General features: G+C 41.8%; 2 long non-coding RNA genes across 2 annotated transcripts; both read left to right on the forward strand.

The window, feature by feature from the left end:
* Positions 1 to 2,689: 2,689 nt before the first annotated feature.
* Positions 2,690 to 243,409, forward strand: LOC116657583. The gene is made up of 3 exons (XR_004312744.1): positions 2,690 to 2,780; positions 42,151 to 42,233; positions 243,208 to 243,409. It is a non-coding gene; the product is annotated as an uncharacterized LOC116657583 (long non-coding RNA).
* Positions 165,681 to 174,485, forward strand: LOC116657582. Its single transcript, XR_004312743.1, has 3 exons — positions 165,681 to 165,813; positions 166,257 to 166,261; positions 174,474 to 174,485. It is a non-coding gene; the product is annotated as an uncharacterized LOC116657582 (long non-coding RNA).
* Positions 243,410 to 258,108: the final 14,699 nt, after the last annotated feature.

Below are 258,108 nucleotides of genomic sequence, written 5' to 3' on the forward strand. Positions count from 1 at the left end.
CAGACTACCACCTACAAACTGAGGATGGATTTTACATTTTTAAAATGTTTGAAAATATCAAAAGAAAAATAATATTTCACAACCTGGAAGGTTGTATGAAAGTCAGATTTTCAATGCCCACAAACAAAGTTTTATAGAAAAACAACCACACTTATTCCTTTACATGTTGTGTCTACAATATTGTGCAGGCAATACGGCAGAGTCGAGCACCTGAGACAGAACATCTTGGCTCGCAATATTTACTATCTGAGCTCTTTACAGGAAGAGTTTGCTGACTCAGTTGTAGACCGTTATATTGGCTTGGGTTCCCCCAGAGGCAGGTCTTGAGACAAGAATTCAAATACGAGTTTTATTTTTATATTGGGAGGTGACCCAAGGAAACACCACTGGAGAGTGTAATACAAGGAAAGGTAAGTTAGCTGGTAAGGGGTGTATTATCCAGATGGGTCATCAGAGCCTGATCCCACCGGGCAGCTCTGGGAGTCAGTGTAGAATACAGCCTTTGAGATCTTCTTTCCAAGGAGCAGAACCAGTCGTTGGTTGAGGACTGCTCTGGGGAAGGAGGGAAGCATCGATTTCTTGGCATTTATGAGAACAAGCCTGCCGTCTTAAATGTGGTAAAGGCTCACTAAGTAAGTTAGTTATTAATAAAAAATAGTAAGACAGTCAGCTTTGGAAACTGGTGAAGTGTGTTGGTTGAGCTGGACTCCGTGTAACCTTGGGCAAACACTTAACTTCGCTGAACTTCATTAAGACTGTAGTCAGGACTAAATGAGATAATGTTTGGCACTAAGTATGTATGCCATAAATTTTAATTACAATGAATTCTTATTGGATTGAAATGTATTCATATATTGAGTCAGATTCATAAAACTTTTATGAAAATTGTGTCTGTTCCCTTTAAAATCCCTGAGCATGTAATAAGTTTCTGTAACTAAAATATTTGAGACATCTGAGAGCCAGAGAAGTCAAATATTAATGAGTTAACAAAGGAGAGCATGGCTGATGGTGTCATTCTGGGGGAGTGTTGCTGAAGTGCATGGACGCCTGTGTCTGAGCATAGAAGTGTCCTAATACTTAATTAGTTCCCAAGGACTCTGCTGCAGATCTCATTTTTATGGGAGTTAGAAGGCTTGGGAAGTCCAGGATACATTACTCAAAATCCTTTCGGTGTCCTTGAGAATTTTCAAACCAGCTTATTTCAACAAACCAATGTCTTGGTGTCCATGAGACAGTCATTGGGTTAGGGATGGAGACACAGAGCTCACCAAGGCAAAGTCTCCATCTTCAAGGCATTCCTAGTCTGCCTGAGATGTTCTTACCATGACTACATTAGCCCAACTAATGCTATTGAAAATAGAAAAGGAAGGTTAATGCTGAGCATGAGAGTCAGCATAGATGTCCCCAAGTTGGTGACAGGTGCAGGCCTGGAAGAATGAGACAGATTTCATAATCCAGAAAGGGAAGAGTGAATGAAAGGTGTTTCTGGAAGAGGGAGGATAGGCAGTGAAGCAAAAACTTGAAAAGATGCTTCATGATAGTGTGTATTCCATTAGGAGTGGGGCTGGAGCCAGAAGGATGGGGTTGGCATCATCTTGCAATGGTACCTCCTATTTGCACTTGAACTTTATTGTATTGGCAGTGGGAAGCCATCTGATGTTTCAGAGCAGGGCATTAACACAATAAATTATTCCATTAAAAATTCTTCTGACCGAAGCCTAAAGGATCTAAGTGCAGAAGAGAGGGAAGGAGGAATCAGACTCTTCCAATCCAAGGTCCAGAGAAGAGGTTGGAGTTAGATAAGTAATGAAAGAAACAAAAGATGGGCATGAGGTGGACTGAGTCTATGAATAATGAACTTTCCTCAGGGCTCAGAGGGGAGAAACAGGCAGAGAGTGGATGAAACGGTCTTACCTGTTGTGTTTTCAGACAGGGCTGCTGCCGGGCTCGAGACATCCATTGTGCTCCCCCTCTTGCGACCCGCAGCTCTCTTTCAGCACTGGTTCTTCTTTGTAGAAGGTCTGGCGACTCAATCTTTTGGCTTGGTCTTTTGTGTGAGTTGTTACTTGTGAGAATTATTCACACTTGCACATGGACCCAAGAGAGGTGATGGAAGGAAGAAACAAATACAGGAAAACAGCACCAAGGCTAGGAAAAGATACAGTCCTTTGATGGGTGGGGAATCTGGGAAAGAAAAGTAGGAAGAAATAGAGAGGAAGTGTTGTTTTTGAATTGAGGTAAAATTCCTATAACATAAAATGAACATTAACCATTTAAAAATTTGCAGTTCAGTGGCATTCAGTACATTCGCGATGCTGTGCGACCACTGCCTCTATCTAGTTCTAAGACATTTTCATCAGCCCAAAAGGAAACCCTGGGCCCACTACGCAGTCACCCTCTTTCTCTTCCTCCCAGACCCTAGCAACCACTGGTCTGTTTTCTGTCTCTGTGGATTTGCCTCTTCTGGATGTTTCCCATAAATGGAATCATTCAGTGTGTGCCCATTTGTGCCTGGCTTTTTTCACTGAGCATGAAGAACCTCAAAACCATTATGCCGGGTTATACCTTTGACAAGGAGTCAATTATATGTACGTTCCAGTCTCAGGGGGTTTGCTGTTCGCTTTGCCTGTAATGCTTTTTCCTCACACACACACAATGCTGACTCCCTCACTTCGTTTCACATCTCCACCCAAGAATCACCTCCTCAGGGGACTCTTCACTAGAGGGTTTGGGGATGAGTTGAGAGGACAAAGAAAACACCAAGAAGATAGGCTTGGCTGGTAAGTAAAAGGGAACTCCCTAAGGTCATTGTCCGCGTAAATGGACTGATGTTTTATGACTCTAGCTTGTCTCAGCTGGTTTTATCTGATGGCTACTCTTGCTTGGAAGGAAACTCTGAGATTGGCTTTTGGGAGATGGCTTAGTTTGTGTCTTTAAATGTAGGTTTCATTGTTATTTACGTACGGCAGGGCCAACAGATCAGGAGATGATTGCTACTGAAGAGATAGTTTGTTATGCTCACAGGTTCCAAGAAAGGGAACATGCTATGATGAGCCACACAGGGATGCACCAGGGTTGGTCAGGAGACCGAGGGAGTGAGGGGAAAACGGGGACTAGAGCCTTCACTGGGGTTTTGGCAAGAAGGAAAGGGTCAGACAGTGTAAGCAGGCTTAGGATTGGCTAGTTTGAATCGTTTCAGCAGGCTCTGGCATCTAAGGGCTGTTCCTAGTCTTGGGTAACTGGTCCTGGGGTGACTGGGGCCAGGGACGGTAGCCCAGAATGTGAGCGCCTGAATCGGTTGGTCTGCACATGAAAGGTGCGCTCACAGCTGTTTCTCTCTGGGGATTGTGTAACACTGGGAGGGGCAGTCCCTTCAGGGCAGCAAGTCCCCGTGGGTCAAGGCATCAAAATACAGGAAGTAAAAAGACAGGGCTGATACAGGCTGCTGTCTGTTGTGACTTGGTACCTTGACTGTTTTTCTTGACCACTGCTTCCTCCAAGCAGGGTCAGACCCACCCAAAGTTTGGAGGGAGAACAGAAATCAACTAGGCAGCCCCTACCCATGGATGCTTGTATGGAGGTGCTCTCTGTGTGTGAGGCTTTTCAGGGCTCCTGGAGCCCTGGGAGCTGTTTATTTAATGTTTCTTCATTTAGGAGAGATAGCTCTTTCTCAGATTGCCTCGTGGTGGCAACTGCCTCTCCGTCATCTGATGAGCCCTGCTCCTTGGAGACATTCAAAACCATATTCCCCCCCTGTGGTACTGTATGTTTTTCCTTTGGCTCTGTAGTATTTTATGCTCAAATTCTGCAACTGTGATGTGGCATTTCTCTCCGGATGATTCCTAGCAGATGGCTTATCTCCGCAGCTGGCGACGGCCAGGGATGGTGTGGGTGTTAAGGGGGAAGCAGGGAAGGCTGACCTCTGTGTGTCTGTACCTCTGTTCGACTGCCCCTCTGGAACGGTTTCCTGTCCTTCAGCTCATCTCTTACATGTGCCAGCACTGACTTGTTGCTTTGACACCTATTCAGAGAATTCTGTTATCGGTCTGCCTGTGACAGTGACATTGGGGCTCTCTGGGGAGGTCATATTCAAACGATGATAATGGTAACATGTATTGAGTCCTGCTGTGTATCAGACATTGTGCTGAGCATGTTCCATTCATTAACTAATTTATTCTGTCCCCAAACCATTTCAGGTTAAGTAAATTATTCCTGTTTTATAGATGAGAAAACTAAAACCCAAGAGGCTTGCTAAAGGCCACAAAGATAGGCCAGAATTTGGACTCATGCCTGTCTGATTCCAGGACTGAATTTACCACTCTGACTAGGTAATGGTATGTGTGACAGTCCTGAGGTTCTTCTGTGTGGAGGATTCATTCGTGTCTTTCCTTACCTAATAAAGTCCTGAGGACTCCAGGATTTCTGAGTCACCAATGAAGAAGTCCAGAATTGTGGTTGGGCTCTGGACAAAATCATAAGGAAAGGAAGTTTGTCTGCACTGTTTTCATCTTCCTCTAATATTAACATTTTAATGAAATTTGAAACTCAGTGAAAGAGGCAAAGCTCTGAATGTGGGCTTATGAGCATTTTCCATGAATTCATTCCAGAAATTTTCACTGAGGGCTTACCCTGTCCCAGGCAGTGCACAGGGCTCTAAGCACACAGCAGTGCGGAGGATGTGGCAGCTTTCCTGGACGAGCTCCCTGGTTAGGGGTGAGACAGGGGTACACACTACCGTGTGCTCTGTGGAGAATGCGTTAATGGCAGAACAACCAGGGAGCTACGGAAACAAGGCTGGGAGCTGGTTACTAACATTGATAGGAGGAAAAAGGGTAGTTCTGGAAAAGGGGCATTTGAGGTAAATCTTTAAGAATGAAATGATGAGTGGACGAAATAAAATTAGGCATTCCAGGCGGAGGGAAGGACGTGTGTGTGTTTCCAGTTTTTCTCACCTCCCTCCTCTATCCTTACGTTAAACAGAGTTGAGTCTTCTCATTCCAGTTACTTCCAGGCTCTTCCGGTTGGAAAATGAAGGGACGGATAAAGAGAGAGGCAGGATTGTAGGTAGCGGGAAAGAATTCTTATGTGAAGTGTAAAGTTGACAGGAGGATAGGAAATCAGAGAGGCAACATAAAGAGGAGAGAGAAAATGGAGAGAGGCAAGAAGAAGAGAGAAGTTTTGTCATATGGACGTTGGGGAGAGTTTTCTGGGAGGTTGGCAAGAGAGAGGATCTGGAGATGCTTCGAGGTGAGAGCAGTCTGAGAAAAGGAAATGGTGTTTAGAGAAATCTAGCTGAGATTTATACTTGGCTCCCTTTTCATGTTCTCTGAGACACGCAAGGAAAGAATGCATCTCCTTTTCATTCGCTTTGGCTGCCAGATTGTGTTTCATTTTGTTTGACTCCATGTAGGGCCTGAGCCACATGGGTCCCCAGAATTAATTTGGGTTACAGGTACAAGGGCTCCAAGATACTCTGTAACATGCTTCACAGGCTGAAAAGGGTTTTGGTTGTTATTGGTGCATTTCATTATCCTGTGAATGAGAATGGTCCCCTTAAATGACAAGATTAATCATTCATTCATTCAACAAATATTTATTGAACACCTGCCATGTATCTGGTGCATTTTAATCCAGGTGGCTTATCATTGCACAAGCTAAAAGGGCACCAGCAGAAGGAGAGGAGGGACGGTCAGTCTCTTTTATAAGGAGTGACTGTCACATGGCCTGGGTTCCCTCAGGGAACAGTCAACCTTAAGTTTTGCCTAAAGCTCATTGGAAATTCTTTATGCTTCCAGCCCATGTTACCTCTGTTTAGATTGAGAAATTATATATGTTGAACAACTACTTTGTGCTACTGATTTCCATATAAAAATACAAAAAAAATTTTAGTTCTTGTCCTTAAGGAATTTATAAATTAGTGGGGAGACACCGAAGAATATGCAACTTCAATCTAATGTGGTAGACACAAGGACGAAAGGAGGAAAGGCCCTTAGGCTTGTCTGGCTGTTCATGGGAGTCTTCCTGGAGGTAGAGACGCTTGAGCTGTGTCCTGAGAGATGTACAGAAATTAGTCAGGTAACAAAGGTGGGGAGTATCCCTGGCAACAGAGACAGAAGGGGCAGTCATGGAAATATGAAATAGCACATCTCTAGGAGCTCCAAAGAGTTCATTGTTCACATTCACTCATTCAGCATTTGAGTGTCTGTGATATGACATCGGAACGTAGCATCCATAATATGACTCTGGAATAGAGTGTCTGCAATATGACACTATAATGTAGATTGGATATACTTGGTCTTTCAAGTGTATAAATGAAGAGTATTTGTAAAATATGACAAGTAATATAATAATAATACAAGTTTTTACAAAGTAAATATTTACAATTTCTAATTTGTGCAGAAGTAACACTATAATTTATTTATCAAAAATGACAAAATGTGTCAACATTCCTCATCTTGCCAAACGCTCCTGCTGTCCCCTGGGGAATAGTGGAACGAGTCAGAAAGTTACAGGTCTGAATTTCACGCTTACAAACGGGGGCCTCAGGAAAGGGAGGCTTCCTCTCTGAGCCCCCATCTCCTCTATAAAATGGAGACAGTAATGCTGCTCACCTCATTGGTTTGTAGGGTGTATTAAATGCAAAGTGGATAAACCGTCTGTACAGACTGGTCTGTCATAGGAGCTCAGAAATTCGTACCCATGTATCCAACATGGAACAACATGGACTTCAGAATCACACCTGGGTTCCAGCTCTAGACCAACCCCCTTCTAGTTGCTGTGTAACTTGGGGCAGATGACTTAGCTCCTGAGAATCTCCGTTTCCTCATTGTGACTTTAGGCGTAACGCATAAAGCACCTGGCACATAATTGACTCTGAATGATGGCAGCTACTAAAGGGGCTTTGTGTGTGACTTTGACTTTCCTTTTAATTTTTATTTACATTTTTCTTGGATGCTTATAGGGTGTATCAGGATAGACAAAGCCGAGGCAACAAGTAGGCCTCAAAATGGGTGGTTCCAATGCAAGACAGTTTCTTCTCATACACCAGTCCAAGCTGGTTGCTTCTGCCTGTTGGATGTCACTTCGACCTTGTGACTCAGGGACCCGGGAGTCTTCAGTCTAATGCTTTTGCCTTATCCCCTTCATCAGCAACATCCAGCTGCATCCGTTGTGAGAACCAACCGCACAGCCATGTCTAAACCCCAGGAGAGGACAGGAAGAAGATATGAATCTTAGTGAACAGTTAGCAATGTCCACCACATTGAGTGTTTTTAAAATCGGATTCCTGCCCTCCCGTGTCCCTGTTTCCATGAAATACAATATTTTCCTATTCATCACAGCAAATGTTTGCTCCTGTAGGGAGGAGAGCGACTAGGATTTGTGGCCCCTGTTCTTTATTCCCTGCAAGGAGGCTGCAGAGAGAATGGCAAAGTTTAGAATTCTGGGTCATTGCATTTGGTTCAAGAGAGCTGTCTCGTAAAGGTCCCCTCCATTCAAGGCAACACAATGTCAGTGACCAACCTAAGAAGTTCTGAGTCTATTCACTTCACTACTGTGTTTGTGTGTGTGTGTGTGTAACAGGGGTTGCAGACTCAATACTGGCAAGGTCCAGACAGGTAATATCAATACGTGAAGTGGCCAGAGTGCATATGGTGATGAGATGGAAAGTTCCAGAATGCGGCAGTGGATAGTCATTTCTCAGTCCCAGCAGAGTTTTGCATTGTGGAAATGTGAGCCTGATGTCAGATTGATTTTCTCGAGATGTTGGAAATACAGATTTTTAAAAAATAATAAAATCTCTTTAGTTTTAAATGTTGGCAACTAATCCAAATAAAAATAATACTGTAGGTCAAACAAGACACATTTGTGAGCTCTGTGCATCTGCAGCTTGATGGAGGTGAGCACAGTTCACTTCTTCATCTGTCAGGGGTGGGATACAGCACTGGAACCACTGTGGGCACCTGAGCTATAAGGAATTCATCCCTGCCTGGGTCCTAGCCCTCGAGGGAGGGACATGATTTGGGATTTCTCCTCTTTTGCGTATTTTGTCTTGTTATTTAGGAAAGTAACATATAGGGCTGATAGATTGAAGAGATTTATGGAGCAAGGGGGAGAATCAACTCCCCATTCCCACCCCCATTTTAAGCCAGGAAGAAAGGCAGAGACTGTCTTTTCTCTTTTCCTTCCTGATCTGGTGATGGGAGTTGTCAGCTCTCTTTGGTTTTAATAGGACCTTGCAGCATGGATTTGCCTGTGATGTAATGGTCAAGTCTAATTCCACTTCGCTCTGGAGCTGTGCATCTGGTGACTGTAGGACATAATTTTTATGAGCTACATACTTTAGAGGGAGGCGTAAAGAGAGATAGTGGAGAGGGAGAGGTATGTGCTTGAACTAAAGGGCCTCTTTGCCTTCCTCACCTCATTTACTGGCCATTCAATGAGCTCCTACACTGTGCTGGGCTTGGTGGCAGGGATATGATGATGGATGTGACCAGCGGGGGCTCTGCTCTCAGAGAGCTCCTGTGCTGCTTGTAGGCGGAGGTATCATTTCAGACACCCATGAGTGTTTTTGAGACCACAAAGCAGATAGAATGCATAGGGTGACTGTGAGCAGGGGTGACTTTTGAGTGGTCTGGAAGGCCCTTCTGTAGGGTTGATGTAAGAGCTGAGACCTCAGTGGCAAGAAGGAGCCCTCCATTTGAACAGGGTTGGGAAGGGTGTTCCAGGCAGAGGGAACAGTAAGTGGGAAGAAGTGCCTGAGGCAGGAACAAAGTTGGTGTGTGCTGGGACCCGAAGAAATGGCAGCATGGCTGGAGCATAGTAATGAGGAGAGTGGTGGGCATGAAGGTCAAAGAGATAGGCAGGTGTTAAGATCGTGTAGAAAGGAGGGTCATGGTTTGGGATCCAAATGCTATCCTTTCTTTTTTTTTAATTGAAGTATAGTCGATTTACAATGTTGTGTTAATTTCTGGTGTACAGCACAGTGAGTTATACGTATCCACATTTGTTTTCATATTCTTTTTCATTATAGGCAATTACAAGATACTGAATATAGTTCCCTGTGCTCTACAGTAGGTTCTTGTTATTTATCAATTTTATATATGGTAGTTTGTATCTGTTAATCCCAAACTCCTAATTTACCCCTCCCCTGCTTTCCCCTTTGGTAACCATACATTTGTGTCCTATGTCTGTGAATCTGTTTCTGTTTTGTAAATAAGTTCATTTGTGTCATTTTTTAAAGATTCCACATATATGTGATATCATATGATATTTTTATTTCTTTTTCTGGCTTACTTCATTTAGTATGCCAACCTCCAGGTTCATCCATGTTGCTGCAAATGGCATTATTTTATTATTTTTTTATGGCTGAGTAATATTCCACTTGTGTATATGTATATGTGTGTATGTATATGTATACCACACAACTTCTTTATCCATTCATCTGTCAATGGACATTTATGTTTTTTCCATGTCTTGGCTATTGCAAATAGTGCTGCTATGAACATTGGGGTGCATATATCTTTTCAAATTAGAATTTCTTCCGGATATATGCCCAGGAGTGGGATTGCTGGATCATATGGTAAGTCTATTTTAGTTTTTCAGGAAGCCTCCATACTGTCCTCAATAGTGGCTGCACCAATTTACAGTCCCATCAGCAGTGTAGGAGGGTTCCCTTTTCTCCACACCCTCTCCAGCTTTTGTTGTTTGTGGACTTTTTTAATGATGGCCGTTCTGACTGGTGTGAGGTGATAACTTGTAGTTTTGATTTATATCTGAATGCTATTCTAAGTGTGATGAATCTCCGCTAAAGAGTATAATCAGGGGAGTGGCATTCTCTGACTTAGGTTTTAAAATGATCATGCTGGCAACTGTTTTTGGATAAGGAATTTGCTGTGGCCTGAATTGTGATCTGAATTGTGTTGTTCCCCACCCGCCCTTCATATGTTGAAGCTAACCCCTTAGTGGGATGGTATTGGAGATGGGAGGTAATTAGGTTTAGATACATCAGGAAAATTGACCAATTTCAGCAGCTAGTAAGTGAAGTTACTAAAGCCAGGACTTAGCCCAGGTGAATCAGTCCAAATTCAATTCCTTTTCCCTAATGCAGAGTGCACTCACGAGAGCCTCCTAATCAGAGCCCAGACTATGGAATCAAATGCCCTAGTCTGAATTCTGGTTTGCTACTCAATAGCTTACATTTAATGTCCCTGTGCCTCAGTTTTCTAATCTGTGAAATGGGAGTGATAATAATATCTATCTTGTAGGGTGTAATCAGGGTCAAATGAGTTGCTTTATTGAAGCGCTTGGAACAGTGCCTCACAGTAGAGTATACAAACATTTGTTGAACAGCAGAAAGGAAAGGAATGTCCAACTCTAGAATCCTGCTGTGCAGATGGGCCCTTAGGTTTTGGAGGGAAATCACAGGATGTTGTTGTGTTGGACACCTGATAGATCTACCTTTGTGACTCTCTTGGTTTGCCCATCGGTAATGCCTGATTGCTCATGAATCAATTTTGAGCCCTGAATGCAGCTTCTTCCTTTCTACTACTTAGATGGGTCCCAAGAATTGGCCAGAAGGTCCTAGAATAAAGAGGCAGAATTCACTGATTTCCACCTGTGACGACAAATGGAGACAATTCTAGTCACAACTGGTGTGGTGTGCAACTGGCATCAAATGGGTAGGGACCAGGGACACTGCTAAGCATCTGACAATGCAGGGACCAGCCCCCAAACACAGAATTATCCAACCCCAAATGGCCAGAGTGCAGACATTGGGAACCTCTACCAAATTTGACCTTGGTTTGACCTTGAACATGGCAGTTTTTGAGATACTTTTAGTCTCTTCTGAGATACAGCGTCATTAAAAGTCAGCAAGCTTGAAAGGCCTCGCAAATCCTCTCTGCTCCCAGGTGAGGTTATTTGAGCTGAGCACCTCTCAATGTTTCTTCTTTTAGTAGAAAATTCTGCAGAGGGAGTTGGTAGGAGTCAAAAATCTATCAGTTCTCACTGTAACAGGCATTTAGGAAAATAACTTTCTCCTGCAGAAGAAATTACATGAATTATATTAAAACGGTGCTACGGTAATAAAATTACATGCTCAGGACTCTTCTAAAAAACTCCCTTTGTCTGACAGGGTAATTTGAGTGTGGGAAAGACAGTCTCCCCAGCCACCACCCTTTCACATAATGAGGGAACAGAGGAAATTGGCTTGGCCATCATCTTGCTACATGTACCACACTCTGTGAAATTCCAATTCTTTCTTTTTTACATCTGCAGATTGAATCACAAGGCGAACTTTCTCATGTAGATCCACGAGAACAATGATTTGGGTTTTATTTTTAAATGCATACTTATAAGAGGAAACGTCAAATCATCAAACGGGTGGCGGTGCCCAAGAGAGGGGCAGGCACCCTAGGAATTGGGCAGAAATGGACTCTGATGTCGTGCAAATCACCCTCACGTTTGGTGCCGGCGCCCTACTGGTTTGGAAGGAAATGTATAGAAATGCACATGTGATGAGAAAAATCTCTTTCACTTCCAGTGAGCTAACAATTTTTAGCTCACAAGGAAAAAAAAAAAGGAGTCCTTGCTTTGAAGTACAAGAAAACCAAAATGATGAGGGGAAGGCGACATCTGTTCTTAAGATTCCCAGTGAAAACTTCAGCCATTTAGAGGCAAATTGAAGCATGTGATATATTGGCTGAGGCCACGAGGGATGAGGCTGTGCATGATGGAGTTGAAAAAGGGTATACTGTGGAGACAGAAGCCCTGGTTAGCATCCTTGCTCGTGTGATGGTGGGGTTTGAGCTTTTAGAATAGTGGTTCTCAACCAGCGGTGATTGTGTCCTCCCAGAGGACATTTGGTAACATCTGGAGACATTTTTGGTTGTCACATTTGGTGGGAGGGTTCTGCTGGCATCTCATGAGTAAAGACTTGGGATGCTGTGAAGTGTCCTATGACACACAGGACAGCCCCCCACAGCAAAGACTTATCTGGTCCAAAATATTAGTAAAGCCGAGGTTGGGAAACCCAGTGTTAGAGCTCCAATTCCTCTATCTGTAAAATGGGAGTAGCTGCTGCACCTCTTCTGCCTGGTTATTCTGCTTGTTAAAGATAGCCATCTGTGGGAGAATGCTTTCTACAAGTGGTGGCTGTGTTCATTGATTATAGAGATGTCTGGGGCATCCCGAAATTTAATTTCCCTACCTGATCTACCATAGCCACAGACCTCTTCCTACAATGCAGATCTGACCCTGCCACTTCTTAAATCCTATTTGTGATGTTCCATCGACTCCTGTAACATACCTGAACGTACCTTTGCCACCTCGTGTTTCGTGTTTGCCTGCCCTTCTCTCTTGCGATCCCTGTCAGGAATGCAATATAATATATCGCTCTCAACCTCCATGTCTTTGCACTTGCCGTTTCCTTTTCTCAAGCTTCTCATCACACTCCCTTCCATTTCACCTAGTCATCTCCTGCTTGTTCTTGACGGCCTTAGCTTCCAAGTCACCTCCTCCAAGAAGTCTTCCCTTATTGCCCCACTATAGAGAAGGCACCTATCCTGTGTGCTCTCAGAGTGCCTCTTGCTTATCCCTTGTCATACTGTGTCATAATTGCCTTTTAAAATATTTTGTCTCCTCCCCCAAGGCTGTGAGTATCTGGCTCACTGTTGTATTCTCAATGCTGAGTAAAGTACTTGACCAGCTAATACAGTTCAGTCAATGTTTGTTGAATGAATGAATAAATGAATTAATGAGATCTTTGAACATTGCTGTTTTCAGCAGAAAACAGCTCACTTTGATTTGTCTCGCTTCTTTTCCCTCGGGTCACTGTTATGGCCATGCTAATGGGTGATGGTCCAAAGGGAAAGTGTTGCTGAGAAGAGCACAGCAGAAGGTCAAGATACTCTTTCACCTTGACCAATGGCCTTGGTCCATCCAGAAGGCTGTGGCTGTGTATGAAAATAACTACCTTTGCCTTTAGAGTGAATTAACTGCTATTTTCTAGAAAATGTATTTGTCAGGAAGAGATGAGAACTTAGTGAGTTGCCAGGAGCTCTGGGACTTTGTGTGTGTGTGTGTGTGTGTATTCCAGACTATTTTGTTTTTTGTGTGTCCATATGAATTTCACATTCTCTGCCACATAATTCAACTTCTTGAGGACAGAAACAACCCTGGGCATCTTAACGTATATTTCACCAAAGTGCCTGATAAAGAAATCTTTCAGGTAAAAATCTTCCCATAACGATGTGCAGTGTCCCCATTTTACAAATGAGTAAACTGGATTCTCAAAGAAGGTAACCGTGTCCATGCAGAGAGTTAGCAACAAAATAAGGACTCAAAAAACGGCATAGCTTCACTGGAGACAAATTATAGAAGCTGCAATGTCTTTAAATTTAGAAAACAAAGTTAGCTCCTGCCAGAGTTGCGAGGCAGTTTTGACGTCTTCTGAAAGCCACTTCTCCCATCCAATTTTATTCTTCAAGTAGGAAGCAAAAGCTCGCAGGGACACTCCACTGTGTCTCCTCTTCCATTTATCAGTATTTTTGCCTCTCATTATACCCATGGCCCAGTTTTCTCGGGTTCTTTAGATGTCAGTGAGTGTATTACACTAGGTATTGTCCTTGAAACTTTTTGAAGTTCTTCAGGCATTATGAACAAGGTCTGAAGCTCCAGCTGAGCGCCACTGACTACTTTGGCTTTGCTCTATTTCCTCAAGAAATCTAAAGGATGGCGTTGTCTTCCGAAACAGAAACCGGTAAAGAAAGGCCGCCCTCATACTGAGAATTTCCCCCCTTTCTCGGAGGCAGCAGAGACTAAATTGCTAAAATTGAATTTTATTGTGTGTGATTCTACTGTCTTCTGACCAACAGAAAGGAAGCTGATAGCTCTGGGAGAATGGAGCATGATTTGGGGGGAGGCAAGACCACTGGTGCGGAAACTGGGGGCAGGGGGAGAGGTCATCTTTCTACGTTCTGATTCCAGGCTGTGCTGGGTGGGGAAGCAGACACCAGCCTGCCCGAGTTTCCTGTGTCCTGGGCGCATGGCACAGAGAGCTGGATTCTGTCTTTGGATCCGGATCTCTGGTGACTGTGGGGCTTTCGAAAGGGGATCTGGTCTACGTTTTTCTTCTGCTCTAGGCTTTATCCGACCTGATATAAAAATGATTGGCAGTTTTCAGCAGACTAGCAGTCTCCTGTAAAGCTGTTCTGGCATCTTGCAGGGTTGGTGGAGAAGATGGAGAGACTTCAGCTCCAAGGTTTGGAAGGAAGTGTTGAGCTAAGAGCTTGCTCCTGAGTGGGTGGAGTGGGCTCCTGAAATCTAATTTAAGGGACTCTGAGAAGACCCACTCAAACCCCAAAATATCGCCCCTTCAGACTTTGGAAATGTCAGCTAGAGCATCCATCACTGCATGTCCATCAAGTCTGTCCACAACTCGCTGTGAGGGGGCAGCATGTTAAGTCTATAACACTTCCGTGTGGGTGGTTTTCTCTGGCCAGCTCTTCCTCCTGACTGTGTACTGGGGGTGGTGCCGTAAGGAATGAAGCCCAAAGAGACAGAAGAGTGGCCGCCACTGCTTGTGGTCCCTGGGAGCTCTTTCAGCTGGCTCTGCTTCTCTTTGATACAATGTTTGTGTTTCAACAAGTTGGGGCATAATGTGAGGCTGTATTTCTTTCTTTTTTTTTTTTTTTTAATAGACTTTATTCTTTTAGAGCAGTTTCAGGTTCACAAGAGAACTGAGCAGAAAATACAGAGTTCACACATAGCTCTCCCCACCCACACATATATACTCTTCTACCTTCAACATCCCTCATCAGTGTGGCATATTTGGTGCAATTGATGAACCAACATGGGCACATTATTATCAACCACAGTCCATAGATTACATTAGGGTTTACTCTTGATGTTGTACATTCTGTGGGTTTTGACAAATGCATAATGACATGAAGCCACCACAATAGTATGATACAAAATAATTTCATTGCCCTAAAAATCGCTTGTGTTCCATCTATTCATTCCTCCCTCCTTCCCTCTCCCCAGGCCCCTGGAAACCATGATCATTTTTATTGTTTCTGTAGCTGTGCCTTTTCCAGAATGTCATTTGGTTGGAATCCTTTTAATCCTCAGCTTTTTAAAAGTGGGGGCTCTGGAGATGGCCAGCATGGATTCACATCCTAGCTCTACCATTTCTGAGGTCTGTGGTCTTGGGTAATTGACACCCTCCACATCTCAGCTTCCTTATCTGTAAACGGGAGCACTTACACCATAGTCTTACTGGAATGATTAAGTTAGAATATCATTTGCTTCCTATTGTTGCAGCAAAGTGTGTTACAGCTCAGTGTTACAGTTCAGTGTTGTAGCTCAGTTGTGACAGCAACCTGGATCTGGGCAAGAGACCAAGCAGCACTCGGAGGGTTGGAGAACTCAGGTTTATTATGCTGGTGGGCCCAGAGGAGTTAACATTCCAAGCTCTGGACCCCATCTGTAGGTTTACATAGGCTTTTACAGGCTACCAGTCTAGACTTTGCAACATTTTGTAACATCATATGCAAATAAGGTATAACAAAGGTGATTAATTAGGAAGAAGCTTTGTAGAAATGGACCAATCAGGAGTGAGGGAAATGGACCAATCAGGAGTGAGCTCCATGCAAATGAAGCACTACAAATGGACCAATCAGGAGTTAGCTCAGGGAACCAATAGAATATTAGGGTTAAGTTCCGCTTTCCTAGAAGTAAGCCGTTTCAGAGTTTAAAAAGTGAGATAATGCCACTGACCAGGGAACTGATGGTGCCGGCAGGAGAGTAGTGGCCCTGCCTGGGGATCCTGCTGTCTTTTTCATGGGGCTTCCCACCTCACTGTCCTGGTGCTCACACCCATCTGTAGCAAAGTACTTCTTAACCCCTAATGGTGGGGGCATGTCAAAGGGACAGAGGGGCCACCAGAGCTCCAAAGCTGGAACACTTTGAGCAATGAAAAATTAGTATTGGATTATAACCTTAAGTATCAAATAAATAGCCATGAGTCCATACTGACATAAAGAAATGTTTGAACGAGTACACAAATGGGGAAAACAGACCACTCTCCTCAACAGACGAATTCCAAAATATTTCCCTAGATATTCCATCCTCAAGGAGGAGGATGCCGACCCCTTAGGTGTGGGCTGCACACAGCAACTTCCTTCCAAAGAGAACAGTATAAAGGGGGGAGAATAAAAGAGTAACTTACAGTGGAGACATTTGACAAATGTCAAATGATCTCAGCCAGGCAATCAAGGTTAAAATCAACAGTGATGAATCATGTTGATATGATGTGCCCCTATATGATGTGAAGAAAGTGGCAATGTATCTCTGTGGTCTGCCTCCCCAAACCCCATAACTCCAGACTAATCATGAGAAAAACATCAGGCAAGTCCCAATAGAGGGAATTTTACAAAATACGTGAGGAACATTCCTCAAAACTGTCAAGGTTATCAAAAAACAGAGAAAGTCTGAAAAACTGTCAAAGCCTAGAGGACCTAAAGAGACATCAGCTAAATGTGATGTGGTCCTGGATGGAATACTGGAGCAGAAAAAGGACACTAGGTAAAAATTAAGAAAATAGGAATAAACCATGGACTTCAGTTAATAGTGACGTATTCATATTGGTTCATTAATTGTTATAAATTATCAGACTAATCTAAGGTGTTAATAATAAGGGATACTGGGCTCAGGGTGCATGGGAATTCTTTGTCTTGTCTTCTCAAATTTTCTGTAAATCTAAAAATATTCTGTATAATAAAGTCTTTTTAAAAGTTATTATTATTATTATTATCACCATTATCATAGTCATCATTATTATAATTATTTGTTTTCTGGAGTTCCCCCTCCTGTGAAAATTTCAAGATTCCCTGTTAAGTCTGAACCAGTCCCAGTTGCTCCTGCTTTTGTTAGCCAAGAGCTCCAGTTCTTTTTGGTTATGGTTGGCATGGTTCCCCCACGTACAACTAGGGTGATATAGCTGCCTGCCTGCTTTTTGAGGGGAATACACATTAACTCTGAAAATGTTAACCTCGCAGCATGACAAAACCCTTGTCCACTAAAGAAAAGTGTTTAGGTAAACCAGCTTTCATTCCAGGCAAAATCAATCATTTCTTTCTCTGTCAGCACTGTCTTGTACATACCTTGGCTGAATCACTTATCACATTGGATTTTCATTATTCATCTCTACCCATCTGTGAACTCCCCAGTGGAAGAGAGTTTTCTCATTTATCTTTGTACTTCCAGGACTTAATCTTATGTCCAGCATAGATGACTCAAAAACTGATGGTTGAGTGGAGGACTGGGCGACAGTGTTTAAACTTGCCATGCTGAAACTCAGTTTGATTTCCTGTACCAAAAGACACGAGATGATGGGCGAGATTGTATTTTCCAAAGATGGCCATGGCAATATCTCCCATTCCGCTTTCTCTTTTTTCACTGTGACCTTCACCCTTCATTCATAGCATGGTGAGGTTTGTGTCCTTTCTCTTAGAAAAGAGATGACCCTTATGAACTGTCTTGACCAATAGAGTATGTTAGAAGTGGTACCATGTGAGTTTCTCAGGCTGCATCATAAAAATTCCGTGGACTTCTCTGTCTTTCTCTCTTGGGTTGCTCACTCTTGGAACCCAGCCACCATGCTGTGAGCATGCCCAAGTACGGATATGGAGAGATACCTCTGAGAGGAATTGAGCTCCTCATATCCTCAGCTGAGCTTCCAGCTGAGAGCCGGCATCAACTTGCCATCCATCTTGGAACTGGATTCTCCATCCCCCAGCCAAGCTACTCCAGCTGATGGCATGTGGAACAGAGATCAGCTATTCCATCATGCCCTGTCCAATCTGCAGATTCATGAGCCAAGTCAATGACTATTGTTGTTTTAAGCCACCGTGTTTTGGAGTGTGTTATGCAGGAACAGATAACCAGAGCATATGGGCAAGTAAAATTCTCAGATGATTGAAAATAAGACTTGTGAGTTATTTTACCTTCCTTCCTATTTCATGCAAAAAGCCTTCTGATGCTGGAATTTTTTTTTTTCAGCCATGAGTGGGAATTGAGTAAGAGGGATAGAGCCACATTTGGAAGTAAGTAACCACAAGGATCTGAAAGTGATAATTTAATTAATGCATTTATAAATCAATTAACTATTTCAGCAATTCCCTGGCTAAGTGGTTGGATGTGTTGGTGAGTGAGCTAGATGTGTTCCTCGGTCTTAATGAAGCTTAATGTTCTAGTAAGAAAACTGAACAGTCACGCAGTTATCTTTAAATTAATAATTAATTTAATCTCAGTGGTGGCAAGAACAGAAGGCTATTTATCCTAGAGAACATCATTCACTCCATGAGGAGGCGTGGGCTTCCTCCTAGTACAGTGGCTGGGAGGCTGCTCAGTTGACAACGATGCCCTTGTGCGGGATGTGTTTCTGCTCCCCAGTACACAGAGGGGCTCCCAGCATCAAGATCTGCAATAGGTGACTTTGTTGCCTGACCAGAGTTGATTAGTCAGGGGAGGTCACCTGACTCAGGCTGAGCCAATCACATTCTTGAAGCTGTAAGGCTTGTTAATGGTAGTGCAAGGGACAAAGGCTGGATGATTCCAGATGAAGTCGGTCCTGAACCTGCCCTGGTCCCTGCATTCACTGACCATGATTCTCCTCTTCTCCCCAACTCCTCCTCCTCCTTCCCCTTCTTAATCTAATCAGATGCCACAAGATCTTTCTAGTTAATTACCTTTAATGCTCAAGCTTCCCAGAGTTGGTTTCTGTTACTTACAGTAAAACCAAACCTTCACTATTACAAACTACCAAAGGGATTTACCCTTTCCTTTTAAGTCTCACAAGGGATAGAATTAAGACCAAGGAGCAGAAGCCACAGTGGGAGAAATTTCAGTTGAATACATGAAATAATTTTCTAAGGGCTGGAGATATACACAGACTCAGCTAGTGAGCTTCATTTCCTTGGAGGTTTTCCAACGAAGGCTGCTCAACCACTTAGCTGTGATGTTATCAGAGAATTTAAGCATTAACTCCAGGCCTGGGCTGGATAATGATGATGATGATGGTGATGGTGATGATGATGGGTGAAGATGGTAGTAATGGAGGTGGCAGCTAACCATTCTGCGCTCTTACTAATTTTCAGGCACCATGATAGATGTTTAACAGGCATTGCCTCATTTAATCCTCACAATAATTCCACAGCAAGATAGTGTTATTATAACCCTACAGCAAATGAGGAGGCTGGGTTTCCAGAATTCAGGTAACTCACGTGAGGTTGTTTATCTGATGAGCCAGATTTTAAGCTCAGACTATGGGAACCCAGGAACTAGGCTCTAGTTTTGGGTGAACCTTATTCCATCCAGTCCTCAAAGCTCATAGCATTTCACTTCCCTTTCCTTATTCCACACCCTAGAAGTGGCCTCAAAGTAAAAAGGTGAAACAAAAATCTTGGGTAGTTGGACCCTGAATAATAGGGAATACTTTATATGAAAAAAATTTCATGCATACTGAACACACTGGTCAGAAAATGTTGGGAAAAAAATGGTCCTCAGAGCACAGTGAGTCCTGTACAGGTGTAGCAGCTTACTAAATATATCTCCCTGTATCACTGCATGTGTTTTTTTTTCTCCTTTCTTTTTTTATTTCTTTTGCTACAGCTTCCAATTTGAACATTTACCTGAATCATTTCTACTCCCTCTCTCTGGACGAAATGAGCTTTATTAAAATAACAATTACTGTTTTGCTTATTTTTTGAAATGCAGAGCATCCCTCCCAGTCCTGAGTGATTTGTTCTGCTGTGGGTATTGCCACTGACAGAGGGTGTATCGTGTGGGGGAGACAATTTGAATTGCCAATAGCCTGTTTGATAACTGTTTCCCAGAAGCAGACGTGATTAAATTTAGCAGAATATATACATATATAAATATATATATATTTAAAAAGTGCCTAAAAATAATCCCCAACCTCTACCTTATTATTTATCATTATTTTAAATCAGAGGGAAAATTGAGGGCTCCTATCAATTCCTTAATTGAATAAAAGAGACAGACTTGGAAGGATGCTATTGAATGCTGAACAGACTCCCAGTGCCTAAGTAGAGCATTTACTCGCCGAGGAGGCGCTGAGCCTTGCTTCTCTCCCCACCTGTTTCTGGTGTGTTTCTGCCTCCCTAGCCAGTTAATGCTGAGGCCAACCCAATGCACACTCCTTTAATAGAATACTTAAGTGCATTCCTGTTGCGGGGTGAACAGCAGATCCTCTAAGGATCTTCCGAGCTTTTGTTAAGCCTATTATGATGTTTCCAAGGAGATGGAAGTCCTGCAGGAGGCGAAGGGTGGTTGCTGTGTGTTGTCGGGAGCTTGTTTACCCAGCCGGGTTTGGAAACTAGTTACTTTCTAATTCATTTCCAGTTCCCCTACCAGGTGAGGCTTGTGTTTAGGAGCCAATTGTGTGCCTTCCACATACTACGAGTCTAAAACTCCCTCAAATGAGCGAGTTCAGATATATAAAGAGAAGCACGTTTAATTCTCCAGACCTAGGAGTCCTCCTGGCTTGACATAAGAGACACTGGTTTGTGAAAGCTGGGGTGAAGTTTGAGTCCCAGACACGGGAAGGTGAATACATTTGGGGGGCCCTGGATGATGCTGATAAAAATAGCTCAAGTTTACCCAATGCTTAACCACATGCCAGGCACTCTGTTGCAGTGCAGGGGAAGCACAGGTTAATACTGTGCTTCCGTTGCTAACAGGGAAAACAAAACTTGGAGCCTCTCCATCCCAGAGCCATCAAGAATGTGTTCTAACCACAGAGAATAAAACTGTGAATACTACCACCTAGCTTACACTTCTGCAACCACCGGCAGCTGTTTTTAGGAATATGGGAACCCCTGAAGTTGTAGGCAAAGAATGACAAATTCCATTACCCTGGGGATATGTTTTTGTTGTTGTTGTTTTTGCACTTCTGAAAACCAGAGCCTAATTTCTCCCCGAGAAACAGTCCCAGAGCTGTATGAGCACAGACAGGTCTGGGAGCTGCTGGCTTCCAGCAGGTGAGATAAGAAATACTTTAAATCACAGGTTGATTTACTTCAAAAAAAAACAAGCAAACAAACTCATAGAAAAAGATCATATTTGTGGTTACCAAAAACAGGGGGCTGATGAAGGCAGTGAAAAGATACTGCAAACCTCCAGTTAGAAGATAAATTCTAGGGATGTAATGTATAACGTGACAAATATAGTGAACAATGCTGTATGTGCTGTATGAAAGCTGTTGACAGTAAGTCCTAAGAGTTCTTATCACAGACACATAATTTTTTTCTATTTCTTTAATTTTGTTAATATTTATAATAATTTTTATAACTCCAATATGAGATAACAGATGCTCATTAAACTTACTGTGATAATCATTTCATGAAGTCAAATCATTATACACTTTAAACTTATACAGTGCTGTATGTCAATTATTTTTCAATAAAACTGGAAGAAAAAAAAGGGAAAAAAAAGAAAGCTGTTAAATTATTCTAAAGGCTCATTCCAGGGAGGGTCTAAACCCTGGGGCCTGATGTGGTGTGGTTAGTTATCTAGAAATAGTCTGCAGCGGCATTTAATCATTTAGCAAGCATTACCAAGCACCTACTATGTGCTGGGCAATGTTCTGGATAATGGGAGTGGGTGATGCTGCAAATGGCATTATCTTATTCTTTTTTATGGCTGAATAGTATTTCACTGTATAAATATACCACAACTTCTTTATCCAGTCATCTGTTGATGGACATTTAGGTTGCTTCCATGTCTTGGCTATTGTAAATAGTGCTGCTGTGAACATTGGGGTGCAGGTATATGTGTGGCAGTCAAGTTTGGCTCCTTTAGGGGTAGTGGGGAGAAGAATGGAGGAGGTTATGTTATTTTCAGTCCACCGCCGACAAAGTGTTTAGGCATCATTTGTGCTCATCAAACTTTTGGAATGTACCAGCATACTGTGCTGTCTGCACCAGGACCGCTGCCAGGAAAGTAGGGCGCATAAGAACTGTCTACTTACGAGGGTGTTTTTGCTCTACTAGATTCTTATTGAATATGTTAGCACAGTATGTTAGCACATCATAAATATGAACTGTGGAAAAACCTTTGCACAAAGACCCGTACACAGGCATACTGATATAATGTTGTAATGGGAAAACATTAAATACAACCTGTTTGTCCATCTGTAGAAAACTGGTGAAAACATTATGGTTCATCCAAATAATGGAATAATAATGCCTATAATAGTAATGCAGCTATTAAAAGGATGAAACGGATCCATGCATACAGAAATGAAGTAATTTTTAGGATATATTATGAAGAACTGCATATAATGTGCATTATTAGTATAAAAATGAGTCCATATATCTATATTTACACATACATCTATATTTGTATCTATATCTATACCTACACCCATACCTACCTAAAACCATGTTTATGTCTACTTTGTTTACTTTTGTATACATATAATATTTCTGGCAAGCTTTCTAGGAATACAATACCTTTTCTTGCCTTACGGAGAAGACTGAGGGGTAAGGTGGGTGGGGAGTCAGAAACAAGAGGAGAATCACTCTTCATTTGAAACTCTGTCTTTAGTTGGTTTAAAAATAAATAACTATTCGCACGTATTACTTAACTTTTGTAAACATCAGAAACAAATGGATTAAAAAAAACGTTTTTTCCTGATGGAAAAAAAGAAAAGCCAGCCACACACAAAACACACAGCACCTGGGGTGGAAAGTTAATTAATTTACTAGGTAGAATCTAGTTTTTACTAAACTGCAGCTTAACGATTTTCACCTTTTCTAAGCTGCTAGCTACAAAGAGAGACCCCCAAATGATTCAACCCAAGATCAGTTATCCTGGACTGAAACAAAATGGCAGGGACTGGGTCTAAGGGGAGGGGCAGTGCGAGGTTTCTGATTCCTTTGCTATGTTAATTTGTCAGTGAGGCATTTTCTCTTGACATAGACAAAAAAGCTTGCTGAGAAAGCTTGAAATAACCTGGAGGGTGTGAAAGGAGGAGAAAGGAACCAGCATTTATTAAGCATGTTTTAGGTTTCAGGACCTTTGGAGAGGTATTTCATTATTTCTTACAACACCTCTGTTTTGCTTATGAGGGAACTAGGGCTCAAACTGGTAAAGGAATTTGCCCAAAATCACCCATTCAGTGAGCAGGAAAGCTAGAACTTTAGCTAGGGTCTGGAGGGCTCATTCGTCTCACGATCTTTTCACTACATCATGATTTGCAGGTTGAAGGTTGTCTAAAGGAGAAGGGTTAAGGCCAGCTTCCAGGCGGAGCAATAAGCCACAAGATAAATAGACTCATCATCCTGGAGCATCAATTTTTTCCTGATGAAAAGTAATAAAAAATTTAGGCTTAGGTTAAAGCAAATACAGATGTAATGTTAAATCACATGCAAAAATCATATGAATTTTAAAGATGACATTGAAGATATTAGAGAAATTCCTTATTTTTTTCAAAATCCTTTTCTCCGCCGTCTCTGAGCATTGTTTCTTTGTGATCCACAAACGACAGGGCACTGCATGGGACTACCTTCTGTAAACCAGTGGAGTATGTTTGACAACATGTTCATTCTCCCAAATAGTACTGTGGATTGTTAGTCCACCTTGAGAGCAGAATATAGGAGCCAGCGGTGTTGGCATAGGAACACATGGTTGGGTGACTTAGAAGTCATTGGGGCAGAAGGGGATGGGGGGAGCTTTCAGTGTGCAAATATGCATTGTGAATTCCTGGGTAGAGATTCTGTAAAGGCATATATTTTATCCAACCTGGAGTACGGGCTCTATTTAGAGTCAGATAGGACCTGGAAGCAGTGTGGTGAAGGTAAGACAGATGCAGACTATGTGCTGGAATCATACTGTTGTTCCTTAGCCCTGTGCCATGGCAGGCATTGCTAATCAATCACAACACATTTTCTCCACTGAACATGGACTTAATCTCACACTTTTTCCCAGCATAATCCCTCAATCTCTATTATTGGGTAAGTGGAACTAGCATTGCAATGAAACCTATATGCCATGCAAGAATTAAATGTGGTGGCTAGAATCCATATTTGGGAGCCAGACTGTCTAGGTTTAAATCCTGGGTTTGATGCTTAGTAGCTGTGTGGCCAGAGCCAAGGCACTGAGCCTCTAGGAACCTCAATTTCCTCCTTTATAAAGTAAGAGTAAAAATAGAGTTGTTATGTAGGTTAATATATATGCAAGGAGTTGCCTCATAGAGTTGTTATGTGGGTTAATTTACATGAGAAGCCCTTAGAACCATTCCTAGCATATACTAAGCACTCTCTACATGTTTATACTATTGATATAATTTAGTAAGGCAGCTCCATGTTACAGATAAAGTGACTGAGGTTCAGGGAGTTTGAGTAACTTGCTCAAGTCATTCAGGTAGGGAAGTGGTATAGCTTGGGAATTTAATTCAGGTCTGTGGGCATCACTGGGACACAGTCTACTCTGTGTAATAATCTGTATCATGCATTCCTTCCCATTGTGGTCAATTTTCCTTTCGTTTCCATTGGTCTGAGTGTTTTGGGTTGACATGTAGAAGGTGGAGACAAGGGGTACCACCAGAAAAGCCAGAATGTAGAATTGGATGTTGGGGCATGTTGTGGGTGGGGAGGTTGAGAGAAGGCTGGGGACTTGGGGGTCTGGCTCAGGCTTTGGTGAAAGAATGGGGATTACTTATGAGGGTGTGGTGACAGGAAGCAGATGAGACAGAGTGCTATACTGGAACCTCAGCTAAGCAGCTGAGGCCAGAAGAACCTCCCAGCTGAGCCCAGTTCAAAGTGCTGACCCATAGAGCGGTGAATGAAATAAATGATTGCTGTTTTGAACCACTAAGTTTTGGAGCAGTTTGTTACACAGCAGTAGATAACCACTACATTGACCATGTACGGGGTTCCAATGCTTAATCGGTCAAAACAGCCAGGAGATTCCAGGGCTTAGTTTTTTAAAATTTGAATTTTTGCATCTCTGACATCTAGTCAAGATTTTTCTGTATAGGAAGCACTTTTATTTTATTCCTCTTTCATCTGTTGCCATTAATTCTTCAAATACGGGAGTCTTTAGACTCCAAAACCCCCCCTCCCGGACCCAAGCCTCTTCCAGCATGTCAGGGAAGGAAGCAGAGTGGATGGTTTCAAGTGTTGTTGTTGTTGTTGTTATTTTTAAATTGAAATATAGTTGATGAAGTTACAATTTTGTGTTAGTTTCTGGTATACAGCATAGTGATTCAGTTACACAGTTATATATATTCTTTTTCGTATTTTTTTCACTTTAGGTTATTACAAGATATTGAATATAGGTCTCTTTGCCAAACAGTAGGACCTTTTTTTTTTTTTTTTAATCTATAATTAGCTGCTTACAAGAAGGTGACAGAGTTGGGCCAAGGAGCTGGAGTTCTGGAACTTGGCCCCATCCCAACACCCAACTTTAATCAGAGCAGCTCCACTTTCATTTGTTTATATTTGCATTCCTTTAAAAAACACATTTTTGCATACTCACTCTGTTCCAGTCAAATACTTTTTAGAAACTCGGTTTGCCAGACCATTAACTGCTGAACCTGTTTGTTCACTGACAGAAAGCTGCATCTGCTTTAAAAAAAAGTTTGAAATCCTCTGCTGTGTACGGTATTTTCTCAGAGTCCTTTTCCGAAGGTGGAAGCATTTTCCTGGAAAGGTAATCTTGGCTGTCGTTAAGTCAGAGCTGTCTGCGCATCTGCCACGAGGCTGGCCTGGCTGGAGGAGGGAGGGGCAAGGGCTGGTTTCTTGAGGCCTGTGGGCCGAGAGCAGGACAAAGCTTTTGAGGGGTGTGATTGGCTCACAGTCACTGCAGGGCCCCCTCCTCAAGTTCACCCCATGCAGTGGTGGGGGAGTCCTGAGCCCCAGCTCCTGGCTGACCCCCAGCTGCTTCCTGGCTCTGCTCCTCCTCTTTCTCCCTCTGCACACCCAGAGAGGTCCTGCTGCCAGTGGCTGCAGCCAGAACCAAGCTGCTTCCCTGATAGCGGGGATTGGGGGTGGCTGGTTTGACTGCTTCATTTTCATTCTGCTCCTTCACATTCTTCTGTCTTCTCTCCAAGGCCTGGTGCTCTGCAACCTGGCCAGAGGGGAAACAGCTCCTCTCCTGCCCCATTTCCTCTCTCTTCCCTCATCCCTTTAGTGATGGTCTGTTTTCTCTCCTGTTACTTCTCAGAGATCTTCACACACAGAGGCAGAGGATAAGGATTCAGGAGATGGGGTTCAGGAGACCAGCTCTCTGTTCCTTCAACTGTGAAGAGAGGGACTTGGTCCCTGGGCTCCCCAAATTGGCCATCTGGAGCCACCTACACTGTTTGCCACAAATGCCACAGCTGGATGGAGCCTGCCAAGGTCTAGACTGAGACCTGCTCCCTCTTTGTTAAAATAAAAGATTACAAAAATACTGAATCCCTATGCTGTGCACCTGAAACTAACACAATATTGTAAATCAACTATACTTAAATTAAAAAAAGGAGATTAGCAAGCATTAGGGTATTAAAGACAGAGCAACCCCAACTGAGACTTTCGGGCAGAGAACTAAAAAAGAGAGGAGTTTCCCATTTTGTGATTCCGTGTTTTAATGCCTTGTTTGTGTGCCAGGGGTTAGCACTGTAGGGACCAAGGGGAACCTGGGATAGAGACCCTATAAAACCTAAGTTCTAAACTTCTATACTTATGTCTCTGCTTCATACTTCTTCTGAATCATTTAAATCCCCCTTATTTTGCTGGGTGCTGTGTCTGTCCCAGGCCAATGCCCCCACAAGTGCTAAATCAACTTGGAAGTTTGTTGTTGAAGGATTTGAAGTTTCCACAGGAAATTTCTCATTTCCCTCCTGTCCACCTTTGCTCTTCTGACTTCTCTCTGATCCTAAGTGCATGTGCATTAAAAACATAAGCATATCTATGTTACACGAAAAGGATTTCTTAAGATTAATTGCTCTTTGTCCAGGCATTGACTATGCAGATATTCAACAGCTTCAAACAAATACTTGTTGGGTCCTTTCTTTGAGCAGTGAGGGGAAAAAAGGTTCCTGCCCTCACAGAGCCAATGGGGAGACAGAGAGCAAAGACATGGATCCGTAGTGGAGATGGCTGGCAGAATAATGCACCCCCCCACACACAAGATGTCCACATCCTAATCACCAGAATCTGTGATTGCGTTCCATTACATGGCAAGTGGGAATTAAGGTAGCAGGTGGAATGAAGGTGGCTAATTAGCTGGTTTCACACAGGGAGATTACCTTGGATTATCCAAGTGGGCAGTGTAATCCGGGGACTTTAATGTGTGGAAGAGGGAGGCAGAGATTTAGACCCAGAGGGATAGCAAGCATAAAAAGAAAATGTTGACCGGCCATGACTGGCTGTGAAGATGGAAGAGGATCATGAGTCAAGGAATGTAGGAAGCATATAAAAGCTGGAAAAGGCAAGAAAATGGATTCTCCTCTGAAGCCCCAGAAAGGAACATGACCCGCTGACACCTTGATTTTAGCTCCCTGTTGCCAGTTACCCACCAGCCATGTGAATGAAGCCATCCCCAGGCAGCCTCAACCAACCATCAGCTGATCACAGATGCATATGAAACCTCTGCTAAGCCGGCTGAGGTCAGAAGAACCTCCCAGCCGAGCCCAGTTCGAATGCCTGCCCCACAGAACGGCCAATGAAATAAATGCCTGTGGCATTTAAACCACTAAGTTTTGGACTTCTGTCCTCCAGAACGGTAAGATCATACATTCGTGCTGTTTACGCCACTTAAACTGTGTGTGATTTGTTCCATGGGAAACTAACATGGATCACACTTCCTCCTCCATTTTAATTCTTTTTCTGCATGTAAGAGCAAGTGTCCTGGGGTCTTTAGAAATCCTCTCCATTCTTAGGCAGAGGCTGGTGGCTGCATCACTAAAGGAGACAGGAAACAAAACCATGCCGTGGCTTCTAAAACACTCCCCCCACCCAAAACTCTAGAGAACAATAAGTGGATACACTGTTAAAGTGGTACTTTGGATCTCATTTGCTTTCTCAGTGCCTCAGGCTCCCCCACTTAAGAGCCTTGCCATGTGGCAGTGTTTTTCTGGGTTCCTGTGATACACACAGCTGTTTGACAAAAGCCACCTCACTGAGGATGCTGGAGGCTAGGGTGTGCTCAGAGATCTGATTTAAAGGTTTTGAACTACAGCACCATAGTTTTGCCCAGTGCCTGCAGCCTATGGAGGGGTGTGTAACCTGCTGAGTGGGACTGGCAATGGTGTGGTACCAGCTGGAAAGCAAGAGGCTGAAATTCTTTTAAAAATGCCTTAGATGTCCCTCCTGCTTTTTGTTTATTCATAGAGTAATATTTTAATACAATTATATTGTGAGCTATAACATATACACTCAGAAAAGTGAAAATAATCACACATGTACAGCTTAATGAAATATCTCAAAGCAAACACATGTGAAACCCATTATCCTGGCTAATGAAATAGAGTCTTTCTGGTACCCAGAAGCCCTCTTGCGCCCCTTCCCCATAACTACTCCCTCCCTCCTTCCCAACAGTAACCACTATTCTGCCCTCTTATGTCTCCTTTTTCTTTTATATGTTTCAAAAATTACATTGTAAAAATTCAAACAATATCAAAGAGAAGGAAGAATGATTGATCATGTGTAAGCATTTCTTATTAGCTATTATTCTCTCTATTAAAATTATTATGAAATTGCTCAAACATAATAGTGGGCATAATAATATAAGGAACAGCTGGTGCCCATCACACTGCTTAAGAAATAAAACATAATCAATATGATTAAAGCCTCACTTGTTCCTTTTTCTGATCATCCCTCCCTCAAGCTCGGTATTTATTAACTCCATGCATTTTGTTGTATTTTTGCTAACTCTGCTTGTGTACCTAACTCATATATCATTTTGTTTTGTATATTTTTGCACCATATCATAGCACGCATGTTCTTTTTTTCTCAACACTATATCCGAGATTCATCCAGGTTGATACATGGAGCTCTCCCTCATCCATTTTAAAATGTTTTCAGCCTCTTTGGATTTTTTAAAAGAATGAGAAGACCTCTCCCATCTCTGCTGTTTCCCCAGTCACTGTCATCAGAGGTAAAGGTACGTAGGGTTTGCTATCTGTAATTCCCCAGCTTTCTCTTTGTGTGTGTGTCTCCATATGCACATTTATACATGCAGAGTTCTGAAGAGTTAATTGTAAAAGTTGGATCCTCAGAGCAGATATGATGAGCCCAAGCTTTGGATCTGAATACCAGCTTCATCATTTAGCAGCTCTGTGACCTTGGGCAAGTTATTTCATCTCTCCACATTTTATTTTACTTATCTATAAAGTGTGATAATAAAATTAGTTATGTCAAAGTGTTGTGTACAGATTCCATAAGATGATATAAGGAAAGTGCTTATCTTAGTTTCTGGCCTATAGCAAGTGCTTCAGTAAATGTTCGCTATCATTGTTATATGTTGTTCTGTAATGCGCTTTTTCCCATTTAATAATTTATCATGCCATCTTTCCATGTCTGAAAATATATGACTATGTTATAATGGGAAAACACACACACACACATGAATGTACACTTGTACAAACACACACACACATAATACCTATTTACAAGCCAGAAGACTGGTTTGGAAACTCACCATCATGATTGATTTCAACCTATTTTATTGGTCATTTTGTGCACTCTTGCTTTTCCATCCTACAACCAGAGGGCTTGGCAGGTTGCAATATTTGTCATAATCTTCAGGAGTTCTTAGCCAGAGATGGCAGCCCCATTCCTTGCAGGTCTGTGGATAGAATATAAAGGATTAGTCAACTTGGAAAGGAAAAATATCTTTTTCACTGATCTCTCATTAATTTTTAGCATTTCTTCAATTATGATTGTAGGCAACAAACCACAGTGGAATGAACACTTCCTGTAACTTGGTCACCATTGAAAATCATAGCTATTTTCATATCTCATAACTGTTACAGAATCTTCAAATGTCCTTTAGTCTCACTGCTTCTTTGAAATCACAGTAGTAGTTAGACCCCTGGCTAGATCTTCATGTGCTAATAAAGGACAATGTGTATTGCGTATACCTTGCTATATCCACAAGTTTGTTTTAATAGTTCTATAACTACATTTCAGTGTAGTTGGTTTACTTGTAATCCAGTGTATTCTATTTTATTCACTTAAAATTATTATACCAGGAAAAGAGTCCACAGTCTTCACCAAATTGCCAAAGTGATCCATTCCACTAAAGAAATTCAGAACCCCCTGGGGTTTTCTGACCAAGGTTTGTGGGCATCGCAGATATCCACCATACTTCCTGGCTGCTTGGTATCTGAAGTCCTCATATTTGGGAGAATCTTCCAAATGATGAGGCACAGCCTGCCACCTGGCATCGAGGCTGAACATGGTAGGTGCCTGCTCTCCTCGTTTCCCATGCAGCTGGGGCACAGACCCATCCAATGACTCATCACTTGACTCTGCCAGTCAAATGTACCTATCTTGTGCTTTGAATCAGAGACTGGTGAAGAAGGAGGACCACACAGAGTTTATTCTGACAAGGAGAAGCAGCCACCTCCTCATTCTAGAGGCACCTGTAGTTAGCAGTTCTAGCGGGAACATTGGTGTCCAGCATTGGTATTGTTGGTAGTATTCAAGTTGTGATGTCTTCAGAATTGTTGGTAGTATTCAAGTTGTGATGTCTTCACTGCCTGTTGGAGAGTCTGTATTGTACCCAACATCCTTCAAATAAACTTTCTTCTTTCTTAAAATAACCAGGGGGTTTCTGTTGGCTGTAATATGAATCTTGGGTATAGGGAGGTACTGGAAGGCAAAAACCCTGTAGTTTTGGGAATCCATCTTGGAGATTTAGGACCCTTGAGTTTCTCTCTCCTTTCCAAAAGTACCGCTTTGTACATATGTATTTCCATGACAAGTAAATAATGGAGAATAATAATGGCAAGATGCCTAGTGTGGTAGCCATTCTCCAAAATGGTGTGCAATGGTCCTTGTCACCTGGTACTCATACCTGGGGGTAATTCCCTCCTACGCTGTACCAAGGTTGGCTTATGTGACCAACAGAAATAGCAGAAATGATGGATGTCATTTCTGATATTAGGCTATAAATGGAATTCTTAATAACCTTTGGCCATCCACTGGCACCCATTTTCATTTGATACAGGGCCCCACAAATTATGGGCCAGGTCCTGGACAGAACTAAGAGGATTTGTCAGCAGATTGGATGTGGGGTTGGAGAGAACGAGAGGTGTCAGAGATAATGCCAACGTTTTGGCTTCAGCAACTGAAGCTGGAGTTGCTGTTGAGTGAGATGGGGAAACCGCAGGATGGTCAGGACTAGGGGAAGTGGGACTTGCAGAGAGACAGACTTTTCTAGGACATGAAGTCACTTGGGAACATTTTGGGGTCCTACCAAAATGTTCCCTCAGATTTCCAGCAGGGCCATGTCCCCACCCGAGTCTGATTCTAGCCTGACTATCATAACAACCGCAGCAGTGACAGCTGTGTCCTCCTTGGAGACAATGACCTGACCTCAGGGGGACGGTGCGCGCCACTGACTTATTTTTAGAATTTCTCATTTCTCCTCAACCGCAACTGGAATGAAAAGTTCTGAGGCTGGATGAGAGTGGCTGAATAAAAAAGCCTTTAATTAAGAGCTAAAGACTTTAATCTGCCTATAACTGGGTTTTACGCCTAAATCCTACAGTTTTTCAAAGAAAAAGAAATTGAGAGAACGCAAAATGCCACCCAGTACAAAGCCATGAAAATGTTGAGCTCAAACACTTGTGGTCTCTTGGGCAATTAAACTCTCCACTCTTCAGATCGAGGCGAGAAAACGTGTTTCTTCTCCCCATCTGAACTGCACATTTTCCTCCAAGCTCGCCAGTCGTGCTGACTCAGCACGGAACAGATTCCTTCTCTCTCCCCCCAACACCCTCGCCGGCTGCTGGCTCGTCCACCTCTCTCTTCCTCTGCCCCCTTCCTCCTGGGCATCCCAGATGAGACCTTGAATTAAGATGAGGCTTCATTTTACTTCTTTTTTTGGCCAGTGGAAAAATGAAGGGGAGAAAAAAGTGCACACATTTCTTTTTTAAGGATGCAAATTTCCCATAATTTGTCAGAAGGAGGAATGTCGCGTTGGGAGATGCCAACGGGCGACGTGATTGAAAGGGAGAAAAAGTCCTTGTGTTTCTCAGATGTAAATAATTTAAGGCTTGAAGTGCTCACCTTTGGACCCACTGAAGCTGCTGGGAGCTTGTGCAGTGGGGGGGAAACAAAGTCGCTGAGACAGGAGGGAGACAAGTAAGCTTACTGGCCTGGACTTGATGCAGCCAGGGGAACGGCTGCTGTTCCCTAGCAGAGGAAACCAGCCAATGCCGGGGAAGATTCCTCGAGGAACTGGGACCAGCCATGCACTCCCGGTGGGCTGTGAATGGGGACCACCCCCTCCATCGCATGGGTTGAAAATTCTCCTTGCTACAAAAAGGATGGCAGATGCAGAAGACTCCTACCACGGCGAAAGAAAAGGGAAAATATATAGTAATAAGCAATATTAATAGAGTTCTTACTACATCCTGGGTAACCTTCTACATTGGTAGTTGGCAAACATTTTCTGTAAAGGGCCAGGCAGTAGATATTTCAGGCTTTGTGCCCATCTGGTCTCTGTGGGAACTGCAACTACTCAACTCTGTTCCTGTAGTGTAAAAATAACCTTAGACAGTATGTAAATGAATGGGTGTGGCTGAGTGCCAATAAAACTTTATTTCTGGACACTGCAATTAGAATTTCAGTTTTCACGTGTCATGAAATAGTCTTCTTCTTCTCCTCATTTTTTCCCCCCAACTCTTTAAAAATATCGAAAACATTTTTGGCTTGCTGGGTGTGCAAAAACAGGTGGCAGGCTGTATTTGTCCAGTTGGATGATAGTTTCCTGACCCCTATTCTAGATACTTTGTATATGTTCTTTCTTTTCATCCTCCCAACCCTGTAATAGTCACTGTGACAGATGAGTAAGCACAGAGAAAAAATGTAAGTGCCAATAGTTGCTATTATGGGTTGAATTGTGCCCCCTCCACCCAGTCGGTGTATTGAAGTCCTAACACCCAGTACCTCGGTGTGACTGTATGTGGAAATGGGGTTGTTGCAGATGTAATTAGTTAAGATGAGGTGGTTACAGTGGGTCCTAACTCAATATGACTGGTGTCCTTATAGAAAGAGGTAATTTGGACATGGAGATGCATGTAGGAAGAATTCCACGTGAAAACAAAGGCAGAGATCAGGGTGATGTTTCAAAAAAGCCAAGAAATGTGAAAGATGCCAAGGTATCACTAGAAACTAGGCAGAACACTTGGAACAGATTTCTCCCCTACAGCCCCTGGAGGGAACCAACTTGTCCATCATAGGGTGATTTTAAAACTTCAGAGAACTTTGAGATGATAATTCCTGTTGGTTGACCAACGTTGTTTTGTGTACTTTGTTGAGACAGTCCTTTGATTTCAGATGTGGGGCACTTAACCACTGGGCCATTCATTATGGCCATAACTTTATAATAAAAGTTAAATATGGTGTGGCTTTAGAGCCGGACAGATGCAGGTCCAGTTCCTGACTGCAACTTCTATATGCTGTGTGACCTTGGGCAAGTCACTCAATCTCTCTGAGCCTTACTTCCCTCACCTATAAAATGGGAGTTACAAGATACCCATTTTATAAGGATACGTGGGGGTGAAGATGATACGCAAATAAAAGATGATCTATAATACAAGCAGTAAAGAAGCGCATGGCACATAGGAGAGGCCAGTCATTTTTGTTATTTGCTTACCTGTGCTCAGACTGTTTTATTACGTTTCCAATCTCAAGAGATGGCATTTTGTCCTCACAATGGCCATTTTGTAGCCACTCTTCAGACAGCTCTCCCTAACCCTGTCATTCCTGTCCTCAACACAGTTTACAGCAGCCTGGACACTCCTTTTGGCCTTATATATACAAGGACACTAGTCACATTGGTTTAGGACCCACGCTAATAACCTCATCGTGACTGATTATATTAGATTTTTAGTTCCTGATACTGTTGAAGGAGGTCATGGAGAGGACGTGGCCCCCGGTTGACTCTCTAGCGGGACCTGGGCAATGGGAGGCTCCTCCCCCCTCCCCTGTCCTTGAAATATACATTCCGCCCACAATTCTCACGTTAGGAGCCAGTTCAACCATGTGGCTTTGAGAGAGTAAGGTGTTGTTGAGACCATCTGGTCCACATTAAGGCCTCCATAAACGTTGAAATGCTGGTGGCTGGATGCGGAGATCTGCTTGCGCCCAAGACAAGGCTCGTAAGTAAGTTCCCTTGCGTATTAAACCTGCCACCTACCAGTCTGGTGTGGCCACCTCTTTCTTCTTTCTCTCTGTGCCCTCCGTGTGTGCGGCAAGTTTTGAATTTTACACAGGAAGCTCTCGAAGTTTCTAACCCCTGGGCCATGTTTAGTAGAAGAGTCTCTGCTGCTCGCAGGTGAGGCACGGTGTAAACTGCTTGCTAATTTGACCTGCTCTTTCCACTGCTTAGGGTTTGTCATCCAGAGAGGAGGTAAGGGGACTCAAATGGAGAATTTAGAGAACTTCCTTCTGCCTCTGTCTAGGGGAGACCTGAGAGAGTGACAGGAGAGTCTGTGGAACTGGGAAAGGGGATGCCACAGGCACAGGGAGAACTTTGGGTGTTCTGTGAAAGAGTTTTTCAGAGAGCAGTTTCTTCCACTCCCTTAGTCTGTGGTTTATGGTCAAATCAAGGTCCTTGTAGATTGTGATTCCCACTGAGGGAGAGAGAGACACATAAAGAGAAAAACAGCAACAAACGTGGCAGAGGCAAATAGACCCTGGTTCGAATCCCACCCTTGCCACTTAGCAGCTGTGTGACCTTACCTTGAGGAACTTGCTTAACCTCTTTGAGCCTTCGTGTTTTAATTTTTAAAATGCAGTCAGTAATAGTTACCTCACAGAATTACTGTCTGGGTTAAACAAGAATATGAGAGTAATAATAGAGATCGTTCAGGCTCATAAAGAGCCCAACAGGACACCTGGCTCAAAGTAGGTGCTCGGTAAATGGGGGTGAGGAGTGAGGTTGCTGCTCTGCCAGGTCCACTTGGACCCCCACTTTTGCATGACTTTGACTTTGGTTTGCTCTCACTTTCTGCAGGTCACACTTGCAACTCTCTTCTGGGTTAGGGAACCTGAAAAGGGAAGTACCAGGCTATGTAAGTTCCTAGAAGGCAGCCCCTTTATAATCAAATCCTCACTTACCGCCACCCCCCACCCTGGCCCTTGGCAACTACTGATCTATTTATATGTGTGTATGTGTATATATGTATTTTTTAATTGAATTATTGTCAGTTTACAATGTGATCTAACTTTCATCCCTATAGATTTGCCTTTTCCAGTGTATCCTTAAAATGGATGTAGCCTTTTGAGTCTGGCTTCTTTAACTTGGGTTTTTTTTTCAGTTTTTGGCAATCATGAGTAAAGCCACTATAAAAAATTACATAGGTTTTCTGTGAACCTAAGCTTTTATTTCTCTTAGATAAGTACCCAGCAGAGGGACTGTTGGGTTTTGTAGGCGTATACTTAACTTCATAAGAAATTTGCAAAGTTGTTTTCTGAAGTAGCCATACAATTTGGCATTTCTGCCAAAAACAAATGAGAATGCATAACATTAGTTTTTTTTAATAAAAAAAGTCATTCTAATAGATTTATCGTGGTGTTTCATGTATCTTTTATTTGAATCTCCATAATGAAAAATGATGTTGAGCATCTTTTCATAAGCTTATTTGTCACCTACATAATTTCTTTGGGGAGGGGACCGTTCAAATCTTCGACCATTTAAAAAATCGGGTTTTTAAAAAATTTTCTTTTTTTATTCAGCGCTACTGAAGTATAATTGACAAGTATAATTGACAAATAAAATTGTAAGATATTTAAATATCTTATGATAATTAAAAGATACTTGATATTTTGTAAGATATTTAAAAATATCTTACAAAAATAATATATATATGTATATATACAGTGATGGATGTGTTGAGATATATATATATATATATATATATATCTATATATGAACATTTACATTCTATTCTCCTAGCAAATTTCACTTATACAGTAAAATGTTATCAACTTTGGTCAGTATGTTATATATTAGATGCTCAGACTTTATTTAGCTTGTAGCTGGAAGTCTGTACCCTTTTGACAACCTCTCTCTATTTCTCCAGCTCCCACTCTCAGCTTCTGGAAACTACTCTCCTACCTTCTGTTTCTCAGAGTTTGACTTTTTTTTTTTTAAGATTCCACTTATAAGTGATGCCATGTAGTATTTGCCTTTTGCTTTCTGGCTTATGTCACTTAGCATAACACCCTCAATGTCCAACCATGTTGTCACATGTGGCAAGATTTCCTTCTTTCTCGTGGCTGAATACTATTCAGTTTGTTTTCTTATTATTGACCTTTGAGAGTTCTTTACATATTTTGGATAGAAGTCCTTGCTCAGATACTTGTTTTGCCAATATTTTCTCCCAGTCTGTGGCTTGTCTTCATTTTCTTAACAGTACCTTTCAAAGAGCAGACATTAAAAACTTTTTTTCCTTTATAAATGGTGATTTTCTTTTTGAAAGGACTGTTTCTGTCCAGGAAGTCTTTGTCTACCTTAAGTTTACAATTTTTTTTTTCCTATTAAAAACTTCCTATTAAAAGTTTTATAATTCTAGGTTTTACATTTCACTTTGTGATTAGTTTTGAGCTGATTTTTTTTTTTTTTATGGCATGAGGCGTGGGCTAAGGTTCAAGTTGTTTATTATTATTACTCTGTACACGGTGGTCCAATTGCTTTAGTACCATTTATCGTGAAGGATGTTCTTTTTCCATTGAACTGCCTTTGTATCTTCATCAAAAATCAATTGACTATATGTGTGGGTCTCTTTCTGAACTCTGTTTTCTGCTTCATTGATCAGTGTGTCTACCCTTTTGCCAGTACTACACTGTTCATGGTAACTGTAATTTTATACTAAGTCATGGAATCAGGTAGTGTGAGTCCTCAACTTCGTTCTTCTTTTTCAGAATTATTTGGGCTACTCTAATGCATTTGCTTTTCCATACAAATTTTGGAATAAGCTTGTCAATGTCTATAACAATCCTACTGAGATTTTGATTAGGATTGAATATCAGTTTACAGATAAATTTGGGGAATGTTAAAATCTTAATAATCTTGAGCCTTCCTATCTATATACATGATATATCTCTCCATTTATTTAGATCTTCTGTGATTTCTCTCATCGGCATTTGATAATGTTTAGCATAATTATCTTGTACATATTTTGCTAAATTTATATTATTTCATGTTTGTTAGGGGTATGGTAAATAGTATTAGTTTTGAATTTTAATTCCAATTATTCATTGCTATTATATAGAAAAAAATTGATTTTTGTATATTGACATTATATCCTATGACCTTACTTAACTCATTTATTAGTTCTAGTAGCTTTTTTGCAGGTATTTTGGTGTTTTCATCACAGATAATTGTTTCACTGTCAATACAGTCTTCTTTCTTTCTTTCTGATCTGTATGTCCTTTTATTCTTTTTCTTGCTGTGTTGTTTTGGCCAGGGCTTCTAGTACAGTGTTAACTAGGGTTGATGAAAATGGATACCCTTGCTTTGCTCCCAATCCTTGGGGGAAAGTATTCAGACTTCCACCATCGAGCATGCTATTATTTGTAGTTTTTTGGTAAATGTTCTTTATCAGGTCGAAGGAGTTACCTGTAATTTTCATCTTGCTGAGGGATCTTATCATGCATGGACACTGAGGTTTTTGACTGCTTTGTCTGAGTCTATTTATAGGATCATATGGTTTTCCCTCTTTAGTCTGTTGGTATGCTGAAATACATTGATTGATTTTTGAAGGCTGAACTAACTTTGCATTCCCAGGATAATATTCCCAAGACACTTCATTCAGTATTGACATTTTATCATTCTTTTATCATTGCTAGATCTCATTTGCTAATGTCTTTGAGGATATTTGCATCTGTGTCCTTTAGGGACATTGGTCCATAGCTACACTATATACAATGCAGTAGTTCCTGGACACATGGGCTATGTAAATTTAAATAAAAGTAGATTAAATTATTATATGAAATTAAAAATTTATTTCTTCAGTTACACTAGTTATATTTTAAGTGCTCAGTAGTCCCATGTGGCTAGTGGCTACCATATTGGATAGTGTAGGTATTTCTACCGTAGCAGAAAGTTTTATTAGACAGCATAGTTTTCTAGTTTTCTTTTTTGTAGTTTCTTAGTCTGGTTTGGTATTAGTATAATGCTTGTCTAAAGAATGAGTTGAAAAGTCTTTCCTTCTTTGTGGAAGAGCCTACGTGGACCTGAGTGTAGAAGAAATATGGCCAATCTTGGGGAATGTTCTGTGTGTACTTAAAAAAAAAGTACATTCTGTTGTGGGGTAGAGTGTTTTATAAATGTCAGTTAGGTCAGGTGGTTCTGCTTGTCCTGTCAGGTAGCACTGAGGGAGGAGGGCCTTTGTCTCCACCTGCATTTGTGCATTTATCTTTCTCTCCTTTCAGCCTTATCAGTTTTTTCCTTCATGTATTTTGAAACTCTTGTGTGTTGTAAAGAAGCATTTAGGATCATTGTGGTTTTTTTGTAAACTGATTCCTTTATTGTTGTGTAGCTGTTTCAGGCCCCCGCCCCTGGGGTAGAGGATAGCTTTCTTTGCCCTTTCTCCTGCAGCAGTGGGTCTCCACCTGTGCCCTGGATGTGCTGGCCTGCTTCCATCATCTGGAGATTTGAGTTCTGCTGGGGAGAAGAATCTGGGTGAAGGCCTTTGCATTTAGCACAGCAGCACTATGGGACTACACCACCAAGAAGAGACCTTTCCAGTATCCCACCCTGCTTCTGATCTTTCTCCCAAGCACCCACTGATGGTCTGTGGAGAAGAGCTTGAAATGGGTACAAGCTCCCCTTGTGTCTCTGACTCTCTGGGCTTCTGTAACCTCCTGTTAGCCCGCATAGGCCTCTAGCAAATTGTGAAAATTTTTAGCTGAAAAAAGGATACAAGTGAACTTATTTACGAAACAGAAACAGACTTGAAGACATAGAAAACAAACTTATGGTTATGGCGGAGGGAAGGGGGTAGCAAGGGATAAAATGGGAGTTTGGGATTTGCAGGTACACACTGCTATATATACAACAGATAAACAACAAGGTTCTACTGTATAGCACAGGGAACTATAGTCAGTACCTTGTAATAGCCTATAGTGAAAGAGAATAGGAAAAGGAATATATATATATATATATATATATATATATATAGTCAGTTATATATATAACTGAATCACTATGCTGTACACCAGAAATTAACACAATACTATAAATCGACTATACATCAATTAAAAAAAAACTAAATAAATTGAAAAAGAATTTAGCTGAATTCCTCTGACTCACATCTGTGGTGCTTGGTATCTCTTCATCCCGTCTCTGCCACAGTTGATATTTGGAGGAGCTTTTCTGGGGAGTTCAAGCTACTTGGTTTCCCTGTGGCCTCAGCTTTTAGATGCACTTATGAAAAGTTATGATTTTGAAGTTTATCTGCTTTCTTATTGTTAGAGTGGGAGTGAAGCTCCTCCCAGCTTTCCTCATCCTAGGTGGATGTGAAACTCTTCATGATTGATAATTTAATTTTTTTTCTAAGTGTTCTTGCAAATTCCCAATATAGGAATATTGGTCACCTTAGCATTATATGAAAAGTAAAGTTACTTTAATTAAAAAAGGAAAAAATTTTAGTTTGGTGAATGCTAGGAAGGACTGATTGGTTCTCTTAAATGATGCATAATTTAAAAACAGTATTTTGTGAGCCAGCTTTTATCCCAGAGCAAATTTTTAGAGGTAACTTAATAAGCCACAGGCTCATTCAAAAAGTGCTGATACAGCTTTCCTTGGCATGATATACTTTGTTTAACTGTAGTTTTGCCATAATTCCATAGCTCTAGTAAAAGCTATTGTCCTACTGGAAGGCATCTGTGTATCCTTTGCTTGGCAGATCTTGAGGTGTAAGTTTTACATAGCATACATACACCCTTTCAATAATTAAAACCTCACGTTCAGCGCGCTGTACTTCTTAATGGCATAAAGATCACAGGGAAAGAGGATTAACACTCAGGAAAGGCTCAGAAAGAGTGAAAACAGAGGAGTTGCACAGAGAAGTATATTTCTTAATAAGGATTTAAAAAAATCTTCTACTTTATTCAGAATTGTTAACTAGCATCAGGAGACATGGAGCAAAGGCAGTGTTTCAAGGAAAGGGTTTTTATTTCTTGAGACTTCATGCCTACCCAGGTCTCAGTGATGACACCAATGCCACTGATTAATTTAATTTTTCTTATAGACTGCTGGCTCTGGGAATGTCCAGTGGTATATTGGAAGGAGCTTTCAAGATGTCTGCAGGGGCATCAGTCCCATCATGGACTATGTGAATGGTGTCCCTGAGATGGTGCTTGATTTAGACAAGCCTAGATTTTAATGCTGGTTTTTCTTCTGAGTGACCTTAGGCAAGTCACTTAACCTCTCTGACTCTCGATTTACTCACCAGTGAAATGGGGCTAATAATGCTCTGTCTTAGTGTCATTTGGTGGTTGAAGTGAGGACATCTGTAAAACATCTGATGCAAGGCCTGACACTTAGTAAATGCTTGGTCATTGTGCGTTCACTTCTCCTTTTCCCCTTCTTCGTAGCTGTGCAGTGAAAGGGACGTGAAGTTGTCAGTTGACAAACGCTGTCCTCTAGGATCTTTACAAAAATACACGATTTTACGGTTGCGATTTTATGAACCTGGATTTTTTGATGAATGGGTTGAATTTTGCACTTGTGCCCTCAGGTGATTTGGTTGTACAGGGTGAAGTTTTGTAAATTTAAAATAATTGTTTCCATTTGAAACTTGGAAGTCAGAACAGTTCTCCCCTCAGCTCATTGATGGGGTTGAATCTGTTCCTTGGTGAGGGTTGTGTAACTGGGGTCGGGGATTATAAACATTTGGGTGTTCTGCATAATAGCTGATTAAATTAGCTAGGGTTGTCGGGGTCAGACTGACCTAGGTTTGAATCATGGCATTGCCAATTCCAAGTGGTAGGATCCAGAGCAAATTCCTTTCCCTCTCTAAGTCTCAGTTTTCTTGGTGACAAAATGGGAGAAAGATGAAATACCCACTTCATGGGATTGTGATTTTAATGAGAACATGCATCACATGCACTCAGAAATGTTACATAAACAATTTAGTGAGTATTTACCATTTACTGGCCCTGGGCTAAGCACTTTATATGGATTGTATAGTTTAGTGTCCCTTACTACTCTGTAAGGTAGATGATGTTAGTATTCCCATTTTATGGGGGAGGAGACTGAGAAAGGGAGAAGTAAGTAACAACACAGCCAAGATGTGGTGATGGGATAGGAACCCAGGGCCACGCTCTTAACCCCATTACTGTACTCCCTTCCATTTTCCTTAGTTTCTCCTTTTCCCAAACCACTGTGGAATTTAGAAATAAGTTTTGATACTTGGTGACATGTTGGTAGATCGCGTGCCTAATAGTGTCTGTTGATAATGTGTTTTGGAGCTTTTTAGCTACTCTCAGAGTGGTGAAAGCAGCAGAAGACATTTTGGGGGACAATCTCTCGATATGATCACTCTTAATGCCCTGGTATATCAGGCATTTGAAGCCTTAGGTATGTAAGTTCTACTCAGGGATGGGGCAAGGAGTCTGAGGGCTGAGCAGACCGTGGGCAGACAATAGTGTCCTGCTTCCCATAGGCCAAAGGGGAGATGGGTTTTTTTCCAGGGGAGCAGAATGACCAATGAGGCCTTCCCTCTTGCAAAACACGCCTGAAGTTTATTCTTTAGATCTAGCTTGATAAATGGAGGAATGTTCCTTAGATGGGAAGATAGTGCTGTGTGTTGAATCAGAAGCTTCCTGGCTACCTTTACCTATAGGCTACTGAGAAGAAATGACATTTTCTTATCCTAATTTTTCTATTTTCCATCAGGTCCTAATTAACACACAGCTGGGACAGTGAAGTCCAGTGGACAGTTGTTCCTTCAGCCGTCAGAGGACTGTCTCCTAGAGAAGGTACTGTGGGAGGGGGTTTCTCTGCATGCGAATGATTCCAAGAGTGGTAGTTTCCAAATGTGCTTTTGATGGCCTCCAGATTTTCTCCAAAACTATGTTAGTGAACCGGGAGGGGTACTTAGATTGAACCTGCTGGGCATTGAATGCAATGATAGCACCTGATCAACAATTAGAAAGGTAATGTTTTCCCAGACAGAATCACTTATAGTCCTTCTTGAGTCTCATGGAGCCGTGTTATCCATGTTCCACAGCGAGATTAATGATGCGGAGGTCACATCAGAAGTTCTTTACATGAAATTCTCTTTTTTGTTAAAAAAAAAAAAAAAAAAAGACCTTATGACCGAGGCCTTAACCATCTTAAATAATTGATCCACCATACAAAGGAATGTCATAGAACCCTCCCAGAGAAATGGGCCTCCTAGGAGAAAGCACCAAATCCTTACTGCTTGTCCTCAGGCTACATCCCTGACTCAGACTGTTGGTGATGTATGAGCAGAAATAATAAAATATTGTGGTGGTTCTCTCAAATTCATAGCCATAAACACAATGATCACTATTTATTTCATATATTTTAGTTCAGCTGTCTATGTACATCCTCTGGAATATTTGCAACTCTGAAAAAAATGGATGTTATTTACTGCAGTTTATAAATTAGGAGCAGGAGGCTCAAAAGGGTTAAGTTGCTTGATATCTGGCGGTGAATATGTTGTAGAACCAGGATTCGGACTCAGTCTGAATGACTTCAAAGCTTCTGCCCATCCTGTTACTCTGTAGCCACTAGAGGGTATCGTGAAGGAAAATACTCAGTTTCTTTCCTTTAATACCTCACATATAGTTAAAGATCTAAGACATAACCATCACAATAAACGGCTAAATTTGCTGTGTGTCAGGAATTCTGCTCAACTCTTCATATAGATTTTCTCATTTAATTATCTCAACAACCCCATGAAGCACATAGTACTGCTAGCCCAAATTGGCAAGTGATATTAAGCAGCTTCCTTTATATCGTGGCTTGGATCTAAGCTTCAAACCCAGGCAGCCCGACTCCAGAGTCTATTCTTTTAACTACCATTGCTTCCCAGGACTGTTGATCTGGGGCACAGGTTGTTCAGAAGACATTTTAGTTGAAATCAGGCTCTGTGAGCGGTCAGACCAGGTGAATAGAATCAATGGTAGCTGCAGTTAGGGAGTTAAGGGTCAAGACAATGATAGGTAGCGTGTTGACCATGGCAGCAGAACTTTCAGAACCACGGACAGCCACCCAGAGAGGAGTTTATGGTTTGTCTTAAGTCGGATAAAGCTGTTGTCCTCAAACAAGGTTAATGTCACCTGTCCACTATCTTTATTATTAATTGACCTTCACTCTCATCTTGCTTGGCTTTGCTTCTCAGAGTTCATGGAATCATTAATACTTTCAAGAACTCTTGGTGTCTGTAGTTGATGTGAGCACTTGTTTTGAGGTTCTGTAGATCTATAGAGCATCCAACAGAGTGGTCAAGGATGAGTAGTGGTTGGAGAGAGTAGCAGAGGAGGAAAGGAAAATTCTCAGCCCTCTTAATCAATTGTTTTGTCCTCTAATAACTCATTTTCCGCTGACTCAGGGTAACATTAAAACTAGGGCCAGGGCCCTGACAATAAATGTGAACAGTTTTAAACAGTTCAGTTGAAGAATAACAGGCAGTGTCACAAGGAAGCTCATGATTAATTGCCCAATGGAAGGTACAGTCAAATGCCACTGGAGGGTGAAATCATTGTAAACTGCAGTGGTCTCAGGAGACAACTGAAGGATGTGTTTGGCTAAGTGGAGATAAGGAGAGGGGTATTTCAGAAAAAAGTAAATAGCACTGTAAAAAATACAGAGGTGGGGAACTATGGAATGTCTTAATGGGGAATAAACAGGCAGAAGTTTATTTTTCTGGAGACTCATATTTGTGTGTGATCAAATTTGATTCTTATTTTTATGTATATACACAAAATGTCATCAGCATGAAGAAACATCAGACATGCTTTCAAGCCACGGGGGTGCTGGTGTGGATACAGAAGGGCTCCCACACCTCTTTAGCCAGACAGCTCTATTAGCTCTGGATTTCTGCTACAATTATACAACCTCATTGGGGACAAGCTATGTTGTAGCTATTTCCCCAAGCAACTAGGGGTCCCAGAGAAGCTGAAGTGTCCTTTGCAGGGGACAAATGACAGTAGTCCCCCTGAGATGTAATAGGCAGAAAAAAATACAATCCTATTATGAGATTGTCATTGTAAAGGTTTCTTCTTTTTCCCAGCTCAGACAGAGGAGGGAGACAAGGTACCATGTTAACAACAGGACTGAGATTTTACCCAGAGCATGGAAAGATCAGCGGATCCCTTCCATTTCTGAGACACAATCCTTTAGGGTTGAATCAAATTAAATGCTTTAGGGAAAAAAATGTTTTGATGTACCAGAGAAGGAATATAGCTTAGCAACTAAAGTTCCACTTCTGATGGACCTGGGAAGGCTTGGTGATGAAATTTAATTTCCACATTCTTTGAAGAGATCACAGACTCCACTGTGTGGTGAAAAGCGTTCTCAAGTAGAATTCTGGAGTTCTGACCATTTTTAAGAGATCCATTGGCTGGAAAGGGACATTGTCCTTAATTTTAATGAGGAAAAAGGAAGACTGTGTTTTACTTTGACTTAATGTGCTGTGCGGTCAGAGATAGAGGATTATGTCCATTCAACCCAAATCACTGGGAAATGTGTGTAAGTGTATCTGTGCATGTGAAGATGAAAGCTTTGGTACCTAGCATGATGAATATGAAGATACTCATCCTTCACCAAACAGTTACCCAGATTATTTCATGCCTGATGGCTTCTACTCAGTAAAGTCCCAGCATGCTATATAGGAAAGGATAGGAGCTCTGAAACTGGAGAGATTTGGGGTCAAGTCCCAGATCAACCACTTTCTAACAGTGTGACCTTGGGCAAGTTACTTAACTTTTCTGAGCCTCATTTTTCTCATCTGTGCACTGGGGATACTTATCCTTTGTGCAAAACACTTGGGATAGTGCCTGACATACATTAATGCTCAAGAAATATCCATCACACTTTCCCACAATACGATCAAAAAGCACTTACTTTATCGCTTCCTTTGTGAGATGGTAGACACATCTTTTTGTCTTCTGGTATCTTTCTCCTCCTCTTCAGTTGATATCACGTTGGATTTCCTTTGAAAACAAAACAAAACATCTATTCCCCTTTCTCAGTCCACATGGTTTGAGTAGAGAAGTAGTAATTTCCTGCAGAAGTAGATATACCTTCATCAGTCATGGCATTCCATGTTCCTGCCCACAATGATTGGTTCAGGAAGGGACATGTGACCCAAGATGGCCAATGAGACTTGCTCCCAGCATTTTTATGGCTCTTTCTGGAAGGAGAAACTCTATTCCTTTGGTGGTTGTTAAGACTACATTAGATGGGGGGGCAGGGTATAACTCAGTGGTAGAGTGCATGCTTAGCATGCATGAGGTCCTGGGTTCAATCCCTACGTCCATTAAAATCAATCAATCAATCAACCTACCTAATTAACTCCCCCCAAACAAAAACAAACAAAAAGACAAGCAAAAACAAACAAACATGCCTTAAAAAAAAAAGAATACCTTAGTTGGTTGCTCTAAAAAATTAGACATAGAATGACAACATGACCCTTCAATTCCACTCCCAGGTAAATACCAAAAACAATTAAAAACAGGTATTCAAACAAAAGCGTATACATGAATGTGCACAACAGCGTTATTCATAATAGCCAAAAGGGGAAAACAACTCAAATGTCCATCAACTGATGAATGGATAAACAAATCCATATACTGGAATATTATTCAACCATAAAAAGGAACAATTACTGATAAGTGCTACACGGTGACTGGACCTTGAAAACATTACTTAGTGACAGCTTTGTAGGCACCCACCTTCTGCTGAGAGAAAAAGGCTGATGATAACACTCTTAAAACAAATGGAAGGAAAGTATTTCTGGGGTCAGGCAGCTCCTTTGTGCCCACACAAAGGAAGGTGAGATGCTCTTTGAATCCCACCCTCCTTCGTTCTCTTTTCATGAGCTCCTTGAACAAAATTAGTTCAAATGCTGCTTCTTTCCAGAAAGACTTCAAAGCTGAACTTAGTTATTCTCTGCCTTAGGGAGAAATAGTTCTAGTTTTGTAAATGTCTGTTTCCCCCCTAGGTTGGGGACTTCTGGGGGTAGCAACCTCGTCTTGTGCTTACTTATATCCCTCACTTGTAGTGCCAGCTACTGCTTTGCTCAGTGAACACTTAATTTGACGAGAGGGTTGCTCATAATCATGTGTGAGAATAACACAGAACTGATTGTATATCTAGTTTTGTCTAGCACTTAGTGTGATTCCTTAAAGCATGCACTTTATATAAAGTATAGCCATGTGTGTCTCTGCCTATACCCCCTGGACATCTACACCAACATCTACACCTGTACCTGAATCTACATTTACATCTACATCTGAGGCATACTACCTGAGAAAAACTGAAATCTTTTCCTGTCTATGAAACCCACTAGACCACTGAACTTGAGCTGCAAGTTCAAAAACCACCGAACACCCTATCCTGCATATCCCAGAGGTCACTGAACTCTTGATTTATCTCCTGCAGTGGAATCTCCATCCCTGTCTCCATCTTAATAATAATAATAATAATAATAATAATAATAATAATAATAATAGTAGTAGTAGTAGTAGTAGTAGTAGTAGTAATAATAATAGTAATAAATAATAATGCTAATATTAGTAATAGTAGTAACGCTGAAGATAGAATCAGTTGCTAGGCTTTTAGGATTTTCTTTGAGCTGGGATCTGTAAGTTCTTCACTTACATAATTTCATTCAGTTCACACAGCGTCATTTGAGCCAGGCTCTCCGATTATCCTCATTCTACTGATACACCAAGGCTGAGGGAGGCTCAGCGACTTGCCCAAAGTTACATATTCCATTTGAGGGCAGAAACAGGATTCCAGATTCAGAACCATGTGACCTCCAGTCCCACGTTCCTGACCAGAACTCTGCTAAATGGGAAATTCTGCTCTAGCTGGACAATTCCCTTTCCCTCCCATCTCTTGCCCCTCACCTGTCCTCTCTGAGAGCTGAAGAGTCTTAAGAACCAGCATTCGAGGAGCCTGCATCCTGTGGTGCACCCTCTCTGTGTGTGTCTCTCCAGCTTCCTGAATTTCTGAAGGGGGTTTAGTTTGGAGCAGTTTTGATTTGCTAACTTAATGAACCCCCAGAGGGTGGGAGTGGTCGTATATGTTCTTGTCCTTGTCACTACCCATCATGTCCGGAGATGTGCATGCAGGACTCCATCCTCTCCTACTACATGGCGAATGACGTGGGAGATGATGTACATGTGACAAAACCTTCAGAATCCATTGCCGGGCACCGCCGTCTGTCATCATCTTGGTGGCAGTCTCAAATATGCAAGTTCATTTTCCTCTAGAAATCAGACTTAGGGATACGCTGTCTCACCTGTCTGAGCCCTTAGGTGGGAGATGAATTGAGTGAAACGCCTGGGCCATCCTAGGCTTATTTGGCCTCAGATCCATCCTTTGCTCTCCCTGTGGAGACCATGGTTCCCAGGTTCCCACATCAGCAGAGTTACCGCTGAGTTTGGCCAATGGGAGGTGCTGATGGGAGCCTGGCAGGCAGGAGGAAGGGATAAGCCATGATATTTCTTCCTCCCTTTGTTTCCCGTGGCATCTCTGCACCAGGTCCTGTGGGACAGACCCCACTTTTGCCCTGGACTCCTGTAACCCCAGACCTCCCTTGGTTCCTTGTCCTGGGGATTGTGGTAGGTTCCTGCATTCACTCATCTTTGGCAGGACCAGGACTAGGATAAAACTAGTGGGAGAGTGAGACTAGACTGAGACTGAATTATGCAAGTGTGGGGTTGGATCCTGCCTTTATTTAAAATTCTGATATTTTCTTTATTGTGGATTTTTTCTGCATCAATTCAGACTTTAAAAAGTACATACCTTCCTGACTTATGATGAGGTTATGTCCCGATAAACCCACCATAAGTTGAAAACATTGCACGTTGAAGATATATTTAATACACCTAACCTACTGAACACCATAGCTGAGCCTAGCCTACCTTTGCATTAGCTTACAGTTGGGCAAAATCATTTAACACAAAGCCTATTTTATGATGAAGTGTTGAAGATCGCATGTAATTTATTGAATACTGCATTGAAAAGTGAAAACTGGAATGGTTGTCTGGGTGCAGAATGGTTGTAAAGAGGATCAGTGGCTTCCCCTGGTGATTGCGAGGCTGACTAGGAGCTGCAGCTCTTGGCTGCTGCCCAGCATCCATCAGAGAGGATTGTCCTGCGTATGGTTAGCCTGGGAAAAGATCAGAATTCAAAATTTGAAGGACGATTTCTACTGAAATGTGTATCGCTTTTGCAGCATCATCAAGTCAAAAAATCCAAAGTCAAGTTGGGGACTGTCTTGCATTAAAGTCAGATTGCCTCATTGTCCTGTTTGGCACCTTGGTCCTTTGTCATGCACAGCTAATTCCCAGATTTAAAATCCTGCCATTTGAAATACCTGAGTGGTTTCTCCTCCCTGGTTAGACACTGACAGAGTGCCTCAGACAGACTTCGACTCACACATCTCTAGGAGGTAGTGATTAGAATTACATCCATTTTTACAAATGAGGAAGGATGCTCAGAAACCTTCAGTAACCTGCCAGTGTCACTGAGGCTATGATGGGGCAGAAATGGAACTTGAACCCAGATCTTTGGGCCTACAGAATCCTTCCTCTTGACCTTTAAGCTCTGTGGTTTTATTATATATATTTTCAAAGGACCCAACTAAGAACAAAAATCCTTTTTGATAAGGAAGAAGCCTTTTGATTATAGAGAGCTCTCTTAAAAGGGTTTCTATCCGGGCTCTTTCAAACTTGAAATTTATATGCGGAGAGTACAACCATGTGAGGCTGGGTGATATTGGGATGAAGCTGAACAGGTTTATATTCTTCTCTGAGCTGATTTGTCTCAGTAAATCCCCAGAAAATATCACTTGTCTCATTTTCCTTCAATCCTTTTGTCTGAGTTTGAGTTGAAAGTGGTTTTTTTTCCCCCCCTTTCTTTGTAAATTCTCTTGATTTTGGTTATGTAACCAGGCCAGGCAATTGCCTTTGCTGAACAAAAGTCTCAAATGAACAGATATCAATGGTAATACCAGTAATTAACAGTTTCTTTCTGTGGCGCATGTCTGAAACCGCTTTTATTGATTTATTTGGACTCTGTTCCATATAGGACAATTTTTCAGCTCACACAAACATATGCTTATCTCCTTTTTAGTTCCGACCATTCTAGTCTCTGTTTTTAAAGACTGTAATTCCTCAGGACAGCTCCGACAGGGAAGCAGATGAAACCGGACTAAGGCACCTCCAATCCACTGTAACCTTGAGGGGTTAGCAGTGAGTGAGGAGGATGGAGAACCTTTTAGTTTGGCTTTTGATTTCTGTGTTTTTATTCTGATTTGATTTAAGCAGAATTTGGAGCTCCATGGAGTTGTGTGTGGGGAGAGGAAAGGAGGCTGGGGGTGGGGGGAGTCATCCAGGCAAAGACAGGAGTCATAAAGGAGAAAATTGAAAGAGGAAAAACCTGTCCCCGAGGTTCCCCTACTCAGGGAGCTCTGCTTCTCTGTGATCAATCCCAGTGATCCTATTTTTCCCCTCAATGAAGGGAAAAATGCAGAGTATTAAAAGGGCAATTGGTTTGGATGGATAGGTATGTAAAAGTTATTACTTTTCCCCCTAGGAACTGAGCTCCTATGTTAAGTTTGATGTAGAAAACTCAGATGACAGAGAAGCAGAGGAGGAGAGAGCAGGGAGGAAGCTAGTTTTAAATATTCCAAGTATTTTGTGGTCCTACATACAGACATATTCTACCCCCCACACTTTCTCTCACATGTATATGCACATGCACAATACAGTTGAGATCCCACTGAACATGCCTAACAATAGTGTTGAAAGTATTATTCTGTGACCTGTTTTTCAAATGAGTGATGTATCATGAACCCATGTACATGTCAATAGTTATAACTATGTGTCAGCATTCTATTGGGTGGATGTATATAATGTATTTAACCAACCATCTAGTGTTGGATATTTAATTTGTTTCTTTTCTTTTCCTTCTTGGCTTCTTTTCCTTTTCCTGTCTCCCTCCCTTCCTCTCTCCCTCCCTCCTTCCTTCTGATGTAACCATTCTGAAATAAACAACTTTGATCTTTTTTCATGAATCTGAAGCATTTGCTTAGGACAGATTCTTAGGTGCAGACTGTTGGGTTGAAGAGTGTGCCTACTTTGGGGGCTTCTGATGTATTTGCTGCTCTGTCCTCTGAGAAGATTGTACTGATGTTTACAGGAAATATAGCAAGTTTAATCCCAGAGTTACACCATCAGGTAAGGCTTCTCTGATGGTGTAGTGTTTGCACTGAGAACACTAGGATGGGTATAAGTAAACAAGGTGAGAGAGAGGGACGGCAATACTAGTTGTGGTGGTAATGGCAAACGTTATGGCAGAGGAACCCACGTGTGCAGGGAACACTTGGTAGGAGGGAGTAAAGGACCTTCAAAAGGGAGATTGAGCAGAATGAATAAAGGGGGACAGTATATTATTCAGGATTCTTGAGATTTATTATAAGAAATTGGCTCATGGGATTATAGAGGCTGATAAGTGCCAAGATTGCAGTCAGCAAGCTAGAGACCCAAGAGAACCAATGTTTCAGTATGAGTCCAAAGGTAGGGGAAAAAAAGAAACCCTATGTCTTAGCTCAAGGAGTCAGGAAGGAAGAGTTTGCTCTTATTTTTGGGAGGGTCAGCCTTTTTGGTCTTTGGAGGTCTTCAACTGATTAGACAAGGCCCACCCACACATGGGCAATTTGTTTTACTTGGTCATCTGATTGAAAAATTAATCTCATCCAAGACACCTGCACAGACACAGCCAGAATAATAGCTGACCACATGTCTGGGTGTCCTGTGGCCCAGTCAAGTTGACCCATAAAATTAACCATGACAGGGGGGACATAACAGAAGTTTCAGGAAGTGGGCAGTAGGGGAGGGAATGTGGCTGGCAGGAGAACAGGAGACCATACAAGGCCTTGTGGACTGCATAAAGGTTTTCAGTTTTCATCTTAAGAGATGTTGGAAGTTGCTAAGTGGTTTTAGCAAGGCTGGAGGTGCAGTGACAGAATGACATTCATGGTAACCCAAGAAGTGTGAGGGGAAGGCATTGATCACCCATATGACAGATGAAGAGACTGGGCTAGAATGTTTAAGTAGCTCACATAGACCCTATCCTTTACTGTTGTACAAGTCAAGGCTCTTTTGACCATAAACTACTACTTGTGTGTCCACATATGCTTAGAGAACTTTTGCAAGGCATCCTCAAATACACCGACTCATCTGCATCCTCTTACTTCAACTGGCACATGCCAAGGAATTAACATCCCCAGAAGTCACCCAATAAAGGATGGGGAGCTAGTGGATAAATACTGCAGCCTGGCAGTCCCAGGCTGTGGAATCAGCCCAAAATACATGCTCCAAGTTCTCTCCCTGTGCTCCCATTCCCCAGAGCAAATTTCTTTTTCCATAACACAGTCAGTATTGGCTGCTTCCTTACCTCTCCACTACCCTGTGGGGGTTTCCCAAGACCACTTCCTAAATCAATAATTTACACTTAAGTTTTAACTCAGGATCTACTTCTAGGGGAACCCAGCCAAAGGCAGGGACACTCCTTTCCATTGAATCGTTGCTTCTGTGCAGTTTCACTACAAGCCCTTGGAGCTTGGCAGGGATGTGGGCTCTGCAGCTGGAGTTTTTTTGTGATGAGCATGGGGCCAAGACTCTCAACATTTGTTCTTCTCTCCTGCTTGTAACCCCAGAGCCTGGTGTCAGGGAAGGATCCAGTGGGCCATGTGGGTAATCTTGCCTGCAATGCTTTTCTGTTGAAGGCAGGATTTGACAGTGGGTACCTGCCAGCATGCACTCACCAGTGTTGACACCATGCATGGGACTGCAGGATTAATCACCAGCCTGGCTAGGCTGGGATAACACGCCTCCCATCCTCTCACTTCTGACATCTTTGCTATCCAACGGATCCCTGATGCTGCATCCATAGTTTATATGAGAGCCGACAGCATCAGAACTCTGGCATGCTTTCCAACAGTCAACCAGATTCTGGCTCCTTTCCTACCTTCTGGGTCAAGCTTGGTGTTCTGTTTTCCTGAACGGCAGGTGGCATCAGGAGAAGAATTTACTTCAGGGCTGTCATTTCCCAAGGATGTCAGTCCTTAGGGTTGCGAATTAAATACTCATAATTAGAAGATGCCTTTCTGCCAGGCCTCTTTAGGGAAAACTTCCTCCTCACTCTGTCTGATATTCCCATGGAGACGAAGGGGGGAAATTTCATAGCTGGCAGCAGGCTGTGGTATCAGAAATAATGACTTGAGGCATGAGGAAAATGTAATCAATATTTACCTGCTGAGAGGTCCCATGGTGGGAAGGAAATTGACTCTGTTCCCCACTGCACATATCCCATTTTGGTGTCCTGCTTTCTTTGTGTGTTTGGCAGAGGGGAAACGCATAATCTTGGTTCTTCAGGGGGAAAAAAAAAGACCCATGTAACCATTACATTGCCATCAGTTTATATAAGATAATCCGTTGCTGGGGACGGGAGCTTAAAATATCCAAACAGGTCTCTTGGTTATCTGCCTCATTGCTCTTTGTGCCCAAACTATTGCAGTCTGGGACATACTTGTCCTTTCTTCCCTCTACCCCTTGCCCAGAACAAATAATAATTGATGACACTGGTTTCACTATCTGTGTCACCTCTCTGGAGAAGCTTCTTGGGGGAAGAAAAGAAAACCTTACGTGGGTTGATAATGTTTCTCTGGACTGTTTATCATCGATCTGGAGGTTTGAACAGAGAGAGACCCCTAAAACGCCAATGCATATCATCTAGATAATATTTTCCCCAACAAAAGTCTACTGGTCTGAGTTTCTGGTTGCAAACCAAATGACAGAATGGGTAATTGTGACATGAGGCAGAAAAGGGAATCTCTGGTTTGGAAAACAACTAGAAAGTAAGGGAGGCAAGACCTAGCCGGGACTTGGCCTTAGGACCCGCCAGCCTGCAGTGTCCCCGTTGGTGTGGTTGCCCCTGGATACTTGTTATTCTGCAGCTGTACTACAAGGCTAGCCTCAGTTACATGAGGATCCCTGAAGATCTCTGTCCTTGTACCCTCTGTTCAGTGTCAAGTCCTGAAGACGGGCCCCTACCAGCTGAACTTAAGTCATGGACAGAGACCTAGCTTCCAGGTACCAGAGACAGGCACCCCATCCCTCCAACCCCTGTAAGGGGAGTCTTTGATAGGGCAACCTTTTCCATCCCCGCCCCATTCTCCTCCCTCCCACCACTCCCTCTTCCCCTGACCCCCTTATTTCCTCCCATTGCTCTTATACCATCCAACGTATGATTTACTCACCCATCATGTTTGTGTTCTGCAGTCCCCCATTAAAATCTGAGTTTCATGGGAGAACCCAAGGGAACATCTTGGGTTCCCTTGTTCATTGCTACCTCCTGGAACAGTGCCTGGCACATGGTAGGCTCTCAGTAAGTGTAGGTTGAATGAATGAATTGATGAAATGGGAGGGATAGTTTGGGTGCTGGGCTGCTCCCAAGGATGAATATCCGTCACAAGAAGTATTTCTCACTCTCCATGAAAGAATCACTTTCAGAAGCTGGCTCTTTGTGTTTCAGCAAGACAGGGCGGTGAGCAGCTCATGCACTGCAGAGAAAACTGCTACACCGTGACATTTTCCCCTCAGATTTTCCTGTATGCAAAGTTGACATTTACAGTCAGTGTCCGCTGGTCTCGGTTTGTCTGTAAAGTGAGTGGTAGAGGCCTCAGCAAGGACCCTGGAACGTGGCAGAGTTACGGACAGGCCCACCTCTTCATAGCTTGGATAGAGACTAAAGGGAGAGCCTAGTTCCTCTGCTAGGAAGGACCACTGGGGGAAATGGTACCACTTGGCATGGGGCAGTCACGATGGTGGTTTGTGGGGGGACATTGTAGAGCTAGTTGTTCAGGCTCCCTTACCCCAGTCACCTGCTTAAGGGCCACCATGTATTGAGCATCTGCTGTGTGCCTTCCACATACTCTGATCCTTTAATCCACCATGCTGTTAGCCCCGTCTTGCAGCTGGAAAACAGGGACCCACTTGAGATTTATGTGAGCTATGCCAAGATGAGTGAAGACTTTCCCCCTTTCAGAGTCATGGCAAGGGACCCAGCTGTAACACCAAGCCAGACTGGCCTCTTCTGAGACCTGAGAGCCCCCATTATCCCCAGCACCCAGTTGCCCTGAGGAGGTTGTGTTGACAAGAGATTTGGCCCAAGGGACTACCTGTGTTGATAGCATGGGGCCAAGCAAGAATGAGATGTACAGAGGAAAGAAAGCTGTGGGGCGCATGTTCTAAAAGATTCTAGGACTGCCTATTACTGCCCTGTAAAGGGGGTCTTTTGCTGCATTCACACACGCCTTTTGGATTAAGGCGATTGATTGAATATGCCACTTGTTTCTGCTCTAAATTCACCACCACAGAGGAAGCACCTCAAAGGTTGGCTGTTATGGTCCTTAACACATGGGATTTGAGGAAATGTAACTTTTTTTTTTATTATGATAGGGTGCTAATGGGCTTACAGTTGACTTCTCCGCAGTGGTGTAGTCACTGCAATCAAATGAACATAAACTCACAATGTGCCTTTATTCTGGGGCCAAGGAATTAATTAGGTCTGTGTTGGAGAGGGATTAAGATATAAGATGCAAGATCTCCAGTTACATTTGAATTTTAGAGAGACAGTGAATAATTTTGTAATATAAATATGTCTTATGCAGTATTTGCAACATCCTTGTACTAAAGAATTATTCGTCCTTTATCTGAAATTCAAATTTCACTGGGCATCCTGTACTTCTTTTTGCTAACTCTTGCCATCCTAAGAGTTTGGCTTTGTCTCTGGCTATTCCTGGCCTTCAATTAGCCTCTTTCTACCCCCTGCCTGCTTAAATGTGAAATCAGAAGTCATGAAAGACTTGACAAAAATGACAAGAATTTTAATGGCCTGAGGCATTAATTCATCCCTGACAGGAGCCACATCTAATCTATTTAGGTTCAGTGATTTGAAACGGTACATTTTCATATTTCCCATTTCATTCCACCCCTCCCAAGAACCAGGATGGATTTTTCTGGAAGCAATTTATTCCATTCTTGGGGTGTGAGAGGGAAAATGTCTTCTTATGAAGAGGGTGAGGATTTCAGGCCTAAAGGTAGATGTCGGAGGTCCTTTGGGCAGGTGTTAATTCTACCCTCCCTGTGCTGCCCGTTTCTTTCGTAGTCACGAGCATACAGGTGTCGCTAGCAATGCTGATGGAGGCTGTGTCCCAGATCTGGGTGGGTAAGACACATTTTCTCATTTCCACACCATAATTTGAGATGTTCTTGATTTTCATTTCTCCTTAATCATCAACCCGCAGTGGCACCAAACATTTTCATGTTTAAAACCTCTGCCCACTACCTCCCAGACTCTCTCAAGCCATTTATGGAGATGCACTTGATCATTAAAAAAAAAGAGTCCTGCAGTGAATCTTTACATACAAGTGAGAATTCCTTTTGTAACGCAAATTATCTGTCTTCTCCATTTGATGGGTTTGGTACATGTTAAGGCTTTTGTGTATTGGTTTTTTTAAAGTTTTTTTTCTTGTTTTATCATATCCTTTATTTTTTCCCCTTCATTATATTTATTTATTTATTTATTTTGATTTTTTTTAAAAGAATTTTATTTATTTTGGGGAAAGGTAATTTTTTTTTTTTAATGGAGGTACTGGGGATTGAACCCAGGACTGTGTGCATGCTAAGCATGCACTCTACCCACCTTGTATATTGATTTTTTAAAAAGCAGGTGTTCTAGTATGCTACCAGTGTCTTGACCTTGGTTCCCCTCCCTTCCTTTCTTCCTCCCCATCATCCTCATCTTCATCCTATTCATCACTACAAAAGTGATAACACAAAGTTAAATTCACAACTCAATGTTATAACTCAGGGCAGTGGTCCTCAATCCTGGCTACATTTTAGTATTGCAGGGGGAATGAAAAAACACATGGGTGCTCAGCACACAGCCCCAGAAAATCTGACTGAAGTGGTCTGAGGTTGGGTAACATCAAGTGATTCTAATGGCAGCCAGGGTGGAGGCCCACCAGCCTAGAGGTTAAAATATAGCGAAGGTGAACTGAGGGGGTCTGGATTCCCACCCCACCTGTGATGTGTCCTTTGGCAAGTTACCACTTCCCTGAGGTTCAGTTTCCTGTCCATAAAATGGGGACAATTGTAGCAGAGTTGAGTGGTTGTACCAAAGGGAGCATGTGGCCCATAAAGTCTAAAATATTTACTTTGAAAATTTTTTTTTTTTTTTTTTGGCTGTAAAAGTTTGCTGTAACTTAACTGCATGACACAAGCCTTAAACATAAACCTCCTTTATGTCCTCATGGAGCTCCCCGTGTGGGGTGACACCTTATATAGCTCCCATATGTTCCAGTGGAGATGCGGTAGTGAGGTCATGGAGACAGTCTGGGATTGGCTTCTTTCCTCAAATCCTCCTCAAACCTTCCATTTGCCCTGAAGGAACCTGCTTTTCCCTACTCTGAGCCTCAGTTTCCTCATTTCTCATGTGGAATGGTGGGGTTAGCTGATCTCTGAGGGCTCTTTCAGGTCTAGGATTTTCTGATTCCATCGCTGGAGCTCTGTGGCGCTCTTAAAGCACGGATCTATCTGTCCTCTGGGAATTGCTCCAGGAGATCTTTTCAGCTGGGTGTGGTAAAGCACCGGGCTTGCTTTTCTCCACACTGTAGGTGTCATAGAGCAGATCAATACAGTTCTGCATCACAGCCAGTCTTCTTTCTGCAGAGGTTCAGAGGAAGGTTTAGAAATTCCTCTGTGGTAGATGAGTAACGGCCCCCAAATATAACCATGTTACCTTACATGGCAAAAGAGCCGTTGCAAATGTGATTAAATTAAGAATCTTGAAGTAGAGATCATCCCGAATTACCTAGGAGTGCCCTAAATGCAGTCATTATGTCCTTACAAGAGGGAGGCGTGAGGCAGAGGGAGATTTTGTTGCCAGCGGTTAGGTTCTTGTCTTGTTGCAGGAAGAATTCAGAGATGAGACATGGAGGTTAAGAAGGTAAAGTGAGGATTTATCAAGTGGTAGTTCGCTCTTATGGGGAGAGTAGGCAGACTCAGGTGAGCAGCTGACACAAAAATTTGGACCGGTCAGTAATTGTAGGTGAAGACATTTCTGTTTAATTCATACAAGTTTGTGCAAATGAAACAATAAAAAATGCATGAATTTTAAAAAGATCATTATATTATATTTAATTTTATTTTTAAATTAAAAAAAATTGAAGTACAGTCAATTACAATGTGTCAGTTTCTGGTGTACAGCACAATGTCCCAGCCAAAAAAATGCATGAATTTAAATACTTATATGTTGGCTCTTTTAGCAAGGGCAGAATAGACAAAAATTGGAAAATCATTGGCTTACGATGATTACCTTTTGTGGCTGTGTCCGAGCCTTGATACCTTCTGGAACAGACCCAGTGGGTGATACCAGCGGTGAGTGATGTCCCAAACTGAGCCAGTCATGTTGCTTCTCCCCCTGGCTCCTGTGATTGGTCTCAGGGATGATGTGACAAGAGCTGACCATTCAGAGTCCTTCTTTGGGCCTTTTCAAACTGGAGCTGGGAGAGAGAAGATGCTTCGTCTTTGATAAATTGAGCTCTTAAGAGGGTATCCCAGAGCTGTCAGCCACCAAGTCTCTCATTGTGTGCAGTAGGTTGGAAGGAGGCCACCTTGCAGGGACACCCAGACACAAAAGGAGGCTCTTTCCCACGTGAGACCCTAGGTCAAAGATGACAAAAGAGAGAGAAAGTATCACATGGGTTTTAGAATATATGGTTTTACTTAGTGAATTTTTATCTGTTCTTTGATATAAAGCATATGGTTCTGTAAGCCAATACTCTCTTCTTTGCTTTTTTCCCCCAGCTATAATGATGTATCATTGAAATATAATAACCTGTACATGTTTAAATTGCACTATTTGATTAAACATATATATGCATCAAGCCATCACTGCAATCAAGATAATGAACATATCCATCACACCCAAGAGTGTCCTCAGGCCTCTTTGTAATCCTTTCCTTTAACCTCTACCCCAGGCAACCACTGATTTGTTTTTTGTCACTATGGATTAGTTCTTATTTTCTAGTATTTTATGTTAATGGAATCATACAGAATGTACTGTTTTGGGGAGAGGGGAGGGGTGTATCTTTTTTTTTGCTCAGCATAATATTTGGGATTCTTTTATGTTGTCACATGTTTCCATAGTTCATTTTTTTTTTTTTTTTTTTTTTGCTGAGTATCCCATTGTTTATCCATTTATCTATTTATGGACATTCATGGTGTTTTTTTTTTTCTTTCAGTTTTTGACTATGAAGAATGACCATGCTATGAATATTTAGGTGTAAGTCTTTGTATGGACATATGCTTTCATTTCTCTTGAGTAAATACCTAGAAGTGGAAAGACTGGATTATATGGTACATGGATGCTTAACTTTTTAAGAAACTGCCAAACCATCTTTTTGCTTTCAGTAGCGATGTACCATTTATGAAGGTTCTGGTTGGTCCACATCCTCACTAACATGTGGTGTGCTAAGTCGTTTAGTCCTCGGCTTTTTGGCTTACGTTAGTTCTAGTTCTAGTTCCATTTATGTCACTTGCAACCAAAGAATCTTGGGTCATATGGGAGGAAGTGCTCTGTTTGGAAGAACTTTATCTATAGGACATGTGAACTTGGATGTTGAAAAATACTTACTGAGAACAAATAACAGCCAGTAGACTCCATGTAAAAGCTTACACCATGAACAGTGTGACTTCAAGACTGAATGATACTGATCCCTCGGACTGAGAGAAATCCCAGCCAATAAGTAGCATTAGTTATTGCCCTGATTCCGTGACTTACCATTTCAGCCAGCAAATGGAACTCAGGGACTAAAAAGTAATGGTTGATGTGGTTCATTTAAGCAGTATGGTTTAAAAAAAAATCCCATAATGAGTTAATAAGAATTTAATAATAGTCTTATAATTGTTACCAACGTGCCTGTGATAGAGAGAAACCTTCAGACAATGGCAGAACATTTTGCATCAAGTGATACAAAAAAGACAAAAGTGGCAGCTTCCCAATTTTTGCCCAAGACCTTGCCAAATCGAGGGCCACCTCTGGCCAGAGAGTGGATGAAGGCACAGTAGCAGAGTGCCTGAGAGTGATGGCCCTTGACTCAGACAGCCTACTTGCATCCTGATGCAGTCACATACCAGCTGTGTTGCCTTGGGTGAGCTATGGCACTTGCTCTGTGCCCCGGTTTCCTCATCTGTGAAATGGAGCTGTAGGAAGTATCCACCCAGGAGGATTGTTGAAATGAGTTGAACCATGTCAAGTGCTTAAAACACTGGCTGGACGTGCCCAGTAGGTGTTGTTATTGTCGTTACTGTTATTATGTTGCTGTTCTTTTTTTTTTTTGACATGTTCCTGGAGAAGCAAACTGGTTTTTCGTGTTATTATACCTAGATGTTCCAGGCACTCTGCTTTATAACATGACCTCATTTCCTTCCATCATTTATCATCCTTCCCATTTTACGTGTGAGAACCCTGGGGGTTGGTGAGATTAAGCAGCAGTTACTGGTACAGCCAGCATTCCAAGCAGAAGGCTGAGGCCCTAACCCAGATGCCTTTTCTTTTTTTTAATATTTTCACTGGCATTTATTTATTTATTTATTTATTTATTTATTTATTTATTTATTTATTTATTTTGAGGGGGGACTAATTAGGTTTATTTATTTATATAAATATATATATTTAATGGAGCTACTGGTGATTGAACCCAGGACCTCGTTCATGCTAAGCACACGCTCTACCACTGGGCTACACTCCACCTCCCCCAGGTGCTTTTTCTATCCTTTTAGCTGTTCTCAGGAGAAGCGGCCATCAGCCCGAGGGTAAGAGATCGCTGCCACCTCAGTGTGGAGACCATTCTTTCCTGCCCCAGCCCGTTCTGTCCTCTAGGCACAGAGCTCTGCTCCTGCTTCCTTAAGGCCCCTGGTCTGCAATCTTCGTCCTTAATCAGACACAGGTCTCCCCCACGTGCTCTAAAGGAACCTCACCAGGTAGAAGGATGGAGACAGTCTGAGGGCTTTTGGCAAAAGAGATCTTGGGTTCTTTTTTTTCTTTCTGTCTTGGAAGCACAGTTCCCACTGAGCAGGGGTGTGGGTGACCCCTCCTTGTGAGTGCTGTTTCCTGGGAGGCTGCTTCCATTTTCTTGTCCCAACTGGGAGTAGAAAAGACATTTAGCAAACTTGTCTCCATGAGCACTGGGACTGAGATCTTTGAGATCTTTGGGAAAAGGGGGAAGAAAGGAAAAGAATTGATGCAGGGAACATGGATGTGGGGTGTGACGAGGGCCGTGTCCCAGGCTTCGGTTGAGCCCTTGGGATGTGCCCCGCCAAGCGTGGGTCCTTGGCTTTGCACGGGAAAGAATTTAAGAGCGAGCCACAGTTGAGTGAAGGTAGATTTATTCAGAGAGATACATTGAAAGGCAAGAGAAAGGCCACGAGGTGTGGGGGTTAGGTGCTCAGATTTAAAGTAGGTACACACTCCACAGACAGGGAGAGAGAGGGCAGCGGGGGGCTGCGAGGCACCAGGCACCGTGTTGCCAGTTTTTATGGGCTCAGTGGCTTCATATGCTAATAAGTGGAAGGACCAGTCTAACTAGTCTGGTGAAGGGGCTGGGGTTCCCAGGAAGTTGGCCATTTCCCACTCTTTGACCTTTTGCGGCTAGCCTTAGGGATTGCCATGGTGCCTGGGGGCGTGTTATTCACCTTGTTGATATATGACAATGGGTGTATAATGAAGCTCAAGATCTGCTAGAAGTCAAGTCTCCCACCGTCTTGAGCCTCAAGGCCTACTGGGGGTTGACTCGTCCACCATTTTGATGTTAATTGCTGTAGCATTCCTTGAATGGCTGTGCCCTGCCCCCTTCCTGTCTCAGAATGAAGCAAATTGTCTGGGGTAGGGGAGGGAGAGGTGGGGAGTGGGAACAAAAAATCCCAAATAAAATGAGAAGAAAAAACTATGCCTTGCTCAAAAGACCCAAAGTAAATGACACGTACTCGGAACAAGACAGCCATGAAGGGTAAACTGGAGGAGAGAGACCAGGAGTGGGGAAGGCGGAGGAGGGTGCTGTTTGCAGGAGTAAGATGGATGATGGCAGTGAGGGCGGCCAAATGGGAAATAGGATAAACTCTTAAGTGCCAGTGAGAGAGACTCGAATAACGAGAACTCCAGATGAGACAAACACAAGAAACAAAACCCATTTTAGAGCAAGGCTGACGGGCCGAACAGAACGGACAGTCAGTGAGGGCACTGCGGGGGGTGCAAAGCATGAAGGAGACAAATCCAAAGAGAAAGAGAATCTCTCGGCCGCTATGGCTGTCAGATGGCTTTGACAAGGGAGGCGAAGAGGGCCAATGAGGGGCTGAGGCTGATGGACAAATCCCCGGCCCCGAGTCAGACAGCATTAGAGGGATTTGCTGTGTGGGCCGTGACCATCGCCTCCCTGGGACGTGCACCAAGGCACCTTCAGAACTGATGACGCCGGTTCCTTTTCTGCTTGGGATTAGGTTGAAGGTGGAAAAGTCTAGAAAGCGGCTGTAAACTCTCAGAGTCAGCACTATGTTTCCAAACTTAGAGGCCTGAAGGGGGGTCGGGGGACTCTCAGTTCTAACATCAAAGCCGATGAGGTTTTTCCTCCCAAGATGGTCCCTTTGTTTTTAAATCATAGTTTTTTGTTTTGTTTTCCATTTTGTCCCCAGCCCTCACAGTGAACAGCTTGGTGGACAGGCATGCCAATCTTGGCTGTCAATACACTGGGTTAGAGACTTAGCTCCACCACTTACTGGCCTCAGAGTTCTCAACCGGGCTGGAGACGATCATCGTATTGGCTGTGGGGACCAGCTGAAATCAGCTGAGTAACGTTCTCAGCATCCTGGCAAGGCTGGGCTGGAGGCTGGGAGATGGACCAAGGCACAGTCCAGCCCCACGTGGCCCCTAGGCTGTGAAGTGAGGCAGGCCTGCCAGCACATGCCTTAATAAAGGACGAGAAATACCACCACAGAGTCGTACTCGAGGCCTGGAGTGGCCTGGAGGAGGCTCGGGCTTCACCTTTCCGGGTGTGATTGAGGTCATGGAGGAGCTTTTAACTGAAACCTGGGGTTTTCTGGGTTTTAACTTGTAACCTGGGGTTCACTTGTAGGAGAAGGACATCTCAGGCTTAAGAGAACATAATGAGAAAAGGCATGGAGTGGTGACACAGTATGGCAGGTTCAGGAACCCGGACGTTGTTTTGGTCTAAAAGTGCATTTCACAGGAGGTTAATGGGTATAAAGGAACGAGAAGGCTCTATGTTTAAATGAATTTTAGACATTTTTGGCTAAACAAACAAGCTGGTTCCTTTCCTGGAACTTATAAGAGTCTTCAGTCTGCATCTATGTACCACAAATCTCCAAGGGGGACCTGTAGGACGCAGTATCTTCCAGACTTCTTAGAGCACAGAAGCTTAGAAGAGGATCTTGAAAATCTAGAATTCTCCTCCGCCTCCCTCACCACAAATAATAAGTTAAAAAAGAAAATTTTTTGAAATGCTGATCTCAGGAATGAGGAATGAAACCGAGATGACTTTGGGTGGGTTATTTACTTGCTCGAGAAGCAGTGTTACAATAACAGGCAACAAGACCCCAGACGAGTATGCCTGGCTGGCATCTCAGTAGAAAGGATGTAATAGTTATTTGCATAACAAAGTTCCCCAAACACAGTGGCTTAAAACAGGGAACATTTAGCATAATGTGTGAATATAAGAGGGCTCAGATCAGAGAAAAAGGAATGTCAGAGCAAAAGCACACAGATGGAGTGAGACACAGTGGTTCCTATGTTTTGTACTTTATGGGTGCAGTAAACATTTGTATGAATGAAAGAACAAATGAATGAGTGGAGGTTTGGTGCAAAAGCAGAAGACAAACAGCTTGGGAAAGATTTAAAACCCAACGAACATTTATTATATTTCAGTTTTTATAGGTCAGGAATTAGGGTGTGGCTTACCAGGGTCCTTTGGCTCAGTGCTGTGACATGACTGCCATCAAGGTGTTGGCTGGAGCTGGAGTCCTTCAGGGCTCAGCTGGGAGAAGATCCATTTGCAAGATTGCTCTTGTGACCGTTGGCAGGATTGAGTTCCTTGTGTGTTGCTGGACTGAGGGCTTTAACTTCACTGACTGTTGGCCAGAAGCTACCCTGTGTTCCTTGCTGGATGGGCTCTTCCGTAGGGCAGCTCCCAGCATGGCAGCTAGCTGTGTCAGAGTGCATCAGAAGAGCCGGGGAGAGAGTGCTAACAAGATACAAGTCACAGTCTTTTGTAATGGCATCTTGGAAGTGACATCCCATCACTTTGGCCATTTTCTGTTCATTCAAGCTGGTCACTAGGTCTAGTGTACACTCAAGGGGAGGAGATTATAGCAGGACATGAGTACCGGGAGGTGGGGACCTTTGCGGCCATGGCAGAAGCTGCCTACCACAAAGGTCTACAACCAGTCTTACAGGTTCTAGATAAGCCTGTCTTAGAGGCTGCAGAGAACAGAGGTTAACTGAGGGCAGAACAGTGGGGATACCACCGGTAGTCTGTGTGGACAGTTGGCCAATCACAGAGGAGGTCTACCTTCTCTCTTGACCCTCTGTCAGATTCTAGACTCATGATACAGGTACAAGGGAGTTTTGGGGAAAGTCCCAAAACTGACTGGGCTGAAACCGACGCCCATTTACAATTTTAATAGATTCTGGCAAATTGCTGGCCAAAAGGGAAGTACCAATTTTCATATACAGAATTCACAATCCTTCCTTCTTTTCTTTTCTGTTTCCTGGAAACATGTTCTGTGGCTAACTGCTGAGTACAGTGGAGCAGAAGTGATGAGGGCAAAATGTTCATGTTCAGTCCAAGTCAATGAAAGATGAATCACAGACGTTACTGAACAGCAAAAGAGTAGTTCCGAGATTAGATTTAGTGAAGCTCAAGGAGGGGGAGCAACTTGTCAAACAGTAAATGGAAAGTCAGGCTGGGAAATGCTGAAGAAGAGAAAGGAGAGCAATTGACTAGAGGAGGGACTTGGAGCCCAATATGGAGAATAACTCCAACTCGGAAGCCCAAGCTCATCCAGATGTTTGCCTGAGTGCTCATTAGCTCGTTGGTTCACTTTCCGTGTGGTAGGTGTTGTACAAGACACTGAGGGTATAACAGAGGCTAGACGAGGGGTCAGAAAACTGTGGCCAGTGCGCTAAACCCTGTAAATCTCTTAAGTAAGTTTTATTAGAACACAGCTACGTTTATTAACTTACAAATTATCTGTAAGTGTCTTCCCTCTGTGACAGCAGAGTGGTTGCTGATAGAGGTTGCACGTCCATGAAGCCTAATATATTTGTTGCTTGTCCTTTACTGGAAAAGTTCGCCAACCCCTAGGTAGAGGTTCCTACTCTCATGGAGCTTACCATTTTAGCAGGGAAGATGGACATTCATTGAGTAACTTCCTAGATGTACAATTATAAACTTTTGAGTCGTGTTCTGGAAAAATACATGATGCTGTGACAGCACATAGCACAGGACACTTTTGATAGGGTGGTCAGGGGATATGAGGACATGGATTTTTTTAAGGATTTGATGGATGAGAAGGAAGAAGACTGCAAAGTATTTGGGGAGAGACTTCTGAACAGAGGAAGAAGCTGTGTTAAGAATCTACGTAGGGAAAGAGTTCGTCTCTCCCAGGAACAAAGAGGAGGCTACGCTGAATCACTGGAGAGTGAGATGAGACTCAATTGGGATCAGGGTCAGAGACCTGGATTTTGTTTAAAGTACAATGTGAAGACTTCGAAAATTTTTATGATCAATTTTATGAATCTTAAAGACCATGTCTTGTTGAATTAGCTGATTTGAAGAGAGCTGAGACTGGAGAAATGTTTAGCGCCCAAGCCCTACCTCTTCTCTGCCTGGACCTAACAGTTCAGGAGGTGTGGACAGAAACAGAATGGTTTATTTACTGATGGGTGGGGCACGTCAGGTTGGCCAGAGAGGCGAGAAGCCCATGGAAGCTGCCAGAGAAGTGACAGTGCAGCCTGGCTCTGGTGGCAATTTTGACAAGTGTACCCTCTAGTGGAGAAGTCATGTTGCTTGGGTCACATAGCCCATGAAAAGGTCTGAACCACAGGACTGTCCCAGGAAATACTCATTACAGGACTTTTGCAGTGAAGAGAGTGGCTGTTGCTTTTTCAGACCACCAAGGCTGTAGTTTTTATCATTTATCCATGAACTAAGAGTCACAGACAGCTCATAATCTCCATGTCAAACCTTCGTCCTCCAGCTCTTCAATATCATTTCCATTGTGACGACTTCTCACAGGTGCTGAAGATGTCCCTCGTTTGGCCTTGCAGTTGTTGCTGAAAGTGTTCAGGCTTGAAAAGAAACAGCTAAACAAAACAACTCTATAAACCCTTGCTTGACATTGAGCAAGGAATTAATTCATTCTTTCCAGACTTTACCTTATCTTAATGTTTCTAATCTCCTGGAAGAAACATTAACAATTTAATCCTAAGCTTGGAAGCTCTAACCAGTATCTTCCCTCAGTAGATAGCTGTGTAATCGAATAAGCTTTCAAGGTGTCTCCTAGTTTTATTAAAAAGCTAGTATTAAAAGTGATTTTGCTTTTAATCATTCCACTGAACAATGAGAACACCAAGCTGCTTTAGGACAAAGTGTTATTGCTGAATAATTCAGTCATTGCAGATGTCTTCAAGATGTGCAGTTATAAAAATTAAGCCTTATATGCCCAAATGCAAACTTTTGTCATTCCATGGGTTATCATGTTTGATTAAAAAAAATATATATATAATAACATATAAACAAATGTGGAAAATTTCCTTTCAGTTATTTCATAATCAAGAATGATATAAATTAACATATTATAATTAGGGACTTATGAGGCAATATCGTTATCATTAGAGAAAGCAAAGACAAATAAAATGGCCAAATCATTAGTGGATGTTTTTTCATTCATCCGTGGGTTAGAGATCTGGTTTCATCCTTGAGGAGATGAAAAGGAAGATGTGGGATTACCAGAATCTGACAGCTCAGAGGAAGGGCTGAAGAGCTTGTGTTGGGAGTGTTGAAAGAAGCTGGAGATTGGAGCCAACCACTGCTGCTGGAATGATGCTGCTAGGAGAAGTGAAACAAAGAGACATTCTCTTTCCCTTCCTCCTCTGGAATCTCTTGTCAGTGGATCCTAACAGGACATCAGTCCCTCCTAACAGGACATCAGTCCCTCCAAGGAATCTGCGAAATTTGGTGTGCAGAGTTCCAATTAGGAACACATACAAGTGTAGAAGGGTGGACAGAGAGCACAGAGGCAATGGATAAATAACTGGTACAGTAGTATCCTTCTGTGCGAATAGAGCGTCTTGGATCAATAGGAGCCCCTTCAGGCTGGGCTGGCCTCTGGATCTTCTTGACTTGACCCCATTAAATTCTGGTAGCTTGCTTTCTTTCTGGCATAAAATATTCCAGGCTCATCTTGTACATTTTATGTCCCAGATCTCAAGTCAGCTACTCTGCCAAGAAAACCTATATTCCTTGCAGCAGGGAATGGTATTTAGAGACCCAAACCTGGACATCATGGGTGTTCATCTACAACCCTCATTTTAAGTAGGCAAATGCTATAGGCTATATAGTTCATATTGTCTAAGTTTATAATTGTAACCTACTACCAGTTGAGGAGCTTTGATGGGGAGGGTTACGTTTGTTTTTGCTGTCAGTCCCTTGTGGAAAGAGATGATTCCAGGCTGTTTTAAATTTCCCTCATCATTGGGCTTGTGTTCATGGATTTCATGCTTAGTCTTCAAGCTTCTGGTTTCTAAACCTTAAGGCATGTTCCCAGTTGACAATATAATGTGTTAGTTACTATTCTATAAAAAGGTACAGGAAGACTGACACTAAAATCAATCAAACAGACAACAAATAAGTTTTGGTATATTTATGTTATCAGTTGCTCACTATTGGAGGAAACAGATGTAAGTTGAGGAAATCAAATGCTAAGCAAATTTTTGGCAAGCACCTGACTTGTGAAAGAGCTGTGGATTTTCTATATAATTAAATGGTGGAAAAACTGGTGCATATAGTGAAAACCTCATTAAAAATCTACGTGTGCAGGGATCCTCAGACTCAGGGAAATCCTTTCTCAAGCTCATCAACTCCTTTGGATCACCACTAACCACCTAGAAACCCTATGACATTATCATAATCTTTGTTCCCCCGTAGACCTTGTTCACTTTAATTAGATTTAGATTTTGATTATACTCTAATAACTAAAAGCACCTAATTATCCAGTTGCTTCCTTGAATATAAAAGTCATATGCTTCATAATTTCAAATGGGAAAAACTCCATGAGATTGATCAACCTGGAAACATAATATTTTGATAACTGTGCTTGGATATGCTTATGATAAAACCTTTTAAGAGCTCAAAAATTCAAAACACCCTCCCCCAAAGCTTTGAGTAAAGTAAATGCTTCAGGAAGACAGACCATATTTATTTGTGGCTTAGGAAACCTCCAGACCTTTCTAAGGACTCTATTCTGAGGCATTTTAGAGGCTAGGATTCTGATTACTGCCTCCAGCTACTATCCTGGTTCTAACAAGAAGGGAGCACTCACAAGGCTCTTGATGGAGAAATGAAGTGTTACCAGGGCCCCAGCAAGTTCTGAAGCATGGTGTTTCCTGGGAAAAGCAGACTGGAGAACGCAGTGTGGGTCTGATGTCTTTTGCTACCTTCCCCAATCTAGGTCTTAGACCATCCACTGATAGCATTGGGCAGCAAAGTAGATTTTTGAATATTTTCACTCAGTCAGCTCAATGGAGGGTCACCGCCTGCTTTAATATCTTGAGATTTTCCCAAGAGGGACCAGAGAGGACTCCAGGAGGTGCTGACTGCTAGGAACCACAGAGGAATCCTGGCTTTCCTACCTCAGAGATCTATTGAATACGAGTGTGGGTGGAGCCCCTTTCTGGCTTTTGAGGCAAACTGAGTCCACTCACTAGGAGGCAAATCCCTGGGAATCTCACCAGACTAGTTGCCCTCACCCTGGAGGGAGAAGCAAGGTAAGGGCAGAGTTAGAGGTTAAAATTCTCGGCCCTCCCCAAGAGGGTGGACATGTTGGTAGATACTCTTTCTCCTTTGGAAATCTGAGGACAGAGGAATAAGGGATTTTCCTCTTTGAGAAGCAGAGATCACAAATTCATATGCCCTCAGGGGCCGGAAGGTGTTATGAATAAGCAAAGGGGGTCAGGAAAGAAATGAAGGACCTGGAGACACATACTTTGTCCAAAGCTCACTGTGCCTCTTCAGGTCCAGTGGATGTTGGCATATTGGGAACATGGGTTCGTAGTTGCCAGACCTTCTAACTTTTCAGGAGAAGCCAAGCATGAGGTTTTTGTTTTTTTTGTTTTTTTTTTTAATATAAAAGATTCGAATTTAGAAATTTTGGTGAGTCATTAAACTTTTTAAAAGATGCCGTGCAGGCTGAAGAGAACATATCTATGTGCTGGTCTTGGCCCAGGAGTCACCAGTCTGTGACATCTGGTTTGTAGTGTCATCCACTGAGATAGTGAAGTATTTTTTTTTCCTTCTAGTTAGGCTGGTGAAATGAGCCATACCACCAAGGATTAGCATAACAAAAAGAAAATTCTTGAACATACTGTATTTTTGATATTTGCATTTCCTGGACTCTCTTCCATCTCCCTGCCTTACCTCTGATTCAAGACAGACAGACCTGGCCTCTTTGTCTTGCTTGGCTGCTCCCTTGGCAGCGTCTTCATTGGTGAGTCACGTGGTTCTGGCCCCACAGCGTCAACACACTGACTCTGGCTGAAGTTTGCTGTCATTCTGATTAGCAAACGGAGGAAGCCAAAGCTGCTGTCCTAGAGAGATGAGACATGGAGCCCCATTTTCAAAACGGAAAGGCCAAGCCTTCATCCTGTATCAGTAAAACTGTCACTCGGCATTCTGCAAGGGCGGGAGCCAAGTGCACAGGACAGCTTTGGACAGAGCCCATCTTGAACGTGTCAGTGCCTCCGTGCAGCTGGTGATGGCCTTGAGATGCAAGCCCAATCAATGGGCTCCTCCTTGAGTCCACCTGACGGTTTGCATCTGGCTCAGAGCACTTTCTGGGCAGAGAAATATCAGACTTTCATTCATGATTCAACAAACATATATTGTGTCTCTGCTATTAGCTGGGGACTGTTAAGGCACTGAATATTCAGCATTAAACAAAATAAACTTGGTCCCTGCCTTCCCAGAGCTTACAGCCTAGTCAAGGAAGACCGGTAAGCAAACATAAATAAAAGATGATTCAACTGGTGATAGTGGCATGAAGAAACTAAAGCAAGATGACGTGGTAGTGACCGAGGGTAGGATCTCCTTTGATTGCTGTGGCTGGTGGGTCCTCTTTGTGGAGGTGACATTTGAACTGATACCTGAATCATATATACTTTTCAAGTGTCCGTGTATTATTATTTTACTAGATCCTTAGTCCTAGAGTTAATGGAGAAACAAGATTATTAAAGTTAAATATGATTAAGGTTTAGAAATGGTGTATAGCAAAGTATTAACAATGGTTATCTCCTAATGATGGGATTCATGGATTCATTTAACTTAAGAAGCATTTATCGAGTGCCAGTATGACTCTGGTCCTGTCCTAAGTGCTGGGAATGCAGTCATGAACAAAACAGACAATATCATATGGTTAAAATGTACAGAGTATTCTGAGGGAAATGGTGTGGTAAAGGACAAAGAAGGAGAAGTACTTAATATAATGGTGGGTCAGGTCAACTTAAACTGAGACTGAGAAATGAGAAGGATTCAGTCATGTGAAGACTATCCAGAACGGGGATTTGGAGTATTCCTGGTAATGAGGGCAGTATGTGCAAAGACCCTGGGGCAGGACAGAATTTATTATATTTGGGGAACTGAAAGAAAATGTGTTCAGATAGAGCCAAGAAGTCAAGAAATACAACTGGAGAGATTTTGAGGATCCAGATCAGGGAAACCCTGGATTTATAGAAAAGAATTTGGAGTTTATATGAAGAGCAATGGAAAACTCTTGAGGGGTTTTAAGTTGGAGAGTGATATGACTTGATATTCATTTTTTAAAAGATCACTCTTGGTTGTTGGGTGGAGAATGGATTGTTACAGTCAGAGTAGAAGAAGGGAGACCTGTTAGGAACTTGATGCATTTATTCTGGTGAGAGATGATAGTACCTTGGGCGAAGGAATCAGAGCTGATGTTTATGGCCCTGTAAGTTGATCATTGCACAATTCCAAGGCATACCTTTTACCTCTACAATAATGTAGACAGTACTTTTAGTAGTTAAGCACTTGGGTGGCCCCAAGTCTTGGGCAGTAGTAGCAGCAGAGAGAGAGAGAGAAGGAGAGTGAATTTAGGATGCACTGCTAATTACATTGGGTGGAGTGAAAGGAGGGAGAGACGCTTAAGGGTGGTTCTTAGGTTTCTGAGTTGGATAACTTTGAGGATGTTGGTGGCATTTTCTTAAATGGGGGAAGACTGGATATGAAAATTTGAGGGAGAAACAGCAAGAAACTTTTCTTAGATTTAAGTGTGAGATGTTGGGAGACATTCAAGGGAAGATGTCAAGTAGATAGTTGGGTATACAAGTCTGGAATTCAGCCACAATACTATGGAGTCATCAGGATAGAGGTGGTATTTAAAGCCATGGATATATATACAGAGAAAATGAGATCCTGAGTCTGTGACTTGAGGAACTTATTAGGTAGGGGTAAGAAAAATGGGGTTGGCTAAGAAGATGGAGGGGGAACCACCATGAACTAGTCAGAAAGTGCAGCATCAGAGAAGCAGCATGGATGGTTTCTGTCTTAAGGAGTTGTTTTTAATTCAAATGATAAATGCAAATGCATGCATTTTTGTCTCTGGTGATGAAATTGCACATCCATTATTTTTCTATGAGTGGCATGGCTTGCATTGAGTTTCCTCTGCAAGGTGACCAGTTATCCCTGTGAACAGGGGCAGGTGAAATGCGATTCAGGAGTACATGGGACCTAACATTTGTGGACACAGAAAAATTAGGATGGCTAAGACAAAGAGCATTGCTCACCACCCAGCTCTAACTGACCACAGTTGCCCATTGATAGTGCACCCTGAAAGGAGTTCAGGATGAAAAGCAAGTTGAGGTGCTCTGTGCTTTGGATAAACAAACCCTTAGATAAGTAGATGCACCCCTCAGGAAGAATTTCAATGACCCCGTCCACTCCCCAGACATTTATGTCTTCTCATACCTAGGAAAGCACTAAGAGCATTAACTCGAGATATCTGTTCTTTGTGATCAGCAGTGATCCTTTACCAAGGTGCGTGCTCGACTGCATGTATTCCTTAGTCAAAAGCCATATATAAGCTGGCTTCTCCTCTGTGTCTTTGGAGCAGTTTCCTCAGAGCTGCCTGAGTGGCTGTCTCTTGGGCTATAGTCCTCAATAAGACCCTGAATGAAACTTGCGCTCATGACTCTTACGTTGTGTGTTTTTCTGTAAGTTGACACACTCCAATTTCACTCCCAGGTAAAATCTGTATGGTTGAAGTCTGCTGACTGTGGTGCAGTGGTTCTCACCGGGGGCCATTTTCTCCCTTGGGGATATCTGGCCATGTCTGGAGGTGTTTTCATTTGTTACACCTAGGTGATTGTGGCATGAGGTTGCTGCTGGCATCTAGTGGGCGGAGACCAGGAATGCTGCTAATCATCCCACAATGCACAGTGCTTCCCCCACAACAGTTGTCCAGCTGATGCTGGAGAATAGGTCTTTGTCTCTCGCAGAGAAGAATTCAAGGGCAAGCCATAGTAAAGTGAAAGCAAGTTCATTTAGAAAGATACACATTCCGTAGGCAGAATACAGTCCGTCTCAGAAGGGAGAGCAGACCTAGGAGATACTCATTCCATAGTGAAGTGCAAGTAGATTTATTCAGGGAGTACACACTCCATAAGCAGAATGCAGGCCATCTCAGAGGGCAGGAGAGGTGGCCCCAACGTATGGGGCTGTTAGTTTTTATGCACTGGGTGATTTCATATGCCAACATGTGGGAGGGTTATTCCCACTGTTTTGGGGAAGAGGTGGGGATTTCCAAGAATTGGCCACTGCCAACTTTCAGCCTTTTATGGCCATGGTGCCTGTGGGAGTGTCATTTAGCATGGTAATATATTACAGTGAGCCCATAATGAGGCTCAAGTTCTACTGCAAGTTGAATCTTCTGCCATCTTGGGCCAAATTGGTTCTAACCAGTTTATGTCCTATCCTCTATTGCTGCGTTGTTCTTTTAAAAGTTGTGCTCTGCCTCCTTCCCTCCTGTCTCGCAGCCCCAAATGTCAATAATGCTGAGGTTGATAAATCCTGTTGTAGTGAGTGCAGTTGCTTGAGGAAATTCCACGGTTTCTTCCTGAAAGACCTCCTTGGGGGAAGAGAGAAACCTATCAAGCCAGCGGCTTATCTGTCTCCACTTCCTAAGAGCATCTATGCCCAACACAGGGACTTGATTGAAATGATTTCTTGGCTGATATTTCACACTTAGGCATCTCCAGGCTGTCAGAGATACAATTCATAGAGTAATTTCTGTGGTGTGGATATGTCCTTTTTTTTTTTTCTGGGAGGGCAGGCAGAGAGAGAGAGAGAGAGAAAAGAAATCTTTGTTTTTATAAAGACAAAAGCACCAGTGCTGCATTTTGTTTCAGTTATTCGGGATTCCTCAAATTGTTACCCTTGCTCAAAAATGACATTTATCTTCTGTTCTCTTGGGAATTGATTGATTTCTTCCTCTATTTATGTAAAAAAGGGCTTGTCAGTGAAGGCAAACAAAGTGACCAAGCTAATCTTGGTCTCATATATGGATTCAAAGTCAGTGTGGCATTTCTATCTTGCCCAAGGTTTTTTCTTAATGGGGAGTGTGTCCATGGGTGGAAGGTGAAGGAATGTTGGAGAAGAGAGAGAATGAGGCAGAACTCAGACTTTTAGATCCTCAAGGAGCTTCAGAAATCATTTAATCTGACCTCTTGACAACCAGTTACTGTAAGAGAATCACAATTAGCCTGATCCTCTCCTTCTTCAACTTTGGAAAAGTACGAAAGACTGCATGAAAAACCTGAACCGTGTTTGAAAGAAAACTGGCCTGAACTTTACAGGTCTAGAGAGGTGTTTACAGTGAAGGGAGGAGGAGGAGGACGAAGAATGTGTGATGTAAAATGGGCTCCAGAGCAGATGATTAAAGACTGTGTTGGCATCTAGATTCACATAAGAACTGACGTGAGGGTCCCCTGGGGAACTGTGTTCATTCCTACATACTCAGTCCTTTACCAGTGCCTGCACACAGTAGGAACTTGGTAAATATCTGTTGAATGAGGGACCTGGGGACATCAGTGCAAAGCCAGACTTGCCTGATGTGTGGGAGTGGCATGCTCATTGAGGAAGATGACATTATCTTCCTATTCTTAGCCTGATAAGATGTTTCAGAGAAATAGATGGTCAAGAGGGATAGGAATCATAAAAATCAGATAATACTTGTATTCAGCTTCCTGAAACAATACCTTAAAAAATATAGTGGTTTACATAAGGAAAAGGTGTATTTTCCTCACAGAATGAGAAGTTTGGTGATGAAGTCCAGCGCTGGTGTAGCTCCTTCTGGTTTGTTTGTTCTTCACCAGCCATTCTTTGCATCTATCTTTGTCAAAATGGACACAAGATGGCTATTCTATGTCTATGCATTGTGTCCTCCTTCCAGTCTGGAGGAAAAGAGAAGGGCAAGAGTTGTTGAGTCTCTTCCATTTTTATCAGAAAAACAATGGCTTTTCCAGAAGCCCCACCCACTAGACTTCTACTTCCATCTCATTGGACAGAATGAGAACTGGGAAAGATGTTTGTCAGCCACCCTGGACAAAATCCGAGTTCAGATTGTAAAGAAGAGGTTCTGTTAGTAAAGAGGAGCTTGGCACACATCCTAATCCCACAACTGAAGGGAGAGAGGTCCACATGAGGGAACAGACTTGCCTCGTCCTTTCAGATGAATCTGAGTCAGTGTGGAAGCCCCATTCTGGCCTGAGTGACTTGGCTTGCAATCAGAACCAGAGCAGCAGGGAGCATCAGTGAAAGAGCATCTGTCTGTCGCCACCTGGGCGCTGGGCTTTGGTCTCTGCTAAGGTCGCGCGGTGGGGCCGGTAAGTCTTCAGGAGTCTGGAGTATAGCAGCGCCATGTGAGATGAAATCAAATACAGCCGTGGCTGGGGCTGCTGTTAGTCACTGTGAACCCAGTGCTGACCACAGACGTCACATTTAGCCAAAGGAGGATAAACCTGAGCATCATGCGGAGCCCAGGGGAGAAATTCTAGATATGGCTGAATTTTTCTGAGTTCTAAAATGCAGCCGACCAAGTGAGAGAAGTGGTTTGCACACACACAAAGCACTCAGTAAATCGGAACTGTGGTTATTATCATTTAATGAGTAATATTGACACAAAGAGAAATCTGCAGCATTGTAGGATGAAGTTACATTAGAGTAACTAAGAAGGATATAAAACATGCACAGTGAGGAGGTTGGCTAAAGTATAATTATAATTTTGTGTGTAGGTGGAGAGAGTAGAAGGAAAGAACTGTGGCTGGAGAGGATGTAGGGTTCTTATAAGTGTGAACAGGAGCTATTGGGGTAAGGGAAGGAGGATGCTGAGCAGGGGGAGTGACCAGGTGTCCGTTGTGAGGAGGTTTCTCTGGAGTCCTGAGAATAGATGGATTGATGAGGAGTGGAAGCCAAGAGACAAAAGTTACATCAGTACCGCTGGTGAGAACCGATGGTGGCTTGGACCACAGGGCTTGTGGTGGAAGTCGTGAAGAGTGGTCAGATTTCAGATGTATATTTTGAAGGCAGAACCAACAGGACCAGCTGATGTATTCTGTGTGGGACTCAAGAGCAAGAGAGGAGGCAAAGATGACTCTTGAACAGCTGGAGTGACGAAGCTGCCATTTCCTGAGCAGGACAGCGGCAGGAGGAACAGGTTTGGGGGTAGTGGTGGGGTCAGTCGTTTTGGTCATGTTAAGTTTGAGATGCCTGCTAGACACCCAAGGAGAGACTTAACTGGGTAATTGGAAATTTGAGTCCTAAGTTGAGGACTGAAGTTAAGTGGGAGAATCACACTTTAAAGTCTATTGCATAGATGGGGTTTAAAGCCATGGTGCTGGATGGGCTCATGGAGGCAATAAGTGTAAATAGAGAAAAAAAAAGATTCAAAAACTGGATCCTGGGATGGTGAGAAGGAAAGCCAGTGAGGAAGGGGGAACCCAGATGTGGTACCTAGGAATCAAAGTGGAGAAAAAGCCCAATGAGTGCGGTTAGGGTGATGACTGTGTTGGCCTCATGGAGTCCCTGGGGACATTAGCAAGACCAGTTCCGGTGGTGTGCAGGGATCACAGCCTGGTTGAAGAATAGAGGTCCACGACTTCTCCAAGGTGCTGTGGGAAGATCCGTGGCATGATCTGTTTGCTGTGTAAAGGAGTCTGAACTTCATCGTGGGGGCAGTAGCATCACAAGAGGAGTGGCATGTTCAGCCTTGCATTATAGCAAGATCACCCTGGCTGCAGTATGGGAGAGGGCAGGTCAACTTGAAAATGACTGGTGGATGATGGTGGCCAGAGCTAAGCTAGTGGCAGTGGAGATGGAAAATATAACTTGTTTGAAAGAAATTAAGGACATAGAACTCATACAACCTAATGATGGACTGGGGGTAGGAGGTGGGAGAGAAGGAGGTGGCTTCAAATCCTGGCTCTGCCACTTGGTTGCTCTGTGACCTTGAGCAAGTCTCTTAATATCTCTGTGTCTCAGTTTCCTCACCTATAAAATGAAGCTAACAATAATAGTACCTACTTCATAAGGCTGTTCTAGGATTAACTGGGATGATGTGTGTCAAATGCTTAGCACAGCACCTGGCATATGGTAGCTGTGCAGAACCATAAACAGAACCTTTGAACATTTTGGATGTGCTTAACCCTTTCCTAGGTATCCTTTTCTTGGGGACTGATTCCTCCTTCAGCAATAAGAGCTGACATCCCTTCTGAGGAAGGCAGAATTAAACATTTCTAAGAATCCACAGCTCGGGTGGCTCTCACTGTCAGGAAGGTGACATGATACAAATTGACTGCTAAGTGTCATATAAGCTATCCATTATTATTTTATGTCATTAGTGAGACTCAAATATCAAGAAACACTTGAGCTAAAAGGATTCACTCAGAAAGAGGTGGCTATGATTGGCTGTCCTTGTGATTGACATGCAGTGACAGCTTTAATGGAACAACAATTTCACGTGCAGGTTGATTTGCATATATCATGCCTTCAATTTGCCCACAAAATTGCACACAAATCAGACACTTAGGTACACAATTACCCAATTAGTGGGTGTCAGCTCCTAATTGTGGGGGCAGATGTGTTAATTGAGCCCTCAGATGGCTAAGCATTCACAATTTGCTTCCTTTTAGGAAAAGGTGGCACTTCGGAGTTTCATGGTAGAATTAAAAGCATCTGACAGCTAAGGATTCCTTTCCTAAATGGGTAATGGTGTCATTTCAGTACAGGCTGAGCATGGTGGTTAAGAAGCTTAAGGAGCTGCTAGATCTAGAGTTTCCCCTGTGGAGGTGGATGGTACCTTACGAGACATCTTGCTGGAATTCCTTGTCCTGGGGTGTATCACTGGCTCATCAAGGAATTTTGTCTGTAGATGCTGATGCCTTTGCCTACTTTGGAAGCATCTTTGCGTGGGTAGGCATAATAATACCTTCCCTCTGGGTTGTGCTCCATTAATTGCGATGCTCTTGCCTTAAAGACAGGGGTGTTGTCTTTATCCATCGGGCATGCACGTGTGTATCACTCCCTTGCTTCTGGCGTTCAGAGAAACCCAGGGAGCTTTCTATTTTTCTCCAGCAAGAAAAGAGCTCCTTGGTGGGACCGGGATATAATACTGAACTTGGAATTTTGAATCTGATCTAGATCTCAGTTCTGTGGGAAGTCACTGGAGATTCCGGTGGAGTTGCTTGCTGAAAGAACCAACGTACCTTCCTTCCTTCCTTTTGTTACTGAACCAAATTTGGGTCTGCTCACCCACAGGCAGTAAAGCTGATCTACTGATGCTGGCTTGTGGTGAAGGGGAAGTGCAGTGTTTATTGCAGGGTGCCAAGCAAGGAGTTCAGGACAGCTAGTGCTTAAAAATCCCGGAACTCCTTAATGGGTTTCAATAAAGCATTTTTAAAGGCAAGGTGAGGGAGAAGAGCCCTAGGGTCTCTGATTAGCTTATGCACAATTCTCTGATTCGCTGATGGTGAGGTAACAGAGCAGTGTCACAAGGCTTAACATTAATCCTTAGGCTCCAGAATGCCTGGGGACCATGTGCTCATGGTCATCAAGTAGTCAACATCTTCCATTTGGTGGGAGTTTTCACTTCTGTAAAACAACGCAGGAAATGTGCATCAGATATGAGTATATAGGTGCTTCAGAGAGGAGCTGAAGCAGAGGACTGGGGGAGGGGTCTGCCCCCAGGAAGGCCCCGTGGGGTCCTGCTTGGTTACCCTTCTTTCCTTCCTTCTTTCTTGTTTACTAAAAGAAGCCAAATAAAATTGAGCACAAGACTTAACAGAAACTACACAAAGGAAGATACACAAATGGCCATCAAGCATAGAAAAAGATTCTAAGCATTATAAATCATCAGGTAAATGCAAGCCAAAATCACAGTGAGATACCACTGTACCCTCCAGAATGATTAACAAACCCAAATGTTGGTGAAAATGTGAAGCAACTGAAATTCTGTTACACAGCTGGTGTGAGGGTAAGAAGGTACGTACACTTTATAAAAGGTTTGACAGTTTCTTAAGAAGTTAAACATATACCTAGCCTATGGCTTGGCAATTCCATTTCTAGATTTTACCTGAGAGAAATGAGAAAATATGTTGACAAAAAGGCATGTACAATAATTCATAGAATCTGTGTTAATCATGGACCCCCAATGGGAACAACCCAAATGTCCATCAGCAGGTGACTAGATAAACAAAATAAGGTATATTCATCCAGTATACTACTACTCAGCAACACAAAGGAATAAATGACTGATCCCTGCAACCACATGAAAATACTGAATGATTCTATTTCTATAAAGTTCTAAAACAGGGACCACAGAACAGTTGTTGCTTCTTGGGGAGAGGAAAGTGAGGGGGCACAAGGGAGCTTTATGGAGTGATATTTAAATATTCCATATCCTGCTAGAGATGTGGGTCACATGGTGTGTGCCATTGCTAAAACTTAATATGTTAAGATCTTTGCATTTCATTGTAAGCAAATTATACCTCAATAGAACCAAAAACACACAAAGGGAGTTTTATTAAACTTATAAAATGATATATATGAATTATTTAAAAATTGAATATTATTGAGAGATATGATTTAAAAATATGTCTACACATACACAGAGAGGAGTCTTCACTCAGGCAGATTTGGGTTTAAATTCCAGTTCCACTCTTTGTAAGCTGTATGACCTTGGGTATTGTATTCAACTTCTCAGAACTCGGTTTCTTGGTATCTAAAATGAGGTTAGTCATACCTACCTTACAGGGTTTGGAGGAGGGATTAAATGAGAAAACATGAAGTTCTTGGAATATAGTAAGTACTCGATAATTTTTAGCATGATTTATCCATTTATTAGTACTTAATGAGTGCTAAATATGTATCAGGCTCTGGTGATAGAATGGTGATCAAAACCTAGACATAGTTCTGTCTTCATTTAGAGCCTAGTTGAGGAGATGGAAATTAGTCAAATAATCACACAAATAAAAATAAAACCATTTTTGTGATAAGTGCGAACCAGGAAAACCTAGTGCTGTGAAAGCGTAAAATGCTGGCGTCTGACTTTATCTAGGTGGTCAGGGAAGGTAGTGATGGTGAACTGAGATCTAGAGGGTAACTGGGATAATAATATGGGTGAAGGGTCATGTAGTTCAGCTGGGGTTTTGAAGGCACCAGTGAAGACTGCTGAAGATGAGGTGAAGGAGACTCGGCTAGCTATATGCAGGATTTGTTAGAAATGATGAAGCAGCGTCCTGAGACCAAGAGGGAAAAGAAGGTGACGATTTGAAAAGTGTGAAGAGCATGAGGTGTCTCTGAATGACCACGGCCAGACCAGGATCATCATCGCGCCTGCCAGTTTTCACCTCTTTTATGCCAAAGTACTTTGATTTGTGTGCTAATATTAGCAGCTGTGACTGATAGTCCTTGAAATCTCAGTGGCTTCGCTCACTAAAAATTTATTTCTTGCTCATTTTTCATGACCTTTATAAATGGACAATTCCATGAAGTCACTCAGGGACTCAGGCTCCTTGCATCTTGTAGCTCTACCCTCTTCTTGGGCCTCAGAATCCTCTCTTCTGTTGGCTGCTGGGGAAAAAAGAGGGTGAAGAAGGCATACCTGCTTCTTTACCCGCATTGTTCTGGAGGCAGTGCACATCACTTCTCACATTCAGTTGGTGAGAGCAAGTCACATGCCCCCATCTAGCTGCAAGGGATATGGGATAAATAGGCAGATACTTCCCAGCAATAATTCTGTACTTGGCCAAGGAAGAACCAATCTTTGGTGGTCAGCCTGCCGTTTCTGACACAATTTACGTCTTTCAATGTGCATTTCCCTCCCCACCCTGTCTCCCTTCCCACTAGGATTCGCTTGATTGCACGTTACCTAGAGCCTTGCATGTCCAGAAATTTTGCCAACTGAAACAGAAGTGCTGAGTTCTCCAGCCAGACAAGCTCGCCATGGGATCTCTGAGATTCATAAATCACAATCCAGAGGCAGTTCATCATCTGAAAAATGAAGAGGAAGGGCTGGCAGAGCCCAGCTCACAAAACAGATGTTCTTTTGGTGGAGAAAAGCAAAGGAAGCAAGACTACAGAGATCGAAAACCGGAGGAAACTAGCCATCCTCCCTTGAAAAAAGCACGTCCTCCCTAAAGTAATTCACTTTCTCCCTCTTACTAGATTCTGCCCTCTAGGGGGGAAAAAAAGTCATTTTTCCCTTTTTATTTATGTTCCATTTTGAGCTGGGACAAGAGCTGTTTTTCCTGTGTTTCCAAACACAGAAAGTATGACCATTAATTTTTTTCCAGTGCATGACAAATACAATGATACTTCACTAACGACTGCAGGTCTGATAGGTTTCAGGATGCATGCTACTCTGCCATCCTTGTCATTAAATCCCACTCAGGATAAATAAGCCTCATTTCAGCTGTAGCCATTTGTTCTTGTTAGGGAGCTGCCAGGATGGCATGAAATATTAAATGACAAGGGTTAATTCTGTTCTCAGCAAAGAGCTCCCGTCTAATTTCCCGTAAGATTGTACAATGGGTCATTGTGTCAGGCTTGAAATCATAGCCTGCTTGCGCTAGCCTTCTCCAGGAAGGCTCTGTACCCAGGCTGTACTGCTGATTCTGGATTTTGTGGTGGGAAAACAAAGCTGATTCCTCCTGCCGCTGGGAGAAATCGGGGCATGGTTGTTCCCAGGCTGTTCTCGTGACTGGTGCTTCCTTGTTTCCTGCTGGTTCCCTTGTGACTAATGAGGATTGCTGGTGTCTGTATACTTTGGATATTGGTTTCTCATGCTTCTTTTTGTTTCTGATCCAGATACTGTTTTTATAAAGTGTGGAGGTTGTTGCTTTAAGTGACACTGATGCTTTATTAATATGTTAAACGATCATGATCCAGCTATAGTCACTTCTTATTGAGCATTATGCAATGCGTTAGTCATGAATGGAAGCACTTCACTTAAAGATCTGCCTATAAATCAGTTGAACGTGGGGGAGAAAAGAGTCATTGTTTATTTATGAGGTCTGGGAAAGAAATAATAGAGAGCAAATCTTACATAGTCTCCTATTCTAAAAACATTATGAAACATTGATTATGTGTTTGCCGTTAAGTTTATGCTCCTGTTGTCTTTATGTTCCTGATACATTATTAATCTCACTTAAGAATTAGACCTCTGAAATCTGCTTTAGATATGAGTCAGAAGCGTCAGGGCTAGGCAGTGAAGTTTGCTTGGATAGAAATTGGGTACTTGTTCTCTTGCTATGTAGAAAGTACATAGGAGTCTTCAAAACGTGCTGTCCTCGCGGGAGGGTTTTACCGCTGCCCAGGGTCCACTAACAGTCTGCTTTCCGGTAAATGCAAATTAATAGACATTCATTGGGTTTCTAATCTCAGAACCAATGATGGGGCCAAGGTACTGTTAGAACACATAAAATAAAAGCATTACCACCAGGCATTCTGGGAAACTCTTCCTCATACTGTAAAAGTTCCTCTTCACAAGATTTCTGGAGTGGAAACATTCACATAAAATGATTGCAAATAGGAAACAAGGCACCATTTCACTGTTTGGCTAAGACTCTACGGAGAGCCATTATTTTAAAATTCACTGGTAAAGTGGCCTAAAGTATGCAGCTTTATGTGAGAATCTATTGGGAACTCTATTAACTTCTAAACCCCCAGATGCTACATAGCAATCAGACTAGTGCTGGGCATGTCCTAGGATGTGTATGAGGATTTTTTGAAAAATGGGCTCAAGACAGCCTGACCTGCTGCTCTGTTAGAATTTGGTTGCTTGGATGGACTAGGCCCAGAGTGACCCTGTCTCCTGGTAACCATGGCTCAGTCGTTGTCCCGGAACCTGGACTACTATGAGATTAGTAGTTCCTTCTCTTGAGGATGTGGAAGAAGAGATTGAATGAAGAGCTGTCCTGAACCTTCTGTTCTTGCTATACATACTCTGTGCTGAGTTTTGTGCTAAGATGGACGTATGGAGTTAAACAATACTGAGTCACCGTTTAAAAAAAGCTCATAGTCTTTCAGTAGAGGTGGACTTGTAAACAAGTTACGACACTCTACAAAATAGTAATAATAAAAACACCATCAGCTTATAAAGTGCTTTAAGATGCACTGAGCATTATACTAAGTACTTTCTAAGTTGATGCTAGTATGGAGAGGGCACAGAGAAGGGAATGATTAGCTTTGGCAGGACGGGATTTCTGGAGGAGGTTCCAGTTGCACTGCAGTATAAGAAGGAATAGGAATTCTACAAGTGAAAAGAAGATGAAGTTTCTGGACAAGTGAAACAGTGTGTGTGTGGAATGACAGAGACCTGAAACACCTGTTCTACTGGAGAGACCTATAAGCATCCTGGGATCTCTAAAACATACAATGAGAGGACAGAGCTGCTGTGAAACGAATTTGAAAACAGAGGCAGAGTGAAAATGTACTTTTCATGTTAGGACGAGACACTTGGATTTATCCTATAGATAGTAGTCAGGGAAGGGATAGTGATGTAAAGGAGAGGACGGATTGATCTAGGTCTTTGTAAAGATCATTCTGGCTGCAGTTGGGAAGATGGTTCGGAGGAAACGAAACATGAGACATGAGGGGGGAGCCACACAAGAATCAAGGGTCTGAATTAAGTAGGTGGGGTAACTTAGAGAGGAAAACGATTGAAAACCCTGTGGGAAGTAGAGCTGATAACTGAGGGAAAGAGTCATGCTTGACTTCATGTTTTATTTACTGGGGGACAGCCTTAGTGCAGGGGACTGGGGTCAAAAGTAGGTGGTCCCACCTGGTCCACCTAGGGAGAGTTCTTTGGTTCAAATCAAAACCAGTTCTTTTCCTGAATTTCTTTAATTGGAGCAAAATACACATAACACAAAATTGGTGTTCACACTTCTAAGTGTACAGTGGTATGAAGTACATTCATATTGTTGTGCAGCCACCACCACCATCCATCTCCAGAACCCTTTTCGTCTTATAAAACTGAAACTCTTTACCTGTTGAATAATTACTCCCTATTTTCCCCTTCCCCCAGCTCCTGGCAGTCACAATACAAAAAGTGTTTTGTCTTTATGATTTTGATAATGCTAAGAACCTCATATAAATGGAATCATGCATTTTTTTTGTCTTTTTGTAACTACTTGTTTCATGTCCTCAAGTTTCATCCCTGTTGTAGCCTGTGTCAGAATTTCCTTCCTTTTTAAGGTTAATATTCCATTGCTTGGTATATACCACGTTTGGTTTATCCATTTGTCCATTTATGGAGATTTGGTTTGTTTCTGCCTTTTGGCTATTGTGACTAATGTTTCTATGAACATGGTGTACAGATACCTCTGTGACATTCTGCTCTCAGTTTTTTTGGGTGTATATACTCAGGAGGAGAATTGCTGAATTATATGGTAATTCTTTTTTTAATTTTTGAGAAAGCACCATACTGTTTTCCACAGTGCCACCAGCAGTGCACAAGGGTTCCAGTTTCTCCACATCCTCGCCTACACTTGGTATTTTCTGTTTCATTTTTGATGGTAGCCATCCTAATGGGTGTGTGGTAAGGCCATGCTTTAGATGCCTGCATTTCACTCTCCGCTACTATGAGGCCGTTCATTCAGAGTCCCAGGGAAGTTGTGTGTGGGGATGGTTTTTATTCCCACCCTCAATTCTCCTGCGCCATCATGTGGGATCTCATTTTTTGTTCTTAAAAAAGATTGGACTTTTATATTAAGGTGAACATTACTGACAGCACTTTAATAGTACACATCCCAGTAAGAACTGCTTGTTTATAGGAACCATGCAGTAAACTCCTTGTTCATCTGTTTATTAGCTATGTAACTTTGAGCAAATCAGATCACCGTTCTAACTTCCTCATATGCAAAATGGGAATTATAAGTACCCTTTGTGCTTAATTTCCAGAATGTACAAACAGCTCATACAACTCAATGACAAAAAATCGCACAAACAACCCAATTCAGAAATGGGCAGAAGACCTAAACAAGCAATTCTCCATTGAAGACCTGCAAATGGCCAATAGGCATATGAAAAAAGGCTCAATATTGCTAATTATCAGATAAATGCAAATCAAAACTACAATGAGGTATCACCTCACAGCAGTCAGAATGGCCATCATTCAAAAGTCTGCGAAACAGTAAATGCTGGGGAGGGTGTGCAGAAAAGGGAACCCTCCTACACCGTTGGTGGGAACGTAGTTTGGTGCAGCCATTATGGAAAACAGTATGGAGATTCCTCAAAAGACTAAAAATAGACTTACCATATGATCCAGCAGTCCTACTCATGGACATATATCTGTAGGAAACCATAATTCAAAAAGATACATGCACCCCAGTGTTCATAGCAGCACTATTTACAACAGCCAAGATGTAGAGCCAACCTAATCAATAGACAGATGACTGGATAAAGTAGTTGTGGTGTGTATAGTGGAATACTACTCAGCCATAGAAAAGAATAATAATGCCCTTTGCAGCAACATGGATGAACCTGGAGAATGTCATTCTAAGTGAAGTCAGCCAGAAAGAGAAAGAAAAATACCATGTGATATCACTTATATGTGGAATCTAAAAAATATGACACAAATGAACTTATATACAAAATAGAAACAGATTCACAGACATAGAAAACAAATTCATGATTATCAGGGGGAAAGGAGGGGTGGAGGGATGGATTGGGAGTTTGGGATTTGCAGATACTAACTACTGTGTGTGAAATGTATAAACAACAAGGTCCTACTGTATAGTACAGGGAACTATATTCAATATTTCATAATAACCTATAATGAAAAAGAATATGGGAAAAAAAATGGTACCCTGTGCTGAGTTGTTTTGAGAATTGGAGGAACATCTGGCATGTATAAGTTCAATTAATATGCATTTTTGTTCTTCTTACGCTAAATACATTCTTAGTGGTGGATCTTCAGAATGGGAGGTGGGTGAAGACTATTGGGGTTTTGAGACCTGACCACTGACTCTGAAATTTTATATTCTGCAGTGATCACTACTTTTCTTATACGATGCTGTCTTAGTTCAGGCTGCTATAACAAAGATACCATAGATTGGGTGGCTTGAACAACAAACGTTTCTCACACTTCTGGAGGCCGAAAGTCCAAGGTCACGGTGTTGGCAGATCCAGTGTATGGTGAGGGCCCCCTTCCTGGTTCACAGACAACCTTCTCACTGTGTCCTCACAAGGCAGGGAGGTCTCTGGGCTCTTCATCCTCCCATCGGGCCACAAATCCCATCATGGCCTGCCACCCTGTACCCCCACCATGAGCTCATTTAAACTTAATTACCTATCAAAGTTCCCTCCTCCAAATACGATCACATTGGGGATTAGACCTCAACATATGCATTTGGGGACATAAATATTCAGTCCATAGCAGATGGCTTTTTTGCCCTGTGCTTCATCTTGTATTTCACTGAATCTTCTGCTAAGAACAAGTGCAAATTCTGATCTCGTAGGCAATGAGCACATTTGACATGTATTTTCCCTTCATCTTTTAGGCAGGAGTTTTCATACAGGGTAGTTCTTAGTCAGTTGCAAGATGGAGAGATTAGGTTGATGCCAAAGAGGCTATGACAAGAGCAGAATCACCGTTAGCTCAGGTGGCCAGAAGCACTGGGAAAAAGAGAAAAATCAGCATCATGTTAACCCGAGGTGCTCCGAGTGGTTATCCTTGTGGAACACCTGCAAGATATGTAATGAAATGAGTGTGGCAGATACTGTCAAATTCCCCAGGAAGACGAGGAGAATCTTTGTAGTGCGGAGAGTTTCATTTATTTCCATGTAAGGGGAGAAGGTATAGGTTCACTCTGTGATTTTTTTTTTTCTGGCCTCATATAGGCCAATGCTCAGTACAAGCCAGAAAATCAGAGCAATTCTTATTCTTTCTGTAATTCCAAGGGAGGATGTTACAGTGATCTGCCACAGATGCTCTGAAACCTGAGTGATGGACTCTAAAGATGTCATAAGCATTGTCTTCCTTTGGATGTCCAGTGGATTCTGAGAAGCTTAACTTTATTATTATTTTTTAATTGAAATATACTTGGTATACAATGTGTTAATTTCTAGCATACAGCATGGTGATTCCGTTATATGTGTGTGTGTGTGTGTGTGTGTGTGTGTGTGTATTCCTTTTGAAAAGCTTAACTGTTTAAAATGGTGTGACAGGTCGGTGAGATGGCTCCCTTTAGCTGTGTTCTCTGACAATAACACTCACCCCAGGAATTATTGTCATCTTTTATTTTTGAGTGGTTAAGGAAAGGTCATGGTTTGGTCTCTAATGGGCTTTCCATGAATTTCTGTATAATAGAAATCCCCATTGGTTCCTTCAGTAATCAGAGAGATTTCAGTCTTTCCAAACTGATTTGGGCTTTGGAGTCAGGCAAAGTGGGTTCATATCTCAGCTCTATAACTTACTGGCCATGTAACCTTTGTAAATAAAATAATCAGGGCCCCAGTTTTCCTACCTATGAAATGGTAATAATATCTATCTTATAAAGATGACGTAGGATAGTGCAAATTTCTTGGTACAAGACCTGGCACATAGTACATGTTCAATAAATTATAGCCATTATTAACTTGACTCTGACACTAGGCTCATTAAAAAGGAAAATAGACATATATATATAGGATATAAGGGTTAAAGAAGACATAACCAAAAAGGAACACTCTGGCACCTGCTTTCCATCCCCACCTCAGTCTTCACCCTTGGTCCCAGGTCAGCACCGCCACCTCAGTCTTCACTCTTGGTCCCAGGACAGGGTACTGCAGTGGTCTGAGTAGTCTTTCTTCAGATGGATGAGAACCGTATTGAACCATGGCTTTGACTACTGCAAGGCTCTCATCTTCAGATGTCTTCCCACAAAGGGAGAACGAACATCAAGAACCAACTTGGAGTTTAATGAAGAGCACCCCATGGTCCCATCCGAGGCTGGCTCATCAGAAGCATCCCTCCCAGACTCCTCCCATCAGAATCCGTTCTTCCCATCTGCCTGTGTACCCCAAGGTCATGACTGGAGAGCGAGGGGTTATTTTGTATAAGCTTAATCATGCCTGAGACCACTTCTTAGAAGCTCAAGGTCCAATATTTTATTGGGTTGGTTGTTTTTTCTTCTTTGGGGATCATAGCATCTGAAACCATAGTTACACAGACAGTGGCCAGCATAGCATCATTACTTTCCCTTTCCCTTTATTGCCATAGGGCTTGTCATTAATAATAAAACTCAACTCTTGCTTTTCTGTCTCCATCTTCCATGGTACAATAATTACAAACCAAACTTTAATTAATTAATTCCTTCTTTAGGAGCTCTTCACTCAAACCTACAGGACTGTTCAGATGCAGCTTGACTTGTCCTCCTTTCAAAGGCTCCTTCTTTTCCCTCCAACTGTCGTGGCTGAATGGTAGTCCTCTGGTGGGGGAGGTGGGCTTGGAAAATGAATGAGACTCAAGCTGCATTTGTTAACTTTAAATTTGACTTTAACTGTATTAAACTATCATGACACAACCCTTTAAATAGCATATTGAACACATGAAAATTCACTCCAGCAACTATTTCTTGAGAGCTGTGGTATGTAAGACTCAACGGTAGACACATTGAGGATAGAAAGATGAGAGCGACTCTCTGACCTCAAGGGTATTAAAATGTCTTGGGAGGAGAGGTGTAATTAAGAAAGAGGCCCATGACTACGATTTAAAGCAATGACAGCCACCCAACCACAGCTGGGTATTCTTTGATTCAAGTATGCAGGGGAATTCTGAAAAAGCTTGTCAGCTTATTTGAGAATTCTAATTGGAGGCATGTTTGCTTACATATAGATCTACAGACTTTTCCCTGGTACTTCATTGACGTCTAACTCATGTTAAATAAAATACACAGATCTTACATGGGTAACGTGGTTAATTTTTACACATATACACACATACAGGTACAAGCACCATATAGATAGAATTTTACCTTCAGATCAAGATAGAGTATCTGTCCTTTGCCCCAGAAACTTCCTCTTTACCCTTTTCCTGTCAATTCCCCTCCCCAGAGGTAATTCCTGTTCTGACTTCAATCACTAGATGAGTTCAGACTATCCTTGAAACTTATATAAATGAAATGCTACAGCATATACTCTCCTGTGTAAGAATTTTTCTTTTCCATTCAGCATCATGTTTTTGAAATTCATCCCTTTTGTTGGCTGTATCAGTAGTTGATTCCTTGTTGTTACTGAGTAGGATTCCATTTGTTTGTCCATTTACCTTTGGACAGGCATTTAAATCATTGGCAATTTGTGTCTATTTTGAATTTTGCCCCTAGGAACATTTGTGTACAAGTCTTTGTGTGGACACGTGCACTCATCCCTCTTGTGGTCCGCTGCTGGGTCCTAGGGTGTACATTTGTGTAGCCTTAGCAAAGAGTCAGACTATTTTCCAAAGTGGATATTCTGCTTTATAACCCTGCCAACGGTAGCTGCGTATCCCGGAGGTTCTCCTTCAGACCTTCTAATGTCTCTGAAGCCAGAGAGACCTTGACTTAGATACAAGATCTGCTACTTAAGTCACCTTACCATCTTGATACCATTACTAAATTTATACCTTAGTTTTCTCATCTATAAAATGTGGGTAGTAACCACCTTCTGCAGTGTTTGTGAAGATTGTAGTGTTTATGAAGATCAGAGGCTCGTCTATTAAATCACATAGTGAAAATTTAATTCTATTCCAATTTGCTTTCATCCCCGTTATCCAGTGAAGAGTCTCAGTGTGGTGTTAGTCTGATTTTACACCTTTCCAGCACTTGTGAATCTTTCTTTTTAATAAAGTGAGAACAAGACATAGGCTCTTAGTCTCTAGAAGGCAGCGGTATCTGAAAATAATTCAATGCTGTTCTGTCTTCATTGTTTTTAAAATTTTTGCTTTTACTAGAATGGATGGTAGTTGATACTGGTAATATTTATGGTAGTGATTTAATCTTTTCCAGAAGTTATTTAAATCTAAAAAGCGAGTTGTCTGAAAGGAAAAAAATGTCAAGAAAGTAATGTTACGGGAGGAACCTGGGTGTGGCCACAAGTGCTGTCCTAGGTTGGTCCCCTCCTGCGGGTCAGCGCACAGCTTCATACTCGCCTCACCAGTACATGTGGACACAGGTGTGCGAGTGTGTGCAGGTGCATGTATTCTTCATCCCTGGGGTCCAGGTCATACAAAGAATACAATGTGGGTCATTGGAGGTGACATTTTTGGTGAACTAGATTGGGACTAGCCAAGCAAGACCAGAGACAGCTTCGGTCTTTGGGAAAAAAGGTCAAAGGAATGCTTGAATGAACGTCCACGTTACATATCTCACTCAGCAGCAGCTATTAGAGACAGTGCTAATGGGGTCCAGAGACAAGCAGAGCTGGGTTCAGATTGTGGGTTTGCAAGTTACTGACTGTGCGACATTGGGCAAATAACCTCTCCTGGCCTCACTCTCCTTACTTGTGAACTAGGGGTTCTAATGCCTACCTGTCTGAGTCATTGTGGGGATTAGATGAGGTAACATATGTGAGCAGGTTTAATGAACACTTTCTATTGTTTTGATGTTCTGGGACAGAAGTTCAAGACAGTATAGCACCTTCATTTGCTCTCTGTATGCTGGGAATCACACATGACAACCTTTTCTGGGCTGATCAGGCTTTCTCACCATGAAAGCGTTTGTACACTGTGTGCTGCCAATACTCTCCCCACCAAAGTTACCATCAAAACTCGTGGGTTCTGTGTCCCCTTCCCTCAGGCTTCTGCTCTCCTACTCGAAAGAGTTATGTATTTTTTTTTTCAGTGTGGAACATTTAATTAAATGCACATAGTGTATTCTATAGCTGCCAGGTTTCTTTCTTTCTTTTTTTTTTTTAAGGAAACTAAGTTACACTGTGGTTAAGACTGGTATCTTCACCCTAGAAAAAGCCCGCACTCTATCACAGGGATGTATGGTCAGACTTAACAGCATCCTTGCGAATAGAATGGCGTATCTGCCTCCAGGATCTGATCTAGATGTTTCTGTTTGAGCTCTGCTAGATACTTCATACTTACACCTGCCACAGCTCTGACAGCATGGTGCCTAGAACTCAGCAAAACTAGATTATAGGGACCATGTCTTGCTGGTCTCTGAATCTGGAGCAGCTGGCACAATATAGGTGCTCGGTAAACACTAGTCAGTGGATGCCCTGTGGCTTCATCTGTTTCCTTAGTAGAATGTAAGGTCCTTGAAGGCAGGACCCTATCTGCCTGTTCAGTGTCGAATCTCTAGTGCTTGGAGGCTCTCAATAGCTATAGATTGAATGAGTCAAAAAGGAAGGATGCTTTGACTTTTCAGGGTTTGAACAGGAGCAGTGGTTATGTGAGCAGGTAATCAGACCCATGCAAACAGGGTTGCCAGCCACCAGTCAGACCTGTGAGCAGCTGGTCTGATCCACTCTCTTTGTTGGCAAACGTTCTGCAAGAGGCCCTCCTCCAGTGCACCTGCCCGGATTGATCATCTTCTCTGTGATCAACAGGAAGGAACATCATTACAGCACAAGCGCCTTGTCATTCCACACGCCTCTGCCCGTGATAAATGCTCTCCATTTATGAAGTCGGCGGTGGAAACCTAGAGGAAATGATTGCCATCCACGCTTAACCTAGAGCAAGTTCATCAGTAAACAGTTCCTGTAATTTCCACTGCTCAGCACTCATCTCTTCCTCGCAGGGCTGGGGGAGAACAGGGTTTTGACTTCAAGACAGAGAAAGCTGCCACCTAATACTTTTTGTCATCTGTATGTGGTTATGCAGAGCTAGATAATGGGTCACCACCAAATGGACAGGCATTTGGAACCACAGGAAATTTTGGTGGGAGCATTTGGCACAAGAATTGGTAATATACAGATTCAATAACTAGCAAATGGAGTCCTAAATATTTACCCGGGAGAGTTGCCTGCATCTGTGCATGATGAATGGTCAGAACAGCCTTGTTGAAACAGCCCAAATGGTGAACAGGGTTAAATATCCATCAGGAGAATGGTATGTTTTTATAACACGGTCTATTTATACATTAGAATTTTATGCAGAAATTGAAATGAATGAACTGTGTTATGAATGATTCTGACATATGTGATGTTGAGTAAAGAGACAGTACACAGAAGAGAACACATGGTATGAGCCCATTCATATCAAATGGAAAACAGATAAAAGTGATATATTGCTTAGGTCTGCATGCGAAGGAAGGCAGGCTGTAAAGACAAGCAAATAAGTGATCACCATAAACATTAAGATTGTGGTTAAGATAGTGGTTAAAAGGTAAGATGGGGGAGACAGAGGCGTTGTGACAGGAGAGGGACTCAGGTTGCTTTGGGGATGTTCTCCATATTCTATTTCTTCACCTGGGTGGTGGTTGTTACAAACTTATTCACTTTAGAAGTTTGTTTTTTTTTTATTGAAGTATAGTCAATTTGCAACGTTGTGCTAGTTTCTGGTATATAGCACAGTGATTCATATATATATATGTATACACACACACACACACACACATACATATATATATATTCCTTTTCATATTCTTTTTCATTATAGGCTATTACAAGATATTGAATATAGTTCACTGTGCTATACAGTAGGACATTGATGTTTATATACTTAAAATATATAATAGTTTGTATCTGCTAATCCCAAACTCCCAATTTATCCCTTCTTTCCTCCTTTGGTAACCATAAGTTTGTCTTTTATGTCTGTGAGTCTGTTTCTGTTTTGTAGCTAAGTTCATTTGTCTCTTTCTTTAGATTCCCCCTATAATTTGTATCATATGATATTTTTCATTCTGTTTCTGGCTTACTTCACTTAGTATGATGATCTCTAGGACCATCCATGTTGCTGCAAATAGCATTATTTTCTTCTTTTTATGGCTGAGTAGTATTCCATTGTATGTATATACTGTATCTTCTTTATCCAATCTTCTGTACTGTGCCTTTGTACAATTTTCTGTATACACGTTATATTTTACAATAAAATATATTTAAAAACTCAGCTCACAGAAACTGAGCTGTTTAGGCCTGTGCTTCTCAAACTTGTGAAGTCTTAAAAATGTGTTTTTGTTAAATGTGCAGGTTCTTAGGTGCCTGGTGATTCTTGCAGCTCTGAGGCTGATGTGATTGTTTTGATAAAGGAATTTTTGTTAAATTGGTTTAGAGCAACTTTTTTTTTGGCATTAGAATCACCTGGGGAGCTTTAAAAATGACTAATGTCTAGATTCTACCCCAGAGCATCTGATTTAATAGGTCTGGAGGAGGGGGTTAGCCTGGGCATTTAAAGCTCTCCAAGTGATATCAGTGTTCAGCCCAGTTGAGATCTTAAACTGTAATGCAGTCGGGTTACCCAAGGATCCCATTAAAATGCAGATTCTGATTCAGTGGGTCTGGATGGGCCCAGGATTCTGTATTTCTCACAGGTTCTCAGGTGATGTGGATGGTGCTGGTGCACAGACCAGACTTGGAATAGGAAAGGTTTAGAGCCTTTGGAGTCAGACTGGAGTCTGAGTCTCAGCTTTGGCCTTAAATTGCTGCGTTACCTGGGGCTGAGACATGCTGAACCTCAGTTTATTCATCTATAAAATGGGGGTGATAATAACAATCCCCATGTTCTAAGGTGGCTTTGAGGATCAAGGGACTCAAGCCAGGTAACTTTGTAGCAGAGTGTCAGGCAGAGAGCAAGCTCTCAGTAAAGACTGCTTGGCTGGTCTGACACGTGGTCCCTGCCGCGCTGAGATGTTCTTGGAGGACGGTGGGTGAGAGTCTAGCATTTGCTCTGCTTCTTCATTGCCTTGTTCCCTGATGGCTGATACAGTCCACCTGGAGGGCCAGAGGGTCAGCAGACCACACGGGCCCATTACATTAGGAGAAGAGTGTAGTGAGGGCTCCAGAGGATGAGAAGGTCCGAGGGTGCAGTGGAGACTTTGACCAAACCCTGCTGCGAACTGAACAGGATAGAAGACAGCCATGATTTCTGAGGACAAAAGCCCCTGATGTTGGACTTCTTTGGACCTACCATTATTTTGTGTGTGTATGTGTGTGTGTGTGTGTGTGTGTAAATGCATAGATACATACACACACACACATACACACATATATATACACACACACACACATATAGCAAGGATGTGCTCAGCAAAGATTTGTCGAATTAGTGGGTGAATTATAGCTGGGGAGACAGACAGCAAACAGGCAAACATTGATGTATATGTGTCTGTATGTGCACGTATATATGTTTGCCTCTTGGTTGTGCATATGTGGATATACATATACATATATATATAAACATGTGCCTGTTTGTTTTCTGTTTCCCCAGCTCTGAATGAATATACACACATATAATATATTTATAACATATAATGTATTATAATACGTGTGTATATATTCATGTTTACTTGTTTGTTGTGTCTCTCCCTAGCCATGAATGACCACACACACGTACGTACATATATGTGTTTGCATGTCTATATATGTGTTTGCCTGTATGTGTGTTATGTGTATCTATACATATTTGTCTATTTACTTGTTTGTTGTCTGTTATCATTCATCCCCAGTTACAATTCATCCATTAATTCAACTAATCTTTGCTAAGCACCTACTAGACACCAGGCACTCCTGTAAACCCCCGGAACACATCAGGGAACCAAAACCGACACAATTCCCTGCCTGCGTGGAGCTGACATCCCAGTGGGGCAGAGGCCGGGGAACCAAATAACAGTAAAGTCAGATGAAAGTCATATGATGTGTAAGGAGGTGACACGTGCTAAGAAAAAAGCAGTAGAGCAACACGGTAGGGGGATGGGACGGGGATGACTATGTGCAGTTTTCAGCAGGGTGATTCAGGATGGCGTCATTGAAAAATGACATTTGAGCAAACACTTGAATAAGGTGAGGGAGGCTTGCTGACATCTAGGGAAGGAGCACTCTAGGCAGAGGGAAGCAGGGAAAGGTCCCCAAGGGTAGCAGGAGGATGCTGGCATATTCAGGGACTGGAAAGGAGGTGGGGTGGCTGGAAGAGGAGCACAAGGGGGAGGGGAGCTGAAGATGAAGTCAGAGAGGTGGTGAGAGGTTGGCTTTGCTCAGAGTAAGCTGGAGCGCCGGGAGGGCCCGAGCAGAGGTGTGAATGGGATCTGCTGTGCTGAGAAGAGAGTACTGGGGCAGGGGTAGGATCAGAGAGATAAGTCAGGCAGGTACAGCAACCATTCCTACTGGGAAGTGATGGTGGCTTGGCAAGGACGGAGCAGCGGACGTGACTCAGAGCTGGTGTGTACAGTCGAGCCAGTTGGGCACAACTCATCCAGGGGACCCATTCCCGTGGCTCCCCTAGAGTTCTGCAGTGCACAGCTGCCCGAATGCCGTCGTCCTGGAAGAAGCAGACGGATTCCATGAAGACAGAGCTTTTACTTTGCTCTGTGCTCTCTCCCTCATGCCTGGACATGTCTGGCACAGAGTAAGCGCTCAACAAAAATGTTTTGCATGCATGATACATCAGCTTCCCTGTCCTGCATTCTTGGAAACATCACAGCTGCAGGTGACTCAGTGAGGGCTCCAAAGTGTTTTGGCTGATCTTGTGAACATCTGCTTTTTTCTCTGATGGCCACCTCCAGTGCCCTGGTATGACAGCCCCCTTGCACTTCAGAACGCTATCATTTTACGTCATCAGGGGCAAACCAGCTTTTAATGGCATTATTTGCAGAACAGAAGGGAAAAAATAAACTTTATTGTACTTTGTCATTCCCAGCACCCACCACCCGCACCGCCCTGAAGCATGACGTCTGAGTCACCTCTCACTCCCGCATCTGTTCTGGCTGCAATTAAAGTTAAATCGCCTTTGGGACCAGAACAGTCTCATCTTTATTTACAGCACCTGCAAATCAAGTCGCTCCTCCTAATTTTAGCAGCTCCTTGAGTGGCAAAAATCTCTCTTCCCAAGAAGCAGGTGGAGAAGTGATAAAGAATAGTTACTGAACGTCTTCCTCCAGAGATAGGATGGAGACGGGGCCAGGAGAAGGGTGCTAATTTGTGCTGTGGAGGTAGGTGTCCTCCCTGACTCTGGGTTCAAGCATAGGTGTGGTCTTTTATGAGCTGAATGACCTTGAACAGGTCATGGAAACCTGCTGAACCTCAGTCACCTTAATGATAAGATAAGGAGGAGGTCAGTGCCTGTTCAGCCAATCCAGTGGACTGGAGGAACCCCAGGAGATCACATATGAGGAAGCTCTTACACGTTTAGTGGCGGTGAGAAGGAGTGAAGGGTGGGGAGGGTCTATAATAAATTGATTGTTTTAATCATCAGGCTCACTGCACGGTTTGTTTGAAACCCTTCTCATCACTTAGCATCATGCTGAAATGCCTCTGCTTCTACGGATGTCTCCCTGTGCCTTTCTCTCTTTCCCATTTCCACCAAGTGCACTCGGCAATTACTTATTAAACACTTGCGATGTGCTAGGCACTGGGTCTCTAGTAAGGAACAAGACAGATGTGGTTTCTGCCCATAAGTAGTTTACAAGCTAATGAAAGAGAGGCCTGGAAAAGAAAAGGTCACATACCTGACCATGTGGTTACCATGATGCTACATTCTAGGAAGGGAAAAATGTCTGGAGTTATGAGAACGTATAACAGGGAGACTAAATCAGGCTGAAGGGTCGAGGAGACCTCCCTGCAGATGTGGTATCTATGCAGAGACATGAAGGATGGCTGGGAGTTAGCCAGATGGAAGGAGGGAACAGTGTTCCCAGTGGGTAGAACAGCATGTGTGAAGATCTGGAGGTGAAGTGAAACAGAAGGCAGGAATAAAGCAAGTGAAAGGAGAGGTGAGTCATGAGAGGGGAGAGGCGGGCTGGGAAGAGATCAGGCAGGCAAATTACTTGGTTAGAGCAGTGGGTGCATTAACAGAGGAGGCTGATGCAGCGATGACTGAGTCCCCGCAGTGATGACACGGCACCAAACCAAAAGAACACAAACAGGCAGAGAAGACAACAGCGATAAACAACTCTGGTTCTGCTTCCCCTGGGACCATTTGCAACATTTTCTCTCAAAGGTGTGGATGAGGGCTGGAGTGTTTCTTAAATCAAATCACCAACTTAGAACTTCGTGTGTGCCCATGCAACTCCTTCTTAGAGACTAGCAAATCAAGCTTTCCTTGTCGTTCTGACCCCAATGGGAAGGTTGGGGGAATAGGAGAAGGCGAAGCCCACTCTCAGGGCAGTGCCCGGCTACGCCCTTCGTGTGGGTAGCCGGAACGCCCGGACACAGAGCACCGGTGCTGCAGGCCTCTCATTTACTAGGATTCTTTGGATGACGGTCCTCTTTGAAGTCTCTATCAACCACCTTGTGACATTGTTCTAGTAAACACCTTCCCATCCCAGGTGGACTCAAGCAGACTGACAGATTTGCCCCCCAGGGGATGGTGGCCTCCCCTGAACAGCTCATTATCAAGCCCAGGCAATCATATTTACAGTGCTAACTGAAGAAGAAAGCTGCAGTCAGCCCCAGAGTGAGAATTATTGGGCAATATCAAGGAAAAATGTCCCCAGTTCCCCTGGGGGCATCCGTGTCAGCAATGACAGGAGGCCACTGTCTGATGCTCATGAAGGAGAGGCTGTAAACGGGCACTGAGGAAAATCAGCAGACTCTGGAGGGTCTCAGTGATCGCTTCTGACGTGGAATTTTGAGCTATTTCAGTGTGAGGGGACTTAACTGAAGTGGAGCAGGGTGGCAAATGGATTTCATTTCTCAGGTGGGTTCTCATGGGACCAACGAGATATCTAAGCTGAACTGGTTACACCTTTACTCAGACAGCTGATTTGGCCCCAGAAAACCCTCTGTTCCCTGTTATTAGAGCCTAAACCTACGTCATGGCCTTACTTGACCTGTGACGCTATGGGAGCAGATAAATTGTTCACCTGTAGGTTATGAGGGGTAATAGAGTAGGGACAACAACAGGTCCTTCCCTCCCCCAGGGCAGGCACAACAAAAAGGAAACCCACCCCCATCTCTCAGAATAACGTGACAAGGAACTCTTGACTCTCACTTGTTTTGACAAATGCTCCTTGTACTCAGTGAAGACTGATGTGAAACCCTCAGGGGGAGGGTGTTTGCAAAACATTGGTCGTCCTCCAGGCGGGAGGGCCAAACAGGACCAGTCTTGGTGTCAGATCAGGCTTTCACGCGTCGAGCAAGAGAGGTTTCCATCCCCTTTTCCTTAACCATGTAAATTAAGTTGTACTTCAGAGGGCTGGGTTTGGTAGGCGTTAGCCTAGAGAGGACTACTGGAGCGAGAGGAATGCAAGAGTGTATCTGTAGCCTCCTAGCTCTGTTTTAACTTGAGGGATTTCTTTTCATTCCTTAAAAAAAAAGCTTTTAATTACGGACAATTTCAGATCTAAGGTATGATGAAAGCAAGATGGCGGGATAGGAGTTTCCTGCGTCATTCCAAGAGAACATTGATTCTGACAATCACCTGTGGACTAGGGCACCTTTGTAAGAATCTGGGAGTCCATTGAGAAGTTCCAGGACATCACTGGAGCAAAAAACCCAGAAATAGACACCTTGAAGGGATAAGGACATTTCCACCTTACGCATGTCACCCTCTGTTTCCTGGTGACACAACTTATTGCCCAGAAGACCCCCCCTTCAGTCCACGAATTCTCCAGTAAGGGGAAGTGAGAGGGAGTGAGTGAGAGTCTGGCTTCCCTGGCCACGTGAGATGTTGCCCCAGAGAGGGCTTCCTGTCTTGTCCTATCCAGAATACCGTGGTGAGCTGCAGGACTGAGGGGTGGGGAGAGGCGGAGAGCATAGCGACCAGAGATCAGAAAGCATTAAAGGGATGCTGGTGCCATCAGGAAGCCTGCCCATGAGCTGCTGGGGATGTCATATGGGGACCCCCACCCCCCCGCCCAAATAGACCCACAGACACCTTCAATACTCCCTGTAAGGCTGCCCCCTTGTGGCTGGGTCCCTGCCATGTGCTCCCACGGACAATGTACCAGCAGAAAGCCTGCCCGAATTGGGAAAAACCACACAAACTTGAGCATTTCAGGGCACTGCCCTTGGGAAACAAAGGGGAGGCTCTCAGCACCTGGCCTAGCTTTGTGGGATCCAGAGAGGCAAACGATCTTACAAATTCTCCTCTCTGTGATCTATTTCCCGAACACTTCCTGGCTCCCTTGGCCCCCTTCTCCCCTTTCTGTTCTGGAAATCTGAAACTTTACTGTCCCAGAAATCTGAAACTTTACTGTCCCCTCTTCTATTCACTCCTTGTGACTGTGTCTGATTCTAGGGCCAAGAGGTGGAGGAGGGAGATAGTAAAGATCAGTGGAGATGCTCTTACCTCCAGTAGTGTTTTAGGTACTTGCCCAGAGGCTGCTACCATCACTGCTGCCACTGCTATCTGAGGACTGATTGTGGGCTGGGGCAGAAGAGAATGGAAAAAGCACAAAAATGGGAAATTACTTCCCTCCTTGGACCCCCTAGATGCACCCTTTCTTGTGTCTTAGGTTAGAATGAGGGTTCTCTTGGAGCTCTGACTGTCTGTACCCCAGTGCCTAATTCTGGGTTTTTGCATACTTTTGGGTCCAGGCTGGGGATACTGATGGGAAAAAAAAAATCCCAGAAATTCACTGCTGGACTGATCTTGCTTCGAGTTCTGATTTTTCTTTCCTCTTCTTATTTGTCTCTCTCTCTCTCTCTTTTTTTTTTTTTTCCAATCAGCCTGCTACAGTTTCCTTTCTGAACTCATCAGATGCTGTCCCATGTATTCTTTGCAAGATTCTTCCTTGTATTCTGTGGGAGAGACAAGGTGGGCTATGTTTTCCCCAGTTTACCCAGAACTGGAACCCAAATGATTCATTAAAAAAAAAAATCTATTTTCTTTATTGGGCTGAAGTCCTGCATTTTTAAAAAGTCAGCTTTATTGAAGTAGAAGTTATATACAGTCAAGTATACACGTAGTGTCCACTCTATAGATTTTGACAAACCCATATTCCCATATACATATACATGACCCCAGTCAGGATATGGAACATTTCCTTCACCTTAGAAGACTCCTTCCCATCCCTGCTGATTGAAAAACAAAGTTTGAAAACTTCTGGAATTGAAGATATTTGCTGTTGATTTTTGAAGGAGAGTGAAATCTCCTCCCGTTCCCCAATTCTTCGACTCCACAGGAGGGGCCAGGAGCCCGGTGGACTCCCAGAGGAGGCAGCACCAAGGCTGATTGTGGGCGGAGGGCAGAGGAGGGGAGAAGCCGAGAGAGCAGCCCATCGTGGGTGGAAGTGTGCTCCCCTTAGCTTGGACAGGCACGCCTGCGGGCAGGACTCTCTAGGAGCCTCGGCATTCTGTGAGCCTGCCAGCAAAACAAACGCAGTCGGAGACAGCAAGCATATTTCTTAAAAGTCAACTTGATGTGCCTCCTGGAGGGGAGGCTGCATGTCCATGTGCCAGTCATATTAGAGTCATCAGTTTCCTGCCAGCAGTCAGTGGGGAGGGAAACCACGTGGGCTGTGGGGGCGCCCTACCGGCCGCCGTGCAAGGGGAAATCTTGTTACCCTCCCTCAAGTGCACACAGCCTGAATCCTCCTTGAAAACAACCCCTCCGCTTTCCCTTGCCTGGGACAAATGTGAATTTAGAAGAACATGCTGTTGGCATAATTAACTTTTATATGGGTGGAATTTCTCAGGTGTGTGCAGGTTGGGAACACATGCTTGTGGGCTGAGACAGCTGATCTGATGTCTCTTGGCTAGTTCAGAAGCAAATTGTTGCTCCTGGAAACAGTTATCAGGTTGAAAATAGTAAGTTATTTTTATGTATTTATTCTTTTAATTTTTAAAATTGAAGGATAGTTGATTTACAATGTGTGTTAGTGTCTGGTGTACAGCAAAGTGATTCGGTTATATATATATACATTCTTTTTCATATTCTTTTCCATTGTAGGTTGTTATAAGATATTGAATATAGCTCCTTGTGCTATACAGTGGGTCCTTGTTGTTTGTCTGTTTTATATATAGTAGCTTGTAGCTGCTAAGGCCAAACTCTTAATTTATTCCTCCTCTGCCACCTTTCCCCTTTGGTAACCATAAATTTGTTTTCTATGTCTGTGAATTGCTTTCTGTTTTGTAAATAAGTTCATTTGTATCATTTTTAGGTTCCACATATCAGTGATATCATAGAATATTTGTCTTTCTCTGTCTGACTTACTTCACTGCATATGGTAATCTCTAGGCCCATCCATGTTGCTGCAAATGGTATGATTTCATTCATTATTATGGCTGAGTCGTAATTCCATTGTGTATATGTATACCACATCTTCGTTGTCCAATCATCTGTCAGTGGACATTGAGGCTGTTTCCATGTCTTGGCTATTGTAAATAGTGCTGCTGTGAACATTGGGGTGCATTATCTTATTGAATTAGCATTTTCTTCGGATATATGCCCAGGAGTGGGATTGCTGGATCATATGGTAACTCTATTTTCAGTTTGAAACTAGTAAGTTATGAATATCCTCAGTCCTTTCTCCTATTTGAATTTATAGAAACTGTTACTTGCCTTTAATAATGGTAGATAATTCATGGCTCTTAGTGCTATAGAGTATTAAGACCTCATAACTAAACTTTAAGAGAGGAAGGGAGTGATAATACAGTCCATTGTTAAACGGTCTCAGTATTTACCAGTTACACATATATAGTCCAGAAGACTGTAAAAAAAAAAAAAAAAACCACAAAAACCTTTTTTTGGGTCAAGTCCTATTTCAGACTATACAGAGGCCACTGACAACTGGTGTGCGTGGGAAGTGGCTCCTCCTTTCTACCCAGTGTGTCACCAGCATTTCAACAGGGATGAATCTTCTCATATTGGTTAAAGTGCTTTATCTTCATGTTTACTATAGAACTTAATTCCTAGCTTTTAGCTCTTTCTTCTTCAGGATCTTATCCCCCTCCTTCTGCTCCCCTCACCATCCTGCCTCTTCTATTCTGTATTTTGTCACTCAGCCACATTTGGTTCCACCAAATGAGTGCAGGGATGTGAGTCTGGGTTCAAGGTCGATGGTGACTTTGGACCACATGGGTAGAACAGCGACAGTCCTGGACCATTAAATTGTCATAATGGTCTGTCCCCGGCTTGAGTGCTTTGCATTATTATATTAAAAGAATTTCTGTCTTTTTTTTTTTTTTTTTAAATCCACCTTGAGTTACATTAGCAAATATACTCTGCCCCTCATTTGTTAAATTTTCTTTGGAACGTTCAGGCCCCAGGAAAGGGGTTAAGGAAAGAAAAACTGTACCCATGCAAGCTATGTTAACATTAGCCAAAAATAGGAAGTAGTCTTTTTGGTGAGTGCATCCCTTTTAAAATAACAAAACTACAAGGGCTTTTAAATGCAATAGTTTCTTCAATAACTTGAGTCTTAAGAAAAAAACAAACAAACAAAACAACGGATGTAGGTCCCCTCCCTGATTTTGCAACATTAGGATCTCTGGAAGTAGGGCCCAGGTAACTACATTTTTAGTGAGTTTACCAAGCGATTTTCATAGGAGTCAGGAACCATAGCTTTGGAGCACTCATCTGCTTCCCACAGAGGAAAGAAGAAAACAAACAACTCCATCCCAGGAGTGGGTAACTGAAAAGGCATATGCCTCTTGAGCAATGGATGAGAGTAATAATATCCCTCAAGGACTTGATGGGAAGAGAGATGCTGATTACAGTGGGTGAGGGGAGGAAGGCATCCTTAGTGACACAATGTGGACAATTAATTAGTTATTTAGGAAAATTGGATTGTTTAATGTTGGATTAAGAATTTTTAGAAGCAAGAAAAGTCACATTGATTTACAGAATGAAAAGCCAAGACATTCACAGCATTGAAGATTTCCCAAAGGGGCAAAAATAACAAAAAGGCATTTTCTGGTGAGCTGAAGCAGGATGCAGTATATGCTGTTTCTAGTAACGGAATACATTTCTGCTCATTTGGAACCTTAATTCTTTTGAGCTTTAGACTCTGTGCAGACTGAAATCTTGGTGATTATTGCAAGGTAGATAAAGGCCTCTTGTATTCTGGAGTGCACTCAAGAAGGGAAAACATTCCTGTTGTTCAAAAGTGAAGGATGATCAATCAATTTTCATTCATTTATTCCACAGATACTTATTGAATGTCTACCACATGTTAGGTATAAAGCTATGCCTTGGTGACAGACTAACGGGCAATCCTAATTATGTAGCGTGTGTATTTGAAGACTGACCTCCTGTATCAGTTATCTATTTCTGTGTAATGAATTAACCCCAAAGTTAGCTTAAAACACTGAACACTTATCTCACAATTTCTGTCAGGAATCCAGGAGCATCTTAGCGGAGTGGTTCTGACTCACTGTATTTATGAGATTGAAGTCAAGATGTTGGCTGAGGACTGGGTTGGGGGAATCCACTTTCAAGATGGCTCACACATGGCTTTTGGCAGGGGGCTTCAGTCACTTGCTATGTGGGCCTCTTTATAGGGTAGCTTGAGTGTCCTTACAACATGGCAGCTGGCTTCCCCCAGAGTGAGTGATCCAAGAGGTCAAGGAGGAAGCTGCCATGTCTTTAATGATCTAAGCTTGAAGTCTAGCCCGCACTCAAGGGGAGGGGAATTAGACCTTATCCTTTTAATGGAGGAGTATTGAAGAACTTGTGGACATTTTTTTATACCACACCCCACTTTACCTAAAGGACTTTATTACTTGTGTTATGGCTAGGTTCAAATTCAGACTGAAAGGAAATGTATAAACAAGCTGATGCAACCATCTTACCACTCTCAAGTAGTGACTATGCTGTGGTTGTTGGTCGATGTCACGTATTAGGTTAACTGGGGAGCAGAGCTTTTTAAAAGTAATGATACCTGGGTTCCACCTTCAGAAATTCTGACTCGAATGGTCTGGAATGGGGTCTGGATATTGGCAATTTTTTTTAACATTTTTTATTGATTTATAATCATTTTACAATGTTGTGTCAAATTCCAGTGTTCAGCACAATTTTTCAGTTATTCATGGATATATACACACTCATTGTCACATTTTTTTCTCTGTGAGTTATCATAACATTTTGTGTCTATTTCCCTGTGCTATACAGTGTAGTCTATTCTACAGTTTTGAAATCCCAGTCTATCCCTTCCCACCCTCCACCCCCGTGGTAACCACAAGTCTGTATTCTCTGTCTGTGAGTCTATTTCTGTCCTTCATTTATGCTTTGTTTTTGTTTGTTTGTTTGTTTTTGTTTTTTAGATTCCATATATGAGCGATCTCATATGGTATTTTTCTTTATCTTTCTGGCTTACTTCACTTAGAATGACATTCTCCAGGAGCATCCATGTTGCTGCAAATGGCATTATGTTGTCGGTTTTTATGGCTGAGTAGTATTCCATTATATAAATATACCACATCTTCTTTATCCAGTCACCTGTTGATGGACATTTAGGCTGTTTCCATGTTTTGGCTATTGTAAATAGTGCTGCTATAAACATTGGGGTGCAGGTGTCATCCTGAAGTAGATTTCCTTCCGGATACAAGCCCAGGAGTGGGATTCCTGGGTCATATGGTAAGTCTATTCCTAGTCTTTTGAGGAATCTCCACACTGTTTTCCATAGTGGCTGCACCAAACTGCATTCCCACCAGCAGTATAGGAGGGTTCCCCTTTCTCCACAGCCTCTCCAGCATTTGTCATTTGTGGATTTTTGAATGACGGCCATTCTGACTGGTGTGAGGTGATACCTCATTGTAGTTTTGATTTGCATTTCTCTGATAATTAGTGATATTGAGCATTTTTTCATGTGGATATTGGCAATTTTAAAAGCTCTCCAGGTGACAAACCACTGCCCAATAAACTGAAAAATTATTGATTAATAATTCTTTAAGATCCTAGTTTTTGGATACCATTTTAATCTTTATTTAATCACATGATTTGATGAGCTCTTTTGTTGGCCTTTGCCATCATTTTTACCCATTTGTATTCATTTTATACATGTTCTGGTTTGGTTTTCTTATTTATTTTGGACCCATGTTCTCAACTATATTAGAGTTTGACATAATGATATTTCCTCACAGCTTCAGCATGCATTCGCACATTTGAAGGAGAAATCTTAACTCCAGCAAAATTGGCTTGAAGCATGTGTGCACTATATAAAAATGTCAGGAATGCTATAATTATATTTTATCAGGTGAAGCTTAACATTTTAATAGGCAGTGTCTAAGACTGATCTGACAAGAGTGTTTTTGGATAGGGAAATGGATGCTCAAAATAAGAAAACACCAGTCAGAAACTTAATGAGTCACTTCTGGCAGACAAGTAGGATGAGAGTTTATTCTGAAGGGCCTGTATAATTTTTCTGAAGTGCTGTCCTCTTGTAATGTATGTTCATTAAATCTGATTTGGAAGGTTGGGGAAATAACCCCTCGGTGACTTGTTAATCATTAAAGAAGAGTGAATATTGGCAAAGTTCCAGGAGAAATCCTGAGCTGGGCATTTATTTCCTGTCACCATGGGTATAATTCCCCCAAATATCAAGTATTTAAGCAGCTTCACCAGCTGCACAGCTCTATCCATTCCTTTGTGTGTTAAGATGAAATATCAACCAAATTGGATGAACGGGCTCATTGTGGCTGCACTATTTATTATCATTATTCTCTCATGGGAGTGAATTTAATTTACTTGGCCTATTCTGTTGATGTGTGTGCTGTCTTTGTTTTGTTTATAAACAGGACAGTCATGAGTCCCTTGCCTTAAGTCAGATCCCTGATTAGAAGCATAATTTGGCACATTAGCTAGAAAATAGATAAACTATGCATTTTACCTATGAGTGAATGACTTCTAGCTCTCTCGTGAAATGTTGATTTTTATCTCTAAGAAAGATTGCTCTTTTCACTGGAGTGCTAAAAAGATCCCCCTTTCTGGATAGGCAGGTGATTAAGCTGCGACATCTACCATCCCAGGACTGCCGGGTTTGACTCCGATGACCTGACTGCCAGCTTCCTTCCTTCTTTACAAGGCGTTCTGCAGGGAATATAGGTTAAAGGTAGGGGATTGGGATTGGAAATTAGATGTGGATTTGAGCTCCATTTTTGACAGCTCATTGTATGACCTTGGGCAAACTATTTCTCTGTCTCCCACAGAAATCTGTCATGAGGATCAAATCAGTGTGTAGATAATTCTTGTTTCTGTTTGACTTGCATATCTCTTCCCCATCCCTTCTGCATGTTACAGCCTTGTTTCCTTTGGGAAATTTTTATTCCATAATGCTCAACCTTCCACAGGGCTGGGCATTTGGTCAAAGAATGTCCAAACAGAATTTCATCAAGGAAAATTTGTTTTTAATACTTTAAAGGTATTATTCCATTGTCTTCTGGCTTCCATTGTTACTGCCAAGAAGTCATCTATAATTCTTATTATTGCTCTTTTGGAGGTAAATTCTTCTTTTTCCTCTGACTGCTTTTAATTCTTTATTATTGCCATTGGATGTTAGAAGTTTTACTTTGATGTGTCTAGGTTTATATAAATAAAGAATTATGATCCCTGCTTGGGGTTCATAGAGTTTCTTGAAACTGTTTTGATGTCAAGTCATTTTTGGAAAATTCTCTTCAAAAACTGCTTCTCCCACCTCCGACCAGTCTTTCTCACCTCCCATATTAGGCATCCAATTACGTGAGTGTTAGAGCTTTCCAGTAAGTCTCATGTATCTTTAACGCTTTTAGAAATGCATTTCGCATCATTTTATTTGGGCTGTAGCACTTCCATTTGGTTTTTTTTGTGGATGTAGATGACAGTTCTTTGTTTAAATACTCAATTTTGCGATCTATTTTCTTGAATATATGAAAGTTATTTTAAAATCTCTATCTGATAACCTAACACCCTATGTTTCCCCTCTCTGTGTCTCATCTCTTGATGTGCCTGGGGAGTTTTTATTCAGTGCCGGCTAAATGTATGAAACATTGTAGAAGTTCTGGATGATGTCGTTCATCTTCTAGAAAGGGCATACTTTTGATTTGGGAAAGCAGTTAAAGTAGACTATGAGATTTGATCCGATAGGAAGCTGGATTTGTCTTTGTAAGAGATGGTCTATGTTCATTTTGACCTTAATTCTAGGGTGGAACACTTCAGGGCCCTCAGTCAAAGCCTTTTGATGTTTACCGGAGCCTCTTGTTTTTGGCTAGTCCTGAACTCCAATTTTTATCTCACCATCATTGTGAAACTGCTATAAACTCTGCTTAGCTTCCCAGGATTTTAGTTTGTGCTTTCTCTTTGGCTTTTCAGCCACTGGTTACAAATTTATAAATGCCTCAAAGGGAACTGCAGAAGCCAAATGTGAAACTCACTTCCATCTTCTCCATGACCTTGGCCTCCATGATTATGTCTACTTTGGCAGCCATGAATTTTACTCTAACCCAGCCCCCTGAGACTTCTGAAAGAGCTGTTCATCTTTTTAACCTTTTAGTCATTACTTTCTGCCTAGCTGTCACCTTTAAGTTGCTTCCAAATTGGCAAATATTTTTAAGGGGGAAACTTGGTACTGAATATCGGGCTTTCTTCACATCCTGGCCACCTTGGTAGCTTTTCAGAGACTTCAAACATTTAAAAAAATTTCCAGCTTTTTAAGTTATTCTTGTTGGAACTTTTGATCTAAACTAGACCATTATAGTTGGAAGCAGCATCCTCTGTTGGAAATTTTAATTTTGGTCTGAGATACAGAAATGGAAAAGCCAGTGGTAATTTCTAGGGAACCAATTCTGGGACATCAACTGCTGAGATTTCTTGTGATGCCCTAGTTCTAACACTTCCTTGAGATTGATTTCTCCTCCTTTCCTTTGAATATATTACCCACCTACTATGTTTCCAGTAAAAATCCTCTTTTTCTTATTCTGTACTATCTGAGTATTTTCAAATAAACCATAAACATGAAACACATTTGTCAGATGGTTAATCAGAATAAGAGAACTAATTTATATTCATGCAAGAGCACTGTTGTATAATGATTTTGGAGGGGTTGGGGGGGTCAAGTGGCCTGGTTTTGCTAGGTTTTAGAAGCAACTCTGTCACTGGACTGCTTGGTACTTAGAGAATTCATCCCCTTGGGTCTCAGTTTTCTCATCTGTAAAATTTTATGTTTGTACAAGATTACCTCTGAAATTCCTTCAAGCTTAAAATCCTATCTTCTGATTTGGAGCTAATTGGCCCACACAGGAATTGAACACACAGACGTGCCCTTTTAAACCCTTGATCTTAACCAACTGATCAGGCTAATGTTTCCCATATAATGTCCCTTGTTAAAAAAAAAAAAGGGGTAATGTTAAAACTTCCTGCCCATGTAAGGTGAGGTACACCTGAACAGGAATAATAACTTGTTTGTGTAATATTGTATGAAGAATAGACGTAGTTGGAAAGGTCCCTTTGACAGTGAACGCCGTTAGTTCTACCTGACTTATCTGTCACTCTGTAACAGTACCTCAAGATGTTTCTTTTAACTTGAGAAATTTACAAAGGTACCCAAAAAATTAATTGGAGAGAGCTATCTTCACATTTTGGAATAGCTATATATAGTTACTTCTGCATATACATCCATAACTTTATACTTATATAAATATACAAAATAGATACAGTAGGATCTTTGACTTTTTTATAGGCGTATGCTCACTGTTTACTTCCAGCTCCCTGAGAACCTATGCATTCACTGTTGGCTCTGTGGATGTCAATATCTCAGTTATCGGTAGATAGTTTAAATTTGAATTCTAGGCCTCCTCAAAAACTCAATTGTGAGACATGTTGGTGAAGTATTACTAACCCAGTTTTCAGATTCTCTAAAATTTAGACTTTATTGAAACCAATTTATCTGAGAACTGTGTACCTGGCACACACTCTTCTGTCCTTTGGGGAGAATTGTTTTGGTTCTGTGATATCCACCTACATCAGATATGTTCCTTTCCTTCCATAGGAGTGTCAACACCATAGGGAAAACGCCATTATTATTTATCATCCAGATTATTATAATACCTCACCTCAACCTCCTGCCCAGGAGTCTTCCCGTATTTTCTATGGGTCCCCTACAATCTGTCCTCACTTACGTGCCAAATGATCTTTTCAAAATGAAAGTCTGATTGTGTCACCCACTTGCTGGAAATTCTTCAGGAGCTTCTCATTGGTCTTAAGACAGATTGCTCCATTGTCTGACTCTTGTCTGTATCCTCAGCCCCTTCACCAGATTCCACCCCCACCCCCCATTTTAGCCGCAGTGGCTCAAACTCACCGTAACAACTTTCTTCCATGGAGCAGTTTGATGTGTTGTACCTTCTGCTTGGAACACCCTTCTGTCCTCTCTTTGCCTAGGGCAAGCCTGGTCAACCTTCCGATCTGAAGTCAATCAACCCCCTGGTCTTGAATAAATCTTCTATCATTGTCTTTTAAGCTTCACTGTGCTTACACTTATTCCTGTCCTTTGTTGACTTTTGTCTGAATCTTTCATGAGAAAGCTAAGCTCGATGAGAGCAAGAAGTTTGTATCTTTATATTTACCATTGTTTTGCTTCCCCCAGTGCCTGGAACCTAACAGGTGCTTAATCAATATGTTCTGAGTGAATGAAGGAAACAACTAGCTTAAATTCATTATTGCATCTATTGTGTGGATGGTTTTGATGATGCTTCCATTAAAATCATTGTTCAATGAGCTCATAGTGTAAAACATTTTCTTTGGTTTCAGTACCAGCGATGAGCTGTCTTATGAATAATTGATTTGTTTTATTTTATTTTGTCTATAGATACTGAAAATTAAAGAACTGTTTGTTTTCCCTTCTTTGTTTGGCTTTTAAGCAGGCCAGAGTGAAATTTAGCATTGAATTACAGCTGGTTATGTTCATTAACCGAGATCTATTTACTCAGCAAACATTTGTTGAGCACTTGCAGTGTGGAAAACATTGTCCTAGGCACTAGAGATCCTGGAGTGAGCAAAACTAGGTAAGAGCTTCTCCTACAGGGGCTTATAATATTCAAGTAGCTGTTAATAAAAGAATTATACAAGTAAGTCTCATAATTGCCATTTTGACATGTGCTATAGAAGATAAGTCTATAGCATTATGAGAACTTGGAACAGGAAGATTTGTTCTGGTCAAAGTAATGTTTGAGGGGATATCTGAAGAGGAAGTAGAAGTTTATCACACCAAGACTGGAGGGAAGAACATTCCAGAGAATAACACACTCATGCACAAATGTCCTCCAGCAGAAGAGGGCATGGGGAGTAGAAGCAGCTTGGAATTAGGCCAATGTGGCAGGTGTGGAAAAAGTAAGGAAAACTGTGAAAGATGAACTTAGGGGGAATATGCAGAGACCACCAGACTGTGTGGGGTCTCTTGTGAAACTTGTTAAAGAATTCTGTCTTTATCTGGAGAACAATGGAAAAATCATGAAAGGTTTTTAAGGGTAGGGGCATTTTTACTTGCAAAGAAAAAAATCCTCGTTGACTGTAGTGGGAAGACAGCATATACAAGATTGTGTAGTCTCGATATTTTGTATAACCTAGCTTTTACCTCTGTAATACTGTCTTTGGCTAGATTCCCTACAAATAAATCCAAATCAGAGATTTGTGCAAGCGGGGAGAGTAAAAGGTAGGGGAAAGAGCTCATCAAGGATGGGTCCCAGGTGGAGTCTAGCACCAGCCTGATCGCAGGGGGAGCTCTGGAGCAGGCATGGTATCCCAGAGCTGATCCCACCTTGAGGCGAGGCAACCAGCAGGGATCAACTGTGAGCCATTAGCGCCAACACTCCTAACAGCTCTGGGAGCACTGGCCTGGGAAAGGAGATCTGAGTGGGGCCCCAAAAGTATCTACTGCAAGTGCTTTATTTACTTTTCCTTGATTTGGAAGGGGTTTAATATCAACATTTTTATTTCTTTATTTCATTTGTGATAAATGCCTATAATTAAAAAAAAAAAAACTAGAAAATTGTGCAGAATGTCTCCAGTTTTCTTCCCCAGAGGCAACCACTGTAAAGAATTTGTCTAGCCTTTCAAAAGTAGTCTCCATGTATTTTTCACTCCCTTCACTCCCTTTTTATGAACCAAATAATCGCACAGGACACTTGCTGTTCTGCACCTTGTTCTCTTCACTTGACAGTGAAACTTCCATAGTATTGCATACCAAAACCCAGAGAGCTGCATTATCGTTTTTACTGGCTGTAGAGTATTTTATTATGTTGTACCATAGTATATTCACCTTGCCTTTTTTTCTCTTAATATTCCTTACATGGCTGTACTGTGCATATGTCTGTAAGCCATCTCAAATACTTGGAACAGAGTAGAAGATAAGTAACTAAAAGTAATATATGGGCTCTTGTGTCTTATGAGAGTTAATCTAAAACACCAATCATAGGACCTGGAGATTTCCACACTCAAAGAGAGAACCACATTTCTTCCTGTATGACCCTGTGGAGTCTAATCAGTGATGGATAGTCAGTCAGCTCATTATGGCTGGAGGACCTTGGCTGAAACCCTTGTCATTTCATCTGAACATGGCAGGCATCCCAAGCCAATTGCAGAGACTATTTCATAGGTTTCCAAGGAATCCATTATGACTGTATCCAAACTTTGGGCCAGTCTTTCTTTATTGATTTAATGTAAAGCCTAAAAAAAATTCTATGACTTAAAAATAAACCAGCCTGATCTAGATTTAGCACAAAGGCAAAATGATGGAACCTTTCCCCTATATCTTTGTCTTTGAAGATTTAATTATCTTATCTGAGTCATGGTTTAATGGAGCCAGAGGTCTGCAACTGTTCCTGTCTGGTTGTGTTTGCAAAGTGAACAGCTGACATTCTTTCAAGATGAAGAGCTGCTTTGAAATCTCAAGACAGAATCTTGGCTTCTCCCCTGAGACAGCCTGTGTAGCCATGATTCACACACCACAGGCACCAACATGGAGCTGGGTTGGGGCAGGGATGCTGGTGTTTTCCCAAGTGGAGCCTAGCTGGGATCCTTTTCTCATCCTTTCCGAAGGATGGATGCTCCATGGCCAAATGCCATGAGTAAAACACTTGGCCCCGAATTGAATGCAGCTCTGTGATTCCTGTTTGATTCTTTCTGAAGTCATACAGAGAGAGCTTAGATGTCTGTTGTTTTTTCTTTCTCAGATAAGCATATTTCACCAAGAGATAACACCAAGAGTTATATTTCAAGGGTAGCTATCAGACACGGTATTTTATATTGTCCAGTGTCCAGCTTAAAATGAAGGTGCTATTGTAACTCTTAGAATAAGCCCTTTGTTGTCTGAGGATCAGTAGGCAGAGGTCAGGTGCTTTGTGCCCTGTACCAAATTGACAGTGACTCAGGAATGTTTCCTTTCGTTCTCTCTCTTTGGAAGAGATAGAAGTGAGGAGCAGTGCCATCTACTTTATTCAGCACTGCTCAGTGAAGGTGTCGAATGAAATAATCATTCATTAGCAAAACTGAATTTTTAAGTTGGCACAATGTCACATTGATGGATTATCCATATGTAGGCTTTGCAGTTTACATTATTGACAGCCTATTGGATGCTGGAATCCATCCAAGACATAATGCTTCACTAAGCCCCAGATTCCTCATATATAAAATGATTGTGAGTTTGCGGTAAGGGTTTAGTGAGCTAGTTCATGTAAAGCCCTCAGCACAATGCTTGGAACAAGTAATCCCGCATGAGGTAGATTTCCAATAAATACTTAATGAATGCTTTGTGTGAGTCAGGCACTGTCCAAGGTACCAGAGACATATTACACAGACCAGGACCATGATGCTTACAGTCTAATTTGGGAAAATGAATAAACAACTAATCAAGATAAGTTTAGATAAAAATGAGTGCTATGGAAATAAATAAGATAAGGTGATCAAAACTGAATGGGAGAGGAGAGCTAGTAAGATGAAATGGGATGTGCACTGGTCTTGGGATGTTTGCCCTCAGATCTATCTTTTCTACTCACCTGTTGTGATCAGTATGGTCAGGGTAGGATGTGTTTCCCAAACTCCTGGGTCCACTGGCTTCCAGATGGGTTCAGTCCATGGAGGCACCAGTAGGAGATTAGAGGGTGGAGACACCAGATGGTTTTGTGGAGGCATGGGTATGAGATTAGAGGGTGGAGAAGTGGGGAAACCAGGGTATTTCCCCCCTCTCTCTGTGGTGACTCAGTCCCTAGTAGTGGTTGCATTTCTTTTGTGACTCTAGCTTCTGGTCTAAAGCTAAGGGTCTAAAGCTTCTTCCAGCTTCCACATGGTGACCCTGGCTCATGGGCTCCACAGTAATACTACCAGTTCCTTCTTTTGACTTTCCAGGCTCGGGTGGACTTAGTTTCCCTGTTGTTGCAAATTTTGGGGTTATCATTCTTTTTTGGGCGTCAGAGGTTATCCATCACATGTATAACTCATTATCTATATTAAATTCCCTCTATTTTATATACGTAGAAAGGTTTCTGCTTTCTTGGTTAGATCCTGACTTGTGTAAGCAGTGAGAGAAAGTCTTTCTCAGAAGATACCATTCGAGATGAAACCCGAAGGACCGGAAGCTAGTTAGGTGGTCTGAAGGAAGAACATGCCAGGCAGAGGGAACAGCAAGAACAAAAGCATTGAGAAGAGGCCAAGCCTAGAGTATTTGAGAGACATAGAGAGAGCAAGTGGGGTGGGAGCCTGTTGAGTTGGCAGGAAAGGGATAAGTGCAGGGAGGAAGGTGAGGACTACTTGATGGAAGACCTTGTAGGCCAGAGTAAGGGTTTGAGATTTTATTCTAGTTGTGACTGAAAACCATTGGATGTTTTAAGATAAGAGTAAGGGCATATAAGTTATGTGACTTCTGTTTGAAATAGATTGTCCCAGCTGCTCTGTGAAGACTATGATAGGATCGTAAGACTAAGGCAAAGACCAGTTGAGTACTTATTGCTAATGATCCAAGCTAGAAATGATGGCAACCTGGGCTTGGGTGGAAGGAGAGGAAATAGAGAGAAGTGGGGTGATTCCTAATATGTTTTGGAGGAAGAGTCCACAGAGCTCACTGATGAGAGGAGTGAAGAAAACAGAGGAATCAAGAGTTACTTCTGAAACAAACTTATGGTTACCAAAGGGGAAAGGGATGGAGAGGGATGAATTAGGAGTTTGGGATTGGCAAATACAAACTACTACATATAAAACAGATAAACAGTAATGTTCTATGATATAACATGAGGAACTATATTTAATATCTTGTAATAACATATAATGAAAAAGAATATGTATATATGTATTTATATATGTATGACTGAATTACTATGCTGTACACCAGAAACTAACATAACATTGTAAATCAACTATATACTTCAATTAAAAAAAAAAGAAAGAGTGACTTCTAGACTTTTGACCCTTAAGATTTTGTTGATGGTATAATTTACCCAGATGAAGAAGACTAAGGGAGTCACAGGTTTTCAGGGGAAAGAAAATACTTGATTTTGAATGTTAAAATAGGGATGCTTGTTTGACATCTAAATAGAGTTATGATGTAGGGAGCTGTCAATCATGTTTGGAGCTCCCGGGAAAAGTCATGGTTAGAAGTATAGATATGGAAGTCAACAACATGAATCCATGAACTGGATAAATTACCAGGGGAAGGAACATAGATATGTATCAATCATTATTATTGTTGTTGTTGCTGCTGCTATTAATACTGTTATTATAACAAGATTTCCTACTTTCTGAAAATTAAGACTTTGATCGAAGCTTGGCACTTGCTAAGTTGATAGAACGTAATGATGGAAATCAGTAGAGTGAGCAGGCAAATGACCAATTTGTCTAGATGTTTCTTAGAACACTCTTACCCTTTTCTCTGTAGACTAGCTGGAGAAGTAGTAAGTGTGATGGATGCTCTGGGGCTGTGAACATCACCTCCATGGGCAAGTTTTCTGGAGAGAGGCCCAGGCCAGCTCATTAGTAAATAAATCTGTTTCATACTCCTATTTGGTATGAATAATTGAATGATCCATACTAAATTCTCTCAGATATGAATATTTCGTCTAGAATAAGACAAGCTGTGATGAGTACATTTGAGTGTGCAAAGGCTTAGCCTGTCTGGTTTTAAAAAAGAAATTGGAAACAGTTGTTTTTAAGGCCAAACCAGCTCTTTCCAGAAAATTCTCCAGACTAAAACTAAGGAAAAACTCAAATACTCCAAAGGAAGAGTTGAGCAAGGCACAGCGAGTTCATATATGACCTCCTTATTCTCAGGTCATTGCCCTGTGAGTCTCTACGAACTTAATTTACCTGCTGCTGCTGTTATGCAATGCCTCTTGGGCATGTAGGGGAAAACTCTGATAAGGGGAAATGTTTTTAATTTTCATAGAACATGGAATTAGGTGTGACCTTGGCGTTAGCATATGGAATTCAAATATACCCAAGAATAGCACCAACAGCGGGATATACAAAATGTTGTTTGTTCAATGTTCACCCAAGCCTTATTTTAATGCAACTCAGAGGTGAGTGTACATGTTTGAAAAAAATAACTTCTTTGGTTGGCCATTTCTTCCACTAACAGACCATCCCTGGCTCTGTCAATTAGAAGCAGAGGCACGTCGTACTGCTGGATGAACAGCAGTATGAAGATGATCCAGGGTGATATTTTATCTTCTCCAATGCCAAAATCAGAGCATGCCAGCCTCAAGGGCGGCTTGGCATTCTCGGTGATACTGGTGGTAAACTAATTTTTCCACATGCCTAAATTAGTCTCATCCAATGTATCAGAATTCTGAACGTTGAGATGTTCATGCTGCCAGGAATTCCCTCCTGTCTTAGACAGTGCCAGCTAGAAGCCCTAATAGTAACTTAATTCTGTGATTTTACCCAGGAAAGCTATTTATCTTCAGCTCTCTCATATTGTCTCCTATTTTTAAACCAGGGAATCTGGTACATGATAAATGCATGAATCCATATTGGTTGCACATTCGTGTGGCAGGGATGGGATGGAGTAAAGATGACAAATAAACAAAGACAAGGCAAACCAACTCTAACAGTTTTGTTTTGGGAGTGTTTTGGTTGTTTGTTTATTTTTTGGAGACTGGAGGTTCCAAACTGAATTCTCTCCCCAGTTCTTAGCATGGCACTGCTTTTCAAGTTTTAGTGCTACTCTCATATCTCAAGATTTGTTATAACTCTACAGTAATGACATTGGTGTGGTACTGGCATAGCTATAGACAAAGAGGCCAGTGGAACAGAATAGAGAGCCCACATGATAGAAGTGGTGTTTTGTATCAGTGGAGAAAGGTACATGCTTCAATTAATGTTGCTGAGACATTTGTTACCAAATGGAAAGACATGTAATTGGACCCCTACCTCACACTATACACAAACATGAGTTCCAAGTATATTAAACACCTAAATGCACATGGGAAAACTAGAAAGCTTTTTAGAAAAGAATAGATTTGCGGCTGTTTCTACGAACTCAAGATGAGGCAGGATTTCTTAAACGAGACACAGAAAGCACAATCCATAAAGAACATGATTGACAAATTTAACCAAGTGAAAACCAAGCATGTACATTTATCAAAAGACATCGTATAAAGAGTGAAAATGGAAAATCTGGTGTTGAATTCCTTCCCTTTGATCTGGGAATGTTGGTATATCAAGACCACCCCAAGCCATAAGAATGTAGAAGGATGTCAGGGCTGCGCAGATGTGACAACTCTTGCTGATCTCATCTCCATTATCTGTGACCCTGTCTTTCCTATCAAAGTAATGGAGAGGATAAATTTAGCATAATTGCTATTCTCTGCTTTTCTGCAGACTGTTACAGCACTTTTGAACTACTCGAGTTAGAAATACGCTTTGCAGCTTCTCTCATCATTGCCAAAATACACAATTTCTTCAGAGAACTGGAGTTTATAACTAAAAAATGCACACATTGTGTGTGTGTACACACGTGCTTGCTTGAGAAGTTCAAGAAGTACTAAAAGTGAGTCTCTCCCCAGAGTTTAAATATAACACATGCTCATTATAGAGAAAATCTGCAACACAGAAAAATAAAAAAGAAACCTAGATCACCCATAATCCTCCTATTGTCCATAGTCGGCTATTATTTACATCTGGGTGTTTGTTTTTTCTATATGTGTAACACTGTAAGTACATTGTTGAATTCTGATCAGGTCGCTTAAGATAATCACACAAGCTTCCTCAGTGTTGTTATAACTTGGTAAAAACATCATTTTTAATGGCAGCTCCTAGGAAGCAGCACAGCATCCTCATTAGGTTCCTAGGCCCCACGGCCATGCTATCCAGGTTTGAATCCCGAATCTGCCACTTACTAGGTATGTGGTCATGGGCAAGAGACTGAACATCTCTTGCTTGAGTTTTCCCGTCTGTCAAATGAACTAAAACCAGTCTCTACCTCATAGGAAGGGTGTTGTGAAGATGGAATGTGACACGTATAAATTGTGCTTGACAGGCAGTAATTGATAGTTGTTGTTATTATTATCGGGTATGTGTGAAGGGGTTGATGGGTTTCACCACCCTCCAGACCCACTCAAGTGTTAGTGCTGGAGCTTTCCTTGGTATCTTCCCATTGCTCTCTCTATATAGAGGATCCTACAGTTGAGGGGCTCATGAGTGTCCTGAAAGGCATCAGTCCACAGAGTGTAGTTTGGAGATCTTCAAAGGCTCAGGGCATGGGTGGTTATTCTTTTGCCAGAATACCATTAGAGACCTGTAGGTAGCCATTGCTGGAAAGCCCTGATTGACAGCAGTGAGGGCGGCTCACTGGGTTCTCAGCATCAGCCCCAGTACAGGCTTCCTCTGATTGGAATGTTGGGCCTGTTTCTTGATGCTCACTTATCTCATGTGGTCCTCTGAGGTCCATTCCTCACTTCCTTAGTCTTAGGCAGCATCCACCCTCCAAGATCATACCCTAGCTCTTGGCCCAACTGGGAAGAGGAATGGGAGGTATAATTGCCTACCCTTTTCTTTCCAGCCAGTTCTTGTTGCATAAACTTCATCAGTCAGCTTTCCCCAAAGGCCATTCTTCGTGATGATAAAGGCTCATTTTAGAAGTGAAAAAGACTGGATATGGCCTGTTTTCTTTCTTTCCATTCTTACCATAACAATCCCATGATTGTTGAATGCCTTTGATTAACTAGAAGAAGGGTCATGTATAATGGAGTACAGAAAAGAAAGCACAAAGATTAATATTTTAAGATATTATTTCATCACAAAAGAATGTATCATAATTTATTTAATCACTCTCCTATTGCTGGACATTTAGATTATTTCCAGTTTTTGGCTATTAAAATGACACTGTGATGAACATTGCTAAAGACTCTTTTGTATTTTAGATGACTTAGGATGAATTACCAGAAGTGGACATTCTGGGTCAAATAATACAAAAAATAATAAAGGCTTAAAGAATTTTCTTTCTTGTGTTAGGGGTAGTTTGCAGTGCCTTATCAATAGGTAGAAAATTAAGCATAAGAACAGGATTAGATTTTTAAAACTATTGCCATGTAATGCCCTGGATGCCTGTAATATCCTTTTATGTTGATTGAAAAGACCCCCTGGCAGCTTACTGATGTCTGAATTTCTTTGGCTAATGGCTTTCTTCTCTTGTTAAACTATTAGTACTTTGGGGACTAGTAAAAGTTTAAAACTATGCCCTAAAAGACACTTCACTTTTTTGGGTCCTTAACCAAGCATGGATTAGTGGAGGTGACATGGCCAGTGGGAAAGAGGGCAGACAGTGCCACTGGGTGTCACATGAGCCATTACAATGGGTTCCTGGAGGCACCAATAGCCAAAGTTTAGTGTTTCCAGTCTTGAAAGGGAAATGAATTTGAGCGTGAGCTACGTGGGGCCTCAAGATGACTATTATTCCTCAATTCCATGACCATCTTTTCAAATAGAGGATAGTAGATCCAAATAAATACCAAGAACAAGGATATTGTTGTGGTAAAAGGAGAGGGTTGTCCACTCTCACAGATGGTCAAAGCTTTGTCCCAAAAGGAATTCTTACAGGGGTACGATCAACCTGAGCCTACCATAGACACTCAATTTTGAATGAGATGGGGTCTTATCCCTCTATAACACAAAACTCTATAAAGGCAAAAATGTATTCATCAAGAGTAAATAAGTGGTGATACAGAGTAATATGTATAATTCTTTTGTACACTCAACACAAACATAATTATATATAATAAGCTAAAAATACGGTACAATAGGGCTTGTAATTAACGTCCACTTGGTCCTCACTAGGAATTGCTAAAAGCGTTAGTCAGCGACTCTTTTCTCACTTGATCTGGATTTTTCTTTTTATAAAACCTCTAAAATCTGTGAATTATTTCCCGCACATCTCGTGTTCTTCTTGCTTTATGTGGACCTCTGCTGGGACGCTTGCTTCCCTGAGGTAGAGAGCGTATTCCCCAGAATTACAGGAAATCCTCAGTCTCTGAAAGTGTAAAGAGCGGAGCATTTAGTTTAGATGTGGAGCCATCACCAACTGTGTTGCTATGGAGACCCTTCCTCCCACGTGCTCTGCAACATGTCTGCTGCCGATTATCCAGAAATAACCTCTCTATTTCTATGGAATATCCTGTGTCTCGCCTACTGCTGCCTCTGTATTCTGTTTGAGCTTTGGTGGGAGGAGGAGGGATTTTCATTTCTATTCCTTGCAGGTAGGAAAGATGATTTTCAACGTGTCCAAGCTGAAAAAGATCCCCCACTGTGTCACTTCCTGTGTAACACAATTAAACCTCCCCCTTGGCTGCAGTGGATGAAAGTTAATGCTTTATCCACTTCATACGCACAATAGAATAGACTACATCTTGGTAGCGGTGGTGGGAAAGATGATTATGAGTCAATTTCATATTGTGGGTAAATTTTACATTTTAGACTCTCAGATTGTTGTTTTTTTAAGCCCCGGTAGTTTGATGAGTCGTATTATTTTCCCATATGAGCTGCTGCTTGGAGTCACTCCAGTGAGCAGTTAGGAGGTGAGGGTGGGATTTGTCTATTTCTCTATTTTGATTCGGATCATCCATGCTTGGAAACTAAAGAGTCTTCCTTGAACTGATTCAACATCATGTGAGCAGATTTGAAAGCACTCAGTCTATAACCATTGAGCTAGAGCCCACTGGTGGCTTTATACTGCAGCAAGGATTTCAACTGTGTAAATCCCTGTCTTGATTCTCTCTGTAGGTCAGCAGCCTCTGATGCTAGAGGAGCCTGCTTTATCTGTTGCTTCACACTGAAGACTGATGACATTTTTGTGGTTGACCATTCCTTCTCATGGGCTTAACCAAGTGGTGTTCCAAGGATATCCCAGCCTCACAGAAGACCTCCATTGTATTTTATAGAATCACTAAAGAGAGTAGTTTAATGAACCCAGATCTGTCCTGAAGTGTGAAGTTTCCTGCATTTGCAGCAGGGATGGAGAAACTGGGAAAGTTCTTTGAATACTTTACCCAACTTGGAGGCATTTGCATGAAAGGAGATGAAAAATTTGTCTGCCAGCATTCTTTCCCCATTTCTACTGTCCACTTGGAATCTGTAAGAAGAATGTAGTTCAGAAGGCTTGGAGAATATTGTGGAACAGATCCACAAGTGTCACTGGCTGGGTCTGAGATAAAGATGATGGACAGTGGACCAATAACAGATGACCTGGTCTCATACTATTTATAGGTCAATTTTTGACCTTTAGGCAAGCAGGTTCCAATCTTTCAAACTACTGAAGCTTTCTTCGATCTGAATCCCTAGAGAAGCTGCATATATTGGGCTGATAAATATGATCATTGAGCTTTGATTCTCTATCCTTGGTGGATTCAATGACTGCTCAGCCTCTTGGGTCATTTGACACTCCAGACATCACCATGCCCCTTCACAGTATCACCTAAACACCTTTCTTCTTGTTCTCCAGAGCTTTTAAAGCTATTGTGGAAGAATAGGGGTTGTGGGGAGGGAGCATGGCACAGTACTGAGGACATGACAATCTGTTAAAGATTAGCCAAAAAGTGGCCTTGTCAAGTCAAAAGGGAGATGCATTTCAAATATAGAAGCTGCCAAATGACATCTTAAGGAATCTGTCCTTCCAAAATTGTCACATTGTTGCACAAAGCTGTGCATATAAGAATGTTCCTTGCAGCCTTGTTTGTATTAATAAAAAATGGAAACAACGTAAATGTCCAACAAAAGAGGATTAGCAGAATTAATGACAGTGCATCCATACAATGGGAGACTGTCTGCTTTGTGTAGACTAGGGTAGGACTTTAAAGTATGACTCCACATTGGAATATAACAATGCATATAGGAGTATAGAAAAAATCTAGAGGGCCATGCACAAACTTACTAATGGCGTGGTTAGCTATGGGCAGTCACTTTAGAGGGAGAGAGATTTTTACTCTCTATGCACTTTATTATATATATTATATATATACATATATATTGCTTATAAAATCTTCTTTAAATGCCTTGAAAAATCAGTTCTCCATATCTGTTCATTTTATTTATTTGATTAGACAATTCAAATCATGGGTAAAGATTGTGTCTATGACAGACTCATATGGACGCATAGTTACTAGTTCCTAAGTGATAGCTCCATCTCTTTCTCTCCCATTCAAAAGAGTGCTCAAAATGACTTGAGTCAGGATACTGTGATTGTAAGGCTAACCTTAAATATGCTGTAACTTGATTTTAAAGTGAAGGTATTCATAAACTTTATATCTATAGATGTATAGATATAGATAGGCCTATATATCTATAGATGTCTATAAATGTAGATATAGATATGTCTGTCTGTCTATCTGTCTGTCTATCTATCTTAAAAGCAAATTATATGAGACACATGTGTTTGAGAACCACTAATACTGAAGGGCAGTCATTGCCTTTGAGCGAGACATTGTCCAAAGTCGTGTGTGATGCCAAGAAGATCAAGGTGCCATCTTTGCCCTAAAGCTGCTCGAAGTAGAGAAGGGAAGTACATATCACAGGACACCTCATGATGAGTTCCTGCCTCGGTTTGAGTGCATAGGTATTCCATCCGTGACATTGAGGGGAGTCCTCATGAAGGAGGGATCTTAACAAAGTGGTATGATTGGAAGACTTGGAGGCGTGTGCAGGTGGGGTGAAGCCGGGGAGCCGTGCAGTAGGCAGAGCTTGCCTTTAGAGGACATTACAACCTCCATGAAGACGAGGGACTTGTTTCACTGGCCACTCTTTACCTAATGTCTACAGCCAGACATTAAGAAGTTGCTGTGCAGATAACCAAAGTCAGCCGCAGCAGCTTACATTAATCTAGTCTGGAAACCAGCGTATGGGACCCCAGTGCCCTGCTGGTCAGATGATAGCTGCTCTGCGTCTTCCTAATGTGCTGGGTCCCTGGGAGTGCTGGTGGAGTAAGTCCTTCAACAGTAGCCTCTAAAGATTGATTATTTCTTGGGTCTGGAGCTCTTTATTGACTGCTGTGCAGAAGACAAAGAAAGACGACAAGATCTCTGCCAGTAAACAGTTTACTGATGGCTCAGTGTGAGCGGCTTTTAATAAGTTGCGCATTTGCATAGCTGTAGACACTTCTCTCTGTGTGTATGTGACCCTCGCACTAATTCCCGAGGGAAGACGGATAACTTGAATTACTGCTCCCCTTTGACCACTGCTGGGATCCAGAAGTGGAGGAACTTGTTGGTCTCACAGCCCCGGATGACAGAGCCAGGGAGAAAAATCAATGTTTCCCAACCTTGCTGCAGTTTTCTTTCTTCTCACACTGGCTGGGACCCTGTGAGCCCTCCGTGAGCAGCTTGGTAAGTCTTAGGAGGTACTGCTCGCTGCTGTAATTAAGGTGTGGATAATAGGTTTCCACTCCTCTGGGGAAGAGGAAGAAGCAAAGCAAAACAAACAAACTAACAAAAAAGCCTCTGAGGCGCTTCTGCTTTGTGTATTGACTCGCGGGTTTCAAAGTATACTGAGGCTTGCTTGAGTTAAGGGCTCTGCTTTGTTTGAATTTCGAAATTTGCTTTTTTTTTCCCCCCTACCCTCGATTAGAATTCTTGAATTTTCTTCTGCTGAGTTCTTCTGAATACAACCCTCTTTAATTTACAGTGAGTCAAATGCATCTTCCCAGGTCGACTTCCTCATCAATTCCTTCTCCAAGCAGCCCCAGGCATTTGGGTAAATAAATCATGGATTATACATGCTGAGATGTTAGGGCAGGGCTCACCTTTGGAATAAGCATGAAACATTTGTCCGTATTTGGTTTTTGCCATTCCTTTTTCATCTTCCCCTTCCCATGCTCATTCTCCTCATAGTTTCCTTCTTTGCCACATCTAAATATCCTCTCCCTCCGTGAAGCATTTAAAAACAAAAGTGGATATTCATTCATTCAGTAGTATTTACTGCAGACCTGCTCCACACCAGGCACTTTGCTATTGGTATTAGCTTTCCACAGCTGGGTAGTAAGTTACCACAAAACTCAGTGGCTTAAACAAACACCCCTCGTTAGAGAGGGCATGAAAGCTCTGTGCTCCTTTCCATGTACCTCGTCCTACACATCTCTTCCATCTGGCTATTCCTGAGTTATATTCTTTTCTAACAAATAAACGATCTAGTAAGTAAAACGTTTCTCTGAGTTCTGTGAGCTGCTCTAGCAAACTAGCTGAACCCATGGAGGGGGCTGTGGGGACTGCCAGTTATAGCCAGTTGGTCAGAAGCCCAGGTGGCAACCTGGACTTGCAATTGACTTCTGGGGCAGATGTGGGAGGGTCAGTCTTAAAGGACTGAGCCCTTAACCTGCGGAATCTGACACTATATTCAGGTAGATAGTGTCAGAATTGAGTTGAATTGTAGGACACCCAGCTGGTGTTGGAGAATTGCTTGGTGGTGTGGTGGTGAAATGCCTCTACCCATTGGAATTGGGTGCAGAATTGTAAGACGACTCTATGTGGAAATGAGATCTTAGAAGTTCGGGAGAGGAAGCTGGGAGACCAGGTTGGAAGCCACTAAAAGAATTCAATAAAGAGACAATGGAGGGCTGCACTAGCGTGGTGGTTGTGGAGATGGGAAAAAGGAAACAGAGTCGAGACATATGTCGGAGACATTAAGAAGGACAGGAGTTGCTGATGGATGGGATGTGGCACCTAGCAGGGGCATTTCAATTTAAAAGGTTAATCACTTCGCTTAAGGTCACACAGTTAATAAGCATTTACAGGCAGGTTGTGGATGCAGGTACTCTAGCTCCGAATCTGCAACTCTCTCTCCATCCCTTTCATTCTTTAATGAAAGAACAATGCAAACCAGGCGGTTGATATCATTGAGATTGCTGAAAATATGCTGTAAATCCACTTTTTTTTTTTTTAAATGCAAGTAAAGGTAGTGGGGGGTTGCTGAATGAAGTCAGCACATCTGTATCTTTATTACAACCAGAGTAGGATGATGCTGGAAGCCGTGGTCAGCCAGAGTGGAATTGTCAGATGGTGTTTTGACTGCAAAGAGATCATCTTTCCCTGTATATTTTCCAAAGGAACCCATCATGAGGTTCTGGATACTGGCCGATAATCATCATGCTAAAAAACACCTTTGTATAATGAGCAAAACTATTGACCAGGATTTGGATGATTTATGATTTTGATTTTTAAATTTGTGAGTCAGATTTGAGAACTAAGATGACCTATGGAGTCACTCTAATTACAAAAACAGGCTCTCTCATCACCCGCCCTCCTGACCACCCTGTCCAGAGGAAGACAAAAGCATTTGCATAAGTGCCAGACTAAATGATTTGGTGTCTATTAATCTACCTGCTAGAGATAATAGTTTTGTTTTTAAAATGGCTGTAAATTGTATTAACACAGACAGAGTTAGTGAGAAATTAAGAGTCTTAAAATGCAGGAGCTAAATCAACAAACTTAAATGACTATTTGTACCAGAGTTTATATCTCAGGATCTTCTTTAGATTTCCAATGGAAAACAATGAGATGCACCTCTAAAGATGAGGTACACAGAGAAAACTGTTCTTTTCTGAGCAATAAGCTGGGAAGAGGCTGTGCAGTATGAATACCACTGAGAATGTGATTCAAAGTCCTCCAGCTTCCTAGAGGGGCCAACAAACAGCTAGGTCTAGGAATATCAACTATAGCATCAATGTTTTACAGCTTATGTTATCAGTCTGTCAAATTCATGCTTGCAGGTGTAGCGCAGGGTGCAGGATGGTGAGCTGTGGTTCAACAACAGACCACAAGAGAAACTGGAATAAAGGAGTTTATTACTCACAGTCCTGAAGGAAGTACATGGTATGCATCAAGGGATCACATGGGGAGGTCAAGGCAGAGTTCAGATGTATATAGATAGGACTTGGGACACATGCCTTTATTAGGGTCAGTGTTTAATGACCTGGAAGTCCAGGAGAGATTTCACTGGTTAGGAAGAGTTTTGAACATCACTGGCATTCTACAGATGTTCTTGGTAGGAAAATTAAAGCCTCTGGCAGAAGAAAGAAGTTTTGGACACCTGGGAAAGATGTAGAAGGACTGTAGCTATGACTTTAGTCTTGATGTGCAGAAACACTGGTTCAGTTGAAGAAAATGTCCTACTGAAATCTAAGAGAAAAAAGGGTTAAATGAAGCAGTGATTTGAAATCATTAGGACCCTGCATCTCCACCTGGCTGCTGGGCAGGACCAGTGGGACAGGGCTCAATATTGGAAGAAAAGCTGCAGTATTTAGTGGGGGAAATTGCAACCTAGACCCTGTCCGGTCCATGCATGAGTGGGCCATGAGTGGTCTTACAGACATGAAGGCTTTGAACCTCTTTTCAAGGGAAAAAAGAAAGAGATTCCATGTGCCATTCTGGAGTAGAGAAGTTTTTTAGAGCAGTGAAAATATATTTGTATGACATTACAACGATGGATATCTATATCATTATACTTTTGTCCAGTCTAAGGTGAACTGTGGACTTCAGTGATTATGATGCTTCAAAGTACGTTCATTCTTAGTTGAAAAAAATGCCACTCCAGTAAATAAAAATAACAACTGTGTATGTGTGTGGAGAGGAGCTATATGGGACATTTCTGTACCTTCCTGTCAATTTTGTTGTAAACCAAAACCTCAAAAAACAAAAACAAAAACAAGAAGTCTTAAAAACAAGAAAACTCAGGGTAGACATTTTTGGCAAAACTTGGGTTTCAGTTATATACATATATTATATATTTGTTTGTTTGTTGGATTGTGATGTAAAATGTAATTTTTAGGTCAAAAAAATTTGCAAGCCACCGTAGTTAAGTTACACTGGCAAATAAAAGCAAAAATTTCTGGCTTACTTCACTTAGAATGACATTCTCCAGGAACATCCATGTTGCTGCAAATGGCGTTATGTTGTCTGTTTTTATGGCTGAATAGTATTCCATTATATAAATATACCACATCTTCTTTATCCAGTCATCTGTTGATGGATGTTTAGGCTGTTTCCATGTCGTGGCTATTGTAAATAGTGCTGCTATGAACATTGGAGTGCAGGTGTCATTTTGAAGTATGTTCATGTATAACTGAAAAATTGTGCTCTACACTGGAATTTGACATGACATTGTAAAATGATTATAAATCAATAAAAAATGTTTTTAAAAAAGCAAAAATTAACCTCAAAAAATAAAAAAATAAAATCATTAGGAAATGATTTTTTTTTTAAAATTGCCTAGTTACACCTAGAATTTCTCATTCTATAATATTTAAAAATGTAGTTCCCATAGACTCTTTTTTTTTTTCCAGGAAATATCACCCTAGGTGTTAATTTATAAATGACCCAGATTTTTAAATTCCACCATGTCATTTTTTCACACCAGACAAATAAGTTATTATTTCCTTAGTCTTCTTCACATTGTTTGCTTCTAGACCAGCATTAGTATTTGGATTTCTTGGGAGAAGGGATTTTTAGGGGGGTGCAAAGTAACTTTTTTTTTTTTTTTTTTACCGTTTTCAAAAGCGCAGTTCTCAAATCCAGTTGCACTTTTTTTTAACATTTTTTATTGATTTATAATCATTTTACAATGTTGTGTCAAATTCCAGTGTTCAGCACAATTTTTCAGTTATTCATGGACATATACACACTCATTGTCACATTTTTTTCTCTGTGAGTTATCATAACATTTTGTGTATATTTCCGTAACTTTTTATTTTTAACTCACAGGAATTACTGCATCTTTGATGACTAATGGACAGCAGTGTTTGGTGGTCAGCTAGGTCCACTCACTAGTTACAACTTACATAATGTTCTTTCAGTTGTTCCTTCACATCACAAATGTATCACTTCAAATGATAGATGTTCAGGGCCACTCATAAATTGTTAGAATCAAGAAAGATAAATGTCAACAGTCCACTCTGTTAGCAAAAGTAATTGGCACTTTTGCTTTCATTAAGCACAGCTTTTAAAATTAAAAGCGTGATTGAAAAGAGAAACATTCTTTTTAGTTTAGGTAATTATGGACATAGGAAATCTTTCTAGACTATGTAGTTGTAATGCAGTCTCCAACCCTATTTATTTTGTCAGAAAATCCTAGTTGCTGGTCAAGTTCTGTGAAAGAAGCAGTTTAGAGATGCCTAGTCTTGCAAATCCATACATACTGTTCCTCAAAATTCTATGATAATGGGGTACTTGTTAAGTCTAGAGATTACTAGATTTCTTCCCCAGGAAATTCTGATTCAGGAAGACTGGGCTGGAGCCTAGGAATCTGTTTCAGCAAACACTCCAAGCAATTTTTGTCTTTAAGAAAGGCTATGACATGAGAGGAAACACCACTCCTTGCCTAAGTTGTAATGATGTCAACAGGAAAAATGTCCCAGCAGAAATCTGAAATATCCTTAAGCAAGTTGCTCATTGGAGGTACTGTGTATCTTTCTTTCCCTTTGGGCACCTGGTTTGTTTTTGTAAAGGGTTGCATTGGTTAATCTCTGTCGTAGGCAACACAGTTAGTACTCCCTACCCTTATGTTTATTAGAGATACAGAAGATATATTAAAAAAACAAATTGAACTTCTAGAAATAAATACTGTAATGTCCGAAGTTTAAAAAAAAAATACACTGGGTAGTGTTAATAGCAAATTAGATATTGCAGAAGAAGAGATTAGTGAACCTGAAGATGGAGAGATAGAAGCTACCCAAAGTGAAAGGCACATAGGAAAAACATTGGGAAAAAATAAACAGCATGAGTGAGTTGTGGGAAAACTTTAAGGGGCTAATTATATTTGTAATTGTAGTGTAGAAGAATGAGTGGGCAGAAAAAATATTTGAGGAAATAATGGTTGAAAAATTTTAAATTTGATGTATAGTATAAACCTGTAGATGCAACAAGCTCAATAAATTGTAAGTGTAAGAAATTATCCAAGATATGTCATATCAAATTGCTTTAAGACAGTGATGAAAAGAAAATCTTAAAGCAGCCAGAGAAAAAACATACATCATGTACAGAGGGACAGTGAAAAAAGCATGACAGCTAATTTCTTAGACACAATGCAGGAAGACAGTGGAACAACTTCAGAGTATCAAAGGAAAAAAAAATCCATCAACCTTAAATTCTATACCTAGTGAAAATATCTTTCAAAACAGGAAGTTGAAATACTTTCATGAAATTTGTAATGCCTGATGTTTTTTTCATGATGAGAACATATTAGATCTTTCATAATCATTTTTTTTCTTAAATGGAAAATTCAGTCTATCCTTTAAGTAATTTTTTCTTTTTCCGTTTTGGATGGTGCCTTTTGCATCTCATTTTTATAAGTGAGTGGGAGAAAATACTTTTCGGTAAAGTTAAAAGAAAGTGAAATGTTTGGCTTCGGTACCAGTGTCAACCAAACACAAAATACATTTTTCATATCCTGTTCAAATGTGAGACAACATGGATTTCAGGGTAAGTGTGATAAAAGCCAATCTGCTATTCCCTATAGTGATCCTGAAAAGAGGAAGATAATTGGAGCCTCATTCAAGACTCCATTTGTAGCATGTTCTTAGGGAAGTGATGGATTCTAGGTTATACAAGACAGATGCTCAATGATTTCTAATGAGATCAACTAACTGTACTGGGCATTAATGACAATAATCTTGTAACCAGCTAGAAAAAGTCACTACCTTAAGAGGACCACGTCCAGGGCATTTTGTGATCGACACTTTAGGTGTAAAATGTTAACATGATGGAGAGTGGTGATCTTCTCTAAGACAATGAATACATTGATCCATACGTTATTTCAGCAAGCGTTTATTGAGCATCTGTAACGTGGCAGCTACTATGTTAGGCATTCAACTTACAAAAATACTAGTACAGACTCTCCTTGAGGAAGTCACAGCTAATGTAAGAAGAAGACTTGGAAAAAATTAAAACCCAGTGAGATAAAGTATTAATAGAGTTCATCAAAGAGTGATAATATTAATTAGGCCCTAACGATATACCAAGAACTCTGATAGGCACTGGAGAACAAGACAAGACTCTATAAAGCTTATAGCATATGGGGTTCCATGGTAACAGAGAGAAAAGAGTCTGTCTTCTTTGCCTTGGGCATTTTGGACTATCACGATTTATTTGATGGGTCTGACTCCTAATATTACTTGGACGAAAATAAATCCTTCGTGCTTCTGGATTTCCTCACTTATTTTGAGAAGGACACCTGTTGATGACCTCAAAGAGTCATTATGCATATAATAAGGTACACGTGACTTCTTTGACACTTAATTTATTGCAGTGGCAACTCAATTATTAAGTGGTTGAAACACACATACTTGTGGCTGGACAAAATCTTAGAAGTTATTTAACCCAGTTCCCTTCTTCCCCTCTCCTCCCCATTAAAGATGAGGAGAATGAGAACTAAAAACCTCTTCAGTGTCATTTAGTTAATGACAGAGTTGAGATTAGGGTCCCTTGTCTCTTCCTGCAACACCTTCCAGCCTCCAGTAACATGGGTGTAAAGTAGAGAGGGGATGAAATAAGTATGAAAGTCAACTGGACCACAGGTTTACTCTTGAGTTGAAGCACAGAGATTAAAAGAACAGATGTTCAGGGATGAATTCTACAGTCCAGGGTTCTAGATCAGGAATGATGCTTGGACCCATGGAGAACACCAACAAGAACCCTTGGGGACAGTTTTTGGCTTCAGTAAAGAGACCCAAAGAATATTTAACCCCAAAGGTCACACCGTGCCTTCCTCAAGCTGGGGAATTTGTGTTTTTTACTTTAGGAAATTCCCTACTAGGTGATGTTGTGGAAATAGCCCAAAATTAGGAGTTAGAAAGTCTGTAGTCGACTCCCACCTTTTACCGACTGCGATATCCTGAGCAGTCATTTAGTATTTCTGAGCCTCATTTAACTTACATGTAAAGTGGTGATGAAACGAAAATATGTCTTTTAGAGATTCTGTAGATAGTAAAGGAGATAATTGGTTTGAAATGCATATGTTAAGTAGTAAATTATTGTGCCAAGTCTTTGTTTTTGTTATTATATACATACTTTCTGGTATGTTTTTTTCATGGTATATTGGAGTCTAGTATTGGGCCTTCTTAGTCTTCCTTTGGTTCTGAATCTCCAGTAGATGATAGTGATGCCTGTTATTTTGAAATGATTCTCAGGAAACTTGAGTTCAGTATAGTGTTTTGAATGCATTCTTTTACGTGTATCCTCCTGAAATCCTTTAAAACAATAGTAAAATGATAGAAAGTTTAAAAAAAAACTACAAAGAGAACCCAAATGGACATAATAGTAGACAAGAAATGCCAACATGTGTTTGAATGCTGAGAAAAAGATAAGCAAAGGATAACTTCCTAGCAGATTGAGAAAGATGAAAGCTAGGTACCTGCAGGAAGAGGCTAATAAGAAGCAAGCATATTTGCTGTACAGAAGCCCAGAAAGATTTTAAAAAGGTTGTGAGAAAGGATTGAAAACAGGAAGACTGGTTAGAAGTTTTATGGGAGAAGTTAAACCATTGGATCTCCTCCCTCACCGCAAACATAGAAATCATTTTGCTACACCTCTTCCTCCTTGGAAGAAGATTGCGAGTTTGTTCTCTAGGAAGATATAGCCAGAGGGTTTCTAGATTAGGATATCAGATTCAAATGAAATTGATGTAAGATGCTGTACTGAAAAAAAGACATTGGGAAAATATCTACATACTAAATGGTGAGACTCACAGTTCTCTTTCCTCACGGCCCCCAGAATGTTGTCAGCCAAACCTAGACCACCAAGAAGGACAATGAACTCATCTCTGGGAAAATTGGCTACCTGAAGAGGTAATATCTATAGTCATACTGGTATTTAGGGCTATCCAAGAGAAATAGTTAGGCCCTAAATCCTAGAGTGAAGTTCAAAAATTGACAAGTTCTGTCTGTAAACATAGTACTACCATCATCATCAGTTAGCATTTTAGTATCTCATTATTGAATAAAATCCAATTTCATACTTAATTCATGAGTAAATAAAATCTTCAGATAGACACTTAAGGAAAGACTCTAATATAAAAGTCAATTACCTAAATAAAGAAAAAGAATGCAAAAGAAAGAGATAGTGCTCAGACTACAAAAGCAACAATTAATACCCTCAGAGAGATAAATTATGAAACAGGAACAGGATACTATAGGAAAGATACAGAAAAGAACAAGAAAGAAATTTTGGAAATTAAAAAAATGGAAAGATATTTACCAAGTGTTAATATAAGAATTTAAAGATAAAGTTAAGGCAATCACTCAAAATTTTATGAATAATAAAAAGATAGAAAAGAAGAGAAGATAGAAATATTGCAGACCAAGAAAAGAGAACAGATAAAACGGAGAGAAAGAAATTAGTCAACAATCAGACCTCCATAACCTGAATTTTCAAAAGAAAAGGATCCTTGGTGTCCACATAATGTGAAGAAAAATTCTACACACTAAGTCACCTCACTGTGAGTTTTCAGAACAGCAATGATAAAAAGATGTACATAAAAGATTCCCAAGATTTAAAAAATGCCCCAAAGAATGTGAAATTGGAATGGCATTGAGCTTTTCAAAAGTAACACTGCAGTCTAAACACTGGAATCTAGGAGACAATGGAAAGGTGCTTTTGGAATTTTGAGGGGAAAATATCTCCAATCTGAAATTTGACACTCAGCCAAGTGATCCATCAAGTTTGATAACGGAAAAAAGAAATCTTCAGACAGACAAGGTCTCATTACATTGATCTTTGAAGACTCCTTTCTTGGAAACTACTGAGAATGTGCTCTCCTAAAACAAAGGAGTAACCCAAGTAAAAAGAAGATGTGGAATTCAACTTCTGGGTCTTTATCCAAAGGAAATGAAATCAGTGTCTTGAAGAGCTGTCTGTGCTCCTATGTTCATTGCACTATTATTCACAATCGCCAAGACATGGAGACAATCTAAATGTCCATTGATGGATATAGATGGATTTTTTTAAATGTGGCATATAAATGCAATGGAATATTATTCAACCTTAAAAAAGAAGGAAACCTTGCCATGTGCAACAACATGGATGAAGCTTGAAGACATTAAGCTAAATGAAATAAGCCAAACACTGAAAAACAAATAGTGTATGATTTCATTTATATGTGGAATCTAAAATAGCCAAACTCATAGAAGCAGAGAGTAGAGGGTAATTGCCAGGGGTTAGGGGAGAGGGAATATGAGGATATGAAGGGGTTCAGATTTTCAACTATGCGAGATAAGTTCTGGAGATCCGCATACAGCTAACACACTATACTATAGCTAACAATACTGTATTGTACACTTAAAATTTGCTAAGAGGGTAGATCTTTGTTAAGTGTTCTCACAAGTAATAACAACAACAAAAATAATATAATAAAGGGATGAGAGGGAACTTTTGGAAGTGATGGATATGTTTATGGTCTTGATGATGGTGGTGATTTGACAAGTGTATATCTTGTCCCCGAACTCATCAAGTTGTATGTTAAATATATGTAGCTTTTAATAGATTAGTTACACTTCAATTAAAAAAAAAAAAAAAGAAACATGGAATTTAGGAAACAGAGTCTCCAATTTAGGAGAGAGACAAAAAGAATTTCCAGGAAAATGAAAGAGATTTCCTGGATGCTGAAGACCTGTAAATAGATCATAGTGTGCAGATTATAACTGGAGAAAGAAGGACTTTTCTTGGAGGGTTGTCTTCAATAAAAATAATGAAATGAAAGAATCTCTCAAAATATTTCTGATTTACACTTCTATTCCCCCTGCCCCCCACTGACGATGACTAATTTAATGTAGCTCAGGAATTCTGAACCTGGTTGACGTATTTCCCCCCCATATTACAGATTAGGAAACCCAGGCATATGGGACTAAAAAGTGTTAATTATTTCAAGCATCAGGATTTATGGACTCCAAATGAACTGCCTACTCCCAAGATTTAATAATTAAAATATGATATTAAAATAACTCTTCACTGCTAAGTGCACAGGAATTAGAAACATCCTACATTCAATTAAAGGTACTATAGAAGATCAAGAAGTCATACTCCAGAGAAGAAAATGAATACATTTGGGATTTAAATCTGAAGATATAACTAATAAATATCACGACTCTTGAGGAATGGAAGAGTTGAGAAACTGAAATATGTTGGTCACCTACTGTGTGCCAGATCTTGTTCGTGGCATGTAAACTCAATACAATCTTATGAGGTTGGTTTTTGTAGAAGTGATGAAAAGGTTAAGGAGAGCCCCTCCCCAAACCCATAGGTTATTTGGTTGGTTTTCCCGGCTTTTGATGTTTCTATGTTCACCGTGAATTGTTGCTCTTATATTCCTTCCCTCCCCCTCCCTCTCCTCCCTCCTCCTCCTTCTTCCTCCTCCTCCTCCTCTTCTCCTTCTCCTTCTTCATACAGCTGAGAAAATACATCCAGAAAAATAACAGGCACTTGCCCAAGTTCATACACATAGTAAATTTGGGGGCCTAGATTGGATCCTGTCTGACTAGAAGGCCTATACTTTGTTTACTGTGGTATGTAATTATATAGTGCCTACAGCTTCTAAAAGTACTGGCCTTTTCCTAGTTTGTTTTAAATATTTGGCTCTGTTTCCTTATGAAGGAGAACCCCCATGTCAGCCTTGACCTGTCAACCTCTAGATGTTTATGTGAGAGAGAGGTAAATACGATTGAGCTTTAACCACCGATATTTTAAGTTTCTGTTGCAGTCAAACCTAATTGAAGTCAAAACTAATTTAAGCCCTTCTATTCACAGACTATTCTATTATTTTATAAATAAATGTTCATTTAGAGCCTACTAGATGTCTGGCACTATGCTAATTTCTGGGGTTAGAATGACGAGGAAAAATAAACACAAATGCAGTGGTCATCCATGGGGAAATATCAAAGACAGAGCAATTAATTTTTCTACGTAGCTAGGTCATTAGTTCATTAACTCACATGTCAATGTGGATTTTAAAAATTGTATTCACAAAATGAAGGCCGAGGCACTGTGGGAGTGAGATATAAGGAGTGAAAGAAAGTTGCAATGTTGGGGAGCCCAGGACATTTGAGGGATTAATAAAGTCTGAAGCTACAAGGCAAGGTGGAACAGGGCAGTTGATAAAGACAAATTGCTTCCTTTCTAACTTTGCCTCAGTCTCCGGGTCCACTGACACGGGCTTCCAGTGCCAAGTCTGAACGAATCATTCGCATTCCATCTGAACACTGTCACCTTTTCTCGTTGAGCTTGTCCGCTGCATTCTGGGAAGGAAGAGAGGCTCATCACTTAGTGCTCCTTCAACAGCCAGCCTATTGTGTAGTTCTGGGAGGGCCCACGGAGCTCATCTTTGCCTGCTAACTAGGTGAGATATTACAGGTTTAAAATAACTTCATACCATCGGTCACTTCAGAAGATGTTCTCAGCCAAGAGCTGCCATTCATCCCTTGGGGGGGAAAATCCACAAAGCTATTAGTAGCACAGGAATAATGATAGTTGGAACGATGGAAAGGACTCAGCGTCTTCATCCCAAAATATCTACTGTCAGGATATTGTTCAGATGGCTACAACCTCAGGAAGTCAGGGAAATGGAGTCAGGAGGGAGGTAAGAAGAAGCAACAGGTGAAGACTTCTTTAGAAAGCTGATGCCTATTCAACCCTTCATTTGTTCTACAGGTATTTACTGAGTACCTGTCATGTGTCACACATGTGCTATGCACCGAGGATACAGTGATGACAACACAGACGTAGTACCTTCTCCTGTGAATCTCACCAACAAGCAGAATATGAAACAGTCCAGAGAGAGCCCGGGAGGCTGCAGGAGAAGGGAAAGAAAGAGGGCATTTTTTGGAGTGCCTATAACTCCTCTTAGTCAGTCCCCATAAAAACCATGAAAAGATACTATGATTGTCATTGTCCCCGTTGTAGAGAAAGAGACCAGGACTCAGAAAGTTTAGGTAATTACCCCAAATTATTTGCTGAGGAGTAAGACTCAGAAACAGAACTCTAACCTGGGTCAGTCTGAGTCCATTACTTAAGTAGTTGGTGGTTAGATAAATGTCATGTATCATTTCTTGGTTTATCTCCAGGAAGGGTCTATCCTCAGCCACTTCAGCACATTCTTGGGGAATAAAAACTCACTTTAATAGGAACTTCAGTGCATATTATGAAGAGGGTAAATCTGCCACTACATGCAGAAATCCTTAAAAACCAAAGTTGTATAGAAATGGCATTAGACATGTTTGGGTTATGTTCTTGGTAATTTAATTTAGATGCATTTTATGGCCATGGCTTTGGAGTTGGAGGATGGCTAGCTAAGAATCTTCACTACTCACAGTCTGTGGTTTGGATCTTTGGATTTATGTTCCTGACTGTAAAGTAATGGCACAGATTTTAATAATTCAGCCAAGTCAGACATACCTATAGTAATGGATAAAACTCACATATTAAGTTCTAGCCACTGTTCTAAATGCTTTATACATTTATCACCTCATTTAACCCTCTCAACCTCCCTCTGCAATAGGTCTTATTAGCGTCATTTCCATCTTGCAGATGAAGACATTTTAGCTCAGGGAGCTTAAGTAACTTCCTCCTGACCACATAGCTGGCAAATGACAGAGCCAGGGTCTGAACCTAAGGATTTCTTTTTTTTTTTTTTATACCAGAGCTTAATGTATATTCTTCCATCGTCCTCCAATGGAAAGAGAAAGTCCTCTGCCTTTGTTCTGATAATGCTTATTAGGGATAAAACTATTTGCAGAAGGCTGTTCTAGGAAGTAGATTTAAAAAACATAGAAGATCAATTGCTTGCAGGTCCTATTCCTTACATCTTCAGATTTGAGCATCCCAGTGGGAACTGAGATCTGGTCAGACTTGGGAAACCTCCAGGCCAGGGGATTAGAGGGCTCTCGGTGGGGTGCCTGTTGGTTAGACAGTTGCCTTCAGGGTCAGCAGAGCTGCAGCTTCCAGAGAAGGACATCTTGGCTCTCCTGTGCCTTTGGCTGCCATCCAGCCACCAGGTGGGAATTCAGCTGCCTACTCCCCCCATCCCAAGGCTGGTAGAATCCATTGGTTTTTCTGCTGCTTTTTCTAAAGTCTGGAAATGATTTTGCCCACATGCCCTGAATAGGTCAAAGAAACCAAGGCATTCTACTTTAACTTCAGCCTCTCCAATGTACACTTCCCTTGTTGATTCCAAGCTATGTATGCCCCAGATCAAGGAGACCCCCGTGGAGATCTGCTTGACAGACATGGATCGGGTTTCACAAGTCTTACACGCAGGCTGTGTATCAGGTGGTTCAGACTGGCTCCAACTAGGGCCTGGCTTTTCTCAAATGTTGTCTGGAGGAAGACTAAGAAAATGAATCTGGATTAAGAGGAGAATGAGGGGAGCCACTGCTGGGAAGGAGACCTTTTTTTTTTTTTTTTTTTTCTGAACAGAGGGGTCACTGAGAGAAAGAAAACTCTGACCCTTTTCAGACATTGAATACAAAATCTGAGCTTTCTGTACACTATATATATATATACACACACACATATACACACATACATATATACATACATACACACATACTGGGAATGTATCTGAAAAAGGTGCAGAAAGTGCAGGAGAGCAAAAAGAATGAAAAAGATGAAAGGCTACGGTGGAGGAGACAGAGGGAGGGAGACTATAAATATGAATGAATATGAGACAACCAGGTCTTACAAAACACACGAGAAGCAATTGTTTCATTCCCCCCTTTTCTGCCTCTCTCGTCTCCTCCTGGGCTGCTCAGGGCCATTCACACAAGTGTTCCATCCAAACTTATCCTTCTTGGATATCTCCCAATGTTCTCAGTTGCTGCTACCTCTGTACGTCTCACCTCAACCAATACTTGCTTTTCCTGAAGATGTTAGAATAAAGGTGAGTGCCTTGGGGAGTCAGGAAATGTTGGTTCAGATTCCAAATCTGCCATACCAAGGCTGTGTGACCTTGAAAAAAAATCACTTCTCCTCTCTAGGACTCAGTTTCCCCATCAGTAAAATGAAAGGAGGGGATTATGTAGTGTCTCCCATCTCTTCCGTGGTAAGATTCTAGGGTGTGATTTGAATGGCCATATAATTCCCACAGGTCTCTTCTCCCTGGGGGCTCAGGTGAACATGTGGTTTCCCTAGCTTCTTCAAGCATCAGAATAACCTGCTTGTTAGGAATAAAAATTCCAGTCCCCTAGCTCAATGTACTGCTTCAGAATCTCCAGAGCAGGGTCCTGGGAAGAAGGGAAAGACATCAAGTCTCAAGTGATTTTTTTTTTTTTTTTTTTGGTCTTGGGGGAAGTTTGGAAAACAAGTTGCTAAGCTAATTGGATTTCATGGCTGATATGGTTTGATGTGCTATTTGTCCTGTTTAAAATATTTACATTTTAAAGGGGTCTCAACTGCCTAAACTCAAAGTTTATTAGTGTTAGAACAACATAGGTGAGGAGGAAGCATTTTTTTGATAGCCTCCCTTGTGCCTGGAAACAGCTAAATGTCACACACTCTCTGAGCCACCTCTCACTAGCTGTGTGCACTTGGTCAAGCAGGTTACTTCACTTCTCCCTGACTCTCCTCTGTAACATGGGGTAAAAATAATACTTGCTTCACTAAGTTTAGCACAGTGTCTGGCATGTAGTAGGCACTCAACACGTGTTTTCTCCGATGGACCCTATGGGAAATATATTATTGTCATTTTACAGATCTGGAAAGTAGATTCATGTGGGTCACATCTATCTCCAAAATGGATTTTATAGGTGATTTGTAAGAGATGCAGGTGGAATTCGAACCCAGGTCTACACAGCCCTTTGTCTATACCATGTGATCAGCTACTATAGCTGAGTGGCGAGTTGATCTTGATTTAGTCAAGTAAATTGGCCATTTCAGAAATCTGTTTGGTGAAGTGGTTGTTGGGTTGTTGAACTTAATGGGATGCTCCAGTCCTGTTGGTAGAACAGCCTTGGGTAGCATGTCCTTCGGGCTCTTGGTTGATGAAGTTTCTTCTTTCATTGTCATGGTTTTGCTCAAGGAGTTGTGCAGATTTCTCTTTTCTCTTAGAGGATTTATAACTCACCATATTCCTTTCTGGCTGGTCCAGCTCAGGGTGCATCAGGCTTGATACAAGTTTCTAGTTTGATCTCTTACTCATGAGAGGCAGTTTTCACAAACAAATCGAGAAGCAGAGTTTTCTGTCTCAGATGCAAATGTTTGATTTACTTCCTGGACCTGAAATGGGTGATGGTCTGGCTTCTCTGTATCCATATCTGTGACCAGATGCAGAATTTGCATACTATGTGGACATTTTACGTGTCCCAGTATTTCACATGGATGCCAGTGGGTTTGCATCCTTGCCAGGCTCAGCTGTGACAACTCACATTTGTAGAGTACTAAAAACTGAGTGATTGTGTCCCTCCCAAATTCATATGTTAGAAAGTCTTAACCCCTGATATAATGCATTTGGAGATGGGGCCTCTAAGGAAGTAAATAAAGCTAAATGAGGTCATAAGGGTGAAGCCCTGACTTGTATAAGGATTAGTGTCCTTAGAAGAAGAGAAAAAAGAGTTCCCATGGCCCAAGGAATGTGTATTTTGAAGTATAAGTTGGTCATTCTATACCATGGGAAGAATAGATTGGAACTGGCTTGCATTCCATGCTCTAGAACTCAGGGCTCTGGAAGTCATTTAACTTTTTAGCTGGGGAAAAAAAGAAAGGCTTTAGTAAGAGGTATATTTGGTAGAAGCATGGAGTAGAGCATAAGTCTCAAACTGGGAACTACAGGCTGAACACCAATGTGCATTTTGTTTGGATTTTACAAACTTCTTGATTGATTAAAACCAAAACAAAACCAACTGTAAAGGCAGTTTGACCATGGACAATTTACTTCACTTCTCTGAGTCTCAGTTTTCTTATGTGTTAAAATACTTGCAAGTCTGTAATGAGCACCAAATGAGATCACATGTACACAGTACACCGCACAAAGCAGGGCGCATCCTAGGTATTTAGGAAATGATGGCTTTTATTAAGGAACGCAGTTAAGTGCACTGAGCGAATGTGAGTTTTCCACCATGGAGAGTGTCAGAGCCTTTCACTTGGCTGATTTACAGTGAATCATTTCCATTTGATCAGCTGAGAAGTGTTGTTGATGGTTTATCCAATCCATCTAATGGTCAGTTACCCGCCCAGTTTGCCCACCCACCAGCTGCCAGAAAGGCTTGATGTTCTCCAAATGTCATTTGGAGAAGCTGCTCCTTCTTTGAGTGACAGCCCAGAACTATGAGGACTCACAGTGGGGAATGTTGGCTTGCCCACCACTCACTGCCTTGGTCCATACTTGGCCTCCAAGTCTTGCCAATCTTTGGATTTCAGACAGCATTTCCAAGAATGGCAGGTGCCTCATGGCTGAAATTCTTTGTGAGAGGAAGGACAGCCGTAAGCGGGCCATCAGAAGGAATGAATAACTTGCCAAAGTCCTCCCAGTGATAGCATGCCCCTGTATGGTGATTGCCTCTTCAGTCCTTGGACTCCTGTACTCCAATGTAAGGTCCTTGAAGTTAGAATCCATGGGCGACTCATCTTTGGATCCCTAATTCTAGGAACTGGCACAGGGTGGGGCCCAGTAAAGGTTAGTTGAATGTATCTGTGAATAATCATTATTGTTTCTTTTTATTGGAAAATTTTGGACATACACAAAAATAGAACCACTGTATAAAGAACCGCCAGGTATGAATCACCCAGCTCTAACCATTATTAATATTTGCCACTCTTCATTCGGCTACTCTTCCCAGTTTTTTTTTCTGTAATAGGTTAAAGCAAATAAGATACTATGACATTTCACCTATAAATAATATACAGCAGTAACAGATACAGCAGAACTATAATGTTATCACACCTGATACTCAAAATTCTACATTTGTCTTAAAATGTCTTTTTTGGGGGTCAGGCTTTGAATGTTTGTTCCACTTCATTTTAGAATATTTTGCTTATTTACTTTCAGAGTTGGTTTATGACTTAAGTGTGTTAGTTTTGTTCTATACAGTCTGGTTTGGGATATCTTTTAGGAACTTGAAGTTAAAGATTTCATCACAGTTTATGTGAGCTACATATTAATGAATGAAATCTTATATGCTGTTCAGAGTTTCTACCAAAGTTTCATTACAGAATCACGATTGATTCAATCATTGACTATGTGATTGAACTCAAATTCCTGGTCTCTTCCCATCCCTGAACATCAGGGAGCTGAAAGTTTCGACCCTTAATCATGTGGTTGGCTTTTCTGGTGACCGGTCCCCATCCTGAAACTATCTAGCAGCTCTGAGATGTCACCTCAATAGCATACAAGGACACGCCCATCACTCATGAAATTTCAAGGGTTTCTGAAGCTCTGTGCCAGGAACCAGAGACAAAGACCACAGGGTTGTTTGTTTTTTGTTTGTTTGTTTACTATACTACACAGATTATTCTCCATTTGATGTTATTTTTAATGGTGAATATTGCTATTATGACACTGTCTTAATATAGGTACATCCCACAACATTTTGTACATCGAAGGTGCCCCACTCTCTATTTGTGTTCAGATAATTCTCAGTTTCCTTGGGTTTATAAGTAAAAAGATGCCTATATTCTTTGTTTTTGGGTGTCATCCATGTGGGCCTTTTCTTCCATCTTGGTTCTTTCCAAGATTCGGACAGCCCCCCTTCCCTCTCACATAAAAGATATCACTGTTGCCGTGTCTGGGCTTCATAAATGAATGCTGAATCAAATTGAAAAGTTAAAGAAAGACTCTGGGGAGATAAAGGTAGGAGGCGTTAGGAAAATAATTCTTCCATCTATTAGTAATTTTAATATGTAGTTTCCCAGAAAAAAAATCCACATTGCCTTCCTAGTCACTGTTATGTTTCTACAGGGATTCTCAAGGCTAGTGGCATCTTTCAGTCACCTGAGGGGCTTTCAGAAAATTACCTGAGCCCAGACAAGACACCTTCCTCTACCTTCCTGGAGTCAAATTTAATTGATTCTAATTCAGTCTAGGTTGAATCTGGGTTGGGTTTGGGGTGTTCGTATTCTAAAAAATATACCCAGGCGTTAGTATGAACTCATATTTAACTTAATACACATGTAGATGGTGACATATAGAGGTATTTAGAGATAAATGTGTCTGTATATACAGTTAGTATATATACTTAAAATTCCTTTTCTGTTAGTTGAGAGGACCTAGATGCAACATCTCGGTAGCAACAAGCAGTCCTTAGAGCCCATACTTAGTGTCTCATACCTTCTCCACTAAATTCTAAGCTCTAGTAAAATGTACCAGAGCTCCTTGGAGAAATGGCTGATTCTGTGATTGGGCAAAAAATACACAAGATCAGCCTGGAACAGCTTGGGGTGCCAGAAAGTAAGAAAGTGCTTTTAAAAAAACCCCCACAATGATGAGGATATGTTAAAGACGTGCAGAAGTCAACTGAAAAAACACCCAGTGGCCAAAGCTGGAACAATCTGAGCAACAAAATAATAAATTGTATTGGATTATAACCCAAAGTAAACAAAATAAATAGCCAGTAGTCCATGCTGACAGAAAAAGAAAGGAAGGAAGGAAGGAAACAAGGAAAGAAGGAGGAGGGGAGGGGAGGGAAGAAAAGAGACAAATCTCCCTGGGAGAAGAATTCCAAATAATATATAGAGATGCTCCCTTTTCAAGGAGGGGAGCCTCACACCTAACTCTTTTTTTTTTTTTTGTAATTTAAAAAAATTAATTTTTTTTTTAATTTTGTGGGGGAGATAATTAGATTCAGTTGTTTTTAGAGGCAGTACTGGGGATTGAACCCAGGACCTCGTGCATGCTAAGCATGTGCTCTACCACTTGGGCTATACCCTCCCCCCTCAGACCTCACTCTTTAAGAGCAGGCTCCACATCCTGACTTCCTTCCAAAGAATCTAGTGTGGAAAAGGGCAATAAGACTGGCTTTACAGTGGAGAAACCTGAAAAACACTACCCAGCCAAGTGATCAAGGTTCACAGCAGCAGTCATAAGTCATCTGGAAAGCACCTACCGTTGGTACTACGGCACTTTCCCTCTGCGGTCTTCCTCCTGTAAACCTGTAACTCCAGCTCTAATCATGAGATAAACATCAGACAAATCTCAGTGGAGGGACTTTCTATAAAATACTTGATCAGTACTCTTCAGACTGTCAAGGTCACCAAGACGAGTCTGAGAAACTGTCACAGCCCAGAGAGCCTAGGCATATGATGATACTATATGTCATGTGGTACCCTGGATGGGACCCTAGGACAGAGAAAGGACATTGAGTTAAAAACTAAAGGAATAAGAATAAACTATGGGCTCTAGTTAACGATAATGTACCAATCTTGGTTCGCTAACTGACAGATGCACCACATGAATGTAAGGTGTTAATATTGGGGGACCTGGGAGACCTGGAAGTGGGGCATATGGGGACTCTGTGCTATCTTCACATTTTTCTGTAAATCCCAAACTGTGCTAAAATGAAAAGCCTTATTTAAAAAAAAAAAGCCTACCAAGCTATTTTCTTCCTTTTTCTCCTTTGCAATGTCCCAGGCTAAAGGAAAAGAAGCAAGCGATCCATTTTGCCACAGTTACAATACCCATTCCATATGCTACTCAAGTATAAATTGGATTATCTAACTGTTAAAACTAAGGTGTGACTTTCTAATAGGCTTAACATTTTCAGGTGGTATTTACATTTTAAAAGAGGCTCTTATTTACTCAAATCTCAAAATATAATACCCAGGAGATATTTCTGAGCTGAGCCTTTTTGATGCTCTGTATCTGTGACTTCCATAAGCAATCCACACAAAGAAGAACAACACAAAAATAGATTCATAAACTTTCCAACAGACTTCTGAAGTCTGCAGAGACGAGGTTGACAGCCTTTGACACAAATATGAAATAAAATTCCAAAAGGCCAAACCAGTCGAGACAAAATGTGGTACAATGGAAAGAGCTTGGCCACTGATATCAGGTGGACCTGGGTCCTAATTGCGATGCCAGCACTTAGTAACTGTACGTCTTTGGCCATGCTACTTGACTGCTTTGAGTCTCAGTTTCCATACTTGAAATAGGGATAACTAACCTTTGTTGTGGTGCTCAAGTGACATAAGACATGTAAAATGCCAACTAGGATGCCTAGCACATAAGAGATTTTTTAAAAAGATGATTGTTAATGTGCTGCTATCATCATCATCATCATCATCATCATCATCATCATCATCATCATCATCACGATAGCTCCTCCATGCTCAAGCTGAGTAACCTGGGGTAAATTACTCAAAAGCCCTCAGCAACAGTTGCTTGTGTAAAATGACAATAAAAACTACATATTCCATATAGAATTGCTATGAAGATTAAATGAAGTAATGGTTTTATGTGTTTTTTTCTTGTGTTTTGACAGAGTTGTTTGTGTTTCTATCTATCTATCTATGCATCCATCTGTCTTCATATGTAATCATTTATCTATTTTTTTATATTAAAATAGACAGAGTTAATAAAACAGCTCAAAACTTTCCCATACAGGAACTTGTCGTTTTTAACAGTGGAAAGGAATGAGTTCTAAAAAAGCTCAAAGGCTTTCTTTGATATTCATGTGTTCCAGATAAAATTCTCAAATAATGCATATAAATGAAGAAAGCTTTAACCTGCAGTAATTAGAGAAAAAAAATATTGGTTTTTGAATGATATTGAAACTGGGGGTTTATTACATTTCCAGGGCCTTGAATTTAGAGTATAAAATAAAACCAAGGCCAGGGAGGCTGCCTCTACTTAAAGGTTACTCCTAATTAATAATTTTTGAATTAAAAATTTGTTGGTGTTTTCTTGCTGGGGGCGGCTGAGAAATTATTAATAATTCTGGATGCTTTGAAGCCTGAGGCCAAGAATACATCTCTTGTTTTTCATTGCAACTGCCCATGTTGCAGAATTCTTGCAAGCAGTTTGTCAGTAAGTACTCAAAAACTTTATGGTCATACTGTGATAAGCAACACAGTGGTTAAATATCCTTTGTTATTCTTGTTGTCCCACTCTTCACTGGCACCTGCCTAAGACCACACACTGCTTCCTCCTTCAGGCAACACAGAGACTCCCTTTCTTTTCATATTCCAGCCAGTAAACAGGCAGACATAATGGTCAACTTGTCTCGTTGAGTCCCACTGCGAGATCATTTGGATTAACTGGGAATCTAGCATGGAAAATGAAGAGAAGGGAAAGAACTCGAAGGGGGCCAGGACTGAATCCCAAGCAGCTCTGCCCTTTTGAATCCTGTAGAGGAAGAATGGATGTTAAAGGCATGGTGAGGGACATAGGAGGATAACCAAATGTTCTAGAAACAGAACCCAGCTGCCCATGCAGGCCTCGACAGGTGCTGATGAGAAAATGAGGGAAGTAAAGACCAACATACGAGCTTTGGGTTTGACAACATGGAGTTCACTGGTAATTTTGGCACGAGAAGTTTCCATGGAGGGTGTTGGGTAGAGCCAAGGTAGAGAAGTGAGTGAGAAGTGAGGACATAGGGAAAACCTATGGATTTCTTTGTGTTTGAAAATATTTATAATTAAATAAAAGGAAGCATTTTTAAACTCAGTATCAAAAACTCTATTTGCATATGCATGCACACACATGTGCTCCTTACATTTCATGTAATGGATGACGTGGGCTATGAAACCGGGTCCATGGGATCTCAGTGCTGTCCCCACCCTGCTCTGCCCCACCTTCCCATGGCGCCATATTCCAGCTCTGCCCAAAGTAGCCCCCTTTACAACTTTTCCTTTTCAGATGCATTAATGATTAGATTCCTCTGCTACTCTTTTCTGAGACACTGTTTTGAGATCAGCATGATCTGTTCTTCTTCCTAGCAGCAGCTGGCTCTCAAGGCTTCATTACCTGGTAGAGCAAAGTCTTCCTTTCTTTCCTTTGGCCCTTAAGCAACCATGTGGTAAGAGCAAAAGACCCAAGTTGTTCCTATGGTCTACAGGATTCTGCATGACCACGTGGCTCCTGGCCCCTCTCTAAACCTCTCTCACCACTTTCCCCCATCACAGTCCTCCAGTCCTATCGGCTTCCTTGCACATCCTCCAAGATAAAAATATCAACCTTGGGGCTTTTGCATCTGCTCTTCCCCTTGTCTTGGACACTCTCTTGAATGGTTACGTGATTTGCTCCCTAACTTCAATTGGAACTCTGCCCAAATGTTACCTCCTCAAGTGTCACTTTCCCTAACATGTCTAGCTGAAAAAGCAACTCTTACCTCTTTCTCTCTCTCTGCCCTTTACTCTGAATTATTACATTTTCATAGTGCTTCTCTTACCCTGATGATCTTGTTTATTTGGCCTTTGTTTATTGACTGTTTCTGAACCACTCTTCCCACACCCAAAAGTGAGCTTCATGTATTAGCCAGTATAGGGAATGGGTTCTTGGTACAAGGTAGTTATTCAATAAATAGTTGTTGAGCTAGTTAAAGAATATGGCTGATATTTTCTGATTTTAAAAGGATTTTTTATCCTTTTTTTATTTAAAAAAAATGATCTTTATTCATAGTTACTAAGTAAAGAACCACAGAGTTAGTGTAGGAGTCTTGGAGTTGGGAGAGACCTAAAAAGCATCTAGATCAGAATTTCTCACCAATTCTATATTATTAGGTGAATCTGTGAAAAAAAACTTTTGGAATTAAGCATATTTGAAAGAGGATTCAAATGACCCTCTTGGAGAATTACAATGTGCATTAAGATAGGGTAGACAAGAAGTTACACAATAAAGAAAATTAAACTTGGTTTAACCCAGCACTAACTGGGCAATTCGCCTAAAAGATATTTTTTTATCATAGCATATTTTATTTCTCTGGAAATTTTCATAGTGCTCTATTTTTGTGGAATATCTAGAAACCCATAAATGCACAGTAGAACACAGCAGGGAGGGTGAGTGTTGGGCAGTGATTAAGAGAGCAGACTTTGAGGCCAGGTCTGGCTTGATTATATCCTGGTTCCAAGGCTGCTAGCACTGAAGTGAATAACACACTAGAAGGAACCAAGAATAGACTAAGTGAGGTAGAAGAACAGATCAGTGAGCTAGAAGACAGATTAGTGGAAATCACTACTGCAGAACAGGAAAAAAAAAAAAAAAAAAAAAAGAATGAAGAAATGAGGATAGTTTAAGAGAACTCTGGGACAACATGAAGTGCACTGATATTCACATTATGGGGGTCCCAGAAAGTGAAGAGAGAGAGAAAGGACCTGAGAAAATTTTTGAAGAGATAATAACTGAAGAGTTCCCTAACTAGGGAAAGGAAACATTCACCCAAGTCCAGGAAGCGCAGAGAGTTCCACACAGGATCACCCAGTGAGGAACACACCGGGGCCCATAGTCATCAAATTGCCAAGGCTGCCAGCTGTGTAACTTTGGGCATGTTATTTAACCCTTCTGTGACTCAGTTTCCTCCTGTGCAAAATGAAGATGATAATAGTGAGACATACTTCATTCAGTTTTAATGAAGATGAAGTAGGTTAATCCATCTAGGTACTTAAAAAAAAATGCCTGGCTCAGAGTAAGCACCCACAAATGCAGCTGTTAATACTTGCATATGTTTTTCAATAAAAACCAACACAGTGTTGATTTTCAGATTCTTAATGCCTTGGCAATTTTAAGAAGCAAAAGGATTTCAGTCTCACTGTAGTGACAAAGAATTCTGACCTCCTTTCCAGGAAGTGCTCTTGGACAGTTTGGAAACCTCTCTTGCCCATTTCACTGAATGTTTAATGATCTCATGTGACCCCTTGATGTCTTTATTTCTAGCTGCTAAGCTATACTCAAACTCAAATAAAACATATGCAGAATAACACTAATGTCCTTACTATGCAGATATGCAGTTGTCTTTCACAAATACATGCTTCTCCTGCTTTTGTCTCTGGCCTCTGTCTGTCTCTCTCTGTCTTTATTTCTGTCTCTTGTCTGTCTCTCTGTCTTTAGCTCAGCTTCTCTCTGTTTCTCTCCTAATTTATATTTCTGTCTGTCTGTCTTTGCCATTGTCTCTGCTTCTGTCTGCCTGTCTAGCTTTCTTTGTCTCTCTCTTTTTCAGTGTCTTTTTGGTACACACACAAAAACAATACACACAGTGTGTCTGTTTTTCTGTGTGTGTGTGTGTGCATGAGTATTTTCCCAGACATGACTCTGCCTCTTCTTCCTCCATCTTATACCAACTCTTCTCCATTTATCATGAGGGGGTGAGCTTCCAAAAGACACACATCCAAGTTCTCTTGACTTGAGCCTCTTGAGTTGGGCTCAGTGGAAAATAAAGTCCCCTCCGAATGGCTCCTTTTCTTTAAACAGCATTGCAAACATGCCAATGTCTATTTGGAAAGAGTTCCATTTGGGAGGATTTTTTTCCCCCTTGAAGTCCCATTTACTATTATCCATTTGCAGTTTAGTCTGTCTCCTTTTGCAACTCAGCCCCTCCCGAGGTCAATCACCTTCCTTCTCTGCTTTTCAATTATCTTTGGTGCTTTTATTCCCATCCACGACTTTAGTTGCTACCTAGCAATTTGAATCAGAGTGTTCAGCCTCTGAGATTCTGCATTGTTAAACGGTGGGGAGAGTGAGATATAAACAGAAAGTCAAATCCTTGTATCTTCTTTCGGGTAATTCTCCTGTTAATTTCATTGTGAGCAGAAAACCTGCGGTCTTCATTTGAAGCAAGGACATTTGACACTAGCATTTTAATGAGATTTGTCCAGAGTAGATTGGAAGTTGATTTTCAAGACATCAAGACAATATCTAAAAGAACTTGCCACAGTGGAGTTTGTTTTTGTGGGCTGAAAAAAAAAATTACCAACAACTTTTGACCTATATAGTCTGTCTTTGGAAAGTGGTTTCCACATGTGTGACAGATTTAGACTGCCTTGTAAAAACACAATTTTGATTTGATGGTTTTAATATTTTGAACACTCCAAGTTGACGTTTTTATCAGATGGGTTGGTTGTTTTCATTGGCAGTGGGAGTTTGCAAACTAATGAGGAAAATAAGAAAGGAAATTAGCTTCAAGCTGCTGAGTATTTGTGACCAGAAGGTAAACGAAGGAGGTTCCAGAGTCTGGGAATAATTACCATCACTGCCACAGTCCCCCATTAGCGCTGGCAAAAGACCGAGGGTCTGACAGTTAAATTAAAGCTTGCAACCCAGTGAAAAATTAGCAGCAGAAAGCTTGAATTCTGGTAACATCACACTTCATGCCATTTGCTGTAGGATTTGACAAATTTGCTCCATTCATAAGATTCATTGGTGAGGCAAGATTGCTTCGAAGATATGGAAGACAAATTCATCTGTAGCAGGCAGTGTTTACAAAGCAATGACCTAGCCAGTCTGCCATTAAAGCAGAAGCTTGTTCAGTGAAATCCTGCTTTCATCATGCGGCATTGGATGATGACGAGTCTGGGCTTTGAAGTTGGTTAGACCAAAAAGCCCAGTTCCAACACTTACTGTCTGAATTTCCTCGGGCTGGTGACGTCACCTTTCTGAGCTGTAGTTTCCTTGCTTTCAAAATAAAACATTACAATGAACTACTTAATAAAGTTACTGGGAGTAAATACGGTCATGCTTACATAAAGTGCATATAGCATGACGCCTGGCACATCACAAATGGTGACGGCAGTGGTTGATCTTGTTCAAGCAAATGGTGGAGGAAGAGATTAATTGCAATGGAGACATTTGGCGGCTCCTTGGAAAAGGTGGAAGTTGAAATTGATCTTGAACTAAGAGTAAGGGTTTGACACGAGCATATTAGGTTGGGAGGAGAATGGCAACCTAGGGAGAGGAGGATGCTTGAGCAAAGATCTGGAGATGGGAGAGTTTATGGCTTATTCAGGGACTAGGAGAAGGACAGGGGAGAGGGGACAGGGGGCAGGGAATGGCCTTGAGCTAAAATCGTTTAAGGACCACTTTCTCTGTAATTCCTCACGCATAGGAAGTGGCCTTCTTGAGTAGCCATGTGACTTGTTTCAAACCAGGTTCTCTAGTCCAGTTCTTAAGCATCCAGGCCCCACAGGGAAGACCCAAGGAACCTCCACCATTCAGGTAGTTTATCATTTCTTCCAAGACCCTCAAATGCATTAACCCTTACCCCCTTACCTTGGCCAGTACTTGCCAACCTGTTGGATGAACAATGATGTCTTCTGGTTGACTCCTCATTTTAAAAATGGGTATAATACCACAATACAAATATAATACTATAATCTTTTAGGGAATTAATCTGGCCGTATCTGTTAATATCAGCTCTATGAATACCCCTTTGCCCAACCCCAAATCCAACTTTGAGGAATCTATCCTATAGAAAGAAATGTCCCCGTACATGAAGATCAGTGTGTCATCATGTTTATTGCAATATTATTAAGAATGGCTAAAAAAAAGGCAGAAGCAAATTCAGTGTCATCCACTGATAGGAACGGTTGAATTAACAGCCAGGATTGATCATCGTACATAATGACATAGAGCTTTTATAAGAATTAATTACATCTCTATATCTTCACCTGAGCAAGTTACATGCTACAATAAGAATAGTATGATCCAATTCTTTTAAAAAATAAAAAAACTTCATGTATGTGACTACCTACATTTACATACGGTTGTGTGAAAGTGGAGAAGAGTATAGAATCTCACCCACCAAATCTAGCCCTGTTTCTTTGGTAGAAGTGTGGCAGGAATTGAGTGAGAAGGGAGAAACGGTTGCCTTTTTCTTTGTAAACCTCTGATTTTTGACTTGTTGCCACAAGCAGGCATTTTGCAGCTTGAAAGGAAAATCCAATAAAGTGTATAAAGAAGGCACTTACCTGCTGAATGGAGGATGCAGTAAAAGAAAAGTAGAGTGAAAGCGAAGGGAAGTTGTGGGAGCTGTAAGCATAGGAAAGGAAGGATGAGTGACAGCGGATTTTTTTCCTCTCTGTGCCCGATTGGCTTGAGGTCTGCTAGAGGGAATTTTTCTCCCTTTTGCACAGTGTAAAAGGAAGCAATGAAATCAATTCATGTATCTTAGCTTGGCATGGAAACTTTTTTTGGCATGAGGTGGTCCTTGCTCACCTGTCCAGCCTCATCTCCCACCTGATCCTTACTGGTAACATTGAACTGCTTATCTGACAGCCCACACTCTATCATAAACACACATACGTGTGCACACTTGCATGCACACACCTGCACGCACACACACGTGCACACTCATGGCTGTGCTTTATGCGTGGCTAAGTTGTTCCTTCAGTCCAGAACACTCTTCCCACTACTTGTGACCTGATTAACTCCCGTTCCCCGAGATTCAAGTTGGGAAGTATTCCTCCACCCGAGACTGGGCTAAGTACCCCCGATATGTGCCCCGTCAGCACCCTAAGTCTGCTGCTTGCTCAGCATTTCCACCTGCCTTTGTTGTACTGTCTCCCCTTCAAAGTGAATTTTCTTTCTCTCTCTTTCTTTGAACTGGGGTTCAGTCCCAGCTAACAAGAGTTGTCATATAATTCCCCAAAGCCCTGGGAATTTGGTGAATTTTAATTTTTTATCATCTCTCCAGTGGGGCTGGAGATGGAGAGGCCAGAGCCAGAGCCAGTTGTGACTCAGAGCTTCACCTGTGTTCCGTGGTTCTCACTGCCTTCTATGGGGTGGGGACGGATCCCAAGGTGCAGAGCAGAAGCCCTGAGGATTGGGGCAGAACTGGTTCTGTTCCCTCTGAGTGTGCTTTCTCCCTCTTCCCAGAGGGGAGCAGTGCTGGAGCCAGAGGAGCCAGCGAGGGTGCTGGGTGTGGGCTGGAATGTGGACTGGGACAGTCTTGGCACTCCAGTCAGAGCTCGAGACGGTGCCCTACCCGCCTCCACAAGCGCCAGCAATGGCCACGTTGACCTGTTCACAGGCATCGCTGGGTCTGAGCCACCTCTGTACCCCCCAAAGTGCATACTGTCCCTGGCAATGGCTGCCTGGCCCTAATGGGGAGCTGCACCAGAGTTCAGAGAGCCCGAGTGGGCACTCGGCTCCCCCCAGGACACTGGGGCGATTTCAGGAAACTGGCTAGAGCCCTGGGCAGTTTCAGTCTGCTTCCTCTGCCTTGTTCCCAGGAGTAAGCAAGTGTGTGTGTGTGCTCTTTACAAACATAATCTAGGTTTCTTATAGCCCTCCTGTAAGTCCCAGGGGTTTGCAGGCCAACTAAGGGGACTCGTCTTGCTGGTGTTGGACCCCGGGGCTGGGGTGCCCAGTGTGTGGTTTGAACCACTCACTCCCTAGGGAGCATCTCCAAGCCTGTGATATCCTCGTCTTCTCCAAGTCCTCTCATATGGGCACAGGTCCCAACCCGATTGCTTCTTTTCCCTTCCTACCCAATTCTATGTGTATCTTTCTTTACAGCCTTGGTGGTAGAAGAGTTTTTCTGATGGTCTCATTTGTTTTCAGTGAGAATTGTTCCACGCGTAAATGTATTTTAGATGTGTTTATTGGGGGTGGGGGGGGTGACCAGACTGGACAGGTGAGCACCCTCCTACTCCACCTTCTTGATCTCCTCTCCTCCTTGATACAAATTTCAGCTTTCCTGCAGAATAGGAGAGATACCTCTCTGAAGTACCAAAGTTTTGAGAAAGTTCATGGAAAAAAAAAGATTACATTTTCTCAAGTCTGTTTTTTGCTGGTAAAGAAACATGGCTGTGCGACTAGTCCATTCAAAGGTATGGAATAAAAGAAAGTGGGAATTAAGCTACATTTTATGATTTGGTGATTATAAACTTTCGGGAGCTGGAATTTCACTGTGGGTTTAGACAAGAAAATGATGCTTGATTGTGAGATTTCCAGGCTCATAGTGTCAGTACCATAATTTAAAAAACTCAATTTTGGGACTATGATGCTTTCCATTTTCACAATTGCTTCAGCTTTTGTAAATTCTAAGAACTCAGAGATCCTCTGTACCTGGGCCATTATCAAGTACTGAAATCATTGTCTTGGAATCTGTTTTATTGTACTAATAGCTGTAGGGTTGTCTACAGTTCAGACATTTCCTTGCAGCCAAAAGATTAATCAGAGAGGCATGTAAGCCAATTATCTATGGTTGAATTTTGATTCAAATTCAGCTTTTTTAATAAGAGATTTCATAATTAGGTTTTGTGCCACAACAGGGGTGGAACTTCTTCTTGTATGTATATATGTGTGTGTGCGTTCATGGGGCTGCTAAAGATGTGATTGATACGTGAAAGCTGTGCAGGGGAAGTTAATGGGCCAAAGGTCTCTGTCCAAATGCTGAAAATACTGAAAACTTTCTCAACCAGCAGGTGGATCTTGGGCTGAAAGTCAGAAAGTCTGGGTTGCTTTTTGCATTCTGCACAGAACATTGCCTGTTCTGTGTCCTTGGGAGAGTTTCCCCTCTCTGGGCCTCAGTTTTCCCATCTGTAAAAGGAGCATGTTAGATAGAACAGAGCTTCTGCACTGAGTTTCCTACTCCTCTTCTCCATCTAGTCTTTCCTTCTCCTCTGACCTCCAGCCCCACTTTTAGGCCAATTCAATATATTCAACACCTCTTCGACCTCTCCCAACCCAATCCATTATCTCCTGCTGACTTTTAATGGCATCACCACTCTTACAGGATAATTTTCCAAAAAAGGTAAAACCATGACTTCCATAGTAATACAGACTAAACCCATCTGTTCTAGGTTGAATAGTGTCCCCCTCTTCACATCTGTGAATGTGACCTTCTTTGGGGATAAGGTCTTTTCAGATATTATCAATCAAATTCAAATGAGGTCATACTGAATTAGGGTAGGTCCTGAATCCAATGACTGCCTTAGAAGAGGGAAATTCTAAGAGAGACTTACAGGGAGAATGCTGTGCATAGACAGAGGTGGATAATTAGCATGATGTATCTACAAACCAAGGGTTGCCAGCAACTGCAAGAAGCTAGGGAGAAGCAAGGAAGCTTTTAGAGGGAATGTGGCCCTGCAGACACCTTGATTTCAGACTTCTACCCTCCAGAGCTATAGGAGAATAAATTTCTGATGTCTTAAGCCACTCAGTTTGTGGTAATTTGTTATGGCAGCCTTAGCAAACTAAAACACACATGTTAAGGATTTTATTTAACTCAGTTAAGTGAGAAAAACAGCCAGTAAACCGTTCAAAGAAGCACAAATTTATGGGCTGTAAAGGGAGGTTGAATCGAATGTGCAAATGGATAAAAATTGGCTTTTTCCTGGAGATGAGGGAACGGGGAGTCTCTCTACTGGACATAGTTCACTTGCATTTCTATAACAGAATTATTTGTATTACTATCAGTTATCTACAACTTACTGAGTTGTGAAGCAGCTCCTATAGAATCAGGTAACTTGGAAGGTGCACTCTTGACAGTGCATAGTTGTCCACTGAAATACACATGTTCCCCTCTTCACTTTCTTATTCACTCAGGCTTAGAGATCAGGATCAGGGTCATTTTTAATTTTCCTTCTCTGCAATGCTTCATGAAACCCTCCTCTTGTTTATTTTCCCTCTTCTGCCTGTCATCTAGTTTAGATGCTTCTTCCTGGATCATCTCTGGTTTTCCTGATCCCAACCTTCACTTTGAGACCGCAAACTGAGCCCAGCTTCCTTCATATTAAAGACTAAGGGTTGAATAGCATCTCCCCCAAATTCATGTCCACCTGGAACTTCAGAATGTGACTGTATTTGGAAATAAGGCATTTAAGGATGCAACTGGTTAAGGATCTTGAGAGGAGGTCATCCCGGATTTAAGGTGGGCCTAAATCTAATGATGTGTGTCCTTATAAGAAGAGGAGAAATACAGAGACACACAGGGAAGAAGGCCCTGTGATGATGGAGACAGAAACTGTAGCCATGTCGCCACAAACTAAGGAAGGCCAGGAACTACCAGACGGTCAAAGAGATAAAGAAAGACTCTTGCCTAGAGCCTCCAGAGAGAGCATGGCCCTGCCAACACCTTAGGTTTGGCTCAGCAAAATTGATCTCAAACTTCTCGCCTCCAGAACTGTGAGGCAATAAATTTCTGCTGATTTCAGCCACTGAGTTTGAGATAATTTATTATGGCAGCCCTTGGAAACTACTACAGGGGGAGAGGGCAATGGAAAATAATTCAATTTTAGAAACTTTTGCCGAGGACCTACTATATGGCTTCCCGCCTTGTGCCAGGCGTTGGGATTTGGAAATTGCTGACCAGGAGCTCTGGTCACCTTTGATAACACATGGTAGTGACCATACGACATGGGCTGGTTTGCATCCTTTTTCTCCTCCTCCTCCTTCTTCTTGTTTTTCTTCTTTTATTATTTCCAAATGGATCTTCCTTTTCAATACATTATTTGGGTTTTGTCATTGCCATCCCTCTTGTGGATCATTGCAAACCCTGTGAGTCTCACCTCTTACTCCAGATGCTGTTATAGCAACTAGTTGAGAGCAGATGCCAACAGTTTTCAACTGGTCAGTCCCCACCCTGGACCTCAGGGTGTATCTCTGGCTTCTCTGACACCGTGGTGGCCTGTAGGAACCAATTGGCATTCAGCTTGGACCCAGGAGGTGTGTGTATGTGTGTGTGTGTGTGTGTGTGTTTAATGGTCATGGGACCACCTTGAACAATGTGTCTGAGCTGATAAATGCCCCAGGCAGAGAGGTCCAGATGCATTTCATTAGGATCTGCAGATTGAGCACCCACAGCAGGGGCCACCCGATAATGCATCTTTGTATTGCTTTTCCTTTCCCCTTGCTCCTCTTCCCTGGACTAATTCCAGCTCCCTACAATCACCTTCCAAAGAAATGACCTGCAAGGAGGCCACCGTCAAGGTTAGTGCTCTCAGGAGCCCCAGGCAAAGACAGCATTCCTCTCTCCCTGCAGTGCCTTCCTCTGTCAGATCTTCCTTCCATGCAATCTCAGGCTTGATTCATCTTGGGCAAAGCTCTCCCCTCTTTGCTTTGAGACCAGTTACCCTCTGGGTCAGGCCATATTGTTATTCATTCTTCTGATCATCATGGGATAAAAATATGAAATATGGGGAGACTGAAGCCAGTTGAAGGATTCCATCAGTCACTGATGTCATGGTTGTTGAATGCCAAGGGCTGCTCTGGACAGCAGAATGAGATCCTTCATCACCTTCAGTTCAGATCCTTCAGATGCCTTTGGGGGACTGCAGCAAAAAAGTGGGGGACCATTTCCAACTCTTTTATTGTTTCCTCTGGGGAGGAATTGAGAGCCCTGTGTTCTGTTGGTTGCGTGATGAAGAGACCTGAGCTTCTTCCAAGAAATTTAGTGACTCCGGTTATCATGTTGTATTAGTTTCCTATTGCTGCTGTAATAAATTATCATAAACTATTGGCTCAGAGTAGCATACATTTATTATCCTGTAGTTCCGGAGGTCGGAAGTCCTAAAACCAAGGTGTTGGCAGGGCTACATTCCTTTTGGAGGTTTTAGGGGAGAACATGTTTCCTTGTCTTTTCCAGCTTTGAGAAGTCACCACATTCCTTAGCTTGTGGCTCCTTCATCCATCTTCTAAGTGCATTACTCCAACCTCTAATTCCATCATCACATCTCCTTCTTGGTCTCTGACCTCCTGCCTCCCTCGCATAAGACCCATTGTACTTACATTGGGCTCAGCCAGATAATCCAGGATAATCTTCCTATCTCAGTGTCCTTGGTTTAATCACATCTGCAAAATCCCTTTTGCCATGTTTTACCTTTAACATGTTCACAGATTCTGGGGATTAGGGCATGGGAATCTTTGGAGGGGGTCATTATTCAGCCAAATGCAAGTTTTCTTTTGTCTTATTTATGACAGTGGTGAAAAACTGTATCTATCTATCTATCTATCTATCTATCTATCTATCTATCTATCTATCTATCTATCTATGTAACATATATAACTTATCTGTCTACTTACCTGCATCCTTACCCATCTCATTGACCATGATTCTTAAATAATAAAGGACTTTTATACCTGGCATAATTATCAAACAAAATGAAATTTAAACAAAGAATCTTCAATGAAAAACTTTTCCTTATCACAGAGGGACAAGATAATTTTAGAAATGACACTTGGACTCTGAAGCACCTTGTTCAAAAGTAATATTCTATCCAGAGAGAAATATTATTATGTGGAAGTCTCCCGTTGTATCAGGGCTTCACAAAATCACTGTCTACCAAACTGGTTCCAAAATGAGATTTCTACTCAATGATTAGGTAACTCCTGCCCAGCTGTTAACTGATACAGTTAGGTTGAGATCTTGATATTTGGCTCATTTCTTCTCTTCTCGTCTTTGTGAATGAGCATTTTTCTCTCTTGGGTTTGCCAAAAGCAAAAAGTAACAGTTCCAACCAGCAATGACTTAGACAAAAGGAGATTTATTATTTTCTACCAAAGAACACTTGTAATAACAGAGGACTATGCATGTCCGCTGCAGTTTGGATAAATCTCTGCACACGATCAGATTCCCATCTTGTGATTCCTTCTCTTCCTGTTAAAGTTGTTATTAACAGTTGTATGCAAGATACTGATCTCAGAAGCCTGGGTTCTGTTGGTTGGGTGATGGAGGGACCTGAGCTTCTTCCAGTGCTTTATTGCTGTGGTTTCTAGAGAAAGTAAATTTTTCTATTCAAAATGGCCCCTGGTCTTCTGGCCATTTATTCATTGATCAGCCTGAGTGTGTGATGTAATTAATCCTTCAGTTGATATCCAGAAGGGGTGGGTGGTAAAGTTAGACAGGGCTAGTGGGGTTGACACCTCCAATGGCAACATTCATTGGTGTCCCATGTTGGTGAGGGAGGCAGGGAGTTAAGATTATAACCCAGGGCCAGCGGGTTCATTCCTGTCCTCTGGCATTTGCTGAGACAGTAGCTTTATGGACTGATACTGTCCCCACACTCATCCCCCACCCCCACCCCCATCCCCAGACACACACAAAGGACATTTTACTGGGGAAAGGATCATTTCAGAAGCATCACCCTAGGACTTTGTATAGCAATTGCTAACAGTTTGTGTCTTTGTATGTGTGTAAATGCCAACTAAGCTTTGAAAAAAGCTATGATTTTGGACAGAAATTTTCACCGTAGAGTAATTGCCCTTGGCAAACTACAAGCTACTTTATAAGCCTAGGTGGTTGTTCATTTGTTCCAGCTGGCCTTTGGGCTAATCCTCTCCATCCTAACTATCTACAGATAATGGTCCTCCTTCCTCCAAATGTCTTCTGCCTTCACTCTAGATAGATCTACTTTTTTTTATGTTATTCCATTGATTAGAAACACCAAGTAGCTCTGCATTTTTTATGTTTCCTTTTGAATACAGTCCAGCCTTCTTGGTCATGTCCAAGGCTACATTTCTTGTCATATCTCCTACTTTTTCCTTATTTCCCTAAGTTTCAGCTATTGAAGACATCTTGCCTTTTCCTGCATCCATGACTTTGGTCGACACTTATTCTAACTTAGAACTTGCCCTCCCATCCTTTTCCTACAAATCCCCATCTATTCTAAAATGGACAGTCAAGTGCTTTCTGCTTCCATAAGTGTCCCAGCATTTTCTCAACCAGATGAAGCCTTTTTCTCCTGGAAACTTTTCTTCTTAGACAGTGTCTCTGTAAACTTCTCTCCTTAGATACTGTTTCTGAGAAATGTTGGCTCATTACCGACTATGATTTTTTTTTTTAAAGCTATTAGTTCACATCATAATTCCCTTAAAGGATTGACTTACTATGAAGAACTTCAATTTAATATTATCCAAATCAGAAATCCCCTATCCACTTAGAATGATTCAATTAGCTAGGATGACATATTTTGTAAAGGAAATACTGTAGCATTTTAAAGCATTTTTTAAGAACCTATTTAAACCATGGGCTCTTGCTCCCCAACAAGTTAACAAGGCAAAATTTCAGAGAAGTTTGCATAACATTTCAGAATGTTCTCAGACCCCTTGAAGCCAATCCATGGACCACCATACCCTCACTTGCCTCCAAGATTAAGAACTTATGCTTCAATAGGTTAATTCTCTTGTGTCGTATATTAGCTGAAATATATATATATTATTAGGTATTGCCAATAGGCAGCTTCCAACAGTATTAATATTAAACTTTATTCAGTAACTGTGTTTTTATGGATCTACTGTCAGAAGGAAAAGAAAAGGGACTATATATATAGGCCTTGATAAGGTCAGGACATTATAAATGCTATTCGCTTGGACGTAAATGAACTATGCATTTTGTCTCTGTACTGATCAAAAACGCTTAAATCCAAGTTGCCAAGGGCTCGAACAACCACCCTCTTTTGTGGCATAAAAATAACGTCCCCAGATCAGTAGCAAACCACTTAGTGCCTCACATTCAATCCACTGATAAAATAATAATACCCTCTGGTCTCAATGCGGCTGTTCCTTATCAGACAAGACTGGAGCTGTAGCTACTCAATATCAAATCAACTGTTTGTTGGGGAGGGTTCTTTGTGGTTGTTCTATAAAGCTGTTAAAATAGTGGGCCAAGTAGTTAATTAATTGACAAAATTCAGTGATTTAATTTGGTCATTATTATGCTAGAGGAAGCAATCCACAAGCAAGAAGCAGAGTTTTGGATGCCAGCTGTTCTCAGAGCGTTGGTGTCACTGCGCGTGAGTGTAAAACTGAACTAACTCTCTCATTCTCTTTCTGCTCCACGTCTGTGGCTTCTCTCTTGGAGACCTACTTCACCGTTTTTCTGGCTCTCCACTAATTTCTGTTGATTCGTACTGTGTAATTTTCCTTGTTAGTTTCTTCACTGATATTGCTACCTGTTGCCTCAAACCCAGACAACTGCAGTGTCCTCCCGTTGTGTTTCCAGCTTCTGTTCTCTCCTCTGTGCAAACAAGTTTCTTTAAAAAAAGATTACTTTTCATTTACACAAATCATACGTGAATACATTCTCCTTATCAAAAGACATGGAGGGTGCGTGTGAATTCCCTCTGACAACCTTCTTATCTCCCAAGCTGTGTTCCTCTCTCCAGACTCCTCATATGCACAGTTTAGTATGGGAACTTCCAGACGTCATTCCTTGTCATTGCCAACATATGTAGAAATATGTGTGTGTATTAGCATCCCAGCTTAATATTATTTGGCAACATACTCTTTTGCTCTCAACAATATGACTTGGAGATCTTTACAAATTCTTACATAGAGACTGACTTCATTTTGTTTAACTACTGCATAGGATTCCAGAGTATACATGTATCAGCCCCTATTAGGCCATTTTCCCCTTGATATTTTCACATTTCGTTGTTAAAAATAATGTAATTTATTTCTGCATTTTCTAAAACACACCTGTATCTTCTAAAATTCTCCATCATAAAGCTTTCAGGTGCCTATGCCATCAAGTCCAAATGGCATCTAGGGAGGTCTCTAGTCTGGTCCTCATCCTCTTTTTATATTTTATAAAAAAGTATAAAATATACTCACTGCTCCCCTACCACATGCTGACCACCAGGCTGGTGCTTACATTCCCTAAACACTCTTGTGCTCTGGCTAAAAGAAAAAATTAGCATGAGCCTCGATTTTTTTTTAATCATGTTCAGGATCATTGCCACCACCATCATCATCATCCTTATCATCATCATCATCACCATCACATCACCATTTACCCATACATAGCTTCTGGGGAGATATCGCTGAACAAAATGGTGCAGTCCTTGTTCTGAACTTTTAGCTAATAAACCTGACCTTCAGAGGCATTGCTGTCCACACGACTTGGAGGTCCTTGATGCACAATATTATTTATCTTTTTTATGTATTTTGCCTCCTGTATCTCCTCTAGGGAATTAGTTGTATTTTTGCTGTTGGTTATCTCTCTTAATACTCAGCTGATCAGAATCGCTTAATTAGCATTTGATGGTGGTGATGCTGTGATAGACACTGCCCTGTAAAGACTGTTTAGGTCTTACCTACAAAAGCATTTGAGATGCTGTACCAGATGTATCCTAAGACTTGCTAGTAAGTCCAACTCCCATCTCTAGGTCTAGAAAACCTCTTGACATACATCCAAAACCCACTTGTTGAGGACTTTGATGTCCCCATCATGGAAGCAGGACTTAAGTACCTAAAGATCATCTGAAGGACCTCATCTGAGGCCCCAGGTTCTTTCAAAGCAGTGAATGAATGCTGGGAGTTGGACTATTACGGCTTCAGGGAGCATGTGGGTTTAGACAAGTGTGTGGGGCCAAACCTGGCTCTTGGGCCCCAAGCATCTCACACTATGGGAGAGAACAGTTAAAAGCGTGTCTGTTCATCAGCGTGGCCACATGTCTGTCCATTTCACCTTCTATAAAACTGTTTCTGTTAAACTCATGCCTCTGGTGCCCACACTTACTGTTTTATACCCTCACATGACCTAGTGGCAGTAAAAACCTTTGGAAGTATCTTCAGGAGGCATGACTTAGAAGAGAGTTACTCTACTGTGTAACATACCAGGTGAGAAACACCAGGCGCAGCGCTTTTATCCTGTTACCTTACATGGGAACAGAGGTTGAGAAGAGAATCAGAGAGAAACAGGTAGAATCAACAACAATTAGGAAGTGGAGACAACTGAGCTAGTGGTTCAGAATTGTATGTTCCACATCACCATGCCAGCAAAGGACAAGGAGAAAACCCTACTGGGCCAAATTTGTTAAAAATTAGGCCTTGCTTGTTTACATCAGGCAATACTTTTGGAGCTTTTTTAGAACGTATAGTTTTGTTCATTTTGCCTTGATTCAGTTCCAACACTGAGGAATTAAACTCAGTCATTTTACTTGTTCTGGGCCTTTTTAGAGAAATGCTCTTCCATTCATAGGCTTGTCCTACATCCTTGCTCGGAGAAAGAGGACGTCTTCCCTGATCCCAATCCTTTGTATCCAGACAGTGTTTTGAGGGGATAAACACACCCTTGTAAGTTTTCACTGTCTCTATCACAGATGAAGGAAGGCTGATGGCTTAAGTTAGTGGTGGAGTGAGTGTTAGATTAAGGGGATTTCAAATCCTTGTCCAACCACCCGTTTTCCACCACAATTCTTTTGTTTTCTGTACTGAGTTTGTCTTTTAAGATTAATATCAACATTAGCCCAAGAGGTCTGGGTACTGTTCAATATCATATACCACCAGTCCTACACAGGCTGAGCTCTAATAACACCAGCCAGCTCTTTGTTCTCCCAGACATCCTTTGGCCTTTTATGTCTTCCTGCTTTTGCATACGTGGTTCTCTCTCCTCTTCCTGCTTATCCACTTTTGTCTGGTGAGAGCCTCCACTTTCAGGCTCAGTTTAAATGTCACTTCCTCCAGGAAGCCCTCCAAGCTCTCATTTTTGCTCCAGCTTTTTTAGATGACTTTAATACTTTCTTTTAATATTCCTATCAAGTGTATAGAGCTCCAAGCTAAGAGAAGGCAAGAAACCTACTATCTGTGCCCTGTATCTCCAGGAATTCGTGGCAGAACCTGGAGTGGGGGGGACGTACTCTCTCCTGATCGTCACTTGCCCTGAGTCTCTGCCTTTGTTGAGTTTCTGACCTTCTGCTTCTTACCACCTCCTGCAATTTCTCTCTTCTCTGCATTCCCCCTGACCTGTACTGACATGGTCTTCAAACTACCGCTGACACAGTCTGTCCTGTCTAGCAGATATTTATTTAACAGAAGATTTTTTGCTCATAGGGGAAGATTACATCATGGAACAGAATAGACAATAACTTGAGAATGAAATGTTAGGTGTCACGATCCCAGGAACTCATCAAATGTTTCCTGGCACCCGGAGTTTCTCACTGGCCATGTCTTAGCTGAGGATTTCACTTTCTACACTTTTCTTGCCCTGCCTCCCTAGATGCCCCCCGCCACACACACACACACACAGACGCGCGCGCGCGCGCGCTTTTGTCAGCCTTGAACTCTTAACCTTCTTGTGACTTAAAGGCAGAGCATTTTGGTGCTCTTCCTTCCCCTGCAGTAAGCTAATCTCTGGCCTACTTTACATATCCAAAATTTTCATTAAGATGACCCCACTGAATAAAGGGCTTTTACTCCTGGTATTTCCCTTTAGCACACAATGCACATCGCTTGTGGACATTATTTTTTAGTAGCATTTCCAATGGGTGAGAAAATGGAATCAATAGAAGGAAAGCAGTCAAGGACTCTGTTTTCTTTTCTTTTATTGTGTATCTCCTAAGGGTTTGCATTTTATTTTTACAGCAACTGTATATTGGTTTATTGGTGTATTTGTAATGAAATTGTTAATGCAAAAAAAGTTTAAAATGCACTTTGAAAACAAAGTACAGCCTTTTCCCAGTTCTTGGGATGCTATTCAGTTCTTGCACAGGAGTTTCTTTCGCAGGGGACTTGTAAACAGAAGAGAAGCAGCGTCAAGATTTATTCTCCTTCTGTCCTTTGTTGATGTCAGTTTTCCCAGATGCCTGCGTAAGAAGTCGGGGACAATATCTTAATCATCTTTGTAGCGTAAGGAAAAGTGGAAAGTTTCCCTTTGCCTGGAGGGCATTCTTCCTGGTTATCGAATTCTAGGCTTTCACTGTCCTTGAGTTCTCTGATGACTCTGTAAGTTGTGGCTAACGGGTAGCAATGCAAAATCATTCCTGCCAGCAGACATGCAAAATTCTGTATCAAGAAGGTTCAGATCTGTACAGTGGAGGTTCCCAAACTGTGGAAGAGGCCGGTTTTGCCCCCATTTGCATATTCATTTCCAATTTCTGACCTATGCACGTGCTAAGCCTTTGCATTCTCCTTTGAACTGATAGTTGTATACTACCGGTTCCCTCATTAATGACAACTAAGTTCTTTTGTTATTGAGGTATAGTGTATCTAACTTAGGTACAGTATATAGGTGTGTGTCTTAACTTCAGGTGTACAATATATAGGTGTGTGTATATATATATATTCTTTTTCAGATTCTTTCCCATTATAGGTTATTACAAGGTATTGAATATAGTTCCCTGTGCTATACAGTAGGTCCTTGTTGTTTATCTATTTTATATGTAGTAGTGTGTATATGTTAATCCCAAATTCCTAATTTATCCTCCTCCTCTCTTTTCCCCTTTGGTAACCATAAAATTGTTTTCCATATCTGTGAGTCTACTTCTGGCTTGTAAATAAGTTCATTTGTATCATTCCACATATTATATGATACTTGTTTTTCTCTGTGTGACTTACTTCACTTAATGTGATAGTCTCTAGGTCCATCCATGATGCCGAAAATGGGATTATTTCATTCTTTTTATGGCTGAGTAGTATTCCGCTATATGTATATACCATATTTTTTTTATCCAGTCATCTGCTGATGGACATTTAGGCTGTTTCCATGTCTCAGCTATTACAAATAGTGCTGCTATGAACATTGGGGTGCATGTATCTTTTTGAATTAGAGTTTCCTCCAGATAAATGCCCAGGGGTGGGATTGCTGGATCATAAGGTAACAACATTTTTAGTTTTTTAAGGAACCTCCATACTGTTCTCCATAGTGGCTGCACCAAACTGCATTCCCACCAACAGTGTAAGCTGAGTTCCCTTTTTCCACATGTTCTTTAGCATTTATTATTTGCAGACTTTCTAATGATGGCCCTTCTGACAGGTGTGAAGTGATACCTCATTGTAGTTTTGATTTAACTAAGTTCTCTAACACATTTTCACTTTACTTCTGTGGCAGAGTCATAATTTTACTTTTTCTGAAATTTCAGAAATAATCCTTAAACAATTTCTTTATTGCCTTGGTCAAGGAATGATGCATGGTCCCCACTGATAAATGTTTGTCAAATGAATGACTAAATGAAAGAAAGGAATGTCTAACCTCATTGCTATTCACATAACATTAGTTCAAGTGGATGCATTATTAACAAGTGTGAACTTGCCCACTGCTGGCTAGGTAATGTCAGGTTTGGTGGTATCTTGAGTTATCTCCATTCCATTCCATTCTAATTAGAAAAATATTATTTACTCAGAAAAATCAGAAAAGATAGAAAGGATAAAGAATAATACATTGTAACCATCCCATAATCTCTCTCCCCTGAGTAATCGCTAGTAATTCTTGGTTGATTTCCTTCTAGATTTTTCTCTGCCTCTCTTCATTCAAAAAGAACTTACTAAGTGCTTAGTGTATGCCAGGTGCCATGACTATAGCAGTGAAGAAAACAGACAAAGCTCCCACCCTTTGGGAGCTGACATTCTAAGTGGGTGGGAGGGGAGAAAAAATAGACACATAAATGAATAGGAAGAGCTCAGTCAATAAAGAGCGTATGTGTGCTTCTCAATGAATATTCTCTGTGTGTAGAGCTGGTGTGAGTTAGTCAAGTTGGTTTTAAGTCATGCATCCCTGAGTAACAGCCCAAGCTCAAATGCAGCAGTATAGAATCGGTCTTTGAATTGGCATCCGACTCTCTCCTCTCTGGTCCCTCTCTCTCCTGCTCCTGCAACATTCTATAAGCAGGTATATGAAATTAAAGTTGGTCCCCGCCAAAGGTCAGTGGTTTAGCGGCTCCTCCATGTCCCTGAGACTCAGTCAGGCTTTCAACTTAAACATTCTCCTGGGGGAGCATAGAGTAAGAGTAATTTTGTTTTTTTTTTCTGTAGGGTTGCAAAGAAGAAAGGCATTCCCAAAGTGCGGGGAACTTGAATTTCCCTTTGATCTGTCCTTGGTTGGTGGGAGAGGACTATTATGTGGAGAGAGAGAAGCAACAGTGGCAGAGGATAAGGTGGGGAGATGAGGCAGCTAAGTTTGACATCTTCCTCTTGAGAAGGTCATGCTCCTGCAGGCACACCACACATATACGGGGAGAAATCACAGTTTACGGGCATCCAGACATGATCGCTTTCTTTGCTTGTCAAGATGTTTCATTTAAGATAAAAAGGTTCCTCAAACTTGAAAACTTGTATTAAATTTGAGAACCTTATCTGAGAAGTCCTATCTTGGAGCTGAAGGAGTATGTGTGTGGTGTGTGTGTGTGTGTGTGTGTTTAAATTTTAGACTAGCTCCCACACGGGGACTTTGCTCTGAGGTTGGGAAGCACGTGAGACTATTTGAAGGGCTTACCTTGAATCGATTCCAAGTCTTAGCTTAATACTGATTTATAATAAATTTCCTGTGGGGCAGATTCGTGAGTTGCTTCTTGCTGTGACCTGAGACATGAGAGCCCTGGTTTTGTGATAAATGATAATGGCCTTTTCACATGGTCAGAGTAGGGACAAGAGCAGAGTAGTCTGTTTAGCTTCTCCCCCTCCCCCTCCCTCTCCCTCCCTTTCTGATTCTGATGTCTCAGAATTCTTCTCCTAGAGGCAAGAAGAACAGTGTCTCAATTCAGACATCTGAGAAATTGGTAAAAGGGTTTACCAAACCCAGGCATTTGAGAGACACCACGTTCATTTTAAGTCACGTCTCCACTCACTCAAATATGTATATATTTAATTGAACTATAGTGGACATTGACTATGATATTAGTTTCAGGTGTACGACATTGTGATTCAACATTCATTTACATTACAAGATGTCATCACCGTAAAGCTAGTGACCATCTCTCGTCACTGAAAGTTACGACAGCACTATTCATTGTATTCCTAATGCTGTACATTACCTCCCCGTGACGTATTTATTTTATAGCTGGAAATGTGTGCCTCTTAGTCCTCCTTGATCTGTTTTGCCCATCTCCCCGCCTCCTTCCCCTGTGGAGACCACCTGTTTTTTCCCTGCATCAATGAGTCTGTTTCTCTTTTATGTTTATTTGCTTTATTTTCTAGCTTCCACATATATGTGAAATCATATTGTGTTTGTCTTTCTCTGTCTGACTTAACTTCCCTTGGCATGATACCCTCTAGGTCCATTCATATTGTCACAAATGGCAAGATTCGTTCTTTTTATGCCTGAGTAATATTCCATTGTGTGTGTGTGTGTGTGTGTGTGTGTGTGTGTATCTCACATCTTATTTTTCCATTTATCTATTGATGGACACTTCAGTTACTTGCATATCTTAGCTATTGAAAACAAGTGCCACAGTGATCATAGGGGTGCATATGTCTTTTTGAATAAGTGTCTTTCTTTTCTTCAGATAAATACCCAGAAATGGAATTGCTGGATTATATGGTAGTTCTATTTTTAATTTTTTGAGGAACTTTCATACCATTTCCATATTACATTCCCACCAACAGTGGACGAGGGAGAAGATGTTTGAAAACCATATATCTGATAATGGGTTAAATCCAGAATATATAAAAAATGCATACAACCCAGTATCAGAAAAACCGGACAATTTGATTAAAAAATGGGCAGAGGAACCAAACAGACATTTTTCCAAAGAAGACATACAAATGGCCAAGAGGCACCCACACGAAAACCTCAGTATCACTAATCATCAGCCAATTAAAATCATGATGAGACATCACCTCACACTTGTCAGAATGTCTGTTATCAAAAAGAGAAGAAATAACAAGTGTTGGTGAGGATGTGGAGAAAAGGGAGCCCCTATTTCTCTCTCTCTCTCATACATATATATGCATATATATACACATACACATATATGTATATATACACATATATTTTAAATATTCCTTTTCTGATACTTTTAGGGGTGAGTCTCAGTTTCTTTCATCCAAATGTTGATGACTGATCTTTGATATGTTTTAGATTCTTTACCTAACATATTGAGTTATTGGGTGAAGGCTGCCAAGATCCCCCATCCCATCAGTTGCTGTGGCCGCGGGGTGATAGAGCTGATGATTGAGGGCGGGAAGAAAAGGAAGATTATTTGCATACCACCGCTTCCAACAGGAAAGACAGGAGGTTTGCACTTCCCTGTCCAAATTAACTGATAATTTAATTTTGTTGTTAAACTTTAGGATTAATGTCCTTCCTCTGTGGGTTTAAAAGTTTACCTTAACTGACTGTAAGCCCATGGTGGACAGGAATTGTCTGTGACGTCTTTCCCTAAGCCACATACTTTTCATTTAGATTATTGCAACAGCCTCCTGAGTGGTCTCATTACTTGTACACCTGCCCCTGTAATATAACCTTCACACAGTGAAGTGGCCAAAGTTTTTTTTTTTCAAAAACATAACTCAAATCATATTACTCCCTTGCTAAACTATCCAGTGGCTTCCCATGCCCCTTAGTATAAAATGAAAATGTTACCACCGCTTACAAGGTCAATCCTCTACATCCTGACTGTTTGTATTTCCTCCTCCATTCACTTGTTAAGGTTCCAAAAATCTAAAGTTCCTACCCCAAGGCCTTTGCACTACCCATTCCTTCTTCCTCCAACGCGCTTCCTTAAGGCTTTTGTGGAGCTGATTTCTTCTTGCTGTTCAGATCTCAGGTTAAATTTTACCTTCTCAACCAATGTCAAACAGCCTGCCTCTCATTCTCTTCCCTCGCTCCACTTTTACTTGCCTGAAAGAGCCCTCATCTCTGCACGACCTTTTTCTTCATTTTCTTCTTTCATTTGTCCGTCTTTGGTTTCTTCTCATGAAGACGTAAGTTCTTTGAGAGCAGAGGTCTTACCTGCCTTGTTCACAGCTGTATCCTTTCTTAGCATCCGGTACACAACTTGGCATATAGCGGGTGATCCACAGCTGTTGGCTGTTTGAGGACTGAATGGATGAAGTATATACTGTCCCCTCCACTCCACTGGTATAAACTGTTGCACATGGGCCGTGAGAGTGGGGGCAGCCGACTGATGGAAACATCGGTGGCTGGGGTCACTGGCATTCAGCCTGGCATGCCTGAGCGACACTTACTCCCTCCCTGAGTGGTCACAGCTATTGGTGTCTGAGTGCGGTGCAGGTTCCACGGGCCCAGAGCAGCTGTAATTAGCCGCCTAAGCCTTGGAAAGGTTTTCTGAACTAACCGAGAGCAACCGACCTTTGTAAATAGCAGTTTAGCTAGAGGAAAAGGTAAAATTCTGTGTGTCATCCTGCTTTCTATCCTATGCACTTTGAAAGTTCAAAGGGATTATATTAAAATGAATATTCCAGTGTTCTCATATGTACCTGCCTTCAAAAGAGCGAAGAAACCCAGATTTTTAGTAGAGTGGCTGGTTACCCCTCTTTAAGGACTAAGACCAGGAGTGTTTGAGGTGCAAAACGACCAGGCTGGGGAGAACCATTTCTCATCGTTAACTCTGCCCAGTGAGACACGCTATGTTAACGGGTGCATTTGCTCTCAGAGTAATTTGCGGGACAGATATTGCCAGCCCTATTTTGTAGATGAAGGGAGATTGAAGCCTAGAGGTCAGTAATACACAGTCAAGTGATGTGTTTTTTTTCATTCAAGATTTATTAGGTACCCACGGGCAGCAGGGGCCGTGCCAGAAACGTGTACTCAGCAATGACCAAGACAGATGCACGAGGTCCTATTGTAGAGCACGGGGACCTACATTCAGTATCATGTAATTACCTAGAATGAAAAGGAATGTATATATAATTGTATAACCAAATCACTGTGTTGTACACCATAAACTAACACAGCATTATAAATCACGACACAACATTCATTGTAAACTATATTTCAATATTAAAAAAAAACCAAAAAACAAAGAATAGAGGCAGTTCTTTCCTGTCCTCATGGAGCTTAGAGTCCTCAGTAAGGAGGACAAGCATTGGACAAATAAATGTGCAGATTAATTATTTGATTACTGCAGTAGAGCAAAGGCTGTGAAGGGAAAGGACAGAATAATGTCAGAGGGGATGAGAGGGAACCTGCTTCGAATTAAGGGTTCAGGAAAGCCTCTCTGAGGAAGTGACATTCAGCTGAGACCAAAGAATGAGAAGAAGCTGGGGACAAAGTGCTCCGGGTGGAGGCAGTGGTGTGTGCAATCGACCTGGGCCAGGAAGGAGCTGTGTGTGAACCAGTGTTGGACATGACCATGTGGCTGGTTGATGGTGTGTCCGGGGGGAAAAGAAGCAGTGGCTGGTGGGAGGCCAGACTGTGAGAGGTCCTAGAAATTTGCAATTTATTCTGCAGTTAAGTGGAAGCCAAGACAGGGGATGTCTGAGACTGAACTTCCCTAGAAAGCTAAAAAAGGAGGGGTCCCCAACCTTGTCAGTGTTCCCTAACGCAGACGAATTTAAATTGGAATCAACCTTGGAGGAGTATAACTAATCCTCCTTTCTGACTCTTGGAGTCATTCTAACACCATCCAGTCCTTCTCAACAGCTAAGGATGTTGACTGTTACAAAACTCAAAGGAGATTCACTCAGATGATGGAATAATATGGACCCACTAAAATAATGAGGAAAAGAATTTAAAGGATGAGCAAAGATTGTGTCTGATTACAGAGCAGTATATACTGCATGATCCTGTTTTTAAAAAGTTAAAAAAAATCCATGTTTTCAAAAAGTGAAAATCTTGGATGAATATTTATCAAGATGGTGCTTCTAAGTGGTAGGATTTAACCCCCTCTCGTAACTTCAAGAATAGACACTGCCAGCTCTAATTTCTAGATGAGGGGACACTCAAGGTCAGAGGCAACACGCTGTTCTCATTCACTCATTCATTCAGGAAATATTTGGTAGGTATTTACTATGTAGCAGGGGCTGTGCTGGGCACTGAATTTTCAATGATGAATGTAACAGATGCCTTAAAAATGTATTCTGCATTATTTGAGACATACTGAAAAAAATATTAAAGAAAAAGTGTAACTGATATCCACGTATCCAATACTTAGCCCCCAAAATAAAACGTTACCAAAACAATTGAAGATTCCTGTATAGTATGACTTTCCTATTACACTCCATTCCTTCCCTTTAGGGGTAAACACTACTGTAACTTGGGTGTTTATCATTCTCAGGCATTTCTTGGATTAGAGTTAACTTTTATCTCCTTTTTGCACGCTCACATCTTTGAAATTTCCTGCCGTGAATACATATCTTTTCAAGGGAAAAAAAAAAAAACAAAACAGGAAAACTTATTTTGTGAAACCCAACAGAGATGATGGAATTCAGGCTTGAAAAAAAAGTCCCTTCAGGAAGCTGCAGTCAATGGCCTTCCTTCGTCCTGGTGGGTCCCTTGAACCCCCCTGCCCTAGCCGCTCCTCCTGGCCCCTCTCCTGAGATTTAGATAACCGTCGGACAGGAAGGACTCCTTCTTAGGTCCTCTTGCCTCCTAAAAATATTTAAAGGACAGTGTTTGTTGATGCCTGGAGCTGGGGTTGTCAGACGCCTGATGGCACTGTGTCCTGGATCTCTTGCTGCTCCAAGGACACCCATGTTCTTCCGGAAAACACTGACCAAGGGCAAAGGGGATCAAATGTTCAACCCCAGCGGCAGGAAGGGATGTCACCCGAATGCATTTCTGATACAAAAGCTGAAATTAGAATGAAACTTTCCCTTGCATTTTTTATGATGTGTGTCTTAGTCAACTTTTCTATTTGCAAAGACAGAGGGAATTAATATTTAATATGGGCGCAGGGAAAGGAGAGGGGGAAGAACCTCCCTCTGCTGTGTTTTGGAATCTTCAGTCTCCTTGAAATATCAGCCTATAATCTCTTGATTGTAAGACAGGCCTTGTCCTGTTCTGTTTCTCACTGATGTGGGGTAAGAACTGTTTTATCCTTGGACTCAGACCTGAGCTTTTGTTCCAGCTCTGCCATTTGTGTACTAGGTGACCTTGGGCTTCAGTTTCCTCTTCTGAAAAAATGGGGTAATAATCTCTACCTTGTGGGGTTGCATGAAGACTGAGTGAAATAACTAGGTGTAACCGATGATAACAGTATTTGGAACCCTACAAACCCAAAGGGACTGTCGCCCATGAGCCTTCGGGGGGATGAGGATGGGGTGGCTGTGTATGTCATAGGAAGGGTGAAAGAAAGACTGGTGTGGAAAAGAAGAGGGAGTGTCTGAAGTGTTAACGCTTCTGTCTGGTATTTGGTGCTGTGTAGAGACCCAGTCTTGGAATAGTTGACAGTTGATTTCAACAGAGGTATTTTTTTATGTTTATGAATATGAAGATGGGTCCAAGGCTAAATTGCCTTACAAAATAGGGGGAGGATCTGAGGATAAAGGAACCCGAGAAGGCAGAGAATGGAGGAGATAGTCTTGTGGGGGTAGAGAGCTGTTGGACAGGGCAATATGGGACCCAGCCCATGCTGGGGAGAGCTGAGCTGGAATTTTAACCCCAGTCCATCCAACCCTAGGGCATCTTTTTTTTTTTTTCAGTACAGCCTTGCCTTACTTATTCCTTACACATGTGCGCGCGCGCGCACACACACACACACACACACACACACACACACAGCCTCACATCCTTTGTCCCACTGCTTGCTGTCCTCCTGAACACAATTTGAATTTGATGTGCTTTAGACTTGCTGACCCCTCTGTCTGGAGAGGGCTCACCTCCCTCTACAGATTCCCTTTGTCAAAATTCCAGTTATCCTCCAGCCCAACTCCAGCGCCAGCTGCCCTCTGAAGCTTTCCCTGGCCCCTGGGATGAGTCTGCTCTTCCCTCACGTGTGCCCCTGCACGTGCATGCCTTGTGCACACCCTGCACACATCTTGCACCCGCCTCTCCTAGGCTGACCCCTCCCTTCCCAGCTTTACTTATTTGTGCCTTGGTCCTTTGCTTACAGTGGACTGTGGGCTTCCCGAGGGGCAGAGAGGGAGTCTCGTTCGTTTTTGCATTGTTAGTGTTGGGTACGGGGTCCGGGACATACCAGTTTGTTGAGTGAATCAACATGCTCATTTATTCAACAAACATTTATTGGGCATCTGCTCTGGGCTGGGCACTGTGCTAGGTGTTCCAGACGTTGTGATGGGTAAGAGACAAAAATTCTTGTCCTCACAGAGCTTGCATTCTAGTGGCCGGGTCATGGACAAACATAATAAATGGGTTAAATTATTTAGTACCTTTGAAGAGTCGGTGACATAGGAATATTAATGGTTGTGAGTCAGGGGGATTGAGAGAGTCAGGGTATGGGCTGCAATTTAAAAATAGGTGGTCATGGAGATTGTCCTACTAAGTGAATTAAGCCAGAAAGAAAAAGAAAAATACCATATGATATCACTCATATGTGGAAGTTTTAAAAACTGACACAAATGAACTTATTTACAAAATAGAAATAGACTCACAGACATACAAGACAAACATGGTTACCAAGGGGGAAACGGAGGGGGCAAGGGATAAATTGGGAGTTTGAGATTAGCAGATACAAACTACTGTATATAAAATAGATAAACAACAAGGTCCTACTGTATAGCACAGGGAACTATATGCAATATCTTACAGTAACCTATAATGAAAAAGAACATGAAAAGGAATATATATATATATATACACACACATACACACACATATATATATATACACACATATATATAACTGAATCACTATGCTGTACACCAGAAATTAACACAACATTGTAAACTGTGCTTTCATAAAAGAAATATGAATCATTTCACAGCTGCTAAAAAAAAAACAAAATAGATGGTCAGCAACACTGTAAATCAACTCTGCTTCAAAAAAAATAATAAGCTACAAGGATATATTTACAACACAGGGAATATAGCCCATATTTAATAATAACTATGAAAGGAGGGTAACCTTTAAAAATTGTGAATCACTAAAGATGCCTGCGTACATCACTCCACAGGTTTGTGTGAGAATCGGATAGTTTCCTAAAAGTACTCCAGCACTTTCTTGACCATAAAGACCTGTTAAAGTAAAGTTTGTTAAAAATACAGATTGCTGGCCCTCCTCCCAGGACTGCTAGTTAGACATCTTTAGGAGAGAAGCCCAGGATTGTGGGTTTTTAACAATCTCCCAGGTGAGCTGATAACCAAGCCAGTTTGAAATTCACAAGCCATTGTATATGGAGGAGCTTTGTAAAACTGTTAAGTGCTTCTCACATGCGAGGCTCACATGACTCTTGTCGTTGTCTCTTCCTGTCGCTAACCCAGTTTCCTTGGCAGGACTGATTTCCAGTCAGTTGATCCAACAAGCAGGGCCAGCTCATGAGTATGTGACCTGTGCACCCTCAGAGGGCCCCACCCTCAGAAGGACCCCGTGCTTGATTTAATGCTCTGCTGTCACCATCTTCAAATTCTTACTACATTTTTAACGAGGAGCCCCGTGTTTCCCTTCTACACTGGACCCTGCAGATTATGCAGTTGTTCCCAGATATAAGTAAGGAGACATTGCAGTGAAGCCAGTTGAAAATTGGAATTCCTTATACCTGTGCACAGCACTTGATAGAATTACCAACCACATCCACGTAGATTAACACCAGCCTTTGAAATGCATAGTTTTTTTAATTTAAATATTTTTTATTGAAGTATAGTCAGTTTACAATGTTGTGTCAGCATCTGGTGTACAGCTTAATGTTTCAGTCATACACATACATACATATATTCCTTTTCACATTCTTTTTCATTGTAGGTTTCTACAAGCTATTGAATATAGTCCTCTGTGCTATACAGTAGGACCTTGCTGTTTATCTATTTTACATATAGTAGTTAGTATCTGCAAATCCAAAACCCCTAATTTATCCTTCCCTCCCCCTTCCCCCTGGGAACTGTAAGCTTGTTTTCTATGTCCATGAGTCTGCTTCTGTTTTGTAAATAAATTTGAAGTGGATAGTTTTATATACCCATTGTTCAGATGAAGAAATTAAATCTTGCAGGAATTCGGGGTAACAAAATCAAGGAGCACAAAAGGAGCTGATGGTGAAATTTAGAGCCTTTTCTGCTGCAGGGAGTAAGAGTTGGTTCAGGGGTTTACAGATTCTTGGGTCCCCCTAAATTAGATTCCCCAGGAGAGGAGCCTGGGGATTAGCATTTTAAAATAAGTGTTCTGTGTGATTGGAAAAAAATCATCAAGTTTGGAAAGTTCCATTTTACAGTAATTACCAAATTCATTGCTTCCTAATCTGACCGTGGAAATGTTTAAAAATTCAGATTCCAGGGCTTTGGTCCAGGATGCTGAAGCAGCATCCCTGTGGTAGGGAAACTTTAAAATCTGTAGTCCATGCCATTTAGACGCTCTTCCTGGATTTCAAAGTACCGACACTGATGACCCTTTAGTCCCTCAGTGGCAGCCAGCCACCCCTTTCTTTCTGATCTACAGTTTGCCCCTGGCCAGCTGGCCACTGGAGGGCCTCTGGATTATCTGGCAAAGACCAAGTGAGAATCAGTCCGCATGCCCGAGGAGTTTCTCTCTCTGAAAGGAGATCAGGTCGAGGTGGTGACTCTGACGATGGTCACCATTCCAGAAGAAGACATTCTTTCTGCTACCCCTTTCTAAAAATCTGGATCCAAGACAAGTATCTCAATTTAAAGATCCCAAGCTTCTTCTTTTTCTTTTTTTTAATTTTACAGACCAGAGAAGAGAGCTGGGTCCCTATTATGGTCTTCCATGTCTCAGCAGGTGGAATCGAGGGAATTAACAGGGATGTTCTAAAAGAATCAGCTTCACCAAAGGAAGGACAGTAAGAAGGGGCACCTGCCGTTGTCTTAGGTGATGCTTCTCTAACTCTGATGTGCAGGCATGTCACCTGGAGACCTGCTTAAGGTACAGGTTCTGATTTAGCAGGTCTGGGCTGAGGCCGGAGAGTCTGCGTTTCTAACAAGCTCCCAGGTGGTGACGCTCTGCAAGTGCACAAGTCACTCTTAGAAGAATGAGGTCTTAGAGAATTCTTCTTCACTCATCTGACAAGTCCCTAGCAATGAATGGAGACTGCATTCTCAAATATTCCTGTGGGCTAGACAATTTATTCCACTTAGCTTTGAATATGAAAATGCTGTGTAACCTTGATGCATGCTAAGTCATACGGTTAGCAGCTGCCCAGAAGCCCTCATCAGGTGTACTCATGATGACCAAGGTTTCCTTTTAAAATATTCGTAACGTGCGTGGAAGCAAAATGAAGCATTGAGGAAAACAGTGCAGGGGTGGCACACTGATTCTTTGTGATTCTTTGGTCTCATGTTTAGAGATGCTGTGAATAAATAATTTGAAAAACAAAAGGAAACCCATGTGTGAGGGTCATGGAAAGTAATAGGGAATAGGGAGAAAGGCTCAAGGTCGAAGCTAGAGTGAAGTTCGCCCTCTTGATTTCTTTCTATCCAGGCTGTTTGATTAACTGGCTTTCAAGTGGGAGGACAAGCTTGGAGCTGAGCCTGGAAAGAGCTCAAACTTAAAGGTCCAGCCTCCCAGGGTGATTGTAACGATCAGCTAGGTAAGAATGAGTTAGTGTCTTAACTTATTAATGAATTCTTTGGACATGTAACCAGTTTTTACTGAGTGCCTATAATGTCTTCACGGAGTCACACACAGTGAACAAAGTGGATACTGTCCTTGCCCTCTTGGAGCTTAAAGTCCAGGAGGGTAGACAGACACGAGTCAATTAAAATAATGAATGAACATCAAGTCGCCAGTGCAGCTGGTGTGCTGTTCCCAGCCTTGCTGCCGGCCTTCCAGCTCACACCTACAATCCCCAGCAAAGGCTTCCCATTGTGGAACTGGGATTGCCTCAGAGTTCATAGGCTCCCCCCACCCCGACCGCCGGGCAGCTCTCAGTCTCTGACTGACTGATAACGGGGCTACAAAAAGACAGCTCCTTTTGCCTCAAGGCAGGACAAATTCAGCGGTTCATTTCCTGCTCCAGAGCTCCCCGAGGGCTGAGGCAACCTGTCGCCTGAACTACATTTTTTTGCTCAGCTTTTCCCACGTCGTCTCCTGCCTTCCGGACTCCCTTACAAGTTTCTCCCAAGTGCCTCCCCCTTAGGAAGCCAGTCAGTTACACAAGAATCCCCAGGCTCTGCTTCTAGGGAAACTGACTTGAAATGTAAGATAGCTCCTGGTCGTAATTAGGGCCATGAAGACAGAGAGCAGGAGAAATGTGGCAGAGGGTGATCAGGGGAAGGGTCTTATTTTAGATCAAGTGTCAAGGAAGGAGAAAGATGGGGCATTTTGAATATTTGAGACCCGGATGGTAATGAAGAGTGCCTGTGTGCTGACCTAGGAGGGAAGCGTTCCAGGGAAGAGCTGGTATATGAGCTTCAGTAGGAAATGAGCTGAAGCCTGGAAGACAGCCAGAGGGTGGAGTGTACTAGATCAGGGGAGCCTGGAAGGAGATTCGTCCAGAGAAGCAGTCATGGTGCCTTTCTTTGCAAGCTAGGGAAAGGAGCTGGGCTGTAGTCCAAATGTGATGGGAAGACATGGGGGTGGGGGTGGGGAGACCTGATACAGGCTTCAGAAAGATCACTTAGGGTGCCTGCCGTCCGATAAATAGGTGAGAGCTCAGTGCCTGGAAATAATCATTGCTGAATAAAAAGTAGCTCCACCAGCAACTCAATTCCCATCCTTCAGAGCTGTCTTAGAGAAGATTCCTGCGTGAGGAGGGAAATTGGCATGACCACCATCCAAGGGCTATTTGAAATCAACTAATTCAATGACCTATTATGCTGCTACACTTGTGGCCACACGGCTCAGTGGCTAAGACATTTTGTTATTACTGGGTTTCATTTATTGGAAAAACTGAAAAGGTTTAAGATTGTTACCAGATTTTTTCATTGGCAGATTCTTTTATTGACTTTTTTCCTTCTTTCACTGACTTTAAAACTTTTATTTTATTTTTTTATTGAAGTGTAGTTGATTTACAATATTAGTTTCAGGTGTCCAGCAAAGCATTTCATTGACTTTTAAATCTAGAAACTTGCAGAGTGCAGATATTTGACCCAATCTGGTTGTGATACAGTATGACTTTCCTTTTCTCCCCTTCAAATATTTAGTCTCCAGGCAACTGGCCCCTCCTTGCTCTCCACTAAAAATGTTGATTTTAAACATCTTCTATTATGTTTTCTAATTAGAGAAGGAATACAACCGTATTATAGAAAAAAATCATAAAATCCAGGCCAGCTAAACACTTACTAAAAAGTAATGGCTGAGATGTATTGCATACTTACTATGTATGCCAGACACTGAGTTTGGCATATATTTGCATTATATCATCTGTATTCTCACCATAACTCTGGGAGGCGGGACTGTTACTATCTCCATTTTAGAGAAGAGAAAACAATTTGAGTGGAGTCAAGTGGCTTGCTTAGCTAGGCAGCTAGTAGATGGCAAAAATAAAGTGAACTCAGTTTGCCTGACCCTAAAACTTGAGCTCTGAACCCCTCAGCCATTGTCCCACACTTGCATGAATTATCATTGGTGTTTGGTACATAGCCTGCCATATATTAGAATATAGGCAATATGCACATGCATAAATGTGATTTTATCCAACTTTACCATCCATCAAATATATCTCATTTCCAACCAGAGGTACAGATGTGTGTGTGTGTGTGTGTGTATCTCACATACACACATGCACAGTAGGATATAAACACCGTGAGAGGCTGGTCTCATCCCCCACCCTCCATATCCCTAGCATTTTGAACAGTGGAATGAAGTAGAAACTCAGTGAATATTTGTTAAATGAACAAGCTAAATAAATACTTGCTCAATCAGCAGCTTTTATCTATAAATATACAAATGCTTTGTAAGATGATTCTTCCCTTGAAGCAACATGTCACCAACATCTGTGACACCTGCTTTAGCATCACCTCGCTTTTCATGGCTGTGCATGGTTATAACTGGACATTTTCAGTCTTTGTTTGTTTTATTACCTCTGGGGAGCATCTTGAAACATTCTCCTTCACTAGCCCCTGGAATTCTACCCTTTCCTGGTCTTTCTGTGATCATTCTGGCTGCTCCAGTATCCTTTGCCTTCTCCTCTGCCACCTTCCTCTCCAAGGAATGCTAATGTTTCTTGGGGGCTTGAGTTGAGCCCCTGCCCCTCCTCTCTCTTCACACTTCCTGGGCAAGCCCATTCACATCCTTATCTTCAGTGAGGACCCTGGCATCTTCCGGCGCTATGCGAGGTGCTCCACATCTCTGACCTTCTCTCACTGATTCTTCGAGATGCTGCTCTGAGGTGCGCACATCAAACTTGGGAGCTCCGTGAGGCTGCGTGACTTCACACATGCTGCCCAGCAGCTGGAGAGTGGAAGGGCTAGGATTTTAAGTCAGATCTGTCTGATCAAAACACAGGGGCTCTGTCCTCTATATTCTCCAGAGTGCTTAACACAGCACATCTTCTGCTGCTTAATAACTGCTTGTTGAAGCAGTAAATCCTAGTTTTTAATCCCCAAGGACTACTTTTGGGAGCCATTTCTTCTGACTGAATGGATTCTGCCTTGTATTGTCTTCATTTCTCTTCGCTTTGACTTTTCCTCCTGATTCTGGCTCTTCCTATTGTTTTGCCTTTTGAGTCCTCAAGCCTGACAACTGGAGATTCCACCCAAATGTAATTTGAGCTTCAGTGGAATTTCCAAGTCTGTCTTGTAACTTCGGAGCAGTTAACATCCACTAATTGAGTTTTGGCTGCCCAGAAATATCCTGAACTTAAGCCAGTCAAGTCACTGCACTCTGCTGGCTCAACTAATTAAACTGGGGATGTCCAGCTTCAAAGGAGCTGTTTGTCCCTGCTCACTCAGCACTGCTACATTTGGGGAATCAGGAGGCTTTAGCAACAGCACCATTACCCAGCCTCCTTTTCTCTCCCTTTCCTCTCTCAGCTCCTCTACCCCCATATGGATGCAACATCCAGCCATGGAGAGGATCAATGGAGAAGAGGAGGATGACTGTGGAGGCAGAGGCTGGGCTTTGGGGATTCCAGGAGCCCCAGTGAGGTTACACTGTGTGACCATCCAAAACCATCCAAAGCCATGTGTGTAGGGAAATGAGTCTTGGTGGCCCCCCTGGGAATGCATTAATGCCTTCCTTTAGTTCAAATGGAACTTGCTGGGTGATTCTGAACATTGAGAGAAGCAATACTTCCATGTACATTAGTGTTAGGAATATCTCAGATGAGGATTTAACTATTAGAAAACCTACAGTGTCCTGAAATGGTCTATTCTGGGGAGTCCGATAGAACCTTCTGCAATGATGGAGATTTTGTGTATGTATGCTGTCTGATCCATTTGCCAGTAGCTACATGTGGCTACTGAGCCCTTGAAATGTGAGTAGAGCAAACAAAGAACTGAATTTTAAATTTTACTTAATTTTAATTAATTTAAATAGCCATGTGTGCAGTTGTTTCAAGAAAAACAAAGGCATGGAAAAGAATACCTAGAGAGTAAGTAGAAGGTTAAACATAAAATAATAGTGCTTAAAGGTAAGGAGATAACAAGGAGCAGACATTCATGTTCCTGCCCTCATGAAACTCATGGTCTAAGGAAAAAGACAGTAATCAAATAACCATACAAAGAGTTAACAATCATTATAAATGCAACAAGGAAAAGTTTGGCATGCTGTGAGAGCAAATCGTAGGACCACTTCACCTAATCTAAGAAGGATGGTAGCTGCCCTTATGTAAGATACAGGTCTAGTCTATTACATATCTCTCTCTCCATCCATCTATCGTTTCTATTTATCTATTTATCCTTCTTTCTCTCTGTGATGGGCTGGATTTTGTACCCCTAAAATTCGTATGTTTAAGTCCTAACCCTTAATTCTTCAGAATGTAACCTTACTTAGGAGATAGGGTCTTTAAAGAGATACTTAACTTACAATGAGGTTATGAGGGTGGGCCCTAGTCCAATTCGACTGCTGTTCTTAAAAGAGGAGATTAGTACACAGATGTACACAGAGGGGAGGGAGATCATGTGATTATATAGGGTGAAGACAGCCATCAACAAGTCAAGGAGAGAGGCCTCAGGAGAAACCAGCCCTGCTGATACCCGTAGTGCAGATTTCTAGTCTATAGTATTGGGAGAAAATAAATTTCTCTTGGTTAAGCCACCCAGTCTGTCGTACTGTTATGGCAGCCTGAGCAGACTAATACATTCTCTCTCCATCCATCCGTCCATCCATCCATCCATCCATCCATCCATCCTCCGATCCATTCTCCCATCTATCCATCCTTCTATTTACCCATCCATCCATCCATCTATTCAGACATCCATCTATCTAGTAATTACGATTTCCTTAAACCACATCATGAATTTGAAACGCTACTAGATCATGTCGTTCTCTGTCTTCAACACGTGTTACCGCTAACTTAAAATTGACATCAATAATGACAGCTACTGTTTCTGACCTCCCAGCTTGAGCTAGGTCTTTATACTTACTTTCTAATTTAAACTTCCCAACCAGCTCAGACATGTTAAATAAAATATTCACAATCAAAGTCTATAATCCGTGTCTCTTGGCCTCTCAAAGTATTTGATGATTTATCTCCTTCATTATTCATTATCTTCTACTTTATTCTTTCATACTCCCTCAGTTTTCGATCACAAATGCCTCAAGCCAGGGATAGGGCAGGAGTGATTCATACATAGTCTCTTTTGCAATCATGAAGGAAAATAACCCACAGCTTCTCAAAGCCCTGTTGGTTCTCTATATCTTAAAATACTCTCCCCCGATAATAGTCTTCTACTGTTAGGAAGAGATACAAGGTACGATGAGGAGAATGGCCTTGGAGCCAAATAGAACTAGGTTCAAATTCCAGCTCTACCATTTACTCACTGCCTGGCAACCTAAGGCAAGTTACTGAACCTTCTAAATTTTCCTATCTATGGAATGAAGATAATGGTATGTATCTTGATACATATCCACCTGTTGAACAATTATTTTTAAATAGTGAGTGCTGAGTATGTGGCTGGCACTGCATTAGATGGTGGCAGTAGAGCAGGGAGCATGACACACATTGTCCCTAACCACACAGAGCAGTGGTCTAAAGGGAAAGTCAGATATTAGTCAAATAATCATACAAATAGTTAACTACACTGATGATAAATGCAACAGGGGAGAAGTATGGTGAACTATGAGAGCACATAGTCATGGCATTTGAAGAGGTGACCTTTATCCTGGGATCCAGAGAATGAAGACGAGTTGGCCAAGTGACAGGGTTCATGAAGTGCCTCCCATACAGAAGAAGCACCAGCCTTGAATGTCCAGGAGGAGCTTGTTGTGGTTGAGAAGCCAAAGATGGCCAATGTGGCTGGACCAGTGAGGCTGGGTGGGAGAGGGTCAGGCAAGGGTCGTGGCACAGAACACTGCTCCAGCAGCAGATAAGGACAGATTGATACAGAACCTGAGCCTGGCTTTGCGGTATTGGTTTTAGCCAAGTTGCAACAGCAATGATATCAAGGAGAATGACAGCAGTGGCTAACTTTTACCAACCATGAACTAGGTAGTAGGCACTGTTCTAAGAGCTTTACACATGTAATCTTATGTATTTATCTTCAAGATAACTAGTGCCATGGGCACTTCTATTATGCTAATTGTATAGATGAGGAATATTTGGCTTTGCAAATTCAGATCACACTACTGGTCAGTGCACATTTGGGTCAGTGCACATGAACTCAGGTCTGTGTGACTTCAAATTTTAAGCTTTTTACCACTATAGTCAGCCCTCCGTATCCTCGGGTTTTGCATCTGTCGATTCAACCAACAGCAGATAGAGGGCCAATTGGAGTCATTGTATTGCGCCATTGTATGTACTTTATTTTATTTATTCATTTTTACTGAAGTATAGTTGATTTACAGTACACAATGGAATACTACTCAGCCATAAAAAAGAATGAAACAGTGCCATTTGCGGCAACATGAATGGACCTAGAGATTATTATACTAAGTGAAGTAAGTCAGATAAAGACAAATATCAAATGATATCACTTATATGTGGAATCTAAAATAGGACACAAATGAATGTATCATGCCATTTTATATAAGGGATTTGATAACTGTGGGTGCTCCTGGAACCAATCCCCTGTAGGCTACAAGGGACAACTGTACTTTGTACTGCCTCCCATGTCAGGAGGAGTCACTGCCATTACTATTACTATTTCTATTATATCTCTTCTTCCTCCTCCACCTCCTCTAACTGCTACCATTGTTACTAGTATTACCAATTTCACTATCACTTTTACTTCTACTATTACTTTTAATATATGCACTGTTAAAGAAATCATTATTCACGATACTTGTTGAAGACAGTAAGGCAGACTGTATTCAAGGAGGGCCATCAGATTAGGTGTAGGGACCCCTGTAATGGGGTCTTGCAGTGGGGGAGAGAGATTGGACTCAACTCTGAACACAGCAGGGCAAGCAGGATTTTACTACCAAAGGATCAGGGATCCTACTACCAAGGTCAACGGATGGAAAATTACTAAGAGGAAACGTGAAGGGTAAGCAGGATTCTGGCTAAACCAGCCTGACAAGATTCTTGCGGAAGGCGGGGTGATCAGACATCACCTGGGCTGTGGTAGGGGATGAGGTACCTGATTAGATACTGAGGGGGATCAGATATGAAAGATGGAGGATTCTCACTAGACCAACTTAGCAGGAGTCTCGCTCAAATCTGACAATGCAGAGACAAACATGGGAGTCCCAAAGTCAGTCCTAGGTGGAAAGGAATCGAGCAGAGCCTCCATCAGGTTGAGTCAGTGAGAGAATCTTTGTCACAGCTACGTTAACCTCTTTTGAATCTGCTACTTTTATTATTTCTACTACATCTACTACTATTATTTCTCTACTTTCACTTCTACTATTTCTACCACTTCTATTTCTGTGTCTGTTTGCCATTATCATTTTTCCCCCAGTGCTTCTGAAAGTTGAAATTTTAGCCAATGACCCATAGATAGAAACCTGATTTTTGCAAGAAAGCTTTAAGCTCTAGATGAGGCATAAAATGGTCTCAAATGGATAAGGATTATCGTAAACATAAGGAAGCAAAAGAAAAGACATTATCTTAACGTGTAGTCTTGGATTTTTCCATACTGAAGCGAGAAGGACGACTTTTTTTGCTTTGCTTCACACGGTCTTGCCCTTACTTGAAACGCGTTCTAATTAGAAGCTGTGAGTGTGTAAAGCATCTCGTCCCCCAGTCTAAAGAGCAGGACGCTCTTGGACCTGAGTTTCTGCCTGCCCACTTTTCCACGTGGTCACAGGGGTTTAAGCTTCATTCAAAGTCAAGGCTGAAAGCTCTCCATTTTTCTGTCTCCAAAACCCTGTGCAGAGGACAGAGCCTGGGGAGAGGGAGAACGCCATCATAATGCAATTATCTGTAGCTGGTGGGCCGGGAGGCACCACTGCCCACATTGAATGATGTAAGAGGGCCACTCTCATTCTGATCCATACATTATGGTTAGATATTAAGAAGCAGCAAAATTCCCATTTGGGGTGAGGGAGTGGGGACCCTGGGATCTAACGACTTCCTCCTGGTCCTAGGATGTAGAACTTAAAATACTCAGTGTACATTTTGGGGAAATGGTGTTTATTGTTTCATTTTAAACAAAATTGTATTAAAAATATGAATACAAAAAAATTAAAATATTTTGAAAATATAATAATGAAATCGACCCCCCCACCTCAGATCTCCCATTACTCTTCCCACAGACAACCAGTGTTTTTAGTTTTTTATGTATTTTTTACAAATTTTTTATGCACGTAGAAGCATATGTATGTCAATCTATCTTTTCTTTAAACATAAAAGGGATGAGACTAAGCACACTATTCTGTATATTGCACCTTTCACTTACTATTTCCAAATAAATAATGCAGATCTGCCTTAGTATCTTCTTTCCCCCTAAATCGGTATATACTGTCATCTATAAAACGAGCCAGTCTTGACCCACTTTAAAAATTTAACAGCACTCCTGTTGATGAATATTATTTAGGTTGTTTCCAATCTTTCTCTTTTATGAACAGTGTCACCATGAACTTTCTTGTGCTTTTCTGCAAGGAGAAGTATAGAGTAACTTCCTGGTAGATCATAGCATTGGTGTCTTACATACTGTACTGTTGGGGCTAACTTGCATTCCCAGAGTGTGCCTTGATTAACACACTCGTGTCGACTGAAATAAATGTGCAGCCTAAAAGTTGAGAGTTAACGTTTTATTTGGCAGGAGGACTCGAGCCGGGATGACAACCCCTCAGATGGCTCTGAGGGACGGCTCTGAAGAGGTAGGGGAGGAGCTAGGATATATAGGAGCTTTAAAACAAAGACCACGTAGTTGGAACAATAAAAGATTGCTTGTTAGCTAAAGAAAACCAGGCATCTCAAGTTAAAGAATTTAGTGCTTTTCTTTGTATGGGAGGAAGCAAACATTTGGGCTCACTGAATTCATTCCTTTGACCAGCTCCTAGCTACCTATGGCCAGTATCCTGTCCTTTCTTATTCTGAGTCCCCTCAGAGGGCACCACTGTGAGTGGCTGCAGTGGCTGGGCTGCAGGCCTGTCCTCGCTGGCGGGTGGCGGCAGCCGCTGATGGCTTGGTTTCAGCATTCTTTGTTTACTGACATGGTTGCGGTATTTTCGTTCACACTCACCATGTGGTCAAGCTCTCACTAACACTGTATATTACACATCTCTTAATATTTTCCAGGCTGTCAGGCAAATATTAAGGCCTCATAGTTGTTTTCATTTGCATTTCTTTAATTATGAGAGAGATTAGGCATCTTTTCACATGTTAATGGGCCATTTGACTTTTTTTCTTCCCCCTCCTGTGAACTGTTTATTGTCCCTTGTTGAGTTTTTCACTAGGATATAGGTCACTTTTTACTTCTTTGAAAGAGCACTTACTCAGTGAAAGAAATGGATCCTTCCTCTGTCGTAGGTGGTGTAAAAGTATTCTTCCCTTAGCTTGCGATTTTTCTTTTGTCTTATTATGGTTAGGCAGAAATGTATTTATTCCAATTTATTCCGATTTCCATAGTTGTTCCTAAAAGACAGCCAGTCCTTTGGCTCTTTTACCTAATGTCTTCTTAGTTCTCTGATTGATTCAGTCAACAAATACTTACTGAGCTCTTACTGTGTGTCAGGCATTGTTTTAGATTCTGGAAATACAGAAATTAAAAAAAAACAACCCCACAAAGCTTCATCCTCTAAGGGCTTCTGAGGAAAGTGAGATAGTCCCAAAGCAAGAAAACTAAAGTATGTTAAAGGTTAGATGATTGTAAACGCTAAGGAGGAAATAAAGCAAGCGAAAAGGATAGAAATGTCATGGGGGTCGGGGGGTGGGTAGGGTGGCAGTTGCAAAGTTTGAATTTTCAAAGCCTTATTGTGAAGGTGACATTGAATTAAAGGTGTGAGTGGGGAATGGGAATGAGCCACATGACTATCTGAGAGAAAACCATTCGGCTAGGAAAACAGCGAAGTAGCCAGTTGGAGCTGAGGCCAGACATGGACTGCCGAGGAGGGCAGACTCACTGACGTTGTCATTGTGAGGAGTAGAAGCTGGGGGAACAGCGCAGAGGCTATGGTCCTAATACGGGTAATAAATGATGGCTTTGGACCAAGGTGGTAGCAGGGGAGAGTACAGAAGAGGTGGGATTCTGGGGATAGTAGCATAAAGGAGGAGCCAAAGTGATACAGGAAAATGTGGGGCGAGAGGATGGCTATGTCCCAGGTCTCGGTTGAGTCCTTGGGATGTGCCCCGCCAAGTGAGGGTCCTTGGCTTCTTGCAGGAAAGAATTCAGAGCGAACCACAGTTGAGTAAAGGTAGATTTATTCAGAGACATACATACTCCATAGACAGAGCTCAGGCTGTTTCAGAAGGCGAGAGAAAGGCCACAAGGTGTGGGGGTAGGGTGCTTAGTTCAAAATAAAAGTAGGTACACACTCCATAGACGGAGTGCGGTCTTTCTCACTCAGAAGGGACAGTGGCCACGAGGTGTGGAGGTTGTTAGTTTTTATGGGCTTGGTAACTTCGTATGCCAACAAGTAGGAAGATTATTCCAACTTTGGGGAAGGGGCTGGGATTACCAGGAACTGGGCTAGCACTCACCCTTTGACCTTTTATGGTCAGCCTTGAAACTGTCCTGGCGCCTGTGGGAGCGCCATTCAGCAGCTGTTGTATTTCAGTGAGAGTATATTGAAGCTCAGGGTCTACTGGGAGTTGAATTGGTGCTAATTGCTGTGTCATTCTTTTAATGGCTGTGCCCTGCCCCCTTCCCTTCTGTCTCCAAAGGGGCTCTACTGAAGGATTTGCGTGGGGTATGACAGAAAGGAGGGACCAAAGGAGGGCTTCAGTTTTGGTCAGCCTTTGCTGAGACTGGGAAGGGACAGATTTAAAGGTGCACACTCAAAAGTCCAGTTTTGGATGTGTTAAATCTGAAATGCCTGTTAGCCATCTAGAACTAATATTGAATAAATAGTTGAATACATGGGCCAGAAGTACAAGAGAGAGTTCTAGGCTGGTAATAAAATTTGGGGAGGGCATTAGCTTAAGGATACTGTTTAAAGACATGATGATGAATGCACAAGGAAATAAAAATAGATAGAAAATAGAAGTCCAAGGACAGAGTCCTGGGACCTTCCAAAAAGTGGCAAGAAAACTAGGAGTATGTGGTGTCATGGGCCAACTGCCTCTGCTACTTCAGGTGAGTAAAAAGTTCACTGTCTGAAGAGGCAAAGGTAGGAAACTATGTACCGAGCAGAGGGACCAGCATGTGCACAGGCCAAAGGGGAGGAAAACACGGTCTAGATCAGGATTGTAAACTGACAACTGGTAGACCTCATTTAGCCCACTCTTGGCTTCGATTTGTAGTCCCAAGGGCAAAAAAGCTATGCCCTAAAGTTTCTAAACGCGACCTTCTTTCAGTCTGGGTTCCTCCGCACTCCACCCTAGGATCAGGTGTGGTGGCTCCTGTTGGGGGTACGTCTAGGCTGGGTGTGTCGGGAGGCTGGGGGTTATGTCCTCCTGGTTCTGTGACTTACTGTGTGATCTGAATCAGTCTGACATTTAAGGTTACCGACTGCCCAGGTTGTCCCAGATGTGACAGGGTTTCCCATGATATGGGACTTTCCGTGCTAAAACCAGGAAGGACCCAGGCAAACTGGGATGGGCGGGTCTCCCATCTCTTTATTTTAAACCCACCTGGTCCTCCTGGTTGAATGGCAGGCATTGAAATGCCTTGCGTTTTTTCCTAAGACACAGACAATGCTCTTTAAAACTGGTTAAAGAAGGGGGGAGGGTATAGCTGAGTGGTAGAGCATATGCTCAGCATTTACAAGGTCCTGGGTTCAATCCCCAGTACCTCCTCCAAATATAAATGAATAAATAAATGTAACTCCCACCCCCCCACCGAAAAAAAAAGACAAAGCAAAAAGTTCCCCTTCTCTGAAAAACTGGTTGAAGATAAAACTTGTGTTAGAAAAAAGACTAGTCTTTGAAACCAAATCTTTATAATAGTGAGACATTACAGACAGGCCTTGTCGATGATGCTCATGACAATGATTACTAGAGTTGTAATAATAACAGATGACACTGACCGTGTGCCAGACCTTGGACTGAGCATTTTGTACGCGTTCACGCACTGCATGCTGGGAGTAGCCCCGTGAGGTAAGGACTGGTATCCCCTAATACAGATGGAGAAATTACATCTGTGTGTGTAACGTCACAGAGATACCAGTGACGGAGCCAGGATACACACCCAGGCCTGTGTGTGTCTGAAGTCAGCACTCTTTCGATCAGCGTCAAAAATCCAAACAGATACACATTACTGCATATAAAATAGACAACGAGGACCTGCTGTATAGCACAGGGAACTACATTCAGTTTCTCATAATGAGATGTAATTGGTATATAAATCAATCAATCAATCAATCTGAATCGCTTTGCTGTACACCTGAAACTAACACTGTAAATCGACTATACTTCAATAAAAAATAAGAATTAAAATAAAAAAAAAACCCACATACTTCTTTAGGTGGCTTGCTTTGCCTAGATTGGTTGCAAGCTAAACAAAGCACTTCCCCCTACAATCTTCCAGGTCAAAACTCCCCACCAAAGGCCTCCCTGTTCCCTAGAAGTTGCAGGAGCCTCTGTGGAAAGCCACCTCCTCCTACTGTATTCTGATTACTTTGTTTTCTGCCGAGTGGCTTAATATCCTGGCAACACCAGCCCTGGCATTTTATTTCCTCCCTGTTTTCTGAAATTCGCAACCAAATGAGAAGTGCTTTGGGCTCATTATCTTAACCCCCTCATCTGCAAAGCAGAGATGGGATCAGCGCCAGCCCACGTGGCAGCTGCTCCCTTACGTGGACGTGGATTTAATCAGGCTTCTGTGTAACACAGGCTGGGGAGAGCTGTCTTTCTGTTGGGCTTGTGGCAGGTTGCTTCCCACCTGCCCTCCTGGTTCCCACAGTGGGTGGGGAAAAGGAGACTCTTTTCTCTGAAACTGAGCTGTGAGTCCCAAGGATGAGCCTTTGTGCTTTTTCTTCGGTGGGAGTCATTTTGAAATGGAGCAGGATCCCATGGGGCCTTCCCAAGACAGGACCTCCCCTCCAACCATGTCCTCCGCCCACCTCTTGTCTGTAGAAAAACTTTAGTCAAAGAATACGTTTAATCAGAGAAATAAGAAAATACAGAAACAAAGGGAAATAGTCAAGCAAAACAAAACAATGTTCATTTAGTCCAGGACCTTTAGTTCCTCCTCAAGGGCTCTAGGTAGTATTCTGAGCCATCTCCTTTGAGCTGTCCTGTAGATGCTAAACCCCCACCAGGTGGAAGACATTAACTACGTGATGACCAGCCTGTAGCCATGACAGAAGCTGCCACAGTTCCAAGAACTGGCCTCAAAGAAATGGGAGCAAACCGACCCTGGAACTCAAGATTAACTACACTTAAAACAATCAATATGACACTGATCAGAACCACCGCAGGACTGATTTCAGGAGGATTGTCAAAGCTGACTGTGCCGTTCCGTATGTAGCCCCCTACCTCCACCTGTACACCCCTGAAACTCCCCTTTATTTTATTTTTTTTAACATTTTTTATTGAGAAATAGTAATAGTCATTTTATAATGTTGTGTCAAATTCCAGGGTAGAGCACAATTTTTCAGTTATACATGAACATGCATATATTCATTGTCACATTTTTTTCGCTGTGAGCTACCACAAGGTCTTGTATATATTTCCCTGCGCTATACAGTATAATCTCGTTTATCTATTCTACATTTTGAAATCCCAGTCTGTCTCTTTCCACCCCCCGCCCCCTTGGCAACCACAAGTTTGTATTCTATGTCAATGAGTCTGTTTCTGTTTTGTATTTATGTTTTGTTTTTTTGTTTGTTTGTTTTTTAGATTCCACATATGAGCAATCTCATATGGTATTTTTCTTTCTCTTTCTGGCTTACTTCACTTAGAATGACACTCTCCGGGGACATCCACGCTGCTGCAAGTGGCATTATGTTGTCGGTTTTTATGGCTGAATAGTATTCCATTGTATAAACATACCACATCTTCTTTATCCAGTCATCTGTTGATGGACATTTAGGCTGTGAAACTCCCCTTTAGAAGCTCTGACCCACTGATCAGCGTGGGGTGGGGTGGAGGGAGTTGGACAGGAGCAAACTTTCCTTTCTACCAACATGTGCTTTCTCTCTGTATTGGCTTTCGCTCTGCAAGCAGCGGGACCTGCGTTTTCCATTAAGAATTTGACAGCTTACATAGAGGCCAAAGCCATGTGCAAGTCTTGTCAGAGACAACAGGGGCCTGAGCACCCCTTCCATGCTCCATTTGGGGATTCTGATGCCCCCAGGAGGCCAGGAATTCTATCTGACCTCTCTGGAGAAAAACATGCTCCTTACGTCTTCAACCCACGGATACTTCCCACCTCCTCTTCTTCACCCAGAACCTTGGGCCTTTGCAGCAGGCCCCAACTTGCTTCCCTTCACGTGACTAATTCCCACTTGTGCATCAAGAAATGCCCCTTTTCCAGGGACACCATTCCCGATCCTGTTGACGAGGTTAAACCCTCCTGTTGCCTGGCCCCCCAGCACACTGTGGTTTTCTCTCCTTCATACCCTTCCCAGCTCCCACGTGTTTGGTGTCTCTCTCCTCACCTAGAAGGATCTATCCAAGAATGATTTTTGAAAAGTCACCAACGTGACTTTTCATGCAAATGTAAATTGAACTCACGTCTGGATCTTATCTCACTCTTTAACAAAGGAATCAGTCAAAAGGTAAAACTTACTCAAAGAGCATTGTGAAGAACTGGGTATCTACAGGCATTTTGAAAAGGAGAATGTTAGAATAAGACTGCCAGGTTAGATACAAAACCGAGGAAACTGTCGCCTACAGGACAAGAAAACTGTAACCTCTAGGGCTGTCTTTTCAATTGCACAGGAGCCTGCAAGTGGACATGGAGTTTCATAGTTGGTCTCCAATCAAAGAATAAATAGCAAAACCAATACAGATACATCCTCTAAAGGAATTAAATAAATCTTGAGTGAGCAGAACTGTTAAACAGGGCGCTGACATGATATGGAGAGCACATACTATGTTTTTTGACCCTAGGTCTACCTGTTAGATAATTTTTCTTAACAGCCTTTAAGGTCAGGGCCCGTTTTGTGATGTCGCCATAGCACCCAACCCAGGACTTGGCGTAGGGCTTTTGCTGTGGTCAGGGTCTGGTGGAGACTTGTCAGCTACTTACTGAAATAAAAGAACAAACACTATGTAGCAAATAAACCTGAGGCCTGTATCAGTCAGCTCAGGCTGCTAGGCTGGGTGGCCTGAACAACAGAATTTATTTTCTCGCATTTCTGGAGGCAAGAAGTCCAAGATCAAAGTTCTAATGATTTTCAATTCTGGTGAGAACTCTCTTCCTGGCTTGCGGAGACCTGCCTTCTTGCTGTGTCCTCACATGGACTTTTCTTGGTGTATATACAGGGGGAGAGAGAGAGAGCGAGCGAGCTCTGGTGTCTCTTCCTATAAAGGCACTAGTCCTATTGCATCAGAGCTCCACCTTGATGACCTCATTTAACCTTAATTACTTCCTTATTCCACGTACAGCCACGCTGGGAGTCACAGCTTCAACATAGGAGTTTGGGGAGGATACATACATTCAGTCCATGAGAAAGCCCAATTTTGAATGGAATCAGGTATGAATCAGGTGTATTCACTTTTATACATGACAGACCCTCTGGGCTTCTCCTTGTTCTGGATAAACTATGCAGGCTTCACCATTAAATGAGTGCCCATCCCGCGACTATTATTGAGACAGAAAGGGGGCAAGGCACAGCCATTCAAGGAATGCTACAGTAATTAACATCAAAATAGTGGAAGATTCAACCCCCAGTAGGCCTTGAGGCTCAAGATGGTGGGAGACTTGACTTCTAGCAGACCTTGAGCTTCATTATATGCCCATTGTAATATATTAACAAGGTGAATAACACGCCCACAGGCACCATGGCAGTCCCAAGGCTAGCCACAAAAGGTCAAAGGGTGGGAAATGGCCAACTTCCGGGGAACCCAAGCCCCTTCCCCAGGCTAGTTAGACTGGTCCTTCCACATATTAGCATATGAAGCTACCAAGCCCATAAAAACTGACAACACAGGCACTGCCCTCGCTCTCTCCCTCTTCAGAGAGGGCCCACACTCTGTCTGTGGAGTGTGTATCTACTTTTAATCTGAGCACCCAACCCCTTGTGGCCTTTCTCTTGCCTTTCAGTGTATGTCTCTGAATAAATCTACCTTTACTCAACTGTGGCTCACTCTTGAGTTCTTTCTTGTGCAAAGCCAAGGACCAACACTTGGCGGGGCACTTCCCAGGGGCTCAACTGAAGCCTGGGACAAGGCCCTCCTCACGCCCCACATCCATTTTTCCTGCATCATTATCACTCTTCTGGATTCGCAAAAGTTTGTAGAGATCAGTATGAAGCAGTGCAGTAAAGCTTTTCTCCTCTTGTGTGGAACCCAGTAATATCCATTGACAGATAGTGAAGTGAATACCTGTCATTTTTGTCCACTCAACATCCATTCTCCTTCCTTCTGTTATCAAATGCTCGATTATCGTCTGGGGGACCACATGTCCCCTGCTCTCAATCCATGTGATTCAGAAAGGGTTTACTCCTCTGTTCTCACTTCCAGCAGTAGCCAAGGGATTCAGGCATACCCAGTCAGAGCACAACAAACCCCCTGGGCCTGATTCCTTTATGGTTGGGCTTGTGATTTGACATGGGACAAAGTCTTACCTAGGACTTTTTCTGTAGCTACCAAGAAACAGTCTTTGTCTTTTCTTTTAGGGATGCTCAGCTTTTATAACATAAACCTAAAGGAGACTGATGGCCATTTTTGCAGGTTTATGGTGATATCTTGAGAATCAGGTTATTGAATAAATACCACCAAAACAATTTGCTGGTAAGACGGAGCTGAGTTGATTTTTATCACTCCAAGGAAGAGCACTACCTTAATAGACTCTTAGTAGCATCACAGAGGAGTGAGGACCAAGTTGAGATATTTATTGAGATTCTGAAGTTGATTTAAGCTGGGTCTGTAAGGGTGGGGACTTTGTTAGACTCAGTAAGGACTGTGATATCATAGTTTAGGACTGAAAGGCACAGCAGGATGAGAAATTTGAGATGAGGGATTCAAAGGGCCTTGGGGATAAACTATTGTTTAGTGCTTTCTGTTGAAGAATTGATGGGTCTTTCATGATGGTCCTTGAATGAATAATAATGTTATTTGCAACTTTTATCTTGCTGGGTAAGAGTTTTCCAGAACAGTAAAGTTATGTTGATGAAGACAGTGAAATAGTAAAGTCATGTTAATGCAGACATGGATGGATGGAAGTGGTTTCAGTATTCAGTGGAAGGCAGAGGGATGAAAGCTGTAATTCCTGTTAGCATCATTTGAATTTCTGAATCCAAACACACTGAAGTCAGAATGTGGGAGATTGAATCACTCTCTCTGCAGTAGAATTACACATTCCATGCCCTTTATCATGCATCCAATTAGAACACCTCATAATAAGCAATATGGATTCAATTTCACAACTCTACAGATGTTGAGCTAGTCACATGACTGGTTTTGGCCAAGAGAATGTGGGCAGGAGTGATGGTTGTCAGTTTGAAGCAGAGACCCTGAAGCACTGGAATTTCCACACCCCCTTTTAAGCTCCTGTGGTCAGCCCTGAGATGATCCTGCCACTGCCCCAGGGTGGAGACCCATGGAGTAGTCAGAACCAACCAGAAGTCCTAAGTCTAGTCCAACTTGTATCTGCTAAAAAGCTGCCTCATGGACTCATGGGGAAGAAAAATAAAGATTTGTTGTTGAAAGCCACTGAGATTTGGAAGTTGTTTGTTACACATTGAAAAATGACTAATATTCATAGTTCACTCCTGGACTTTTAGCTATGTGATCCAATAGATTCTCCATATTGCTTTGATCAGTTTGACTTGGAGTTCTGTTTTTTATTAATCAGAAGAATTTTCTCCATTAGTGTCTTTTTATGGTGTTGCATCATTTTTGGCTCACATGAGCATTTATGACGCCCTGGATCTTTCTCATGGAAACCACAGCCAAGTCTGACCCTCTCCATTCTTTACTTGAGCAATTGATTTTTTAAAACAGTATTTATGCATGTTAATGCTTATCTTTTGGCTTGTGTCTAATGTTCCAGCCTAGCGAGATCTTTCTCAATTTGATTCGCTCATTCTGGGGCTTACCTGTCCCATTCAGCATTTTGTCAAACACAAATTGGATCAGTGTGGCCATGAGAGCCTCCTCCAAGCCCTTGAATTTCACTGTAATGATCTCGTGGTGTTGCACTAAAGACTGACCTCAAGATTGAACCCAAACCACACAGGTGATCATTATTTAGGCCAGGTAGTCTAGATAAATGTCCACAGGACAGAAGTATCTTTTAGACCTTTTTTTCTTGCCACCATAATGATCTCAGAAGAGTTGAAATCAGGAGATATGATGTAGCAGCGGCCTGAAGCAAAATCTTCCCAGATACAATTTTCCAAATCTATCAGCAATGGAGTGACCCAATTTTCAAGGCAGTGGGTTGGAATTTGTTTCTCTCTTGAAAAAATAAAATTGCCCAGCTCTTGAGTTCTAGTCCTGACCATGATGTAAAACCATGGACCTTGAGCGAGTCACTTGTAGCTTTCCTCTGACCCTGCTACCGTAACTTGGACAGGATTTGTAAAGATCTCTTAAAGTCCAAAAGACCAAGGCAGCTATAAACTTACAGACTTCTTTGGTTGAATGAATAGAACTTGTTCTGAAGTTCTGTGTCTGTGTTGAAACAGCTGGATAATGTTAATCGTTAGCCTGAAGCCTTGGCTAATGTTAAATTTAAATTAAAATATACTCTTGGGTGACTACATCTTCAATTTCATGGTTGATTCCTTTGTGATTGACTTATTAAGCTAAACCAGGAGTTGAAAACTAAAATACCTCGAGGGGCCAGAAAGGAAATGTAATAAACAAGTGTGGTTAGATACAGCTGAAAAATATCCAGTATCTTCCTAGGAATAGACACCCAGTGTTGCTAGATTTTCTGTTTTTTTCAGAGTAGGATTTTAGTTTTAAAATGTGCTTTTAAGAAATGTAAAACTCCTGATCTATAAATTTTTTAGAATTCTGAAATACTGAAATGTAATTTCTAAAATATTGTATAGGCCAAATAAAATATAAAACGTATCTGCAGCCCAGATCCAATTCATAGGCCATCAATCTGAGAAATGGAGTTAAATGTTTTACACTTGTAATTGTATTTTAGTTTGCAATGAATATTTAATTTACAATGAATAACCCTGGATAGTATCAAATACTATGTTTATTGTTGAATGATATAAACCCGATGAAATTGATAGAGATTCAATTAAGGCTTGTGTTTGAAGCCTGAGGTTAGATTTTAGTGGACACACATCACAAAGGGTTTTCAAGATAGCAACTTACAGGAAAGATTATGGAATTAAAAATCAATCTTTAGCAACTGGCACTAGTATTTTACTAAACAAAATAGATACCTTGAGTCAGTTGTTTCCAGGTAACTGATCTCCATTATGGTTGAAATAATGGAAGTTATGTCACCCTTGAAAAGCTCCCTATCCCACCCCCTGTCCTGGCCCCATCATGTTCTCAATGGTTAGACATGAATATTCATAGAGAGAGATGGGTCTCTTAACTGCTTATAGCCTTCAGCCCATCAATTACTGCTCTTGGTTCATCCTACTCAGTTTAGTAACTACAAGTCAAGCATGTTAAAAGTCTTATGTATTTACCAAGATAGAAACCAGAATTTCACCTTGGACAAATGACCACATTAATCAAACCTTACAACTTCCCACAAGCGAAGTCCATCTGAGGGTTTCATTTTATTAACCATTCACTGAAAGACATATTTAATATTCATGCCTAATTGACCCTAGATACCAAATTGATAAGGCATTATATAGCATTTTTTTTTTTAAGCAGCAAGATATTCAAATAACTCTGCAAGTAATGTCTGAAAGGACCACTGTATCTAGGACCTGGCCTTCCTATGAGAATCTGAAAAGAGAATTGTAGGTGCCTAAGAATGAGAACTCCAGTAAGGAAAGGAGTGGTGGGAGAGTAAAGATAGGGTGGAAGTGAGTAGAGTGAAAAATGTAGGGTGCTTTCCCACAGCAGGGATCTGATCTTTTATGCCAATACCTGTCAATGTGTAGAGAAGGGTGAGGATGCTCTACTGAGGATGATTTCAAGACCACACACTACTTTAGAGGGATGGAGTGCTGTAATCGATTAGTAATGTCTGCTACAGGTTCAGGAAGAAGAAATGGCAGTACGCATGCATATGCTACCTGTGGCCTAAATATAATAAATAAAACTGAATATTTACATAGGATTGTCATAAATTTCAATTTGACTAGGACAGTCTCAATTTATGTCTGTTGTAAATCAGTTAATCCTTGTTAGTTATGCACAGGATCTCTCTTTATTTTCAAGAGTGTCCTAGTCTGGGTAATGAGTTATCTATAGCCACTTAGGAAAGATTCTTGCATAATTATTGTTAGTTTACTTGTTTACTCAAGAAATATTCCTAAATCTCTTCTGTTGGGCCCTGATCACTCATTATTAACCACAATCTTCCTTTTTTTGGGCCAGGGTTGTCTCAATATTCTGCTCAGAACATCTCAACACAACACAGCCTTTATTTCCTTTAGATACAAGCATGAGTTCACACTTCCCATCTAAAGCACTCTCTGATATACTCTGGAATACAGCCACCAGATCACACTCCTTAGCCATTCCTATATCTCTCATAATTCTCCCCTTCTCCCTCCCCAAAATAACTCCTGAAAAAAATGTAATCTCTCTTCTGAGTGGAACTCCTTTATATTTTCTGCCTAATGCGTACCCTGTCTGTATCACATAGTGATGATCTCCAAAAGCCCCAATCAGCAAAAGACTGCAGAACATATATATCTCAGACTTTTCCACTGCAGAGTTTAAAATCTTGGATTCTGTCTGAATTTTCCAGTTGGGCAGAGCCTGGGTCTTCTAACACAAACACCCACTGCAATGGAGGTTCTTAGCTAGATTTGCTCTGATGGACGTACCAGTCAATTTACTTGTTTGTAGCCAGGCTTTGGGAGAAGCCAGATTTCTCAGTCTCAGAATATTACCATTTTGGTCTGCATAATTCTTTGTGATGCGTGGGACTATCCGTGCATTGTTGGATGTTTAACAGCATCCCTGACTCTACCCACCAGATGCTGGTAGCACTCCCTCTCCCCCAACGGTGACAACAAAAATTTCTCCAGACATTGCCAAATGGCCCCCGGAGGTGAGACAGAATTGCCGCCTTTTGAGAAATACTGGAATAGTCACTCTGAACATCAAGACAAACCACTCTTTCTATTCTTGAGCAAGTCATATGAGCGACGAACGTTACAAAACTCTTAAGTGCTCTGTTAAGAGCTTGGCAAACGTGCTGTGGGAGCCAAAGAAAGGGGAATGAATTTCTTCCCAGTCAAACAGAGCTTTACAGAGGGCCCACCTTTGGGGCTTCAGAGGGTAATTCAGTATTCTCTAGGTGGGAAAGAAGGGAGGGACATTCCAAGCAGAGGAATAGCATATGCAAAGGTGCTGAGATATGAAGGAAAATAGCATACCTGGAACAGAGTAAGCAGTTAGAGGGAATGGAGTGATGGGTACCCTGGGGAGAGAGTCAGGGATTCAGGGATAGGATGGGTTCTTAGATTTAAGTCCAATTCGGAAACTTATTAGGATATGGACCTGGACTTCACTAACTAGGCAGCAGAGAATCACAGAAGGCTCATAAAAGGGATATGGCCAGATCTGGACTTTAGAGAGAGCCCGTGTGGGTTGGCTAGAGGCAGGACATCAAGGTGAATGGCATTGTCTTTGGAATCAGGCTGCCCTGGGCTGGGATCTTGCTGTGAGTAGTATGTGGGCTCCTGGGCAAACCATTTCCTTTCCCTAAACCCGTTTCCTCCTCTGCAAAATGAAGATGATAATCCTATCTACCCCATAGGGTTGTTGCAAGGATTAAACAAATTAATCCATGTAATGCGCTTAAAATGTCTGGATATAGTTGAAACTCATTAAATAATTATTCTTCTTAGATTGCCAGGCGCCATGGAGGTCGGAAACTGAAGGCAGGGAGATCAGTTTAGAGGAGGTATTGAAACATGACGGGGAGCTAACACAATGATTCGGTGACGGAGAGGAGGTAAATTAGCTCCCACCTGGACTGAGTTGACTGAAGCAACTTATATTCTCTAAGGTCCCAGCCGCAAGACATCCAGTTCTCCAAACAGATGCACCATCCCTGGGGTTTCCTATCAACGTCCAGCTCTGGCCGGTCCCACGCAGAAAGTTTCCGCCATCTACAGCCTCCCTGACAATGTGAGCCTGTCATCTGAGAAAGTAGGAGTTAATTAAATGAGGGTCCACAGTTAGTTAGACAGTACGTCTTCATCTCATTCCGCCTCGTCTGTGCTTTCCTGTTCTTTTCTGCAGCCTGTCTTCTGTTCTGAGAAAGAGGGGCTGCAAATGACCTGCTTCAGGACCAAATAACAATTTAATAGAGTGGAGATTCATTAAGACAGTGCTGATGGCAACCGTAGTCTCCAGAATGGAGAAACAGCCCAGAGGATTTCAATTCTCTACCTGTTTTCTGACCTCAATTTACAAGGCAGAATTAAGTTCTGGAAACCTCAGAACAGAACAAAATAATGAAACTACTGGCTTTTAATCACTGGTGGAATCATGAGGAGTGAGTAGACCTTTAGCCTTCTCCTTAGGTCTCTCTTTTTTAAAGGGAAGTTTCGATATCAGTGACTCATAGCCCGATGTGACTGCTGTTTTCTCTCATTTTCAAAATGTATTCATCCAAAGATATTAAAAAAACAAACTATGTGCCAGAACAGTGCCAGGTATCGGGGAAACAGTGATAAACAAGACCGACCTAGTCCTTACTTTCAGGGAGAACCAGACAACAAAGAACTACCTTAAAAAATTGTGGCTATTACTAAAAAAGGAAATACACCAACTTCTCTTTATGTAGCTAAATGCAATGGATCCCAATTTTAAACATGCTTCTCAGGGTTTTGTATTTTTTTTTCTTTCAGATCATCAACATTATGAAGCAGACAGACAATTTTATATCCACCTCTGGCAGTTATTGGAATTGACTTAAATGTATTGAGTCAGGGGTTAATAAGCCAGAGTTATCACTTTTTTTATGTATCTAGGAAATCAGGGTTCCTTGGAGGAAAAGAGAAACTTTCTTGGTTTTAGTTTTTCCATAATTAGCTGAAGTTTGGTTTCTTAGGATATTTGGAGGAAACTTTAGTAACAAAATTCAAGTAGGGGTTAGGAGGATGGGCCCTGAAGTCAGATGCTTGGGTTCAAATCCGGGCTCACTGAGGGTCTTCAGCAGGCTTGTTCACCTTACCATGCCTCAGTTTATAAAAATGGGATAACAACACACTTCTTAGCGCTGTTGTGAGAGTTGAATGAGACAACGCATACAGAGGCATAGCAAAGTGTCTGACACATATCACATACTAAAAAAAATACTATAGCAGAGAAAGGAGATGGGTTATATTGCCAGGCGGGGTGGAGATTACTGACCTAGTCTCTAAACAGCAGCAGCTGGCAGCGAGGGACAGTAGGTTCAAGTGCAGCTTTGCTAGCTCCTAGCAGTATGACCTTGGACAATTCAGTGCCCCTCTCTCAACCTCAACTTCCTCCTCTGCAAAATAGGGACAATAATGACCATCTTCTGAGGCTGTAGTGAGGATATGAAGAAATGTACATAAAATATTTTGTATGTGGGCCAGTACATTTCACAGTCCTCAGCGCACATGGTAAGGACCACCACCACCACCATCATCATCACCACCATCATCATCATCACCATTATTAGGGTCAGTTGTTTCTGCTGCTTAGCATGTTTTTTCCATTCCCCTGTGCCTTAGGTTGTGTTGCCTATAAGCAGAATCTGCAATAGGGTTTCTTGTGCAAACGGTTTATTGAGGGACGGCTCTCAGAACAAACCTGCAACAGAGTATCAGGGAATCAGCAGAGGGTGGGAGGGAAAGGACGCAAAGAAGTGGTTTCAGATCCTGCAGGGAGCTCTGGTGCATTGCAGCACAGAGTTTGTCCTATCTAGAGGCCAGGGAGCTGGGCTTTATATAGAGGCCAGGGAGCTGGGCTTTATACCCCCATATCAGTCAGCCATTGGTTGCTGGCCACTCCCAGAAGAAGGACCTAATTTCCTAGGCAAGGGAAATCCTCCAGAGAAGGATGCAGTGTGAGCTATTGGCAGCCAGCATCACCGCAGCTGGGAGATGGATACACAGCATTGTATTGAGGAGATGGTTAGGACACCAGTAGCATATACTGCACCTTTCTAATGCACTTTGAATTTCTTCGGGGACCTCCCTCCCCTATTTTCACTCTAAGATCCCAACTCTAAGGGGAGGCTTGTGACCTGGCCAAAGAAAGTATGAGATTTGCCTGCCCGTAGTGGTTTGTTCAGGGATGATCATGTGATCTCATGAGAGTCAATAAAACACAAGGAAACTTTTGCTAGGGATGCTGGCATGGAGCTGCATAGTCTTCTCTGCAGATACTGTGAGCAATTATAGGGTTATAAGCTAGACCAGCCAGGGGCCAAACAGGAGGTCAAGTGACAAGAGGGAAACAAAGGAGTACTCAGCTAAGTCCCTGGACCAAGACATGCTTGAAATTTACTCTCCCCTTGCACTTTCAAGTTACATGAGCCCATTTTTTCCCTTTTCTCCCTTTTGCCTAGTTCTCTGAGCTGAGAGTTCTGGGTACCTGCAACACAGAGTCCTGACTGATATCATTGCTATAATGGACCCAGAAGCACTATGTAAATTAGAAGCAGTCAATCAACTTACAGGATTATTGTTGTTATGTAAATAAAGTTCTCTTTTGACTGAGTGAGCAGAGCCTTCCAAGCCAGGGCAGCTTTCCAAATTAGATTCTCATTGTCTCAGCCAGAGAAGAGGCACTTTGGGTGACTCAGAGGGCACCACTGCTGCCCCTAGCTCTGAGAAAGAGATTTTCCTGCCAGCTCTCCCGGACAGTCTAGGACCAGGTGCTAGCAAAGTGACCTTCAAACAAAATGGCCATTGCAAGGCTGACAGCCCAAACCAAGCCAGAGGAAGGGACAGAACCACTTGAGAAGGAGAGGTAGGCCAAAGGAGGGTGGGGTTGGCCGATGGATAGTATCTTGATATTGCTAAAAGATAAACTGAGGCATATTTTAAAATTTAAGAGTTTATTTGAACAAAAATCACTTTAAATCTGCAGGCACCAAACAGGAAGTGGTTAGGAGTACTCCATCACAGGAGTTAGGGGAAAGACTTTTATAGAGAAGAGGAGTGAGGGGAAAGACTTTTATAGAGAAGAGGAGTTAGGGGAAAGACAGTGAAGAGTTGGAAGTAAAGCAAAGACATTGTTTGGCTATAGCTTAATGGGTGTCTTACTGTGGAGAGCCTAGTTGTCTATGATTGGTTGTCCTTCAGTTTCAATTTCTTGACCTTGAGATATTTCAGGCCTGGGTTTTGGTTTGCTTATGCTGGCTACTAAGGTATTAAAATCACCTTTGTCTTTGACCTCCTTGTTTAATTAATTTAAAAACAGGAACAGAAGCAGTTCACAAACAAACAACAAAAATCCCTTTTAATCCACACAGAGACATCTACTATAATGTGAAATACATTAACCTTACTCATGGTTATTAGCATTTAAAAAACATTTATTATATTTTCATTTCTATTTCTTACCCCCCCCCCCTTTTTTTGGAACCTTTTCGGTACTAATACAATATGCATTTAGATTGTCCACTGGCCTTAAGTCACACAATCTCCAAACTAGATGCACTCAGAAAAAGAACACTTAGAAAAATTTGTGGGGGAAAAAAAAGGTGTTTTAAGAGCCATCAACACATTTCCATTGGACTGAGCTTCGTTTCTAACCTTTCTGAACAGAAAGAACATCTTTTCTATGAATCAATTTTGGAAACTTTGTAATGACTTTTCTTTTTGTTGGAGGATTCTTCCAGCCTAAGGGTGGAGAGGGCTCTGGTAGTTTTGGGGTGTTTAGGAGAATAAGAAGTCTAAAGCCACAAGGAGAAGACTTTTGGGGAGAGCCATCCAAAACCAGTGGAGTGACAGGTAAAAAGACAATGATAAGACAAGAAGTGACAGGAAAAAAAAATTTTGTGGATAAACCAGTGTAGAGAAAAAGGGAGGGGAGAAAAAAGTACGGATGTAAGTTCCAGTAATACGGCTCCAGTCTGCCTGGCTGATTGGGGCAAACTGGCCAGCTGTGCTTGGCATAGACCACCCCTGGCTGGGTTGACATCGCTAAGAGATGTATTTTCCTCGAGTAGCATTTTTCAAAGTGCAGTTCAGGGACCACCTACATCAGCATGTCCTGGGAGGCCTATTAAAAAGATGGTTCTTGTATTTCACCTACTCAGTAACCATATCTGGGCATGAGACTGGAGGGTTGCATTAGTTTTACAGCTTTATTGAGGTATGATTGACTTACAATAATTTCACATAATAGAGTTTGGACATTATGATACATCTGTGAAATCATCACCACAATCAAGATTGTGAACATCTTCATCACCTCCAAAAGTTTCTTCATGCTCTTTTATAATGCCTTCATCTCCATTCCTTTCCCCTCCTCCCACCCCCAGATTATCATGGATCTGCTGTCTCTGCAGATTACTTTGTAATTTTCTAGAGTTTCATGTAAGTGGATTCACAGATTGCATACTTTTTTGTTTGGTAACTTTCACTTGTTTATCTGTCCATCTGATGAGAGACTGTTCAGATGCTTCTGTTTTTTGGCCATGACATGTAAAGCTTCTTTGACCATATGTCTACAAGGCTTTGTATGGACATATGCCTCAATTCCTCGTTGGTACATACCTAGGAGTGGAATAGTTGGATCATACATTAGTTGAATGTTTAAATTTTTAAGAAACTGGCAGACTGCATCCCAAAGCGCTTGTAACTGTTCACATTCTTGGCAGCAGTGTATGAGCATTCTAGTTCCTCCACATCTTCACAAAAACTTGGTGCAGTCCACCTTTTCCACTTCAGCCTTTCTGGTATGAGGGAAGTGGCATCTCAGTGTGGATTATTTTACATTTCCCCAGTGACTAATACTATTGAGCATTTTTGTGTGTGTGTTCATCTACCTTCTATATATCTTCTTTGGTGAAGTGTTTGTTCAAATATTTATATTGGGCTGTTTGTCTTATTATTCAGTGGTAGAATTTCTTTGTGTACTCCAGATAGAAGTCCCTTGTCATATATATGTTTGCAAGCATTTTCTCCCCATCTGTGGCTTCCTTTTCATTTTCGTAGACTTGCTTTGGTGTCTTTGTCAGAAATTAATTGACCATATACATGTAGGTCTACTTCTGGACTGTTTATTCTGTTCCATTGATCTTTGTGTCTGTCCTTTTGCCAATACCATGCCGTCTTGATTACTGTAGCTTTATAATAAGTACTGAAGGCTTGTAGTGCACATTTTCCAAATTCGTTCCTCTTTTCCAAAGTTACTTTTGCAATTCTAGGTCTTTTGCATTTCCACAAGAATTTCAAAAGTGGCCATTCAATTTATACAAACAAAGTCTGCTGGGGTTTTGAGTAAGTTTGTATTAACTCTATAGATCAATTTGAGAATTGACACCTTATGAATATTAAGTTTTTCAATTCACAAACACCAAATCTCTATTTATGTAAATGTTCTTTAAATTCTCTCATCAGTGTTTGGTGATTTTTAGCATATGGATCTTGCACAAATTTTGTTCAATTTATCCCTCAGAATTTAATATTTCTGGTGCTACTGGAAATCATATTGCTTTATAAATCTTACCTTCCATTTATTCATTGCCAGTGTATAGAGACAAAATTAATTTCTAAAACATATTGATCTAATGTCCAGAAAACATGTTAAACTGACCTATCAGTTCTAGTAGGTTTTTGGTAGATTCTATGAAATTTTCCTTATAAATGACCGTGTCTGTGAATGAAGACAGTTTTGCCTTTCCCTTTCCAATATGGCTGCCTTTTATTTAATTTTTCTTGCCCTACTGCACTGCCAGAACCTCTGGAATGACACTGAACAGAAGTAGTACAAGCAGGCATACTTACCGGATTCCTGATCTTGAAAGCATAGACTCTTTTACCATGAAGTATGGTGCCAGCTGTAGGTTTTCCACGGATGCTTCAGGTCAGTGAAGTTCCACACTCTATCCTAGTTTGCAGAGTTTTTATATTGAATGGATGTTTGTTTTTGTAAGGTTTTTTTCTGCCTCTATTATTGAAGGAATCATACTTCGTTTTCTTTTTCTTTCTTTCTTTCTTATAGGTTGCTTTTACAGTGAGTTTCATGGATTAGTTTTCAAATGTTAAACTAGGTTTGTATTCCTAAGACAAAACCCACATAGTTATGATTATCTCTTTTATAATGTTAGGTTTAATTTGCTCAAATCTTTTGTCTTTTTTTCCTCTTTTACTTCTATTTCTATGTCTTCAAGTTCACTATTTTTTTTCCTCTGTAGTGTCCAATCTGTTGCTAATATCACCAAGTGTATTTTTTTCATATTAGAGATTCTATTTTTCCTTTATAGAAGTATGATATTTGGATCTTTTAAAATATCTTCTCTACTTAACACCTCTTGATCATATGGAATATAGTGTTAATAGCTGCTTTATTTTCCTTATCTACTTATTCTCTGATGTATGTCATTTCTGGGTCTCTATTGATTAATTGTTCTCCCTATTATGGGTGAGTTTTTTCTACTCCCTTGCATGCCTGGAAATTTATTATTGTCAGTCATTTTGAATTTTACCTTATTCACTGCTGAGTAGTTCTGTAATCCTATAAATATCTGGGGACTTTGTTCTGGGATGTAGTTAAGTTTGATGCTTTCTAGGCTTGCTTTTTAAGTTTTGCTAAGCAGGTCCTCTAGTCCAGGGCGGACATTTCCACAGTGATAAGATGACACATTTTACAGTACTTTACCTCATATTCCCCATGAATTATGAGGTTTTTTTTTTTCTCTCCAGCTAATAGAAAAACAAACTATTCCTGGAACTTTGTCAGCTTTGGGAATTGTTCTGGGGTTAAATTTTTGACAAGCTTCCAGGGTACTTTTAGGTACACCTAGTTGTGAATTTTGTCCTAAGCAATTTGAGGATGCTGATAGAAACTAGTAGTGACTCGGATCATAAGATTAGGCAGCAAAGGGGCATCTATAAACTCATGGCTATTTTCTGACCTGAGGAACCTCAAGTCTGTGGAAGTCTGAGAACTTTCTTGTATCCTTTAATCAGATGGGTGAGAAGGGAAGGGGGTTATGTGCCGTGTTGTTTCCAATAGGCTTCAAGCCTGGGCATAATATAGGTCTCATGAGAAAGCACGTAAGGTGGCCTAGATGAGGCTGGAGTAAGCTGTTCTTCTTGGGCACGCCACCATTCCTTCCTGTTATGCTCTTAAGGACCTGTGTTTAGATACTCTTGAGAGTTTGTGTTTACTGGACACTCAAAAGCCAGTGGGAAGACTGTTGACTCAGAAATGCATTATTAATGTATAACATATCCAGCGGACACACAGAAAGACTCCTGATTGGTAGACAGTGAGGACAATCTCTTGGGACATGGCTAATGCCTGCTTAACTTGAAATTATACCACATGCCCACCAGGCCAGGGAATCACTTCCAGTCCCTCATTGAGCCATCAAACTCAGAGATCATTCCAAACAGGCATTCTGTTCCCATCACCCCACTGTTTCCACAGATCTTAATCTACATGAGAACAACAGCTGATAATGCATTATGTCAGGTCAACTTTGAGGATTGCATTAAAAAATTTATTGGAATTTTATTTGCCATCTATCAAAATGTATTTGATTCCAGTAGAATGTAAGCTTCACAAAGGTAGAAATTTTGTCTGTTTTTCCTACTGCTATATCCTCAGAAGGTAGGGTGGCACCTGGCACATAGTAGATGCTTAATTAATTTTTATTGAATGGCTGAATTGTAAAAGTTACACAATAGTTCATGCTTGTCATTGCAAATCAAATTACACCAAGTAACATGTAAGGAAATGATTAACCTCCCTGTACTCCAAACTCCTCTCCCCGCAAATTAGATTACTGACATTTACTTTTTTTTTTTTTTCATTTTTTTCAAGCTTCATTCAGAGATATGCAAAATTATACACATTTATATTGTTTATTCTCTTTTTTCTTCTTGTTTTATTTTGTTTCCTTTTCCCCTCCCTTTCTTGCTTTTTTTTTTCCCCTTAATTTAACAATGATGTCCTTTCAAGTTGGTGGGTCTCAACTCTAATTGCGCATTAAAATCACCATGGGAGTTTTCAAACAATTCCAAAGCCTGGGTTCATCCAATACCAGTAGAAAGACTTTGGACAGTGGCATTGTTAAAAGCTCTCTAGATGATTCATACATACACCCAGGGTGGAGAGCCCTTGATCTACCTCAATACAGAAAAATGTGACTCATCCATTTTTGTAGCTGCATAATATTTCATAGTAAGCGTGCATCCAAATCTGTTCATCTGCTTCTCCAGTCATGGTCCTTAGCTTGTTTCTGATTTCTTTCCCTAATGCTCTGCTGTTTGGTGCAGAAAGTTTCATGACTATTCTCTTTTCTCCACGGGTTACACTTTCTATCATTTTATAATCTCTCATTTGGGCAGATTTATGCTTTTGGCTTGAACTGTATCCTATCCAATGATACTATTACCAGTTATGCTTTCAATTGTTGTTTTTGCATTTGCCTACTTCGCTTTACCTGCAGATTTTTTCACAAACTTTTGTTGCCACTTGTGTTAGGCATAAATAACGTATAACTGGAATTAAACAAAAAATTCTGATCTAAAAGCCTTTGCCTTTTTATAAGGATATTAGCATTTTAAAAAGGATCCAGAAAGACTATAAAGTCTTCACGCCTCAAATTAATGGGCTTCATAGTGGAGTTTTGGGCACCAGGCCAGCCTGCGAGACCAGCAGGATGACGGTCCCAACCTCAATTCCTGTATACACAGCTGCCACACAAGCCACTTCTTATTGCAGATGCAAATTACAAATGTAAACTGTTTCTTTCTCAATTTTTATCACTTTCCCCTCCTAATTTTCAAGAGGCTTAAGTCATTAGCACTTGTCTGATCAATGCAGCAGCGCCTGGTGTCTCTTGAGGAAGTGTTGCCGATCACTTCCAAATGATGTCACCCCTGCAAGCACAGCTCCAAGCACCATTCCACCATGGGCATTGTTCGGAAAGAGCCTCAGTAATTCAGAGTGCCCCGCAGCCCTGATGCATTTGTAAAAACGCAAATTGAAAAGTAAGTCAGAAACTTCATTTCCACGTTTGGGGCTCTCAAAACTCCATATGTTTCCGAGGTACTGACACACCTCATCAGTGGGGGCAGGGAGAGGCTGGAGTAGCCTTCTAGGGGAGCTGAAAGATCAAGTTCCCTCTAGGATCTCCTTTTCTCAGGTCCTCAGCAGTAAATTGGGCATTTTGGGGAGTTGATTCCGTGCCTCCCCTTTCTGTAGTTTTCCACAGTAACGTTTATTAAACACGTACTCAGCTCCAGGCACTGTGGTAAGCATCCGAACAGATGATTGTATTTAATTAGCACCACAAGTCTATGAAGTAAGCACTGCTAGTTTCCCATTCTTCAGATGAGAAGACTGAGGTTCCAAGAAATGGTGTCACTTGCTCAAGATCACCCAGCAAGTTAGACAAGGAGTATGGATTTGACCCCAGCTTTGTGTGGTGCCAGAGTAATACCTTTATGCCCTGTGATAACCTGATTCAATACAGTATGAAGGACCCATCATGATCAGGTCCCTGTCAACCTCCCTGGTCTCATCTATCCCCCTGACACTCCCCCACAATCCATGCTCCAGCCACACCTGGTATCCCCTCAGTGTGCTTTGTTGTCTCACCCCACCACACCTTTGCTCACAGCGCTCACACTGAGAGGGAGTGACCCCTGGACTCCATGCAGAATTCTGTCACAGCTCCCCTGTGCTTTACAGCGCCCTGTGCACTCACCCCACCCCCCTTTACAGGTGGGCTCTCTGAGGGCAGGGACTCCGTCTCACTCACCTCTCTCTGATCGCCTGGCACAATGCCTGGCACACAGCAGAAACTCTGTATTAAACTGAATGTTACTCGTTCCCTGAACTTTCATTCCCCGCTGCTATGAAAAAAAAATCCATCCCTTTTGATCTGTCATTTCATTCCTCTTTAGACAAGTAGGAGACACGTTTGTTTCTACCACTTCATTGGTTGTTGGCCTTGAACACTGGATTGTCCACAGCGCCACAGGGTCTTGGACAGGCTTAGGGTTCCTCTCCAGGAGTTAGACAGACCAGCAGAGCGTGTGTTTCCTGGAGCTGATTCTGACTGCTGTGCTTCCATGAGATTTAATCGTATGCAGATGTCAAGGTGAATGGGTCTAAAGATCGAATGGACAGCATGATGACTCTAGTTAATGACACGGTATTGAATACTGGAAATTTACTAAGACAGTAGGTTTTGGGTGCCCTCACCACACACGTACGCGTGCACGCACACGCACAGAGGTAACTATGTGATGTGTTAATTAGTTTGGCTGTAGTGACCATTTCACTATGTACCTGTATGTCAAAACATCACATTATACACCTTAAACACACACACTTTTTATTTTAAAAAGTATGAATGGATGGCTTTCATCAGTGCCATCTTGGGTGACGTTTCTTTTTCTCATCTCACTTCTCATGTGGTAGAAATAAGAACGATCCCACATAGATTCTGTTCTAGGTGTCGGGTACTAGGGATATGGCCGTGATAAGTACAAATAGGAGTTTTCCCTCACGAAGTCTGCGGCAGAGCTCGTGAACTCAAATGCCCACAGGGACCAAGAAAGAAGCTTAAGTGAGAGAGGTGGTCCGGCGGGAGACTGGGGCAAACTGGAGAATACAGCCATGTTTCAAGGGGCAGTCCCTTCTTACTGCACCCAACTGTTGCCTCGTGGGAATTCTAGTTTACTGCCATCAGAAATTTCAGCTTTTCAAGACTACTTAGAAATCTAGATGGTTGTATAAAATCTGAATTTTAATCATGGCTGATCATTCTAAAATTAAAAAAAATAATCTTCCTGGTAAACACAGCCCATCTCTTGGCTTGATCTGGCTTGATTTTGCCAGTTTTCTATCTCTGGCTTGGATTTTCAGACAGGGCTAAGTAGTCAAACTGATCTGGGTTTGAATTCCCATTCTGTCACATGTTTCCTGGTCTCGGAGTGCTGGTTTCTTCATTCTGAAGATGGGCCCTCTCCACAAGTCTTCTGAATCCAACCAAGTCTATGGAAGTTCAACAAGAGAAGCATTGAGTTTGTTGAGCCGTCCTGAGTCCCTAGAACAGTGCCTGGCACATAGTAGGGGTCAGTGTGACATTACTAGAAAGAGTGAATATTATGCTATCTTGTCTTCAAAGCAGGTGATGTGACAAGCAGAACCCCAAGTGGTTTCTTGACACAATTTGAGCAAAATGGTCATTATCACTTAGGACTTATTTAGTTGCAAGTAATAGAAACCTAACTTCAGTGGTTTAGACAAAACAGGAAATCCATTGGCTCATGTCTCCACAAGGCTCAAGGCTCCAGGTATGACAAGATCCAGGGACACAGAATTGTCTCTTTCCATCTTTTGGCTCCACTTTCTTCTGTGTTGGCTTTAGCCTTGGACCAGATCTCCCTACATGGTGGTAAGATGGCTGCCAACTGCCTGGTTTTAGATCTTCCTGGGTGTAAACACTTTTCCCTTGCTCTGCAAGAGTCCCAGGTAATTCTCATTGACTCTGACTGGGTCATGTGCATTCCTGATCCATTCCCGGTGGCTGGGAGAATGAGATGCTCTGATTGGCTGGACCTGAGTCATACATCCATCCTTGGTCTGATCAATCATCTCCAAACTGTACAAAATAAGAACTGAGAGAGTGGTTCCCTAAAGAAAGAAGAGAGACTAAATGCAGGTGGTCAAAACAGTGTCTGCTCCAGAGGCTACATCTGAATGATTTGGATCTACAAATGCCCCACCTAACTGCCTTTAGAGAGCCCCCACATCTCTCCCCTGAGATGGAGAGGGCTACAGAGTGGAGGCACCAGCTGCAGACCTCCCACCATGCAGAAAGCCCGGGGTGCTTTGGCCCAAGGCAGATGAGGCATGGGGTATTTGCAAAGCCCTCTCCAGAGGGGTTGCAAAGCACAGAAGAAATGTAATACTATTATCAAGTAATCACACCGCACGCTGGACTCTTTAAAATGCACTCCTTCTTTCCTTTGATCTTGTTCTACTGGATAATGCCCATGGCATTCGCTGTGACCTAAATCCCTCACAAGATTGCTGGGGAGGAAAACCGCACCACAAGAGAACAGTGGCCTGGAATATCAAGTGTAAGGGGCCAATTATTCCTGCTCCTTGAGACCCCGTCTGCCCGGCTTGCATATTCATGGGCCTCACAGGCAGATGAGATGGCAGCTGCTGATTAAAACGACTCACTTTGTTGTGGGGGAATTTGGGGACTCTGGGGAGACCTCTTGAAGCTGATGGTTGGTGAAATGTCCTTGTCCTCTTCAGGGGTTGTGCTGTTCCCACTCAGTGTGGTCCTTTGGAATAATAAAAAATCTGGATCTTTCAGCTTCAAGGAGCAGATGCTTGCCTTCCAGCTGGGTTGTGCTGGGCGGTTAAAAGTCTGGATATAAATTGGGAAGAACAGATCCTTGGTTTACCTGCTACAAAACTGTCCTAAACAATCTCCCACCCTTTATTAAAAAGGGGTGGAAATGGGGGTGGAATAGAGGTAGAGGTCTGTGGAAATTTGACTTGGAAGAGTGCTGGAGACTTGGTGGCTCCTGTCGGGGATGGTCTGTGGCAGTACTTCTCAACCTTTGTTAAATAGACGCATGAACCACCTGAGTCTTTTGTTAGTGCTGCAGATTCTGTTTTGGGAGGTCTAGGGTGGGGACAGAGATTCTACATTTCCTGCAAGCTCCCAGGTGTTACCAGTGCTGCTGATCCATGGGCCACTCTTGTTTAAGAGTATAAAGCGATGGTCCCCAAACTTGGTTGCATATTGGAAATGCTTGAAGAGCTTTTAAAAATCAGGATGCCAGACCACACCCCAGGCCAGTGAGATCAGAATCTCACAGTGGCACCCGGGGGTCAAGCCTCCCAGATAGTTCCGGTGTGCAGCCAAGTTTGAGAAACAATGGTGCAGTGGTTCACAACTCTGTCTACTGCACATTAAAATCTCCTGGGAAGTCTGAAAAATACCAACACCCAGCCCTATCCCAAGCTGAACCTCCTGTGGGGTGTGTCTCGTGGGGATGGACCTGAGCATTTCTATGTTTTAAAAGCTTCGGAGCCGATGATCTGCAGCCAGGGTTGGTAATGAGAGATGCAGAAGGAATCACCCTTGTGGTTCTCTCCAGTCCTGAGACCTCGTGAATCTCTTTTGCTATTATCATCACTAGGGATATTATTACCACTTTTGGACTCAGATCTGTATCTCCTAAGGTAACTGTAGGTACATTGTTGTCTAGTGGACCTTTAGAGTTTATTCATCCTGCTTAACTGAAACTTGATGCCCACTGATTTGTAACTCCCCATTTCCTCCTCCCTCCAGCTCCTAGCAACCATCATTCTACCTTTTTATTCTAAGAAGTTGACTATTTTACACACTTCAAATAAGTGGAATCATGCGGTAGTTGTCCTTCTGTGACTGGCTTATTTCACTTAGCAAATGTCCTCAAGGTACATCCAACTTGTAGTATATTGCAGAAACTCCTTTTTAAGGGTTGAATAGTATTCCGTTTTATGTATACACCACATTTTCTTTATTCAGTCATCTGTTGATGGACATTTAGGTTGTTTCCACATCTTGGTTGCTGTGAAAAGTGCTGAAATAAAAATGTGAGTGCTAATATCTCTTAGAGATCAAGTCTTTTGGATGAATACCCAACAGTGGGATGTCTAGATCATATGGTAGTTCTAATTTTTAACTTAATGTCCTTCTTGTCTTTCTTCTTTTCTAAGTGTGGAGTTGTTTCATTACCACATTTTCCCTCTTTTTAATATATCACTTCCCTTTTTCATTTCTTCTTCTATAAGACATTTCTTAATGCCTGTAGATTATCATAATTCATTTAACCATTCTTCCACTCTTGATAAATATTTCTGTTGCTTCTAACTTAAATATAATTTCTTTAAGAAAACTTGTTAGATATGGAATTGTGGGCTCAAAGAGCAGGAACATTTCTTTAGGAGAATGCATTCAAATTAGGGCTTCAAAATTATTACTCATTTTTTGAATATACAGTGCCTTGTATACAGTAATCACCTAGTTGTTGAATGAATGAGTGAATGAATAAAGTGAATCACTGCATCTCCAGCATGTAACAGGGCACCTGGCACATCAGAGTCATTCAACAAGTGTTCCTAGAAAGAATAAATGAGTAAACCGTAAAACTATAAAAACACTTTTAAAAAAATTATCCATGGTTGGGCTATGTCAGAAGGCTGACTCTAGAATATAACTTACTTTTGCTCCTCCCAAGCTGTCAAGCCCAATTACCTACAAATACTTCCCAAAGTGAGGGCTAACATCATCCTTTGCTCTTGGTAAGGTATCAGGAAATTAATTGTTCTATTTCTCAAAGACCTTTACTGTGCAATATTAAAAAAAACAAAAACTCCACTGTAGCAATTATCTATAATTACTAATGAAAACAGGTGTCTTCGATGCCTTTTCAAATTGAGACATGAATGGTTCATTATCATAGCAGGCAACTACCAATATCCAATTTTTAATGGGATGTTGAGATCACACATAATACGGAGGATCATTGGGGCACACAAAGGGAATGGGCGCTTCCTGGACGCTGCTCATTAGAAGACATTTGGTGGAAGGGGCAGAGGTTGACAAGCATTAAAATAAGAAGCAGAGTTTCTTGGGGATGTGGAGCGCTGCGTGGTTGAGAGAGGTGTAAAATAGCAACAGTGAGGGGTATAAAAACCTCTTCTTCCAAAAGCCTTTTCATGGAGTGAAATCAGCTCAATCAAGCTATTGTCTCTGAGCTTACTTTCTGCATCTGTTGAGTGGCCACGAGAAAAACCTAAATTTATTCGGCCAATGAACCCCTTTTATATGTAAGATATAGGGCTGTTATGGAGAAATAACTGAGAAAATGGGTAAAAGGGGAATAGCATAATATGTGGCACAGGCCTGGAGGTCGAGATGTGATTCCATTCTCCAGTGTCTCCTTTGAAGTTCTCTTTAATTCTCAATTTCTGTGAACTTGTGATAAGAAAGGTGGATCAGAGACATGGAAGCAACCTAAATGTCGATCAACAGATGACTGGTTAAAGAAGTTGTGATATATTTATACAATGGAATACTACTCTGCCATAAAAAAGAATAAAATAATGCCATTTGCAGCAACATGGATGGACCTAGAGATCATCATTCTAAGTGAAGTAAGCCAGAAAGAGAAAGAAAAACACCATATGATATCACTCATATATGATACCTAAAAAAAGGGGCAGGGGGAACACTATGAACTCACCTACAAAACAGAAAGAGACTCACAGACATAGTAAACAATCTTATGGTTACCGGGGAAAGAGGGTAGGAGGGGATAAATTTGAGATTTACAAATGTTAGCCACTATATATAAAAACAGATTTTTTAAAAAAACTTTCTTCTGTATAGCACAGGGAACTATGTTCAATATCTTGTAATAACCTTTAATGGAAAAAATATGAAAATATATGTATGTATATGCATGACTGGGTTATTGTGCTGTACACCAGAGATAGACACATTGTAATTGACTGTACTTCAATTAAAGAAATAAAAAAAGAAGAAAGGTGGATCAGGTATAGTAGAGCATCTAAGCATTGCAGAAATTAGATCTCTGCACTCCTGTCCCTACAATTCCTGTTGCATTGCATGCTGGGAGTTACCTCTCATGAGCAGATGCCTAAGGCAAGAAGCCGACAGGAGAGAGGATGAGAAGTATCAGAACTCAGCCTGGCTGGCTCAGGTCACGGTCTCCATGCATTTGAAGGGTGGGCACATTTATTTGGGGGCATTTGCAGTCCCTGCGTCCTAGTTTTAGCCAGAAATAGTGAAGTGGGATGGATATTTTCTCTAATGTTGTTCTTCGGGGATACCTTGTTGTAATCCAGAGAACGGAGCTTGTGGTATCCATCCCACTGACAGTACACCTAGCAGAATGCCCCCTCAGACTTTGCGATTTCCATGAAACACAAGCTTCAGAGGGTGTTCTGCTCTAAAAGGTTTCCATGGCCTAACGCGTTTGAGGAAAACCGTTTACTACCTTTCCCTCCGAGGAAATCTGCAACGGAAACTGACGTATTTCTGCAGTGAGAGTCCTACAGCAGAGAAACCCGGGGAACTGGGTTCACCCAGTCTTTTCTAAATCTATTTGGCCACAGAACTCCTGTTATATGTAAGAACTATTAACATCCCACTAATCTTGTGTTCTGTGGAGCACGTTTTAAGAAACATTGGTTTATCGTCTTTCCTCTGGTTTTTCCCATCAAGTTTTGTGTTCCCATGTACCTCTACAAGTATGTTAATGAGAAATGAAGTTACAGAGGGCAATTTTGTTTCTGTCCATCCGACAGTCTGTGGGTTTATCCTTCCTCCCCTTGAGCTGGTGACTCTGGGGAGTTTCCAATCACAGAATCCTCATCCTGCCTCTGGCTACCACAGAGTTGCCAGATAAAATATAAGACACCCAGTTGGATTTGAATTGCAGATAAATAATTTTGTAGTGCATGCCTACACTGTCTTTTTTTTTTTTTTTTTTTTTTTTTGCTAAATCTGGCAAGCCTACCATTAGGGTAGCTGTGCACCTGTGCACCAAGGCTGGCCAGCCTTGGACCTCCTTTCCTCTGGTTCATAATGCCTGTTCCCAGGGGTGGTATCCAACCCTAGCAGGTTAATCAGAGAAGATCCCCGTCAGATTCCTAATTTGATGCTGAAGGAAAAGGACTTTGTGATTGATGTCACAAAACTGAAAGAAAGGTAGTCAGAGATTGGGGATGACCATCTTCCCCTCTAATTGGGGAAAGGCTATCTGTGGAAGGTGAGGATCAAGCCACCACCTACAGAGAAGCAAGCCAAGAGATGGAGAGAGACCAAACCTTACAGCTTCAACCATGTCTCTGGTTCAACTCCTGCCTGGAACTAGTTTCATCTTCAACTGTCCAGGTACATAAGCCAGTACATTTGTTTTTTGCTTTGTTGTTTTTTCTTTTTTTAAGCTAATTTGAATTGCAACCAATACAGAAGTATACCTGGCACTGCTTTCCTGCCGCAGTCCTATATGTTACTGAACATTTATTTAGCATCTACTGTATGACAGGACGTGCATGTGCTGGGTGATTCTTTTTGCTCATTGCCTGGCACTTAGGACCAATCAGGTCACTGCCTTGTCCTGTGTCACACGATCAGACTCACCGAGCCAGCCCTTCCTCTAGGTGGGAACTTCTGTCACCCCCGTCTTCCCACACGTGACCACTGCTGTGTCGTTAGTATCTGAATTGGAATGGAATCTTGAAGGACTGGAGTGCTTCAGCCCAAAACCCTAGCAAAAGTGTCAGGTGCAATTTTGCTGCAAACCTTTTCCCTCCTGACAGCTGTCAGCAGAACACGGAGAGGTTCCTGGCCACAGTTTCCTTCTCCCTTAGAATGCTTAGCAGTGGAGCAGCTGTTCCACATCAGTGTGAGAGTGAAGTCTTGGGAATAGAGACGGCCAGTGGAGCCGGTGTGTTGTGAGGAATGTGAGGCTGAATCCTCCCCCTTCAAGCCCATGAGTTCTGTAAGGAAGGCAGTGACTGGTGAGAGGAGGTTGCTGGTTCTCTCAAAGACATTCCCTTGGATGAGTCATGCCCCTCTAATATTCTGGGGCTAGGTGCTGCCAAAGACGTCACTCGACATTGCAAATTTCTGACCCCAGTGTATGTATCATATTCAAAAAGATGTTAAGGGGAGAGGGCATAGCTCAAGTGGTTTTGTGCATGCTCAGCAGGCACGAGGTCCTGGGTTCAATCCCCAGTGCCTTCTCCAAATATAAACAGACAAACCTAATCACCTCCCCCTCATAAAAGCAAACAAACAAAACAAAAAACCAGTAAACTGTTAAGAAAAATAAATAACATGGAAAGAATTTGTTGTTATTATTCAAGGACTGAGATGGCCCTGTTATTTCTCTTGCTTCCTCTCCTTTTTTTGTGTGTGAAGTTTATGATCCAGCTGTCTCGAATTGCCAGAAATTCTTTGGGCAGTTCATGTCCTCTCCACCCTGTGTCTTTGCACACACCGTTCCCTCATGTTGGAATATTTTTTCCATCCTGATTCTTACTGTGAAATCCATCTGGGTAACTCTTCGCTCTTGTTGGACATCTGGCTCAGTCATTATCTTTTCCTTCGAGTTCTTTTCAGCCTATATGTGATGCCTCATCTCTTTGATTCCACAATGTCCTGAATTTACCTCTGTCATTGAGTGTACCACACGGTATCATAATGATTGGTGTATTTCTTTGCTTCATCTCTAGCTTGTGAACTTCTTTGGGGCTGGAGATTGGGAGTCTTTCATCTCCGTGTTCCCAGAAACTAGCATGGGACCTGGAACAATGATATTTGTGGATTAATAAATATTTTCTAGAAAATAGCTGTTTCTGAAATCTCTATTCTCACTTTGGGGAATTCCTTGAGGGTGTTTGGACTCATATGTGTGTTATAGTGTAATAGAAAATGGTCGCTTTCCAAGTATCCGTTCCCCTCCCCTCTTTCTACCAGCCTTGAATTTTGGTAGATTCTTCAGGTACTGGGAAAACTGACCCCAACCTCTGGATTTACAGTTGGAGCATGTGACCCAGCCCAGCCAGTCAGCAGCGTCCATTCCCCTCACTATGGGATTCAGGGGTAGCCAAGTGACCTAAGCCAGTTCATCAGAGTGAACCTCAGATCTCTGGCTGGAAGCTCTGGACCACGGAAGCTCTTTTCTTCCGAATGCTGTTTTGGGTAGATGCTAAATCTTGGGCTCCTGCAGGCAGTTTGCTACTGTAAGGGAAGCCATCCTGAAAATGCAGCTAAGATAACTGCGGAGAAATCAAGCTGCAAAACTGCAAACTCAGTGATAGCTTTAACCTCTGGAGCAGCCCACATTGGAAGTCCTCTCTAACCCTGGACTTCCTGGTTGCACAAGTCAGTAAATTCTTTGTCTTGCTCATTTGAAAGCCGATCTGAGATTAGTTTTTCATTATTTGCCATACAAAGTTTTGACTGGTCCTCAGAGCCTCTCTTTCTACCCCATGAACTTTTTCCAGGGTGAGCTATTGCTGAAAAGTAAGTAAGTCATTCCAATAGGTGTGATTGACTTTAGCTGAAGGTACAGGCTGCATTTTGATCTTCTGGGAACACCCTCCATCCTTTTCTGTACGTAATCCACCCTGTCAGTGTTTAATGAACACTGCTCTGTTCCAAGCACTGGGCTAGATGCTCTGTGACATCCCAATAATAGCAAAGGTCCCATCTGCAAGGTGCTGACTGTATAGTGAAGCCAGAGGAGCCCTGAAGCATGGCTTAGGAAATACTTACTTGCTTTGCCCCCAGTTTGCTTTGTGACTTTGTGCTGATCACCCCCCAACCCCCTTCCCTGGGCTTCAGCTTCTCATCTATGATGTGAGGGCCTTGGTTGATAATTCTCTAAAATCCTTCCCAGCATTAACATGCCACACTCTGTGTACAAATAATGGAAATACATTTGACATGGCGTCTGGTCAAAACAGAGCTTCAGGCTTATTTACCCAGCAACATATTTTTTTTCTTGAAGTATAGTTGATTTACAATGTTGTGTTAGTTTCTGGTGTACAGCATAGTGATTCAGTTATAAAATATATATTCTTTTTCATTATAGATTATTACAAGATATTGAGCATAGTTCCTTGTGCTATACAGTGGGACCTTGTTTATTTTATATATAATAGTTTGTATCTGCTAATCTCAAACTCCTAATTTATTCCTCCCCCACTTCCCCTTTGGTAATTATAAACTGTTTTCTATGTCTGAGATTTGTAAATAAGTTCATTTGTATCTTATTTTAGATTCCACATGTAAGTGATATCATACGGTATTTGTCTTTTCTCTGTCTGACTTACTTCACTTAGTATGATAATCTCTAGATCCATCCATGTTGCTGCCAATGACATTATTTCATTACTCTTTATGGCTGAGTGGTATTCCATTGTGTTTTTATATATATACATATCACAACTTCTTTATCCAGTCGTTTGTGTAAGGAACATTTAGGTTGATGAACATTTGGGTTTCTTCCAGTGTCTTGGCTATTGTAAATAGTGCTGCTATGAACATTGGGGTGCATGTATTTTTTCGAATTAGAGTTCCCTCCAGATTCATGCCCAGGAGCGGGATTGCTGGATCATATGGTTAAGTCTATTGTTAGTTTTTAAAGGACTCTCCATACTGCTTTCCATAATGGCTGCACCAGATTCCATTCCCACCAGCAGTGTAGGAGGGGTCGCTTTGCTCCACACCCTCTCTGGCATTCATCACTTGTTACCTAACCAATATTTGTTGAGAGTCTATTATATTCCAGGTGCTGGAATCACAGCCATGAACACAAGAGACAAAAGCACCTGCTCTTTTGGAGTTTACATGCTGGTGGCAGATAATAGATAAATATCTAAGTGAGATTTACTGTAGATTTTCATTATTCACGGAGTCAGTATTTGTGAATTTGCCTACTTGCTAAAATTTCTTTGTAACCCCCAAATCAATACTTGAGACACTTTGACGGCCATTGGCTGACAAGTGGGAAGCGGTCAGAAATCCGAGTCCTCTAATGCACACTTTCCCACCTGAGGTCAAACAAGATGGTGCCTCCTTGTTGCTGTTCTCACGTTGTAAACAGATGTTCTTTTAGCACAAAACTTTTAGTGCCAAGGTTTTCACGTTTTTGTGCTCTTTGTGAGTGATTTTGCTGTTGAAAATAGCACTCGAGTGTAGTTCTAAAGTGCTGTCTGGTCTTCCTAAGGGCAAGAAAGCTGCAGTGCGCCTTACAGAGAAAATACGTGCTTGAAGCTTCATTCAGCCATGAGTTACAGTGCTTGTTGGTTGGGAGTTCAATATTAATGAAGCCATAGATATTAAGTAAGGTGCCTTTAGATGAAAACATGAAAAACACGGTTAGGTATTGATTAGTTGACAAAATCTGGAGGCCAGAGTCTTGCAGGAACCAAATGTTACGTTACCTCTAGGAGCCAGTGGTTCAGTGTTTGCTAATTCAGAGTTCACTGCAGCTTCATGGAACATCACTACCCAAGAAACAGCAGGACACTGTGTCAGATGGTGATAAGAGCTATGGAGGAGAGCAAAGTGGGCAAGCAGGGAAAGGAGTTCGTATCTTAAAAGGATGCCAGAAAAGCACGTTTCAGGCAGAAAAAGTGTCTAGAATGAGAACTCTGCAGGGAGGGTGTGCTTTGCATGTTGAAGGGGCAGCCTGGCGGCTGGTGTCACAGGAAAGGAATTAGCACCAGGGGACAACAGGAGGAGATGAGGTTGAGAAAGTAGCAGAAGCCATTCCGTGTAGGGCTTTGCGGGCTATGGCGAGTACTTTGCATTCGGAGCCAAATGGGAAACCGTGGGAGGGTTTTGGCAGAGGAGGGATATGATCTGAGTTCGTTTTATCGGGGTCTCTCAGGCTGTGGCATGGAGAACAGACTGAACCAGGACAAGGAAGAGGACAGCAGATGAGTCAGGAGGCTGAGCCAGTGTCTTGGGTGAGAACTGACAGTCAGTCTTGAACAACAGACCTGCACCAGCACATCAGCCTCCTAATGGAGCGGAGGTTGCTGGGAGTTGGAGAGACTTGCTCTTATTGCAAAAGTCCTTGAACTTGAGCAGTAAATTATCCTCCAAGTTTCATTAGCGCACCTTGGCATGGTTCTCTCCTCGGGCGCGCTGTGCCATGTTCTTCTGGAGAAGTGGCTATAAATAACCTGTGATTCTGCTCTCATCAGGGAGAACAGGACCTGGAATCGCCTTCCGGACACATTAATAACCACCCTCTCCTGACCCCCAAATTAATCTTGTTGTGAGGCAGCTTTGCCCCGGGTACCTTCTAATCACCATTTAATCCCAGGACTCAGCCATCCTGTTATGCACTAAGCTGTGCCTTTCCTTAGTGGCCTCAGAGGAGCACTGGGTTCCATTGACTTTCCTGCCAAACATTTTTTTCCCCAAACAAATCACATTGTGATAGAGAGACTGTATTTTTGATCGAATGCACTGAATTCATCTTGATGGCTGTTTACGTGTAATTTGGGGCACATTGAGGGCAAAATTCAAGGTTGAAGGAGAAGGCAAAAGATTTGAATTCAACTTTCACTAACTCCTTAGGGACAGCAAGAAGGGAGGAAGGAAGAGGGAACTGACATTTGTTGGGAATGTCCTATTCATGCCTCCATTTCTTCATTCAATATTTATTGAACACTTACTATGTGCAAGGCATTGTTCCAGGTGTTGGGGACAGAGCAGAGACCAAGACATGTATTAAGCAATGAAGTAAGAAGCAGAGTGGTGCAGATTAAGACCATGAACTCTGGAGCCAAACTGCTTACACCCCAACCCCAGCTGTGTAACCTTGGGCCAATACTTCACCTCCCCAAACCTCAGTTGCATCATCTGTAAAATGGGAGCTAATAAAAATACCTGGATCACAGCTCATTCAGTTAAGTGAGTTCACATTCAATGTCTTAAGTATCAGTCTGGTTGTTAGTGCTTGGTAAGTTACATGAATAAACACGTGTCCTGAAGGAGGAATTAAGGGAAAGCTGAGAGTGTAAGGGAGAGGGGCTGGCCTTGTCTAGTTAGGCATTGTGTTCAGGGCTTTGTTCATCTCCTCTAAATCTCCACACAATCTCAAGAGGTCAGCTGTATGTCCTCTTTCTGAGAAATGAGGAAACTGAGAATAAGGAATGGGAGGGTGTTCACTGCTGAGTGCATGGAATGCGATCTGTGTGGCCGAGTGAGGAATCGAGCCCAGGTATGTTTGATTCCAAAGTCCCACTTCCCCCTAGGCTGAACTTCACTGTGGGGCTAACAGGCAGAAAGTCATTTTACCCCTAAATACTCTGCCCCTTCCCTCCACCTAAGCAGTGCTGAGGACAAGGATCTCTAGGAAGAGAACATGGAATATCAGTGTAGCCAGTAGCCTTAATGCTCAGCTGGTCCAACACTCCCTTTATATGACCTTGCAACAACCAACAGCGATGTGTTTTCTTGAACTCCTCTCGGTGTGGGGAACTCACTACCTCCCCAGGTGAGTCCGTCTCATTTGAAGTCCTCTTGGTTTGCCTGAGATGCCTACTGTATAAGTTAATAAATTCTCTCTCTTGCTCATTTTTTAAGTGGTTGGACTTGTTCATTCTAAAATGGTTTATTCTCATGCAGCTCATGTATGCCCCTTTCCTCCCGTCTTTTGAAGGAGCTACCAAATTTTCTTGAGTTCAGGTTAAAAAATTTTTTTCTTTCCCCCAGCAGTTCTTAGAAGGGTTCTTGAGGGTGGTTATGCCATCCTTATTTGCCATAAAAGAGGCCTCTATGTGAGTGACAGGACTAATGTTTTCTAAGTCCAGATTGGACTCTGGGCCTGATAACACATGTTTTGCACAGGTAGAATATTCGAGAGATAACAATAGCTAACTTCTATTAAGTGCTTTTTATGACCAAGTGCTGTACTAATGCCACATTAAATGCTTGCTCATTTAATCCTAACAACAACCCTAAGAGGTTTTGATCAGCCTGTTGAATAGATGTGAAAACTGAGGCTCAGAGAACTCAGTTACTTGTCTAATAACAGATAACTGTGGTGGAGTCACTTTTTGAATGCATGTCATCTGACTTCAGAGCCAGCTTCTTTAACCACCAGATCACAAACTCCCTGCTTCACAAAAATTCTAATGATGTGATATAAAATACTGTGTATACTTTAAATCACTATATGGCTGCAAGTCTAACAGTTTGTCTCTGTGCCAAGTGGCATGCTTAGAATATAGTCAGCACTCAGTAAGCACTGAATGAATGAATGAATGAATGAATGACTTCCGGCATAGGATTGGTACAGTCTCTGCATGGCTTTTTTTTTTTTTTTTTTTAATGATGTTTAGTTGATTTACAGTGTTGTGTTGTGTTAGTTTCTGGTGTACAGCATAGTGATTCAGTTATATGTTCTTTTTCATATTCTTTTTCATTATAGGTTATTAGAAGGTATTGAATATAGTTCCCTGTGCTATACAGTTGGGCCTTGTTGTTTATCTATTTTTTAAATCTATTTTATATACAGTAGTTTGTATCTGCTAATCCCAAACTCCTACATTATCCTTCTCCCCCACCCCTTTCACTTTTAGTAATCGTAAGTTCGTTTTCTATGTCTGTGAGTCTCTGTTTTGTAAACAAGTTTATTTGTATCATTTTTTTAGATTCCACATATAAGTGATATCATATGATATTTTTCTTTCTCTGTCTGGCTTGCTTCACTTAGTATGATAATCTCTAGATCCATCCATGTTGCTACAAATGCCATTTTTCTTTATTTTTTATGGCTGAGTAGTAGTCCATTATATATATATTCCATATATATATCTATCACATCTTCTTTATTTAGTCATCTGTTGATGAACATTTAGGTTGCTTTCATGTCTTGGCTATTGTAAATAGTTCTGCTATGAATATTGAGGTGCATGCATTTTTTTGAATTAGAGTTTCCCTCTGGATATATGCCCAGGAGTGGGATTGCTGGATCATATGGTAACTCTATTTTTAGGTTTTTTGTTTTTATTTTATTTTATTATTTTTTAAACTTTTTTTTATAGAGTTATAGTCATTTTACAATGTTGTGTCAAATTCCAGTGTACAGCACAATTTTTCAGTTATACATGAATATACATACATTCATTGTTGCATTCTCTTTTGCTGTGAGCCACCACAAGATCCTGTATATATTTCCCTGTGCTACACAGTACAATCTTGTTTATCTATTCTACATTTTGAAATCCCACTCTGTCCCTTCCCACCCCCCCATCCCCCTGGTAACCACAAGTTTGTATTCTATGTCTATGAGTCTGTTTCTCTTTTGTATTTATGTTTTGTTTTTGTTTGTTTGTTTGTTTAGATTCCGCATATGAGCAATCTCATATGGTATTTTTCTTTCTCTTTCTGGTTTACTTCACTTAGAATGACATTCTCCAGGAACATCCATGTTGCTGCAAATGGTGTTATGTTGTCAGTTTTTATGGCTGAATAGTATTCCGTTGTATAAATACACCACATCTTCTTTATCCAGTTATCTGCTAATGGACATTTAGGCTGTTTCCATGTCTTGGCTATTGTAAATAGTGCTGCTATGAACATTGGGGTGCAGGTGTCATTTTGAAGTAGAGTTCCTTCTGGATATATGCTCAGGAGAGGGATTCTTGGGTCATATGGTAAGTCTATTCCTAGTCTTTTGAGCAATCTCCATACTGTTTTCCATAGTGGCTGCACCAAATTCCATTCCCAACAGCAATGTAGGAGAGTTCCCTTTTCTCCACAGCCTCTCCAGCATTTGTTATTTGTGGACTTTTTAATTATGGCCATTCTGACTGGTGTGAGGGTATACCTCATCATAGTTTTGATTTGCATTTCTCTGTCAATTAGTGATATTGGCATCTTTTCATGTGCCTACTGATCATTTGTATTTCTTCCTTGGAGAATTGCTTGTTTAGGTATTCTGCCCATTTTTGGATTGGGTTGTTTGTATTTTTCTTATTAAGTCGTATGAGCCGCTTATATATTCTGGGGATCAAGCCTTTGTCAGTTTCATTTGCAAAAATTTTCTCCCATTCCGTAGGTTGTCTTTTTGTTTTACTTATGGTTTCCTTTGCTGTGCAGAAGCTTGTAAGTTTCATTAGGTCCCATTTGTTTATTCTTGATTTTATTTCTATTGCTTGGGTAGACTGCCCTAGGAGAACATTTTTGAGATGTATGTCAGTTAATGTTTTGCCTATATTTTCTTCTAGGAAGTTTATTGTACCTTGTCTTATGTTTAAGTCTTTGATCCATTTTGAGTTGATTTTTGTGTATGGTATAAGGGAGTGTTCTAGCTTCACTGATTTACATGCTGCTGTCCGGTTTTCCCAACACCGTTTGCTGAAGAGTCTGTCTTTATTCCATTGTATATTCTTGCCTCCTTTGTCGAAGATGAGTTGACCAAAAGTTTGTGGGTTCATTTCTGGGCTCTCTATTCTGTTCCATTGGTCCATATGTCTGTTTTTTGTACCAGTACCATGCTGTCTTGATTACTGTAGCTCTGTTAAGTATTGTCTGAAGTCTGGAAGAGTTATTCCTCCAGCCTCTTTTTCTTCAGTAATGCTTTGGCAATTCTAGGTCTTTTGTGGTTCCATATAAATTTTATTATGATTTGTTCTAGTTCTGTGAAATATGTCCTGGGTAATTTGGTAGAGATTGCATTAAATCTGTAGATTGCCTTGGGCAGTGTGACCATTTTAACAATATTGATTCTTCCAATCCAAGAGCATGGGATATCTTTCCATTTTTTTAAGTCTTCTTTAATTTTCTTAATCAGTGTTTTATAGTTTTCCTATTTTTAGTTTTTTAAGGAACCGCCATACTGTTTTCTATAATGGCTGTACCAAACTACATTCTCGCTGTGTAGGAGGGTTCCCTTTTCTCCACACACGCTCCAGTGTTTATCATTTATGGACTTTTTAATAATGGCCATTCTGACCAGTGTGAGATGATACCTCATTGCTGTTTTGATTTGCATTTCTCTGATAATTAGTGATATTCTGCATGGCCTTTTAAACTTGCTTTAACAAAATCAATTTTCCTTCATTGACTGTCAAAGTTAATATTGAATACAAAAATTCTAATCTCTTGGGATTAGAGTTTTGGGAACTTCCTGGTAACAGTAACCTTGGCTTTGGGGAATTGGAAGCAATTATAGGACCCCAGAAACTTGCAGTCTCTCTTTCCCTGTCCAGGTTGGCTTAACCTTGGTAATTCCTAGTTATTCTTTTAGGTCAACCGTGGGGTATTAAGAAAACAAACTTGAAAGCTCCAGTGTCAAAGAGATTTTATTGCTATTGGCTTTTTCTTGAATGTATTATGAATAGGATATTTGAAGGAACCAATGAGCTGTGGATTATTTGCATATTCACGTAGTCCATTCATTTATTCATTCGTCTGGCTGTGGAATGAAATGAAGGAGACGACATTAATTTTACTAGAGAGTGCATGCTACTTTTTGCTCCAGACTAATGTGTCTGTAAGAGCTGATGATTCAGAGTTGGGAGTTCTGGGGGAAGGTGCAGCTGAAATTTGGACATAACTGCTCGTTAGCAGTGTCCCCAGATATCGCATCATGAAGCCATGATAAAGTAAAGGGCACGACCTCTTTAATAGCTACATTCACAAGTTGTCGATCTCATTTAAAGAGTTTGTTTAAAATAGTGGTACTGTGAGTGAAAGAAGTCCCCAATGCAGGTTTTCAGAAGCAGGAGGATACAGTATTTTGAAGTTAAGGAGTCTTAGCCTCCCAGCTCCACTACTTCTTAGTGGTTTGGATTCCTTGTCAGTGAGGATGTCAGTCTGCGTGGAATCTTGGGGAGGCCAGGCGGTTTAATCCAGGGATGATTTGCCCCCCCCCCCCGGGGGGCCATTTGGCGATGACTGGAGGCATGTTTGGTTGTCACAGCCAATTGAGGGGAGCTACTGACATCCAGTGTGTAGAGGCCAGGGATGCAGCTCAATATCCCACAACGCACAGGACAGTCTCCCTGCAACAAAAAACTGCCTGGTTCAAAATGTCAGTAGTGCCCCAGGCTGAGAAACTGCTATCGTTAAAAGCCTGAACCAGCTCATCCTTTGTTCCTTTTGTGGCTTTTGTGACTTCTGCTTCCCAAGGAAAGTTGTTCCCATGGGACAGAGACTAACGATCAGAGAGGAGCCAGACTGGCCTTGTGAAATGGATTGCGCTTCTGCTCGTTTTAAAAGTCTGTTTAAAAATAAAGCTTTTTTAAAAAAAAAAAAACAAAACCCTCATTGTTCTAAAACTCCAGGCTCTACCACCTGCTGGGACTATCTTTCCAAATCCAGCCTGGGCTCAAAGGGCAGCCTCATCAGTTGTGACCGTGAGCCAGTTCTCACCTCCCTTAGCCTCACTCTACTCACCTGCAAAATGGTGATAACAGTACATTTCCTTTCTCAGGGTTATTGCAGGAGTTCTGTGAGTTAAAGGAACAGCAGCACTCAGCCCACCGCCGGCACCATAGAAGATGTGAAATCACTGCCGTGGTTCCTGGGGGTGATTAACTCTTCCAAGGCATCAGGACACCTGCCCTTACCACCTTGCGTTGCAGCTAAAAAAAAACAAAAACAAAAACAAAAACAGCGAACACAGAAGTGAAATCGTCTCCCCAACCCACCCCGCCCCCACCCACCCCAAGTCAAAAGGAATGATAAACATAAGTGTGTTGCTATGAATTAGCAGGATGGTGAGGACTATCCTGGGAGACTACCTCTGGTGAGGATTTCATGAATTTCAAGAGCAGAGATCTGGCTCCCCGCAGAGCCAAACCTCCTCATCCTCCTGGTCTTTGCAGAGATGAATACCAGAGCCCGCTTCCCCCGAGCCTGCATCTGATTTTCTGGCTGCTTCACTTCTTTCACTAGAATTGATTTTCCATTTCATAACGGGGGTAAAAAAAAAAGCACAGCAGAAGCAAAAATGCCTCCTCAATCTTCTACCAATTGTATTTCTTTTGCTCTGCTTATTTAGGAAAACAATAGGAAGCCCCTGAGTGTGTGTGTCCGCACACAGCAATTGTGTGTCCACACGTAGCAACTGTGTGTCTGCCTGCTGGGGTCGGGGGAGCCATCACATGCATGTCATTTGAGTGCTTCTGAGTACTTCTGCACGTGAGTGCATGCCTGTGCGTGTGCCCACAGTTACATGTGGGTCAGTGTGTGGCCTCGTGTGCCTGTCTTTATATTTATGTGTGAGTTTCTCAGAACTTACATCTGAGGCTGTGTGTGTACCCGCATGTCTGTGCTGTGTGTGCACGTGTGAGCGTGTGAGTGCTCTATTGCAAACGCACATTGGTTTTCTGTTTGTAAGTATGACAGTGGATGGATGTGTGGCTTATGTGACTATCATTGTAAGCGTGTCGGGTGCATGTGAATATTCATACGTGTAGGCAGTTTTTGCTTGTGAATACTTGTGCAGGCACTGCAGGCTGTTAATATAAGTCTGTGTCTGTGCTTGTGTGTTTTTTAGTGACTATCATCAATGACTGTGCATCTGATACATTGGTATGTGATTGCAGGGGTGTGTGTGTGTGTAAAAGACAGAAAGGGAGCAAAGAGCATCAGTGGATTTTTATCTTTGTGTCCATTAATAAATACTTGGATTGAATGTTCTCCCCGACTTAGTCATTTCAAGGAAGAAACAGTGACAGAGATCATGGAAACGCAGAGGGAAAAAAGTTATTAGTCCATTAGTTCCTCCTTCCCCTTTCAAAGTGACTACTTAGATATTTTTTAAAAAAACAAGAGTGTAGGGAGGAAGCTATTTTAAAAAGCTTCATTATGGATCTGATATTCCCAGAAAGGCCTGGAGTCAGAAGGGCCAGACTGTCATCCAAGAATCTTGCTTTGTTGATGTTCTGACGAACTGCGCATCTGAGAGACCGTGCTGTAAATTCTCAGCTCAGCTGTGTGTTTGCAGATCCATGTTTAAGAGTTGCCACTTTGGTGGTTTTAAAAATGATGATGAGAATGTTTTGCTGGTGCTGTAAGGGGAAGCCAATGCATTTTAACTCTGTAATCTCAGAAGCTCAAGTTCTATATAGGCTTGAGCCGGCGAGGCACTGACACATTGTCTAGTTTACCTTTCTTGTTGCAGGGATGAGGAAACTGAGAACCAAGGTAGGAGCGTTTGTTTCTAGGAACTGGAAAGACAACAGTGAACAAAATAAGTGAGGTCTCAAACCTACCAAGGGAGAAGGGGGACACCTCACCCATGCTCACTGGGCTCCAGCCACTTTGCTTTCTTTCAATTCCTCAAAGTTCCTTCCTGCCCCCAGGACCTTTGCACCTGCTGTTCCCTATTTTTGTAATATTCTACACTTCATATGTTTCACTCCTTCTTGTCACTCAGCTCTCAGCTCCGAAATTAACCTTTCAGTGCACTCTGCCTAACATACTCCCCACCCAGTGTTGTCTTCATAGCCCTTCTCACTAAATGAAATGATTCTGTGTGTATGTTAACGTAATTATTTTTTGTTTCCCTCAGTTAGAATGTGAGCTCCACTCACATTCTAATGACAGAAACATTTCTGTCTCATCCACTGGCCTATACCATTTGCCTCACACATAGTAAACACTCAATAAACATTTGCTGAATGAATAAATTATTTAAGTAAAGGAATAAATGTAGAATTTCCCAAGTAATATGTATAGTAAAGAAAGTAAAACAGTGGAATGGTCTCTCTGAGGCATTTGAGGTAGGAGCTTGGTGGTGAAAAGTCAGCCCTGTGAAGACACAAGGAGGGACATTGGTCCATGGAGAGGAGGGGCTTCACGGAGGCCGGTGTGGCTGGGGCAGAGGAGGATGGTGGACGGTCCTGTGGGTGAGCCAGAGACCAGAGCCAGATGATGTCAGGCAGGGGTCGGCACACTTTCCCAGTAACGGGCCACATGGTAAATAGTTCGGGGTTTGCGGACCATATGGTTTCTGTTGCAACACTCAACTTTGCCATTTACAGAAAAAGCAGCCTCAAATGACACAAAAATGAGTGGGTGTGGCTGTGTTCCAAAAAACCTTTCTGATGAAAACAAATGTTTGACTGTCTTTGGCCCAAGGGCCACAGTTTGCAGACCTCTGATGTTGGGGCACCAGAGGCTAGGGGAAAGCGTTTGCAGTTCATCCTCAAGGCGTCAGGAATCACTCTAAGGAAAATGGAATAGAGGGGGCAGGAAGGAGCAGGGAGACCGGGAGTCTTATCAGCATCATCGTGGCTTAGACTAAGGTCGTAGCACAGAAGGTGTTCTGGGATGGCTGTTACGAGCAGCAAATCCTTAACTCCCCTCTCTGGGTACCTCATTCCCCTAATGGACCAAAGGCGTGTTCGGATGTACCTGAACTCAGCTGTCCTCCTTAGTCTCCTCAACTAATAACAGTTCCATCTGTAAAGTGGGGTGCTTATGCTTTTCCCATATGGAAAATTAAAGGAGGGCTGTGCACGAAACATGCTGGGACAGGAGAGGCACACCCAGCCAACCACAGCCCACGACCTTATCCTCCAAGCTCAGAGGCTAAGGAGTGAGTGTGTGAGCTCACACATGCTCAGGAGGAAACAGAACACATGCACACACAACACAAACATACATACACATACCAAACACACATAAATATGCACACCACATATGTAAATACATACACACAAAGAGAACATATATCAAACACATGCACGCCTGTGTGCGCACACACACACCGGCCTAGAACTTAGAGTCAGACAAATCTAGGTTCAAATCCTTAGGAGACTTGGACAGGCAACTCAATTTCTCCGAGTCTTTCCTTCTTCAAAAGAGATGCATAGAGATTTGGTGAGGATCCCACAATGAGAGCATCTTGTGTTTGAACTCTTACATTCCCATCACAGTGTGTGTCCTGTTTCTATTCACATCTAATGATAATATGAACTATTAGTTTATGATGGTGTAGTATAATAATAAATATTGTAAGGATTAATTTTTTAAATATTTGTAGAGGGCTTAGAATACTGCCTGGTGTTAGATGTCTTCTCGTCCTTCATTCTGCGAGTTCACCATCCTTTCCTAGTGACTGATACACTCACAGTTACGAGTTCTGAAGAATCATCCTCACTCTCTTGACCAGTCCACCCTTTCAATCAATGCTGGTTGAATTAGATGGTGGTTTAGCTCTTAACAACCTTGGGAAGGAGATGCTATTCCTGAAGACATGACCTGGAAACTAAGCAAATGTCCATCAACAGAGAATACACAAACAGTCTGTGATATGTCCATCTGTATGATGGAATACTCCTCAGCAATAGAAAGAGGCAACAATTATTATATGCAACAATGTGGATGAATCTCAAAAACATTATGCTGATGGAAAGATGACAGACACAAAAAGGACAAACTATGATTTCATTCATAGGAAAATTTAGAAAAAGCAAAGCTAAACTATAGTGACAGAAAACAAAAAGTGATTGCTTCTGGGGTTGGGTGGGAGACGTATTGACTCAAAAGAGTTATGAAAGAACTTTTTGGAGTGATGCATATATTCTGTAAGTTGAATATAATGATGGTTACTCTGATGTACGTATCCAAATTCATCCAACTTCATTTAAATGATTGCATATTACTGCATATAAATTACAACTTTAAATAAAGGTGATTAAAAAATAGCTTTAAAAAGAGTGAAGGAACATAAGGGGACATTAAGAGTGTCTTCTGTAAGGGGTTTAACATGTGAGTACACATGTATGTTGTGTATATATAACTGGACATTGATTTGAGGAAGGGATGTAAGCATTGGGTTGAAAGTTAGACTAAAAACCCTTAAAGATCTATCCAGCCCTAACCTTTCATGACACTCCAACATCAACAGGATGTGTTGGTTGCTATGCATTATCCTCCATGGGTCATCTCTCTTGACCCCCAAGATGATGTCAAAGACCCTCAGAGAGCATTAGAATTCACATTTAGAGCAGGCTCCTTGAGTGATCAACTTCCAGCTGTCAAAGTTTTGGCTTTGCAGTTAACTCATTGAAGCCATTTCCCTTCTCAGTATGAGTCAGCAGCCTTTTCTTATCATCCCTGTACACATTTTATATCAAATGGCATTTTTTAATCCAAAAAAGATTGTGTTATTAAAGTTTTGTGTGAAGCTGTGATTGCCATCCTTGGAACTGAAGATGCAATCAGGGGACAGAATTGATGCCTTATAATTCAATGAATGGATGTGCTTCTGTGGTAATTTCTTCAGTAATTACTTGTGTAGACTGTGTGTTTCTGTAATTGAAACTCAACAGTGTGGGATAATTTATCAAAATCTATAATTTATTATAGCTTCTCCATCTTGTTTCTTGGTTTCTCTGCTTGTCCTCATTAGCATGTTGTCCCCTCACCACCACTTCAGTTCATCATAACCGTTCAGACAAGGAGGCAAAAACATATATTGCGTTTGGGAAAAACGTTCTGACGGAATGGAAGTTTAAAATCCATTTTCTAAAGGACACAATTGTTATTGTTGTTTGCAATATGTATTTTCTGACAGATTCCAAGATGTGATTTATGAAATAGTTTTGAGGAGATTATCTACTTCAAGAGTTTAGATAATAACACAGTTTTTCTCTGGTCGTCACCAAGTATTCTGAGTGTGTCTCATGTTTCTTCACAAAAGCCTGAAAAGGGAGGCAGGGACCGGGGTGTGGGTTTGTTAGCAGAGGACATTGAATCACAGAGCCTTCTAAGAGAAAAGCTATATCTTCTGACCTGAGAATTGCCATGGGGCGATGGAAGTGGGCGTCTGTTAGAATCCCATGCAAAGCTCATGCTAAAGCCACCCTAGCAAATGCCCAGGAGCTGTCCATGGTGCTTACCACCATTTCCTCTCCAGTAAATCATAGATATCAAGCAAAGTGGTGTAAGCTGTTTGAAGGACCCCAAAGCCAAAGACAATCAAAAGAAACTTTAGAGAAACTTCCATAATGTAACATATTTTTAAAGGAAACTTTACTTCTTTCATCATCAGAATGAAGCACAGAAAAGGAAAAAAAAATCTAGAAAACGTCTGCTGTCCCACCACCAATAGATAATCTACTGTTAGTATTTTGGCATAGTTTCTTCTAGTATGTTTTTCTGTACATAGTTCTATGTTACTTGATATTGTTTCATATCGCATGTGTAATTTCCCCATGGCACTCAAAATAATAAAAAAATACAGTTTAAAATTTTTCTTGAGGATTTTGGGGGTATAGTTTACACATGGTAAAATTCACCCATTTTAGTGCACAAAATTCTCTGAATTTTGACAAATGTGTACCATTACCATAATCAAGATATGAAACAGCCCCACTGTCACCAAAATTTTTCTCATAAACCTTTTAAATCATCTCCTCCCAGCCCTAGATTTTGGTAGCCACCTGTTTTTTTTTTTTTCCTGACCCTCTAGAAAAATATTATTTTAATGACTGCATAAAACCACAATAAGTAGGTGTACCATATTTTTCTTAACAATTTTGTTTCTGTTAAGTATTTAGTTAAATATGCATTTTCTCCTATTATAAATAATACTGCAGTGAACACTGTTGCATGTATAGTTCTTATAAGACTTTAGGTAATTACTGTATTATGGAATTCTAAGAATGAGTTTGGTGCAGGAGAGATTATGAAAATTTTGAAACTTGACTCTAGAACCAGATACCAAATTAATACCCTTAATAGTGAAAATCCAGAGGAACTATTTATAAAAACTTCATAGTAGAGGAGAGACAATTTGGGATGTACAGTAGGACATCACTAATACTGGATACCAGCATTTCTGATCATGTCATAATTATTCTATTTAGTCTTCAGTAACTTCTCGATGACCTCAGAAATGCATAAACATCTTAGCTTGACATTCACGGTCTTTTATCATCTTCTGCATATCTATTTCCACCTCCCTCACCCTGATCTATGTGATCTGTGGTATGCTCTCTATGTGCCTCTACTTGTGCTCTCCTAAGTGTGCCACCTTCTCTCATAGTGCCTGTCTTTGGACAAATTTCCCACTCTTCTTTCTGCCCCTTCCACTGTCTCCTCTTCTAACCTTTTTTTTTTTTTTTTGAGTAAAGGTATATTTATTTAGAGAGATACATACTGCATAGAGTGCAGGCTGTTTCAAAAGGCAAGGAAAGAGGTGTGGGAGTTGGGTGCTCAGGTTAAAGTAAAAGTAGGTACACATTCCATAGACAGAGTGCAGGCTGTCTCCAAAGAGGAGGGAGTGAAAAAGGGGCCTCTTTTCTAGCCTTCTTAACCATCCCTTAGTGCTATATGCCTTTGTTTTGTTATCCCACGGTTCCTTTTGCTCATCTCTATGTTAGAAGTCATTCATTTATACCCTCAGTGATTATATATTGAGAGTCTACAATAGGAGGGCACTGTGGACATGGCAGTGAATGAGAGAGACAAAATCCCTGTCAAATAAAAAATGACATTCTTATAACAGATGAGATACTGGAACAGAGACCTGAATAATGAAAAGAAGGAGCCATGGGGATATGTGGATGGAAAGTGCTTTAGGCAGATTGCAAAACATGTACAAAGACCCTGAAGAATGAAAGAGCTTGGCTTATCTGAGGAACAGTAAAAAGGCTATAGGGCTGGAGTCTGCTGAGTAAGAAGAAAAGTTGTAGGAAACAAAGTTGGAGAGGAAAGTAGGTCCTGATCATTTATGGCCTTGTAGGTTGTGACACAGAGTGTGGCTTTTATTGCAAATATGATTGAACAATTAGAGCCTTTTAATTAGGGGAGTGACAACATATGATATGTATTTTAAGAACACCATTCTGATTTCTGGGTGAATAAAAAGGAAAATAATGGAAGAAAGACTGCCAGCTAGGAAGCCAGGGCAGTCACACAGGAATGAAACAATGGTAGGTTAGGCCAACAGGCAGCAGACTTTTTCTGTAATGGTCCAAGTGGTGAAAGTTTTAGATTTTGTGGACCAGATGATTTCTGTCACAAGCACTCAGTTCTACTACTGTAGCATGAACGCAGACACAGACAATATACAAATGTGGAGGTTGGCTGTTTTCCAGTAAAACACATTTACAAAAAACAGATGGTGGGCTGGATTTGGCCCAAGGGCCATAGTTTGTTAAGCTCTGCCTTACGATAAGAGTTATGATGAAGGTAGTGATGAATGATAAGATTAAAAATACATTTTTTTTGGATATGGAGTAGGTTTTCTCCGAGAAGTCAAAAGTTCTGTTTTTGACCCAACGTACTGAGGATGCTCATTAGATGTCTACATGAAGATTTTGAATCAGCAATAGGAGAGGTCAGGGAAGAGTAGAGGACTGTGGAAAGGTTGGCTGGCAATGTTAATTCTGGGGTTATTAACATGCAGGTGATAAATGAGAAAGGGATGACTCCATCTAGAGAAGAGCAGAGGAGAGGGGAGGGGAGGCAAGGGAAGATGAGGCTAAGGATCAAGCCTTGGATTATTTCAGCATCGAGAAGTTAATATATGAGAAAGATCTAGCAAAAGACACTGAAGACGAGCTTCCAGTGAAGAAGAAAAGGGTGATATCTCCGAATTTAGGTGCAAACTGTTTTTTTTTTTTAATTGAAGTGTAGTTGACTTACAATGTTATATTAGTCTCAAGTATACACCATAGTGATTTGATGTTTTTATAGATTACACTCTATTTAAATTTATTATAAAAAGTTAGTTCTGTTGCCTTGCCATACATTAATTCTTTGTATCTTTTTTATTGTATTCCTTGTAGGTAATACCTCTTAATCCCTTTTCTCTATCTTGCTCCTCCTGCAACCTTCTTCCCGCTGATAACCACTAGTTTGTTCTCTGTATCTATGAGTCTCTTTCTGTTTTGTTGTATTCATTCGTTTGTTCCATATTTTGAAGAAGGAAGAATGGCCCCATGTATCAAAGATTGCTGAGAATTCTCGTAAGAGGAGGGCTGAGAGTTGACTGTTAATTTTGGCAACATGGAGGTTGTTGGCAGCCTTGATAAATGAAATGGTGTAGCTAAGACTCACATAGATACCGTTAGAATAAGCCTGGATTGTGGCGTAGTTAGCAGTAAGTTGAAAACAATAGGATGCTAAAGGGAAGGAGATATAGTATCCAGGGAAGTTTTCTTAAAACGAGAGCTGCCATAGCTCATCTGTGTGCTTATGGGAATGATCCATAAAGAGGGGAGAATTGATGCAGGAGAAAGAAGAGACAACTGAAGCAGTAAAGTCTTTGAGGAGGAAAGAGTCGTAGTGGAGGGGTTGGTCCAGCCTAGACAGTCCACCCAGCATAACAGGGAAGAAAGAATTAGTCTGTACTGGTGCCTGTAAATTTGGTGGTGGTGGTGGGACAGTGAAAGAGTTTTTTGAATCCTTCTAGTTTTTAGTGAAATAAGAGAAAAGTCACCTGCTTTCCAAGGAAGAGAGAAGAGGCATGGGAATTTGGGGAAAAAGATATTGAATAGTCATCCTGGAAAAACAGAAAGGCAAACGTTCCAGGGAAACACAACTAGATTTTCCAGTATGACTATGGTCATAAGGGTAAAGTGAAGTCAGTCAGCTGGGTTTGTGTTTCTCCAATCATGTTGTGTTGTTGGGCTGCAGGCTCAGAAGAGGTGAAGCATTGGCTTGACCTGGATGGGGAAACAAAACAGAGGGAAGGGGAAGTAAAAGAGTTAATGGTTGTCCCCAAGAGATATGGTTTAGTGTTTGAGAACGCAACTGTGTGAAGAAGAAAGGAAGAGTGGACAAAAGATGATCCGTGAGGGGGTACTATGGGTTGGAGACCTTAATGGTGGGGGAAGAGTAATTGGATTAGAGGTTCCCGCCAAGGATGAGTTAGAAAAGTAAGAGGAGGGAATACCTAAGTTTGAGGTCTCAGACCTGGTGCTCTCAAAGTTCTAGAGTGTAGTCATGCAAATGCGTGGCTGAGGTGAGACAAAAGAACAGATCTATGGCAGTAGGGTGGCCAAGGACCCAAGGAACTGGATCCTTGGATGGATAATTGGATAATTCACATGGATATTGAAGTTACAAGGAAGGATGAAGGGAATAAGGGTGGACAGGAAGACAGTGGTCCAGGTGCTAGAATCTTCAGTGAGTGGCTGTGAAGCCATTAGAAGGCTGTGAAGAGAAGGGGCCGTGGATGGTAAAGGCTTGGCTTGAACTTCAAAGAAGCTGAAATTTTGGAAGCAGGAAGGAAAAGAAATGGCTGGGAAGCAGCCATGTTGAAGCAAGAAGGATGCTTTCCCACTTCATGGTACATAAGAAGAAAAATTGTTGCTCTCGGGGGATGGTCATATTTTATTAGCATCTCTGTATACAGGCACACCTCATTTTATTGTGCCTCACTTTATTGCTTTTCACGGATGTTGGTGGGTTTTTTTTACCCCTCCCCCCCAAAAGAAAACCCCAAGACAGAAACAGACTCACAGATATAGAGAACACTCTAGTGGTTACCAGTGGGAAAAGGGATGGAGGAGGGGCAAGGTAAGGGTAGGGGATTAAGTGGTACAAACTATTATGTATAAAATAAATAAAATGCAAGGATATGTTGTGCAGCACAGGGAATATAGCCAATATTTTATAATAACTTTAAATGGAATATAATCTATAAAATCTATAAAAATACTGAATCTCTATGTTGTACACCTGAAATTAATGTAATGTTGTAAATCAACTTGGAGGTTTGTGGCCACCCTATGTCAGGTAAGTCTATTGGTGTCATTTTTCCAATGCCATTTGCCTACTTTGTGTCTCTGTGTCCCATTTTGGTAATGTTAATGAGTCCAAGCTCATATTGTTTGCCGCACAACAGGCCAATAAATCAGGAGATGAGATAGTAGGGCAAGGAATAGCAACTTTATTTGGAAAGCTAGCAGACTGAGAAGATGGTGGACTAGTGTCCCAAAGAACCATCTTGCTTGGGTTTGGATACTAGTTTCTTTTATAGAGCAAAGAGAGGGGGAGGTGAAGAGGTAAAGCTAAAAAGGAGAGTTGTTGCAAATATTTCCTGGTTCTAGCCAGAGTCAGGAGGGGATGTGTTAATTTCTTCTTTCCTGCTGCCTTTCACAAGTGGTCTGGGACAGGATGTTTCCTGTGAGTGTAAACAAAAGGATTTTAGCTTAACACTAAGGCATGGGAGGCAGGGTTCCCAGAGGGCCATTATGTATACTTTAAGCTATAGGCAACACCCTTTTAGTGAGTAATTTGTAGCAAAAGCAAGAAAATACAAAGGTTAAAGTAAAAGAAACAGACCTCTACTGGAGTCAGATTTGTTCTTCCCTATTACAGTAATTCTTGCAATATTTCAAACTTTTTCACTATTATTGTATTTGTTATGGTGATTGGGATCAGTGATCTTTGATATTCTGCTATGACTCTCTGAAGGCTCAAGATGATGGTTAGTGGTTTTTAGCAATAAAGTATTTTTAATTGAGGTATGTACAGTGTTTTTTTAAGACATGATGCTATTGCACACTTAACAGTCTACAGTACAGTGTGAACATAACTTTTATATGCACTGGGAAACCGGATACCTCGTGTGACCCACGTTATTGCAATATTCGCTTTATTGCGGTGGCCTGGGACCAAACCCACAGTATCTCTGAGATATGCCTGTATAGGTTATTATTCCATTACACAGGCAAGAAAACCGAGGCTCAGCAAGATTAGGGAACCTGCCCAAGGTCACAGGGCCGCTTGGATTCTAGCCCGCGGAACCTGCGTTCTGGTTTGGTATGATTCACAAATCCAGACATCATGCTGTCTTCATTTCGGCCACGTGTTACTTCTTCTGTCCTGACTGTGGAGCTTCCTCCTTCAAAGGTCATTCCCTGAGGTTACTCAGAAGGTTCCTGGCATTTGAAGCCTTACCCAGGGCAGGGCTAGGCCAAGAATCCTTGGATATTGTCCTCGGGGTTAATGACCCGTACAGGGAATTCACCCTCGACTTCTTCTCCTTCCCAGATTCTATTCCGAGCAGGGACAAGTTGGTCATGACAGCTGGTCTTCAGTTCTCATGGTGCTGACAGGGAGATAATGAGTCCAATTGGCCTTGGTTATGAAATGAAGCCCTGGAAGGGAATTAACATCAGACTGCGTAGTGAGGAGATCAGAGAAAGGGATTTCAATTACAGTGGTAACTGCCACCTTGGTTGGCATTCAGATAGTCTCCCGAAGTCTTTCTTCCTCTTCATGTCATCATTAAATGAGGCAGAACAGGCAACCGGTAAATGGGAGAAAGGTGGGGAAATGCTCAATGCTGTGATAGCTGATCTCTGATGGCTCTCGTTTAGTCTCTGACTCACACACTGGACGGGAAGCATTCTACCCAGTCAGTCCCCACAGCCATCCCACGAGGTAGGCAAACCCCCTGCCCCCTTTACGAGTCAGCAGTTGAGTCACAGTGTTATCTTACTCGAGGTCACACATACATCCCTGACTCCCAGATCAGCCCCCTCCCTACCTCGTGGTGGTCCCTCTCTAAGGACCCTCTGCATCTTCCTTGACTTTGCTTAGAAGTTGGAAGGAAGAAGGGAGGCCAAATCAGGATATCAGATCAGATTTCCTTGCGGTCTTCCTCTCCTCTGTATCACAGGTTCTGGTGCTTGGCCCCCCTGGGTTTAAATATTGCTTCTATCACCTACCGGCTGCGTGACCTTAGGGAAATGACTTAATCTCTCTGAACCTCCTTCTCTCCTCTGTGAAATTGGTATAACTATGCATCTATCTCATAGGGCTGTTGTGAAGATGGAATAATTTAAGTATGTTGAGCACTTAAAACTGCCTGGCACAGGGGCAATGTTTGCTGTCATTTTTATTATTCTTGGCTAGTGATGAAAATGATTCTGATGGCGTCAACAGTAAGAGCTAACCGTTTGTTGTGCCCTTACTGGGGTGCCAGGGCTGACTGGGACTAGTGGTTTACACGTGGTATCTCAATGAGCTCTCATCAGTCAGGATACTTTTGGATGCAAGAAACAGAAATTGCACATCCAGCTGGTTTCGGTGATGTCACTCACAATGTTTCTGCCTGTAACAGGAAACTCAGAGATGAGGCAGGTTTCAAAGTAGGCTGATTCAGAGGATCAGTAGGGATCCAGGACTCCAGGCTCTTTTTTATCCTTCTCTGTTTTTCTCAGTGTTAGTTTTATCCATAGGCTGGCCTCAAGATGGTTGAGGAAGCCCCAGACATTGCATCTGGACCAGATAACATCCAGGAATGGAAAAGATTCTTGGAAAGACAGAACTTTTCTGAAAAGTCCCTAGTAATCTGCTCTTGTCTTGTTGACCAAAGCTGTGTCGTATGCTTATTCTGAATCAATTGAGAGAATAGGGTTTCCTCCAGACGGATCAGGTCATCTTGGGAGCTGAGGGTGTGACCAGCCTTCCAGGAGCATATGGACACCTGGGAAAATCATGGCACCTGAAAAAAAAAAAGTCACATACTCTGTGAGGAAGAAAGGGAAATGGATCTGGATGGGCAAGATCAGGTTCCACTCTAGGGAGGTGCTGTTACTTTTAACAGAGGAGGAAACCGAGGGTCTTGAAGTTTCAGGAATTTCACTCGGCCGTCAAATTAAAAGCAGAACTCAAACCCAACTATGTCTGATGCCAAAATGCATGTTCTTCAGGGACACATTAAAGTTTTATGGGGTTATTGGTTGAGCGCGTGCCGTGTGCTGGGTACTTTACACGAATCTTACTTAATTCCTTTAATTAGCCCAATAAATTAGGTGTTTGAGTTCCATTTAATAGGGTTGGGGGTAAACTGAGGTTAAAACAGGAGATGTGACTGGCTGAAAAGCCACAGATCTAAGCAAAAAAAAGTCAAAACTTGAACCCAGGTCTCTCTGGCTCGAAAGCCCAAACTTTTCATATGACCCCCAAATAACCAAATGTCATTCTCATAGTCCTCTATTATTTGGGATGCATAAAAGTCAAACTTTTGGGGCGGGAGGGTATAGCTCAAGGGGTAGAGCGCATGCTTAGCATGCACAAGGTCCTGGTTTCAATCCCCAGTGCCTCCTCTAAAAATAAATAAATAGACCTAATTACCCACCCCCTCCCCCCAAAAACTCAAACTTTTACTGAGGACCCTGATGAATTTCAATTCCATGACCCAGTTTTGTTTTTCTAATTTTTATTTCAAAATAAGACTTTGAAAGCACAGGCAGCCGTGAACTTTTTCTCTCTTTTTGCACTCCAAGCTCTGTGACCTCCTCTTTCCACCTGCCTTCACTGAGGACTTTCAGGATAAAACATCTTAATTGGCTGCTCTGATGCCCTCGGGGCTGCATGAGGTCAGGACTGTGGAAATGGCCTCCTTGGGTGTCAGGCTGGTTTGCCTCCTCTTCTCCCTGGGTCAGGAGCACGCAGGGAGCTGAAGGGATCATGATCACTTGAAATCCAGGTCCTGCAGAGATCTTGGGTGGTAGCCCTCAGCGGTTTCTCCTCTTCATCTCCCTGAGAGCCCTTCTAGTTCTAAGACAGGGAAAGGAATTCTGGCTAGTTGAGGCCCCAGCAGAGTGCCAGGCAGCATCCTACTGTTTAATTTTCACAACCTCCGCATGAAATATTGGTGTCCTTAGTGAAGGGGAAAAAACGGTGGTTCACAGAGGTACAATAACCACCTAAGGTAATACAGCTGGTGCGTGAGGGTTTGGGGCTGACCTGTGTCTGACTCTAGATCTTTGCTTTTTCTCTAGTGTTTCCTGGATCATAAATTCCTGCAGGGAATCAGCCAAAGTCTGATACTTCTGTGCACCTCTCCTCTGTCTCCTCTGCATAGTCATCTTAATTTATTTTGGTTGCAACTAACAGAAAACCACTGAGATTAGATTAAGCAAATAGAGAAATTTATTACTAGAACACTGGTGCCTCACGGAGCCCAAAAGCAGGTCTGAGTGTCAGAGCAAATAGGAATAATCAGGGCCTTGAATGCCACATAGATGCTCCCTCCATTATATGAGCTCCTATGTGTTTTACTTCATTCTTGTTCATTTATACTAGCTTCCTTTACTTCCCACAAATTAAAAAAAAAAAAAAGACTGCTCCTCTAGTTTGCATGTGACTGGATTATTCACCCAAAAGGCTTTTCTTTTTTCCTTCTTGTCCTCTGTCTCAACCCAGCTCAAACCCCTCCACATTATGTGCTCTCAGGGAAGGGACTGATTGGCCTGGCTGAGGCTTGTGTCCAGCATGGGTCCAATCATCTGTGTCTAAAGGCTGGGAGTAACGTTCGACCAAATGGCAGCTTCCCTTGGAACTTCGTGGATGAAGGGTGGAGGAAGTGGTCTCAGAAAAACAGGGGGAGATTCCAGCAGCTGTGGTTACACTAGATAGGAATCTAATGGTTCTCCTTGATAATAAATACTGCAACTGCGCCACCTCATTAAGAAGATCCAGTGAATTACAGATAAAAGCAGGTAGAATTGCTCAATAAATGCAGAGGGTTTTTAATTCCCTTCTTTGACTCTTGAGGTGGAGAACAGAAGTTGCCATGTGGAGAGGAGAAAAAGTCAGTGCATGAGCTCGGGGGGTCATGGATAAAAGGCCGTGGAGTTCTTCTTAGAATTGAAATTGGTGCATGCTTATCTGTAAGGCAGAGGTCCTTTGGTTACAGGGAGGATCAAAGTATTTCCAGACTTTTTTCTTCTTCACTTAAAACCATGTTCTTAACCATGGATGCACATTTGGACTTTGAAAACAGAAGTGTTTTAAAAATACTGATGCTTAAAATCCCACCTCCAGGGACTCTGATTCAATTGGTCTGGGGTGGGGCACATGCATTAATTTTTCTAAAAGCTTCTGAGGTGAGTCTAATACACACAGAAGGGAGTGCTACTAGTTGAAAGCGAGTAGCAGTTGCCTGAGGACCTGAGTCTATTCCAAGGAGATGCTAAAACCAAAATGCCACTTGATCACAGGCAGGCAGGCAGGCAATGAAGGTGGCTTTGGCTCCAGGCAGACGTGGGCCAGGCTCCGAAATGAAGTCCTCTCCAGGAGGTGCTATGCTGAAGCCATTGATAGGTCTCTTCTGGAGTGAGACCTGTTTTTTGGTAATTACAAGAGAAGTAACTGAATCTCGGGGGGAATCTTGTTAGTTTCAAGTATACTCCTCCTGGCTTCAAATTGCTCTGCCCTTTTAATTCATCATCTCCCATTTGAAACGGCATTAGGGCATGTTAGGAAGAGCTCTTAAAGACCGAAGGGGATGGGATAACAGGCTCAAGTGCCCATTCCTGGTGCACAGCCAAACTTTAAGAGCAGAAGAGGAATGTATGCTTGCTGCGTGAGCGCATGTCAGGGATGGCTACCCGGTCTCAACATTTGCTCCTTTTTAAGACAGTTACAACAATCACCCTGCCTAGACAAAGCTGGTAACAGCACCTTGACTCTGTACAACACTTTGCAACCTATAAAGCACTGTTCCAAACCTCAGTGCTCCCCCAAGTGTGATAACGTGAACCATGGGAGGTACACAAGATGATTTTAAGGGGTATATGGGGATTTTTCAGAGTTATCTTAATGCCTATTTGGGAAAACATAATTATCAAGTGAAAACTGATTTCACAGATATTATTTCTTATGAGAAAAGAGATGATTAAGGTTTTTTTCCCCCTGCCTCTTTGAGTGAGTTGATTTAAACAGAAGCATTAATTTCAGGTTATGGTAAATATGGTAAGTGACATGTTTTGAGGATGATTGAAATTTGGGGAACACTAGGTTATTTCATTGAGTCCCCAACAGTCCAGAGTAAGCTGATTGTCACTTGTTCTTGCCTTTATTTTATGGATCAGGAAGCTGGAGCTTTGAGAGTTTAAAAAGTCACCCAGTCTTTTTTTTTTTTTTTTTTTTTTTTTATAAGCTCGAATTCACATCTTCTGAGTCTAACTCGAGGCTTCTTTCACTGCTTGACTCTTCTGTTAAGGACAGTGTCTAAGCCAGAAGCTTTGTTTTTCTGGCAGGTGAGGGGGACCTTCCCAGAGTCATCCACACTCAGGATTAATGACATGCATGGTTCTGGACGCAGTATGGAATGGACTAACTCAGTGGTTCTCTGAGGGTGGTTTCTGGGCTAACAGCAGAAGCATCACTTGGAGTTTGTGCAAATTCTTAGACCCACCCTAGAACTGCTGGGTCAGAAACTCTGAAGATGGGATCCAGGTATCTCTATTTTATCAACCCTGTAGGGCAGGTCTAAGGTACACTAAAGTTTGGGAACTATCCTGTGGTTCTCAACTGGGGGTGATTTTGTCCCCCTAGGAGACATCTAACCATGTCTGGAGACATTTTTGGTTGTCCCACCTAGAGCAGAGTGTGCTGCTGTCATCTAGTGAGTAGAGGCCAGGGATTCTGCTAACTGTCTTACAAATGCACAGCACAGCCCCTGTAACAAAGAGTTATCCTTCCCCAGATATTGGTGGTGCCAAGACTGAGAAACCCTGCACCAAACTTACTGGTCTTGGCTTAATTAGAGCTGTGGTTAGGCCCATGGAATACAGCTTAGAGACCAAAAGCTGTCTTAACATGGCAGCTTACTTTGACCTCTGGTTGGGTGAATAGCATAACTGCCATTTGCCAGTGCTCAGAGATGAACGGTCAGGGGGCAAGGATCTTCCCCAAGCTGCCCCCAGCCATTTTCATGGTATCTGAAATGGATATCAAATTGTGGTCAGTGTTGGTGGTGGAGTCTCGCCCAAGAAACCAGGGCAGCCCAAGAAAAATGTGTGGGACTTGGGTTTTGTAGAATGGTACCTTGCCTTCTCAGCACCTAGTACTTCAAACTGTCCACTGGATGCTAAGATTCCAGACCCTCCAGAAAAGAATGCATCTCCAGTCCCCTGACAATGAGGCAGTGTGGCATAAAAGTCAACAACACTATTTGAGAAATCCAGTCATTTGGAATCAAATCTCAGCTTTACTGTTGCTTGGTTGTGTGACTTTGGGCAATTCCTCACTTGTCCTGAGCCTCAGTTTCCCCATCTGTAAAATACAGGTGATGATAATTGTAGTTCTTATGAGGACATATGACACAATGCATGTCAAACTCCTAGAACAATGCCAGAGCCAAGGAAAATGCTTGTCACATGCAAAGTATAAATATTATTAATTCTCTGTGTTTTCTTTTTAGGTCCTGCATCTTTACAATGGCAAGTCTGTCCCCTTCGTGCTAAATCAGAATACCTGGTGCCCCACCTCTTTGGGCTCCTTCCAGCTCTGGTCTCCTCACTCTACCTCAAATCTGACAGTGGATGTGGCTTGTTCAGAACCAACCTCTTCTCCCTCTTCACCTCCAATATGCCAGGTAATGACTTGGATCATATACCTTCAGCTTCTTGGACTCCACCCTGATCCAGGTAATGACTTGGATCATATACCCTCAGCTTCTTGGACTCCACCCTGGTCCTGGAATGTTGGTGTTATTATTACATGGGGATGGGACAGGTGTCTGGCACTACATGAGCTGCTCTCAGTTTCAAAGAATGCATTTTGAATGATGGGTTATCAGCATCAGGGGAGATATTTTCAGGCGATTGATGGCTTCCCCCAACATGGGCAGACTCTCACTGCAGCTTTCATAAGGTCAGCCTTGCCCAGGTTAATATGGCTTTCAAAATAATAAAGGGGAAGAATCAAAATCTGTTTGCATTCATTAAGCCTAACCCTTTCCTGCATATTAGAATATGTATAAATCAGCACCATGGAGAAGGATGGCTGGCCTCCAGGTCAAGCTAGGTCCAAAGGAGAAGAATGAAGCTCCTCATTAATGGTCCAGGAAGCAAACGGGGTCAACATCATTAATACCAGAGCATCCCCAATTTGTCTTCAGATGATCAAACCACTAAGGGAGGGGCCAGTGGGGGAAGCTCTGAACAGGTCATTAGGATAAGAACGGTTCAAGCTTCTTTTTTTCTCTATATAACCTCAGAAGTATGCGGCTCACAGCTCAAACCATCGTCTTCCTCTTGCAAAAGCCTCTTTCTGTCTTTGCATCTCAGCATCACAGTGGGAACTCCCAAATCAAAACAGAATAAAAAAAAAAGGAAAATCTCACACAAATGGCTATGCAGCCTTCTTGATAACAGTGCCCTCATCTTATTTGGAAAGCAATATGAACAGGCTTTGGGTTCCAAGGCTGGGGGAGGAGAGAAGCTGGGGGGTTTAGACATTATGGGGGCTCGCGTCAGGTCTGTTGTTGTTATTGTTGTTCCAGAGTTCTGTTTCTGGGCCACAGAGTATCTCCCAGGGTATACGTGGGCTTCGTGCAAAAATAATAAAGTCAACAGCCAGCCTCCCTCCTTCAGAGGGAGTTATTTCTCAAGTGTTTTTATGAGCCGCCCTAGGAGGAGGGCAATGATGGATGGAGACTTCTGTTTCAAAGGTTTGTTTAGTTTTTCAGGGAGAAGTGATATTTTGGTGACTCATCCTAACAACAGTCGTAGGGGGGAAATCTGCTACAGGTTAAGAGCATTAAACATGAGGAACACGAAACAGTTAAATGATGGGGGATAGCACACCAAGCCCTGTGCTGGGTGGAGGGACAATAGCGCTCAACATTGGCTGTGCATGAGCGCTAACCTTGGCACTCAGAAACAATTTGATACAAAAGCACAACCCAGTGCCAAACCCTAGACTCATTAAACTGGAACCTCTGGGGATTCTCCCAGGCATCCCTAGTTCTTCAAGTTCCCCAGGAGAACCCCTGACCTCACTTGACAGTTGAATAGGATATAATTTGCTCCCTTGAGAAAGTAAACAGGGACAATCATGTCAATAAATGCATGGGATATAAGACATTAGATGCACTAATCATAATGCGTACAAGGAATAGGGGTTTTGGAGAGAATGGATACACTAACTTTCCTTGGGAGGATCAGGGAATACTTCATGGAAGAGATGACGGATGACATCAGAACAATTTTGAAGAAGACAAAGGATTTTTAGCAAGTTGACAAGCAGGGGAGAAGATTGGAGGGGGGCTGGAAGCACACATGCTGTGCATGCAGGTAGAGAAAAGTTGAGAAGATCCTGGAGATGTACAACCTACAATATCAGACATAGAACAATCTGTGGGGAATGGTCACCACACCCAATCCAAGAGCAGCTCTTGGCTGATGAGAAATGAGTGGCTGGGAAAAGCCCCCTTTCTCTTTAGTGCAGCTTGTGGTGTGAGAGAGCTGAGAGCTGAAAGGTGGTACACGTGCAGAGATGCCCTTCCCAGATTGAGGGATGACAGAGGGGACGCTGAATGACAGCCAACCTTTTATGCTACTAGTATTTTTAAGGCATTTTTTTCAGCAAGACCCCTCTTCCTGCTCTTAATCTTCTCCTTGGCTCTTTTGGTGAAGAAACTGACCTTTAAGATGACAGGTGGCTTTGGGAGCTTCCCTTCTCCAGAATGTTTTTTAGTAGCGTGGTTGTATGTATCACACCCACCATGAGGGCATCTCCAGTCTTGTTTTTGGTAACATTTACCCAGGTCTGCTGACTGGCTAAGATCCATAATTTATAGAAGTTGACAGTGGGGCAGAAGTGCCAATTCCTCTTTAAGGAGTAATGTCTCATAGTAACCTCGTCAAAGTAACCTGGGTAGGATTTGTCTAAGCTGATCGTACGGTGATGCCTGCCACCAGCACGACCCCACTTCCCTGGTGCTTCTGGTTCTTGCTGATGTGGCTGTTGCCATGGCTCATGGGGTCCTGAAGTTGATGGGTCTTCCCTAGTCTGGACGGCAGGTCAGTGACCGAGACAAATGAGATAGATTACTATGTTTTTGAAGTTGCAGCCTTTTCACGAGTGGATGCTGTAGCTGATAGAAACAAAGACAGCTGTCGTTACAGAGATACAATTTATGAAGTCTTGGTACTTGGTGCAAATTTTGAAAACTTAGTGTGAATTCTGGCAGTGGCCTTCGTGTTTGGACATAGTGCTTGATGTCAACACCAGTCAAGCCACATACTCATCACCAGTTCAGTTGTGACATCTTGTCAGTTGCCACAGTTCATAGTGGAATCGCCCATAACAGTGCGACAAGTAAAGCAACAACTACAATTAACAAGTATATTGAAGGCTTACTGTGCCCTAAATGTGATAACTATTTTAAGCAATCTTTGATTCTGTTTTGCCACTTATACTCCATTTGCTTTATTCTTGTTTTAAAAAACATTTTTTTATTGAGTTACAGTCATTTTACAATGTGTCAAATTCCAGGGTGGAGCACAATTTTTCAGTTATACATGAACATACATACATTCATTGTCACATTCTCTTTCGCTGTGAGCCATTTGCTTTATTCTTAATACTCCTGATCACAAGTTTTACTTGCATATCAGTTTACTCATAATGAGGATGCTATTTTGAAAAAATTTGAAGAGATGGGTTTTCTCCTTTTTGTGGTAAATCATGTTCTTCCAACACAGCCGTAGAATAAGAAGGAAGGAAAATGCCAGCTTGTGGAAGAGAAGAGCGTAGACTAGGGAACATCACTGTGAAACAGGAAGAGGAGCTGACGGCCCATTCCTGCTGTTTCAGGTGGGGCTGGAAGTTAGCAGCTCAACCAAGCAGGTGGTGAAACACATTATCTTTATCAAGCTCTCTGGGCTGAATTGCAGGGAGGAGAAACCAGCTAGATACATTGGAGTTGGGGGGAGGCAGTGAAAGCAGAAGGAGGTTTTTCTTTTCCTTCTTTTTGTTTGCAGTCAGAGAGAAGGATTTATAATATGTCCCCCATGTTAACATGGCAGGGGCTACTTCAGAGCCAAGTCAGCTAAGACACGCTGTGCTTAGGGGAAGAATTAGTCTGAGACAGTATCTTAAGCCTCCCTTGGCTCTTGTGGGGACTGGAAAAAGCCAGAATTTTTTTCCGAATTACTGAGGGACCCGGATGTTAGCTGGGCACGACTACAGAGCTTGCCTTAGGGGTTGCTGCTCTGGAGGCCAAGTGACCTAGGGTAGGATGCTACAGGGCGGGCCGCCTGGCCAGGGGAGGTGCTGAAAGGGAGCGGTCAACTTCAGAGGGATGTGCAGCTTGAGGAGAAGCAGTGAGGGACCTGTCGCAGGCCCTGAATGGGTTAGGTGAGCACAGGTCTAAAGTTTATGGGTCATGGGTTTCCACGTGGTCCACTGCCAAGCAGGGCGCCCAGAAACCGGGCAACGAGGGACATCACCATGGAGACCAGGGGAGCCTAGATTCAGTGGATGGGCCTGTGTAGATGGCTCCGAGGCCCCTTCCTGCCCAACCACACTCCTGCCTCCTGATTCCCATCCAGTGCCCAGTGGAGAATAAGTGTATGGAGAGGAGAAGGAAACGGGGAACACCAGAAAGATGCTAACTCACGGTAAGAGATTGAAGTGTTGCATCAGACTGCGTTACGCTGATTAAACTAACTCCATGTTTTCCCCACGACCACTTGGGATAAGGATTTGGGAGGGTAATCAGGTTAATTCAGGAGCTATAAATGGTGCACTTTCTTTGAATTCTGAGTGTAATGTACAAATCTGTAATCCAGCGATACTCATTTCCAGGACTGCCAGCAACAATGAGTGGCTTAAAAATAAAAGGAATGTATACTCTCATGCTTTGGGTGGCTAGAAAGAGGAAATCAGGGTGTCAGCAGTGTAGGTTCCTTCTGGAGCCTCTGAGGGAGCTCCTCGGGGTTGCAGGCAGTCCTGGGTATTCTTTGGCACGGAGAGTTATCCCTCAAAACCTGCCTCCATCTTCACCTGGCATCTGTTCTCCTCTGTGTCTCTGTGTCTCCTCTTCTTCTCTTATAAAGATGCCAGTTGCTGGGTTTGGGACCCACGCTAATCCAGTATGACGCCATCTTAGCTAATTACATTGGCAAAGAGCCTCTTTGCAAACATGCTGAGGTTCTGGATGGCATGGGTACTTGGGGATACCATTCAACCCAGGACACCAACAGTACTTACTGATTTCCCTCTCACTACCCTGTAAATTCTAGGAGGGCAATGACCAGATCGGTTTTATTTACCATATTTGGCAAATCACACAGAATGTGTTCCCAGCATGTATTTATCCACTAACTTTAAGAATGGATGCACTTCACTGGTTATGACTTTCACTCCTTCCCTGCAGTTAATTCTTCCACCCGTCCCAGCAGTTCCTCTTTAGTCCATCTTGGGTCAAACTAGTCCTTTGTCCTCATTACCCAGGACCCACACCCACCTTCTTCCAGCCTCTGCAGGAAGTTTCTCCAACAATATGGCTTCTACCTGTGAGCAAGTCCTCAAAACGTATTCCCCCTGCTTCTAAGTAGAAGGTGAATCCTGAACCTTATTCTGCCTCCTCTAGCATTTCTTGAGCAAAAGAGGAGCCCTGCCTCTGTGCACATGCAGAGGACATTGATTTCTCACCTTGCAAGACTGGGAGAGGCCAAAGCCCTGTGCCCCCCTCCCGCCCCTCCGTTAGCTCTGCTGTTTATCTGAGTCGAGGATTAGCCGGGCAAGCAGGACCCCTCCTCTGCAGGAGGGAATGTCTCCGAGCAGAATTTTGGAAGGCTTTTGATCAGCCTGCCATGTAATTAGGAGATAAAATAAGGCATAGGCAACTGATGAAAATGGAAAAAACGTAAGTTATTCAGTCAGTTACAGCCATTGTGCCTCATCTGTGGTATAACGATGATTACTTCTGGTGGCTTATCTTGCTGTATGCTTGCAACAAAAGGGATTAACCTAGGCAGGGGTGGTCAGATGTTTAGGACCTCCAGACTAAATTCAGTGTAAGACCAGGTACCAAAACTGCTCGCACAACCCGGAGAGCCTCCGTTTTCCCTGTAACAGCTGTATTCCAAACCGAGATCTAAAGTGTGGCCGAAATCAGGTCCCTCTTCCATCCTCAACGCTGCCAGCCTATTCTAATCCCCCTCTCTCTAAAATGCTCCTGGAGGAGGGGAGAGCTCAGTGGTAGAGCACGTGCTTAGCAGGCATGAGGTCCTGGGTTCAATCCCTAGTACCCCTGTTAAAAATAAATAAATAAGCCTAATTACCTCCCTCAAAAATAAAATAAAATAAAATAATTCTCTTACCTTTGTTTACTGGCAGTGAAACTCAAAATTAACATCCAAGCCATGAAGTCAGACAGACCCAGCTGTGCATTAGCTGTGTTCTCTACCAGTGTTCTCAGCCCTGGCTGCATGGTAAAGTTACCTGGGGAGCTTAAAAGTCCTCATACCCAAGCCCCGTCCTACACCAGTGAAAGCACAGTCTTTGGGGATGGGACCCAGGCATCAGTATTTATTAAATCTCCCCAGGCAATGACAACGTGCATCTACATTTCAGAACCAGGGACCTCAGACAAGTCATCTGTCTTTCTAAATCTCAGTTTGCTCTTCTGTAAATGGCGATAACTTCTATTCTCATAGAGTTTGGGGATTAAGTGACAGTATGTGAAACACGCTTAGTACAGTGCCTGTCAGTTAATAATCTCTCAGTATATGATAACTATTGCTATTATCTTTAGTCTTTTTTTTTTCCTTAAATGGTTTCTTACGTCTTATTTCCAAAGTAAAATAGTAAGTGCCCCTCCTAGGGACTGTTACATTGTGTTCTTAATTAACTAATTAAACAAATATTTATCGTGGCATGTCTCCATAGTAAGTACTACAGGGAAGAGGATTTAAAAATAGTTAAGACAAGGCTTCTTATCTCCATGAGCTCAGCATGGAGCAGGGACAGAGGACGCAACATATGCGGCTCTAGTCCAAAGTGCGCTCCGGGATAAGCACGTGGCTATAAGTGCCCAGGATGGGCAGTCGGGGAGCGCGCAGTTTATCCTGGTTGGGGTGCTTGGAAGGCTTCTTAGAGAAAGTGGAGCCTGAACTCACTGGGCTTTGTGGAATGAGGAAGTCTGAGATGGACATCTCGGTGCGGCCAGAGAGCGTGAAGCGGGAACAGCTTGTGCAAAGACACAGGGGATGAAGAACATGGGATTTTTTTTTTTTTCTCCCAGAAAAGCAAGCGGTTCGTGTCTCAAGAGTGCATTCTGGGAGGAACCACAGTGGTAGAAAAGAACATAAAGTTGGGTAGAGGCGGTTTCTGGATGGCTTAGAAGTCCAAGGTAAAGAGTTTGGATTTTTAATTTTTTTGTCTGTTTCACTGGTTGGGAGCACAGGTTGTTGGTTGTTATGATCTCCTTGCTGCTTGGAATTGAGCTGTGCAAATAAAGAGCAGTCCTGCTTGCAGCCTCCCGTGAGGCCCTGTCACATCAGGCCCGTTAGCATCAAGCCTCATACGAAAGAATGTACACTTCCCAAAATGTGTGTCGGACAGACAGTGGTCAAAATGCGGTCCATTGACCAGCCACATCAGCATCACCTCAGGGCTTCTTAGAAAAGCACAGTCTTGAATCCTATCCCAGACCTATTAAATCTAAATCTGAATTTTAACAAGCTCCCCAGTGACTGATACGCACATTAACATCTGAGACGCATTGGACTAGCCTCTTCTCTTTGTAACATCTTTCCCAATCTCCGTCCAGTGGAACATTTCTCTCATCACCATAGCAACTCGTATCCCATAATAACCAAGAAGGATTTTCGCAGAAAAGAGCAAGTTGGCAAATATAGCCTCTGCCCCCAATTTAGAAATGTTTTGTTTCCAGGAGTCTCTGCTGGTAACACCAGTTTCTTCTTTTGGGTACTCCTCACGCTTTAACATTCAATATTTACTTATTAATGTTGGAAATGTCACCAGTAGAGTATGGGCATTCTTGCCACCAGTGACCTCACTCAATGCATACTTGCATTTTCCAAAATCCAGCAAAATACTAAGGGTACATAAACTTCGAGGATTGCATCCTCTGATTACCTGGTATCTTGATTGCCAACAAGAGAGTATTTAAGTTATGCTCTAGTACTAAGAGTTGCATGAAGAAGTTTCCTGGGGTAAAATTATTATGGGAAGTCCCATATATTTTCTTTCCTCGCTTAGAGGATTTATAATGTATGCTAACACATTTAAGATTTTATGGTATCCGATAGGAAATAAGCCTGCTGAATTGACTGTTCCCACGTGTTTCACACACAGAACACACTTAATGATGTGCTCATTGCTCATACAGCACAGTGAGAGAAATTCTGCTCTGGGAAAGACAGGGATACACCACATCAGGAAGCATAAAATGAACCATTTAGAAATGCCCTGTTCACAGAGAAATGAGGTGGAGAGGAAATTGTGCCAAGACAAACCTAAGATCCACTGGCCTCCGACTTCTGTCCTGCAAGCAGGTACTCAGTTAGTCCAGATCCATTCTGATTGACTGCATTCTGTTTTAAGCCCCTCCACATTTCTGAATATGTTCTCAGTAAATCAAAATATATGAATCAATTTCACAGTGAGAACCATGTAACACATGGTTACAACCATAGAACCATAAACTTCTTGGAAGGGGCGAGGGCTTTGGTGACAGACGTATCTGTGACCCTGGCTGAGTCCTTCATGTATATGAGCCTTAGTTTTCTCATCTCTAAAATGGGAACACTGATTTCCACATGCCAAATCCTTGTGAGTATTATTATATATACTTTAAACAGTTAGGTCTTAAAGAAATTAAAAATACAAGAACAATCACATACGTACCCCTGTGGTTACCATTTCTGGTCCTCTGCATTCTTCCATGTTGCTCCAGATTTCCATCTGAGATCATTTTTCTTCTGCCCAAAGGAATTCCTTTGACATTTCTTCTCGTGCCAATCTGCTTCTACTAAAATATTTGGATTTTGTATGTGTGAGAAATTCTTTTTTTCACCTTCATTTTTAAAAGACATTCTCATTGGTTATAGAATCCTAGGTTGACAGGTTTTTTTTAAATTGAAGTATAGTTGCTGTACCATATTATATAAGTTACAAGTGTCCTATATAGTGATTCACAATTTTTAAAGGTTCTACTCCATGTATAGTTATAAAATACTGTATTCTCTGTGTTGTACAATATATCCTTGTAGCTTATCGTATATTTAATAGTTTGTACCTCTTACCCCTCATCCTTATACTGCCCCTCCCCATTTCCCTCTCCCTCCTAGTAAATCAGATAATTTACCAAGAATGTGACCGCTAGTTGTTCTGTGTATCTGTAAGTCTGCTTCGCTTTGTTATATTCACTAGTTTGTGGTATTTAGATTTCACATGTAAGTGATAACATACAGTATTTGTCTTCCTCTGCCTGACTTATTTCACTTACCATAATGCCCTCCAAGTCCATCCGTGTTGCTGTTGCTGCAAATGGCAAGATTTTGTTCTTTTTTTATGACTGAGTAATATTCCTGTGTGTGTGTGTGTGTGTGTGTGTGTGTGTGTGTGTGTGTGTGTGTAACCACTCCCCTCCTTCCCTCTCCTCTCCACTACTCTTCCCAGAGACCAATGACCTTGGTCTCTCTGAATTTCCATCTCCACCTTAACTCAGAGAGATCATTGGACTTTGCCTGAGTTTCTCTTCCTTACACTGTGGCCTGAAAACTCTCCAGTAGTTAGGTGGGACAGTTTGTGAGACTTACCTGATTTGGTTCCTTTATTCCAGGGATCACTGCATTGCACTGCCTGATGACCAGTATCAGAAAACAGAAGTTTCATTTATTGCACCCACTTTTTTAGGTGTGTTAAGAAGATAAATCTGGTCCTTGTTACTTCACGTTGGTTGCAAACAGAAGATCTATATATGAAAAATGCTGAATGCAGGCAGACAGTAGATAAATAATATCCATTTACATCTCCTTATGTTATAATTTATAATCTTAAACTGAGGTCTCCATTTATTCTTAGACATTTCTGCTTCTTATGTTCAAAAAAATGTTTTGACTATCACAACTATGTGTGAATTCCACCTGTTAGCAGTGGGGGTCTCATATCAGTGGCTAATCCCCCCTCCCCAAAATTTACAGTGAAGTCCAGGGGTCAGGTTTCGGCTTATCAGTGACTTTTTATGTGGGTATAACTACAATCTGGGCTGTCATTAATTGACTTATTAGTAATTAGTCACAATTTATGAACATCTGTCAGAGTTTTGTCTTTAGCCAAGATATATGACTAAGATATTGATGTACCCAAAAAGTGAACCATGGGCTAAATTTTGCTTTCTCTAGGTACCCGTACCTGGGGAAAATCTAGTTGGTCTGTGAAGGCAGAGACAAATGCCATCTAGTGGCTGCTTCACAAATTGCAGGCATAGTTCTAGTAGGTGTTAACAGGTTCTACCACAACACTGGGTTCCCAGGCCGAAGTACCTCGACAATGAAGGTGTTTGATTGCAGAGACGGCAACCTCTAAACTATGTTTTTATATCATAAAACCTCAACAGAAAACTCGCATTTCTCAGCAGTGAGCCTACACAGCTTAACTACAGGGTCATTTATCATTGTTGTTTCTTTGGGCCAAGATGATAAAATACGAAAATAATGACCACTGCTTAATAAGCAAATATTCTGCTCAAGCCATCATTTCGAGGCCTCAAAACAACTGTGGAATAAAGGCAGAAGTGAGAAAACAGAGGCACTGTTTTCAGCACAGTGTGCTTTTCTGCTTGGTAAGAAAGCTGTTTAGCAGTTACAATTTTGTTTGACTGATAGGATTGTGAGAATGAATGGATAATTACCACCCCAGTACAGTTTGTCAACGCGATATAGTAAAATGGGTATGGTCTTTGGAATCAGACATACGGATTCCAGTCTCAGCTCACTCATTAGTTTTGTGATCCTGGGAAAGTTACATAACTTACCTGAATGACCCTCAGCTTCTTTACTATCAGTAAAGTAAATGATACATAAATAATAATAAGGTTCTGCATGACTTGAGCACTTAATATGTGCCAGCTATCACAGTAAGGTGAAGTCAAGATTATTATTAGCCTTGTTTTACATGCGAGGAAAATGAAGCTTAGAGAGGTCACCTGCCCTGAATCACGTGGTTAATAAAGTGAAGATACAGGACTTGAACCCTGATTCACAGTAGTATGCAAAAATAGGGCAAAATGACTCCTATCTTAAAAAGTCGCTGGTAAGGATTAAATGCCATGATGCGTGTTTCTGATACGTGGTGATGCTTCAGTCAGTGGCACTTTATGTCTTCACTGTAATTTCTTAAACAAGGATTCCATAGCAGGGGATCTAATGCTTTTAAAAATGTAGTTCTTGGTGTGAGAATACTTGAGGTCAACAGGCAAATTCAAATGCAGACAATGAAGGAGACTTATAGGATCTCTTCGGAATACTATTGATTTACTCTGTCTGGGCTCCATGCCCGAGGCTATTCTCAGATCATCTTTGCAGCTATCGTAGGAGGCAGGCTCTATCATCCTCACTTCTAATAAGAATTGTGAAGGGTATGTCAGTTCCATTCAAGTTCATCTGGGAAGGACTGGGAAACAGAGTCAGTCTTTGACTTCATACAGTCCAAGTCCAGAGTTCCAGTTCTAACCACTAAACCTACTGCCTCTTCCTAGCTCTTACACATTGTTTTTAACCAGCATTTTTGCATTTCTGGTGGAAACCAGCAATGGGCTTGCACTAGGATTGTCTTAATCACCTAAGAAGATTCTACCCCACTCACAGATGCAGCATCCCACTTAAAGTTCACATTGCAAGTTCATGACAGGTTATGCAAGTATTTCTGCTGCACTTTGCATTGTATAATTACCCTCTTGCCACAGCCTGATTTCACATTCCCGCTCACGGAAGCGGATTTGGAGCCAGGCAGGGCTGAATGTGTGAAATCCTGGAAATCAGATGAGAAATCCCTTTTCCTCCCAGGTTTACAGCAATTAAATCCTTGATAATGAATTGCTCATCAGTTCTGCAGGCGTTGGAAGTGATTGCCTCTGCAGGTAGCAGTCATTTTGCACGATTGCCACAATTACCAACCCCCTTCAGGATGATTGGAATTTAGCAATAGGGACCAGAAAAGTGGAAGGTTTTTCAAGATAGGGACTAATATTAGAAACTTGCCAATGAGAAATGAGGTCTTTCTGCTAATGAAGGTCTCTTAGAAAGTGAGCAGAGGTTAGAAAATGATCAGCATTTTCTGAATCTCTTCCTTTACAGACTTGCACGTGCTGTACACACCCAGAAGATGTGGTAATTTTAAACATCTGTCACGGATGTTACCTTTCCTCTTCACGACTTCCACCAATTATGCTGCTGACACACATTCATTTCTGACGTGTTAACTTCTAGGTAACTTTTAATGGTAGTCACGGTATTGTGAGTAAACATTTCCCCCCCTAGAAAAATAATTTGGCAGCATACATAAAAAAGTCTTAAAATGTTTATTATGCTCTCTGTCCTTGTCATACCTTTTCTGGAAGTCTATGCAAAGAAAAGCAGAGAGGGAGGAAAAGATGTAAACACTCAGTGTTATTTCTAATGGAAAAATATTAGAAAAACACTTCAATGCTCAATAACAGAATAGTTAAGTAAATTATAGTTCATTAAATGATGGCGTATTATGCAGCCATTAAAAGTCATGTTTTTGAAGAGTGGTTAATGACACATGGAAAACATTCATTATAGAATGTCAAGTGGAAAAAATAAACACAATCAAAACTGAGTAACAGTAGATATAATATAATTTAGTAAGGATCCATTGTAGAACCCTGAAGCATAGTTATTTTTATCCTCATATATCACAAAAGGAAACAAAGATTCCCAGAGATTAGGAAAGACAGAGAGAAAGAGGAAGAGAGGGAAGGAGGAAGAATGCGATATGAAAAGATACAAAATTTGTTGGTAGTTACCCTGGAGGAATAGCAACTAAAAGCAATGTTTTTTCATTATGCATGGTGGTAATTTCCACCGTAAGCATGCATTATATTTGCAATTAGAAAATAATAAATATCATTAAGATATTCTGGGCACCTAAGAAACAAACAGCTTTGGGAAAGAATTGGGGGGGGGGGGCAGGCTATGTGAAGCAGGAAGCAAACCTGAGTTCTAACCTTCAAACTCCCAGACTTGACCAGTCTTTCTTGTTGCTCTGGCCCCCGGATAGGGGTGATTCAGACACGGGAATTGGCCCAACCTGGTACAGGGCTAGTAGTCTCCTTCCAGCTGTCTCCTCTCATTATGTATGAGTCTCTGTCCCAGCATGAAACATCTGGTAAACTCACCCACACTCAGGTGTTTGGCACTAAAAGTGGTGTTTCTCAAAACACCTGGTTCTGGTTCTGGAACCGCTGACATAGGGATCAGCTGGGCTCCTTATTAAAAATATAGATTCCTGGCTCTTTGGGTCAGGATGAGGCTGGGGATTCTGCAGCTGCAGCAAGAGTTCCAGGTGATTCTTACATACACTCTTGTTAGAGAGCCATTGCCCCGGAAGAACCTACTGTTAACAGGAAGAGAATAGAGAAGGAAATGTTGGACCCAGTGAGAGCTTCTAAAGGAATATCTGGGGGCAGAAAACCCCTTTAATCACATCAGGTAGGCAACTTCCTCCTAGGATTCTGGCTCTGTTCCTTCTCACTTGGGTGACCTTAACCCTGGGAAAGTTACTTCCCCTCTCTGAGAGCCTCATTACTTTCATCTGTGAAATGGGAACAACATGGTGATGATGATGATGATGTTGATGAGGAGGATGAGGAGGATGATGATGAGGATGGTGATGGCTGGGTCAACTTTATAGAACCGTAGCCTGAAAACTAATGTGCAATGGATTCCTCAAGCCAGATCTTTTGAAAGGCCTACAAGGTCCTACAGGATCCACTCTCTACCCGCCTAAGCTCCCTGACCCCACTGTGTTCTTTGCTTCTGTTTAATCAAGCCAAACACATGCCCATTGATAGGCTCTTCCATTTGCTATTCAGACTGGCTATTCCCATGTCTAATTCAGTGACGTGTCTTGCTCAAAGTTACCTTTTCTATGAGGCCATCGTATTTTAAATTTCAACCCATGCCTCCTCATGACACTCTCGATCACCCCTCACTTACTTTCCTTTTTAAAAAAAAATATATATTACTTTAAATTACTTTTTTCTTCCAATTTTTTAAAAAAAATTTATTGAAGTGTAGTTGATTTACAATGTTAGTTTCAGGTGTACAGCAGAGTGATTCAGTTATACATATACATGCATATATATATTCTTTTCAGATTCTTTTCCATTATATGTTATTACAAGAAAATAAATGTAGTTCTCTGTGCTGTACAGTAGGTCCTTGTTGTTTATCTATTTTATATATAGTCATGTGTGTCTGTTAATCCCCAAGCCCTAATTTATCCCTCCTCACCCTTTCTCCTTTGGTAACCATGGTTTATTTTCTATGTCTGTGAGTCTCTTTTTCGGTTTGGAAATAGAATTTGTATTTTTTTTTTTTTTTAGATCCCACATGTAAGTGATATCATGTGGCCGTTGTCTTTCTCTGTCTCACTTAACTTTACTTAGTATGATAATGTCTAGGTCCTTCCATGTTGTTGCAAATGGCATTAATCCATTCTTTTTTATGGCTGAGTAATAATCCATTGTGTGTGTGTGTGTGTGTGTGTGTGTGTGTGTGTGTGTGTGTGTGTGTCACACACACACACCACATCTTTACCCAGTCATCTGCTGATGGACATTTAGGTGGTATGCTTCCCTTTTTATTAGACACTGCAGTTGTCACCTTTGAACACACTGGGTAATTGACTTGTTTATTATTCTTACTGTTTTTTGCACACCCTCTCCCCCCACCTATCTGTTGAAATGTAAACCACTGCAAACCAGGGATCTTTGTCTTTTTGTTGTTGTTAATCAGTGTCCTCAGGTGCTTTGAACAGTGCCTGGAACCCAGTAGGTGCTCAGTAGATGGTTGGTGAATGAGTGCATGGGTGAATGAATGAATGAATAAAAAAGAACTTGATGCATCTGTATTCTCTTCTTCACCGGGATACTTTCTTAGGGAAGAATGGCTTTAATGTTATAGTATTTACTTATTTGCCTCTGATTGTTTCTGAGTTTTAACTAAGTCTTTGGAAGTCTCCATGAATCTACCATATTCTTCTTGCCAAAGTTTTTGTGTCTCTGGGACCTAGATCTATGTATGGGTGACTTGGA

The sequence above is a fragment of the Camelus ferus genome, chromosome 18 (genome assembly GCF_009834535.1).
Source record: "Camelus ferus isolate YT-003-E chromosome 18, BCGSAC_Cfer_1.0, whole genome shotgun sequence".
Lineage (NCBI taxonomy): Eukaryota > Metazoa > Chordata > Mammalia > Artiodactyla > Camelidae > Camelus > Camelus ferus.